The 288358-nt window shown below is 37.0% G+C and overlaps 1 protein-coding gene across 20 annotated transcripts; it reads right to left on the bottom strand.

Moving 5' to 3' along the window:
• Window positions 1–55570: 55570 nt before the first annotated feature.
• On the bottom strand, window positions 55571–203708 carry ARPP21 (cAMP regulated phosphoprotein 21). Of its 20 annotated transcripts, none has more exons than XM_079115900.1 (21): window positions 203561–203708; window positions 160632–160808; window positions 158745–158911; window positions 157722–157763; window positions 156879–156968; window positions 152738–152882; window positions 151279–151357; window positions 150533–150592; window positions 149666–149806; window positions 133291–133399; window positions 131312–131413; window positions 125392–125429; window positions 123206–123265; window positions 119234–119466; window positions 112027–112260; window positions 105680–105861; window positions 104736–104840; window positions 103474–103734; window positions 99737–99863; window positions 57423–57571; window positions 55571–56349 (listed from the first exon to the last, which is right to left on the bottom strand). In XM_079115900.1, exons 3-21 carry the CDS (start codon window positions 158871–158873, stop codon window positions 56092–56094), a joined length of 2544 nt encoding a protein of 847 aa, XP_078972026.1. In that variant the 5' UTR covers window positions 158874–158911; window positions 160632–160808; window positions 203561–203708; the 3' UTR covers window positions 55571–56091. The 20 variants fall into 20 exon arrangements, 16 of the variants coding, with proteins under 16 accessions (XP_078972026.1, XP_078972019.1, XP_078972030.1 ...); XM_079115893.1 differs by lacking the exon at window positions 203561–203708 and adding an exon at window positions 202082–203343; XM_079115904.1 differs by lacking the exon at window positions 203561–203708 and adding an exon at window positions 202082–203342 and having other exon boundaries at window positions 119237–119466.
• Window positions 203709–288358: the final 84650 nt, after the last annotated feature.

Raw genomic sequence — 288358 nt, forward strand, 5'->3', positions numbered from 1 at the left:
ACCACAAATACTTGCTACAGTATGATTAATCCTACAATCATATTGACTGAAAATGGAACTGGGCACAAAAGATAATGCACTTAAGGACTCCATGTATGGGAGTTCACAAAACATGCAGATTAAGCAAGTGTTAACTTTTGATAATGTTACTCTTTGGGTATGAGTGTAGAAACAGGTTAAGGGTATGAAAGTCTAGAAATGTTCTTTTTCTTGGTCTGAGTTGTGCTTCATGTGTGAGTGTGTGTGAGTGTGTGTGTGTGTGTGAGAGAGAGAGAGAGAGAGAGAGATTATTACTATGTTACTCCACAGGAGTTTAAATCTAAATCAGTCCTGATAATAAGAGGAGAAGAACTGCAAGTAGAAAGAGACAGAAAATGTTGTTTATTACTTTGTCTATTAATACTGTGAAACTTCTCAATCTTTGCATCACTGTGTTGATTGCTTCATTTGACATGATGCACTTAAGAATAATCAGGAGGACATACACGATTTAAATAGATCAATTTCAAGCAATGAAACAGAAGAAGTCACTAAAAGCCTACCAACAAAGAACAGTCTGGGACCAGATGGATTCTCAGTGGAGTTCTACAAAACCTTTAAAGAAGAGTTCATTCCAATATTCCTCAAAGTATTCCATGAAATAGAAGAGGAGGGAACACATCCAAACTCATTCTATGAAACTAATATCACCCTGATACCTAAACCAGACAGAGACACATCAAGGAAAGAAAATTTCAGACCACTATCCTTAATGAACATTGATGCAAAAATTCTCAACAAAATTTTAGCAAATTGCATGTAAAAACATATAAAAAGATAGCACACCACGATCAAGTGGGTTTTATCCCAGGGAGGCAAGGTTGGTTCAACATGTGGAAATCAATAAATGTAATTCACCAGATCAACAGACTTAAAGTCAAGAATTACATGGTTGTTTGACAGATGCAGCAAAAACATTTGATAAAATACAGCACATCTTCATGCTCAAAACACTAGAAAAAATAGGGATAGTAGGAATATTCCTCAATATTGTAAAGGCTATCTATGCTAAGCCCATGACCAATATCATTCTAAATGAAGAAAAACTGAAAGCATTCCCCCTGAAAACTGGAACAAGGCAGGGATGTCCTCTGTTACCACTTCTATTAACATTGTCCTTGAAACTCTAGCCAGAGCCATTAGACAGACCAAAGAAATTAAAGGGATATGAATTGAAAAGAAGAACTCAAACTATCCTTATTTGCTGATGACATGATTCTATATTTAGGGGAGCCAGGAAATTCCATCACAAAACTTCTAGAACTCATAAATGAATTCAGTAAGGGAGCAGGATATAAAATCAATACTCAGAAATCTAATGCATTTTTATTCATAAGTGATGAATCCTCAAAAAGAGAATTTAGGAAAACTACCACATTTACAATAGCATCAAAGAAAATAAAACACTTGGGAATCAATCTAACAAAAGAGGTAAAAGACCTCTACAATGAGAACTACAGAACACTAAACAAAGAAAACCTTAGAAGATGGAAAGATCTCCCATGTTCTTGGATAGGCAGAATATTGTCAAAATGGCCATACTACCAAAAATGCTATACAGATTCAATGCAATTCCAATTAAAATCCTAATGATGTACCTCACAGAAATTGAACAAGCAATCATGAAATTCACTTGGAAAAATAAGAGAACCAGAATAGCTAAAGCAATCCTTAGCAGGAAGAGTGAAGCAGGGGGTATTACAATATCAGGACTTCAACTATACTACAGAGCAATAGTAACAAAAAAGGCAAGGTACTGGCACCAAAATAGACAGGTAGATCAATGGTACAGAATAGAGGACACAGAGACAAACTCAAATAAATACAGTTTTCTTATACTACACAAAGGTGCCAAAAACGTACAATGGAGAAAAGACAGCCTATTCAATAAATGGTGCTGGGAAAACTGGAAATTCATATGCAGCAGAATGAAACTAAACCTCTATCTCTCACCCTGCACAAAACTCAACTCAAAATGGATCAAGGATCTTGTAATCAGACCAGAGACCCTGCACCTTATAGAAGAAAAAGTTGGTCTAAATCTTCATCATGTTGGCTTAGGATTAGACTTCCTTAACATGACTCCCAAAGCACAAGAAGTAAAAGCAGGGATCAATAATTTTGATAGATTCAAACTAAAGAGCTTTTCATCAGCAAAGGAAACTATCACCAATGTGAAGAGAGAGCCTGCAGAGTGGGAGAATATCTTTGCCACACATACTTAGAACACAAATCTCCAGAATCTGTAAAGAACTCCAAAAACTTTACACCAAGAATATAAATAAACCAATCAAAAAATGGGCTAAGGAAATGAACAGACACTTCAGAGAAGAAGATCTACAAGCAATCAACAGACATATGAAAAAATGTTCAACATCTCTAGTAATAAGAGAAATGCAAATCAAAACTACCCTAAGATTCCATCTCGCCCCAATTAGAATGGCGATTATCAAGAATACAAGCAACAACAGGTGTTGGCGAGGATGTGGGGAAAAAGGTACACTCATACATTACTGGTGGGGCTGCAAATTAGTGCAGCCACTCTGGAAAGCAGTGTGGAGATTCCTCAGAAAGCTCGGAATGGAACCACCATTTGACCCAGCTATCCCACTCCTTGGCCTATACCCAAAGGACTTACAATCAGCGCACTACAGAGATACAGCCACATCAATGTTCATAGCTGCTCGATTCACAATAGCCAGATTGAGGAACCAACCTAGATACCCTTCAATAGATGAAAGGATAAAGAAACTGTGGTATATATACACAATGTTACATTACTCAGCCATAAAGAAGGATAATTATGGCATTTGCAGGCAAATGGAGTCCGAGAATATCATGCTAAGTGAGATAAGCCAATCTCAAAAAACCAAAGAACAAATGATCTTGCTGATAAGCCAATGATGATACATAATAGGGGGTGGGAGGGAGGCAAGAATGGAGGAAGGAGGGACTGTATAGAGAAAAAAGAGTGGTGGGAGGAGTTGGGTAAAGGAAAAATAACAGAATGAATCAAACACCATTACCCTATGTGAATGTATGATTACACAAATGGTGTGCCTCTACTTCATGTGCAACCAGAGAAACAAGTTGTATCCCATTTGTTTACAATAAAAAAAAACTGTAAAAAAATACTATGTATCATATATATATATATATATATATATATATAAAATACATATATTTTTTTTTATTTTTTAAAGGGGTCTTGCTATGTTGCTCAGACTGACCTAAAACTCAAAATCTTCCTGCCTCAGCCTCCTAAGTAGCTGGGGTTAGGCACATGACACAACACCCTGTTTAGAATATTATGTATGTTATATTTGAGGACATAGTATGGATGATACATTGAAATATTTTTATCTGTGTGTGTGTGTGTGTGTGTGTGTGTGTGTGTGTGTGTGTGTGTTCCTTGTTTCTTTTGATACCGGGGATTATACTTAGAGGCATTTAACAACTGAGCCACATCCCCTGTCCTTTTTATTTTTTTTACATATAGGGTCTCACTGAGTTGCTTAGGGCCTTGCTAAGTTGCTGGGTCTGACTTTGAACTCTGAATTCTCCTGCCTCTGCCTCCTGAACCACTGGGATTACAGGCGTGTACTCCCATGCCCTGCTGTGTGTGTGTTTTGAGATGGAGTCCCACTATTTTGTCCAGCTTGAAATGTGAAGAAGCACAATTTCTTTGTTTTTGGCTCGCATTTTAAGTGTTTTTTTTTTTTAATTAAAGTGTGCAATGTTGAGTAAGACTTATTTATTTTAGAAATCACTATGATCCATGGTACTGAAGTAGTAGTTTTCTCCTTGTTTATTTAAAATTTTTCAACAATCACTATGGAAATCAGTATGGAGTCCTCAAAAGACTAGGAATGGAAATACCATATGGCCCAACTATACCAGTCTTTGGTTTTTACCCAAGGAAACTAAAATCAGCATACTATAGTGATATGTGCATACCCATGTTCATAGCAGCACAATTCATGAAAGTCAAACTACGGAACCAGTGTAAACATCCATAAGCAGATGAATGGATGAAGGGAATGTGGTATATATACTCAAGGGAGTTTTATTAAGTTGTAAAAAGAAGAGCAAAATTATGTCATTGCCAGAGAATGGGGGGAACTTGAGAGCATTATGGTAAATGAAATAAGTCAAATTCTCAAAGTCAGGGGCCATATGTTTTCTCTCATATGTGGAAGCTAGAGAGAGAGAGAGAGAGAGAGAGAGAGTAAAACAAAAGTTGGGTTGGGGAGGGAATCTCATGAAAACAGAAGGAAGACCAGTAGAGCACAGGAAGATAACGAGGGGTAGAGAAGAAAAGGTGGGAAGATGAGGTACTGGAGAATGACACTGATCAAATTATGTTATGTTCATATACAAATATGTAACAGTGCACCAATTCAAAAGTCTCATGTTCAATTATCACTCCCAGTATCTTCCCCATTTCTATTCTTCATCCTATTTCTAATTTGTCTTTTTATAAACATGCATCTTGGTCTAGTGCATTGTATTATATTGTAAGTTCTTATTTTACAAAAATGATATTATTCTATAAACTTTATGCTATTTTCCACTCAATAATGTGCCTTTAAGCTCTGCCCAAATAGAGTATACAGATTTATCTGTCACATTTTAATCTATTTTTTGAAGCAAGGAATGCCTAATAATCCTTCATCTCCCTACTACCAGAAATAACAGTGAGAAGAACAAAATCTTCCTTTAAAAGATCTATTTTTGCTTTTATAACATATATTGGTGTCACAGGACATACAGAAACGTTTGATTTATTTATATATAGGTCCAAAAACAATTAAATTGAGGGAAGATTCTCTTTTTAATAAGTGTTGCTAGAGCAATTTGACTTCCATAGATTTAAAAAAAATGAGTCAATTTAAACCTCAAACCATGTACAATTTACTCAAAATAGATAACAGATTGAATTTAAAATTTAACTTTACATTAACTTTAAATCTTTTTAAAAAATTCACAGGAGAAAAATTTCAGGTCCCAGGAAAGAGTTCTCAGTTTTGACATGAAAAAACAAATCCCATAAAAGGAAAAACTGATAAATTGTACCACGTCAAAATTTAAAACTTTAGCTCTGTAAAAGATCTTGTGAAGAGTTTGCAAAGACATGCTACAGACTAGGAGAAAATACTTGCCAACCACATAACCGACAAAGAACCAGTATCTAGAAAATATAAATGATTCTTGATACTAACTTTAAAGAAACAAGCAACCCAGTTAGTAATGGGGAAAAGATATGAATATACCTTTCACTGAAAGTTTACAGACAAGACAATCATGTGAAAAGATGTTCAATATTATTAGTAATTAGAGAAGTGAAAGTCAAAACCACAATGAGGTCTTACTACACACCAATCAGAATAACGAATTTAGCAGTGATAACATGGCATTTTGATGAGTTTATGGAGAAACCACATGCTGTTGGGAGTATAAAATGGCAGTTATTCTGAAAAAGAATACACCAATTTCTTACTAATTGATCATGTTTTTTAAATTAAATGTGCTTATCATAAACTCAGTAATTGCATGTTTAGATCAGAAAGTCAAAACTCATGCTTACAATAAAACTTGCTTTGAGTGTTCATAACAGTTTTATTTATAGTAGTTCAAAACTGTAAAAAAAAAAAACCAACAATGGTTAAAAATGCTATGGTACATACATTCCTGGGAATATTATCAACAATAAAAATAAACAGAATATTTATGCACATGACCTGGATGGATCTTGACATTGTTATACTGAGTAAAATAACCTCAGAAGGTAACTATTCTGGGCTGAATTGTATACTCCGCAAATTTATGTGTTAAAATCCCAACCTCTAGTACCTCAGAATGTAACTGTATTTGGAAATAAGGTCTTTTTTAAGGTGATTAAGTGAGAACAGTAGCATGGGACTTTTATGCAGTAAGACTAGTGTCCTCAGAAGAGGAGGAAGAGACACCATGGATGCACTTATACAGAGGCATGGCCAACTGAGGACACAGCTGGAAACTAGCAAACTACAACTCAAGGGAAAGATCTCAGCAGCAACCAAGCCTCCTGACAAAATTATAGAGATGGAGAATATATTAGTGATTTCCAGGAATTAAAGAGGAGTGAAGGAATGACATCCTATGGAAGAGTTGCCTGGTAGATTTTTGTGATGAAACTTTTCTGTATCTCAAATACGGTGGTCATATGTAGCTACACGTGGAATAAAATTGCACTGAACACACATAAATAAGAAAATATGGTCATAATAAGTGCATGTGAAACTGGCAAAATCTAAATGAAGTGGGTGGATTATATCAATATCAATTTCCTCATTATGGTATTATGCTATCAATACACAAGATATCACCATTGGGGGACACTGTGTGAAGGGTATGTAGCATCTATGTGTTACTTCTTGCCACAACACATGGATATACAAATATCTCAGAATAAAAATTATAAAGTCATAGAAACACATTGAGGCCTTGCATGGTATCTTCTTCTAGAGATGATTTGAATTTATTTGTCAAGTGCCTAGGATTACTACAATCCATGATCACTTTAGTACAATTTCAAGGACTAATATGAATTAAAGATGAGATGTTGTCCTTGACAATACTCTTATATTTTTTTTAAAATTATTTTTTTATATTTTACAGACTGTATTTTGATTCATTGTACACAAATGGGTACATCATTTCATTTCTATGGTTGTACACAACACAACATAGACTCATACCTTTCATGTAATCATATATGTACATAAGTTAATGATGTCTGTCTCATTCCACAATTTTTATACCACCTCCCTCTCATTTCCTTCTACACAATCTAAGTTTCCTGCATTCTTCTCTCATTCCCCACCCCCACTGCCATTATATATCATTATCCATTTATCAGGGAAAACATTTGGCCTTTGGTTTTTTGGGATTGGCATGATATTCTCCAATTCCATCCATTTATTTGCAAATGCCATAATATTATTCTTCTGATTGTGGAACCAACCTAGATGCCCTTCAACAGATGGATGGATGAAGAAACTGTGGTATATAAACACAGTGGAATATTATTCTATTTTTTTTAAACTTACCCTTCCTAGGATAGAGCCCTTTGCTTGGTTTCATAAGCAAATAGCCCTACTGCTTGGTTTCATAATAAAGTTTTATTGGAAAATAGTTGCTTTTATTTGCAAATTACCCACAGCCAATTTAATACTACAGTGACAGAGTTGAGTGCTGTAGAGGTGGTATAACCTGCAAAGACAGATATATTTGCCCTCTGGTCCTGTACTGAGAAGATTTTCCTACTCCCAATTTAATCCAAAGTGAGAATTGTTAGGTTTGGCAGGCTTGTAATCCAATTTTTACTCTGACTAAACCCAGAATGCTTCTCTCTCTGTCTCGCTTTCTCTCTCTCCCTCTCTCTCTCTCACTTTCTCTCTCTCTCTCTCTCTCTCTCTCTCTGTCTCTGTCTCTCCCTCTCTGTCTCTTTCTCTCTGTCTCTCCCTCTCTGTCTCTCCCCTGAATTCTGCATAGGACTTTAAAGGAAAGTAGTCTCAATTCACAATCGTTTTAAATCTCTAGATTTTCATCTTATTCTAGATTTTCTTTTCTGGCAATTCTTCACAGTCCTGTTATTAATTCAATGTCTACAAGCAGACTTTATTTCCAGTGATTCTAATTCTTCCCAGAAAGAGGATTGATCTAATTTGCCTGGTCTGCCATTACACAATGCTATTTCATTGTGTATATATGCCACAGTTTCTTTATCCATTCATCCAATCACTAATTCCCCAGCTACAGTTTTCAGAGCACCTAATAAAAGTGAATTATCTCCATTAACCATATAAGCATGACTTTCCACATTCCATATAAGCATTTAGCTCATATCTATCTGAAACTACCAAATTATGTGTTTCACCATTTATTTGGGCTTTTATTCATCCTCATGATGAATTCCTATAGACATTGTGGGACTGAATGACCATTTGTATAATTTGAAAATTATTAAGTGAATAAATAGTTATTGGATATCTACTATCTATAGGGGCCACTACAGAGTAATCAGAAAGAGTAAGATCAGGAACTTCCAGGTTTGGAGGCTATTTAAACAGATAACTAAAAGGACAGCAAGAGAACTTGCTTTCATAGGCTTCAAAGAAATATTTGAAAGAAACAGGAAATGTGCAGAATGGTTGGGTGAGTTGATGTTTCATGATCACAAAGGACAGCAGTAAGAAATTCAAGAATATGGAGCTCCAGCAGAGAGCCATGAGTACAGGAGAAAGATATCCAATTGGATGCTTAGAAATTTATATATATATATATATATATATATATATATATATATATATTCTTTTCATTGGATGGTGGTCAACACTGACCCCTTTATAATGGCACCTCCAGATGTTTGCACTATTTTGGTGCAGTCTTTCATCTCAGAAAGTGTTTCCATGAGAACCTGAATTCAGTGAGACTTTTTTTATTTAAACACAATTGGATGAAAGTACTTTCCATTCAAGGTATGTGATAAAGGCCTCAAAAATCCTCCCACTGTGAATTTCCAAGCCACGATTCATTTATAGCCTGAAAATAGTAGCAAAGATAGTACAGACATTCAGAGAGCCGACACTGTCATTATGACTAATAATTAGGAGAAATGTGATGGCATCTACATCTTTCAGTCCTCCTTACTAGTATCTGTTCATTCCTATCCATTCAGTTACACCTTGACAACCTTATAAGAAATCCAGAGGCGAATTGTTTAAGAATGATTTAGAGAATTTCCATCACAATCTCAAATTCTTACAGCCTGAAATGTATGTTAGTAGTACTTAGGGTGTTACCTTCAAAAAGCAAATATCAAGTAGATTGTATAGATTACTGCTTTCCTTCAGTCACAGGACCCAAATCAAATATTGGCACTTCAGGTCCACAAAGCAATTTGATGAGCGTCTGAAATACTCCCTCCCTTTGATGGAACAGGGCTGCACCTATAGTTTGGGAGTGGCCAATGAAAACAGGATAATAAAGCTGTGGGACCAACGCTTGGCAGGGGAAATTTGGACTGGATTTCAGCTGCTACTTACTCTCTTGGTCAGATGTCCTTATGAAGTGCTTAAATGTGATATCCCTGAAAACACTCTCAGATAAATTTTAGGAGTTCTGGGTGTCTCTTGTCTGGGATTCAGCTCTGAAAAAGTCACCAGCTTCTGCTGTTTCAAAGCCTTACTCTGATGTCCATGAAGATCACATTTCTGAAGAATTCATAATTTTCCCTGTAAAGTGAAATTGTCAGTGAGCATTAACACTAGGGTTTGGAGTTCTGTTACTACTACTACTACTACTACTACTACTACTACTACTACTACTATTATTATGGGCCAGGTATCCCTTATGTGAAATACTTGGAATAAGAACTGTTTCAGATTTCAGAGTATTTTGGATTTTGGAATATTTGCAGAGAATCAGCCAGTTGAGCAACAGCAGTTCAAAAAAATCCAAATCCTAAGTGTTCTGAAATCTGAAACTTTTTGAGTGCTGACACTGATTTCAGATTTGGGGATTTGGGATGCTCAACCTATAGTACTATTAATATTAGCTGACATGTGTTTATAATAGTCCCTCAGGCCAGAGTGGAAAGCACATTAATGAATGTATACTCCAGGCAAAATATGACAACTTGATAGGAATCTGTTTTCCCTAGTTGAGACAGCCTGAACAAAATACCTGGCTCATATGTAGTATGTTTCCAGTAATCGTTGCTGAGTGAATGAATGAATAAATGAATGGATAACAGTTAGAACATGTCAAGTATCTCTGCCATATCCATCAAAATAATTCATTGTTTGGTGGAATTGCATAAGCCAGAATTTCTCTGAAATTAGAGAAATATGTTTTTGAATCCTCTTCACAATTTATTAACTAGATGACCTCAGGGAATTTAATCAATCTTGCCAAGCTTTAGTTCCTTTACCTGTAAAATCGTAAAATTATTCATCCTCCACAGGGTTGTTATGAGAATTAAATAAAAGTAACCATACAAAGACCTGTATCCATTGTCTGGCAGGATCCATCAAAAAGACCAACACAAGCTGATAGAGGTGTAACCAACATTTATTAATTCTCATAGGCTTGCAAATGCTACCTAGAGCAAATAATCACTAACAAATGGTAGTTATTGCTTTTAGCTTTTTGTATTTTTAATAAATCAAGTCCTTCCTTTCTCTGTTAGTGGTACAATTATGCACCCAGTGATGCAGGCCAGAAATCTAGGATTCATTCCCATTCTTTCCTCTTTGTCAATCGGCCAGTCAATCCCAAATCAACCCTGCAAATTCACTTTTTCCTTTCCATCTTCAATATTACTTCCATAGCCTCTGTCACTGTCATAGGTCAGATCTCCATAATGTCTTGGCTTATTATCAGAGGCACTAACTTGATCTCCTATCCTCTGTCTTTCACTCTCAAACTCTCAAACAAATTCTTTAAAAGGACCAATATAGTCATTTAGAAGTGTCTCTCTCTCTCTCTCTCTCTCTCTCTCTCTCTCTCTCTCTCTCTCTCTCTCTCTCTCTCTCTCTCTCTTTCTCTCTCTCTCTCTCTCGGTCTGTCTTAAGCATATTATCATTTTTAGGAATTGGTCTTGATAATATCTTGTTGAGTGAATGCCAAGATTATCATTGTGCTTTGAATGAAAAGGAAGAAGAATTAAAATAGACATATTGTTCTTTGCTTGCCCATCATGGTCCCAGGCAGGATCCATCAAAAAGACCAACACGAGCTGTCAGAGGTGTAACCAACATTTCTTAATTCTCCTAGGCTTGCAAATGCTATCTAGAGCATAGAATTTGCCTCAATGTAGCTAATGCTAGAAAGAAAGCAGCTAATTAGATCAGCATAAATCCCACTAATTAATATTATAGGATGGTACTTAATTTGGAGGCCTTGAGTAGAATCTTTGTGCTAGGAGATGTGTCAATCCAAATTGGTTACCTATGATTAGTTTCGACACACTACTTGTGAAAGCAAGGTAACTGTCCCTTTCACATGGTTCAAATATGAGAATTGCTAAGTGGTGCATCTGGCACCACTTAGATTGAGTGGGATACCTGACCAAGTCTGTATTTGGCTCTGCCGATATTTCCATGCCATATTTTTCCATGCCAAGAAAAGACTTTTTAAAAGAATGATTGGTTATAATTTCCATATGCTGTCTGGGCCCATAAGTCTATCATTCTGACATCCCAACAACGCTGTCAGTATTAAGAATATATTTCAATTCATTGTTCCTTTATTCCAAACCAACACAGGTACATTTTCTTAAATGTGTTACCACTGCGTATTTCTTTGCTTCCTGAACATGCTGGATTCTGATGGGAATAATGCCAAGGTGGCAAGAGAAGATGGGTATTTTGTAATTTCTAGAACCTAAAGAAAAACACATATCAAGGCAAAGCTGATTAGTCTATGTCTCCTCTTAAAGAGACATCTCTGGAAGAAAGACCATTTCACACACCACTAACAACCTTCCAAATCTATGAATATGTTAACTTTTTCACATTCTTATTTGAACTTTCCCCTCATCTACACAGTCCATACTTTGAGAGAACTTCCTTTCCCACTGATAAAAAACATGATACAAAAGCCTATATTTATACCTATTCTCACTACCTGGAGAGTTGTGTCAGGTGGGATTATGATTTGGATCTGAGATGTCCCCCCAAAATCTCCTGTGTCAATGCGGGAATGTTTAGAGGTGAAATGGTTGGATTGTGAGAGCTGTAAGCTAATCTGTCCATCCTAGTTTGAGAGGACTGACTAGGTGGTAACTGTAGGCAGGTGGATCGTGACTGCAGCAGGTGGGTCACTGGGGCTGTGCCCTGGAAGGGGCATCTTCCATTTAACCCTGCCCCCATCTCTCTGTCTCCTGGCTGCTATGACTACAGTCTCTTCTACATCCTCTGCCATGATGCACTGCCTCATCTTGGGCCCAGATCAGTGGAGCCACCATGTATGGACTGAGACCCCTGAAACCATTAGCCCCAAATATTTTTCATCCTCTTAATTGTTCTTGTCACGCATTTTGGTCACAGTGTTGTGAAACAGACTAACACAGGTGGTAAACAAATGTGCATGCCTCATTTTTGTCCAATCACAACCCAGAGACTCTGGATCAGTTTCATCAAGAAGGCTATTATGCCAGATGGTGCTCTGGGAATTTGTATTTATTTCCCCTCTGCACCAGCTTCTGACTAAAATGACAGTGATGTATTTTGTTCATCCCTCACAGATAAGATGGACACCCTCTGACAACTGGGTCCAGATGTTGACACTGCCGACACCATAGGCACACCAGGAAGGTATGAAAAGGCTTACCACTTACATAATGAGACTCTCTGGGGAACTCACAGTGGCTCAAGACTTGTCTGAAAATGGCTTGAGAAATCAGGAAAAAGAGACTCGCTTAGGGATTTTATTGTGGTTTAAGGGCAGAGTTAATCCTGCATATGGAAGGGAGGGAACACTTGGAAATTTTTAAATTAGATTGCCTAAACCTGAGACAGAAAGTCAAGAGCAAAAGTCATAAAAACTGCCATCCAACATTTAAAAGGAGGAAATCAGACTCTTTATTACATAAAGGTATTCAAAAGGTATAAAACTATATGTCTTTTTTATTTTTTCAACTTTGTGGTTCTTCTGCATTTCCCATGGAACCCAGTTCAATTCTTTTTATTTATTTATTTATTTTTATTGTAAACAAATGGGATACATATTGTTTCTGTTTGTACATGGAGTAACAGCATACCATTTGCATAATCATACATTTACATAGAGTAATGATGTTTGATTCATTCCGTTATTTTTTCCTCCCCCCCACACCTCCCACCCCTCTTTTCCCTCTATACAGTCCCTCCTTCCTCCATTCTTGCACCCCTCCCACCCCCCATTATGTGTCAAAATCCGCTTATCAGTGAGATCATTCGTCCTCTGGATTTTCGAAATTGGTTTATCTCACTTAGCATGATGTTCTCCAATTTCATCCATTTACCTGCAAATGCCATAATTCTATTATTATTTATAGCTGAGTAATATTCCATTGTGTATATATATATATATATATATATATATATATATATATATATATACAGTTTCTTTATCCATTCATCAATTGAAGGATATCTAGGTTGGTTCCACAATCTGGCTATTGTGAATTGAGCAGCTATGAACATTGATGTGGCTGCATCTTTGTGGTATGCTGATTTTAAGTCCTTTGGGTATAGGCCAAGGAGTGGGATAGCTGGGTCAAATGGTGGTTCCATTCCAAGCTTTCTGAGGAATCTCCACAGTGCTTTCCAGAGTGGCTGCACTAATTTGCAACACCACCAGCAATGTATGAGTGTACCTTTTTCCCCACATCCTCTCCAACATCTATTGTTGCTTGTATTCTTGATAATTGACATTCTAATTGGGGTGAGATGGAATCTTAGTGTAGTTTTGATTTGCATTTCTCTTATTAAAAAAGATGGTGAACACTTTTTTCATGTTTGTTGATTGCTTGTAGTTCTTCTTCTGTGAAGTGTCTCTTCATATCCTTAGGCCATTTTCTGATTGGGTTATTTGTATTCTTGGTGTAGCGTTTTTTGAATTCTTTATATATTCTGAAAATTAGTGCTCTATCTGAAAAATGAGTGGCAAAGATATTCTCCCACTCTGTAGGCTCTCTCTTCACATTGCTGATAGTTTCCTTTGCTGAGAGAAGGCTTTTTAGTTTGAATCTGTCCCAGTTATTGATTCTTGTTTTTATTTCTTGTGCTATGGGAGTCCTGTTAAGGAAGTCTGATCCTAAGCCAACAAGTTGAAGATTTGGACCTACTTTTTCTTCTATAAGGTGCAGAGTCTCTGGTCTGATTTCATGGTCCTTGATTGGTTGTGAGTCGATTTTTGTGCAGGGTGAGAGATAGAGGTTTAGTTTCATTCTGCTGCATATGGATTTCCAGTTTTCCCAGCATCATTTGTTGAAGAGGCTATCTTTTCTCCATTGCATATTTTTGGCCCCTTTGTCTAGTATGAGAAAATTGTATTTATTTGGGTTTGTGTCCATGTTCTCTATTCTGTAACATTGATCTACCTGTCTATTTTGGTGCCAATATCATGCCGTTTTTGTTACTATTGCTTTGTAGTATAGTTGAAGTTCTGGTATTGTGATACCCTCTGTTTCATTCTTCCTGCTAAGGATTGCTTTAGCTATTCTGGGTTTCTTATTCTTCCAGATGAATTTCATGATTGCTTGCTCTATTTCTATAAGGTACGTCATTGGGATTTTAATTGGAATTGCATTGAATCTGTATAGCACTTTTGGTAGTATGGCCATTTTGACAATATTAATTCTGCCTATCTAAGAACATGGGAGATCTTTCCATCTTCTAAGGTCTTCAATTTCTTTCTTCAATGTTTTGTAGTTTTCATTGTAGAGATCTTTTACCTCTTTGGTTAGATTGATGCCCAAGTTTTTTTTTTTTTTTCTTGAGGCTATTGGAAATGGAGTTGTTTTCCTCATTTCCCTTTCAGCTCTTTTGTGGCTTGTGTATAAAAATGCTTTAGATTTATGCATGTTGATTTTATAACCTGCTATCTTGCTGAATTCATTGATGAGGTCTAGAAGTTTTCTGGAGGAGGTTTTTGGATCCTCTAAATATAGAATCATGTCATCCGCAAATAGTGCCAGCTTAAGTTCCTCTTTTCCTATTCATATTCCTTTAATTTCTTTAGTCTGCCTAATTGCTCTGGCTAGAGTTTTGAGGACAATGTTGAATAGAAGTGGTGAAAGAGGACATACCTGTCTTGTTCCCGTTTTTAAAGGGAATGGTTTCAGTTTTTCTCCATTAAGAATGATGTTGGCCATGGGCTTAGCATAAATAGCCTTTACAATGTTCAGGTATGTTCCTACTATCCCTTTTTTTTCTAGTGTTTTGAGCATGAAGGGGTGTTGAATTATGTCAAACGCTTTTTCTGTGTCAATTCAAATAACCTTATGATTCTTATCCTTAAGTCTATTGACATGATGGATTATGTTTATTGATTTACGGATGTTAAACCATCCTTGCATACCAGGGATGAACTCCACTTGATTGTGATGCACAATTTTCTTAATATGTTTTTAGATATGGTTTGCCAATATTTTATTAAGGATATTTGCATCTATATTCATCAAGGTTATTGGTCTAAAATTTACTTTCCTTGATGTTTCTTTGCCTAGTTTGGGTATGAGGGTGACACTAGCTTCATAGAATGAGTTTGATAGGGTACCCCCTTTTTCTATTTCCTGGAATACTTTGAGAAGTATTGGAATGAGTTCTTCTTTGAAGGTCTTATAGAACTCTGCTGAGAATACATCTGGTCCTGGGCTTTTTTTGGATGGTAGATTTTTAATGGCTTCTTCTATTTCATTGCTTGATATTGATTTGTTTAAATCGTGTATGCCCTCCTGGTTCAGTTTGGGAGGAGCATATGTCTCTAGAAATTTGTCAATGTCTTAAGTAGTTTCTATTTTGTTGGAATACAGATTTTCAAAGTAGCTTCTCATTATGTTATGTATCTCAGTGGTGTCTGTCATGATATTACCTTTTTCATCACAAATTTTAGTAATTTGAGTCTTCTCTCTCCTTCTCTTTTGTTCTGTGGCTAAGGGTTTGTCTATTTTGTTTCCTTTCTCAAAGAACCAACTTTTTGTTTTGTCAAGTTTTTGAATTCTTTTGTTTCAATTTCATTGATTTCACCTCTGATTTTAATCATTTCCTGTCTTCTAATAGTTTTGCTGTTATTCTGTTCTTCTTTTTCTAGGGCTTTGAGCTGTAATGATAGGTCATTTAGTTGTTGACTTTTCATTCTTTTCTTGAATGGGCTCCCTGTAATGAATTTTCCTCTTAGTACCACTTTCATAGTGTCCCAGAGATTTTGATATGTTGTATTGTCCTTCTCATTGACCTCTAAGAATTTTTTTATCTCCTCCCTGATGTTTTCTGTTATCCATGTTTCATTCAATAGCATATTATTTAGTCTCCAGGTGTTAGAGTAATTTCTGTTTTTTATTTTGTCATTGATTTCTATTCTCAGTCCATTATGATCTGATAGAACACAAGGCAGTATTTCTATTTTTTTGCATTTCCTAAGGGATGCTTTGTGGCATAACATATGGTCTATTTTTGAGAAGGTTCCATGTGCTACTGAGAAGAAAGTGAATCTGCTCGTTGATGGATGGACTATTCTATATATGTCTATTAAGTCTAGGTTATTGATTGTGTTATTGAGTTCTATGGTTTCTTTGGTCAGTTTTTGTTTGCAAGATCTATCTAGTGGTGACAGCAGTGCATTAAAGTCAACCAGAATTATTGTGTTGTGGTCTATGTGATTCCTGAAATTGAGAAGGATTTGTTTGATGTACAGGGATGCACCATTGTTTGGGGCATAAATATTTACTATCATTATGTCTTCCTGATTTATGGTTCCCTTAAGCAGTATGAAATGTCCTTCTTTATCCCTTCTGACTAACTTTAGCTTGAAGTCCACTTTATCTGATATAAGGAGGGAAACCCCTGCTTTTTTACCGAGTCCATGTGTTTGGTAGGTTTTTTCCCATCCTTTCACCTTTAGTCTGTGAATGTCTTCTTCTATGAGATGAGTTTCTTGCAGGCAGCATATTGTTGGGCCTTTCTTTTTAATTCATTTTGCCAGTTTATGTCTTTTGATTGATGAGTTTAGGCCATTAACGTTCAGGGTTATTATTGAGATATGATTTGTATTCCCAATCATTTGGCTTATTTTTGGTTTTTAAGTTGGCTTGGTTTCTCCTTTGGGTGGTTTTTCTCTAAGGTAGTTCCTCCCTTTGCTGACTTCCATTGTTGTTTTTCATTTCCTCCTCATGGAATATTTTGTTGAGAACATTCTGTAGTGCAGGCTTTCTATTTGTAAATTCTTTTAACTTTTGTTTATCATGGAAGGATTTTATTTCATCTTCAAATCTGAAGGTAAGTTTTACTGGGTATCAGATTCTTGGTTGGCAACCATGTTCTTTCAGAGCTTGAAATATGTTGGTCCAGGCCCTTCTAGCTTTTAGAGTCTGGGTTGAGAAGTCGGCTGCTATCCGTATTGGTCTCCCCCTATGTGTAATCTGATGCTTTTCTCTTGCAGCCTTCAAAATCCTATCTTTATTTTGAATGTTAGGCATTTTCATTATAATGTGCCTTGGTGTGGATCTGTTGTGATTCTTTGCATTTGGTGTTCTGTAAGCCTCTTGTATTTGATTTTCCATTTCATTCTTCAGATTTGGAAAATTTTCTGATATTATTTCATTGAATAGGTTGTTCATTCCTTTGGTTTGTATCTCTGTGCCTTCCTCAATCCTAATAATTCTTAAATTTGGTCTTTTCATGATGTCTCATAGTTCTTGGAGATTCTGTTCATGATTTCATACCATCTTCTCTGTTTGGGCAACTTTATATTCAAGATTAAATATTTTGTCTTCATTGTCTGAGGTTCTGTCTTCCAAGTGGTCTAGTCTTTTGGTGATGCTTTCCATTGAGTTTTTTATTTGTTTTATTGTTTCCTTCATTTCAAGGATTTCTGTTTGGATTTTTTTGAGAATCTCTATATTTTTTTGAAATGATATTTTGATTCTTGCACTTGCTCTTTTAGCTTCTTGGAATTATCATTCATTGTCTGCATTTGCTCTCTTATCTCATCCTTTGCTTCATGAATCATCTTAATCATATATAATCTGAAGTCCTTTTCTGACATTTCTTCTAACATACTGTCATTGGAGTCTATTAATATAGATCTAGGTTTTTTTGGATTATTTTCTTCCCTTGGTTTTTCATGTTGCTCATGTATCTTCCCCTCTCGCAGTGCAGATCTGGGGTATTGCAGACTTCCCCCTATAGGCTTATAGTGGCCCTATAGGTTTCCAAAACCCTTTCTTTAAGGGGATATCAATATTAGCATTGCCCGATTCAGACACTGTGCAATCCTGGACCAAATAGCCCCTAAGAGGACAATAACAAAATTGTCATAATAAACAGAACGAATTCAAATATTATCTTCAGTAAAACAAACAGATTTGCAATAAGGTCTGCAGTTTCAAATGGAGGACAAAGAGAATACAGAGAAATGTAGAATGTGGCTGTTAATGGGGTAAGAAAAGAATATACAGAAGTTCTAGATAATAGAACTTATCTAGAGTGATAGTGTGAGAGTGTAATCAAAAGAAATTGGATGTTAGCATGCAAAAAATTGAGAAAGAGATTCTGAGGAAACAGGTAAAGAAAAGGAAAAGAGAGCAAGAAAAGTAAAGAAATAAAAACTGAAACTTTTTCAGTAAGGAGAAAAAAGAAAATCTACAGTATAACAGTCATATAGTAATGAAACCTCCCAGAGTTTAGTAGCCTGATACAGGAGAGGTACCTGACAAAGAGCTTCAAGCCTCCAGCAGGCGTCTCAGGATGGGTTTTGCCCCACCTAAAGATCAGAGCTACAGCTTCCAGGATTATCCAAGATGGCTGCTTTGGCTTCAAAATGTGTTGGCAAATGGGAAGCTGCAGCTCAGGGTGTGGCCGTTGTCAGCAGGAGGTCCTGGAGGCGGGATGCGATTGGTCAGGCAGGGGTCCTGGAGGTTGGGTGTGTTTGGTGTGGTTGTGGGATCCTGGAGGCCGGTGGGGCTGAGGGATCCTGGAGATGGGGCTCAGTCAGTCCGGCCAGGGGCCCTACAGAGCCTGGCTGTAGTCTCAAAATGGCGGCAGCCACATGTAATCAAACCTGCAGGTACTGTAACAGTGAAATTCCAGGCAACAGCAGACAGCTGGTGCTCCACTGGTGGTGGGCGATCAGTTTGCTGACTGTTGTTGGGCGATCAGGAGGTGAATCTCATGTGTTGGGTGATGGATAGGTATAAGGCAGGCAATGGACAGGTGAGAGGCAGGCAAATGGCAGATGATAGGTGCCTGACAGTGAGCAATCAAGAAACAGTTATCCTCTGTTTGAAACTGGAGTTATGGAGCGACAAGGAACGCAGCCTCCCTCTAGTCCACCATTTTGGATCTCAACCCAGTTCAATTCTGGTTCACAAAGAACTTTAAACACACATTGAGGGCCAAGAACTTTCCTGTAACCTGTAATCCCAGCTACTGGAGGAGGCCAAGACAGGAGGATCGCCAGCTCAAGGTCAGCCAGGGTCTATCTGTCTTAAAGAATATGAATTAGAACATCAGTGAATGAGAAATTCCAACAAAGTGGTGGAAAATAAAAGCAAGGGGGAATTTGGCAAGGAGGATGAAGACAGAAGTTTAAGTGTATGCAGAAATGACAAGGATGTGGAAGGGTTCAATGCACACTGCAGACTTCCAAACAGTGGAGAGTTCAAGGCACCTAATATCACAAGGGGCTGGAAATGAGGTTCAAGGATGGCAATGGATGTTGATTGAAATCCTTAAGTGTAGACTTTCTCAGGGAACTTTTTTCTCTCAGTAGATCCCTTTTGCCAGAACCATTTCAAGCATTCTCATGACTTTCAGAATTGCCTACATGTTGATAACTCACAGACCCATATCTCCAGTTCTGATTTCTCCTTTGACCTATAGATCTAGACAGCTGCTTGCTAAAGGTGTTTACCCGTAGGACCCACAGACAGTTTCAATGTCAATCTCACTGCCCCAATCAGAATTCATCTTTCCTTTGGCTTGCTTCAGATTCATATTTCTCATTCTCAAGAATGCCTTTACAATAAATAGCCATCTTTTGAGAAACATCTAATGTTGCTTTTCTGCCCCATGTGTCTCTAGCTCACTTTATGGTTCTTTGTATTGACCTTTATTTTATGCATGTCCTGATATTCCAATATTGCCCTTGATGGTTCATCTTCCTCAACACTGCAAGCTCTTTTTTTGACCCCTAAAAGACCATAGCTGTTGTTTTTTTGCTCCATTTTTTTCTCTCTACACTTTACATTTTCTTGTCACCGTATTGCTTGTCCTGTCCTTTGAAGGAGTTCTGCAGTAGAAGTAGTTAGTTGTCTCCCATTCTTAAGAAAACTATTGACCTTGTTTCTTCCCCAATCTCAGGGAAACCCTCAGGCATGATCCCCTACCACAGTTGGCCCACCTTTGTGTTCTGCATCTGAAGAACTTTTTCTTCCTCTCATCCCAAAACAAAAGACACATGCATGGCTGTATTGGGAGTGTCTGGCAATGACTGCTTTGGGTGTTGTCATGAGATGCTCAGTAGGAGGACTTATGGAGGGACGATTCCTCTTATGATGTTGCACCTATTATAATAATGAAAACATTGCATAAATTAGCATTAGACTTAAAGAATAAATTGTGAAGTCTGTTTATGAGCCACAAATTCCATAAAAATTAATAAAGTAGTTTCTGATATTATATTTGCATTGTTCACATAGTTATGCTTTCTGAAACACAACAAATGCCTTTCAAATATCTTGATCAGGTGCCTTGCGGCTGACCCAAGCAGCTTGATGAGCATTAAGGGGCAGATAATAACCAATCCTTTTGTTCTGTTGCAATCATAGGACCCTTTTAAATAAATCTCTTTATCATGCCTTAGGTAGTCCTTCAACACAGTATTTTCATGATGTGAAATACTCTTCAATATAATAATTAATTTAATATCTTATGCCCTTTGCACCTAACCCTCATATACACAGTCACACACACACACTCATGCATGCACACACACACACACACACACACACACACACACACACACACACCACAGCTAACATTAAGGGCTGCTTTTATTTCCAAAATTACACTTTTTACCTTGGTGTTTTTTCCCCTCATCAAATAATGGAATACAGAAAGAACGACAGGAATTTGACAGCAACTGAAAGGAACAAGAAGTGACATTAATTCATGAAACACCTCTGTATTGCACAAAGATCAAACTGGCAAATGTTCATGTAATGTATTCAGAGAAGCCTAATTCTATATAGTGCTTACATTTAAACAACAACCACCACAAAATGGCAATGCGGTTGGACTGATTTTTCTCTTTTACTTTGTGCCTCTGTAAAGGTAAAGGGAAACATTTCTTTTAAGAATATTTTCCTGTTAGGTTGATGTAATCATAGTTAGTTTTGGTTTTATACCACAGTTAAATTAAATTTGTTTATGCATAAACATAAACTTACATATGTGCAGAAACAAATATTCATCTCAATTCTCTATATTATTACATTTGCTCTTCTATCTCTGCTGTTTCTCTTTCTTTCTCTTCATGTACACACAGATGTGATAAATATTTATGTATACACACACACACGCATATTTATGTATATGTGTGTGTGCTTGTATATACACACACACACCTACATGCTTTGTACACCACACACAGGTGATTAAAGTTGAGTTGACATGGAATTTTCCACTTATCAAGTCCAACTCAATTTATTTTTATGTAGACCATTGTTACTCCATTTTACAAAAGAGAACAAGAAGACTTCAAAAGAGTGCCCATCGCCACGCGGGTGCTATTAAAGTCACAGCACTCACTCATTTCCCTGATGTGATATGGAGGAGAAAATTAGGAATGGTAAGAATTCTTGCCTTTCCAAATAAAGCCAAGATATTAGACTATACTATAGCTCTTAGAGACTAGGGCAAAGTGAAAATATTGCATCATTTTACCATAAGGATGGTAAAAATCATTATCCATTGGCCTTATAAAATCTAATGAAGCTGGATCACTATCTTTGTGGTATTGTTGTTTCCTATGAATAATTGGTCATTATTTTCAATCTCAGAAGAAATAAGCCTGATTATAAAATTCCTTGATCTATCTTGATTAAAAAAAAATCTGGTTTTCTAAAACAGGATGAGAGTAGTCATGCCTAAAAGGTATGCTTGATTTAAATTGGTAAGATGAAAACAGTTAAAACTATCCTGTTTTTGTTTGTCAAGCTTTCAAATAGACTTAAATATACTTTTGAGCAACCTTCTCTCAGCTATAATCATGCACAATATTGGAAGAAGAAAAAATGGAAAAGGAGAGGACTACAGTGATGATAAAGAAGAGTTTTAAAAAGAAACCATTAACATCTTGAGGAACCCACTTTGACAAAATGCCCAGGCTGATTATTCTGCTAGACTACTCCATCTGGGAATTTTTTCCCTTTTAAGCAAAAGGGAATGTAGTGGAAAGATAGAGTAGTAATACAAGATTGTGAACAGAATAGAAATCCCATTGCTTTTGTCTCTGAGATTTCACATGAAAAATTTGTGAGAAGTGGATGAAAAGCCCTCACTGTTGGTAACTTAGGAACTTGCTTCATTGTTGGCTCTAAAAACCCCCTTTTTCAAGATGGACAAATACACTGTAGTTTAGGAGAAAGGAAAGGCAAAGGGAGAAGCTACAGAGCTTATTTAATTCTCAGTGGTTAAGAACACAAACTTGGTCTACTTGGGTTTATCTGCATACTGAATGTTAGCTAAGTCATCAAATGAGAAAAAAGGAAAATTTCATTTTAATTTTATCATGCAGTCAAATGAGAACTGTGAACAACATAGAAAGAAAATAGCTTACAGATCACGAAGTAGAAAAACAATATCTATGGCAAGTCCTGGGAAAGCCTGGGTGTCAGGAAACTCTGCCAGAACATAATCCTCCATGGCTTCTCAAAATGAAGCATTTTGTGATGGGGCAAGGTGGTCACTCAGTCAGTGGAATTGGGAACATAAGAAGAAATTCTGCAGTGACCAGATGCTATATAAACTGAAAATTTTAGAAAAAATTTAAAAAGTTGAAACGCAAGACCCCATATCAGGTGCCACTGTACAGAGGGAGAAAGAAAGATGAATGCGGGTATTGGCCAGTGGCTTCTATGAGAAGCTGCAATGCACAATGACAGAGTCAGAGGCTTCAGAATTGTCTGTTGTCAGTTCTAAAAGATCCATGTGAGGGTTATGTTTGCGTCTTGCCTTAACGAAAACCCACCAGAGTTCTTAATCTTCCACTTGGGGAATGAGGTTTTTAAAAATCTGAATTTAGAGATGAGGCTGAAAGATTTGAGCCCATCTGACAATTCTGTAAGGGTCAGTTATCTTTGCTCCAACAGAAACTTTGCTCTCTTGTTTCTCTGGTCCAATTTGATTCAGATGTGGAGTTTCATGAGAAGTTTGATCCTACAAGAGGTGTCCTAGACATCTCTACCATAATTATGAGAGCCACCTTAACCAATGAGCTTAAGAGTGCCTCTCAAGTGGTCTGGTCCCACCCAAGGCAGCCAAGGCAGATGGAGTAGAAAGAGCTCATCTCCCCAGACCAGAACTTTCCTTTGGTACACTTTTGACTTCTTATTCTCATTCCAGACAATGTTTGAGAGTAAAGTAGCAAAAACATAAAACTCTTTTCAGGTAAATATGCGAAATCACCCAGGGTCTCAGGAGGCTGAGCAGGAGGATCCCAAGTTCAAAGCCATCTTTAGCAATTTGGTGAGGCCCTAAGCAACTTTGCAAAACCCTGTCTCAAAAAAAAAAAAAAAAAAAAAAAAAAAAAAAAAAAAACCCAAAAACCAAAAAAAACAGAAAACAAAAAAACAAACAACAACAAAAAACAAAGGTGGTGAGGGGATAGGGTTGTGGCTGTGGCTCAGTGGTTAAGCACCCCTGGGTTCAATCCCTGGCAAAAAAAAAAAAAAAAAAGGCTAAAGCAATAAGTACATTTACCTCACATTCTCCCTACATTCCATTAAAATGGCAGTATAAGAATAAAGATATTAACAATTTAAAGGGATAGAAACATGCAATTTGAGAATCAGAATATAACTGTCAATATGTTAAGTAAATTAATTTTGGATGGTGGAAAGAATATGAACAAGTGACATCTGAGCCAGTATATCTGATATCTGAAGGTATGCAATGGGGGAGCCATTGAAGAGTAAATTGATTCATGCCATAGATCCCTGGAAAGTCTCAGAAATTGTCTACCACATTCCAGAGCTAACGTCAGCCTATCCTAGAAGATGCCAGCCTTGAATTCCTGCAGTGTTAGAATTCACAACTATAAAAGGTTTGCAACTGTTGTATGTAAATAAAGAACACATGTGAAATTGAGTATCAGAATTAAATGTGGTGGTGTTACATGCTTGCCTTTGAGTGATACACCCAAACAGGTGCCAGCAGAGTTGAGCCTATGAACATCAGCAGGACTCATAGTTGGGACCCCCAAATTCCTGACACCAGTGTGATATGCTGACAAAATCATGCAGCTGTCAGAGTATTTGGAGCATCTGATGCTTGAAAATGCATTCTATGAGTTTTCACTGATTGACAGGTCTGTATGGAGTGCCTTGGGATTTTTTTTTTAACCATGTATGATTGTTCCATATTCCTTATCTTCTGTGTTTTTTATGATGGTTTAACTGGCTAAACTTCAGAAAGGGAGCATAGAGTAGACTGGAGCAAGTAGCAGTCACTTCCTCTCAAGTAGAGGTAGAGAGGCACTTAAATATTGGCAAATGACTCATAAAAGATCATAATGTCACAGATTCTGAAAACAGATAATACATTCATTTATTAGTTCATATTATTGAGTGATTTGATGTGTTAGGAACCAAGTTAAATATGGAATAAATAAGACAAAGCCTGCCACTTGATGCTCTCACACCTATAACAAATACAAAAAAAAAATCATCAAAAGGACAACTAAGACATATTTTTTGGCTTGTAAGACTTCAAGAGGCTGCATTTGTCTGCAACTTTTAAACAGAAATATGAAATTTACCTAATGTTAATTTTGTGTGTATGTTTGTACGGGATAGGAAAAGAACAGATAAGAGACCTCTGGTGTCAAGAATGTTTAGGAAGTACTGTGCAGAGAAACATAGGGACATGAAATAAGCACTTTGCTCATTTCAGTGCATTCTTTTGGCCCAAATCAGGGCTATGTATCTGAGATAATATACCAATACTAGTTTGAATTCTCTGAGCAAGATAGGATGGAACAGAATCTTCTTGAAGAATGTTGGGAATGAGAACACTCAATAAGTGAAAATTTCTTTAAAATAGTTATGTCAACTTCAAAACACATATTAAAATTTTTAATTTTTTTTTTTTTTACTGAAAAATGAAGAGAGAGTTGAAAGTTAAGACACAGAGAACCACAAAATCCAGGGATGGGAAGTCTTAAGCTTCTGGTCTTTGGGCAGAATGTGTGTGGGAAAGTCCTCTGATGAGCTTGAAGTTAAAAGTGACATTGGAGATGATCAAGTACTCCTTAATCACTGGCTCCTTTCTATAAGTCATGAAAGTCATGAACCTGCTCTGGCCTAGAAGCAAGCAAACCTACAAGTCCAACATACCCCTTGTCATTAGTTGATTGACTTCGGTACCGTCACTGCTCAATCCCTACTTCACTGGTCACCTCCTTCCTCCAATCATTTTTGTGTCAATTCGTTGTAATGTACTCAGCTGCCCACTTCCCTACTTCTTCCTCCAGTTCCTAACACTCATAACACTCATTACCATGTAATAAACAAGTTCAAACAAAAATAAAACAAAAACCATCTTATTATTTATCATAGTTCTATAGGTCAGGAAGTGGGGCAGGGCTCAGCTAGATCTTCTGCTTCCTGTAATGCCGACTGAGGTCACTCAAGGGCTTACAATTAGCTCAGAGCCCAGATGAGGCTGGGGTATTCCAGACAGACTCAGGGCTCTCTTCATGTGATCTCATTCAGCAGTCATGCTCAAACTTCCTCAGAGCCTGGGGGCAGGGCTCCAAAGCAGAAGCATAATAATTGCTTGCTCTTGTGGCTTGGCAGTTCCAAAATGTGACTTCTTTCTATTGATCAGAGAAAAACATAAAAGCTGTAGCCTCTCAGAGGAGCAGTGGGGCTTACTTCAAGGAATTGTCTCCACCTATCTGTAGACTATCTACAGAATACATTCTAAAACAAAAACCTAGCAAAAAAACCTGTTCTCAGGAATCACGAATGGTATATTTACAAATTATAAATCTCTTCTAAGATTATATTCAGGATTACTTTTCTTTTTACATTGTATCGATTTCCTAGGACTGTCATAACAGTGCCACAAACTAGGGAGCTGGTAACAACATAAATTTATTCTCTCATAAGTCCAGAAGCTAGAGACCGAACTCAAGCTGTTGACACGACATGTTTCATGTCTCCTTCTTAGTTTCTGGTGGTTTCCAGAAATACTTGGAATGCATTAACTTATATGTGTCTGACTCTGACCCCTGCTTGTCCTCACATGGCTATCTCCCAGCATCTAAAGGTCCCCTATCTTTTAAGGTCATCAGTCATGTTGAATTAGAGTACATCCAATGACCTTATCATCATTTGATTACATTTTCAAAGACACTATTTCCAAATAAGGTCACATTCTGAGGTACTGGGAATTAAAATTCTGACATTTATTTTTTTAGGGGGAGCGTGACTCAACCCATCACACATTTCACCAGAAGTAGCGTTAGGATGTTAACATTAGCAGTCACTGACAACGTTTTAACACATTCTTCTGTACCCACATTTTGGTATTATTTTTTTTTTAAGTTACACTTGAGAATTGAGATAGAGGTGTCTCATTTTATGTTTCATAGCTCCTCGCTTGGTGATAAACAAATTACAAACACCCATTGAATGTAGTTGTTTCTGATTAAGTGGTTTGTGAGTTCATGTATAAAACGAAGAATGGGTTCATCCAAATCACAGCTGCATAAATACATAAATGTAGGTATATAAAATCCTACACAGATGAAATTGTCCAAGAGAGAGCAGGCACGGAGCTTAAGTTCAAAAGCACACTATGGATTCTAAAATTGCAACTAGAGTCGAGATGTGTCTTGTCAATGTTTTGTGGTAGTGTTTGACCCAGCAGTATTAAAGTATAATTGAAAAATAAATACCATGTGTATGTAATGTAAAATGCAATACATTGATCTCTGGAACATTGTGAAGTGATTAAGTCAACCTAAGTAACAAACTCATGCTTACATTAATACTTTAATCTCAGGGTTGAGTGTCTTCACTATTCCAAGGTCTCAGATAAGGCATAAACACTTTTAAGCATTCCTCCCATCCTCCTTCATTTTGGAAGTGACATATACTTATTTGAGAAATTTTTTAGAATACAAAAAAATAAGTGGAAAAGAAAAGCAATTGCACACAATTCAATTACTTAAATGCACTTCTTTAAACATTTGGGAAATTTTCTTTTTCGTCTTTGGTGGCTGTGATTTGAATGTCATCCCTAATATTCTCATTGAAATTCAATTTTCATCCTGATGGTATTAAGAGGTGGGACCTTTACCAGGTGATTAGGTCATAAAAGCTCTTCCCTCATAAGTGGATTAATGCTGTTTTCTTGAAAACAGGCTCCTGATAAAGGGATACATTTGCCCCCTATCTCCCTCTTTCTCCTTCTCTCACTCCTACCTCCATCTCTCTCTTTCCCCACAACATACCCACTCCACTCTCATGCTGTTTTGCCATATAATGTCTTCTGTTATGTTTTGATGAAGTGGTAAGACCCTTATCAGATACAGTCTCTTGATATTAGGTTTCCCAGTCTCCAGAATTGTAAGTCAAATAAACTTCAATAGTTTAGTTTTCCCAGTCTGTAGAATTTTATTATAGCAGTAGACGATGGACTAAGAAATACAGTGCTTTCATTTTTATTTTCCATGTAGTTGTAATAGATCAGACCAGGGGCCAACAAACTATAGTCTGCAGGCCAAATCTGGCCCACTGTCTGCTTTAGTAACTGCAATTCATTGGAACACAGCAACACCCATTTTTACATATTGCCTTTGGCTACTTTCTGTGGATCAGTTTCACCGTTACTCTACTACTTACACAAGTCTGATGAAACAGAACATGCCCACAATTAAGTGGATCAACTTGATTTCTCACAGATAGGCAGCAAGTATCAGTAGAAGCCTAGGATTCATGGCGACCCTGTCCTCTAAGAATCAGAAAGGCTGCCAAGGGAGGTGGAGTAGCATCTGTGAGGCTTCACTTTGCATCAAAGCTGAGGGTCCTTGAAAGCATTCCATTCTGTTTTTTATGTCCTGGGTGCTACTTGTCTACTTGCACTAAAGTATTGCAGGACATTCTGCTCTAACAGGACCAGGGACAGAGCCCAGTCTGTTCCATTCAATTCTTCCTTATCTCAGGATGTTGCAATTCCTGGCACATTCTAGTTATTCTGAGAACTACAAGTGAGGAATAGGGCAAGAGCTGAGTCACCAAAGCAATCTGGGGACCTGTCCTACACTTGCATGCTAAAATGGCAGAGTTGAGTACTAGTGATGAAGACTGTATATGTCCAAAGCCTAAAATATTTACCATCTGGTCCTTTCATGAAAAATTTTTCAACCCCTGAACTAAAAGGTAAGATCCATCAGAAATGACTCTAAATCTTCTTCATTAGTCATTGCTTTCATGAATCTTTATGTAATGTTCATTTGACACAGCAAGAGATAAGACATATTTGTTACCTATTTATATTATATTTATAATACCAACCCCATCTTTTCACCTAACATACCACAAACACCTATGAATTTTACTTCATAGTTGTTATACTTCATATTATTGTCTGTGCAATATTTCAACAGGGATGAGAGAGTGGAAACATGAAGAGAATTTCTAATACTATAGTAGAAGAGGTACAGAGGAAGCTTTTGGCAAACCTTTATGTTATAATCTTAGCAACCTTGCTAGGTAAGAATTATTAATTTTATATTTGAGGAAAATAAGTTCCATGGTAGTTAAATAATTTGCTTAAGTGTATTTTTCTCTATATTTGGACATTTTTTGGATTAATACTATTTTAATAAGACAATAGGGAACATAACTACACCACACATGGGGTCTTCTCTCTGAAAATTCATTTCTATATATGACACATCACTAGTTATAATGTCAGTTTTCTTAATTCATACTGTCAAGTTCTTTTTCAAAGACAATTATAGACTCTCATTTATTATTGATCTGATATTGTTTTGAGGAATCACCTTCATAAGAATCAGCTTGTTGCTAACACACACATATCCCCTCAAACAATCCCTGAATTATTAACCAGAATATCATAAGAATCAATAATTTAATACATTTTTAAATATATTCTCCAGTTTTGGGTGATTATCCATGGTCATTAGTGTTTCAGGAACCTGATTTTTGTCTCAACAATTTTGACATTTAAATGGTCTGATATTTAGAAATTCAAACTGTTAATTGGCCAGAAGGATGGATAAGAAAGAGCTTGTATTTCAAAACACATGTAGTTTAAAGTAAGCTAACTGTTTTCCAGTGGTCTCCATAACCCCATCTCTCTGTACTACAACTTATTGAAAATCAGTCCAAAGACAGACTCTGACCTTGAAGAAAGAGCTTTATTCAGAGCAGACATCTAAACATCACCAAGCCTCAAGAACGATAACCACATGATTCAGTCCCAATGTCTTCAGCAAGCACTCCCTTATTTCTGTCGGAAAAAAAAAAAAAAAATCCTATTTTCTAATATCTCTTACCTGGTTTTGCATGTGAGATTGGACAGGCTCACTAAGAATAGAAAGATGGAAGGGTCAGTTTCCCGATCTTGGGGTTTGGGATCTAGTCTTAATGTGCTATGAGGGGGAATAGAATATACAGGGGATGTCAGGGAAAAACAGAGACCAAAGGAATAGAGTAGTATCAGGATAATGTTCTTGGTTCATTTTCAGAGATGGTTAACTGAGGGTCTTTGTACCACAGTTCCTAGTAAGAACATGGCATAGGCTCTGTGCTCTCTCCAGAGAAGCAGGGAAAAAGGGTGGGCTTAGGTCAGTCTGTACACTAGTGGTGTAACCTGGGCACCTTTTTTATTCTCTATGGATGAAGAATATTTGATCTGTGTTACGTGGAGGCTGCAGTGGGCCATTGACAGACCCTCAGAGGCAGCAAGGTGTCCAAATATGGAATTTATTCTTTTGAGGAGGAGTGGCAGATAAATGGAGAATCCAGAACTGCTCAGAGAAAGTTCTACTTACCTCCTGTGGTGGAGACGATAGCTCCAACATCCCAGGCAGTTACGCATCTTTCTACCTTGTTCACAAGCACAGCTTTATTGTTCCACTTGAGTCAAGTTACCTCTCACTCTCAATATATGGGATACACTTCCTGGGATAGCTTTTCCAGACTAGCTCACAAGAAATCCTACTTTTTCTTCTGTACTGGTTTCCCATCCTTATATCTTGCCCGTATTTTTTGACATCTGTCACCATCTTTTTTATCATTTCATACCCAGACCGTATGTCATGATTAGTGAATAGCACCACAGTCCTCAACAAAGCCAGGCTGGGATGCTAGTATTTGAGGTGGCAGGTGTAAGAACTAGCTTTACTTTGAATTTTTTCATACACTCATTGGCTTTCTCCCCATCTCTTCTCTATTCATGTGTCTTGAAGGCTACACATGGTTAACACCTGAGATACTCTCTCTGTGGGCTATTTCCTAATAAGCAAAGATGACTTAGCTTCTGGAGGGCTAATGTTGGAAAAAAAGAATCTAGGATATTTTCTCCACTCAGCTCTTCCCTCACTGGTTGAGGGCTAGGTGGGTAAATCACCTTGATTCCATGTCTTTGGGTGGAACTGTGCTGAGGTACATTCTGCACTTTCTCTCAGAGTCCCTCCCACCCCAGAGGACTGAGATCTAGTTTTCCACGATAGACTGCCCACCTGAGAGCATATAGCATATCCACCTATCATTTCCTTCTCATCCGACCTCACTCTCCCATTCTCTTCCTGGGGTCACATCCAAAATTAAATATTTGCTTTAGAATCAGTGTCTTAGTGTTAGCATTAACAGAGAATCCACTTAAGAAGGAAATTACCAGCCAAGTAGGACAAGAGACCCACACTCTCAAAAGGCCCAGTACCCTCTATCCCAGTTAGTCTTTGCTCTAGTGTCTTTGAGGCCATGGCTCTTTCCTGTTTTATGACTACAGCATTTAGCCCAGAGTCAGGCACTGGGCTGGCATGTAATTGATACTTACAGAAATAAAGCTAATATCGCCCACAGAAATAATTATAATAGGTGATGTGATTTATTAAACATTTTTACTATGCCAGATAATCTGCTAGTAGTGTATTCATATTAATTCACTTAATCATCCTATAAGTCCTGCGTAAGTATCTATTACTATTATTATCCTTGTTTTGGAGAATGAGAAAACTGTGATTTGGTTGTTAAGTGGTAGACTGATGTGGGGCTGGCTTGAGCCACAACTGTAACCACTGCATTTCCACTGCCTAACCCAACTTGTAATCACTGATGGAGAGAAGAGACAGCAAGAACAAGTGTCAGTGTTGGCTCCTTCTTTCCTATCCATCAAAGGGTACGTAGCCAATAGAGTTTAGCAGTTAGAAAGTACTGCCTCATTCCCTGACATCTAATTATCTTGTCCTCCGAGAATCACCCCAAGAGTTAACAAAGAAGGTTCATCTCCCATCCCTGTTTCCCACCATGGGAAGGACATCAAGCCCTTGGGTAACTGCCCTCGGTGGAAACTCAGGAAGCTAGTCCCATAGGAATTCAGGAATAATAGCCTAGGTAATGGGGATTTGATTCTGGCAAAAATACCAAGCAGCATTTGGTAAACTAAATGATTTGTTTGGGGCTTTCTATCATTGCAGATTAATGAGGTTGAGGAACTGAGCCTGCACAATTATTTATAGATCTCTGGATCCATGAAATTCCTCCCTACAAACCATACGGAGAACCACTTCTTGAGAGGGTGTTTCTCAGGCTATTGGAGACACGTATGTGAATTTTCTCCTCTTCTGATATTGCTGTACCCCTTGATGGGGTTTCATGTAACTATCAGTCTACACTTTTCTAGAACTTTGCTGTTCAAAAGCCAACGCTGTATTGCAAATGACCTATGGTTTCCTGATAAAGCCTGCATATTTATACTGCTTACTTTTTGGGGGGAGGTGGGGTATAGAGATTGAACTCAGGGGCACTCAACCACTGAGTCACATCCCCAGTCCTTTTGTATTTTATTTAGAGACAGGGTCTCCCTGAGTTGCTTAGGGCCTTACTTTTGCTGAGGCTGGCTTTGAACTTGAATCCTCCTGCCTCAGCCTCCTGAGTTGTTGGGATTACAGGATGGCACCCTTGCACCCAGGTAGCTTTTTTATTTATTTTATTAATAAAATGGTCTTGGTTGTTATTTGTACAAACCTCTTTTCCTATCAGTACTTGCAGTCAAAGATTGGGTCTAAATCATCACTCTTTGATGAGTGCCTATTAATACCTTGAATTCAGTAGAAATTCACAGAATTTCTTTTTGTAACTTCAGTGTGCCATTTTCTTGTCCCATCACAAGTATTCATGTTCCATCAGTAAGTGCAGAACATACCATTGCCATGGGCAACTTCCAAAGTGACCCTGCTCTCACTGTCATATCACCTGCAAAATATAAGAAGAGTAGTTTAGTCTTAAATAGAAGAGCTATTCACAAGGCACAGTGGGTCATGTAATTCCAGCATCTTGGGAGGCTGTGGCAGGAGGATTGTGAGTTCAAAGCCAGCCTCAGCAACAGTGAGTTGATAAGCAATTCAGTGAGACCCAGACTCTAAATAAAATATAAGAAAGGGCTCAGTGGTTGAGCACCCCCAAGTTCAATCCCTGGTACCCACCCTCCCCCACAAAAAAAAAAAGATAAGAGCTATTCTTTCTACTGGTTCTGAGTGGTGACCTCACAGGGGGTTAATTTTGTGATAATTTTGTTAGACCTGGAGTCAAGTTCGGACTCTGACTCAAGCTGTATGTCCTACATTCTTTCTGAAGTCTCTTGAATGCAAAATGGGGAAAATCACTGCTTTTTTAAAGGTAGGCTGGAAAGATTAAATTATATACTACGTAGTAAGTGCTTAGCACCATGCATGGTAAATGGTACCCAATAAATGACATATGGCATGCCTATTACCACAACTGCTATGAATTATTGAATTCAGTTCTAAAGGTGGTCTCTCAACCTGGAATTGCTGCCTCAGGAACTGTCAGAGCATGATTTTGCTCAGAAACAAGGATCATATGCTTTTAGAAATAATGACAGTGCCCATTTCAGATTAGCTCTGATTGAGGGACTAGGAGAAGAAGAAATCATATTTCTACAATTATAAAGATGCAAAGTTAGTTAACTGTGCTTCCAAAGGATCCTAATGTTATCTTGTTTGGTTCGGGAGATGCAATTACATTGCCAAGGATGGTTTCATTATCATTGTGCGTGTTGATGCGGACTGAAAAAGGGGAAAGATTGGGGCAGGAGAGGGGGTGGATAGGAGAAGGCAAATCAGCTGCAGAGGCTGCAGATATAGGGATGCAGCAACGGCTACAACTGCCAGGCATCTTGCTCTGTACCAAATACTGCAAGGTTCTCATAGACATTTGGTAAACCCACACACTCTCATAGAGGATATTTTATTTGACAACAGAAGGAAAAAGAAGCAAAGAACTCTCCAGAGTGTCAGATACATGGACGGCTTCATCTAAGAACTCAGGAATAAAATGACAATTGCAATTTTTGGTGAGTGACTTGTTTGTTCAGCTTCACAAAGTCCATTTTTCCCCCTGACTGATCCTATTTTCAGATAGAATCATCACATGTCTAACTGCAATTGCCTAAATTGAATATGTGTGACTCACAGATGTGTTTACATAGTATTCTTTCAACTCCAGAGACCAAGCTACTGATTTTATCATCATCTCAGGGACTCAGCCACCTCAATCAAACATCCAGATCTCATTTTTTCTCATTAAGAAGTAAAATTACTAACCACCTGTGCCACCCATACCTATTACTAGGGAAAAGGTGCACAAACTGCAGAGCTGGGGAAAGTGGCTCTTAGGCATTCAAAAATAATGGCTTCTGAGTCTCTCCAACTGGAACTACTGCCTTTCATTCCTGTATCTTGTACATATCCTGCATTCTTGTGTCACAGTAATTTTCCCAAAGCACAATTCAGATTCACCACTACCTAGCCCAAATACCATTGCTAGCATTTGGTCTCTCAACAAGTGATTTGCAAAGATAGCACTTGAACTGACTTTAGAGGATTGGTTGGATTTCTGTATGTTGAGACCAGGTGGAGATAATTCAGGAAAAGGCAAACAGCACAGAGAAGTCAGGATGGGTTTTGGGATTGGTAAGTAATTCTACATTGTTGAAGAACAGCATCTTTCTAGTCAAGGTAATGTTGCAAAACAGATTTACTTTTGGAGATTCTGTAATTAGATCAGGCTAGAAATAGAGAAATAGATGATAGATAGATAGATAGATAGATAGATAGATAGATAGATAGATAGATGTATATTTTAAAAGGAAGGAGGAACAAAAGAAGGAAGACAGAATGAGGAATAAGGAGAGAGAGAGAGAAAAAATGGTAGGGAAAGAAATGACTTAGCCAAATAAATCCAGGATCATGAAGAAAGTCTCAGATTAAATGAATGTTCATTTTATGCTGTCCTCTCCAGATAAGGTGGGTGTTATTCAGGGTTGTTAGAAACTGGTTCTTGTTAAAGAGCAAGACATTCTCTAAATTATTTCTTCCAATGGTTCCGAGTCTACCTTATAACTGCTACAAAGAAAAGAAGGAGTAGGAAAATATTTGAACATCATGCAAGAAATTCTCTCTCATATGTGAATTCCAACCGAGAATGAAGGTTCTCGAAGAGGTTCTCTCAGTTGTTCAGGGTCACTCTGACCCCACCTTTGCTAAAGCACTGCCTCCAGGGATGCCCAGGAGCCACTACACGCTCTTGCCCTTGCTAGTCCTCCAGCCTCATGGAGCTTCATGGTGTGCAGCTCTGGCCCTGGGTCATTTGGCAGCAACTATAGTCTTCTTGAGGCTGCTAACAAGGCAGGCTCAATCCCACTTAGAACCCTTCCCTCCCTTGTCTCTTCATTAGAGATCTGTTTTCTCCAACTTGACAAGATTAGCTCTTTCTCTTCATTCAGTTTTTTCATCTCAAATGAATCTCCTAAGGAAGTTTTCCCAAAAGTTGCAAAAACTGCAGAGTTGGAGAAAATAACTCCTAAGCATTTAAAAAAATAATGGCTTCTGAGTCTCACCAACTGAACTTCTACCTTTTGTTCCCTTATATTATACATATCCTGCATTCCTATGCCACAGAAATTTTCCAACATCACAGTTCAGATCCACTACAACACAAGCCAAAAGCAATTATCTCCAAAGAGTAATGGAGGTCAAATAACATTGTATTGGAGAAATTTGATGGACACTAATTCAGGCAGGTGACTGAGGTTATACTGAGGGCAATAAGTCATGCTAATAAATGTATTATTGATATGATGCAATGAAAATGGCACTTTTCTTCACGGTGGCCTCCTAGATCCATAGCCCCAGACTAATTAGAACAAAAATACTGGATAAATTCCCATGAAGGCCACACAATATCAGAGCTTTGACAAAGATGTGAAGGTCATTAAAAAAACACACACACACACACACACACCAGAAAATCAGAGAGATTGTCAGAATAAAAAAGAACCTAGGGAGACGAGTTTACTAAATTTAATGTGGCATCCCTGATGGAATGCTAGAACAACAACAACAAAACAAAAACAAAAACAAAACAAAAACAATCAACACCAGGCAGGTAAAAATTAAGGAAATCTGAATAAAGTATGAGCTTTACTAAAGAAGAGTGTACCCATTCTGTTTCCTAGTTGTGACAAATATACCATCCCAAGGTACAATACAAGTACTGACAGAAGTGGAATTTTCTGCATTATCTTTACAGTAATTTCTATCACTCTAAAACTCTTCTAAAATGAAATGATACTTAACAAATGAGCAAGCTCTGTGGTAGCTTCTTTTGGGGAATCAATATGAACACAAGAATATTAAAATCTTTTAAAGTCCTCCAAACATAAATAGAAGAAACAATAAATAATTAATTGAAAGCATTAGCAATGAAGGGATTCATACCTATGTACTTCTCTATTTCCACCCTCCCTGGCATCTTCCACCATGTGCTATTTTTCCCTAAAAGTTTTCATACATGCTCACTCTTCCCTATCTCCATGTTGTTATGCACATTGGTTTTGAAGCTAGACTCACCTTCCCCATGAACAATGAAAAATCAAACTCTACCAATCTCTTAATGCCAAACAAGAAGACTGCATTGGGTCCTATTAACTTGTTCCTAATCTTCCATCCAAATCTTCCCCAAAAGCAGTAAAGCTCCTAGATTCACCATAACTATTAATGTTTCTCCTAGTATCTTCATATGACGTGATCTTTCACCCTGGGTTTTTGGTCTGGGTCTTATTTGTCTATGAAAAGAATAATTTCTTTCTTACCTTTTTTTTAGCCAAACCTAGGCCTCACACAAGCTAGGCAACCAAGTGCTATGCCATTAAGCCATGTCCCCAGCTGAAAAGAAGAATTTCTACTGCCATGCCACCCCAGGCTGACTCATCATTGTATTCTTTGACAGCTCCTTGCACAAAACAGAGGGCTTCTCACATGGTAATATCTGATCAAGTACCTGCTGGAAAGGAAAAACCCCCGCTCAATTCCATTAGATTATACAGATATTCTCTATTGTGTCTTAATTTCTAACCATATATGATAGATAGACCCTGTGAGATTAATTTTACATGAACAAGGCAATTGATGTCAAAGGAGAAAAAAAATCAACATGGATTTCATTTCTGATTTTGACACATGTATTTTCTTGGGCCTCTGGGCATCAAAGCCTCCCCCGAAAGCTTTGATGCATCGCTTCATCACTAATGAAGATCTTCTTCAAACCCTCCTTGTTCACACATCCAGCTTCCCTTGAAAGATCTGAACAAATGTCAATTGCTTTCTGTTCCAGTTCATCACTCAAGATGCCTGACAGCATCCTGTTTTAATGAATGCCACCAGAGTGCCTGGTCCCTGTAAGGCAACTCTCTTCCCTCCTTGGCGCACGGCCCACACTAACACTGCTTTTGATGATGTGGATACAACAGAATCTGTAGAACAGATGTAATCACAAGCTACCCTCCACTTAGCAGTCAATCAATTTAGCTGACACCATGTCCTTTTGGCTAGCTGTTTATATACTTTTAACTGTTCTTGACTGCCTGTAAACTTTTTTAACCAGATTGATCTGTTTTTCCAAACATGCACAGTGCTTATGTTCCTCATTCCACCATGTGAAGCTTTTAAAAAGCCACATTATTTATCTGAATCTAAGTAAATTTCATTCTTAGCCTGCATTCATGTGAGTGACAAGAAATCCCAGCTTGATCATATCTGGAGACTTCCCTTTCTGAGGGTTGCAGAAAACCATTGAGACTTATATAGCATTTAAATAGGTTGGGGATGGGAAGAGATAGGATTGGGAGAGGACAGTCTTAGAGATAAGTCCATTATGATGGTCTCCTAAATGATACTGTGGAATGAGGCTGATAAATTGTTATGTACATATATGAATATAACATAATGAATCTCACTATTATGTGTAATTATAATGCACCAATAAAAATAAATTTAAAAATAAAAAAATATAACTGGGTTTATTTTCTAAGAACCTGAAATAAATAAAACAAATAAGGAAACCTCTTTAAAAGATGTTCTACTAAAATTTCACCTCTTGAATATGGATGGCTTCCCCCTGCTTCTCATTGAATGGACATCTTTATATTCTTTATATTTTTTATTTTTTTTTGGTACCAGGGATTGAACTCAGGAGCACCCAACCACTGAACCACATCCCCAACCCTATTTTGTATTTTGTTTAGAAACAGGGTCTCATTCAGTTGCTTAGCAATTCACTTTTGCTGGGCCTGGCTTTGAACTCAAGAACTTCCTGCCTCAGCCAATCAAGCCTCTGGGATTACAAGTATGTGCTACCATACCTGGCAAAAGGACATATTCAGAGGTAATACTCACTCTTTCTCAGGAACCAATACATAATTTGTGGAGTTTGGAGCAAAATAAAGATGCAGGTACTCTTTTTCAAATTTAAAAATTTTAAGATGCAGATGACACACGTGAAAGAGTTTCTAAACATGGAGCCATACATGGGTTGCATGCTCATGAAGCCTGTCCTGCTACCACTATTCTTCATGTTAGAACCTGGGGTCCTTGCTAGTCAACGTTTCCATGTTCCTGTCTCCCACTATAACTTGGCTCTTGATGGAAAGAAGTCTCTGATAATTATAGGACACACAAAACCCAATTACTCTTTCTCAAGCTACAATTCTTCCCTCCACATTTGGTGATTTTTTTCCTATTCTCTCTACAAACAGATATCTACCTTCCTCCTGGACAATCTAATACTTTGTATTGTTGAAATTTAGATTGTGAATTTAAAAAGCCTTCTAAATCTTGTCTTACACCTTGGGGAGGTGGTATTTCTCTAGAATTTTGCAGCTCAAAGTGAGATCTACAGCAAAGGCATCACCTGGGAGCATGATCGAAATACAGGATTTCAAATGATCCCACTGAGTCAGAATCAGCATCATTATGAGATCCTCAGGTTTAGGACTCAATACATGCTTAATTTTTCTTGAAACAGAGGGCAGGGAAGGAGAAAAGATAGTGAGTTGTCATTGTATTTCATTCTTTTATACTAAGAAAAATACATGAATTAATTTTGCTGCCCATTATTAGTTATTAATTACCAACAGACTTGAGCCTCTGGCCTATAGCAGAGAGTTGCAAGCTCAACTGCTTTTGAAGGCCAGAAAGGTAATCTAAATGAGGGACGCTGTGGGTGAACTGGCAGAAACTGCTGGTACTATACTCAAAAGGGAATATGTTCTCTATACAACTGCAACAACAAAGTGTCATGGTCCTAGCAATTTGAATGCTTCTCAATACAACAATGGATTTGCAAAGTCAAAATCCAGTAAAACTGCAAGCCCTGTGTAGTAGCACATGCCTGTAGCTTGGGAGGCTGAGGCAGGAAGATTTTGAGTTCAAAGCCAACCTCAGCAAAAGCAAAGTGCTAAGAAGCTCAGTGAGACCCTGTCTCTAAATAAAATACAAGATAGGGCTGGGGATGTGGTTCAGTGATCCAGTGCCCCTGAGTTCAATCCCTGGTACCTGCCACTCCCCCCCCACATGCACACACACAAAAAACCCTTCCAAACACTTCAATAACCAAATAAGACATATTTTAAAATGTTTAGCTAAAGTGTGATCCCTCATGTACAGTTTTGTTAAAGATGTGTGGGATAAGCACTTGGAAGGCAGCATATAATAAAGATTGGAGCCTTACCTAGTTCTAATCTTAAACAGATTATGTGGCATCCTTTCTCTTTGATTTTCTCATTCATAAAGTCTACCTTGAACTATTGCCATGAATTAGGCAAGAGTTCCTCTACTGAGCTACATCCTCAGTCCATATGAATTTCGAGAAATGGTATGTGTATGCAAAGAGCTGTGGGTTTATTGGATAAGCCTTAGGAAATTGTTCACAAAATTGTCTTTTATTACTCTCCTCCCCAACTTCACACTCCCCCACAAATGTAATTTTGTAGCTCATCCCATCAAGTAAAGACTATTCTACCTCTTGAGGGTAATCTGTCCCTGTGTTTCTGCTATGGCTAATAGAATGTGATGGAAATGACATTGTGTCAGTCCTGAACCTTAATTCTTCCTCTTTTGGAACCCTGCCTTGCTGCCATAAGTATAATGGCTTAGTTGACTATAAGAGAACTCCTGGGCCATGTATCCTCCAGATGACCCAGAAGCTGATCATGCAGATCCATAGCTGTTAACAAATAAACTTCCCAGATGAGTTTCAACTAAATATCCCAAAGAATTGCACAATATATTTTGCATTAACCTCATTAGATTTTGCTGAACTTGAATCTGTGGGTTGACAAATTTCAACATGTTAGGAACATCTTGTCCATTTACTTCTGAATTATGACATCTCTGTGTTTTCTTCCTCTGGGGCTACGGTTGTATATGTCTTAGGTAATCTGTGTCCTACACATATCCTATGCTATTTTGCTCTTTGCATCAGTTGTGCCTCTGTTCTTAAATTTTGGTATCTTTTTCCTGTTTTTGAGTTCAGTCATTCTGTATTCTGCTAAATGTCTCTTTCTTTCCATTCACTAGTTCTCAGTCATATTTCTTTTTTAGTTCTAGAATGTCCACTTGATTTTTTTTAGAAGGTTCCAGATTTCAGTTGAAGTTCTTGATCATTTCAACCATTTAAAAATTGTACTTTTGGGCTGGAAGTGTACATTTCAGTGGAAGAGCAGTTGCCTAGCAATCAATTCCCAGAACCACCCCCACCCCCACCCCCACACAAGAACAACAATAACAAGAACAAAAAAAAAAAAAAAAAAGAAAAGAAAATCTTTGTCTAACTTGTTTATTATGGTGGTTATAAGTTTTTCTACTAATTCCTACATATTAATTGTTTTTGGGTTTACTTTAATTATTTGATTATTCTTTCTCCTCCTTGTAGATCTTAAATTTTTAAAAAGTTAAGTTGGGGATTTTGTATTAAAAATATAGAGACTGATAGTAATTTTGTTTTTTTTCTCTCTGACAGAATAGTGATGGAATAAATCAATTTTAGAATAAATAAATATTAGATAGAATGAAGCACATATGAATGTTAGTCCTGTTCTCACTATGAATGTTCAAAATTTACCCTAAGTGGTCTCAACCAACATTAAATGCTGTCTATAGTCTGAATAGTTACAAGAGTCACAATTTAATGTTTTCCTAATGGTACAGAAAAGTACAAAATCTTATGGAAAAGAGCAATAAACCACATTTAAGCTTAAAAGTCTCTTCCTGAGAAGAGAAACTCAAGTCCAAAACTTGTAACCTGTTTGGAGTTGCAGAAATTACTTAGCAATGTCAAATTAGTTTTGGGTGAACATTGGTCGCTATCATGAATAGTAATCAAGACCCTGAAAAAGTATATTCATTTTCAAAAAATCCTAAATATGATTGATTAATTTGACTTGAGTTTGTAGCATCTCCTATGATCTGTTTTATTTAGTTTGTTCTGTTAGCATTTAATAAGTGTCTAGTAAATGTGTTTACAGCAACAATAAAAATAAAGATGAAATGTTAATTGAATTCAACTGAATACCAAAGTACCAGCAACACTTAATGCTCGAAAAGTTCTGAGAAATCCAATTTTTCTCATCTAAGCAAACAAACCAGAATCTGAAGCAAAACACACACACAGGCTTGCACACACACACACACACACACACACACACACACACACACGCACATTCTTTTTTTTTCATACATAGGGTTTGGCTCTGCTTTCACTGCTAAAAAAGTCATAGGCGTAAATTTGTAGCCAGTATTCAGATAGCTATGTGGAGCAACATTTCTTCTAAAACAGGCAAAATAATAATAATAATAATAATAACAACAACAACAACAACAATAATAATTTTGGCAGTGTTTATAGACAAACTATTCAAAGCTCCAAACATTTATCTTTTTAATAAACTATGTTTACAAGAAGAATTGTAGAACATTTCTCAGTTACAAAGTTCCACCAAATTCAGAGATGACACAATAAAAGTAAAACAAACAACAAAACACCTTTTGCTCTTCATATCTTAAAATAATGTTTAATTTGAAAGATCATGGCTTTAGGAGGGTATGGATGATGAATTTTATAATCAAGTATTCAACCATCTATTTTCTGTGAAATTATTGCTTTCACATTTATTTCTTATCTTTATTTTCAGATCTATTTCAAGCTTCATATGTAAATACATATTCTGTTTTTCATTCTCTTCTCCCCAGAATTAATCACTGACCTGAATTTAATATTTATCATTCACATGCATATTTTATTATGTTTTAATTATACTTTATCCATATTCATAAACTACACACAGTATTATTTTGAATGTTTTCAAATTTATTTAAGTATGATATCTTAATATTTATCTTCCATTTGTGTATTTCCTCACAATTTATCTTTTTTAAGAATTTTGTATTGAATGTGTGATTCTAGCTCATTTGTTACTAGTGCAGTGCTATCTTTCATTGTGTGACGGCATTAATTCATCCATTCTCCTGCTTATAGGCATTTGGTTCAATTCAAATTTTTCTGTTTTAAAACCTCCACCCCTTAAGCATTCTGGTAAGTATATTCTTGGTCCCCTGTGCAAGGAGTAATCTGGGGTGTTTTCCTTCCAGGGAAAATATGCAGTGCAGTGTGTACTTACCTTTAACATTTCCAGATGAGGAGACCTTGTTTCCCAAGACAACCAACCTGAAATTCCTCTGGTTGTGAACAAGACTTCCCATTGCTCAACATCCTTACCCTACACATTTGTGACCGCATTGTTAATTTCTCCTAACGTGAAGATAATATACTATCTGGAATTTTAAATCCGTCATTTCCCTAATCATTAGTAATTGATCGTTGCTATGGTTTAAACATCTGCTCTAAGATTCATGTTGAAATTTCATTGCCATTGTGACAGTATTGAGAAGTGGGACATTTATTTAGGTATTCCTTCCTTCCTTCATTCTTTCGTGTACTGGGGATTGAACCCAGGTGCTTTACCATGGAGCTACATTTCCTGCCTCTTTTATTTTCAAAATTGAAATGAGGTCTTGCTAAACTGCCTACTCTGGCCTCAAACTTGATTTCCTCCTGTCTCAGCTTTGCTGGGATTACAGGTGTGGGTCACTGTGCCAGGTTTGGTGGGACTTTAAAAGGTGATTAGCTCATGAGGGCAGAGTTCATATGGAGTTGGTTGCTCATTTGGAGCAGACTTTTGATAAAAGACTTAGTTCAGCCCCCTTCCTTTCTGTGGTATTCTGTCTTTGGGCTCCCCTTCCATTCTTTCTCTCGCTGCCAGTGTTAGGACCTAACAAGAAGGCCCTCACTAGTTGTATCCCTTGCTCTTGTACTTTCCAACTTCCAGAGCAGTGAGCTGAATTACCTTCCATTCTTTATGAATTTCCCAGTCTATGGCATTCTGTGATAGCAGCAGAACTAGGTCTAAAACAAGAACAAGCATTCATTTAAATATCTACTGACCCTTAAATTTACTCTTCTGTGAATTGATTCTGTTCAATTATCTTCTCTATTTTTCTACTGGAGTATGTGTCATTTTGTTGATTTGCAAGGATCCTTTATATATTTTGAATATGTATATTTTTTATGCATATGTATACACATAATGTTTTTTAATCAGTAGTTTCTCTTTTCACCTTATCATGGAGACATATTGTAGAGGTGTTTTAAGTTTTATGGCAATCAAAATTTATTAATAATTCTGTTCTTTTTGCTTTTTACTAAAAAATCAATTCATAACCTGAGGACATGAAAACATTCTTCTACAGTTTCTCTTAACATTCCATGCCTTTGTTTTTCAGATTTAGGATTTTTATATACCCTACACTTATTCTTGTGTACCTTGTCAGATAAAAATCTAATTTTGTTTTTCATAGAGATCAAACATCTTATTGCTGTTACTAGATTTTGTTTTTTAGTTTGCAATGCATTATTTTTATATGATGTGTCTGTTTTTAGGTTCTTTATTTCACTGTTATGAATATGAGTGTGTTAGCATTATGCACCCTTAATTATAAATTTTTATAAAATGCTTTGATGTTGATAGGACAATGCCCTTATTTTGTTGGTCAAACTCTGTTTGATTTTCTTAGCTCTTCATTTTTTCCACATGAAATTTAGGATGCAATTTTGAATTGTTTCTTAAAAACATATTTTTTTATTCCTAGTTTCAGATATGGAGAACTGATACATATTCAACTGTATGGTTGCATGGGCTACCATAAGAAAGGACCAGAGACTGAGTGACTTAAGCCACAAAAATACATTTGGTCATAGTTCTAAAGGTTAGAAAGCCAAGCTTACAGTGCTTGCCTTCCTCTGAGGCCTCTGCCCTTGAGTTGCACCTGGCTACCTTCTTCCTGTGTCCTTACCTGGGTTTTTCTCTGTACCCCTGTGTCAGGATCCTAGTTTCCTCTCCAGTGACACCAGTCATTGAACTTGAGCTATTCAAATGACCTAACTTGACTTTATTTCTTTAAGATCCCTATCCTCAAATACAGTCACATTCTGAAGTACTGGAGATTAGGAATTCAGTATGTAAATTCGTGGGGGCACATAATCCCTACCAAGTAGCATCTCTGAAACTGAGTTTTCACTGAAATTTCATCTTGAACAGGATGCAGGCTCTTTATTAGGTCTTCTACATGTGCTTCAAACTTTTACTATTTCTATTTGAAAATTTCTTTCAACTCATTTGGATAGATATGTATTACGGTTTTGTTGAACTTATAGATTTCATCAACTTGATCATTTACATCTCATCTTTTGTGCCTGCTACATGGTCATATAATTGATGATGATAGATTGTGTATTTGGGGTTAGATATTATATTTTGGTTGTATATTTATGAGATTTTATTGTATAAATTATGATATTTTATCTTTATTGTCCTTTGGTTCCTTTATAGAAACAATCCTATTATGTGGGAATGACAGGGTCGTTTATTCTTTCCAAACCTTTATATCCTTTATTGCTTTTTTTTCAGTGTATTAGTTTACATCTCCAGTTAATATCAAATAAACATGAAACTGTCAAGCATTCTTATCAAATCTTTAATTTTAAAAAAGCCCATCTAGTGTCATTTATAATACAATGCCTGCTGTAAGTTTGAACTAGGTACACTTTTTCCCAATTAAAACATTTCCTTTCTTAACCTAGTAATCCAGATAGAGAGTCTTGATTATTTTCGTAAATAGTAATGTCATTTATATCAAATAGTTATTTTTCTGCATCTACTGAAATGGATTTATACTTAAATCAATTATGGAAGTGAAGTGTATTAATAGATTTTGTCAATTCTAAATCTCCCTGCATTCCTGGGATAAAACTAACTTGGTTATGATATATACATAACCTACATGTTACTGATCAATATAAATGGATACTGTTGGGTCCCATCTGTTAATATTTTATTCTAAATTTTTGCATTTATTTTCATGAATGAGTTTAGTCTATAATTTGACTATCTTATTCTTTCCTTATTTTGTTTGTATTTCATGGTTATATCAGGCTTAGACACTGTTTGGGGAGTGGCCTTTAAGAACTCATTGCATTTATTCATTTCAAATTTCTTGGCATATGTTCAGAATATTGACTTAGTTTTATCTTAACCATATTTGTAGCTATGTCCAACTTTTCCTTTCTATATATATAATATATTTTTTGGCTGTCTTCATCATCATCCCAATCAGAATTATGACATTTTTCTCCAACTTTTCATTTTACCTTTGTTTATTCAGGTGTCAGGAGAGACTTGACCTCTGCCAAATATTTGTGTTTCTATTTCTGTGTTGTACAGTTTTTGCTTCAAAGAAGCTCTCAAACCAGGAATGTTTCCCAAGCTTTTCTTTAGTGAACTGCATCCATATGACTGATCCTCCCCAGTGTGATCACAGGGACTCTCAGAACCTGGGAGGAAGTGATGGACAGCATGGAGGAAGTAGAAAAGCTACTGCTTTCCTGGGAGTTGGTAGAGGGAGGAATGTGGATCAGGGGATGGGCTTGCTGTAATGGATATATTGTGAAAGATCAGATCAGAAAACCCATCAGAGATTTATCTTTCATGGCCCAGAGGACATCATGACATCATGACTCATCATCAGGATTATGCTGGTGAGACATCCATGTCAGTAAAATCAGTGATGATTTCTTTCAGGCCTTCCCCACACGGGAATTAATTGCCAGTGTGTTAGTGAGGATCTCACACACACACACACACACACACACACACACACCCTACATATGTACTGCAATTAGCTCATGCAATTATGGCATCTGAAAATTCCATTTCCAAGCTGGAGACCCAGGAATGCCAGTAGTAGGAGACTGAAAGCCATGACTCCAATAACAAACTACAGCAGTTCAAAGTCCTGAGAGCCAGAGAACCAATGGTGGAGATTGCAGTCTGAGTCTGAAGGCCTGAGAACGAGGGATGCTGTTTCCATATAAGGGCTCTGATATCAATAACACAAGGGCAGAAATATCTCCACCTTATGAGATCCCTGTAACACAAATGAGGAAAAAAAATGCTTTTTTGTTGTCCTCCCAGTACTTAAACGTTTTGGTGCATGTAGCATCAACCTGTATCCCTCAGGTTAACACAGAAATGAAACTATTTCTAAATGATAAAAGATCTTCCCAAATCCCTCCCTTTATACACGAATCTCACTGCTTTTAAAATATAAAAGCCAAAAATATCATGCCTTGCCCCGCTGTAAGAGAAGATAGTAGGTTCTTCCCATTTTTCATGCAGAGCTCACAGACGGAAGGGAGATACCTCCACTTCTCAAGTGAGAGAATCCTCTTAAGGGAGGAAAGGGCATCTCATATATCCTGGATGGAATTCATTTCCTGTCACACAGAACGTGCATCACAACCCCAGCCCAACAGAAACTGGAGCTCTAAGTGCTTCCAAGGAATTCTAAAAAGGTTTTGTGACACCTATCCGCTATTTTCACTACTTTAAAGACACACCATGGTCCCCAATAAATAAGATCCTGACATTATATAATCCACAAAATAATGATAAATCATTGATTTCTTACATTTTCCTTCCAGGCTTGAGGGGGAAAAAAAGCAATACAAAGAAAACTATGAACAGGAGAAAAACAGGAAGCACTTTAAATCAGCCCCCTTCTCATAAGGAAACGTTTTGCTGATCAAAATGTCATTTTTCACTATCCTATGTCCAGTACACTTTTTATAATTTTGTCAAGAGGACAAAAGAGTAAAAACATTTAATTATTGAAAGTGTTTGGTAGGAACTATTTACCAGAGAGAAACTGATTTATCAAATTTTTAAGTATAACAGTCATACAGAAAAATGGGCAAATTCTTAGTAGAGAACTTGATGATTTTCGGTAAACGGAGCAAATCTGGGTAATCAACACTTAGATAAACATGTAAGATTATCATCAAAGTCAGTGTCCCTCTTACTACCCTCTAAAGGTAAAAGCTATCTTGATTCTACAAGTATAGATTATTCGAATTATATATGCTATAACACATATATAACAGCATATGCTCTGTTATACCTGCCTTCTACTATTTAACAATATGTTCATAAAGTTTATTCATGCTTTTACACGTAAAAATAATTCATTAGTTCTCACTGATACATAATTTTCCATTGTTTGAATATGACCTAAGAATGTATTCATTCTATTGTTAGTGTACATTTGATTAATATTTGTGTTTTGGATATTACACAGGGTACTGCTGTGAACATTTTTGAACACTTGTATTGTGGAGTGTAAAATTATATTATTTTCATTGAATATACAAATAGGGGATTATGCCTACTGAAGTTTTTGTAAATATCATCACTTTGTTTTCCAGAGTAACTCTACCACTTTATATTCCCACCAGCAATGCACAAGAGTTCCTAATGCTTCACTATTTGCCAGTACCTGATATGCCCATGTTTCTTTGTTTGTTTCTTTGTTTGTTTTCCCCTTTATTCTGGTTGGTGACTCAGTAGTGATATTACATATGGTGTTGATTTGCATTACCATAATAAATAATGAAGTTGCATATCTTTTCCCACACTTATCAATCACTTGGATATTTCTTTTATCATTTTTGAAGTATATGTTCAACTTCTTTGCCCATTTTGCTATTGCATGTACTGCTTCATTCTTATTGATTGTAGAATTCTTTGTGATTTATATGTGGTTATACGAGTGCTTTGCCATTTATATGCATTATAAGGATATTCTCTTAATCAATGCTTCCTTTTTCAGGATTTTAATAGTGGCTTTTGATGTCTATAATTTCTTAATTTCAGAGAAGTTTAATTTATCCCTTTTACCTATATCATTAACCTTTTCATTTTCAGTTTAAGAAATATCTAATTACTCCAAGGTTCCAAAGGTATGCCTTTATATTTTCTTCTAAAAGCTTTCTTATTTTAGTTTCCACATGGAAACTTAGAAAATATTTATAATTGATTTCTTCATGAGGTGTAAGTTAGGAATTGATTAATTTTAATAATAATCCCCACTTATATTTGAAAGTTCATGAATGACATTTTAATATAGGAATAACAAAATAACTTATACTACAAAGAAAGGGTACGCTAATTAGCAATAGTGGAATGAAACCTAAACAATGTTCAATTTTAAACTTCTTGTTGAGGAAGCGACAACCGTTTTTAAGAGTCCAAACTAACTCCAAGCCTCCAAGTAGCCAAGGTAAAAAGGGGAAAATAATGAGTGTCATAAACTTTATTATATATTGTATCTGGTATCCTCATAAAAGTGGAAGGAAAAAAATGGACAAGGCAACATACTAAAGGGCCATCTGAAGACAGGGACAGCGATTGTAACTACGCTGCCACAAGTCAAAGGATGCCTGAGGACACTAGAAGCTGAAAGACCAAGGAAGGATCCTCCCCTCGAGTCTTCAGAGGAAATGTGTCCTTGACAACATCCAGATATTTTACTTCAAGTATCTAAAACTGTGTGAGAGAGAATATATTTGTGTTGTTTTAAGTCATCCAGTTGTGGTATGTTGTGTAGTCAGAGGGAACTGATACAAGATTAAACAAAATAAGAGTAAAAAAAATAAAGAACTATGAACCATGTTTACCAGCCTGCCCAGAGGCATGTCTTGGCTTCTGCCTTTATGACTTGGCCACTCCATCAAGGGAAGCCCACACAGCGTGGGTTCATCACCCCCGGTAGTGTGGGACTTGCAAACATGTGTAAATAATGTTGGATACAAACATTACATATTCGAATCATCCCAGTGTGGACACACCCAATACAGACAAGGACTGAACCCGAAGAAGATGTGGTAGAGGTGAGGGAGGCTAAGTAGGGTATGAAATGATGCTTTTCCCAAGAGAGTTAGGGCACAGCAAGGGCAGAAAAGCAGTCTTGACTGATGGATTCAAGGCACTTGGCATAAAGGAAAATTTAAAATATCCCCTAAAAATGCATACATTTCCAGAAAGGACTTTCATAGTGAAAGTTTCAGGGAATCTCCTAAGCCAATATGTCAACCTCTTGGTACATCTAGAATAACAGGTAGCAGTACACTGCAAATTGACTTAACCTCTGTATATGAATGCTGCTCAGGCAATATGGCCTTTCCATTTACGTTTACAAATGTAGAATTTGAAACTGTTAATGTTAAAGGACTTGCACAAATCCCACAGCATGTGTATGAGTGTATGTGGGTGGTGGTGGTGGTGGGAATCGTATTCAAACTTCAACTTCTGATATCAGGAAGCAATGCTTTTAATATCCCCCAAAATGCAATATGGGGTCATACGAAGCAATGACAGTATGATGCATTCCCTTGCTGAGTAACACAGACTGATCAGCAGACACTATTTTGAAAAAATAAAAAAAAAAATACCTACTAGTTGCTTGAAGAAAGTTTAGATTAAATGCAGATAAAATATTTTAATAAGATTCAATATTAGATATGGAAACATAAGCTTGTGTGTGTGTACTTGTTCATATGTGCATCTGTATACCAAAAAATGTCCTGAGACACAGTTTGGTTGAGAGTGGATATTTTACAATGGTAGTCCCTCCTACATTCTTCTTGCCTTTTTTATTGGGATTCATTTGAAGTTTTACATTTTGTATTATAACACACACACACACACACACACACACACACACAGAAAGAGGGAAGGAGAGAGAGAATACAGACATTCTAGTCCTCTGGTACAGAGTAGCTCATTCCCCGATGTAAACAGACTCACTGAGTCAGGTAAATCTCTGGCGTGGATGACATCTGCATGGTAAAGGCAATAAATCATAAAATGATCCTTCAGCAGATTCAGCTGCAAGTGTTTTTATCTACTCTATTTTAAACAACTCTCTTAATGGCATCTCACTGTTTCTCCCTTAGGAAATTATTTCATTGTATAATTGCCCTTGCTTCAAGTGAAATTTTCTTAATGTCCAATTTAAATTGCTTCTTTTTTCAGTCTCAGGCCATTGCTCTCTATTACATTACTATTAAGTACCTTAAGTAATTCCTTTCTCTTTTTTCAAAAGGATGAAATTGGCTTGTACATTTCATTTGGAAAGGTGGCCTCATTCTTCTAGAACAAAAATTTTAAACACTTGACAATGACAGATGATCATCCTGTTTCTGGGGGGGGGGGGGGTAAGCAGGTAATTTTCCTGCCTCTATTTTTCACCAGGTTGGAAACAATCACAGGACTGATACAAGTGACTGAGAATACACCGTATACATAGTGCTTCTGTCAAACACCCTGTGACAGAAAGGTAAAACACACATTTCTTCAAAGAAATGTGAACTGGTGCTATCTGAGATTCACTACTCTTTTACACAAAGGGAGGAAATGTTTGCAGAGACAGAGGTGCCCACTGATCTCAGGAATCCAGAAGATCAGCTGCAAATTCCCTATGAAGAAAAAATAAAAATAGAACTCTAAGGAGAAGAGGAGAGAGGACACTTACAGGACCATCATGGGAGTGCAAACCCTGATGTTTTCAAAGTCATTAACAGAGTAAAACTTTTAAGGTACAGAAGGAGCAATATGACCCTAGGTTTATCCTACATTTATGTATCAGATCTATTTCTTCAGGCCATTTTTGTGAGATCCCTGGATCCTTTAGCTGGAAGCAAGATTCAGAACTTAACAAAAATTACCTGTTTGAATGCTGGAACCTTTGTTACATCTCTGTCTTACCTTCTCCCATACCCATGTTTCTCCCCACTCTCAACTTCTGTGTCCCCTGTGTACTCCAGACACTGAAGGCGTGAGACACTGGGCATTCAAAAAGTGACTCCTCATCAGGGTACTATCCAGCCAGATTGGGCTGGGTCTGGGCATCTTTTGCCCAGGTGCCATTATGAACTTCCATCAAACTCTCACCCTTGGCTTTCTATCAAATTCAGATTGGCACTCACTCTTATTCCGATTTACATCTCCCTCAGTTTACTTAGTGTGTGACCTCTTCTCTCTCCTATTCCAAATAGACTAAAACAGTAATGATAAACACAAACATCAAAGCATCTCCAGGTTTTCTGCTGTCAGGGAGATAGCTGATCTTTAGGGGAAGCCTCATCATGCCCAGTAGAAGATCTAGTTCCTGGTTAGGATACTGATCAAGAGGTGATTTTCCTCGACAGATGAAGCGTATCAGATGTCTCTCACCCCTACTGTGAGCACGGTGCTGAGAGCAGCAGAGGACCCAACTCAAAGAGTAAGAATCTCTTGCCACTGATGACACATAATAGCAGCAAATCTATCTATAGGGAAGATTGGAGGCTGCAAGGTCCCACTGAAAGTGGATAAAAATTTGAACTTGGAATAAATGCTGAAGCTGAGAACTACCGGGAAATAATGGGAAACATCTAGAGAAAACAACCCTTTCTAGGTAAGAAGTTTAGATCCAATAGCATGGAAAGAAGCAGACATTGTATTGCTGATTTTTGTAGAAGCAGAGGCATCCATAAGAGTTCAGGAAAACACATTGGAAGTGGTAACACAGATGTGTTCTCACATTTTTTTAACAAGGGGGAATGGGAAGTTGATATCAGATTTCCTTGCATATTGTGTATCAATACTAAATACATTGTAATGGAGCGTTGGCATTCTCCTATGCTATCTCTGATTTCAGCTCAGTTTTATTTTACCCTGAGAGATTTTACTTATTGTGCTTTGTGATGCAGCTTATGATAGGGCACTTACATGCTCTGATGCAAAAGGTTATGTCCAAGAGAGAAAAAATAAGATAATTATCTCTAAAGCTTTGCTATGCATGCAAAGTCTAGAGCTAAAACTCATTTCTGACTTAGCCCAATAATGTTAATTATAGCTTTAGCTCAGTGGCCAATCCTAATTATTATTGTGTTCATCTCTAGTTTCTTAAAAAGGAGCCTTTTCAAGTCTAATCCATCCTACTTTTTGAGGCATACACTTCTATGAGCCATGGCTGAGATCACATTTCCTTGTGTTCAAAAGTTTTCATAAGCTACTCCTTGCTTGTTAGCTCTACCTGCCATTCAAGGTCATGCCAAGTAGGCCTACTGTCAATTTTTTGGAACTCATCCCTTTATTCTAGCTAGTCACCTCCCACACCAACTCTCCTATATCATATTTTGTGTTTTCTTGCAATTCTTTCTTTTTATTTTAGGCACTTCTTCTAGACAGGGTTATGACCCACCCATGGCTGTCCCTGTCTGCATGCCCAAATTCCATTTTTCCAGCATGGTGCAGAACAAAAGCTTCATACAACTGTATCCAAAAATCATCTTTTCCATCTCTCAAATCCTATTTTTATGCTATTTTACAGATATGACCTATGACTTTTAAATTATTTTTTGTTTACATACTGGTATAATTTATTCTAAAAATTCATGAGCTTCTGAAAAGTAGACTCCATAGGCTGTGATTCAAAGTCTTGAAAGTAGTTAAGTATGCAATAAAACCTTACTGAACAAATTAATGAATAAATCACTCTTGTTCTCTTTAACACTCACATGGAGGTATAAAGAGCTCTTAGAGGCAACTATGTCTGTATATTTTATACCTGTATGACTATACAAAGGAGGTATCAAATTCTTCAATACCAAGAATTCAAAAATAAAGATAAAGAAAGCCTGGAACTATGACAATTCCCTTCAGCCTCAGATATTCTTGGAGGAAATACTGAAATAGTGAACTCTAAAGTAGTTGCCAAAAAAATGTCCAAGTAAGAAGTGGGGTTGTGACATTGTGTTCTGAGGTGTAACACTGTTCCTGCTGAAATTAACATAAAAACTAAATTTTTGCTACTAGTTTAGAATTTTCTAATGTAATTTTAAAGAAATGTTCCTGAAAATATTAGTCTTTAGATACATTCTGTGAACAAAGGATATTTTATTCCAATAAGTTTGGGAAGCCAAGACAATTATGTCTCCTTTTTGGAAATTCATGATATCAAGTGATATATTAAAGGTTTTCAGAAACCACATAGCTTTTTAAAAGATTAGTTAACCTTGATTAACCTTATCTCTCAATTATAATTTCTCTTGAAATAGTCTGCTTCATATTACAATGATAAATATCCCAACGAAAGACTCTTCCATGAAAAATATTTTAGAAAATAGAGACTTTCAATGTTTATATAAAATATTTGTGTATTAAGTGATACTTGGGCTACAAAACCCAAAAGATCCACTTTAATTACAGCTTGTAGGTTGAGGTATTTATGATATTTGATTTTTGGTTTGTAACTAATCTAGGTACCTGAGATCTAAGTGCCGGGGCATAGGTGAAGGTGGACCTGCAACTTTATCCATTTGACTTTTCCAACTATGTTTATAATTAATTACGTAATCTTATTTCCATATAGTTGGATAGTGTACTCTCCTGCCCACCACAGACCCTGTGGGATGATATTAAAACAACATGATCATGGCTTAAATGCATTAGCATCCTAGTTAGAATATTTAGTTTCAACTATTAAAGAGTATCCAAGATAAAGTTTACAAGAATAAATGTAAGTGCTTTAAATTTATATGTTCTCTTGTTTTGATTGGTGCCACATAATCAGGATATAATCAACTATACAATGACATTTAGCTGAATAAGTGAATGCATAAATCATTCTTTTGTATTCATGTATAGATAGAGATCATTAGAAATAATTGTAACTACTTATTTATGTATTCATATATCTAAGTACCCATGTATCTGTGTATTAGATTATAAGTTGAACAGTCTGTAATTAAAAATGATTGTGATAAAATTATCAGCCAACATAAAAAAATTAAATGCTCTCTTGACAATAAATTCTGAAAATGCTTCACAAATAAGACATCATTCTATAGAGATACCTCAAATGTTCTAATGGAAGATAATATAAGGAATAATGTAGTATTTGGAATATCATAATGCTGGATGTAAATATTTAGGGACAATAGGGAAGAAGGCCTATTCTGAAAGTATTCAAGTGGACTTATTTAGATATTAAATGTCTAAATATGAAAGACCACCACACATGGGGTAGAGTGGTCAAAGAGAAATAATCCCTCTTTTTTTATCTTTCCATCAAAAGAAGCCTCAGTAATTCTAAGGATTATTCTAAGGATTATTAAAGAAAATGACAAAATCTCCCAGAATTTTGTTGTGAGAGGATATTCAAATTCATATTTGGATCGTTGAGTTTGAGATCAGCCAAGATCAGAAATCCTGAAAGAGAATATATTTCAAAAATTAATCCATGTTAGCTGAACTCCTTCTTCCATTAGGGGAAGAAATTATTTAGGCAAATATACTGTCCTGCCTCAGGTCAACACTTGGTTTCATGGCTCGATAAAAACAAACAAAAAAAAATTCTTTTTTTTATAACCCTTTTCATGATCAGGGATTATTTATGAAGAAGAAATAAATAGATTTGGCAAAACAGGACAGACCTTACAAGGAATGAAGGTAACGAAGATAAAATTTCCCTTTTAAAAGAAAAAGAAAATGACAGTATGAAACTAAGGGATGGGAATCTGTTAAGTAGAGTTTTTAACAGCTTACCTCCACACACAGATAAACAATGTAAAAATGGCAAATCTAATATGAAGAGTGTGATAATACACAAAACAACGTGGATCATCCAGATGTGCTTTCCTGGTTTTGGCTATTGGTCACAGTGATCTCTGGGCAGGGAGTATAAAACACAAAGCTGTCAATCATTGTGCTATGACAGTTAAGTGAGAGCTGTGAGGTTTAATTTTGCAGTTAAAAATCTTTCAGAAGGTTCAGAGTTCTGTTAAAATTTTTCAGAGGTCATCGTAACTCTGTTTTACCTGAAAAATCTACAATGAATTAAACCCTTGGAATCAGATAGTCACAAGCTTCTTCTAAATGTCTTTGCCAGTGTTCTAGGTCTTTATGACTAAATCATTGCTGTAGTTATCTTGGTACTGGGGCAAACATTAGCATCTTTGAGTTACTGGCTCACTGTCAATACCAGAGGCATTTTCCATTATATGGTCCAATGTAACTGATGGAAATAGACTATCTTTATTTCCGCCTAAGCAAAGGTATTTTCAGGTACACGGTAGAACTCCAGTGAAGGAAGAAAGGGCCTGTTACAGGGTTGCTGTTACCAGTGACACAGATTTTCCTAGTTGGGGAGGTATGGTTATGTGCATTCAATAGTGCTATACTGCCATGTACAAGTTACCTGCTGCAAAAATGTGACCTTGATGAATGAATGAAATGGATACCACGTTATCTTCAGAACCCTTATATAATATTACTACAAGAAGTTGCTGCTGGGTGAGTGCTTGCCTACAACATCTCCTAATGTGTGGCTAATTCAGTTGCAAATGCCTAGAACACATTTTCAAGCACTATTCATGAAATTGCACTTGAAGAAGATAAGAGCAACACATCAAAAACACATGGAAAGAGAGAGTGAATCAAACTGGTGGTAAAAACATGACCTTCCTCCATAAGGTCAAATAGTTTTATTTTGAGTAAACACTACAATACAGTATATATGCATTAAAAAAAGAAAACTCTATAGTGTATATAAATTATTCCTTCCATTCATCAATTCTTCTTTTCCATTACAGCTTTGGTACAATGTGATTCAATATATAATTTTTAAATACTTTTAGCATCACAAACTCAACACAAAGTACAAAACTAATCCAAATAAGGGATATTATAATCTACACAGTGGTGTTCAGTGGTAGGAGAAAATCTTACCTTGATGAATTCATGTCACTAGCTAAGCTAGAAAGGCATACCTAGCAGACATGACAGAAATATGCACCATTAACCAGCTAACATGTGTATTAGTCTTTTTTTTTTATTTTTTACAGGATACCAGCAGCAATCTTTTGAGTGTTGAGTGAATACTTAAGTCCTCAGCCAGTCTTCCCAACTTGATCCTCTTCCTTTAAAGGCCATGAATAATAGCTGATGAAATAAACCACAGCCAGAGCTCTCAAAATTTGACCTGCCAACCGGCGTTGCTCATACTTGCACAATTTGTCCTGCAGCTGGCTGACATGACGGGGACAGTGCTGGAGGGGCAGTGTGGGCCAATCAGCCTAAGGTTGTTCTGAGGGTTTGGCGGTGTAACATTACAGTAAACAGGCATTCCAGTGGCCGGGAGTGACCCTTGAGCTGCCTGGTTAGGTAGCATGATTGGCTGTTGATAGGACTGCTGGGGCAGTCCTTGAGAACCTTGCGTCATTGGCACCTGGAGAAAGACACAAGCAAGAAACATATGTGAAGAGGCTATTCTGATGCATCAGTGAGTAAGATGTTGTCATGAAACTTACTCAAGCTTTAGCGTTGGACATTAACAGGTCACCGCTCCAATTTCTGCCATTTATCAGCTATTTCACTTGGGGAAATTCACTTATCTTCTCTGATTCCCTAGCCCAATTGGATAATGACATCTACTTCAAGGACCCACTGAAAGGACTGCAGGAATGGTACAGAATGTCTGGCATGCAGTACATGCTCATAAGGTGTTAGCTCTGAGCTTCCTTCCCTCCTTTGTTGATGTTTTCCAGGGACTGCATTCCCGATTTCCCATGCTGGACTTCTCTCAGCTTGGAATGCCATGCATATTTCTGGTTTTAGGCAAACAAAGTGGCTTGAAGTCTCCCAGAATAAGTGGGGCTTTGTAACTGATAAGCTAGGGTAGGTTCCATGGAACCAGAAATACCTGGTGCAGCTAAATTTAATGATTAAAACACTGCACTAACTTCTTCCTGTTTATTTCAGGATACAAATTTCCACTTCCAGTGTATTTCAAAATATAAATCACAAAAGAGTACATAACATATTTGAAATACTTGATTTGGTTTAGTATGGAAAATGCAGCTGTTAAACCCATGCGTGCCCTTTAAGCAAGTCTGAGATGCCATTTAAAAATCTCTAATATCTTAAAATATTTGTAAAAGTTAATTTCTTAAGATGAGTACAAAAATGAAAACATATCATGAGGACTTTCTACCAATAAGTAAAAATTCAATAAAATACCCCCAATTCTTCATGCATAGAATTTCAATGAATTTTCTTCCATGAATAGGAAGTTAATATGGAAACACATTTAGCAGGGCATTCAAAATCCCTGCCATTACAGAAACAGGTTTCCCATTTTCAACTTTCCTTTTATAATCTTGATTCAAAGTCAACTAACAATAGTAGTAGGCCAAGCATCTACCACCCAGCCAATTACCCAAAAGAGGAAATTATACACAGCTTCTACTTTGGCCAAGTACTACTTTGAAATCCACAGTTTTCTAAGCAGCTGGTGTGCACCTGATAAGAAGACATGGTTGGGTAGGAGACCATTACGCTTTGCACCGGAGTTCCTTGTTGGCTGCTCATCACGCTCTGATTCTGTGGTGGCTGCTGCACTCCCATAAGGCCTTGGAATCCCTGCTGACCAGACAAGACTGGCTGATAACCTGTGAGAAAAAGAAAAGTGAGCTTTTGAACTGGCGGTGCCAGGAAGAACAGGGTGATGCTACATGGAGTAAGAAAGAGCACTTGCTCCCAAGGCCATCTTGAGCATCTCCATCTCCATATCATGAATGTATTATCCAGATGTTAATTTCCTTAAAAAAAAGAGAACTTATTTTATTTTAACTTCTAAGAGTAGACAAGATTATGGTTCCAAAAATATTTGCTGACATTTTGATAGTTAGGCAGAGTAGTCCCATGGACCTGTGTGAGGATGGCAAATTCTTCATGACACAAGGATTGAGGTCTCTCGACAAGTTGGTTGCTATAAATGACACCTCTCGTACTTGTTTTTTTGTTTTGTTTTGTTTCGTTTTGGGGTGGGGGTTTCAATGACACTTGGAGAATTCACAGCTTGTCAAAGTTTTTTAAATTAAATTTACTTGTTCCCCTATTATTTCACTTTCCTGTAATTATCTCATTTCACATAGAGACTACCAAATAGCCTATTAGCTCTGGATCACTTCCGTCTTTCCATGTCTTAGTGAAATAAATGACCTCACCACCCTGAGTAAATAAATGTCCACTGGCTTAGACAAAAGGGTAATAGCAGGTGAAAAGGTGTGTCCTGCTTTCATTCTGCTTCATCACCAGCTGCTTGAAGAAAATTCTGGTCAAACATTCCATAAGTGGCCATGTACTTACTAATTACATTAATAACAGAACACACACTTCAGATTTTTTGTTTGCATCCTTCTGGATGGGTCAGTGGGTAATTCTCTTTTCTTTCTTTTTAAAGTGGACCAAAATAGATTTATTTCAGTTATTTCAATTGCCACAAAAGTGGTTTCAAATGCTTTCTTTATTTGACCAGGGGACCGGGTGGGGGGTATTGTGCTGGGGATTGAACTCAGGGCCTTGTGTGTACTAAGGAAGAGCTCTACCTCTCAGCTTCACCCCCAGCCTTAAGAAACATTCTTAAAGGAAGACTGTGAAGTGTGTTTATAGATATGGGGGAGATGGTTACGATTTAGGTAAAAATGACATAGTGATAGAGAAATTATAATAGATTCCCTTCATGTTGCAAAATAAGGTACTTCCAGAGCTTATAATATTCACCGTACTGCATAACTGAGAATAAGTTATGCAGTTGAGTTGCTGTCTTAATACAGTCCTCTGAGAGAGGAGAATCTTTAAAATCCTAGGCAGTCTTTTAACACAAACACTGGGCTAAGTTATACAACCAGATTCTAAAAATGAAACACAAGGTTAAAAGACACCTAGGCAATACACAGCATTAATAAATAACATGTTGAGTTCATGTAAGGGTTTTAGCTTTATATTGAAACAGGTTAAAATTAGTCTTTACAGAAGAAAATACTTTGTTTTTGTTTGTGATATAAATGATATATTTTCATTCATTCCAGAAATATTGTGGAAACATGGCTTGCAAATAGTTACTGCATTAGGAGATTGGTTCAATCCACCAAAAGGGTTTGAAGCACAGTATTCTAAGTACTGAAGACCTGAAAGGGAAAACTTGGGGACATCTTGTCTGTATTTACAATAGGGAGGGAGAACCAGTGGTCACTTTAAGTCACCCTTTGCCCTTCATTATGTGTCCCCTTATTTCACATTCCCATTACTTGCCCAATTCATTCTCACAAAGGTTTTGACTTACTGAGTTATTTTAAACCCTTGTAAAGGCATCATTTATTATCAGTAATGTTAAAGATAATGACCACCTTCCCTCCAGCTCCATTCTGACCATAGTACATGGTCAAAGCCCAGCAGTCTGTTTAAGTTTAATAGTTTCAACCCAATGGGCTATATAGCTAAAATGTTTATACAGTAAAGAAAAATCAACAGACTTAGGAATAAAAATTCAACTAAGGTCACATCACTACAATACTGCCTCTCAGAAGCCCTCATATGCAGAGGTACTTCAGAAAAATTTCTTTTAACATTAATTGCAAAAAAAAAAAAAAAAAGTTTTCTCTTGGTTCTTATTCTAAATCTTCCTTTCTAATTCATACATCCAATTTCCCTGAAAAAACATGAGGCTATTTTACCATTTTGTTATGACATTATCCCAAACCACATCAAGTGCTTTGTAGCATGAATGATTATATACCATTGCTCATAACCAATCATCTACCTTTCCATTTAATCCTATAGCAAAGAGCAAGCAATGTGAACTCACTGCTGAGTCCATGACATTGTGATTATCATAGTCTCATATCTGACAAAAGAGTCAAAGTACAGGTTGAAAATGGGAGAAATGTCTTATTATTTGGGGCTTGCAGATGACCATATAGTGAAAACCCAGTCAACCTTAATGGATCTTTGGCAAAATACGCATCACCTCTGGGCAAACCAAGAGAGAAGACGAAAGAAGATGAGAAGAGAGGGTAGGAGAGGAAACAGAAAATGGGGTACCCTGATGTCTCAAAATTATTTATGTATTTGCTTAATGAATCATTACATCCTTTTTTCTGAGTCCTTTCATTCAAAATGGAGGTAGAAACAAGAGATTCCTTTATTACACCAGCCTCTATACCAGAATGGCAGTGAAGAGAAAACAATAGAGATGTTAATATTATCAGATAATCAGAACATCTTGGGAGGAAAAGGAAGCCAGCATCCAGTAACATTCAAGGAGAGAGAAAAAAAAAAAAAAAAAAAAAAACCAGAAAATTGGGTGGGCCCCTTCCAATAAAGGCCGAGAGCCCAGGAGAGCAGGATGCCTGTCTGCTGTGAACACAGACTCAGCTGCGCTGCATCGTCTCCCTCTGTGGCCTCCTCTGCCTGATGATTTGTGAGCTTTAATATTCAGTTATGCATAGCAATGGACTACCAGCTTCGCACTGGGGTCCCACAGTAAACACACTTAAGGCAAATAAGGATTTATGTGGGGAGCAAATACTCTCCAATTTCAAGATGAAAACCTAAGTGTAAGGAAAGTTCAATTTATATTCATGAATCCCATTCATTTCTCAATTCACTCTCCAGGCAAGAAATTTACATCTGGCATGGTTTAATTGGGAGGGGGTGCTCATTTCTTTAAATTATGTCAGAGAAGGTAGGTTGCAGAATGGTCCCTAAGATAGGAGTCAGTCTGGAATGTGAATCTGAGCCTTCGTCCAGAAATAGACAAATAGAAATGAGATAGCTGTGACCTAAGAATGAACCAACAGTGTCTGCATGGGACACTGCATACCCCAAGGCAGAGATGGCAGTACTGGTGGCAACCTGCTTATCTTGTCTATTCAAATGAGAAATGTGTTCTGGTTTGTCAATTCTTAGCTGTGAAATGACAACTTTTTCATATTTATTGAGGATTAGCAAGATATAATGCATCTTACAAAATGGAGACAGCAATAGTCTTGTGCCTTGTAGGCTTGCTAAGGAGATGATAAAGACATTAGCTATTTTTATTATTTCATTCTCAGTCAAGATGGATTCAATTTTCAAGTCACATGTGTCATTTATTTCCTGAAAGAAAGAAGGTTAGGAATGGACAAATGTCTACTAGCAAATAAAGAATGTACTCTGCTGGAATGGAGAAGCTATAAAATTTAAAATGTCTGCATTGTATAAATCTGAAAACTGAATAGGGTTTCTACAAAGTACAACAGTTGTTGAATACTTTTTGTAGTCTGAGGATAATTTGGTAATATTCACACAAGAAAACATTTCTCTTGACATAGTCTAATTATGAGGAGTCACAGTCTATAATGATCAGGCAACATAAATTGGCAAGATTGTGACTGGCATTATTTTAACTCTTATTGAAGTACTTTGTTACAGATATAACATTTTGGGAAAAAGCAAAATGCCAAAATAGTAACCTATATTTGGGAGTTTCTGATAACCCTGCTGTTGTTGGTAATAGAGGTTAAAGACCAGGAAAAGAGGAAATCAAGAGAGTGAATTTCTTAAGAAGTTAGCCAGTCCTTGCTCCCCCAATTCACCCAAGCAATGTAATTTACATGTGTGTTAATAGGTGAAGAATTCTTGATATGGTAGAATGTCTTTTCAAATGATTAGATTTAATTATCTGCTTAATACAAAACTCATGTGTCTTGGATGAACCGAGGTACAAATATTTTCCCAAGTTTCTAAGGCATCATCAAGCAGCTCGCTTCTAGATTCAAACAGTGCTTTGCTCAAGGTTTGAGGTGGAATTACAGTAGCTCAGCAAATTCTTGAGTGTGGCATAGCTGGTTAAAAAAAAAAAAAAAAAAAAAAAAAAAAAAAAAAATATATATAAATATATATATTTATGAAGAAAAGTGTTTATCCAGGACTGGGTTATCCTTTTGCTGAAGTTTTATAGTTTGTGCATTTTGATACTTTTCAATATCCACCTGGTTCTGTTTCTTGGCTTCCTATCAATTCCTGTACACTTTCATCAGCTTTGAAGATTTACTATTATAAACCAGCCACATGTGTCGATCACTGACTCTAAGCCAAACAGTGAATTAAGGGCTTTCGCAATCACAATCTCGAAAAGCTGTCGCTATGGCTAAACTCCTTTTATGGAACAGAAAACTGTAACTTAGAAAGATGTAGCAACTCATCAAGGTCACACAGCTACTCTACAGGAAAATAAGAATTTACAATGTGGTTTTCTGACTTTGGAGCTCTTGTTCTTACTTACTGAAGGGACATCCTAATCCTTATTCCTTCTTCCAATTCTCACAGCCCTAACATAATCTCTTTCATGTGGCAAGTATTCAATGATCATTTATTGCATTAATTGCTTTCTCAATAGTTAACAATGATTAAATAAAGAGGGGAAGAATTATACTTCACAGTTAGTTGAACAAGGTTCTGTTTGTATCATAGAAAGAATGGAAATCAAAGGAAAAGAACAACTGCCTTGTTAAAACCAACTCATATCGCTCAGTAACTGTTTTAAAAGCTAGTTATTTAGATAGTGGGACACCAGGCAAATAGAGTGGGGGGTGGTGGTTTCCAAATGGATTCCAGTTCTTCGATTTACTTTATTAGTATCAAGTTACCTGATATTACAGCTTTCAATTACTAGGACCATTTCAAATAATGACTCTTCTCACAACTTTGGAAGAGAATGCATATTTACTCTAGTTTCCACCCCCCTCCAAAAAAAATTACCTTTAAAATCTTGAAATAGAAGGTAAAAACAGCTCAATTCTATATGAATGAATTCAGTCACATGACTCTCCCAAGACAATTGGCTCTTCCTGGGAAAGTCACTTGACCTTTGGAAATGAAGATATTGTTCATTGTAGTTGGAAGACCGTAATAGGTAAGGGAAAGAAGATTAAACAGGGACTCTGCAAAACAACTGAGGGTACCAAAAGGGCCTTGGGAAAACAAGATTCCCCCAGGCCACCCTACTGCATTTCAGAGTATAGACTGCTACCTATAAACTGTGCTCATTCTGTGAACACTACGGGTTTATTCCCAAACCCAAAGTTTTATTTCACTACTAGGGCACTGGCTCTAGGGTGGGGAATCCTTTGGTTTCATCTCCCGATAGAGCTGTGGTGATCCAGGTGGCTTCAGAAGGGGTGAGGAGCTATGCCGCTTGATATCCTAGGATCCCCACAGTTCTTGAAAGAGAAATCACTGCCTTATGCCTCAGTGAGGTGGATTTGGGGAAATAGCTGTTCCTTGCCTGCAGCTCTTTCCTTATGTAAAGGGGAGGACCACCTCGGCAACTGCACTTACCTGAAGACCAGGAGCCCTCAGACTCCAAGGAAGCTACCTCGTTTCACCCAGCATGCCCTACTCTCATACATATCCCAGGTTAAACTTCCCAAGAATAGCAATATAGGACAAGTGGGAACAATTTTGAAAAGATTGGTGTGACTCATGTGAGGCACTTTGACTCTAGGCCAATCTCCCAATTTGTGAGACCCCAAACCTTAAGTAGAACCTTTAAAACAAGAAAGCAACATAGAGTTGGAAGATATTTTATTTTTAAACATGTTAAAGATACAGGATCTTAGAGATGTTAAAATTTAGGCTAAATATACCTAGTTGGGAAATCATAAATAGGCACTCTTCTGTTTAAACGTGAAATGAAATTGTAAAAACATGGTTCTAAAGATTCAAAAGAGAGAGTGCAAGAAATTGCTTTCTCCTCCTTTCCTTGAAGCCTATTACAAGTTCTTTCATCTTTGATGCAAATGCCCGCATTCACCTTACATATTGGCAGTCTCTGAATCCATCCTCTTTCTTTTCGTCAGCATTCATTATTTAGTGGTTTTAATTCCTTGGGAACATGCTGCAGAATGGCCTGCAGGGAGCCTGCTTGGGAATGGAGGTAATGCAGCCCACGTCCCAGTGAAGACCAGTCCATCCTAATGAATTTGAGGGAAGCTGTGACAGGCCCTAAGTGGAATCAGCCTTCCTGAAGCAGTAGTTTTTCTTCATACTTGCTCTTTTGCTCATTAGCTTTCACACTGCACAGAGTGTAATTCTTAAAAGCCTCTTTACTGTCCCCTGAGAACATCCATGCATGGGTCATTTTCTAATGGCCGTACACATCAGACGAACCATCCTATTACTGCAAGCTTGGGGGCCTCTTCACTGCAATTATACCATCCTGATCCATGTTATCACAAATACAAAGCTGGTTTTCTTTCTCTCTCTCTATTTTTTTTTTTTTTTTTAAATCAGGGCAAACATGAGAGACACTGTTAAATGACTAGAGGAACCGATCATGCACGGAATTTCAATGAGTGCCTCTCAGGGAAGCAACACTGAATTCCATTTTAAATGGAAGAGGCCGTCATATTATTGAAGTAATTCTCTGAACTTTCCTGGCCCATAGTGCTGTGCTGACAGCCAGAGAGCTTCAACAACCCAGAGGGAGAAATGCTGCCTGAAAGACTCACAGACATTTTACTTTCTTAATTAGGTTGAGCAGCTTAGAAGAAAATGTAGCATTCCTGCACCTCAACCAGTAGTGTTAATTATGGACATACTTAAAACCCACCTGGGTGGCAGGAAACCGATGCTGAGGTGACACAAGGATCCTTTCCCCAGATCATGCTTGGGGCAAAGTCAAGTCGAAGATGGCTGTAATAACGGGTTCTGGGATAATAACCCCCCTGGTGGTTATTTCCATTGATGAATTGCTATTGACCAGCCAACTGGAGCAGGATAATCATAAGGTCAAAAGTCATGAGGTCAACATCACTGTGATCAAATTACTGTCACTGTTGCTTGGCTACAGGGTATAACCCAGCCCTGGCCAACTATCTCAAAATAAGTGCTATGGTCACACACACTATTTCTGGAAATCTACCCATCACTACAAGGGGAAAACTATTTCATAGGTAACAGATAGCGAATCAGAAGTACCCTTTTATGTAAGAAAGCCCCATGCATCATTATGCCCAGTCAAATATGACTATCTCCTTCAATTCCAGACTGACAGGATTCTCACCCAAACACTATTCTAGTGGTAGATTTAGCAATTATATTGTTCTAGTGTTAAGAATCTACTGGGAGGCAGCATCAATGAGCTAGGACAGAGACAATGAAATTATGAACTAAGGCAGAGTTGGTAGGAATGAGAGAAAGGACATAGAGAGATGCTCAGGATATGACCTGTCAGAAACAGGCATCTATGAGTTCTAATAGTATCACACATTTGATATGACATGAGAAGCTCTAATTATACTGTAATCATGATTATTAGTGCTCTGCAGGAAAACTGGCTATTCGATGGGAAAGAAAGAAAGAAAGAAAGAAAGAAAGAAAGAAAGAAAGAAAGAAAGAAGGAAAGAAAGAAAAGAAAGAGAGAGAGAGAGAGAGAGAAAGAGAGAGAGAGAGAGAGAGAAGGAGGGAGGGAGGAAGGAAAGGAAGAAAAAAAAAGAAAAGAAAGCCCTGGTCTATAATGCTTGCTAATTTTCCTGGTGCAAATTTTCTCACCATAGCTTATTTCAAACAACCAAAGAGCTTAATATCCAAGTTGGCACAATACTTGAATTTTTAGGAGTTGGATTTTTGAACTAGTATGAGATACCTCTGGCACACCTCTAATCTAATATTTGATGCCAATCAAATTTGCAATTCATTTAAATTTTTGTTCTATTGGTCTTTCCTTCTACAAACTTATTGGCTGTTCTTTGCCATGTGGTTGAAGAATAACTCTTTAACAGTCATGTACAGCGTTAACACTGGTGGTGGCAATATACCTTAAAGAGAAGCTCGTGGCACAATGGGATGGAGCGAAACTAGAAGCATGTCTTAGACTCTCAAAACCATTGAGTGAGGAGATTTTACTTCAGGTGCTTTTACTTTAGGTGCTTTTACTTCAAGTGTGGGTGAGCAAATAGGAAATATGTAATAGAAGGCTTCCAGGAAGTCATTTAGGACAGTATATTAGAATATGAGTTGACATTTGTTAATGGGGTGGGATCAGGTGGGAAGAATTGGAACAAAAATAGTATACCTGTAAAGGCATGAAGATCTACATGTGTCAAGCTGAGGAATGTCAAAAATATATTCAAAGATGGTGAATATGTAGAGATGGCAGCAGATTAGTAGTAGAAGAGGATAGAAATAGAGCTAGATTCAAGTCCCAGGGCCTTGAAAACTATGCTATGAAATTGAACTGATTGCTGAAAGATTTGGGCACCATGCAAGGTATATAAGCATAGTAGTGAAATGATCGACAGGAACTTCAAAAGGAATTGTAATTCCTTCACTGTAAAAGCAAGGAAGAACAAGCATAGGGAGATGATCAGCAAACTCATGAACAAAAGAGTCTGAGCTCAGAGGAACTGTTAGAACTTAGTTGCTCTTAAGGACAGTCTATTTCTGAGAAGGGGAGATTGAACAGATATCAAAATGAAGGCATAAGGCAAAACTGTCTTCAGATGCTGGGCTGATAAAATGAAAACTGAAGAATGAAGGGAGGCCAAAAAATCAGAAGAACCAGAAGAAAATGGTATCCAGAAAGAAAATGGAGGGGAGGGTTTCAAGAAAGAAAAACGGACAATGACGGGTTGTAGAACTGCCAAGGAGAAAAGTAAGTGGACCACAGGTTAGTGACCTTGATAAAAGCAATGGAGGTGGTGGGCAAATCAGTCTGCAGGGGGAAAGGATTCTTTTGAGAAGTCTAGGAGCCAGGCATAGTCCCAGGCAGAGAACTGGGCAGAGCCAGAGAGCACATCGGGTGGCTGGGGTCTCATGTTTTGTTTTAACATGGGATTGGAAAAATATCAGAAGTATTTTTTGTGCTTTTTTTATTTTTAAGAAAATAAAGAGGGAAACATTAAAAATCTGGGAGAGGGAAGGAAAATCTGTGAACTCATCATGATTCATAACACATTCAACATGAAAGAGTTGCATACGAGCAGGAAAATTAGGATTTGTGGAGTGCAAAGGCCCACACTTGTGATTCCATTGACTGGGAGACTGAGGCTGCAGGATCTCAAGTTTGAGGCTAGCCTCAGCAACCTAGTTAGACCCTGTCTCAAAATATAAATAAATAAAAAAATAAATAGCATTAGGGATGTAGTTCCGTGGTAAAGTGACACTGGGTACAATTCCCAGGTTACTGCCCCCCCCCCAAAAAAAAAAGATTGAAACAAAGAAACAAAGAAGGGAAAATAGTTGAAGGACTTGATTAATAAAGAATCGATCATTTTTCTCCTCTGGACTATGTAAGCTCACAGTCTTGCCATCTTACTGCTATATCCCTCATTTGATCCAGCAGCAAAGTGTACTCTCTGCCAAATTGGTTGAAGACAGAAAACAGCTCAGAGAGCTTATTATGATCCAGAGCCAAATGCTATAACATAATTCTGAGAAGACAGCCGAAGATAACTTCTGATAAGAATATGAAGGAAAGATGCTCTTATTTATGTTAAGAACATGATTAGCATTCTGTGATCCTCACGAAATGGCAATAACCCAAAAAAGTCTTGATTAAAGATGAATGAGAAAGCACATGGTCTCGCAAACTCTCCATTCAAAATTAATAGGCAGGATCCATTGACATGATGACAGGCTGTATTCTATCTACTCAAATGGACAATCGAAAGAAATTCCCTTGAAACTGAAGCAAGCATTAGTAACTTATTTCCCTCTACATCATGCACACATATTCTTTGAGCCCATATATACAAAATGCTAAGCACTGATGTTTTCAGGATGTAGTTTCTTCTGTTCTCTCCTTAAGACCTGAATAGATATATAGCAGTCAGTTTTATAATTTCAGGATACTAAAAATGTAAAAAGATCAACTTTTTGAAATTACATTGCAATCCAAGAAAAATAGATGGGTTCTAGATTATGTGTTACACACACAGCACATTAAAACCTACAGCAACAATACACCTGAGCTTGATATAAAATTTCCGTGTTCTACCAATAACCAATATTTTCCAGGGTGAATTCCAGGCTAACAATTTTTAAAGTTGTGATTATAGTTAGAGTTGGAGAACATGACCTCTGATTCCCTGTTATTCTGTGTTTTCATTGCTATTGCAACAGATGATCCTTCAGCAAAGACTCTGGGCACCAGATGATGTCACAGACCCAAGCAAGAGTAAAGAGATACTTTGTCTCCTTACGTAAGCAACTAACTCAGGATCATCCTTGGTAACAGCAATAAGGAAGATTTTTAATCTCACTGTGTAGAGAGCTGTTATTTAAAAGTGTTTTTTATCTGGACCGAGGCAACGATCAGAAGTCTGCAAGTTTGTCCACACAAATATAAATGTGCATACCTTTTCATCTGGCTGGAATTGGAAGCTATGGTTAACATTTAAATCAGATTTCATATTAATTAAAGTGGAAGTACAACGGAAGGACAAATGGTCTGTCCTGAAGATTCTTCCAACCCGCCCTCAAGGGCAGACTGTCTTCACCAGGACAGTGCAGTTAGTTCCTTCTTTTTTTTTTTTTTTTTTTTTTAATGGTTTGCTCCAGGGTAGCGAGAGAAATGATTCAGATCCTTTACTTGATAAATTTACCCTTCACCCCAAGGCATTCAAGGGTACTATTTGCTTTCCATCATGGTTAAGAATGCTTTATATGCACCCAAATGGAGCAACAGCAATTTGGGATGTCAGGGAGCTCATTGCCTAAGGTTCATCATAAGGCTGCAGGGGAGCTGCTCCACAAGGCACAGCCAGGTCCCTAAACTCTCCAGAGGAGGACACCCTCTGGGCCAGGACCCCTGCTGCCTTCAGCAAGGTGAGAGGGTGCTAACACTGAGTCTGTGGGAGCCTCACCTGGGCCTCACATTCTAGCCTTAACTCTCTGAAGCCAGCAAGAGGGCACTATTCGAGGCCGATCTGTGCCCAGCGAGGTGTGCGTGCTGGCTTCTCAGAGCTGGAAAGCCTCATCACATTGCCTCTACCCACTTCTTCTCCCAGCTGGAACATTTTTTCCTCCTGGGTCAATGGTTCTGAAAGCCAAAAGTCTATTGAAAGCCAAAGGCCTATTGAAAGCCAAATTGCTGTGTCTCCATGCCAAGAGATTCTGATCCAGTAGGTTTAGACTGGGGTCTGAAGTTTTGCATTTTTGACAAGTTCCTGGATGATGCTGAAGCTGCTGATCTGGGGACCACATTTTGGGAACAACTGGCTGAGCCTTTATGAAGTGTTATCTGGATTGAGATAACAGTGAGAAGTCTCAATAAACAGTCTTCCTTGAAAACCTATTGTTCAATTTACTTATTACCTTTCCCCTCACAGAATAAGCAACAGGGTCTGGCAAATCACATTCTGTGGAGCTCATCTCTTCTCTGTGACTTCATTTTACTCGTCTGTAAAAGGGACACAATCCTCTGCCAAAGGGTGTCAGGACAGGCTAATGTCCTTCTTGTAAAACACATACCACTTGGTCGGCAATAGCCAATATATGGAACTAAACTTCCTTTGTTCTTCACATACTCTGCTCACCTAGTATGACCTCAAATATTGTTTTATTACTTTTTTAGATCGTGCTTCCTACACAGACTGTAGATCTCTAGAAGAGAAAGCCTATCTGACACATCTCTGCCTGTCCTTGTATTCTACATTCAGTGCCTAGTAATATTCAGTGATAACGTCGATAAAGAAACCGCCTTATCGCCCTCACCCCACAAGCATCCTGCAAAGGGACATAATAGAAAATAAGCAAACAAACACAAACTTGAAGGAAAATAATGAAGAAGCAATGCACACTGAACAGAGCCCGAAGCCCAAGGCATGAGAGGCAGCAGAAGGAAAATGATTTATCATCATCACAACAGAATAAAGAAAAATCTGGACAGGCAGCATCTGTTTCTCTTGCCCCCCTTGACTCTAGGAAAAAAAAAAAAAAAACAACAAAAAAACCTTCTAACAGTAAATCAAGAGGACACAGCATAGATTTCTAATTTCATGTCTTGTTGCTGGGATGAAGACGATGATAGCACCAAAGTTGGAGAGGGAAAGGAAAATGCACCTGAACCAGGTTCTGGCTGGTATTCTCACACCAGTGAGGCATTTGGGAAACCAAACTGGGTCCTTGCAGTCTTGCGCTGTTTAGGACATAACTGACTTTGCTGACCTGTGGTTGTGCTCCCTTTAACTGCTTTAACCTTCATTTGACCTAAAAGCAAACAGGACTCCTGGACTCTCTCTGTTCCCTCATATACAGCCCCTCTTTGCTTTTCTGACCACTTTCTGGGGCCTCACTAATGCTGTGTCATTAGACCTGACTGTGAGCAATGGATTTGGAGATATCCTGATCCAACAAGCTCTGGGTGATGAAGCTGAAGGTCAGAGGACTAAGAAAGCTACCTGCACAGGATCACATACAGAATATCTCATAAATCAAGGACTACCTCCCTATTCCTGCTAAATATCTCTCCAGGGTACCTATCGCTAAGCTTCATGCAGACTGCACTATTGGAATGTTTTTGCTCCCTAAACATTCTAGGAATTGTGTTGCATTATTTTGGCAATAGTCCACGAGTGCTTCAGAATCCAACAAAAATGCCATTTCCTTTTTATACATACAGCTGTGGTGATCTTATTGTTACTGGAGTCCACAGAGGACATCTGTGTTCTTGAATTGGAACTCTCACCTATTCTGCTTCCAGTAGTTACTGATAAACTGTTCTGCGATAGCACAGAGTAGGGTATCAGGGAAGAAGAAAACAAAGAGTTTGGGAGGTTCAAGGATCTTATAACTAGTTGCAAAAAATGGAATCAAACCATCTCTTTAGAAATGGTCAGCTCAACTATATCCCAATGTTTAGATGTGCATAGTAGTAGCTCTTTCCCAGCAGAGAGCATTCTGAGGATATCACATCAGGGATTATTAAAACAGACCACACATGTACCAACTCAAACAGGAAAAGCAAGCATTCTCCTCTCTTCAAGCAATACAATGACTTTCATTGATGTACTTTATTGTACTCACCAGGTACAACTCTTATTCTCATTTTACAGAAAACGGAAAATGAAGCACAAAGAATGGGGCAGATCATTTAAGGTTATGCAGCCGAGAAGTGCCAGAATTAAGACACAGGTGTTCCAGTGATTTTGTTCCCATTTCCTCAGGGTCCACACGACAGAATGCAACTTAATGATCCAACTGGAGATATTAATAAAGGGAGTATACAAACTCAAAGTCCAACGGAAGGGAGCCACCCAGAGCCTAACAGCAGTGAACTGTTTTCTCCCCTACGCCTGCCTGTGTCAGAAGAGAAGCCAGTGGTACCGGAAGGCCGTGAGACCTGAGAGGAGGAGCTTCCTGCCAGAACCACTACCTTCCAAGGCAGGCAGGGAACAGCAAAGAGACTCCGCTTGCTCTTTCTTCCTCTGCCCTTTGATCTCTTGCTGTTGATACCTTGCATTGGCGAAACACACTTAGAAGCCACCGAACAATGAAACCTGAGAGATAAGTTCATGGTGTCAGGAGAGGAGGCTAGAGAATGTCTAGGCGATGTGAGGAAAGGCCAAGTAACCAGCCAGCCCCTTCCTGTTAAAGATTACAGAAATGCATTTCTACCTCATGAAGCATTTCCAAGCTACTGGGCCAAACTGCTCAAGTGAAGGTGCTTTTAAAAGAGTTGGATAATGCTTTATTCCATTATTGTCTCTTGCTTTTATAGAACTTTGTTCCCTTCAGAAATGATCCTTTGTAACACCTGATAATATGTCAGAGTATGCACTTAGCATGACTGCTTTGGCAATTAAGTAAATGTTAACTCTCAAATTTATATGTCATTAGGTATTAGGGTAGAATATTTGACTCACTGGCCTAATACTTGTCTTTCCATTTGGAGGAAATGGCAACGTTTGTAGGGAACTGGTAAAAAGTACTATTAAATAATGTCACTATTTAAATATCCTGTAGGGCAAGGGGGAAAAAAGTTAAATTATGATTCAACTCAAGCAGCACTACTCATTTTGTTGAATTTGACATTTTCCTGTGCTGGCTGTGGTACCAGATGGTTAAGATAGAATGGATAACAATGAGTGAAGACTATTTCAGGGAAAATAAAAAAATAAAAAAAAAAAAAAAGGAAGATCTAGTTTATTTCTGCAATGACCCTAACTGGTCCTTGCATTCTGCAAGCACATTTGGTTTAGAAAATGCTCTGCTGTAATTAGTTTCACGTTTAGTATATTTAGACATCATTTATTCAAATACTCAAAGCAACCATCAGCACAGTGAAATAGAATGAAGGAACACCTAAATGAGACTTAAAATAAGTTTCTGGTATTACATTTACAAAGTTTCTGTTTCCAAGTGGAAAAATCACAGGCTTCATAATCAGACAAATAAGGAGCACTTCAACCCACTGGCTGTGTGACTCTGAAAAATTGCCTGTTTTTTTTTTGAGCTTTGTTTTTCTTGCCTACAAACCGGGAGCAAATAATTTCCAACTTTCCTGGGCTTCTGTGAAGGGTAGGTAGATATTGAGTAATGTGACTTGCTCAACAGTTGGCATTTACTACTACATGGTATTTGTTACCACTAAATGGTGCTCAGTGAATGGAAGAATTTTTCTCTCTCCAGAATTATACCTTACATGAAGAACAAAGAGCAGTTGATAGTACCAGGAGGGACAGACCACACCTGCTGCAAACGAACAAACAAATGAACAAGAATTTTGGAGATGCCCCTTCTAGGCTTCAGCACACAAAATTTCCATGAGATCCAAGGCCCAGTCATTAAGTGAAATACACATGGAGGGGTTTAAGGCCATGCAATGAATATGCTCTCCTGCCCTTGAATTACATAGAAACTGCAATCTCTAGTAGCAAATGCTACAGAAGCAGATCTGAATGCAAAGGCAGACAAAATTCTTGGTACAGCAGGGAGTGGAAAAGGCAAGCTGGTTGTAGCTAGGGAGCAGATGTCCGGGAAGGAATCATTTGGACAGGCACTTGGACACCAAGCTCTGGAAAACACTGATTTCTGGGCTGTAACTTCAGGGCAGCCAGGCTGCTGTACTCCTTAAAGGCTGCAGCCATGAGTATCACCAAGGACTCAGAAATGTGAGGATTCTTCTTGCTCCCATATAAGAAACAAATCCAGTTCTCCACTGGTTTTGGTCTCCTAATCAAAGCTATGTTTATGTGTCCCATAAGCTACCTTTACCCTATCAGCTGCCACAGGAAAAGGAGAACTCTTCTTCATCTAAAACCATCTCAGAGTCGAAAGGTGGTGAGTATACTCTAGATTCAAGCAGGTGCCTTTCAGTCTTTTAAATGCAGCCCCTGTTATCACATCAAAGATAGTCTACAAGGCAGTGGTTCCTGTCCTCTGCTTCCCCTGGGAGTTGCTCTTGCTAAGGTGCATCTCTTACCTTGTCAGACTACTACAATGCTTCATAGCGTCTAGCTGCTAGCAGGCCTGGGTCTCTTGCAGAGAGGTACAGAAAACCTTCCACTTCATAAATATTTCACCTAACCATTCTTTTTTAGAGCTAGATGACTGAGCAAGTAATTTTTAAGAAAAACGCCTAATATTTTCAATTTATATTTTATGGATTATATTTTAGAATTTTTAGAATAATATATATGGGTCAAGTTTGCTTCTTCTCATTTAACAAGAGACACATGATGTTTAATTTACCTTCTGTTTAACTATGTTATTAAAATTATGATTTGTGAACAGATACCTTTTGGAATCTTGGTCTTAGAATTAAATGAATAATAAAAAGGACATTAAATTAAAGATATATTTAAATGCCAAGATAGACAAAGCATACTTTTTCACTTGATGTTTGGAATGTTATGCTTTATGCATTTAAAATGCCAACTGGTTAGTTTTGATGGTTTTTGTGTTTTGTTTCTAATTTATGAGATAAGACAAAAGGATTCATGCTGCTCACTGTAAGCAGTTATTCACAAAAAAAGCACATTTGGATTATAGATAGCCTTTATTCTTTCTAAAGAAAAAACTGAGTTGGAATAAATGTCACTCTTCTCCTTTTTAAAATTTTTTGGATGCTAGTTATTAATTTTAATTGCTAGCTCTTATTTAATACACAAGATAAAATACGTTGCATAAAATGGAGATCAAAGTATATCTCTTTCTAACTTTTTTTAAGTAACAGAGGCAAAATTTTATATAGGGTGACTAAATGTGCTCATTAATGCTGATGCTCTAGTGTAATTATTAGTGGCCTCTTTTTGCTGTCAAATGAGTTCATATGATAAACTGTATGATTACTCAATATATAAATATGCACAAACATATACATACATTTATGTATGTACATGTATATTATGTGTGTACATGCATGCACAATACAGATACATTTTTATGAATATAGTAAAGATTTTATTGAAATGAACTTAGAAAATGTTATTCATTTTGTATTCCTCATAAATGGCATTTGTCATTGGTTTCTTTTTTCTGTCTTTAGCTGACGGTTCACTGTGCATCTAAGTTGAAGAATGTTTGGCTTAGAATTAAAACGATTTCAAACAGTTTGGCAGCTAATTAAGTTGAAAACAGTGCCAAAATGAGTAAGTGACTGAGTCAGGGAATATATGCTCATCTAATTTGTATTTTGCTAGTTATTCACTCAGAGTGCACCTTCAAAAACAAATTTTGGGGGGTGGAGTAGAACGGTTATACTAGTTTTTAAATCAAACAGAAATTAACAGAATACACAGGTTACAAAATGCTACTTAATTTCCTCACTTGTTTTTGAAAGGGGATGAAGTAGGCAATAAAATAACGGGAACCAGAAGAAAGTTTATTGATCTGGGCACATATGTTTAATACTTATAGAGGAAGATGAATCACATTGAAAATTTGATAAAGTGTTGAACCCTTTTCCAGTTGATTGTGTCCAGTTACATACAAAAGCATTTTGCACAAAATTTTCCAGATTTTAGGAACCCCAGAAAACCTAGTCATGAAATTCCAAATTCAAAACCCTTGATCTAGCAGGAGAGATGTGCTATTCTCATTCTTTATCATTCAAATATAACATAATTCAAATGGAGTCCACTTCTCAATACACTGCTCCAGCAAGATTCTAAGTGTTAAGAAAAAGGTGCAAGAGAGGGAGGGAAGACTGGAGGAATTCACAAGGAATAAATTTACATTGATAAAAAAGAAATTTCTGCTACATAGACAAATGCAAGAATCTACTCAGGAGAGACAACACAGCTCTCCAAGATATTTCTTGGATATTTATGAATTAAATATACAAAAGAAGTCATTATGATAAGATCATATCAAAATATGAAGTATAACATTTAACTTTTTTTTTCATTCAGTAGTATTTCCAGTCATATTTTTAAGGCTTTCTCATATGGAACCATACTGACTATGTTATTAAATCTGTAAGCACATTTTGGGGGATGTTCTCCATCTCACCATAGGAATATTCATGAAGAATATTTGAAGTAGCTGTTAAGTTTTTAGACCTCACTATTAACATGACTTACAGCAGAAGCAGAATGCAGACACTGTCTTATGAATGTATTTGATGAAAATGGAGATGTTACAACGGCTTTATAGAAACATCGGCTTAGTGGACACAGTCTTGGTAGTGATGTCAGAGAACACAAAGTGACCAGTGCCTGTATTTAAATAGATGTAGCCAAAGATGCAGCATAATAATGAGTTTCATTATTAACTTACAAAAAAAATATAAAGCTGTTTTCTTTTGAGAATAAAATTTTAATTAAGAAAAGTTGGTATTTCAGCAGGCAGGGGCTCTTGGAAAGCTCACATGATGAAATCGCATGAACAATAACTCCTAAGTGGCCTGGCATTATTAAGAAAATCATGATGAAGGACTTAGTGCAGTAGCTTAAAAATAAATGGTTACAACCGCATTACCTACATATGAGAAAGCTGCTATTTGATACCTAATGCCCATCACAGCAAATCTAATGATGTCTCAGTGGATGCTAAAACCACATCCTAAGACTGCTCAAAACATTTTGGGGGGAAGAAGCAAGTTTAATATTTCTTTCTTCCTCTCTCTCTGCACAAATTGCTGAATCATGAGAGACAATGTATTATAAAATAAAGACCCAGCCTTTGAAACAGATTCCTTGTATATCCTGGAATAATTACTGTCCCTTGCCACATCTCTATTTCCACTGTCTGTAAAATGGAGAAGATGATACAATGATAGTATCAGTCTCAAAGGATTTGGGTGAGAATTAATTGATGGGACATGCTTCAGCACTCCGGCATTTAGAAAACAGTCATATTGCTTATGATTGTAATATTTTAAGACATGACTTGAAGTTATAAACTTGTTGCTAAGAGTATGCCAACCCCAGAGTTTGCTGAGAAGGCTACATATGCTGTATATAAGATACATATAAGATATATATAAAATACATATATATGTATATAATATTTGTGTACCAGGGATTAAAGTCAGGGGTACTTGACTACTGAGCCACATCCCAGCCCTTTTTTACGTTTTATTTAGAGACAGGGTCTTGCTGAATTGTTTAGGTCCTTGCTAAGTTGCTGAGGTGTCTGAACTCATGATCCTTCTGCTTCAGCCTCCTAAGGCTGCTGGGATTATGGACTTGAGTTACCACGCCTGGCTTGCCATAGATGTTTTACTCAGTTTCAAGGCACCATTTGGAGTATTATGAATAATAAGAAACTCAATGCTTATGGTGAAGATACGGATAAAGTGTTTTCTAAAGCACAAAGTTCTTTTTACCTCTAACAAAAACTAAAATATCTATGAAGATCAGCCCTCCGTAGGCAAAAATAATTGCACACTAATAATAACAGGTCTCTTCACAGGAGTGCAAGGGGAGCTGACCCAGGCGTGGGCAGGTTCCTGCACGCCAAGGCTGGCATCATTCCATCAGCCTGGGCAAAGCCTGTGCAGCTGTTTTCAGGCATCCAAAGCTCTTTAATTTAGCTGTTCCTAAGAGATCTGTGCTCCACGCACACAGATGATTGCCCAAAATAAAGTAAAATAAAGACCGGAGGATTCTATTTTGTAGAGTAAGTTCACTGGACCAGAAAGGAAAGAAAAAAAACAACTCACGATGGCTTTGAAGATGTGACAGAGAACCGAGACACTGGGGTCCACACAGGAGGATGCTGGCTCCACTGTGAATGCAGAAAACACACCAAGCTGCCGAAATGAGGATTGCTGAGCTGATCACAGACCAATTGTTTGGCAACCTGAACTTTTACTCAGTTGCATGAACTTTTACTCAGTCTCTTTTGGCTTCAGTTTCCTCACCATTAATATGACTCTAAAGCTAAGTTCTGGGCTAAACTGAATCTGTTTAAGATCTCTTGTGAGTAGAACAAGAAATAAATAGAGTTGCTTCATTATGACAATTAGGTAAATAATAACTCAACACAAATTCCTTAAGCTCTGAAAAATATTTCCCCCTTTTTGGGTGGGGGAGTACTGGGGATTGAACCCCAGTACTTAAACACTGAGCCACATCTCCAGCCCTTTTAAAATGTTTTATTTAGGGACAGGGTCTCACTGAGTTGCTTAGGGCCTTGCTAAATTGCTGAGGCTGTCTTTGAACTCCAGATCTTCCTGCTTCAGCCTCCTGAGCTGCTGGGATTACAGGTATGAGCCACCATACCTGGCGATATTTCCCATTTACATATCCTTTCTTTTTATTTCACTTCTGTGAATGACTAATGATAATAATGGAGGCTTTGACAGATGTCCCCAAATGTTTCTAATTAAATTTGTCAAATTCATCAGTTTACATTTCTGAACAGGTGCAATAATCAGTTGCAGCCAAAATTAGAACTTCATTGGCTTCAGATAACAGCTACATTTGCTGCTTACAAAGATAATATCGAGTCTAAACCAAATTTCATATTATATTGTTTAAACAGAAAGAATCTTGCTTGATGTGATTGAATTTTCTTGAAAGATGTTAAGTTAATCTATGCTAGCATGACTCAAGAGGAAACCAAACCAACACCAAACAAAAATAAACCTCTTGATTTAAACATATTATTGTCCAAAGGCCTTTAAATATATTGTGTTAGCATACATGACTGTGCAAAAATTTTAAGTCACTTTCCTTTTTTCTTAATGATAATTATCTTCAGAGATTGCTTCTTATTGTCTTTGTTCAATCGTTCCCACTTTGCTTATCATATCCTCTCTGTAACACAATACCAGCACACAGAAGATGCCCAATAAATGCATGGTGTTATGGTTGAATGAATGTTGACAGGTAAAACTGAATTGCCTCCTGATGTTATACAACATCTTTTCTGTTCCCCGACCTGCCCCCCCCCCTTTTTTTTGGTACCAGTGATTGAACCCAGGGGCATTTTACCACTGAGCCACATCCCCAGCCCTTTTTATTTTTTATTTTGAGACAGGGTCTTCCTAAGTTGCTTAGGGTCTCACTGTTGCTGAGGATGGCCTCAAATTTATGATCCTCCTGACTGAGCCTCTGGAGTCACTGGGAAGACAGGCAACTGCCACCACATCTGGTTGATAACATTTCTTTTTCTAAAGAGATGTCTTGCAGCCTCTAAACCTGGAGGCTGCAAGACAAAGCAGCAATGCACACCAATGTGCATCTGAGCCAGGGACAAAGACCTCTAGTCCAGGCTGAAAGGAAGCACTCTCCTCCACTTTCCTGCGTTCCCATCCTGGCTAAATGTGACTCCTGGTCCTGGGTAGAGGTAGTTCCCAATTAAAGTAAAAGAAAGAATATTCTTTCCCAGAAAGCCTCAGGTCACATAGAGATGAGCTCTATGGCTTCAGGCAAGAAATAAAACCTAATGCACCTCAGTTTCTTCAGGTTAAAAATCAAAGTAATGAGTGACTCCTTCCGCTCCATCAATTCATTACCTTAATATTCTGCCAACACTTATGGGCCTTCTCCTGCTTTACTTTGAAAATTCCAAGTCCTTTCTATCGACTACTAATTCATTCTATTTATCATACCAGTCAGCCATCCACTGATCAACCTGATATATATATATATATATAACAGCAACGATCCCCAGCACCTCTTCCCACTGTGGCAAACATTACCTAAGTGACACAAATGTCTATTAGGTGATAAAGAATCATGACATGGGCATACAGTTAGCAGGCTTCAATCTAAAATGTTAACATTTTATGTTTCATTCTTCTGACAGGCTAGCTACCATACTCAAAACATGATCAGCAAGACAGTACCAACAAAGGTTGGCAAAGTCTCTGCCCACCAGAGAAAATTAATAATCAAGTACATTCACACTTCAAAAGCCTGGGCATAAGACATTGATTCTCCAAGTCTTCTAACAATGTGGCAGCAACTGTTTGGCTACAGTTAATGCTGTTTGTGGTAAAAAGAACTACATGCTATTTCAGGACGATCCACCCCCAGGTCCTTGAGATAAGAGGCCACATTTCCAAAAGCAGAGGCAGCCTGCACTCTAAAAGCATCAAGTGCTTCCCAAGGCTAAGAACACCGAGCCATTTCACCAATCTTACTGAAATATACTCTTAAAGAAGTACCACGGGTAAAAAACCAAGTACTCTTGCTTTAGTGAAAAGGTAAGAAATGAGAACAAAGAGTAATTTTAGACATCTGGAGGATTCAAGATGTTTCTTCTATGAGAGAATTTAGAAGCCTAGTTTGAGGCTATGCTGGGAACAGCATCATACAAAATATTGTTTTGATCCCAGAGAAACTAAAAAACGATTTTTTTTTCAAAGGAGTATATTGTAATGAACAAGTGCAGTGAGAAACTTTCTAGCTGCCCTTGATTTGCCCTGATGCCATGGGCCTATTAACTGCCACAACATGACAACTTTAGGTAATGAGTCACCTGGATTGTGAAACTTACTCTTCATGGGTTCACATGCCCCCCCCCCACACTCCCACAAGAGTTGTATGCTTTTTATTTTTATAGTTAGGGGTACATTTTTGTATGTTTCCATGCCAAGATACCATATGCCCTTCTGAACAATTACTCTACTCCTACGCTACATTTCCATAGCAAACTGCCTTTTCTGCTTCTTCACAAGATGGTATGGTTTTAGCTATAGGAATGTGCTCTTTTCTGTGTGGGTAACAGTGGGGGTGGAAGAGATATTTCTTCAAGGATCATTTGACAATCATTTTCCTGTACCCTCCACTTATTTCCTTACCTTACACCCAAAGGAAATTTCCTTCATTCTAGCCCTCTTTAATATTTGTAACATATAACATTCCTGCCTCCGAGTTAACTAAACTTGCTTAAAAAATGACTTTAGCATTAAAAAGTGTCACACCAGTATTCGAAGAACATACTTTTTGATAATAAATAGCAAGTATTTTATGATAAAATGATTATAATAACAATACTGTAACATGGTAATAATTTAGAAGAGGATGCAGGTGGCTTTCAGTGAAAAGACAAATTAGAGGGAGTCGCACCCAATTAAGCACTTAAAAATGTAAAACTCTACATGCTAAAACGGAATTTTTAACACAAAGCAAATTTGTGAATGAGATTCTTTATGCAAATGAACTTCCTCCATGAAGTCACGTCTTTTTTTTTTTTTTCTTTTTTTAATTGTACAAAGTCATCCTTTATCCATGGCTTCACTTTCCACAGTTTTTTTTTTTGTGTTGTTTTTTTTTTTTCCATCCAGTCAACTATGGTCTAAAAATATTAAGTGGAAAACCCCGAAATTAAACAATTCACAAGTTTTAAATTGCTGTACTGCTCTGTTTGATAAAATCTTATACCAACCCACACTGACCTTTCATCCCACATATCTATGCTGTGTACGCTACTAGCTCTTTAATCGCTTGGCAGCTGTCCCAGGTATCAGATGGACTGTAGCAGTACTGTAGTGCTTTAGCTCAAGTAGCCCTTATTTTACCTAGCAATGGCCCCAAAGTGCAAGATTAGTGATGCTGGCAATTTGGATATGCCAAAGGGAAAACACAAAATTCTTCCTTTAAATGAAAAGATTAAAATATCCCAACTCAGTAAGGAAAGAAAAAATCATATGCTGAGGTTGTGAAGATCTACAGTAGAAACAAATTTTCTAGCCATGAAATCGTGAAAAACGAAAAAGAAATCTGTGCTAGTTTTGCTGTCACACCTCAAACTGCAAAAGTTATGGCCATGGTACATGATAAGTGCTTAGTGGAGATGGAAAAGACATTTCATCTCTGGGTGGGAGAGATGAACAGAAAATGTGTTCCCATTGACAGCAACATGTTGTGCCAGAAAGCTCTGAGCCTCTATGACGACTTCAGCAAGATACCCTCTGCAATGAGTGACAGGACACCACGCCATTTATTGTGGTAGGGCATGGTTGCACCTGAATAGGGAAATTATAAAAAGGACCGGAGATAATGTGTCTGCTGAGTGAGAAGCTGTCCCCACATTTCCATCAGAGTTGAATCATTGTGCCTAATTTATAAATTAAGCTTTCTCATAGGTATGTATGTATAGGAAGAAATATAGTATAGAGAGAGTTCAGTGCCATCTGTGGTTTTAGGTATCCACTGGGGGTCTGGGAACACATTCTCCACAGACAAGGGGAGGGACTACTATACCTCGCTTTCCTGCAAAGACAGACTGTTGTCAAAGTTTATGACATTAGCAAAAAGCGAATGTTGGTTATTATTCTTTCCTGTCTAATAAGTACTTATAAAATAGGGTACTGGCTTTCTAGAAAATGATACAAATTCCATAGATCTTATTGTTCCACAATGCCTTACAATGCCAATGTCACATATTTTGGGAAAATGAGTAAATCCACCAAAACGAGAGTTCCTTTCCACCTACTGTTTGGAGCAGAATTTTAAGACTAAATAAGTTCTAAAAAGCAGGAAAGCAGTTCCCTTCTATGGACTCAGAGAGAAAAAGAGAAAAAGAAAGGAGTTGAGGATTTGGGAAAAGGAGAAAATAGGAAGGAGTAAGGCCAATGCCAAAACAGTCAGGAAGCTGAGCCCCCATCTCCAATCCCATTCTTGCCATCTTTCTTTCACTTCCCCCATACTCACATGTACACACTCATACATACACTCTCACACACATACACATGTACTCATAGATACACCCAACACACATATCCATACACACAGAAGGATCCAGGGGGCATCAGGCAAGGTATGAGCTTAGTGGGGGGGGGGGGTCTCTACTTGGGTTAGGCCTCAGGAGGACAAGGAGGTAAAAACTGTACAAATGTGGGAAAAATTAAAAAATGAAAATCGTGAGATGGTTCTGATTGAACTGGGGATGGACAAAGCTGAGATGCTTAAAGGACAGTGATTTCTTATGGCCTGGAGTTTAAAGATTAGCATGGGATGACCACCTAGAGGGTGGGACATGGATATAAAGATCCTGAAACCAGGTATGTGGCGGTGGGGCGGGGGGGGGGTGTTCCCAGAATTCTTAATCTTAGCTATTGGATCATTGTATGTAAAAATAAACAGCCATAGCAAACAGCTGTATGGAAACGCCTAAGTTCTCTTTTGATAATAACTGTAGAAAGAATTAAATCTAATTCGAATATTGAAATGTGCCGGGAGGGTAAAGTTTGATTTTAAAACAAATAAATTAGTTTCTAGTTATAAAAACCTGGCTTCTTTATAGACATTATTTTCTCTGCTTAACTGAATTATCAGGGAAATTAACAAAAAAAGAGTAGAAAGTGATGGCAAATTTGTTTGTAAAACTTGAGAAGCTTTGAGCAGAGTCAATTTAAAAAAGCAGACTTTATTGTCCATCATGTTGAACAGAGTCCAGAAAGAAAATTAAAAATAGGTTATGTTTTCACTAATGGTAACTTCATGCTTGGTTCTGTTACGTAGCACATTTTCCCTTTCAGGAGTCTAAAGGATTCAAATCAGGTACATGTTGAATCCAGGTGTGGATATTGTAAGATAAAAGAAAAACTGGAAGTTCATCCCAGAAATCACTTTGGGCAAATACTGGATTCTGCAGATTGATGAATTGGAATGGTTGTCTACAGAGCTGACAACAGAGGAGGACAGTATGTCAAACATCAGGTTTCTCCATCTACTGCATGGCAGAACTAATGGGAGCAATTTGTACCTAGTCCTATTTCTTTGTAGACTATTTTCACTGGACTGCTAGAGCAGTAAAGAGCTAAATGAAATTTAACCCCCATTGTAAGCATTTAATGCTCACATCATCACAGTAATAATAAAGAAATAAATTGCTACTATAAAATAAGCAGGATAAAAAGTGCCCCATTTCTTGATGAGCTTACATGATTATCTTGGAATACTTCCTTGCATCTGTGTGTGTGTGTGTGTGTGTGTGTGTGTGCGTGCGCGCGCACACACACACACACACATATATACACATATATATACACACATATAATAAGCTTCTTAATTTTATTTTAGGAAATGGGTTATGATGCATTACGATTTACACAAATAAAAGTCTTGGAGAGCATTTCTTCTATAATGCACAAAGATAACTTATTGTTCTGGCAAATGATAAAACTGCTTACAGTGGCAGCTGTGATTTATTGAAGCAATTCAAATACACTTGGAAAGTATATTAGCTTTGCCTCTGCCCACAAAGGGCGCATTCGAGCAGGGTAGGACACTCCAGTGATAAATTACAGACTAGAACCCAGTGAAGGCAATTGGCACATCAAATGCCTTAAAGGCTCCAAATCCCGACAAGAATGTATATTCCATTATAATCGCTCACATGCAGTGGTATCCAGGGCATGCAAAAGAACTAATTAGCACCTGTTGGTTTATTTTGTGACAGTGGTTTTTCTTTTTTTTAATAACCAAGCTTCCCTTGCTTACATCAATAAAGGGACAGGCCCCTTCATATTGCATTCAACATCACATTAAGTATGTGCACCATTACAACCCTAACCAGTGGAGATTTACAAAGTAGTTCCAGAATGCAACTTGGCAAAGCCATGAGCCTATAGTTTACCAAATGAATAGAATCCAAAATGTCCTGTTTCCTCCTCAAAGTATCAAAATGTGACTCTAACTCTGTGACCAAGCATTGAAAATCCAGAAAGTTAAATTTCTAATGGAAGACTACTGAATGGAACTTTCTACTGCATTTGCTTCTGAATTTCACCCAAGTAGTAGAGGAGACTTGGAGAAGACAGTCTTCAGAATAACTACTCTTTTCTGCACAATCTCTGTTTGGTACCCAGAGCTACCTTATTCATCAGGCATTGCTCCCTGGGTGTTAAGCACTAGGTGCCAATTAACTAAGCAATTTACTTGCACACTGCATTTAAGCTTTGACAAGTCAGTCCTAGGATTATATGCATTTTACATATAAGAATACTGAGGCACAGAGTGATTAATTTATGCAAGGTCACACAGCAACCAATGACAAAGATCTGAACCCAGGCAATCCAATTCCTGACTTCTTATGCTTAACTATTCCATCATACAGGATAAATTATTTATATGTAATAATTACTGAGGCCAACCTATTTTAAATCACTAACTTTTGTCTTTTCGGTCTTTCTCATTTATCATCTCAGTAGGAGAAAACTATGTGCAGTTTAATTTAATAAGCATTGAAAGCACTCTGCTTTCATTTAATTTACATGTCACCTTTTTATTTCTTGGAATGGCTGAGTTTTGTTCCACGGCAAGAAAGAGTGTGCAAAATTGTACCAGAGCTCTACCTGACAAAAAGGCTCACTGACTTCCAGTCACTGATGCTGCACTTAGGCAATAAACGGAAAGACCAGGGCAAAAAACAGGATTCGGTTAACCACACATTACAGCAGTTCTGTAGCAACCCCATGCTTTTTGTTCTTAGCTAAGCTTCTTAGCTATCACTCAGAATCAATCTCAGACACGTTTCTAACAAGCTTTGTTATCATTCTCTCAACCCAAATCACAGTGCAAGAAAAAAATGGGAGCAAGGCAATCCTGCTTAGAATTTGACATTTTGACAGAAGTAAACCAGGAAAAAAGAATTGTGGTATCAGGAAAAACGAACACTTGACCTTTGAAAACTGAAAAGTCTAAGTGTAAGAACCATGATACATATATTCCATACATGTGATGCATGAGTACATTCATATGTCTGTCTGCCTGTCTGCGTAATTGTTACAAAATTTTTGACCTTGGCATTAAAAGATCTGTTTGGAGAAAGCTTTGTGCTATTTGAACACAATGTAAATCACAACAGATCTGAATGGATGGATGGTAGAAATGGCTTTAATGTGGAATGACCCCAGGTCTGTGTCTTCAGGCATTGTCAGATTTCTGCCTGATTTTGGCTGGGGCTCAATAAATCCTGCTGAAATAAGTAAATGAATATCCACCTGCAAAAACAGAGTGCTGCTTTCACTTGGAAACTAAGGCAGTGCAAACAGAACTCCTGGAATAAACTTCTCTGCTTACAGCATTATATCAATGGTGGCTGCAATGCTAATCTTCTTAGACTCCACCTACTGGAAATACATTTTACCATGGGTTTCCTTTTCCAATACTTGAGGATAAAAAAAAAAATGCATTGGTTATAGACCGATTAATTTTCCCTTGGAATATGTTAAAATATGCCCTTTAAAACCAGAAGAGAAAAATAAAAATAAAGCGACAGAATGGAGCATAGACTTTTGCTGCCAGCCTCAATGAATTATGCCCATGGTCAGGCACTAAGGCACAGGGAATAGGTGGTGCAGGAGGGCTCTTCTCAGAAAGTAATCTTTATGAGAGTGATTATTGTATAAAGAAGCAGCATCCATGAAAGCACAAAGGTCTTGGGAGCAGCTTATAAATAGCTTTGCCTTATAAAGAGCCCAAAATTGCCAGCCAGATATCACTTCTTTTTTCACATACTTTTTCTTCATCAAACTAACCCACCTACTTCTGAGTGGTAATCATCCTTCAATGCATCCCTGAATGTAGAGAAAGCAAACACTGTGGTATCACATAGTATTTCTGGCAACTGACATGTCTTTGGGAATGTGGAAGGATATGTGTGTCTGATTGGAACCCAACAGTATTCCTGCCAACACCAATTCCTTTGAACATTGGGGAGGAAATAAAAATCAGAAGAATTTTCAAAGCAGATTAGCTTTAAGCAAGTGGTTTTTAAGTATTAATGGCATATTAATTGCTTGAGAATGCATTTTAGAAAAGCTGATCTGTGTGTTCATTCAATCTGTTATATTTGAGGGGGAGTTATGAAAGAAACTAGAGAAACACACCCTCCCCAGAAAAATTGAGTCCTTGGGAGAGGTGCTGGCCAATTCTTGTGATTCAGGAAGATCCACTCAAGTGTGTTTTTATAATCCCTCTCTGTGTATCCCTCGATCTTAATGCAGGTGGAATAGCCTTTGAGAAACAAGGATTAAGGAATCATGAAAGTGCATTTTTCCCATGGCTAATTTACATCATATTATCACACTGCCTGAGGAAGACTCTATATTTAGTGCTGTGATGGGCTCTTTAATTTCAAAGGCTTTAAAGTTTCAATCTGCTTTTACCATGTTTCCAAGTTCTCCCGTGTACATAATATTGTCCCAATCAATCAGTGAAGTTCATCTCAAGTTCCTTTAAGACCAGCAGACATCAAACTCCCCGCTGATTTATTTTTCTACTTCCTGCTTTACTTCCATGACTGTGAGCTCCCCAAATAAAGCCATCTGTGGTGATTTCACAGAAGCTCTGCCTTCCCTGGAGCTCTCTCAATCCCCACACCCAACCCGAGCTTCTGCTACAAATCTAGTAGAAGCAGCCAGATGGCAGTTGTCATGGTACAAGTGCTGGCTGTCACCACCAGGCAAATGGACAGAATTCGAGTAGCCAGGCTTCAAGACAGCTCCGCAAACCCTCTGGGCCACCAGTGTGAGCTGAGACATGAGGACAGCTCTGGGTGATGCTGAGAGCTGGCATTGCTGATCTACGTGATTTACAGTCACCGACCCCAAAAAACCAACAGCAACCACCACCACAATGAAAGGGGAGAACGGTTGAAATGCAAGCTTTTCAGTGTCTTTTTTAGCCTGCTTTTCACAGCTTCTTGAATCAATCCTGGTATGCCGTTTTTAGGCATGCACACACAAACATACTAAGATACTAAGCCATGTTTAATTTATGCCATCTGGTTCCTAAAGGTATAATGTGATCCTTATAACATTAGTGTGTTTCAAAATGGGAAGAAACAGGACCACTGTTTCTAATCTGCTTACGCAAGCTGGTAGTAAAATAATCCAAAGCACAAATTCGATGACATTATGAGAACACTTGGCAAAGTACATTGGTTTCCTGCACTTAGTGTCTTTCTTCCATTCTCCATCCTGTGAAGAATAGGTAGACAGCAGCCAGCAGAAAAGAGGAGTTGAAGAAGAAACCAAATCTGCCAATGCCTTGACTACAGACAGCTAGCCTCCAGGATGGTGAGAAAATACATTCCAGCTAATCCACACACCAAAACAAAAAAAAGAAGGAAATGACAGAGAAAGGCAAAATGGTAGTGACTGATCCTCTTATCTTTCTTGAATTGAGACCTGCTTCCTGAATAAAAGACACTAAATAGATCAGCACACTCAAAATTTCTAAAGTTCCAAGCTGAACGGGAGGTTCAATTACCCGGAAAGAGAAGAGAACGTCTGGAGCACTTTAAACGTCCTTCACTAGCTGACAGGCTCAACAGCAGGAAAATTTAGAAATCAATGACTATATGTGCATATTCCCTATCATTGTACTGAGAAAGGGAGATATACCGGCAAGAGGGATGGAATGATTAGAAGGAGATTGAGCTTTGAATGCCAACTGATGTGGGTTTATTGATTTACTAGGACAGAGTGAGGGCTCTGGGTTAAATTCACATGGGTTGATCTCCACACTTACTGAATAATGTCCCTGGAATTGGACTTCAGCAGATTCACCTATTTATATATTCATGTGTCTATATTTATCTCAGCATTTTTAAAAGGGGAGAGAAGTATTTTGAACTCATGAGGACTTATTTAGAAGCATACTTAATAAGTGTGTCATAAGGACTGCCAAATTAATACACTAATTTCCATAGAAGTCACCAAACATGCCATTACATTCTGCCAGAGTTTAAAAATATTTTATGGAAATTTCAGAGACTGAAAATAAATGTAAAATAAATGCTACCAATCATTTGAAATCAATTCACCTCAACAAACACATTCCTACAAACATGCATGCATACACACATACACACATGAACAAACATACTTCTTAACCCTCAATTTTCCTTTCTCTACTTAAATATCTATGAAACATCAGCTAACTAAAAAGAAAATCTCATTCCACCACTGAACAGTTTTCATTAGTAGAAAAACAGCAGGCGATTTGCAGTGGGTCTTGCAATCAATGACTAAACCTATGAAGACCTGAAACTCTTGCTTCAGGGTGGCTTTTGTGTCTGGTTCAAGGGTGCTTCCTGTGAAGGGTACTCGGGAGAAATTTTTTTCTTGGTGGGCTTCTTTTCCCCTGTTACGTTCTTGTTGCCAAGGAAACCATTTCCTGTGTAGCATATTCATAGAGGCACTTGAGGTAGAATTCAACTCCAAGAGTGTGAGGAACTTAAATTGTGTCATTTTAACAATGAGAAATGGGGGGCGGGGGGAAGCATTTGACAGAAGGTAGAAAAATGCCCTGAAATGTCGATGAAATCATCTGTTTGGGCAGAGAAGCTGCAAAGCCATTAATGACAGTTTATTATGAAATATTTTTGATCTATAAGTTGAAGTTACACAAATGAGGGATTTTGAAAGCCTTAGTTCCTCCACAATACATACTCCTGAGAAAGCCAGGCCTGCCTAGAGAAACACGTTGTGATTGTTGTCACCCTACAAGACACTGCTGGATGTGCAGGGCTCACCTTGCATGGTTGTTCTTTGGTAATGACTTAGGCCTCCATGGACCATAATATCAAGAATGCTATGATCAACTATTTCTATTAAAATTTTGTCAGTATTATAAATGGAATTTTAAAATGTTCCACTTGCTAGGAGTGTTTCTAAAATATAACTGATTTCTACGCATTGCCCTTACATTCTGCAGTTTTGATAAATTCACTTATTAGAGCTAGAAGCTTATCTGTACATTGTTTAGAAACTTTTTATGTAAACAATCATGTCATTTTCAAATTCATTCTGCTTCTTTAAAATAGGTGTGACAGAAATTTTAGAAGAAGCCACACACATGCAAACATAAAGTAATGAGTTTTCAATAAATAAGAATGGAAGTGGCATAATGTGCTATTATTATAACTGTTGGTACCTAGAACATGCATATGTAGGTTTAAAGGCAGAAAAAGAAGAGACAAAATAAATGAAAATTCATTGTTGCATTAGAGTTTTATGTATTTCATTTTCAAAATTTATAAAATGTTCTTCATACAAAAATAACAAAACAGAAATTATGGTTTGGATTTGTCCTTTCTTTCCCCTTATTGCTACCACAATTATTAATTAGGTGGGAGCTTTGCTTCTGATTTATTTTTGGTCCTTAGATTGTTCTCTTTGGTTATCTCAATCCCAAAGTCTCAGGTGAGCAAAAATTGGGCCTTTCCTACCTGGCAGAACTAGTAGGTCTCAGAGAGGGGAAATCAGGTTTCCCTCAAGATTCACTAAAGGTCACTTCAAACATTCTTACCTGTATATCATAACAGCATACATTGAATCATACTGCTTATATATGAGTAATTAGAATGGGGTCTGTTTATAAATTGTTTTCCTTAGGAAACAAAAATATATGCAAATCCACTTAGAACTCAGCTTGACACACTGAATATTCTTGTAATTCTTTGTAATGTGCTTTGCTACAGCAACTGCATTCAGCAAGGTGTGTTTTCAGCTCTATTCTGGCCCTCTTCATGCATTTATTTTTTATCCTCAAAACAGTTATGACCTGCAATGGCTCATAAAAGGTGCAACGGTGCTGGACCTACTGCAAAAGAAGCTTTAAAATAACAAAGCAGTAAAAGCATCTGGGAGAACGTTAAAAATGCAATTTTAATGAGTCTCTAGGAGCCTTCAAGGAAATGTTGAGGGAATTGGGGAAGATGTCATCAGCAATTATGGATTGGCTGGGAGTCCTCAAAGGGCATCAAACTCATCTTTGCAGTCAGGCAGCTTTGGCTGACAACGGTGAACAGTACCTGGATGAAATCAGAGGGGAGGCCTTGGTGGCTTTGGGGATTTGGACAGAAGCACAGGTGTGAAGCCCCTTGCACTTTGCTAACACTCTCCAGGTGAAGAGATGCACAAAATGTCTATGCAGGGAAAAGTGCACTGCCAACAGATTCAATTAGTGACCCCACTTGTATGTGACCCTCATAAGGCTCTGGAGAGGGTTGTGTGAGTCACAGGGTTTCTTTTAGAATTATGCTAATTCAAGGAGGCACACATGCAATGCTATAACCTTCCTCCTTATAGTGATTCTCTCCTGGCTCTCAAACTGTAACATTACTGTGTTATTTATTTGGAAAGAAGGATCCATGCTATACACCTGGAAGGATTGATTAAAACCTTGATCCTTTGCTGATGGCCAGGAGACAGGCCACTTCAGGAGACAATGAATCAACTTAGAATGCAAGTGAGTCCATGCTGACTGATTTTGCTGAATTTATATTTGTGTCCCTACAACAAGAAGCTCTATCTGAGGACAGTGAAAAGAAGAAAGAATTTTAAGGAGATCTTTCAGTGCCATATATTCTGAGTTAGTGTCCTTTAAGTTTGGCGATTTGCATGCTGCTTTAAATGCAAAATTGCAATGCCACCAAAAAGTTTAAGAAAAATGAATCCCTTGGAAGTGGCAACTTTAAATACCATCCAAAAGCCTAACAACTTTTCATGAGTTCTACAGCATCTCTGAATATGGGAACCAAGATAAAAATAATACTACATGAGATTTTCTCACATTTTTTTTTTTTTTAAATCACTATTGCGCTAAGTCAAGTCACAAACCCAAGAGCCAACCTCCACACTGGCTTCAGGGATACCAAGGTGAACAGGAGATAAGCAGTACTCTTTATGCCCTATCTCCAGAAGGGCAGAGTATCCAACACATTCTTCTCTATCATTCAAACGCTAGATTGTGAATGCCCTGGGGAGAATGACTAGCCACATCTCATAACAAAAAGGAGTGTCTAGGATTTGGGAATTGGGAGAAGGCAGAAACCATGAAGAGTTTAAAAATATAAATATTTAAGTTTAAAAATATTTGAAAATATATATTTCTAAAGACCTGAACTGAACAAAATACTTTTTTTTTTTTTTTTTTGGTACTGGAGATTAAATCCAGGGGTGCTTTACAACTGAGTCACATCCATAGCCCTTCATATTTTGTGAGAAATATAAAGTCTAAGTTGCTTAGGGCCTCACCAAGTTGCTGAGGTTGGCCTCAAACTTGCCATCTTCCTGTCTCAGCCTCCTGAGTTGCTAAGATTACAGGCATGAGCCACCAAGCCCAGCACAAAATTCATTTATATGAATTCATATATATATATATTTATATATAATATGTACATTCATATATATTTATATAATGTATATATTCATATATATTCATTCATATATATATATATATATTTCTAAAGACCTGAACTGAACAAAGATCTAGATAATAACAGAAAGCAAAAACTATTGGCAAGAAATTAAAAAGGAAAAAAAAAAAAAACTAAGGGAGAAAAGAGGAAAAAGGAAGATCAAACTGCATTTGGCACAAAATATCCCATTTTTGCTTAAATTCTTTCATTAAAATCTCCAGGCAAACCAATACTTCGAACAAGCAGTTCAGATTCCTTAGGTTTTCTGAAGCATTTATGATTCACTCGTATGAAAGCCACATCAAAATGTAAGGATTTTCAGAAAAATGTATTTTTATTCTTGACACCTTTCTTTCCTTACCATCCCACATCTGACTCTTTTCTTTTTCTTTCTTTGTTTTAACAAGTTACTCTTTCCCATTTTCTGCTGTATATCAAGAAAATAGACATTGCTATGATTTGTCTTCTCATCTTTACAAAAAGATAGAAATCCGAATCATACCAGGAATACTTAATGGCATAACAAATGAAAATGTAAACACCAAAAGAGACATAAAGTGTAATGTGCTAAAGCAACAATTTGCAAGTATGCTGAATAAATTCCTTTGATGATACCTCCTGAGGGGTAGAGGGAACCTGGCCATGTACATGGTTTGGGGAACATGTAGGTTTGATTTAAGGAGAAAGAAAAAAAAAATGTAGCATGAATCCTATTATTCCTCCTAATAATGTTAACCTTCCTCTTAATCCCAATGTAATACTTCTTATTCTCATTTCTGTAAATGTAATAATTAGACCAATTAATGAAAGAAACACATGAATGTTTCCATAGAAACCTTTTCCAAACTAATATTTTCAGAACAGCATGTTCCACAAGGATTTATCCATGTGACTCCCACTGATGTTAACAGAAACCAGATAGACAATTAAATCTTCATGTAACTCTTTGATAACTTACCCTTCTGCTTCTGATGACATAACAATACAGACACCCAAAATATAAATCACTTCCTTAGATCTGTCAGGGATAATAACTTTTGCATTTGCTTCTCTAAGTGATTGCGAACACATTATTTTCTCAAATTAATGCACATATAGATAGATAAAGAGATTTTAAATGTTAAAATGGAAATTATATGCAGGATAATTAAACTAATAAATTTTTTTTAGATCATCAAATCTTAGGGAAGGCAAATTAAGTTAGAATCCCACCACATACACACTAACGCATCTTATTGGTCAGACCAAGAGGCCGCATTCTTTCTTTGGCTCTGATGCTCCCTCTTCCCATCTCCACCAACCCCAAGGGATTAAAACCAAGTCAATTAATATAAACACAGGGAATGAGAAAAGAGAATTTTGAAGATAGACTCTTTCTCAATCACATTGACACTGTTTCATAAGTCAAGTGAAAAATACAGAATCTACTGTCAGCCTTACTCAACTGCTTTGGTTAAATAAATTTATAGATTCCATTAAGGTACATTTTACCCCATCCCAAATGTGCTTCAGAAGAACATTAAAAAGGCAATAACCTTCTTTCTTACTCTTTCTTACTTGGAGCTGTTAATACCAACAACATGCTAACACAATAGAAATATCACTTCTACAAGAAGAAATAAAAAAGCTAAACACATTACTGTTTATTGAACTTCTGCAGAGACCTATCAGGAAAGGAATTGTGCCTTTTGTCTATTTCCAAGTATACAGGAGCCACAGACATTCATATGTTCCTGCCCAAAGTGCCATCAAGTCCATTCCATTGTTTCACATTCAAGAGAAAAGCGGGGCTGGGGAGGATGGGGTTGTTGCTCAGTGGTAGAGCACTAGACTAACGCAAGAAAGACCCTGGGTTTGATCCCCAGAACTGCAAACAAATAAAAATAAATATGAGTTAATGAAAATGACTGAAGGCAGAGTGATGAGGATTAGTTTTCAGGACCAGGTTATTCCCACCATTCTAACCCTTGAAATGAGTTTCTATGGGAGCATCAATACTTTAAAATTGCAGAAATCCCCAAATCATCAACTATACCAAAATCCTAGCACACTATACCCTTTAAAGTGGCTCAAGGGATACAGGATATATTCTTTGGGTGTTTGAATTTAAAAAAAATGTGCATATTCACTGTAGACATGAATTGACTTGTTAGGCTGTCATTCTATTTGATTACATAACATTTACCTGCAATTTGCTCTTATTTATATTTGAATTGTATGGCTTAGAGATTTTCTTTTATCCTTTTAAATATTCATACAATCACTCAAGCCGAGGCACTGTATTTTCCATGGGGGAAAGATAAACCACTGAGAGATATGGCTAAAGAGAATGTACTCTTCCCCGTCCCCCACCCCCATCTCCTCACATTCTCCCTGCATATGCCTAAGTGAAAATTATTCATTTTTTTCAATAGAATCATGCTATATTTATCTTCTCTCTCAAAATTCAGATTTGCAAGCATTAACATGTTATTCTCAATACTTACACAATCAGATATGCTGACTATGAAATATTATTTGAACTGTGTCTAAAATACAAATCAAATCAAATCAAGAATGCATCTGGGTATATCTCTCTCCTTTATAATGGCTTATACAATGTGACCATGGTGAGAAAGGTTCTGTCTGTTGCATGGTATCAAGACACTAGGCCATATGAGCATCACCTGGGAACTTGCAGGACATGCAGAATCTTAGGATCCATTCAGAACCACTGCATCAGCTACTGCATTAATATTCATTTTAACAATCTGGATAGCTGATATGCATGTTAAAGGTCAAGATGCACTGGCTACAGAAATCCCCAGCACCACTCATGTGAGGGGTGAGGTGGGGCATTGACAAGCTCTTGTGAGAAATCTTCAGAGACCTGCAATTGATGAGCATGAGAAAAGGACTGGATGGAGCTATTCCTGAAGAAATGGAAGGTACATTTGTTCTATGGAACAAAAATTTAGTGGCCTATTTTAAAGTTTGTATTTCTGATAGGCTGAGCCCCTCCAACTCTACAGTCTTTAATGAAGAAGTCTCCACATGCCAATGGTTTCCTCCAAAATGGAGGTCTGAACCAATGGAACCTTTAGCCTAAAGGTCAGAATGTCACCTGCAGATTCCTGGATTGCATTATTCTATAATGGTATTGCCATCTAACAAAATAAGTCAAATAAATCTACATTATCTGACCCGCCATCCTCTGTTCTCATCATTCTTCAAGAATGTACCTATAGGGGGAGAGGAGATCTTAATTCATTGCAACCTTCTTTATATTCATCCATTTTTCACTCTGATTCACTGAACAGAGAGAAGGCCTATTGCAAAGCTTATTCACATGAAGTTCTCTATCAAAGGAAAGACAACAGTCTGAGAGTTGGGCAATCTCTAGCTCCTCTTTGATGAGGAGGAGAGGTGATAACATATTTTCAAATTATCGAGGTACTATTTCTACTCTCTTCACCTGGTTTCCTTACCACTTGCATTCGTTAGATGGTTCTTAGCTTACATATTCAGGAGCAGACTGTCATAAATTGGACTCTGATCAACTGTTTAAGTCAGCTGAGTTTCAGAATAGGCATTTAGAAGTAGCAGAAGCCCCCTTGCTAGCTCTAACAAGAGAGACTTCATGTTGGGTAGGAGGCTGGCTCCCTAGCCTCAGTTTCCTCATTTAGTAAAATTAAATATTCACACTTCATGTTTTTTTCATACTAGTGATGCCTCCAAAGGCTATTGAGTACAGTGTAAGAAAAGTCCAAGCAAGATTTACCTTAAACGTAGGAGAAAAACATGGAAAAGAAGACTTTCACCACGGTCTTCTTCTCCAACTCTATATTTTGCTGCAGCTGGAACATCATTTACTCTGCCCAGAGACTTCAGAGGAATGGGGAAGAAATATATTCAATGGGCTTCAGGAAACCTTACAAAAGCTGGTTGGGGTTTTACTGTATGAAGCATTTGTAAGATTCCTTTTCGTGGTTTCCTTTTGAGCTATAAGAGTAAAACACTCTCATGGGAAATGCTCTATGAAATGTTTTTTGCCCCAAATGAATCATCCTGCAGATACTTTTGAGTGGGGGAGGATGGGTTAGGAAAGGTATGTTCTAAAACAGAGGTGAAAAACACCTCTGCCGTCTTCAGAAACCACACCAAATGACTGGCTGCCATAGCACTCTAACCTGTTTAAGGCTCCCCCAACTTCCTTCCCCAATTTCCTGCTCTGCTGTGCAGACATCATATCTTGGTATCTTTGTACTGATCCCCTTTCATGACATTCAAAAACATGGACTCTCCCATCTGCCAGGAAGGCAGAACTGTGAAGTATCTGTTGCAAACCATTATCTTCATTATTCTTCTACCTAAACTGAGAGTAAGATTGCTGATACTAAGCAGCAGTGCTGACAGCCTGGCACTGAAGCATATTGCTAAAACTGGACTGAAAAGGACACCTGAAGCACTAAAAGTGTACATTAGAAAAGATAAAAGATCAAGAATCAATCACTTAGCTTCCTACCTGAAGAGAATACAAAAGAAGAGTCAAAGGAAGCTAAAATGAACCAGGTGAAAAAAATAATAAATAAATAATGATAAGAGTGAGAGTCAGTGAAATTGAAACAATGAAATAACAGTAAATCAATTAAGGGGCTAGTTGTTCAAAAAGATCAGTAAATGATGAATCAAGTGAGATCAACAACAACAAAAAAAGACAGAAGTTAATAATCACCAATATCAGGAATGAAATAAGATATCACAACATATTCTGAAGCTACTAAAGAGAGAATAAAAGAATACAACCATCAACTTTATGCACCTAAACCCCGGAACTACGAAGAAATGGGCCAATTCCATGACAATCATGAACTATCGAAATTCAAAAAAGACGAAATAATCTTAATAGTCCTATAACCACAAAGAAATTGATTTATAATCCAAAAGCTCTAGAAATTATCATAAAATTTCATATTTGACCACTGACAGAATCTACTCTCAGATAAGACACTCTTCCTTCCAAGTCTTTTAAAGCCAGATTGATTTAAAAACTATAGGTTAAATTAGCTCTAAACTGGAAATTGTTTTTCTTTGTAGTCCTGGATTATTAATAAGTGTCTAATAAAGAAATTGTTTCCCCTGCTGGGGGGACCTAGTAATGTCAGACTGGCAACAGAAAATGTCTCCCATTAGAGATATTTCTATATTAAAGTTTTTTAAATTTCCTCACATATGTAGCTGCAACTTCCATATATCACTGCCAATCTATCACTTGATTTCTCCACAATTTCTTAACATCAGTGGCCTTTATTTGTAATCATGACTTCATGCATAGGACTTTTACTATCTAATGATAAGGTCAAGAGAACAAAATCACCAAGAGGAAGAATTACGTCCCCCTACTGGCCTTCAGTGCACCTTTAGCATCCTCTTTAAGCAATTGCAGGGTATCCAATTTCCTTCATAAAATGTCACTGTCTATAGTTTTAAGCCCTAGAAAAGAAGTAGTAACTGACAGAGGTTTCAATTCTGTCAAGAGTGTAGAAAAATGAAGAAATGCTTTCATCGCAATTAAACAAAGATGGCAAAGACTGCCAGGAAGTGCACTGGGATTAAAACCTCATTTGATTTTACTGGACATAAGTTTGTCCCATTCAAATGCTAAATCATGTTATAGCTAAGAATGCTATGACACCATCTGGTGTCAGTACCAGATGAGGATGGGAGAAGGTCAGATCCCAGGATAGAAGCCTGCAGGAGTCAGGAGAAGGAGCAATCAGAGAATCTCTGTGGGGAGCAGACTTCAACTGAAAGACAAGGAGACCTATCTATAGGATCCTCCAGAAAATACAACTTTTACCATTATCGGAGAAGCCTCTTTCCTCTCTAAGACAGTCCATATATTGAGCCACTCCCACAAATAACTCGTCTCTGTTGGCTTCACTGAGGCTGAGCAAAGAACTTCCAAACCGGCAGGACCTAGAGCATCCATGCATTATCACACAGCTATCGTGGGAGTTGTGTTACCTGCATTTTATTAGCAGAGGTGATTCTCTGCAAAGTTGGGAATACCACCTGCCTTCCCCAAAAGTGGTCAGTTCAGTCCTCCAATGGAAACTGTGTTGGGACTTTAGACCTGGTAACATGTGACATGATCACCAAAGCCAGGAGCTCAAAGGTCTCTGTCTGTCCATGTGTACTGATATTGTCACTTCTGGGGAAGACGCTGTTCAGCTAACATTTCCCTTTTCTTACCTCCCCACCCTCCACAGACCACATCAACCCTTCTCATGTCCTTGACACCTGAAGCACGGCCTTTGCTTCTATTTTGAGCATGATGTTGCTGCGGATTGCATTCTTCTCATTAGTGTCATTGTCATTCCTTGGAGGTGGCATTTTCATGGTGACGTGTGAGCACCGGGCAAGTCAAAGCCACCCAGGGGGGGTCACAGAATATAGTTGGGACCATTGAGGTCTTTCTGAAACCCGAGGAAGAATTGCTGAATCCCTAAATGCTCCCATGGTGTTCTACAAAAGAGAAAATGTTATGCATATTTTCTCTACCACTGTCAGTCATCAGTGAAGTTAGTGGAGAGGAGAAATAGCAATATAGGATTCTGGGGGGAACTCTAGATTTGCTCTCAATCTAATTCTGTTGGCCGGATAACATTCATCCAACTTTCACAACCCCTCGCACAGATCCCGAGTTTATAGGTTAGTGGATTCCAGCACATTTGTAGATCATTTGAGATCATTACAATGAGATATCTGCATCTTTCTGCTCCTAAATACATTGGTGATCAAAGGGAAAACTTCTCCGTTGATTCTGAACCAAGATTTAGAAGATTATAAATTAACTTTTTAATAAATATCAGCTGAAAAGAAAGACAGTCCCAAATGCAAAATTATCTCTCTAATCTACATTTAAACTGAGAGCTCAGTGACCACCAAAATGATAGAGAAAATAACATTTTCCAACAAAGAAAAAACACTGTCAAGTGCTTTCCTTAAAATCACCAATAGTTTGAAACCATTTTTGTTCTTGCAACTGCAGAAGTATAAAGTCCATTCTGAGGACAAATATATTCTTCCCTGAACTAATACCGTGTTGAAAGAAGACAAAATCTGGCTGGCTGCCATAGGTTTCTGTAATTCTCCTGCAGACTTTAAATAGGTCATAAGATGAATTAAAGAACATACAACCATCTACAGTATAGAGGAACTTAATTCTTTCTTCACTCGGACCAAATGCTAGCAATGTCAGCATTAGTATTCTTAGGGTGTCTGTGATGGGTACTGATCCTTGGCAAAGATTGTGTTTTTTTTTTTTTTTTCCCCTCATAATTTGTTAAAAAAATGGTACAGATCTCGTATATATTACATACATACATCAGGACATATTACACGTGCATATACATATATTCGGTGTATCAAACTGATCACAGAGCAAGCATTCATGAGCAGCAGCAGAGAGCATGTGATCTTTAGGGTGACCTACTTACTGAAGGCAGCTTCTCCCAGTCAGGTGGTCTTCAGCATGACAATTAGCAGTTTCTCCCGCAGTTTGGTCAGCAGGAAGGACACAGCGCTCTGCCTAGCACAAGTCACTCAGCCCTGCTGGGTTTCTGCTGCTCTCTGGGTAACGGCATTCCGTTAGGAGTGTGACACAGTAGGGAAAGAGACCGGTTCACTGTGAGACCTGCTACTCACTCTCGTACAGTGTATCGGCCCCCCTTCCCACTGCACAGTGGCTGCCGGGCCCTGGGCAGGAAGCACGTGGCCCTCGTGAAAGTGAACCACGGAGTCAGAGTTCCACCGAGACACAAGCTGCTTTGTCGGTAGCTTTCTTCTAGAGACAGTGCTTTTTAGGACGGTATCAAAAACAACCTAATTTGGTTCCCTAGCCTTAGGGACAGGGATAGCACTCTCAGTTAATGAGAAAAAAATGTGAGCTAGGAAGATAGGGATGTGGTTGGTTCTCTGCTTTAAAATAAAACTGAGAAGATCCAAAAATAATTTGTAGAGAATGTGTTCAGCATGCATGCCTGGGAGGCTGGACTGATGTGTGCTTCACCTCCTTCTTGTGCTTGCTTCTTCTGTACACAGAGTTAATCAAACGCTCTGATGGCTTCTCTGGGGAGGGGAACATGCTGAGCTGACTGAAATCACCAAGGTTGGGCACTCCACCAGTGGGTACACCTATGGAATTCACAGCAAAAACAACTGTGCTGGAATGCAAAAGAGCCTCCAAGTACCTGTTTGCTGTGCTGCCTGTGGCATCTGCTGACCCCTCTGAGCACTGTACTGAACCGAGGCCATGGGCCGGTACTGCTGCGTGGCTGAGGTAGGGTACTGACCAGATGGGTAATAATAGACAGGCATCTGGAAGACAGGGAGGAAAAAGCAGAGAATGAGGACCGAACATAAACCTTATCTCACATAAAACCCACTGTCATCTCTGATGTCACTTGATTGAAGTAGATTGTAAAAAGGGGCCACCGTAAACTTCTCCCTGGCCTGTGTGTGGGGGCATGTGCTGTGTGTATGTTCTCCTGTGATGAGCTGGAACCCATTCTCCCTTGAACCTGAGCTGCTTCTGGGACCCACTTTTACCAGTGCAGTGAGGTAGAAGTGATATCTGAGACTTTTAAGCCTGAACCTCAGGATGACTTGCAGCTTTACTCCTGCAAGAGAGGCACCCAGCCACCGGGCAAGAAAGGACCCATCCTACCTGCTATAGAATGAGGCCATATGGAGATCAGAGGCAGTCCAATTGACGAGAAACCCTACAAGTTCCCAGCGTGTGCATGAGTCCTAATCAACTCATCTCAGCCAATACTATATGGAGCCAAGAGGAGCCATCTGTAATGTCTGACTCAATTGCTGACCTAGTCATGAGCCATACAATGTTTTTTTAAAAGTCTACCAAAGAATTTTGCAGAGTGGTTTGCACATAGTTAGAATCAGGAAAATTTATGTTCAATATAAAAGAGGAAATATGTTAAAATATCGTTTATGTCACCTTCTGTAACTTCCTAATGACTGAGTGTGAATGAAGAGCTTCTAATTACTTCCATTGAAATAAAGTGTCTTCTGATCTGGAAGGACTTCTTTGCCTGCCTCAGGTCGCTTATATTAAGGCTACTTTCTTACTGATCTTAGTTAATTATTTTCCTTCTTCAGGCTTCAGACTTTTCTCTTATCATCTTCTCTAAAGTAAAAATGGAGCCAGCCCTGTAGACAGCTTACAAGTATTATACGCATAGAATAAAATTATGAACCAATTATTTGTGAACTGTGATTTTATGGCTATTTTATTTTCTGATTTGCTGATGTCAAATAGGAAATACTTTTCCCTTTCAATCTTGCTACTGAAACATGTAACATATTTTCTCCCCTCAGGATAAAATAGGAACAAGAGATAACAGAATTTTTGTAACTCTGGTTCTGCAATTCCGTGAAATCATTATGAGTTATAATTCTGACTGCCTAATAATATGGACATTCGAAGGTAATGGGCTGAAGGAATCTAAAACAATCACGGGTCTGTGTCTGGCAACTAATTTATTTATTGCATACACTGTGAATAATAACTTAACCCTTTTGATGAGACAGTTTACAACAATAAAAAGCTAAATAATTCTGGTGTAGTTATAGGTTTCAGTTTGCTTTGGTGATTTGTGGTGCAATGAAAGATTACTATAATTATGCATTGCTTTCTCCCAATATTAAGAAAAACTGTGTAATTCATCTGTCAGCATTATATTTGCATGCTGTTTAAGAATAGCGTTTCATTTCTTAAGACAAGACTGTCCTGCTGAAATGTAAGCTCATGAATGTGGTATCCGTTCCTTGGCTTCCCCTTATTACGCTCAATACGAAATACGAAATATCTTCAAGGCTAAAGAATGGAGTTCAAATGCTTGAAAAGTTCCTAATGAGTACTAATGATTTGGAGAAATGTCAAATTTCACGTAAACCTTTAAAAAAGCTACCTTTTAAAAAGCTGCACTGGGGATTTGGTCACCTCTGTCCAGCACTTTCCACAGTACAGCAGAGCACCACCCTGAGGAATGAGGACCTCCAGCCACGTGAAGAAAGGGGCACTGGACCCACCCTTGTGCATTCTCAGAGAGAAAGGAAAGGGAGCTGGGGTAAGAGGAACCTTTGGAAGGATCAATATAAAAGGTTCCAAAGAAGAAAGGGGGAAGGAAGGCATGAGTAAAGATAGTCCAAAAGGGAAGAAATGTTAATTTTCAACCAACCATATTAAAATAAGAAGAATCCAAAGATGGATGAAAATAGGAAAGAAATAAATGAGAGAAAGGACTGTAAAAGATAAGTACTTCTCCCATTTCCCTTCTTCAAATTCCTCTTTCCCTCATCTAAGTGTTTCCTACTTATTCTTTCTAGTGGGCATTCAGAAAGCACACAAAGTCAGAGAAAATGGTCCATCAAGATTATTCTCTGCACAAATTTAATATATTTCCATAAACATCCATGGGCTGAATCCCAACTGAGTTGTTTTCATTGTTCTATAGTTGGGTAACTGGAATTTAAAATGTGCACTACGTTGAAACATACTAAATGTTATAACCTATACCTGTATCTGTGGTTCCTTAAGAGAAATATTCATAAATGTCCAAACTGATTATGAACTGTGAATCTCTCTTTTGTCTCCCTTCTTTTCTATTTTTTCATTCTGCAGAAGAGAGAAGGAAAGCATTTCTGTTTGCAGACACACCAGAGGTTCTGAATTGTCTTTGCTTTTGCCATTCACTAATTTCAAAACTCCCTCATTGGGGAATGACTTTCTATTTTCTTAAGTCTTCAATTAAGCTCTCTGCCAATTTCCTCTGACAACAGAAATGGGTAAGGACACTTAGATGCTATTTAGTCTACAAGAGCTAAGCAATTTTTTCAATAATTAAAGCTGAAGTATTTAATTTATTAGTAAAATAATTAATATATTAATGAAGCCCTTTCTCCTGTAACTTAAAATTATTTTACACATCTCCTTAAATCCCACTAGGGAAGAAATATTATTGAGAGGGAGACTGAAGATGAACTATTAATTAATCACTCAAAATAAAATGAACAACTGAGTGAAAATCATTTCATGGTAGATGGTTTTGTGTGGCTGCAAGAGAAAATAATTTATTCAAGATGTTAAGGCAGTGAAACAAGTGATACAAAGGTGACACTGCACTTTAAACAGCCCATCCAACGCAATACTTCATAATCAGGATGGAATTTGCTTGGGATATGTGTGCCTTGAAAATGGACCAGAAAATGCCTCTGTGCATTTTACATCTTGACAGTAATCACTTCCAATATTCTGCAAGAGATACCCAAGAGAGCACCGGAGATGTTTGGTGGTGAACAGTAACACATAATCAGTCTTTGGGAAGACAGTAGAAATCAGTGATCTGTGGTGTCTTACATGCTCAAGTCAATTAAATATGATTAATGGCTACCTGTGAGAGCAGGCGTGAGTTCTGCTTCCCCTCAGGGAGAGGAAAGGACAGTGGATATTGGTTTAACTTCCTCCTTTATATTCATAGAGGAGCTCCTGCCTGGAGCATCAGATTAGCTCCGGAAAATGCTTGTGAATTGATAAGAGGGAAAAACCACATTTCCTGAGCAGTAGGAAGAGGGGGTTCAGGGGTCCCCTGGGGGCAGATCTTCCTTTCCTGGGCAACCCCAGGAACAAGGCATCACATGGGAACAGAGGCTTTTCATGGTCTCTTGTGCCAGCAGCCTGAAAAATGGGACCTTCCCTCGTCGTGCCCTGGGTAACCAGTTGGGTCAGTTTCATTGAACTTAACTTTCTGAACCCCATGACTGTGCACAACCAATAAACAGAAGGACAAAACAGGTCCTGGGGTTGCAGGGAAGACCTACATGAACCAGAAGGGGAAGACAACTGGACCTGGTGACATTCTACATGGAAAGAGGGGTCAAAGTGCAGGTGGGAGAAGAACACACCAACCTGTGCAGCCGGAGGTTGTTGCACAAATCCCTGGGGGGAAGGAGGGGGCTGAAGAACTTGCTGTGAGATGGGAGGGCCAGAGCCAGAGAACCCTCCTGTGGAAAGCTGCTGGCCTGTAGAGGCAATGACATAGCTGGGCTGCTGGGCTGGCTGTGGCAGGAGGGAGGATGGGTAGACAGGACCCGATGGCGGCTCAGGGGTCTCTCCTGAGGACTGCCGGCTCAGGTTCATCTGGCTGAACTGCGTTGCCACATCATCTCTCTGCCATCCAAAGGGGAGAAGAAAAGAGGAAATTAGGACGATCAGCTTGGTAACGAGGAAATCACACTGAGGCACGCACAGGACACACATAATTGGGTGGGGGGGAAGAGAGGAAGTATGAATTGAAAAAAATAAAATAAAGAAATTCTTCGGTCAGAACACAAAAAGAGAGCATCGCATGAGAAATCAGGCTTTAATCATCCTAAGAACTGTAGATGGTAAACAGTTTGACCCAAATATCCTTCTTCAATGCAAGCAAAATAATCTTTTTTTAATGGAGGGCTCAGGATCCTCGGATGGTGCTGCAGACAAGGTGCTGGTGCTTGGTGCTAGGCCCTGAAGGGACAGCTGGTCTCCCCAGCAGCAGTCATGGATCTGCCTTCTGGAGAGAGGCAGACACTCCTATGTTCATCACCACTCACAGCTGCAGCAAAGGTGGAGCCAGGATGGGAGTCACCAACAGGCTGGGTGGGATTACATGCCTGTATCAGGGAGCATTCATTCACTGCCTGGGCCTGAAATTTAGGGATAATGTTCACCCTTTAAGTTATTGCCACAAAGGATCTACTGGAGTGAGGGTAAAAAGAAAAGAATCTGGGGGACTGGCATCCCAGGGGAACACCTGCATCAGGAGCGTAGGATGATGGTGGCTACCATCTTGACTCTGACCTTCAGAGATTCCCCAAACCCTCACACCAAGTTCATGTTTCTCTCTGTTACTTCTGAGAACCTGCAATTCCTTCTTAGCTAGTAAGTTCTTTAAATAAAGGTACCAGATTATAGAAGTACTTAACATAAGACAGGCAGATAACAGAAAGGAAACAAGAGATGTCTTACAGAGATGGGTTGCATTGTTCAGGGATGAGACATTCACACACAAACCCCCACCTCACCATCAGCCCAGGACACCCACCCAGGATCAGCCGGAGCTGCATAGGAAAACAGCAAACCATATGAGTGTGCTCTCCCAGGGGAAAAGACACATACATATAATACAGTACCATGGGGAAGTGCTGCGTTGGAGACACAGGCAGGAGATGCTGGGGAGGAAAAGAGACTGCCGGATATTGCACTGACTGGGAGGGTGCCTGCAGCCCCTGGACAGACTAGGGGGAAGAAAAAGCTGATCAGGAAACAGAAAAGCACAGGGGTTGAATCCCACAGGAGGTACAACACTGTCCCTAACAGGTCCTGTAGGATCAGTGCAGCCCAGGGAGGAGAAGCAGCCACCAAGTAAAAGTCAAGGCCATGCAGACCAGACTGAGACAGCCTTGAGGGAGGCTAGTTTGCACAGAAGGAATACTCCTTGGAGAAGTTAGTGATGTACATTTGATGTTGTTGGTGGTTAGATTCTCTAATTCTAAAAGTATTGCCCAAGGACTAAGAAATAAGAAAACAAGTAAAGTGTTCTAGTGGCCTATCTAGAACACTTCAGGTTCCTGTGGCGATGTCCACATGTTTCCCTAGGAAAAGAGGCAGTTCTGCCTCTTTCTAAGAGGCATGTGGATGAACAGCAGTTCATTTGGAATGGACTGATTTTCTTTCCCCCCATTGATAACAAGTTCAATACCGACTCTTGGCAGACATGAGCATTGGATCTAGGATGGGAATGGATAAGCAAGATGATACAAAGTCTGAATGGCATTATGAGTTCAGTCTGTAAGACAGACACTACTCAATACATAAAAACAGCATCTAGACCTAAGAAAAAACATATCCCTATTACTGCTCTTACTCTGCAAGTACATCCATTGAATTTCTATCTAAACTTCAACATCAGATGAAATTCTGTCAACCTACAACCATGAATGCTAGCTGGACAGGTTTTACTTATGAGTGGCACCCCTGGAAAATTCACCTCCTCCCTGGTGCCCTGCTGCTCTGAAGATGATGAAGACTTCATCTGGGAATTCTTTCCCTCCCCGGCTTCCAGCCAGCCCCTCACCTGAGTGACCAGTGGACCTGCCATCTGTGGCTGTGGTGGCTGCACCTGCTGCTGAGGCTGCGGAGAAGGCTGCTGCTGAGGCTGCTGCTGGGACGGTCCCACCATTGTGCTCCGCAGGGGCTGCTGGCTGGTGGGAGGGTTGTATATTGCAGGAGTCCCATCGGGATTCACAAAGGGCTGACCTGAAAGGAGATCAGAGCTTGATCCAGTTGAACTTCTCAATCTGTCCCTAACAGAAAGAAGCACGATGATAGTGCAAAATTAGCTCAAAATAAAGGGGCAGGATGGTGGGCACCTGAACACCACAACCTTCACCTGAATGAAGGTTTTACTGCTTGTGACCCAAACTAGCTTAGGTTAGATGACAGTGTAAGCCCATAGCAATTTAAGAAGCAGAAATAAATCCACCATCTTCAGGGAGCTTTGCCAGAGCTCAATGTACCTGTGGACAGTGGCATCCAGTGGAGAGACCTGCAGAGAAGCAATTTTCACAAAGTCACATGTTGTGCTGCTGGGTACCTCACAGCCATCAGTGAGATAACACACACTGAGGAGCACGGCTGCTTCCCATTTACACAACACTAGCTACCCACAGTCACAAGTTATTTGCCCATACATTTATTTTGCTTCCACTAAGCCCTGTTGCCAATTCGGAATCATCGTCAGATCCACAGCCACCTATCTGACAGAACATAACACATCCATTTGCTCACTTCTTTAAGCAGACATAACCAGGGATCCACAGGTTTCATATTTTAAAGATGATGCATGATAAACTCATCACCGAATCATCCTGCAATGGAGCTTATATATCTGTATTACTTTGCCTTATGAAATAATGCATGTTTCACTATAGCTATTGCTGTTACTAATAATATTGCTTTATGTTGGAGGAGTATTTTTTCCTTTGCAAAATAGTATCATTTCAGCCTCATGATGATTCTGTGAGGAAGAAAAGTAACATCTCTGCTTTTCAGAAAAGGAAATGAAGGCTCGCTAGGAAGAACTCAGGAATACCGAGAGCAAAAGAGGGAAGCAAAGGGCAATAAATGGGAGAGAGGGAAAGAGTAGGTGAAGGAGAGAACATTTGATTTCCAATGTGACAGGCACCTTACATGCACCATTTCAGCTCTCCCAACAACCCCATAAATATGTAATCTCATTTTCATTTTATTCTATTTTTTGTTTTTTGAGAAGCACATCAACATTTCCATTTTAGAGATAAGAAAATTAGGGCTCAGAGAGACCAGAGAACTTGTTCAGAAATTAAGCAAAAAAAAAAAAAAAAAAAAAAAAAAAACACAGTGAGAGAATCAAAAAATGATTTGGTCAATAAGATTCCAAAGTCCATTCCCTTTCCATTATACCAAAATAACTTAATTGAATTATCTAAGCATACATAATGAGTACATGGCACAAGAAGAAATCATGGGATGGGGGAAGAAACAATCACAATTGGAAGTTATTAATCAATGCAGATGAGTCAGAAGAGGTGCAGGATGTGCTTCAAAGGGGAATCCTACCCAATACTGGCAGAAAAATTAGAACATGGGAAATGGATTGGCAAATTGTGGAGCTGGTTGTGAGCCTTTTCCTCCTCTTTCCATTGCCCCTGAAGCCCTACTGAAAAGGAAAAAGGAAGGTTTATCTACCAAGTGAAACTCACAGAAATGTTCTCTAGGAAACGGAGCAAAATGCCTGGAAGGAACAGGGTCCCCAGACTGGGGCTGCTGTTTCCAAGTATGGCCTCCACACCTCAGCATGAGGCCAATGCTGCAGACAGATGCCAAGGGCTCCTCAGGCACATATGCAAACCTTCTCAGTCCATACATTGCGCTGAGGCACAGGGCTCACATGAACATTCTTATCCAGGGTTAAGAGCATATGATGGCAGAGAAAATAGTCTGTTCCTTAATAATACAGATGAATAACGACGATGGATCAATGGTTATATGAGAAAAATAGCAACAAAAAGGGATCAGGAGAGAGGGACATAATCTAAAAACTTACCAAGAAGAAACAGAATATTCTAGAAAAAGGAAGTACATATGGTACTCATAGGACAAGAACAGATGGTATAAAATGGGAGCTAATTATTCAAATAGGCTACAAGAAAGAAATTAGTCATAAAAATTATCTACTATGCAATCCCATTTATTACATATAAGATCAGACCAGACTGAATTATTCAATGGCAACAGAAATCAGAATAGTGGTACTGCTTGTGGGGGCATTAGGGAATCTACTGGAAGACTAGACATGTTTTATGTCTTGTTCTAGGTGATGTTTACACAGGTGTTCACATATACAAAAATTCACCAAGGCCTACACTGCCAATGGGTGCAGGTCATGCATTCCACCTACGTGTTTTATACCTCAGGAAATTAAATTTAGAAAGTAAAATGGAACAGTTTGGGGGACAGCAAATAATGAGGCTGCAGTAGTGCCAAAGAAAATGCTCATGGGTAAAGAGAAACAGACTGACTTGGTAATCCAACTGTAACAGGAGCTCAGCGTCCTCCATCATTACCAAAGATTTTGAGTGCACATACATTGGTGTGTATGTAACAAGAAGTTTTAAATGCTGCCTATTTACGAATGTGAGTGACAGGACTAAGGAAGTGCACATACATTGGTGTGTACGTAACAAGAAGTTTTAAATGCTGCCTATTTATGAATGTGAGTGACAGGACTAAGGAAGTGCACATACATTGGTGTGTACGTAACAAGAAGTTTTAAATGCTGCCTATTTACGAATGTGAGTGACAGGACTAAGGAAGTTCTGATAATAGTTTCATAACCACAGCAATGTGCTGTGATAGGAAAATAAATGTACCAGAAATACATTCACAGAACAATGACTAAATCTGTAGTTTTTTTTTTTTTTTTTTTATGTTCTTAATATTCCAGGCACTTGTTTTCTCACCACTGACATTTAATTTTAGCTACCTTTTATTGTTTTACATCTATTTCCTTTCTTAAAAATAAATACATTTGTTCTAGATGCAAAACCTGCAATTCATTTCCTGACAAAGCCAGTAATTTGGGAAAAGATAAAATGTACTTCAATTTTTTTTTTTTTTTTTTAAAAACAATGCATCAGCCTCTTTAGTACTCTGGTACTTGGTTTCCCCATCCTTGTTTTATATTTTAGAAAGACAAAAGAAAAAATTTAGATACTTCACTTTTAAAAAATATCTCCACAGAAACAAGTCTACAATTTTATTTGAACTTATTTCAAATTCAGTCTCCTCTGTGCTTACACATACATGTATACACACACACACACACACAACAGTAAGCATAAAGGAAGGATATTTGCTATATGGTTTTCAATTTTGAGAAATGTGAAAAATGACCTATAATTAGAGTTAAAACATAACCCCAGCATATTTGGATGTACTTTTTGATAAATTCCAGATATTCTGCTTGAAATATGATTAATGTCCTGTGAAGCAGGAGAAAGAGAAGATTCTAAATGATTGCACATAAACAGTACTAAGGACTCTCTTAAGTAGACAGACTACAGATGCTTCTGGAAAGAGAAGAAGATATATATGATATGGATTTTTATATCCAAAGAAAGGCAAAGGGAATGGAAGACCTGAGAGAAGGAAGATGGATGCCTGAGTAAAGAACAAAAGCCATTTCTTAGAAAACCTGGGATAGATAACTATTGGTTTTCAAGTCAAACAATGACAGCCTTTCTATATTCTATGATTTCTACCAATCCAGATACAATTTACAACTGAATACAAGCAATTAGTTTGAATGGCAGTTACTGAAGACTGAAGGAGAAAGAAAAGACTGGTGGGGCCTGGGACAATTTAGCCTAGAGGAGGTTTTCCTGTTAGAAGCAGCAGGGGCAGGTCCAGTAGGCCATGTAAGTGTGCTGGCACAGGTAAGAGAATGGAGGGACAGAGGAAACACGGACACCTTGAGTTCAAAGCAGAGCCAGAGAAAAGGATTAAATGCATAGCGCTCACTCATCTCAAAAACATGACATTAAATGAAAAACTGCTCCAACATCCACATCAGCATGTACAACAGGTTCCAGACTTTGTTATTTATTTCAGGGAAGCAATAAATAAATAAATGACTAAATGTGGCCTTTCCTTACAAGGTTCTGTAGACAGGCTGCTAACAAGGGAAATGAACCTGAGAGCGATCCACATAAGAAGCGCAATACTCATATGATATTGGTTCCTAAAACCAAAGAATTTTTGCCACATGCTTGGCAGAAACTTATGTAGGGAAGGGTGAGAGGTGTGGTTTCTAGGAGTCCCCATCAATGGCAGTGAAAAATGAGTCCAGCCCAGAGAAGGTCAACTGCCAGTTTCAACAGTAGAGATCACATGACAGATTAGGTAGATACACATACTTACATGCACATATGGTTGACACATGGATGTAATATATAGCAGTTCCATATACACGCATGCACATGCCTCTTTTCAATTCATAAAAATAAATACATTCTAGAGAGAAGAAATATCAGAATTCACCTTGCATCTCACCACTCAACTACATTATAAGACACAGTAATACGTTTTCCTTCTGGTCTAGGGATATTTTAATGTCTAGCATTTGTCAGATCAGACAAATGTGTGTGGAGAAACTGTTCGACAGTGTTATTACATCCTTTTTCTTAGTTGAGATCCTTTCAAAAGAGATATTTTGATAACAGCTCTAAGTGACTCCATCCAATGAATAAGAATTGGGACTTGGCACCAGCAACACTCCATTTCCTTTTTCTATAAACAAGATTATAGATGATAATACACACATACCCATGCACAACCATGCTATCATTACAAATAATATTCCTGCATTACACCCTAAAAATACTCTATTGAGCCTTTTTGAAACACTCTGTAATTTTGTTTAAAACAAACCACTCAAAACAAATTTTTAATGTATGCTCTTTTCTGCAAGTCCTCTATCTCAATTAAAAGTGAAAGAATTTAAGCCAACAGAGTCAGATCAGACTTTGATCAGTGCCCAGAGTAATGACTATGATCCTGCTCTTCTTGTAATTTCCTTTATAGTGCTTACAATAATCCAAATAAAATAAAAGCAATCCAAAAATCCTCCTTAGAAGTATCTAATCTGGAGCTCTCAAATGGTTTTCAATAAAATGATTATTTCCTTCTTTTCCCTCAAGCTTATGGCATTTTCAAAATGTCTCAATCAAACACCATGCTTTGAGAGTGTGCCATATGTTTTATGAAAATGTGGCAATTATTCAAGTGACTATTTTACTATAGTTTTCGTGTTCTCTGAATTTCCCAATTACTCGTACAACTACATATGCGAGAAGATGGAGTCAGATTACTGTTAGGAGATAGATACTCACCCAGCATTGCATTTTCAAACTTAGAGAGTTGAAGAAACACTCTGGAAGGATCTAAACTCAACCGCGGATCTATTTCAAGACAGTTCCATTTTTTTCCCCCAATCACTCACTAATAAAGGCCTCTCAGGAAGTGACTCATCAATGTCAAGCTTTGTAAGCCAGGGATTCTTCACCAGCACTGCTAACATTTTCAACCAGATAACCCTCTGCCGGGAGGGGCTGTCCTGTGCCTTGGGGAAGATAAGCAGCATTTGTGGCCTCTACCTACTAGAACCGATAACATCCCTTCCTCCTTATGTCATGATAATCAAAATGTCTCCAGATGCTGACAACTTTGCCTCGCAGGCATGGGCAAAATTACCTCTCATTGAGAAGTTTCCTCCACAAAGCAAATGTTCCTCTGTCTTCTAAAAACAATTTTCCAAAAATAGTTCAGGCCTACTATCCCTAAAATACATCAAACTTTGCTCTGTTTTCATCTCCTCTTCATTATTGTTATATTTTATTCCTCACAAGAGCGGGGAGAAGTTCTAAGGTGAGAGAGCAACTTCTCTGTATAAGAATCCACTGTGACTCTCAAAGGAGTCCTCAAGTTCCTGAAATATCTTTGAATGCAAACAACTGTTTTGGCATAATACCGCCTGACTAGGAATTAGGACTGAGAAATACAGGGTTTTAATTAGTGTATGCCGGCTCGTTGCACTATGGTCTCTGATATTTCTTCCCAGGAATACATGAAAGACACCATGGTCAGGGGAAAAGGGACAGAAAGAAAATTGAATCTTTTGCCAAGTATCTGTATTGCTATAGATATGGAAATATAAATTAACTGTAGACCTATCCTTCCTGAATAAAGATGCCACACTGCATTCAGGCAATCATCTCTCCTACTCAGATATTTTCAAAAAACTTACTAGCAAATTCGTAAAATCAAACACAAGAACAAACCACTGATAATCTTGCAATCCCGTTAGAGTAGGTCATAACTAACCTGTGTGTGGATTAAGAAGGATGCTTCCGGGAGGGATGCCTGTTGCAGCTTCAAGTGGAAGGAGGATGTAGCTGGTGCTGCTGGGAGGTACCTGGCCCCCCATTGTATTCTCTGGATAAGGCACACAGCCAGGAGATCCAGCTGCCATGCCTGAGACCAGGGGTGTGCTCTGGAGAGGTGGATGGGTGCGGGACAGTGATCCTGAAGAGCCTGCGCTGCTGGAAGACTCGGAACCTGGCACAGTGATATGAATCAACAAGTCATTTGGTACATAACACAGACGAGAGAGAACATGAATCTTTGTCTAAATGCTTACTTTTCCATAACCCATCATTAAAGTAATTGAGGTGTTTGTAGCAGGACAAGATTAATGAAAGCTTAACTAAATTGTGGGCCCACATTTCATTGAAATCATTGCTATATATTTTTCATGTGTCTATTTTCTAAGAAAAGAGGCATTAGGATGAGCACTCTTTCTCAGCCTTCTCATATACCACTAGGGTAATAAATTGGGAAATGGTATCTTGAAGCTCTGAACTCAGTACTTGTGAATTCTTATATCCTTGAATAACTAATACCATAGAGATGTCTTACTGAGTTGCAATGGTAAGAATAACATAAATGGGATGGAGGATGAAGAGATTGCAGCTTAAGAAGGAATCCTAGTACCTACTGATTACATGCGTGATTCTAAAGTACTATTTCTTCAACACCCACACAGCTGAGTTTTGAAGGGAGATAGTGAGGAATAATCCTTTTCTCCCATATGTGAGTAGAAAAACTAGATCATTCCTCTTGGGAGCATAGCATGAAGGAATGAACAAATCTAAAAATCAAATGGCATCTTTTTTTAAGGAGTAGAATGGTTTAGGAGAATATGAACAGGATTGAAAGTTAGAAAGACATGGATAAATCAGGAAGCTGACTCTTTCTAACCAGCTGACCAGGGGAAACTTTAAACTACTAAAAATTATTTTTCTTTTGTGTAAATATGGAACAACTTAGACTTGAAGGATTTAAGTAAAAGAAGATGGGAGAAATCAAATACTGGGTTTGGTATAAACTATGTGACAAACAGATAATGAGCATTATTATTACTATCAACAAGATACATTTAAGAGTACATTTGTACTATAGTCCACATATTTGAAGCACTCTTAGTAACATAGCCAATGGCAGGAAGAAGGAGAACTTGACCTTCATCATGATCAAGCATCCTTCAGTTGAGACTGAGTATTCTTTGGGGGACATAGAGGAGTACAAATATTGGTGATGTTTACAGATATCTAAAATATGAAGACAACAGGGACAAGGTGTAGAATCCACCAAGTGGAAATTATCCCTAATCATATCTTGTCTCCCTCCACTGAAAAGAAAAAAAGAAACATCTATCACATTGCACGTCTCCTGGGCACTCCCTGCCTTTTAATGTAGCAAGAGCCAAAGAGCTCCAGCAAGCATCAAAAATAGCTGTTATGGGTACTAAGTAGTAACCAGAGCATGGAGAGAAGATACACCAAGCAAAATTCCCATTATTGTAAATACAAGCTAATAGGTGATCTGGATGATATCACGGTTTGCAAAACGTAGTAAAGACATTTTTTAAATCAGCCCACACCTATTGATTTGTGTCATTAAAAATGCATTCCTCTGTGTCATAAAAAAGGATCAAAAAATACAAGCAACAGTTATCATTCTTCCCAAGATTCTGAAAAAAAAAAAAAGAAAAGAAAAAACCTTCCAGCTTAACTCAAGACTTTTTAAAATAAGTGAAAAGTGATAGGACTATGACATGCAATTGCAGAGAAGAGAGGCAATTGGAAAGCCAGGTAACTTTCAAGAAGGAAAACAGTATTTATCAAGCACTTAGTATGTATAAGCACCTGAATAAACACTTTAATAATAAATACTACGACTGCCTGCATAGGTAGGGAAAGTGAGAAGTTGATAACCTAAGTCAGCTCAGAGAGGGTTTGACGTAGGAAGACAGATTTGACAGCCCAACCTTTAACGACAACTCTGCACTGCCTCCCAAAAGTGTGAAAGGTCTATAGCATGGGAAATCACCTAAGTCCTTAGCTGAGAATCTTCTCTGCTTTTCCCATGACTTGGTTATTAATAATGATAAAGCTTTAGGTTAATTCAGGATGCTTCCTCTGAGTGGTTTAAAATGTTCATGAGGTTCTCGGTAACATATGGGGAGAAAAATTAAGGATTTAAAATAATATTAAAAATGCTAAGCATAGTTTTGAGATCATACCACTGAAATTAGGACTCTGGGATCATAGTCTCCATGCAGATTGTAGTGTTTGCTTGTAAACTTGCTATGAAATAATACAACAACATCCTGCACGCAGCTGCCTAAACTCATATAATATTGATTTCACTTATCTCCAGGCTGAGGAGTTAGACAGTGAGAGAAGTTGGGCCCATGAAGCACATTCCAAATCTGAGTTGGTGTGGGCTAGGGCTAGTTGGGTGTGGGTTAGGGGAGGTTGCATACAGAATGAACAGTCAAAGCCAAATCCAAAGAGTGAGTTCATTTTAGCTTTAGAAAAATGATCACCAACCATTAATGACAATATTTTCCTCTGTCACTTGGGGGGAAAGTAGCAGCATCAACAGAAAAAGCAGGAGACAATGCGAATAATTTGATGTCAAAGGTGAAAGGAAAGAAGAAATCTAAGGTTGAATTAAATTTTCAATACTTGAAAACTAGAAATAAAACCACATTTCTTCAGAGGGTGGCTAGGCAATAATCAAGAAGCTAGGGCTTTGAAACTGGCCTTTCAGGTTGACTTGTGACCATCTGTGTCTGCCTTGTAAGCATCTCATCACCTGGGTCAGGCAGAGCAGTAGTCTATTCATAGCTGGTCCAGTGTTAATGCTGGACAGGCTAACAATAATAATACAATGCAAAGATTAGAAGTATGTAAAGGGTTAAAATCAATTGAAATTGATATTTTAAAACTTAAGGATTTTGGATGCTGAAAATTAAAAGTATTCCTTTTCCTCTGTTCAGGGGCTTCATGATGGCCTTGGTCAGTATTTAAATGGTATGTCTATGCAACAAGCAGGGTGCTAATCACTCTTTATGACTTGTCTAGCTTAATTTTGACAGCAACCTCATTTTGAAAATGAAAGTTGATCCTCAGGCAGGTTAAATCCATTTTCCAAGGCTCACTTAGTGGGTGATGGGGTCTGAGTTCAAACCTTGGCAACTTGACTACATGGACCAAGTTCTGAGTCTCTAGGTTATTCCTTCACCATCATGTCACTGATGTGAGGGCCAGCGCCCTGGCCAAGCAGGTGCCCAGTACTAGGAGACACAGAAATGTGATGTTAGAGGCAGTTAAGGGAGAATCCATCAAAGTGACTAGGTGACCCGGGTGAATTCTCAAGAGGGAAACAGAAGAAAAAGGGGAAATGGAAAAAGAAGAGAAAAGAGATCACAAGGCAAAGAAAAACCCCCAAGCCAGGAGGAGGACTGGGCTGGAAGGAGCAGCATGGGCTGATTCCCTCGGAGGAAAGGGGATGATCCCCAGGGAAGAAGGGTGCTGCGTTTTAGTTTCTCATCTGCTACTTTCTAGCTTCAGAAAATGGTTTCTCCCTTAGGCTTCAGGATACTTTTCTGTAAAATACAAGCTCCCCCCAGATGAATGGGAACAGTGACAAAGAAGGTGACTTGAAGTTCCCCTTACTTGACCAAACCAGAAGCAGGTTCCTTCCACCCAGAGGCCCCTCACCTCACCCTTCTTAAGAGTATTTCTTGTGCTTTTAAAAGACATATATCTCTCCTGCCCAACTTTTCTATGCTCATACCAGTGCTTAAAAATCTCTCCCACTTTGATTTCGGAGGAGCCATTTCTGTCTCCCCTTTGGGACCATCTTAACCCTTACTGCCATAACTATGAACACACTTTTCATTGCTTATTTAATTCATGCATTACTACTTCTCTTGAACAAGAACCCCAATCATAAAGTTTTTTTTTTCCTGAATTAATAATTCAAGAAAATATTTCCAGATGGGGCAGGAGGGGTGTGGGCAGGGTTCAGTAGAAGAACCCAGGGCTTCCAAAATTACAGCAGAAAGAACCTGTATCAGCATCGTATGTATTAGCATAACATTAGGATGCATTAGCATAGCAACAAAGATGAACAACAGAAAGAGGAAGAGGGGAAGAGGGGGAAGCTGAGGCACCTTCACTGCTGCAGAAACAGGATGTAGACAAGGAATGCCACTCTGGCATCTGGAAAACAACTGGCCATGACACCTAAAATTATTAAAGCAAAAGGGCACCTTGTAGGTCCTGAAAAACTATTTTGGAAGTGGGATTGCTCAACCAAGAGCATCAGCTAGAATCTGGGAAGTTAGATATGCAAATTCCCAGGCCCCACTCCTTACTAGCAAGGATCTCTGGTCTCGGAATCTCTGGACTCAGGACCTACAATCTGTGATTTAACAAGTCCTTCAGTTGATTCAGGTGCAGTTAAAGCTGAGAACCCCTGTTCCAGAGTGAAATGGTGGGCGATAATAAAACAGTGTTGTTTGTCCAATATAGAAGAAATCGATACAGTCCTATTTCTCAAATCGTATTGCCACTACCAAGAAAAACTGAGGTTGCAGTACCTGCATCATTCAAGTGCTCTTCACAAGGACGATGTGATGGCAACGTGACCTCTACAGACGCATGCGGGACATGTAGTAGACAGCCTGGGCCTCAAGAGGATGTGCTTGTACTTTCAGTCTTTAGTAACGTGCTTTCCATTAAAATGCAGGAAAGCATGCTTCTGACATGGAAAAAGTCTCATTATTACCTATTTAAAGCTGAAACGTATGTAATTAAAAGAGGGGAAGAGTAACTTAAAGTCACACTCCAGATTCAGTCTCAGAAAGGTTTTTTTTTTTTTAAAGTTTGCAGTTCTACCTGAACAATGAAGTTAAAAAAAAAGGAAAACTTGTGCTGTTCTGAAGCTCCATGACAGCAAAAATGACAGCTTTACTTCATAAAACCATCTTGGGAAATGGTAAGTTTGTTTTGACATCCTATCTTGATCTCCTTTAAAAAAATTTTTTTCCCCTTTCCATGCCTACACCCTGACAAGCTTTCAAATGGAGTCACTTAAATTAAAAGGGAAAAATATATATATCTGGAGCACTTACAATCTCTAATCATTCTTCAAAGAACATGGCATTTTAGCATTCTCGAAGCGTTTTAAATGTTTCCAAAGAGCTTTGCTAGGGACGTGATTGGGGGTTGGTGTGTGGAAAATGATGATTAATTCTAAAATCTTAAGAGCTCTTTTGGTGAGCTGGAATTTTTAAGTGCACTATTTAAGGTACTTGGTTTCTGCATTTTAAGGTTTAAAACTATTTAACCTTTCTTAGTTTACGAGAGCTCAAGAGCACCACAGTGGATCTTCTTGACTTCAGCGGCGATGGTAGTGGGATACAAGAGCAATTAATTAGAGTAGGAAATCAAGAACTCAACAATTGGTGAACAGAATTCACAGGAAGAGAGCATGAGTCCCCTGAATCTTTCTAAGAAGCACCACATAAGTATATTGTAGTGACTGTTACTAAACGCTATTAATTTTCTTCTTATGTGGGAGAACATAGGATGATTTTGTAGGAGGAATTTGTCAACAAAGTAATTATGTTAAGCCATCAGTGTAATGAAGGGATTTTGTAGAATTCCTTCCTCACTGGCCCCATCCCAAGTGCAAGTATGGCGGGGAAAGGATTCCTAGTGCAGGGCAGTCTATGGGTAAACTCCAACTAGGGTTCTCCATTCATCATTACCAACCCTGCCCAAGCTTCCATTCACCTGCAACCCCAAGCCCAGGAATGTTCTCCCAGCATATCCTGATGCCCAGGGTAGATGAATCACAATTCTCAACACCCTCGCGGACTCCCTAGTAACAGCTGGGGAGTCCATTTTCTGAGGCAAAACCAACTGTCCATCAGTTTACAGTTGGGTCAAGTGAATGGTTCTCCTGGATCTCTCATCATCACTCACCTTCTAGACACTGTCCATGCTAACCTGGATGGTGTACCTGACTCAAAGCATCATTACTGTCCAGGGCGGGGGTGCAGTCCTCTAAGTCCAGCCACTCAGAAGGCTGAAGCAAGAGGATCACAAATATGAGGCCAGCCTGGGCAACTTAGTGAGACCCTCTCTCTCAATATAATAATAATAATAATAAAAATAATAAAATAATAATAATAATAATAATGATAATAAATAAAGGGCTGGGAATGTAGCTCAGTGGTAGGGCACTTGCTTAGCATTTATAAGGCCCTGGGTTCAATCCCTAGTACCACACACACACAAAATATATATGGGGCATATCTACATATTTATGTGTGTATACATATATATCACTTTATATCAATATATTTATATGTATATATCTATATCTATCTATCTATATAAAATTATATGTCTTTGGGAAGAAGAAAATCACAGAAAAAAAAAAACTGCATATACTCAGAAACTCTAAACCTCCCTATGACTCACTTAAATGCAAAACAGGCATGAAAACATTAAATGACAATAATAAAAATGAATAAGAATGAGTGCTTACTGGGTACATACAATGTGCCAGGTATTATTCAAGCAGTTTTGCATATCTTTATGCTTTTAGTCTTAATAATGCTGCAACATGGGTACTATTATTTCCATATCTCAGATATGGTAAGTGACCTGCTCAAGATCATACTGACAGCATGCTAATGCAAGAGCCCAATCTATGAATATTCTAATTACCTTACAGGGTAGCTGCAAGGAGTAAGTCATAGTATTCAATTGAAAAACATATCTAACTTTCGTTAAATAGTTGCTATGTGTAAATTCCATGGTAATCATTTTTATAAAAGTGATCTGATTCAAACTTCAATCCAGTTTACTGGAAAAACTTAAGTAAATATAAATGAGATAAATTTCAAGTCTACTGATGTGAGTTCGAGTAATATTCTATGATAACCTAAGTCTTATAGAAAAGGAAACTGAAGATTAAAGAGCTCAAAAACTTGACTTAGATGCACAGCATGAGGCAGCAGCCTATTAAAATTGTACCTTCTAATTTTCTAGAATGTAATGTAACCAGTGTCATTGTTATTAATTAATTCAAAGACAGAATGGTGTCAGGAAGGTTTAGGTAGAATCCCAAAATACCAGAGAACATAAACCCATTCAGTACTAACTACCTGTTTTGGACAGTTTCCCGGTACTCCTGGTACTGGATGTGCTGTCACCCCTGGTCAGCACCGTGATGCCCCCAAAACTCGCCGTCTTGGTCATGGTGGGCTTCAGATTGCGGTTGGAGCTGTCGGAGTCTGTGCTGCTCCAGGCCCTCTGGTGGTCTGACCACTTGAGTTCATTCTCCGAGCTGCTCTGCCGACTCCCAGATGTTCTCCCTGAGCTATCTCTGTTGCCCCTGGAGCATGGCCACCAGAAAGACGCACAGGAACAGAGTTACATTGCACGACTGGGGTGGGTGGGCACAGATGGGGCCTTTCTTGGTAGAGTCATCTACACAAGATCCCTTTTGTCAACCCTTTAATGAAGCCAGTGGCTCCCCCAAACACTGCTACAAATGCCTTGATGATGTATAGACAGATAACACATCACATATGACACACATGTCACAAACAGAAAAACCAAACCTAGGAATGTCACATGATCCTCCTGCCAGGGAAGGAGAAATAACTAGAAAAACATGGCATAAAGTATAATTGCTAACTTCTCCTGCAGAGAGGATAGGGGGATAAGTTCTCCTGAGCCAAACCAACAATGAATTAATGTTCTGAGGTAATTATAATTTTAAATGATTCTAAAAGGAATTCCCACTAAAGAAGGGTATTATTTTTCTCTTTTTCTTCAGCATTGAATAATTGGCTTAGAAAATGCACACACGTCCTGAGAAACTATTTATTAGTTCGTTTTCCAACTTTATGATAAATATCTTGAACTCACAAGGGATATGACAGAGAGCACAGAAGTCACAGAAATTGCTAATCCATGGTAAGAATTATGCCTGATGGGTTTAACCTTCATGGTTGGAGGAAATAGCCCTTTAATCCTTTTCACGTAGAAAAGTGTGAAAACAACAATGTCAACACTCTACGGCCATACGCTGACAAGAAACTTTCCAGTGGGATCAGTGGAAATACCAAAAAGCATCTTGAAGTTAAAGGTCATAATTGTTCAAAATTCAAAGAGAATAAATGTACTAGAGTGATCCAGTAGCCAGAAGTGAATTTTAAAGACTCCTGAATAATTTAAAGAGTATGCAAAGCTAAATGTGTTTTATTAAGAAACTTGATAAAAAACAATTGCATTTACATTGGTTTTCAACCTGCTTAAAAATAACTTTGTTAAAATTTCTGAAGCTTATTCTGCAGATCGAAATAACACATCAATAAAATATACTAAGATTCTTATAGATTATAAAGAAATGAAGGCAACATATATCATGAGCTATAAACATAGCCCTTAATTTCATATCAGTATGAAATGTAACATATTCAAGTCTTAAATCCAGTCTCACAAATGTGACCAAGACCTTTTTAAAAAATATTCTTCTAAAGCCAATAACATGCTACTAAGATGCTAGAGGTCTTCATAGCTCATTCCAGACACCACCTGAACTCTGCAGAAGGTATACAGAAATTTAGGTTTTGCTTCAAATGGATCCAAGAGATAATAAAAATGAAGTAACTAATCTGTAGCAGGAACTTCATAAAGCAAGGGGAGAGAGCGGAACAGAAAACTCACAAAACAAGAAACATTTTCAAGGAGGACACTGGATGAGAACATTCCATGCCCTGCCTCACCCGCTTCGATGCTTCCTTACATTCTCAGTACAGCAGGTCCTTGGTTTAGTAACAAGAACCATCTGAAAAAAGACCAAGCTGCAGGAGGAAGTACCCTCAGCAATGGCCAGGCAATTTTAGTTCTTAGACACCTTCAAAATATAAGAAAGCCATGGGAGGTAGGATATAGAAAAACTGCCTTTTCAAGAGTTTGGTGCTCCATTCCTGATTGTCTCTCCATGTCCAAATTTGACTTCATTCTTCTCCTATATATTTCTGATTATGTTGACCCTTCTTTGACAAGGTCTGGCTAAATCATTACTTAGCAACTATGAATTTGCCAGTTATATGAGGATAATCTCATTTGCAGTTAATTTAGAATATTTATTACAGAAAAACACTGACTTGCATTTGGGGTGGTCCCTAGCCTTAGTATGTAGGATACATCAGAAGGAATTAGGAGTGAACCTTTGTTCCCATCAATAGTTCTGCTTCAATTATGCTTCTCCCGAGGACCTTTGCACATCCACATAAGGAATCCAGACTTTTCCTAAATGTCAGCAGGGTTAAGAATTTCTTTGCAAGGGAGGTGAGCACCACAGGATGCAAGCTCCTGTGTTGTATTCTGTACTCTTATACCTGGTAGAGCAAATTCTTGAGAGATGGGGAGGTCCTCTAGACTGGCCACATCATTTGGTCAATAAGACAACCTGAGATTTCCTTAGCTTTATTTCTTTGATTACAGACTAAATTCATCATCCCAAGCCAAGTTCTGTGCATTTTTAAAACAAGTTTCTGCTTTAGGGAATTAGCATTAATGAGATTCAAAATAGCATCTAATTCTGTTTTATGATTCTAGGTATTCACACACTGAAAAGTATTTTATACTACTCTATTCATTGATTATTTAGCCCAATAATGGCAGGGTGATGCCCAAAAGTGAATTTCTTATCTCTCTGAGTGTGGAATCATACACTTTATTAAAAAAAAAAAAAAACATGTCTGACAGGTGTTTTCCTTCTCTCTTAAATTCAGTGCTGGACCCCTCTAACTGTAATCCAGGAAAACAGTAAGAATAGAATATCCTGTCATTGGAGAGGTGGTCCTTTTATAGGCAACCAGAATTTAATCCCAGGATAGATAAAAAGCACATACTCTAAATTCTGTTTCTGTCCTGATTGACAACTGATGTGTCCATTTTCGTACATTTCTGAACATTGTAACTTTTTTGCCCAAGTTATGGATGATGTACACTCTGAATTGCCTTCACAGTTGTGTAGGTGGCTTTTGTATTAAGTTGTCTTTCTGAGTGTCTGTGTTTGGTTATTTTGGTGGATGATGGAATCTATGTTTGGGGTGGGTGACCTTAATATAGGGCAGGTTTGTAAGAGGGCAGTTTGGGGGCTGTGTAAACCTAACATCCTTTTGTGGGTAAGACACATGTTTTTATCTCTATTAGCCTAAACAAATTAAATCATAGAGTGACTACAGGGGTACTAGTAAATTTTATCTTTTCTCTGGGTTTTCAAGAAAGAAATGCAGGATTTTTTTTTCCTTCCCCAGAGCAGAGGCATCAATTACTCTAATTTTACCAACTTCAGATTTACTACCAAAAGATAATTTCTATCTTCCTTAGTATTTTTTTTCTTCTAAATTTAAAAAATATTTGTTTTTTGTTTTTGCCTTTCCTGTAACAGGTATCCTACTATTTACAAACGTGTTAATACGTTTGATAAAAGTTTTAACATTTATCAAATAAATGTGAAAAAATAGGTGTGATCCTTCTGCTTTTACAGAGCTTTCCTCTGCACCCAGAACTTTAAAAGAATTTTTTTTCTTTTCCCATTATCCTACACAGATCTCAATTTAAGTAGTTGACTATAATTGGAAGGAACATCACAGCCTCCTTTAGAAATAAAATTTGTGCTTAAAAATACATTTGAATTTTATGAGGGACAGTAGAGACCTAAAAATTAGCTAACCAAATAGTTATCATTGATGTAATTCCCAGTGCTGGAAATATGTATTCAATTTCAAACTGTCAGAGAAAGTTTAACCTGGTAAAATTTGCTGAAGGAATTTGGGAATGTTAAATAAGTGTCCTGCCAGAGTGAGTTCTGAAACACAGAAAATCCGCAGAACAACCCCAGGAGTTGCATAGGAAGGGGCAGCTTTCCAGTCCCGCCTCTCTCTCACATGATCCATATGATGTCACACTAGCTGGATAACAAACTCTACATCAAGAGCACTGAACATATTTTATTTCATTAACAGAAATATTTTACACTAATACACTTATATTTAACATCGATTCTGCCACATAATCTGAAAACATAGTTTAAAAAAGTAAACCATACCAACCGAAAGAGCTGTCTTTTCTTATAGGTCTCATTGCATATGTTACTGTCTTCCAAGAGCCTACTGGAAATGAAAAACATGATTTTTATGATATAAAACCTAAGGATACTAAATGTCTTAAGTTAAATGTATGTGTGCTCTGCCATAGCACAACTTCCTTGTAAATTAATCCCACATACTATTTTTTAATTTGTGTGACATTAAGTTTTGTCATAATAAATTCATGGCAGTGTAATAGGATTAAGATCCCTACCCTAGGAAGAAGGCACAGATGCCAGATAAGAGGGAAGGGAAGAGAGAGGAGATACAGGAAACGGAAGGAGAGGGGATAATGAAAGAAATCACTATAAATATGAAAGAGATTTAACAAAACATATTAGTGTTTTTTTTAAAGGTAATATTAAGTTATTTTTATTTGGGGAGGCATAATGAAATATTGACATTCCATAGACAATAATTTTAGAAATAGATTTATTTTTATAGGAGAGCCACTCAATTCTAGGACCATCAAGACTTCACACGTGCAATGCAAATATGTGATACAGTCCTGTAAAGTTAAATAGAAGCCAATTGAAAAATAGAATTAGGGTGTAAGGTAGGGGAGATTACTGGTTAGAAGACTAGGGAGTAAGGTTTCCTACCAAAATGAATTGCAAATGCTCACTTAATTTTTTTCTTGGTATGGATACAGAATTTGGAATGCTTCAGAATCATCACTAAAATGTTAATGCTCCTGGATTCATTTTCCCTGAAAATTTGGAAATTTGCCTAAGTCTGTATAAGTCGTAATTTTTTTTAAATTCAGAGCTTGTATAGATTTATTTTATAATTTTGTCCTTTAAAAGCAATCACTCTCTTGGAGGGTTCAGTTACTTGAAGAATTCCAAGTGCTGATATGGTGACTTTTTTTTTTTTTTTTAATCAGCTAACTTTAATGCCCAGTTTAAATTTCTCTGAGTACTGGCATTGAATTAGTCTCCATTTTAACCAACTTTAGAGGGACATCCATTAAGCTGACACCTGAAATAAAGTTAATCAACACCTTATTTACGCATACCATATTTCTAAATCAAGTTGGGGATTTTAGTACATCTTAAATGTGATTAGTACTATTAATATGGATTCCTAAATTTCTCCTGAATATCTGCAATTAAATCAAGAGGACACTTTAATATCTGTGTCAATTTAGAACCATTTTTAAAAGGTACTTTTACAAAGATATATGTTAAGTTTGAAAAATGTCTAGTCTTATTCCCAAGATCTACTATAAATTTCACAACTGCCTCCTTCCCCTAACCCCTAAGACAGGTATACTGCTACATCTAGACAGGTTTAGATAAGGTTTTCTTTATTTCTTTCTTCCTTTCTTCTTCTTCTTTTTTGTTTGTTTGTTTGTTTGCTTTCCTTTGGTACCAGGGAGTGAACCCAGGGGCACTTAACCACTGAACCACATCCCCAGCCCTCTTTATTCATTTGTTTATATTTAATTTTGAGATGCAGTCTCATTGAGTTGCTTAAAGCCTTGCTAAATCACAGAGGCTGGCTTTGAACTTGCAATCCTCCTGCCTTAGGCCCCTGAGATGCTGGGATTATAGGTGTGTGCAACCATGCCTAGCTTTAGATGAGGTTTTCATGTAAACTTTTTATAAAGATGAATAGGTAGTTAAGAATGAGGAACTTAAAGTAATATTATTCTAATTATTATTTGTATAGCTATATAATTATAGGAAAGAAGTGGCTAATAATACCAAATAAAGTACTTTTAGCAGCCTGCTCAGTAAGCCAATGGAACTGCAAATTCCTGCGTGGACTCAATATTTTCTCTTTTTAATGCCTGGGGAAGGTAACAGGAATTTCACCTTGGGAAGGACACAGGATTGAGTCAAAATAAGGAAACAGTTTAAGCCTCTGCTTGAAAGTAACTGAGAGAACTTTTTCCCCCAAATTAAGTACTCTTAGACATGCTAAATAACATATGTGAATATGTATGTGTGTTTAGACATGTTAAATAACATATAAGTGTGAATATATACGTGTGCACACATTGATATATGTATTTATTTATACATATATTCAAGCACACACTTATATATGGGATAGATATAGATATATATATGTATATGGGAATATACAGGACATACATGACAGACTGTTCTTCTAACAATACAAAAAATAAAATTCCATTTTACCTGTTTTCCACATAAAGGCTTTCCTGGGAGCAAACTGACTGAAAAATAAAAGAAAGGCATTGTATCAGATGTTCTGGATATGCTGAGGGGTCCCAAATCCTTTCCAGATTTTAAAACTACTTTTCCCCTCCTAGGGAAAAATATGCACAAAAGATGGAAATAAAAAAGGAAAAAATATAGGTTAGTGTTAGAAGAGTCAACCATTCTCATGTAGCTCAGGGAACTTTTCCACCAGGACATCTCCAGGTTTTCAACAGATTAAGCCCCGTTCAGCATCAAGGTCAGAAGAGAAATGTGAATAAAATTGCTGGAGAAACCCATGACCACCTTTGGAGTCTGAGCAGCGAGTGGTTTCCTCTGGAGCTGTGGAGGTACAATCACCAACAGAAGCCAGGGGAAGAGGTTCAAATCAAGGCAGAGCATGCAAACTTGGAAGGATCCACCTAAGAATGGGAGCAGTGTGAAGCCACAATTCTATAAGAACTACCTGGCAACTATGAACTCTCACGGAAGAAAGAGATTAAACACAAGTCTCTCAAAATGGAAGAAATGCCATCCATCTGTGATCATAAGTAAGGAGGACAGAAGACAAGTTTCAATGAAACAAAGCTAATTAGAAAAAAAAAAATGGTCAAACTCCATCTGATATTTCTTAGTTTTGCATACAGAAAACTGATGACCTTATTGTTTTGTTTCTGTTTGCATGGCAATCATTTCTCTCCTATCTTGTATTTAATGTACAATGCATGGAAGATAGAATTCTGTTAGAATTACATGCTGGGGAAAGGTGGATCGGATTAAATTTAAACAAGCAGAAAAAGAGAAGCCTAGGCAAATTATGGTGCTGAGGTCATAAAATAGCAGGGACTGTTTAGGAAGCAAAACAAGACCATTTTCAAAGTATTAAATTTCTAAACATAAGTACAGAAGCACCATGTTATATGTAGATTGTCTCAATTATGAATAAGCGACCTGTTAAAGGGATAAATGGAGACAGAGCTGGTCTATTTTAAGATACAAAAAAAAAAAAAAAAAAAAAAAAAAAAAAAACCCAAGAAAAAATAAAGACCTTTCAATAAGCCTTGAACTAACAGATGCTGCTAATGTAACCACCACTCAAAGAAGCAAGCAGGATATTGGCTTCTACTTTCAATTTGCTAGAGAAATCATTCCTTCCACAAAGCCAAAGGGGATGAATTTAGACATGGTGTTTTGCTCAGTGGTATAAGCATTCTGTGAAGGCATCTCTAGAATCATTTCTTTGAACCTTTCTGTTGAAAAGGTATCCCAAATCTCAGGTGTGCAAAAAACTTCTGTATCAAAAAAGCAAAAACAGCCAATTAAAAAATATATTTTCAGAAAATAGCTTTTTGAAATTTGACATTTATATGTGGAAAGTGAGACAAATATGAATGATGTGCCATCACATTACTCTTATACAGATATTTTAAGGGTAAACTAAATACCCTATCCTCTCCATTTCCATGAGTTTAGTTTTGCTACTTATCAACTTGAGTCAAGTCATGGTATATAAAAGAAAGTGAGGTTGTTTCAGATATACATTATGAGTTCAAATATTCCACTACTTCTCAGCTCAGTTGGAAAGAGGTCAACTAAGTTTATACTATTCTGTATGGGACTGGAATTATTGAGAAATCCACTTGTTTGAAGGAGTTTATCAAAAACATACTGAACTCTTCAGATTTGTGAATCTAATAGCATTTGGGAGGAAAGTAAGCAACTCAAACTTTTTGAATAAAAAGTAAGACTTCAGCAAGTCAAGGATACCTTTCCCAAAAAACAACTCAAGAGTATGTTTCTGATTTTTGTGGCAAGGTCCTCAATAAATCACTTCATCACCCCTTTACCACATTTTCATAAATAAGACATAGGTAGTTATTGGCTGTGATTCAGTGGCTTATGAAAATAAAACTTTTTTAAAAAGCAGTATTAATAACTTGCACATTTAATAGCAGAGAAAGATAAAATTGTCACAGTAATTAAGTGCAACATTCAAAGCTGTCACTTATATGCATTCTCAGATATAAAAGGCTCCCTTTTCAAAAAAGGAGAAAAATGATTTTGCCTAATGGGTTACAGAGTTCTCTCCCACATCTCACTCCCACCTCTGGTGGCACCACCTGCCTTTCCATCCGTTCTCCCTGAAGAGGGATCTCAGCTGGTGCTGGGAAGACCCTGGAAGAGCTTCTCCCTACTTTATACCCAGATACCCTTTGCCAGTTACCCTCTAGGCAAAACAAAACTTTCCCAACTGCATTGCTTTCTCAACCAAATCTCCCCCAATTTAGCAACATCATATATAATTAACCATTGAAGAAGCTAAAATCCTTGCCAAAGCAAAAGAATTGGATCTCAAATATTACTTACTACAGAAACAGGTTAATTTGTTATTTGAGAGCTAAATCGTGCACTCTGACTGAACAACTATTTAGCCCTCAAACAATGAAAACGTGTCTGATTTCAAGATATTCAAATTTCCAAACTGTATTTGAAATTTCTTCTAGAAAACCACCTAAAACTGCTTGCATTTTTTATTATGTGCCTGCAATACCAAAGTGCACACACACTCTCACACTCTTCACACACTCACACATACCTTAGACATGAAGATACATTAGGAAAATACACAAAAACATTTCTAATTTTTAAATAAATTTGATTTTTTGCTCAAGTATAACTACTGTAAAGAATTTCTCATCTTATTGTTTCTTCAAGTAGCAAAAAATTTGCATATGCTTTCTCAATATTTGAACTGGTTTGAGTAACTCCACTACTTATAATTACTGAAGAAAGCTGGTTTTGTTGGCTCAATTTTATAAATTATGAGGAAACTAAATTAAAGATGAGCTAAGAAAAAGATTATACTTCTATAATACAATTTCCTTATGCTGGATCCTTTGCATTTGTTTTACAATTGACTTAATTTACTTTATTATCTTATGAAAGAACAATTCTGTGCCTCAACAATTTGGGCAGTGATCAGTGATCACTTGGGAACCAAGAAATGCACAAATGAAAGTCCCCTAACATGGCCTGTCATGATATGTGTGGTGAGGGAGATCTGTTATTATATGTGTTATTTAGGAAAGTTCATATTGCTGTGCTATGTCCTTAAGAACTTGTGTCATAGAGGATACGGTACAGTCCAGTTCATATAGGGTCACCCCCAACACTCCCTGCCTCTTAATATTCATAACCTTATGTGTGACCTCCAACTTTGTTCCAAGGTCGGTGTGTGTGTCTGATAGACTACAGCAGAAAGGAAGATATGTCATTGCTGAGACTAGGTTACGTAAGACTGTGGCTTCCATATTTGGATGTCTCTGGTTCTCTCTTGAATCACTTTTTCCAAGGGAAGCTAGTTACCATGTCATAAAGACACTAGCAGATTATGAAGGAGCCCACCTAGTAAGGAACTGACACCTCCAGGCTATCACCAGTGAAGCAATAAAAACAGCAATAAAATAACTAAGGACCTAGTGGTATGTCTAAGTATCTCTAGCAAATTATAGGGCCAGGGAGAAAGACACTGGGAATATTTGGCCCCCCTTAGGCTTAAAGGAATCTAATAAATGATAGGGAATTTTTTCTTGGAAAATCACACATATATTCATGCATATAAAGTCTTACAAATGATATTAGAACTTTCATTTGATTCTGGAATCCCTCCTGTGAGTGTAGTTTCTGTATAGGATACCAATTTTAAAGTAGAAACCTTCTATGGTAGGTTAAAGGTAGTGCCAGAATAAAGATGGTGCTCCATTTACATTAGTAAAGCATGAAATGCAGAGAGCCTACAAAAGCGGCTCACATCTCTATGTCTGCAGAAGGAAGAAGTCTCATCATTTGGAAGAAGGCTGCCAAAGGATGTCATGCAATGGCTTGAAATTTAAGCTTTTTCACAATTGTCTGCTTTTACTTTTCAAAAAATGTTAATAGGGCTGGGGGTGCAGCTCAGTGGTAGAATGTTTGCCTATATTGCAGGAGACCATGGGCTCAATTACCAGCACCTCAATAAAAATAAATAAATAGAGCATGTGGCCATAAAGTCTTCAAATAGCTTGCTATGGTTTAACCTATGACCCAGGCCCCTAGCAGCTAATTTCTTTAGCAGGGTTATAGGGAAGTCAGCATAAGGGAAGTCTTGAAGACTCCTGCTCCCTGAGATGACTGCTCAGGGACCTGAGAATCACTAAGTGAAGTAAGCAGCACAGGTGTCATCCTCAGCCCAGGTGGCCATCCATAACTGTGCTTTCTGTCACCTAGCTCTGTGATACAACTTTTAAAAAAGACATAACGCTGCTCTACATTATGTCTGCAGTTAGTATTTGTTTCTCAATATAACAAATCATTCACAAATCACCTGACGTGCCAGAACCAAAGTGTGAGAAAAAAAAGGTTGTGTGTATGTGTGTGCATGAGAGAGAAAGCAATAGCGCATGCAAGAATAGAATAAAAAATGAGCTAGCTGACAGAAAAAAAAAAAAAAATTCTCTCTATGAAGGCTTGAGGAAAGAACATGCTGCCGCCCAGCCTACTGCAGGTATTCTTCCCCAACTGTGACAAGATTAGATCATCTCATTACTTTTATTATTGATTCCAGCAAATACAATGAAAAACCCATAGTGTATCAGGCTGTACTTCGCCCCACCAAAAATTATGTCCATAGTAAAAGCCTAAGTAGTCCATATATCTGCAGAATCTTCTAGAACTGCATCTGCACCTCCAGCCACGGGGAGTTCCATCTCACTCTAACACTCTCTTAATTTCAGACTTGTGGGACAGATTATTTATCATCAAAATTCTATTTTAGTGTATTCCAGAAAGGTTGGGGTTGGTACCAATGTGGAAGAAGTGCAGTTGGAAGAGGCTGAATCACTCCTGCAGCCTCGGATGAAGGAACCAGCACTTCCTGGAAGTCACGGACTCTGGCTTGTCCTGAAGCTACCAACGACCACAGCCCTCCTCCCACTTCTGTGGGGAGCACTCATGCCCAGCTCTCTAGGCTGGCACTGAGTGATCTCCAGGAGCTGATCACAGCAGGAGTCAAACACTTCCCCTGACTAGGCAAAGCTGGAAGCCTTGGCCATGGACAGCCCCACAAAGGAGCTCACCTCTCCCCTTCTGCAGAGGAAAGAACCCACAATATTTCAGGGAGCCCCAAGTGATTTCATGGAATAGAAAGCTACAGTGACCACGTGCCCTTTTAAATTTCTTGCGTTTAAATTAAGCTTTTATTTGTTAACTTTCTATTTTTATTTAATTGAATTGCATTTTCTCTTGGCCATAGTGGGTAAAGTCTAAAAATATCCCAGTCACATTTTCTTTGTTAGGGCTTAACAAAAGAAATTCTTCTATGATGATTTCCTTGACAGACTATTTCCTGATTTGAACTGATCTGAAATCAAGGGGAAAAAATGAGTAGGATTATCTAACTTCAGGAAAATGAAGTGTCCATATTTTCTAAGGACTGAGAAAAGACTCTGGATATTTATATGTTTATATGTGTGTGTGATCCATAGGCTGCTTTTTTCTTTCCTCTGCACAGTGTTGGTATTTTAAAAATACACTAATAGGTGATCTGCTGCCTAATATGGATGTGAAGGTATTTGCTGCAAATCTGATACCTTCCTTTGTACTGAAGGTCTGTTTTATTGACTAAAATTAGACCTCTCTACCCCTACCAGTCATTCCCTAGAAAACACCCAGACCCTTGGCTAGTTTTCCATCACTTCCCTGAACCAAGTCCTCTTCCAGAAACACTTCTGGTTTGCTGCAGTTCGATTTGTTCCCTGGCTCCAGTCTCGTAACTCCCTGCCAGCTCACTGTCTGGGGAATGAGGCTGCCTTACTGCTGATGGAAGGACCACACTAAAGAGGCAATTAAAACAACTACTCACATCGTGTGCAAATATTCTCTCCCTCACTCTCTGATATTCCTCTTCTCTCTCTTCAATTGATTTACTTCGTCTGTCATCTCTAAATGGATGCATTCTGTTTTGCTGAACAGAAAAAAGAAATCAGGAGGGTTATCCAAGTTGAGTTGTTAGAAATCTGCAGTTAAGCAACTGTCAGCTAAGAATAATAAATGTTCATTCACACAAATGGAGTATGACAAGTCTCACTCTCTCTATCCCCTAAGGAGGCTGTCTGGGGTACATGTATCATGTATGTGCATGGCATGCAATGACTGGAAATGTTTGCTCCTCCTGGTTGCTGCCTTGCTAGATGCAAGTAGCACAGGTGCATCTAAAATGTATAAGCCTGAATGTACCTCAGGTGTTCAGCCAGTACAGGTATGTGGTGGCTCACCAGGGATGGATTCTGTCTCCTTTGCTAACCTGGATGGTCTGACTCCTCAGAAGGAGGCAGAATGCTGGCTTAAAAAAAAAAAAAGGAAGTTTGAGGTGACTGAAGGAAGAAATGGCTTTGAAAACTTTAGGACTGGACAAATAGCAAGTGAGCAGAACAGAGAGTGGGGGCCGAAAGGATTATATGGACACTATCTCTTACTTTGTTTTTATTCACTCAATGACTGATTCTGTGAATCGCATCTGGTATAGGAAGAATGACCTCAGGCTTAAAAACTAAATCTAACAAAACTTGTTTGCTGATAAGGGTCAATAGAAGAAAACTAAAGAAAACAATTCAAAGAACCCAGCATGAGGAGTGTTCTTTCTCCTCTCATCTGACCAGTTCCTACATCTACATCAACTGCCCTCCTATCTAATTTTTGCCATCCCTGACCAAATGCTCTGCACTGACCGCATTCACCCATCCACGCGACAGACACCCACTAAGTGCACCACGCAGGCACATGTCTCACGGGCAACACGAGCCATGGTGTAGCTCCGTGGTGGTGGTGGGAGGAAACGAGATACAAATGATGAACAGTTTTTTAAAAAAGTGTGTCAGAAATGCACATACTGGCTTACAGTGACTCACAGAGTAATTAAAATAACTTGAGTGAGATGCATATTGTCTTACCTTTAAAATTCTAAAGCAAAGTCATTTTCAGAAAAAAATAATCTATTTTCATTGTCAGAGACACAAAGTATAATCATAATGGCATTTAGCTGACTTTCTCTACTTGTGCTTATTATCATTTAAAATTTGTTTTACTTTGTGTTCTTCCTAATCACCCTGGACCCCACACCCTCCCCCATTTAGAGAAAAGATTTAGTAAAGTCTCTTTAACCTTGTCCAAGTACCATGATTAATGCTACTCTAGAACAACACAATGTTTTGTCACAAACAATACACAAGGATAAAGTTCTGCTACACTTCATGCAAAACGAGCAGACAATTTACGTGGACCATAGAACATGGGCAGGAGAAGGGGTGGGAGACTAGAACATGAACTCAAGTCTTTTCTGCGAAGTCTTATTTTAGGATAGTTGCAAAATCCACCTGTCCTCACCATAACAAGGTTTGTTCTTTAACAGCTACACGAGTTGATCATCGGTCCGTATTGAAAATCCAGCTCAATTTGTGCACAACTGAAGGACAAAGCTGTAGGGAGTGGAACGACTGCCAGAGTTACACAGACATCTGGAAATGCGACTGACAAAGCTTTTCCCCACAGCTTGGAGCCTGTGGCATCCCAACCCCCCCAGACATGCAGCAGGAACTGCGCCAAGCACCACCCATGCAGCCCAACACAGAGCCATTGCTAAAGCAACCAGACACAGTTTTTGGCTACCCATTGAATGCCAAAGGGGGGAGGCAAGGGGAGGACAGAGGTTGGAGGGAGGGCAGTAGTACCAGAGGCAGGGGAGGGGTGGGAGGCAGGGAGGGGACAACAGAGGAACGACAAGAACATCAGTCAGCCCACCTTCAAAAACAACAACGTCAGCCACTCTCAAACTTGAGAACCAACCTGATTGTCTTCTTTATCAATACTAGAGTTATCTCGCTTCAAGATAAACCGCTTCTGGGATTCTTCACCTTTTTCATCTTTTAAATGTTCACAAAACCTTTGCTCTGGTCTGCCAGCAAAGTAAAACATATCAATAAAAGAGTTTTCCCCCTGTTTAAAGTTATTTCTTAGTGTTTTCCCCCACCGTGGCATTTAACTTTTAAAAATGTTTAGAAGTGGTTCCGATATTAGAGTTGCTGGCAACATACAGGCAGGTATTCTCCACATGTTGCTAGAATACCTTTTGTTGTTTTGAATTCAGAATCTTGTTTGCTGCATGCTGATCACCATAGCTGAAGTTAAAGAAAAAATTTTAAAGATCTGCACATTTATAGTGTATAGATGTTTTCTTTAGTGATTTTGACCTCCATCACTCCTGAATTCAAATTCCCACTCATATTCTCAAACAAATATACAGGTTTAGTACATTAATCCACCAATGTCTGGAAACTTGGAGAATACCTCTCATGATATCTCAAGAGTCTTCTGATTCTGTAGTAAGAGATGATCCTTTAAAAATTGTTTATCTTCCTCCTATAACAAATGCTCTGGAATCTGGTTCCACTAGACAATGACACTCTGGGCCATGTTTGTATATCAGCTCAGTAATTGGGGAAATGAGATATTTAATTTAAACAACTTAATGTCTGATTTGTATGGGGGAAAATGCTCCAAGCAGTTACACACTATTGATTAGTCAATTGATTTTTTTAGGTTCTCTTAATCATTTGGTATTATTGAAGGGAAGGGCTCCACTTCTTTGTTAATTTCCCACGACGTCACTGTATACCACAGAACTCAATGAAGACTTGGTCTTGGATTCATCCACAGAGGAAGTGTGAAAATATTTGTCCCTGACTTAGAAGTAGTTCTGATTTATGACTCTCATTAAAGTGTCTCTGTTATGTCTGATGCATTAGTTCTGAAACTTAGGGGGTTTTCTGTCCCTGCTGGGTTCATTAATCCTTTAGTCACTGGGAGTCCACTTCAGTGCCTGTTCTTTAAGGTTGGTGACCAGTAATTAAGAAAATCTCACCATTTGATTATACTCCAAAATAAGCAAGTAGCACTTTGAAAACAAAGAAGTAGCTTAAGTGTATAATTCAAACCTTGATGAGGTGTATTCTTTTTTTAAATATGTGTATATAAATATAAGAATACTGATGAGCAGGCAATAGCAGAAAGCTGGAATAATACCAGTTACAGTTTCCAGAGTTATTCATAATCTCTGCAAAGCAATGCGGCTACCTTGTTCAATCCTTATAGTAAAAGTTTGATGCAATAGAAGTAGAGATTTTTGGCCTCTTTTAAAGACAAGGAAACCATCCGTCAGTGATTCTTTTCACTTTAAGTTTATAGATTGTCTCACTAAACCACAGGCTTCCAACAGCCTGGTCAAATCCTCATAGACACTTGGTTCAGTCCCTCTCTAATTACACCATGCACAGTAAATAGGAGAACCTCAACTTACAGAGCAGAAACCTCCATCACATCACCTCAGTGATCAATGTGAACAGTTCCCACCCAACTTAAAATGTAGTAAAATGCAATACACATTCTGGAATCAGAAATATAAGATTGAAAATTACAAAATAAGGAATGAAAAAAAAATGCATTTTAAACCAAAGGAACCATGTACAGTAGAGAAGTAGACTAGTACTAGTGTATTTGAGGTAGAATAGTCCTAGTATATGTCAATCACTTATACTAGCAAGTCTGGTAATAGCACTGTATGTAGTTTTGGGTCATTCTAAGTGATAAAAATTCTCCAGAAGTTTTTTCTAGCTTTCTGTCATTTTCAAAAATATTTATACATTGTTACATAATTTTTTTCATTGCAAATGAAATTAGTTTGCTGACTTAAATAAAGATGTTGGTTGTGTCGATGTTAATTAGGTTTCTTCTAATGTCCCTGGGCTCTGCAGGCTGATAAGCTCTAGTGAATGAAATGATTTGCTTTCATTTACAGAACTTTTTTTTTTTTGTATTTTTTCCACCATTCTGTAAATGTTCTCATAGAAATAAAGTGGTCTGAGGATGTGGACTTTTTGATTTATGACCAGAAAGTGAATGAATATGTTTTAGATTAAAATTCCTTTAAGATGAATAACATTAGTGTGTGAATTCAGGATGGCAGCTAGAACTAGAATTTAAGTGTCATGTGCACAGGACTTTGTTTTTTCATTTTTGTGTTTCTGGTTCTGGGGACTGAACTCAGGATGCTGTACTACTGAGCTATATCCCCAATCCTTCTAGTTTATTTTTTATTTTAAGATAGGGTCTCCCTAAGTTGCTGAGGCTGGCCTCCACTGTGATCCTCCTAACTCAGTCTGCCCAGTCACAGGGATTACAGTTGTATGCCATCACACACAAGTGGATCTTGTTTTTTAAAATATTTAATCCTTAGTGCCCACATTCATATATGGCACATCAGAAGCATTCAGTCAAATTAATATATGAACAAATAAAAATTTAGTACAACTATTTATAAATCATCATAATTCAGGAACAGATTAAAAGACTAACTGAATAAGATATGGGGAAAAATTCTGTATTTATAAAACAGAATAAGAAAGAGTTTTCAGTAAGAACCTAAGTTAAAATTTAGAGAATCAAGATCTTTAAAAATTGGATTAATGTTTCATGTTGACCAAAATTAATCATGTCATAGAGATATAAATATACATAAAATATATTCATATATTTTAATATATTATGTGTATAATATATATTTTATATATTCATATATTTATATGTAACATACATATATAGTACATATAAATCCTTATTATAGGTATATATATATTTTTAATCTGAGAGGATCTTGGGAAATAAGAAAGATGAAAATGAGAATCTTAATTCTAGTTTTGGAGCATCTCAGTTTAAAGTATGTCATGAGGGAGCTATTTGAATATTATTTTAAAAATTCCATTTCCATTTTTTAATAGTTCTGTTTATTTGTTTTTTATAGCAGGATATATTTAGGAAAAATACATCAATTATATAACCAAAAAGTAATCAAAATTTTGTTCTAATCAATAATGCAAATATTTAGAGCACGAATATTACTTCCTCTGATATAATTTATAAAATGTGCATTCTCAATAATTGCTTTTAAAATATCTTATTTAAGATTTTTTTCAAAAATTAGAATGAAATGATTTAAATTACAAATCGCTCATGTTTTTGAAAGATATTTTGAATGATTATAAAGTAACCATATAAAGTTTGCTTAAAAAGAAGTAAACTTAGTAATATTTTTCTAGGTTGATTTTATAGAGAACTACTTATGACTCTAGAGATGAAAAGCAATTTTGGTTTAAGCTCATGCAAACTAAGGTATACAACTGAAATATTGCAGTGATTAAACTAAAAATTACTGATAATGCACCATTATATTACAGCCTTTAAAAATTCCTTTTACAACTAATTTAACACCATAGCAATATTATTTCTGAGCCATAAAATGAATGAAACTAAAATAATGTATTATAGGCCTTTATTTAAAATGGTAATGAGTTACTTTTAATGTATTTAATGTGGGAATATAACTCTAAAATTCTCAAAGCCACAAAAGGTCATGGTATTTATTAAATTGATGATGATTAGATTCTACTATGTGTCTCATGGCCATGCATCATAAATGCCTAATTTTTCTTTTCCTGGTGGATTTTAGCCTATGGGGTGTTCTTTCTAGCTCCAAAAAGCACAGAAAATAAATTAAATGCTTATTTTATATGGAAAATAGTTTCCTTTTCTCAAGGTAAAAATGTATTTTTCCACAATTCATAGCACATATCTACTGTGAAACTCAAAGCTCACGTGACATGAATACCACTGCATTTCCAGTCTGTTTCTTCCCAATAAAAACCCTGGGAAGTCAGAACTAATTCCTCACTGTTCCCTAATTAGACATAGCTCATGAATTGAGAAACAGTGTTGCTGGTGAAGATAATCAAACTCTATCTTCTAATCAATCAATTCCAATTTTAGTTAGATTTATTTCCCCTGGAAGCTTGAAACAGATAAATACTCATTATTATTTTAAATCTTTTTTTTTTCTCATGAAGTATTTGAAAGAGTTTACCCAAACTGATAGACACCTGAGAACAAATTTATTACTTTTCTTCCAAATAGTTAAGATTGATTCCTTCCTACATCCACGCTAATCAAAGAATTTAATTCTAAATATGTAGGATTGCAAAGAGAAGTCTTTGAATTGCATTCCAAGTAACTGAAAGGTGGTCATCGATATGCATAAGTAGCTCAACAAAGAAAGGTTTTTGCACAGAACAGAGTAAAACTTTTGATGGTGTAAGACACTTATTAAAAGAATTTTTATTTGTAACATATTAGAGAAAACTACATGACTCTATTTTCTGAATACTTTGAAATTTTCAATTAAACATATGTAAAATTTTGGCAACGTTTTTTGAGATTAAAAAGAAAATCCTATATTCTTCTAAATTTAATTTCACTTATCAGTTTGTCATTTTATACCATTTCATTTCTCTTACAAATCTAATATATAAAGTGCTAAGTAGCCAGCTTCTTTAATTAGCATGTTTTAAACTCATCTTTCTGATTTTGCACACCTTTCAAATATTTATTCTTTTCTGTTTCTGTAGTATACTGCAAAGATAAGCAGAGACAAGTAGACTAACAAAAAACACCTTGACTCTCCTTTACCCAAGACTACTCATGAAAGACATTACCCAGGGCACTCAAAGACAACAAGAGTCTTTAAGACATCTCTTAAATTGGTACTGTTGCTCTGGAGAACAATTTGATGCATGGATTACAGGGCCTTAAAAATCTGAATTTGCCTTGACAAAGTGATATTATGTCTAAGAACGAATCCGAAGAAAATAGAAATAAATGATGAGTACAGAGTTCCATTATTCACAAGAGCAAAATAGTGAAAATCTATAGTGGACTGGGTAAGAAACTGAACATGCAATATGCAGTATGCATTTTCATCAAATAATATCCAATAATATTGACTAGCACATAAAAACACTTCATAAAAACATAGCTATACCTTGATCCTATTTATGTTAAAACTATAACATATATTAATAATAATAAAATAATAATAATGTGAGCAGTACATATCTCTAGATGGTGAGATAACAGGAAACTTTACTTCTAATCTTTTAAATTTTTGTGCTTATTATAATAAAAATATATTTTATTGAAACAAAATAAAATAAAGTTATTAGCTCACAAAGACAGGAAACAAATTCAATAACTTAATAGTGATTTATACCTATTCACTGGATTAAGGACAATGAAGGTATTTTTAAACTCTGAATACTTAGAAAATATTCTTCCATAGTGTTATTTTATAATCAGATAAAATGAGCATTTAGACATTTTCTTTTATGAAAGCAATTCTTTTTTTTTTTTTTTTTTTTTTTTTTTGCAGGGAGGTACTGGGGATTGAACTCAGGGACACTTAGTCACTGAGCCACATCCTCAGACCTATTTTGAACTTTATTTAGAGACAGGGTCTCACTGAGTAGCTTAGCACCTCCCATTGCTGAGGCAGGCTTTGAACTTGAGATCTTCCTGCCTCAGCCTCCTGAGCCGCTGGGATTACAGGTGTGCACCACCACACCCAGCTTGTCAAAGCAATTCTTAATCTTCCTATTGCACTGATTTTTTTTTTTTTTTAAAGAAATGCCAGATTTAACTTTTCTCCCTGCTTCTAGTCTTGGTTTATCACATCAAGGCCTTTTAGTGTATGTAAACCCCTCCCTTCCTGCAAAATCCTTTTCTTTATGACTACGTCCTTGATCTACATACATAGAAATGTTCATTTACTAATGATACTGCTACAATCATAACTAAATGACAGTGTACAACCTGAAGACCTTCTTTTCCTCTCTGAAGAAGACCAAATAAAAATGACATAAAAAGAAATGAAAGGGATAAGAAAAAGTGATGAATACAAAATTTGAAAAAGTGAAAGAAATCACATGTACTTAAGATCTGGAATATCATATTCTAAGTTTGCAGGTGTGGTTATTCATGAACTATATTGAGCATGGTATTGTAACACCACCAAACAGGCAATCCTATCAGACAGATCTACTTAGTTTAACAAAACAGTCATATTTCTCCAAGTTTGCCTACAAATTCAAAATTTCCATGAATGAAAAACAAGGTCTATGGTACAAAAAATAAGGTCTATGGTATCTACATGATAGAAAAGCAAATCCTCAAAGCAAACTGTGCATTATTTTGCATGAAATAGTCATAAAACAATGTTCACATTCTAGTCACAAATACAAAGTTAACATCTGATATATACCCGGGTTCTTGAGATTCTAAAAATATTTCAATTTTTATCCCATAAGTGCCAAACAGTCTATAAAAATGCTTGCTCTTTGAGCACATCAATTTCAGGATTAGTCTATGAGTAAGATTTAGGATTAGCCTCAGACAACTATAGGCTCCTTACACTTTCAAAATCTCCAAGTATTTTCTAAGTAAGCCTCTGAACAAATAATTGAGCCTTACTCCACGCATGTGACATTTGGTTCACTGCGCCTTTGGTCACTTCTCTCCTGATGCTGACTGGCAGAAGGCACGGCACAGGGCATATTGCATTCACTTCTCACTTTCAGCACTAAATCAATGGTGAATGCTTTCTTGTTCAGCTCCAGAGCATTTTCTTGAAAGTTTTCTAGCTTCCAGGTTTTCTCACCAGTGGTAATAAACTGGCTAAAAAGATGACTTGACTACCTGTACACTTGCCTTTCTCTAAATTCTCCATCCTTCTACCTGCAAGTTATGTGATACATTAAAAGATATCCAATGGTTCAAAGCTCTGCTCTGTAAAAAGTACTGATGCATTTTGGCACATAAATCAGCAAGTTCATGTGAAATGAACCTGAACTAGCATACTCTATTTAACTTAGCAATAGCTTTAATAATTAACATGCTCTTAAAACAGACAGAGCCAGGTGCAGTGGCACACGCCGGTGACCCCAGCAACTCAGTAGGCTGAAGCAGGAGGATCACAAGTTCAAAGCCAGCCTCAGCAATTTAGCAAGACCCTGTCTCAAAATTTAAAAAAATTAAAAAAAAAAAGGGGGGGGGGCTGAGGATGTGGCTCAGTGGTTAAGTACCCCTGGGTTCAATTCCTGGTACAAAAAGAAAAAAAAAAAAAAAAAGACATAACTTTGAGAAGCAAGCCTAACAAAAGTTTTACCTCTTTAGTCTTATTAATTGTGAGAGTTTTTGCAATTTATGTAACCTCCTTAAGGGAAAGGTATTGTTTATTTGCTTTGTATGTAACATAGAAAGTCATGATATTTAACCTTAAAGTGTGTGGGAGGATTAAGTAGATATAAGATAATGCAAGTAAACTATTCAGCCCAGTGCAGATAAAGCACTAAATAAATGTTAGAAACTTATCTTATGCTGTTCAGGTTTTCCTGAGTAGGCAAAATCTAAAGGCATGTCAATAAATATTGGACCAACATTTTCATTAGTGTTAATTTTAATGACAGATCCAATCTCTACTATAATATTCAAATATTGGTTTGATTCATGTGTTTCCAAATGAGGCAAAGTTTTATGAGAGTAATGTTGTCTTTGGAAACTGCTATGAATGATTATTGTTTCTTGGAATGAAAGACTTTTTGTTTATATACAAAAATGTGCAAAAAAGTATTCCACTGAATCCTACATAGGAATATAGCATTTCAGTTTTCTGGATAGGTCCAGAATTTCCAGGCCAGTTTAGTCAATAAAGCATGACCAATTTTTTTTTGATGCATAAATAAATGTTACTTTTTTCTTTTTACTAATTGGAAGAACAGAAGGCGAGAAGTAAAGATAGGAAAATTGGGAAATGTGATCCTCTGGGAATATTGTGGAATCTGAGAAGACTGAAGCTGGAAAGACAAACTGAAGTAAAAGTTACAGTGTCAATGTTTGCTTATCTTAGTGGACTTCAATTTATAGTCTGAAGATTTGCACCAAGCATCATAACATTATTATATCCATATACACAACTAGTATTCCCTGAAACCTCCCAGGTACAAGTATTAAAATGGCTTGACTGTAAAGGTGGATAGAAGCAATGAGGGAAACCCTCAGGTTCTGGGCCTAATTCTGCCACCCACTGCAAGCAAAGCTGAAGATTGAGAGAACTAGGTCACCATAATTTTGATCCCTCATATGATACATTTAGGACAATGCTATATGCATGGTCAACCTTTCTCTAACTGTACTAAATTGTAAAATGTATATTAACCATTTACACACTTGCACTCACAGGCTTGCAAATACCTTCTACTTTTTACACACACACACACACACACACACATACGCACACACACACACACATGGTTGTAATGAAAATTATCTTGGTTTCCCAAATAAACAGTGAACAGAACATCGGTATATTGTATAGTGATTCTTCTCTTCAAAGAATAGTGCTCGCAGTACTGAGCACCTGAGAAATACTTTTATGCCTGACATAGTCTAAGAACATAGAGTAAGGCTTCATCTCACTTTTAAATGTGCCAAGACAAGTTTTAATTCAGAGTGTTTTGTGATTATGGAGGTTTTCTCTTTGGGTATTATAGGTTTGACTATCCGCCTTAGTAGTAACACTGTTTAATTTGGTTCTCTGAATAATTTTCAAAATCATCAAATGCATATCAGCATTTTATAAGTACCAATAGGTAACAAAGAGTACTGCTTGTTTTTCTTCTTGCTTTTTATCATTATTTGAGGGCCACAGATTCTACTGACATTAGCTCTCCCTTCCCTGACCATAGAAAGAGTCCTGACTAAGATCCTAGTTTACTGACTAAGTAAGAACAAGACTTGAATCTTAGTTTTCTCCCCTGTAAAGCAGTCTAGCTTTATTTGCTTAGAATGTTGGGAGCAAAATAAATGAATAAATAAGCAAGCAAATAAACACAATGTTAAATGTATCATGACTCCACAAAAGAACTCTTAAAAATAAATTAAGGATACTATATTACACATGTTTCATTTCCAAAATTAAATAGTAAATTGTACATTTACACCAAAAGGGCCATCAACTGGAAAGGAGTACAACAAACTTAATTTTTCTTCTCATAGCATTTTTCTGAGATTAACTTCTCTTATCTACAGAATCTCATATTCTCTAAGGCATAATGGAACAATAATAAGGAGAAAATATAATATTTGAGGAAAATGATATGAAGTTTGCCTAACTTTAGCAGTAAGTCTCACTTTGAGCCTGAGTATTAATTAAAGAACTAGGTATCTTCATAAAAAATGATAAATATTGAAGGTGAGGAATGTGTTCATTACTCTGATTTGATCATTAAACAATATATATCATGTATCCAAACATCACATTATATTGCATATATATGTTGCAATATATTACACATTTATTATGTGTTGATCAACTAAAAAAAAAAAAATGAACTAGGTGTTTATAAACTTCATGGTTTTCCTGAAAGCAATGTGATTCTTAGGTTTCCGTGTCTCTGGCTTCTAGTCAGATGATTTTAAATGCCATTCCTATAAAAAGTGCACAGTAAATTTACCATGTTTAGAAATGACAGGATGCCAACCAACCACTCACAGATTTCTAAGAGGCACTTAAATAAATTGATGTTTGGTCTTCTTCAGAGGATTATTAAGTGAGCATCCATATCAGGATCTGCTCAGTTTGTTCACAATTCCACTCACATTCCAAGACAAAGGGAAAGAAATACAACAAACATGGGAGGAAAAGAATGTGTTTTTAATGGTTTTGTTTTATAAATATTTTGCTTTATTTTAATATAAATAAAATCGCCTGCAGGGAGTGAAATGCCTTAGGGTCCAAAAAAAGGAAAAAAAAAATCCCATTTTAAGCCTTAGCCCCTTCAAGAAAATAAGCAAAGCAGGTGTCGCTTTGACCTTGGTGTGTTACAGTCCACTACCGTAGTCTGGGTCTGCCCACTGAAAGAGTTGAAGGTCCCATGAACCTTACTTTAGTGTAGTAATTATCCATCCCTTCAGGGATTCTTAAAGAAATCAATTTATCTCATTTGCTAAATATTTACTAAATAGCTCAGTTAATCCTCTTTTCTGGAACAAACAAGCAGACTGGTGCAGTTACTATGCAGTACTCAGCACTCCAGGAAAATGCCTGGAGAACGTCCGGGCTCCTACTTCCCAGGAATCATAAGGTTGTGTCTTTAGACACTTGCTCCTTAAGATACAACCCCAAATCAAAGTCTATGGACCACTATTCTTGTTTTACAGTTTGGAGAGCCTATAACTAGTCTCCTCCAGTGGATTTGCTATTTCCATTCTTGCTCTGCACTCTTAAAAGTAGGGGATTTAAGGCAATGAGAGTAGGTGGATGTAAAAGACAAAGGGGAAAAAAATGTAAGGAGATGACAACCTTTTAACATGAAAATTACCTGGGACAAGTTAAACAGTTGCTCTGACATATGCAAAGACATTTGGATACACATGGGCTTCATTGCCTGTGGCTAATCTTGGCCTTTTAGAAAACACTGATGCAAGTGGATAGTTTCTAGTTTCCAAATGGTACAATCTAAGTGAATATCCTTCCTCTGGGATAAAGAAAAGGAGGAAAAGGTGAAAAAAAATTCTAACAGAAGAACAATCATCCTCTTTGTGTTAAACATAGAGAAAAGAAAAATAAGTAGAGAGAAAGCTGAGATGGGGATGCAGAAGGAAGGGAATAATTCAAATATAAAAAGTCATGCCTATCTGTGGCATACAAAATATTTTAACAAAACCAATATTCATATTTCTAGGCTCATTCTATATACCAAAAAGGCAACAGTACAGAGAGTAAAGACATTATCATCTGTAGTACCAAATTGACACAGGCCCTAATACCTCCACCCTAGATTTTCAAGGGATGTCACCATCTAATCTGACAACAAATAAGGAATTCCAACAGTAAAAAATGAAAGATGCTAGAAAACAAAACATTTAATGCAATATATGGAGGGAGGGGGTAGCTGAACAAACACAATGTAGAAAGCTTCATCTCAGGGGCTCATCTGTTACTCCAACAAAATGGTAGTCAATTCTGATGAGCAGCTTTTTGAGTCATTAAGACTCCATTTATGGACCAAAATGTTGGTTTAGAGGCTTTAGGTCCCTTATACTCAGCTGTTCTTACTCTGGTTATCTCTGAGAACCAACGAGATTACAGTGCTGCAGGGGCAAGGTGATTACTAATTCTCAAAAGTGTTATCAGTTTGCTCAGATAGTAGCATCTCGAACAGTCTCTCCATAGACAACCTTAACTCTAGCCTTAGGCCTCACCGATGGCAAAAGTCAACCTAGTCTTTGTACCCCTGGTCATTCCTCCTTGAATACATCCCACTCATCAGCAGCAGATTAATCTTGTTAAAGCATCATGTTGTGCACATCAACCCTCAAGTCCTATAGTTTTAAGGGCTGTTTTCCTCCAGTGTCCCCTCCAATCTCCTGCAAACTTCCACTGGACCCAACCAAATTTGTCTCCAGGAGGTACGAAATCATAAAGTCCCTGGAGTTGAGGACAAATGATCAAGATTTTATTCTCACCTGTAGCAGTATAATTTTGGCAATTCACTCACTCTCCCTCAGTAAAATTTCTCTTCAATAAGGTTGGAAATATTATTTTTCAAAACATCCTCTTCATTAGAAGAGCATGAGAACTAAATACAACTATCTATGCAGAAGGTCCACCTAAGTGCTCAATAAATGTAGAAATCATCATAAATTTGTTTATACCCCAATATCCCTACTTTCAATATCCTCACTTTATTTATTTAATTCTTAACTCTCCTCAACACCCTTGTAAATTCCTACATGAGTCATTAGGTGAGTGGGTAGCCCTCACAAAATCTGTTTTGTATTTTCTAGTGGGTATCTGACAATGTGTTTTCAATCATTCAATCATTCCCTAGCCACTTGCTAGGTGCCTACTATGGGTCCACAGTTTCATTAAATTTTTTAGCTCTTAAGATAGCAGATTCTGAAGCTAATAGCCAGTCTCTGTAAGCAGAGTGTAAAACCCATGATGACAGAAATCCTCTCTTGTAGTTTTTGTGTAACTATAGAGACTGAAGTCTAGATGTTGGGATATAGATTTGTTAATAAGTTGCAGTTGCTGGAAATGCTTTCTGTCTGAGAAATTCTGTCTGTGTAGACAATAGGACTTCAAGATATGACATCTCTGCTCTCATCAGGAAATTCACAAATGGCCCAGAACCCTGACTACATTAACACAAAACCTCTAGTAACTTTACTGCAACTATCTTTCCATATTTTCTTCTTAATTCTCCCTTCACTGATGCTCTTATGAATATGGTATGAAGCCACAGGGATAGTCAACTGGGGAGCTTGTGGCATTAATTTTGTAATAACACAATGAATAGGTTGGCATTCTACACTAACATTATTATTTTTTTTTTTTAGAAAAGTGGTCTTTTTATTCTTTAGGGAAAAAAATGTGAAATGGAATAAAGCAAGGCTTAAATTTAATGAATGTACTCCCTCAACAAGTCACATAGATAACAAGTATTGAAAATCCTGCAAGAACTATCAAGCTGCAGGAAGATTCTATTATCCACAAATAACACTGAGTTAAAATTTAAAAAATAACAAAAGTGACAATCCTTCCAGCACTGTTTCTTGTGAGACAATAAAGGACTTAAATAGTTGGGATTCCCATCCAATCCTGGGAATGTTCTTGAGGATTTTGTTCACTATTTTTGAGATGGTTTTCCTTAAGAAAATTGGATTATTTTAAAAATATTTTATTAGAGGCACTGGTTTAGACTCCAGTCATGCTAACCATTGTTCCTTTGTAAGCCTCAAACTGACACTCAGTTTGTAAGATTAAATGTAAAAATGTACATGGAACAAGGGAAAAAAAATATTCAATGTAATGAATGAAGTAAGTAATGCTATTTTAAGTAAGTGATAATATCAGTTGAGAAGTATGTCCTGAGACAAATTATTTCCATCATGAAAGGGAAAATGGCTTATAACTAAGTATGTTCCAAAAATGCTAGAAATCAATTAAACATACACACACACACATACACACAAGCATACAGAATCATCAAACATTGTGTCACTGTGACCTAAGTATTTTGAAATTCCTGTAAAACTAGTTTCCATGAAAGTCTTAATATTCTCACATTACTTTCTCTAATTACTTGAACTCCTATCATCTAGAAAAGTATTATGTTGAGAAAAAAATAATGACCAATATGTAGCTGATAGTTACAATTATTTATGCATCTAAGTCAGAGAAGCACCTTATATACCAATGGAGTATTACTAAATGAAAGAAATTAAAATCATTAAAGAATATTTTCCTTCCCCCAAACTTTTAGCTGACATTTATATCCTCAACTCACATCTTTATTGCATTTCTCCAAAATCATAGTGCCATTTAATATGTGCATTTCTGTGTATTTGCCTTGCAGTAACACAAGTCTGTTTCAAGGAATACCTTGAAAAGGTATTCCCCAAACACAAAACTCACAAGAACCCATCCTATCCCTGTCTCCTTCCTTCAAACAACTGAAAATATTTCAATACAATAATATTTCTAAAACAATATGGTTCCCATTTACCATCACATGTCAATTGCCTTGATGAGACAACTCTTAAAATTTTCAGAGAATCCAAACCATATTCCTCAACCAAACAATGACAATAGCAACAAAAAAAATCCCAAGACACCTTGGCCTTGGATAGAGTGCTCCATTCCTATATTCAGTTCCAAAGAACATGGCAACAGACTTTTAAAATCCAACATATAAGTCTCCCCAAAATGCTATTTTCTCTTTGCTAAAATTGCTAAAATGATTCAGGTCATTTTAAAATGTGACTTTGTTACTACTTGAAAAAGAACATTTAATTCATCCTCTTTTCTTATATTAAGAGGTATCAATTATCCCCAAATCACTGCTACCATTACCCTTGTCCCCTCACAGCCAATCAGAAGTATGGTCAGAACAGAACAGTGGGAGTTGACAGGTATCGATTGAACACCGATGGGCTCAACTCTCAAGAAAATATTTGAAAATCCATGACGTGTATCCTTCTGTCTTTTTCATTTAGGGATGATTTGACCCATGGAACAGTGAATAAAGATGGTAATGCAAAAGCAAGGAAATAGGTCAAGACTAAGCCCCTGCCCTGGTATTTCTGCTGGAGCTATCACACCTTCAAGAAATGCTTTTCGCTCTTCCTGAAGTTATAAACATGTGGGGTCTATTTAAAAACGGACATAAAAAACCAAAGGCAAACAAATGAAAAATGCTGACATTCTTTTGGAAGTGAAGATAACTGATAATAAAATGCTTGTTATTCAGATAATCAAAGTTTTAAAGGACTGATTATATCCTGTACTGTTACTTACAAACTTGCAGGAAATAAAAGATTTAGAGAAGGATTGGCTGATGGATGTTTCTGAAATCAGGAAAACATTCTACGTATATACTCTATCTAACATGAGCAATTAAATGTGGCTAGCCTAAAAGGAAAACTAAGTTTTTAAAGTTTTAATTTTATTTAAATTTAATTAATTGAAATGAAGAGTAAATAACTACCATACTGAACGAAGCAGCTATAGAGGTATTGAAGTTTAGCAAGTTTATACAAGGCTTAATACTCTCAAAAACTATTCTACAAACATGATTACTAATATTCATGACTATGTGATTACAAAGAGTGTAAATTATAGATAAATATATCCATCAGGTGAAACTACATCAAGCTTAGTTCACTTAATCTGTGAGCTTTTACATATTTCCTACAACCTTATAGAGAAAGAGAAAGAAAAAAAAATTGAAAGGAAGTAGTCAATTACCTTTTTTTTTTTTTTTTCAATCAGCACTTTCCTGAAAGCCATGGGAAAAACCAGAATGGAGAACAGAAAACACCAACAGCAAGCAAGACAACAACAAAAACAAGCAGGAGTATTTGATGGAGAGGAAAGATGTAAAGGATTAAGGAGCAGTGACCTTTAACTTCTACTCCTGTTCAAAATATGAGGCACAGGTATCAACAATCAGATGGAGTGGAAAAGTGATAAATTTTAAAATGTGTTTTGTCAGTGAAATAGAATGCAACCCCAGGACCCAATAATTCCAAAGCTTTAAGAGCCCTTAAACATTATCCAATTCAAACTGTCCTACCTATATTTAAGTTATTTGAAGCCCAGAGAAGTAAAGTGTTCAGTGTCCCTGAGATAATAGCCAACCATAGTCCCAGATCTCCCATTTGTACTCTCCACTGTGACTTTCCCTCTGCCTCTGCTGAGCACAGACTGGTCCCTGAGTAGACAAACAGCCTCATCTCCATCCCCACTTGTCCCAACACTGGTGAACACGAAAAAAATAAATAAAAAGAGTATTTTAATCATGATACTCAGCTTGACACAAAAGTTCCCTTCCCTAACATAGCATTCCTAAAGACCATGCAATTTGCACAGCTTACCAAGCACAGTGTGGAAAAGGGAATTATAAAAGAGAATGTTTTACATTGGATAGTTTAAGAGTTTAGCATGACTTTTGTTATAGAAGTGGCTTGCACTGTACTCGAAAGTTCCACAAGTCAGAGAGAGATAGCTCCAAGTTTCAAAATAAATTAATACTCATTTTATTATGCTTTTGAGGACTCAATGGGACAACAAAAAGATATTAAGATGAAACCAAGTGATTATTTTAAGAAGAAAAAGCAAATTGTCATCCTCGTTTTAGAGATAAAACTTAGATATTGCCTAGCTCAAAACCCTTACTTTGAAGTTCAAAAAAACTGAGAAGGCAGATTTTAAATGACTAGTGCCAAGTCATGCAACTAGTAGGTAAAATTGGAATTTAGAGGCAGGATTTCTGTCTCCAGGTTCAGGGGGCTTTGTTACTCTGGAAACCACAATAAAATAGATGTCAACAAATCAGAAAAGGGAAAATAGGACCATTACTCTATACATGCCACGATTTTTTACGTCTGTTACTTTCAATTTGAGTTATATTTGGACATAAAATTTCCCATGGATTTGTACGTAATTTCAAGGAAATTGATAGAAAGAAGAAAATTATGTTTCAGGAGCTATGTAAAAGATCAGGAAGTACATTCACTTTATTGCCTGAATTTTATAAACTTTCGTGGATTTCAGATCATCTTCTACAGATAAATGCCACACTACTACTGATAAGAACAAAAGATGAAGAACACTGCACATTTTAAATGTCATTACTTTGAATTTTATACTGTGCTCTTATAAATGAACCCATAAGAGTAAAAGAAAATACTAAATAAATACAGTGATGGGGCTTACATTCTGGTGCTGCTGGTCTTGTTGATGATAACAGATTTTCCTGTTTGATCGACATTATGATCCAATCCAAAGTAAGCTGCCACCCGATGGACAAGCATCCTCTGGTATGATGACATCTGAGGGAACTTTTTATAATGATTGCTGAAACAGAATTACAAGAAAAAGCAGAATAAGCATTTTCATTTCTTGCCCACAGCACATTTTACAGGTAGACACACAAAACTATTTATCTTTCACCCAAACCACTAAGCCTTTTTCTTTCCTTTCCAGCATCCCTTAGTGTCCTCATTTCCAGGCAAGATTTCCACTTATTATAGATGTATTGATTAAGCTACAATACATATCATTGTTTCATACTAGCACATTTCTCATGCCAAAGAGAACTTAATATCTGTTGGGAAGTGTTCTATTTTAGTCCATGATACCTTATCAACAGAACCAGGCAGAGGACAAATGATATGACATAATACGTGACTGCAGATGCCTATCTGGAGATGTGTCATTACCCGGTTTACACTGAAAGCAGCACAATTATTTCCAGGCATAACTGACTGCAGCCAGCTGGAGCCCATTAAAAAACTATAATAAAAATGAAAAGGGTCGCTTCGTGGAACAGCTATTCTATGCTAATCGGTGGAACCCTGTTTATAGACATTTTGTCAGGAATTTAACAAGCAGGAGCACGCATGGTCCAAGCAACAATCCCCATCAGCATATGACTCCCAAATCCAATAACATCTCCATTTAACAAATCAAGAAACATATTAAACAATGTTTTATCCCTAAATCTGTCCAAAATAAATAATTTTATTCAAATATAAAACTAGGACACATCATAAAATTAGCCAGCACTGCCATTTAACATACTTGTTGTCACCAATGAAATCAATAATTTCCTGTTCCATTTTCAAGAGTATCATCCTGTCCCTGCAAAAAAAAAAAAAAAAAAGAAAAAGAAAAAGAAAGAAGAAAGAAGAAAGAAAAAAACGTTCAAATTAAAGTTTTTATGTAATTTCCATTTTCCAAGGACCTAAATAATTGATTAAGTGCATGGAGAAGATTATTTAAATGTATGTGGTTACACACCTACATCTCACTTTTCTTTGGAACTTGCTGACCATTCATTTACATCTTATTTCATTTTGCTCCAGATAACTCTTTTTTAATCTCATTTGTTACATCTTTTGTAGTATCTAAATTTTATAGTCAATGTTAATTTTGGCATTCAAGCTATGAGGACCATAAAATACAACAAATAAAAAATATGTTTTAAAGTCAAGCATTGACTTTAGATAGGTATAAAACTGCAGTGAAACATAATTAGTTTACTTAATATCAACCATTTTCATTCTCCATTTTTCCCCCTTAATCAGTTATTCCTTTGTGACCAGGAAAGTAAAGCTGAGAAAACTATCATTTACTCAGTAACTATCCAGGTATTAAATATACCAATAGTAAACATGCAAACTTGAAACAGGTAAGAAATGCAGGACATAGTTTAAGCTATCAGGAAAGGCATCTGCGTATTACAATTGTCTTCTTAGACATTTGGATAAATAACTGTTATACTTTTTGACCCTTCCCAAAATAAAGAGGCTTGTTTAATAATTTACCTGGAATTATTCTTTAGAGTGTTAATCAGAAACTCATGTAAGTCTATGCCTGTAGAATCTGTGTATTCTTGACTGCAATCTGAAACAAACAGCAGGGTGAATTTGTAAGAAATGGTGGGAAAGTGGGGTAAAAAATTCTTTCCCAGCCCGACTCTTTTCCTTCCAGCTCAGGTAAATTCTAGATGAAGCTATTGTGATGAAAAAAATATGTTGCATAACTAGGAAACTGGCTGTGTGACATCAAAATGAAAATAAGATTTGGGGATTGAAAAGATCCTGACTGTGGAAAAACCCAAATGTCATGGAAGGGGAAGTGGGCACGGTCTGGGGTCGGGAGGGCTTCGTGTTCACCCTGTGGTGCAAATCAGTCAGGGCACAGCCTTCCCATCACAGAAACTCCCAACCTCCAGAGAAGGCTTCAGAGCTTGAGATCCTATAGAACCCCTTTTCTCTTGAAAAGAAGGAGGTCAAAAATGAAAGTTTTTGTTACAAGACCACCTAAATATTAATCAGAACAAAACACAGGAGGGCACTAAACATTCTCAAGTCTTTCAGATCTCCTAATGCTGGATAAAGCTTAATTTCCATAATCTCTTTAGAAAGATGAGCTTCATGACTCTTGTGTACATCTTCAGTTTTAAACTGAGAGCAGCAGAGACAAGTGCTATAAAGCCAAAATGTTGCTTGACATTAGGAGTAGTTGTCATTCCTCAGCAGATCACATGCCCAAATCTTTCTCAGTTATCTTTTAAAAGTGTACTGAAAGGATATTTATGCTGGCACTCTTCATTTCAACTAAACTTAGTTTTATTTTGTATGATGCTCTGTACGGCAACAGTTCAAAAGGCTGTGCCTTTAGAAGGAATTAGTTATGGGTTTTATGGGGGAAGTTGTTTTTGTTTTTGTTTTTGAAAACTGTTAAGTAGCATGTGTATTTTTTAAAATGAAACCTTAGGTGACAGTGTATGGGTGCAGAGACCAAAACCATATGTGCCAGGTAAAATGTGAATCAGGTATTCCATGGACATACAGATCTGTACTTGGGAGACCACCTCACTGACTGATGGAATCTGGTTGCCATCTGTCTTTCAAGATAAGCATGAGGGTTAAGATAGAAAACTGGGTATCATTAACGTTCACCAATCCAAGATAACTGGTCTAATAAACCTGAATTTAAAAGATTTATATTTACTCTTTTATACAGCTTGCAACTGAAAACAGGAGATTCAAATGTGAATACGAAGAATTACATGATTCAAAAATATCCTATCTACACAAATAATACACCATGAACAGAAAGAAAATCAAGTTCACATCTGTTACACGCACACATATGTACACACATAAAATTATATGCAGAGCCTGTCAGGTGGTGAATATGCATGTGCTCTCTAGAACAATTTCTAGAACTACATATGTGTCCAAATTGAGGAAATTAAGGAAACAATTTCACATTCACCTTTTGATAACATTCTGATCTTGGGTTTTTCAGAGGTTTTATCTTTGTTTTTATCCTTTTCTTTTTCTCTCTCAGAGTCATCTTTCCTAGATTTATCCTCCTCTTGCAGGCTGGGAAAACTGGAAAGCTGTAAATGAATTGATTCCTGTTGGGGAGAAAATATAATAATTTAGGGCCAAATTTAATAATCTCTGTCTGGTTTCCATTTTGCATAGAGGTTACTAAGTACAGAAAAATGAAAGCCAGGTACAGACTTTTTTTTTTTTTTTCTTAAATGGTAAAAAATTAAACCTGTCAGAAAAATAATTGCCCTTTAAGGTGAATTGAACTTCAGAAGTCAAGGGGAGGTCATGAGAAACATCTAGTACTGAAACTTTGCCTCATGAATATTAACCTTAACTAAGTTAAATTCCTGTAGATCACAATTCTTATTTTCTCTACAGGCTTATTTTTAACTCCCTAGGAAAAATTCCTTCATCCATCAGATTGCATCAGAGCCAATGTCATGTCTTTAAAAAAAAAAAAGAAATAAAAAGGTTTCCATAGTTCTTTTCTGTAACTCCTTATAAGGAGAAATTGGCACAAACATAGACAGACAGATTTTACGAATCATAATTACAGATAGAACAGACATAAAGAAAGCCCCCAATAGCCAACTTATAATTAAAAAATCTATTTAGAACAATGATTTCTCCTACTATGATAAATCAAACTTTAGGACAGCAGGAATCAGGTATGGATTATTGTGATTTTTTTTATAAATGCCATCAATAATCTTTATAATATATATTTATAATAAGCATTGCCTTCTAGAAAATGTAGCAAGTCGAATTACATTTTTCATAAATCGTATATAAATACGTAATTGTTTTTTCATTTTAGTATCAGCTAATCCTTTCCAAAATATAAGATTCTCCTGAACCTCTCTGGCTTGGCATAAAATTGACTCTACAGTTTGGGAGCTGGATCATCTCTGTATTTATTTTGTGCTGAAAACAGGTCATTTTTGCATTAATTCACATATACCAGCGGTTGGTTTGATAGTATGTTCATTGTTTTGAAGAAGAATGAGCCACATCACATTTATTAGTTTTTTAAAAAAAACCTATGTTATGATTAAAACTATGACAGAGCAGTCAACATGAAGGCCATTTGTTCTTATGTAAGAGATCACAAGGTGGGAAAGCTTTCTTCCAGGAGTGACATTAAAATTTATGATGTAGGGGAAAAAAAGTATTCCCAGTGACTAATAGTGTCTCTCATGGAAAAGCAAGCTAATGCTCACATTACACGTGACTAAATGGATGCTGCTACCTCCTCAAACTGTGACCAATCTGGTATTCATAATGGTTCTTGGCAAATCTGGCTAACCTAACAGGCATAAAACGAAAAGTCCTCTGAAGCCAAGTCTCTTTTGTTGGGAGGGGCTCCATTGTGAACGTCTGGTGAGACTAAAGTCCCCATGCTTGGGAAAACAAACAAACAAAAAAACATAGAGGAGGAAATAAAACATGCTCTCCTGATAAACATTTATCTTAGCTGGGTTTTTTGACTGCCACATGTTTATCCTGGGGGGTGGATATACATGAAATATGTAAAATGAAAATGTAGTTTGATTATAGAGCCTTTCACAACACGATTTGGGGAAGAAATGTCTTAATGGACAAAGGTTCAGGCAGATTGGAGGGTAATGATTTGCTTCTACTTGTTCAGGAAAACACTGGGACATTTCTGAGTGAGGTATGACTGCGGGCTGTGATGGGGAAGAATCAATTTGCCAGTCAATTAAGGGGGAAAACTGTGGATTGGGAACCCTGGCCATGAAAGTGGTCTCACTGCTTCTTCAAAACCAACTGAAACATTTGGCCTCTGTAAGCTTGAATCTAAAATCTAAGAGGCTTGGAAATACATTATAAATGCAAGCGCAAAGGCAAATAAAAACATTCACTACAAAAAAAAATGTACAAACTGATGTCATGTGTTGACAAATACTACACTCAGAAAAAAAAGAACTACTTTTCAATACATAAATACGCATTATGGTGTTGAAAGAACACACAAAAGTGCTTTAGAGTTGGTAAAAAACAATCTGTTATTTTTTAATATTTTTATTGATATACTCAATAATAAAATACAAGTGTTAATAAATACATTGGTACAGGATAAGTTTATATCCAACAACAGTAAAAGAATGATTCAAGTTGCAGTCATACACTGATAGGTAAATAGTATAACATTAGAAAAGCAAACTTCCTTTAACTTAAGGACAGACTGAACCATCAGGTATGGGTCTGAGATCAAGTAATACAGGTAGCGAGAGTTTTTTCCACACAGGAAAATGAAGGCAGTTTTCCAAATACTGTGAATATACAAACATTGGGGAAGCAATACAATCCATATACTGTATACTTCTGCCATTGTTCTCTGGGTTCAGTCCACACATTTTGCTAGTGCCGGTGATATCTAATGAAGGCATTGCATATAAACTCAAAGATCTGCTGCATTAGTCTCTAAAAAAGGTATCAGGGTCATTTGCTTATGTGTGTGTCTGGGTATTTTCTGTCAGCCCCCTCTTCCCACCACTCCTCAGCTAGTCAAAGAAAAAAACTAGCAGGTTCTAATTCTCTCCTACAAGCTCATCTTGTTTTCTGAGCTTGGAACCAGCAGGAACAAAGCACCGTTTGCATCTGATTTCTCTGCACCAATCATACAGAGAAACTAGACTTAGGTCCAGAATGGGCACTATGATACAGATGATGTCTCACAAAATGTCTTCCTGTGCTTTGTCCAATGGGACAAAAAGCAGATTGAGTCTATAGAGGCTGCCCTCCTCTGCCTGGCACTAGGAGTGGGAGAAAACTGGGGCATTACTTCTGCAAGGGTCTGTTATTCTGCAGAGTTAACACATATCATGTGCAGTACATTATAAGCCATCAATCAACATTTAATAATACAAGCCATGATATTCACATTATTCCCCCCTTTCAATCTCCATTAAAAATAAAAGCACAAATAAAATGCTGAAGAAAAGCCACACATTTCTCAGAGCCCAAGTAAAATAAAGCAGATGTATGAAACATAGTAATGGCCGCTGAATGATAGCCTGTTCATGCCTTATGACATGAGTGGCATGTTAAGAAAATGAGGCTAGAAAAAAAAATATTCTTAGGACAAAAGTCTATAAGGAATTTATTTTTGGTCCTTTTAAAGAAAGTGCTCTCAATGCTCTCTATGTCCATGAAGAGAATTTAGAGTATTTCAATTAAAATGAAGAGAGGAAAGCAAAACAAAACCAAACAAAAATAATGACATCTTAATCAATTTTCCCTCCCCTGGGCTCAGATAAATCATTTTAACTTTTGTCCTGACTGCTCTCAGCCTCTTATAAAATAAGCAAAATTTCAGCAGCAAAACTATTTTTATAAAAGCTAATGTGCTGCCTAAAGGCAAACAAAAATAAATATGATGTGAACTTTTCCATTTTGTCATACAAGAGTTTTTGTTGAAATTTATATTTTTGGAGCCCAATCATCTTGCTGTAAGGAGTACAAATAAAGGTAAGGAGATGCAGCGAAATGTTAATAATATTAACTTAAATTCACCATCAGCTCAGATTCGTTTCTGGATAATTTTTGCAGTATTGAGCAATCTCCACCAAAGCCCATAATGTATGTCTTCAAAGTTCAATGCACCTTAGTCATTATTTCACAAGTGCCATACAAGCCAACAGTTGTGTTTCTTATAGGCAAGTGCTTTTTGGGGAGCTGAGAGGTAAGACATCTCCAACAAGGAAGGAGACGGGGTACTTAGGGCTATATTTGGTTCAGCCTTATCAAGAGAGAGCCTTGGAGGAAATTCAGCACTACTGTGCTTACTTTTTATTTAAGTTTTAATCTAAATTCTTTTGAATTCCTTTCCATTTGCAGTTTTCAGAGAGTCTGGAAAAAAACAAACGTAATACTCTGTAATAAGCTTTTAAACTATTTTAGAATGTCTCATAAACAGGGGTTGAAGCAAGAAAAGTATTTCTTTCTTCAGATGCACTCTTCTCCCCCAAAACACTGTTTAATGCCAAGTAAATCATCATGCACACAGAGACAGGTCTAGCTCATGCAATTCATGATAGTGACAGGGGTTATACCTGATCCTGAAGGCTTTCAGCTCCTGGTCTGGCTGTCGACTCCTCACAGACAGCTAAACTGCGAGTCAGTTTACCTTTTCCTGCTCCTGACTGGGGTTGGGAAGAGGGGGAAGAAAAGAGGAAAAAGGGAAATAAAGAAAACAAACAGAAAGCATGCTCAGGCTGTCAAATCATCTCTAGGACCACATGACGTTCCCAAAATTTTAAAAAGCAAGTTCTAAGTCTACATCTGGGCAAAGCATCAGACCTCTCTATTGATGGGGATGGAGGTAGAGAAGAAGGTAAACGGATGCATGTAAGGAACAATTTTAGTCAACTGTGCCCATCACATTGGAAACACATGAAGAATGAATGGCTGCCATGACAGGCAAATATTAAGAGAAAATAGCTGACAAAATCAACTTCCACTAAAATTATGCTCAGAGGGGATTTGACTGAGAAGATGCTTAAACAATGAAGTACACTAAACAGTAGTACCTGTTTATTTTAACACAGAAATCATTTGGTGAGACTATATCCTCTACTCCCAATTTTATTTAAAATAAAAACAAAACAAAAGACTATGTGTTTTATAAAGCACCATGAAATCTCCAAGTGTGAAAATGGCATCAAATGTATCCATCTGCAGTTATTCGAACTCTAAATGCTCTAACTAAAAAGAGCATACGAGGAAGGAAACAGAGATGTGTGAACACCATCACATTAAAAGCAAACAGCACCAACCCCTCTGTGACCCACCACATCTGCACACGACCACCTTGAGTGGTTGGTAAATCCTTTAACCCCAATGTGAAATATACAACATCCACAATACAGTTCTACAGAGAATCTCAAGAACCCTACCTTGGATTTTCTTCTTTCTTGATTCTGAGCTGCCAGCCGCCTCTGTGTTAGAAACAAAATTAAAAAAAAAAAAAAAAAAAAAAAAAAAAAGAATAGTAAACAGACAAGCAAGAGAGAGAGAGAGAAAGAAATGAGAGAGAGAAAAGAAAAGGCATCACTACCAAATAGTAGAGAAATCAACAATAGTGACCAGGCATTCCAATCGCCAGGGAGGACTCCTGCCACAGCTCTCGACTTCCCCAAAATGTTAACCTTTAAGCTTTCAGCTATCTCTCTTTTCAGCAAATACAAGAGAGGAGAAAAACCGGCCTTGAGGTTTTTTGACCTTTATGTGGTCTCTGTCTTCACCAACTACTGGTATACAAAGAGTTAAGAATTTCAAAGTTTAGTTCAAAGGAAATTGATACTTACACCCTATTTGCAGGTACCCTTTGTATTCCCTCTACCAAATCTCTTTCTCTCATAAATCTTAGTGTATTTAACTATAACTCTTGTCCACTTCCGTAAATCACTCCCAGTCTACTTCCTCCTGTAGTGTTCTGACTCTAGCTGTTTGAAAATAAGATTTAAACCTTAACATGCCCAGTAAGGTCAGCAGAGCTATGTGTTTGACTTATCCTAGTTAGCCATGCATTAAGTCTTCATCTTTCCATGGAATAGCAAGCTCACTTTTAAAACTCAGATAGCCCAAAGGTGTCTCTGGAGAGGCCCTGCAGGTGTCATTCAAAATGGTCTAGCAAATGGTCCTGGGATGATGTGTGCAAATTCAAAAATTAAATATATTCCTTAGATATTTTTCATTTCAAAAAGCATCTCAGAGTATGGTTCAATCAAGAAAAAAATGATTCATAATTGGAAAGGGAGACAATTAGGGTTAAAGATTTTCGAATCATTTAACTAGTCAAACTCTTAAAGAAGAAAGGAGAAGAAGAAGAAGAAGAAAGAAGAGATCTTCCAGGTATTTTAGAAAAGAAGGAAGGAAAAAAACACCCAGTGGTATGATCAGGGTCTCTCCAGGCTTACCTGCAATTCCAATTTCTCTTCTTCATCCAGACTTTCTGATTTCACTATGCCATTCTCTGGAGCGGCTGTCTCCTGCTCATTCCTCCCTTCCTCCACTATTGCCTGGTTCAGGTCTCCTTGCTCAGACATTCTCCCAGATGCAAATTAAAATAACAAGGTTTGATGCCCTAGGAGGTTAAAATATCGGAAAATATCGTCAGTGCAGCTAAAGTATTGACTTGTTGTTGAGATATTTCTTTTCTCCCTTTGTATTCAAATTCAAATGAGCAACTCAGGCATTCCCATCAATTTTATATGGAAAGGAGAATAAAATGAGATGAAATCAAGTACCCGATGCATACATAAGAGGCAGATGCGGTTGCCCCATGCACACCCTTCCGCACACATGCAAGCACACTTGTGAATACACCTTGCCATCAAAACAGATCCACTAATCTTAGATGGAAACACATAACTCCCACACAACTACCAAAGCCTGTGCCCTACTACAAAGTGGAGGACGGAAATGAGAATAGTTCTCCAACTCTTGAATAGCTAAACTTCAACTTCTGGGTCAAGAGGTGGGAATATATTCTACAGCATCTCTAAAATGACTCAAAAATTATTTTCAAGTTTCAACCACAGACTCACTTACCTAGTACAAAGTATATAGTATACTCTACAAGGGGCAAAAATCAACTGAAGAGGTAATAATTCAGTATAAATATGGGATCTAATTTTGGCAATAAACCTTTTAGGGTCAATATTTCCAGGCTTCAAACTGACAGCTACATTATTAAAAGCATAAGCCCTCTCCCAAGTTCCTGTCAGTGCTGGTGCTGCAAGATCCTGCAGAGGAAGTCTGGCAGGCAGCTCTAATGAAGCTATCGAGACTCAACTCCACTACTCCAAGCTCACAGGAGTCTAGTACACAGACACTGGAAATCGCTTTTCAAAGTTAAAGCCTGTTATTATTTTTTTCCTCCCTACCTCCATAAAACCCCTGACACTTCCCCTTCTGAAGTGTTGTCAGATGAGGCTCATGAATAATTTAGCACTTACTTCCTCATTTTTTAAGCAATGGGAAAGGGAAAGAAAAGAAAAAAGAAGGAAGGAAGGAGGGAAAGAAGGAAGAGGAAAAGAGGAAGGAAAGGTGGAGAGAGAGAAAGAGGCTGTTGCCGAGAAAGTTATTTTTTCATAAAAATTCTGAAGTAACGACTGTCCAGTTATAATTAGTATGGGACAATTCAGTGTTTTGATGTTTCTCTGAGAGTGTTAAATTGCCATTTACTAATTCAGTGACTTTTTTTTTCCAAACTGGAAATAGGAAGTATAAGAAAAATCTATAACACAGCAATTTTTATTGCAAATTTGCTAAAATCTACCATGACAGAACAGATGGGATGTAATGATATCTTTAAAATACACAGGCTTATTTGGCAAAGGATTATGGGAATGTAAAAGGAAAAGTTTTCCTAAAGGACAGTGGTTTGAGTCTGTAAGTGACTAGTGATCAATGCTTTCAAGTTTGGGAAGGTTTTAGGATCTGGTGCATTTTGACAGATTTCTCATATTTTACTGGCACTCAGTATGTGTGGTTAACAAATTAAAAGTTTTGTTTCCCAGTGGCAAACAGCTTGTTTCTCAGTGTATTGAGTAGGGGGAGGAGAAACTTTTGTTGCTCTAACTCATCTTTCAGAGCATTTCAGTATAAAAAACAGATCATGACCAGATTTAAAAATGGAGTGAACATATTGAGCTCTAATTTTCCAAAATACAAGCCAAACGAGTCTCTGATACTGATCCTGACTACTGAGGTTACATTCAGTGAAATATTCCACATGAACAGGCACATTTATGTCATAATAGTAAAATACAGATGAGGTTACAGTCAGAGAGGACCTTTACCTTTCACGCAGAATTCCTGCTGTAGGTCTTGGTGACTTACTAGCGGCTTCTGTCGTTCTACACCGGGAAAATCCACACAAGTGATCAGAGGCAACTGGCGTCCCATGTCCCCATTAACAGTTCAGAATGCCCATCTCTGTGCAGTTCCCTTACACAGTTTGACGCATCATCGTCAACCTGAAAAAAGACGAAAAGTAAATAATAATAATTGCAATAATCATGGTAGGGTGAAGGACAAAATAAATAAGACTGGTTTTCTAACACTAATGACCAGCTTCCAGCAAATCACGTTCACAGCTTGATCCAGCTCCACCTGTCTCAAGCTGCCTGCTTCTTCTCTAATGAAGGCTACAGCCGGCTGTTCAAGTCAGAGCGGCACCCACGCAAGGAGCTAAAATTAACAATTGCATTATGCACTGAAGATTACTCACTTCAATTTTAACCTTTTTTAGTGAAATCTCGCACTTTGTATTTAAAAAAAAAATAAAAAATAAAAAAAAAAAATAACAAGCTTGTGTGTTTGCCTCAATGAGAATCAAGATCACCTATGAGCAATGGTCTTGCCTCCTTTTGTAACCAAAGTCTTTGTCTTAATTCTAGATTAATATGATATACTTTAATTCTGTTTCTGTGATTCTTTGTGAAAGTTACCTTAATGAAGCATATTTAAAAGTTTTGAATTAATGAAGCATTGTCTATAAAGTTTTGTTTGTTTGTTTTTAAGGGAAGAAAGAAAACTTTCCTAACGGGCATGGCTGAGAGAGCTCTTTTTACTACATTTACAGTTCGGGAAGAATTCCTGATATCCCGGTTGCGTGGTGAACAGTCTATCCACACCCCTCCCTCCCCATTAGGATTGCTCCGCCAACTGGGCATTCTGTTTGACAGCAAAGAAACACTGTCAGAGGGATTCGAAGATTTGCAAACTCCAAATCTGTTGAAAACAATACATGCTATAATATGCACTTTCTTTTGCTCACAACTCCTACAGGAGCAACGGCAAAGACAGCTTGAATGTAAACACAGAGATAGGCTCCTAATACTGTTTGCCAAAACCAACCCGTATCTCTTTCCTCTTGCTGTAACGACTTGGGTGCACACCCGCTAACTGCCAACGGCATGCACACCTCTTCCATCCTATGCCCGTCTGTGAAAACCCTAACTAACCCCCCACCCCGTTATTTAGTTTGAGGTTTGGAAACCCTCTCTTTCTCCTCCTTGCCACTTCCCACAAGTTTAAATGAGCATGGCTGGTTCCTCACAGGATTTTACTGTGTCCGTTCTAACAACAACACTGGATTACAAAGCCATTTATTGTGCAAGAGGCAAACAGCTGTTGAAAATACAATCATAAAGGTAATAATTTCTGGATTTATTTATGCTTTATCAAGATGGACAATTTGTCTTTAAAACATGCATCTTTTGTTCTATCATATAGCTATTAAAAGATAAGCAAACATGCATTTAGAACAAAATGGATTACGAGTCAACAGTAGTTGGAATATTTTCAATTTTGACTACTTGGATACTATAAATGACACTCACTATTAAATAGAAGTCACCGTGTCTTAAAATTAGGATCTATTTAACTCACAAGCCCATCATCTACTTTTTTCTTAAAATAAACATCAGCAATCAATGGAATTACCAAATGCTTTTTGGATTCTGTTTTCCTTTTCCCAAGTCGAATGAAGCTATCAACAGGCATCACAACCCCTTTGCCTTCTCTTTCTGACTCTCATATTTGTACAGTGGCATTTAATCCAGCAGGTGAATGACAATGCAGTTTGAAATCTTAGCCTTAGATTCATTATTCCAGCTTCAGTAGGAGGATGCAAGATTTAATTCTCTCCACAAAGAAAGAACAAACTGATATTCACATAACTAACTCCAAAGCACTAACAGCCTGGGTATATATGTGTGCGTAATTACCAGGACAGGGTTTGAAATAGCACTGAGCTCTAAAGTCAGCGAGGTATTATTCTTGCATGCCTGAATCATAAAGTCATCATCTACCAAGATAAAAGAGAATATGGGCATATGGGAGTGAGCAGAGAGGAACATATGGATCACAAATATTTTTGTAACTGATTAAAATTGTTCTCTTTGCTAAGAAAGCCTTGCCAGGAAACCAGCCCTACTCCAGCATTCTGTTCACCAAACGAGCCCCACCCTTCCACAGCCATTTAATCGCCATTTGTTCCACCGTCTCTCATTTTCACGAAGGACCCAAACTATATTTAATGAATATTTTTTCCGCAAGGTTTTGTTAATAAATATTCTTACCAAATTTAAATTTTTTAGGGTTGGAAGGATGAAAAGGGGAGGAGACAATATACAAATACGCAAAACAAAAGTTACTGTAATTCCGTCAACAGCAATGTCATTTTAACTATAATTTGGGGGTTATTATTTGATAAAAACCAAATATAGTTTTCAAAAGAAGCCGTAGGAAATTGATCAAAAATGCTATTGGCAATCTACAATGAAGAGAATGAGTAAAACAATTAACATTTCTCATTATACTTATGCTGTGTCTTATTTCCTTAGCGTGCTTTAGAGTTGAACATAACAGCAATTAAGATTGTGGGGATGAGATAAAGAGGAAAAGAGGAAGATTCAGTGCAAAGCACCAAATATTCTGTTATTACCACCGACAAAACGCGTCCTACTTTTGTGCCTATATTGTATTTTAATCACTGTGCTGCCACGTAGGCAAAGCAAGATCAGGATTTGATTCAAATTCCAGCAGGAATTTAGTTCTCAGCGTGTATCTAAATGGGAAATTAAGGCTGACTTCTACTTGTGAGTTGTGAGAGTCAATTCATTAGTCACTTTCTACACAATACTTACATTAAAAATTAACACAGAGATGACTAATCTCATCCCCAATTTGCATAGGTACTTTATGACAAAACCACACAGTGGAGATCTACTTACTTGGACTACTGAAAAGTTTTTCTTTTAAGTATTCTTTCTTCTTTTTTAGCTGGTCACAGTTCTGCAAATGAAAGCTACTGCATATTGCAGTGACAGTAGTTTTCAATTTTTCACATAAACACTGCAGAACCGTATAAACCAGAACAGCACCCATTCTCAAAACACTTATTTCGCTAATGTTTAAAAAAAGATTTTCAACCTGTAAAATTAAGTTTAAAGGGAAGAAAAAAGACAATAAGGAAATGTAATTCCTTCAGAAATGAAAGTAGCAAGGACCGCAAAGATCCTATCTTTAGCAAGGTATCAAAAAACATTAAGGAGAAATTTTTACATAAATTAATTTCCTAAAGAAAAATTAATCTTTCAATACATGTTTAAGAAACACTCAACCATGAACTCTACCTTTTATGAAACTTTTTTTGATCAAACAAATACACAAATATTCCATAAGACTCTTGAGTCATCACGCAAATAACAAAATAGCCAGAAAATCACTTTGAAGGAAGAATCTAGAAAAAAATCCTTCCTTTAAGAAAACAGATGTTGGACTGGGCATGTAGTTCAGTGGTAGAGTGCTTGCTTAGCATGCACAAGGCTCTAGGTTCCATCTCCAATACTCAAAAAATAAATAAAAAATAAAAAGGAATACTATCAAAGGATTTTAGGAAACTTGACTACTTTATATAAGTATTCTGGTGTAAGTTTAGTCAGAGAATTGAGCAGTTTAAAAACACAGAGTAGCTCACATGTAGAATTTCATTTTTTTTTTCCCCTTTCATTGTATAAACCTGAATAGAAAAATCACATAGGTCAATATTTAGCAGGATTCCAACAATGACAAAAGCATTGTACAGAAGAGCAGGGCCAAGATTATATGAATGCTTCAAAACTAAGGAGGTCTGATGTCAATGAAAACATCTAAAGCCAAAAGGTCATGTGCCAGTGTTTTATTTCTTCATTCTTTCTAACAAGTACAAAGACATTTTACAGTAAGACATGATATTCAGGTCAAATAACACAATCTCCCTCCCTTTGAAATTTTTTTTCTTTCTTCCTGAATATGACATGAATAAAAAATAAACAAATCAATATATGCTCCAAAAGATCAAGGCCAACAAATGATAGTACAAGAGGGAAAACTGGTATTCTGCTTTATAAAATCTCCTCTGATATATGGATGGCACATACATATACAGACTACTTCTGTGGATGTAGACTGCCCTGGTTAGTACTTGACTGCATAAGTACCCAATAAGTTGCATCATTTTCTTAGCAGCCTTGTCTTTGATAAGATAAGCTTTGCTAATTATCCACATAATGTGGACCCTACAAGATCAGAGATTAAGTAGGGAAAATACATAGTTCAGAGAATATTTGCACCTCAGTTGGAGTCAATGCATATGGGGCTAATGTGCCTCGCCAAGAGAGGATAATAAACACTATCCACTCTATACATTATTTTGTCCATGACTTACTCTGGACATAGCTGGAGGCAGTACAAATATCAAGCTATCATTTATCTGGGTGAGACAGATGCAAAGGAGCTCCTGACTGGTAGTTTTGTTATGACTTATCCAATCTTTGTGTGTTTGTGTGTGTGTGTGTGTATACATACATATATATTTTTAATGCAAATAAAAAAATTATATCAAATTCAGCAACTGAGAGACTGGGGTCAATAGTCCTAATGCCGTGTAACAAGGTAATGCATGACTATCTTCGATGGCACTGAGGCTGATGCCGATTTTAGTTTGACTGAATGACCACTGGTATTAGTCCAAGGATTTTTTAAATGGCCTCAACTTCCATAATCCATGCATTCTAATCATCACCTTACATTTCCAGCCTCATTCTACTAAGAGTCTAGCCATGATTTATCCAAATGTTGAGTGTGATCATCAACCTCTGACCAGGTATGAGCTTTAAAAAAGAGTGAAAGGACACATGGAAAGATGCAAAGAACCTTGAGACCAGCTAGTGTAGCTGATGTCAAATACGATGACTTGGACAAGATCCACCACCCTGTGGTGGCAAAGCTGGGTCAAAAACAAGATCATTTTGACTGAAGGCCAGAGCTCTTCACAAATCCTTATCCTTTAATGATGGTTCTATTAGAAATCTAGACCATGTTTACCTCATAGAAATAATCAATTTTCAAGATGCTGCAAGAGAGATCCACACATTCGTTTTCACTGGACCACTATCTTCTCTCCCTGAGAATCAGCTCACAAATACAGAACAGAGACTCCATGAACATAGCTTTTGATAATGGCATGTGTGTTTCTTTCCCAAAATTTCATGGACTATTTGGGCCTCCAGACATTTGCTCAGTCTGTCTCTGAAAATCCTGAAAACCCACACACCATAGCCATCAGAATGCTCTAAAAATGTCTGCTATCTGCCCAATTTCCTCTTTCCACACCCAGAACTCACAGTGCCTGTCTTTCCAGAGGCCACGCAGAAAACCACATAGCTATGTGATTCCCAGATAGAACATGCTCAGGTTTTGTAGAAAGTCATGTTCATTTTTTAATATGAAATAATTAACTAGAATCTATCTTGGTGCCAGATCAATGTAACACTGAGAAATGAACATCTCCCTAATCTTTGAAGAGAAAAAAAAAAAAATACAACAGGATTTTGGAGTTAAGCAGTAGCCCTTGTCTCCTAAATATAACAAAAACAAATTTCCCAAGAATTTACCAATGCATCTGGGATCTTGTAGATGATGCCCTATGACTCTGCTAAAACAAAAATGTTCTTTGATAGTTAGATCTTACAGGAATCCCATCAAGTTATACATTTATTCTGGATATTTCTCTCAGTTTCCCTGCACTGTTATTTCCTATACCAAGGAGCACTATTGTAGAGATGGGAAGAGGTAATGATGCCCTGAAATGATACTCTTGTTGGATTTGAACTTTGGCAATATAAATTCAGTTCAATTCACTTAACACAATTTTTTAAAGATTTTTCTTTTTATCTGGATGCCAAGGAAATAATCCTTTACTTATTTTCAATTCTTTATGCTGGATATATCCTGGGATAGAACAAAGATTCATCACAAAACTCATGTCTTCCACTCGGGTTTAAAGGGTTCAAAAATATCAAATTCATCACAAAGGGGAGAGGCATTTTTAAGAGGGAGGAGAAAAATTAATTTTAAAAATAATCAGCATGTCTGACATGAACTCTTTTTTCCTTCATTTCTACAAGAAGTAAAAAAGGCATCTGTCATTACAAAACAATGAAACTTAGCAAAGGTAATGCAGTCATAGGAGCCAGATTGGGAGCTAAATGTTGGAGTTATTAAAACCTTCTTCAACAGAAAAGAATAAAGGAAGAGACATTTAGATAAAATGAATAAAAGTTAAGAAAAACTGATGAATCGCTATTTTGTTGGATTTTTGAAATGGTCATATATATATAAATTAGGGAAAATCTGAGGATTCTGAAGGTCTCTGTTTTCCCTACATCATCCTAAGTGTATCCTAATACCTATCAGTATTTGGTACCATAAATGCATATGTCATGTCTTTCAGTTGCCTTTTCAGAACTACTATTAACAAATTCATTACTGTTACACCTAATCTAAAGGAATCAGCACAGAAGTTTGAATTGTTTGTGCTCCCCCCGCACAGCAAAAACAATCAAAGGATTTTCCCAAGGACCAAAGAAACGGAAGGACATTTCCCCAAAATAAAAAAGCAAAATGTAGGTGGAAAGGATTTATAATTGGAGAAGAGTGAGGTAGGAGGTGTGCTCTACTCCCAAAAAGGGAGGGAGAGTGAGGGCAGAGAGTGTTTAGCGGAAATGGATGTATGCTGCCATCCCAAGCAGAGCGTGTGGGATGCCACAGAAACTCAGAGAGAGCTTCTAGTTACATCCGGTAGCTGGAGGCTATAATTTTGTGCTAACATCTAGATAGGAAGCTCTTTCTACAAAATTCAGCAACCATACCAATAAAGAACAACTACCTTTTATTGAGTGCTTACTACGTGGGAAATTTTGGATCAAGTGCTTTACATAGTTATTACATTTTATCCCCACATCAACTGCATTTATTTGTCACTAGCCTATGGTGAGGAAGGCAGAAAGCTGCCTGCTTGCCCTGTCTCTAGAGTGTAAAGTCAGCTGGCTGATGGCTCCTTCAATCACTGGATCCCCTTGGGGCTCAGCAAGGCAGATGAGTCACTCTTTAACAAAGTAACGAATTCTAAGTAGTGAAAAACACTCTCTCCCTCCTACTATGTAAGCCACACAACCATGGGGATTTTTGCCTGTTTTGTCTACCTCTGAATTAAGCACCAAATGGTGCCTGGCATAGAGTAGGATTTGTTGGCTAAGTGAATGAAAGGAGGAGCCACACTTTATCTGTGGCCCAGTCAGTAATGTCTGGGTCACTTCACTATGTTTTTGCTTTCTGCACCTAAACACCAGATATTCCATCACTGCGAGATCTATTAATCAATGTGGCAAGGATTAAATTTTCCCTTAAATTTAACGAATAGCCACCAGAAGTTACTCCATGGCAAAACCATGACATGTTTCTGTTCGCATAGATCTCAAAATGCCTTGGTCTCACTAAGTTCTGTGATATTAGGCCTATCCATTGAAAAGAGAGCGGAAGCCAGGCTGGTGGCACATGTTTGTAATCCCAGTGAGTTGGGAGACCCAGCCAGGAGGACTGGAAGTACAAGGTCAGCCTCAGCGAATTAGGGAGGCCCTGAACAACTTAGTGAGACCCTATCTCAACATTTAAAAAATAAAATTAAAAAAGTACTGGGGATGTGGCTCGGTGGTTAAGCACCTCTGGGTTCAATTCCCAGTATCTAAAAATAAAATAAAATAATATAAATAAGAGCTGAAGCCTATTTAATGGGCACCTACTCTGTGGAATATTTTGTGTCCCTAGATAGGAACTGATAAAGGAAAGAGAGTGTGCTTGGCAGCTGAAGGAGCTACTAAACTGACAAGAGAAGTCAACACTTGAAGGTACTTGAGAGCAAAGCAATCCCGAGGATTAAAGCATATAATGCAAACAATATATATCACTGCCAAGGTTAGACTTAAGTTTCCTCAAAGTCTTCTTGGTGGTTATTTTTAAAAAACCATCAAAGAAAGCTAATGGATAGAACTAACAGAAAATAGGGTCAACGGAAAAGATATTATCATTAAGGATAAAAGGAGGGTGCAGAACCCCGGGATGAAAGTTCTCTGAGCCTGAAGGTACGTGCGCGCGCGAGGGATGGTATCGATCGACTGCACGCTGGATTATATATAATTAAACTGCCCAGACATCTGGGCCCTGTTCATACCTCTGGGTGAAAATATTTCCTATAAGCAGCACTTCTCCTTCCTTCCTTGTTGCGCTCTTGTCAGTTGCTTCATGAACTTTCTCTGAGTGCTCTTTCTCACAGGGGGCCCACCTGGGCGTCACCCGTCCACTCAGGTTGAAGTGCACTGGCTTCCGTGCAATGTTGCTCAAAAGGCACCGGATTACACATGCGCATCACACCCATTACACATGCGCATCACGCCTGTCTGCTCTGCCTTCTTAACTCCTGGAACTCTCTTCCTTGCTCTCGTGTGTTTCTTTTCCCTCCACACTGCCTGAAAGAATGCCACACAAAGTTACATGTTGATACCACTGCAAACACCGTCATGAAAAGCAAGAAGCTGAGGTGCTGCGCGCAACACATTTGCTAGACCGTAACCTAAGTGTTTAATAAAGGAACCTTATTATCCTCAGACCTTTTGTAAGAAAGTGCGCTTGAAATATTAATGGAAACATTCAACATTGGCCTATTTATTTATCCTGGTGGGTAAGTAACATTGTGATGGAATTTTCCTCACAAACTTCTATAAGCTTATTCAACTGGGGACTGTGGCACACGTCCATAATCCAAGGACTCTAGAGGCTGAGGCAGGAGGATTGCAAGTTCAAAGCCAGCCTCAGCAATTTAGCGAGTCCCCAAGCAATTTAGCGAGACGAAGGGCTGGGAATGTAACTCAGTGGTGAAGCACCCCTGGGTTCAAGCCCTGGTTGGAAGAGAGGGAGAAGGAGGAGGGGGATGGGAGGAAGAGATGAGCAGTACACAACACAACTACCTCAGAACACAGAACCGGTGCCAATGTATTAAAGGAAGAAGGGTCTAGTTCAGGACCTCCAGTATTTAAGGAAGGGTGATAGAAGTGTCCCATTGGATGTTCTTTCTCAGAAGACAAGGAAAGCAGCTGGGAAGTGAAAGGAGTCATGCACCTTTAGAGAGAAGACTAACAGAGAATCTAGTAGAATAAAACAGAAACCAAATATACAGAATGTCCCTAAACCTTTTATTGCTAAACATCAAGGGTTTGGGTCATGTTTAAATATAAGCATTCTAAAGAGATCTTCCAGATGAGGAATGTCAGCACTAGATTAATTTCCCTGGACAGCAAGGTGTGTATGTGCTGCTTCACACAGAGTAGGAACTCAATCTACACCAGTTTACTGAGAGAACAAATAGATATGTCCCTTCGAAGAAAGCATTTTCAACAACCTTACAACACATTTGGAGAAGAATCTGTGTTTTTGCAGTATGCCCATAGTTTTCCCAGAAGATAATTTCCTATTGAAGACATCCGAACTCATGTGCATCTGTTTGTGTTGGGAAGTTCTTGGGCTCTGAGGTCATCTGTGGCCATACTCAGATGCCCTGTTTGGATAGTAACCTACAGGAAGTGTGGTTGAGAGACAGGGGCTATAGATTGAAGTAGGTTCACCTATGCCCTTCAACGTCAGAATTGTAGTCATATGCCCCCTCTGCCTAAAATGGATGATTGGCCATAAAGATGCCATTCCTTCCCTGCCCCATGCCTGACTTTATGTGTTTTTTTAAATTCATACATTCTTGCTTGAAAGGACAATGAAAGAGTTGGTTGCATTCAAAACTAAAAAAGCATTGCAGGTGAATGTCATCTGCCTAATGGACTCTCCTCTGTGCAAACTTTCCAGCCATATCCTGCAGTCCTGAATAAGTGGAAGTAAGGAAAATGATGTTTGCTTCTTTGCAGTTCTCCATATGTTCAACTAATTAATACCAACCATTCACATTTTATAACAGCTTGCCTGGTGTGGGGGTGCATGCCTGTAATCCCAGCTACCCAGAGTTTGAGGCAGGGGGATCACAAGTTCAAAGCCAGCCTTAGTAACTTAATGAGGCCCTGTCTATTGCTCAGTGGTTCAGTGCCCCTGGATTCAATCCCCAGGGCTGCCCTCCCCTCGTGTCCCTCAAAATTCTGTGAGTTAACAAAAGGAAGAGGGAGAAAACAGTTTCTCCTACCATTCTAAACGAAGGAACTGGCAGAAAGTACTGTTGACATCAGAAAGCACAAGGTCAAGTCTGGATTTAGGTGTACAGTCCAAAAACTGAATAGTCCCAAGACCACTGAAGGAATAGGGGTAAGTTGTGTTCAAGAATTCCCTGGAGATTCCTGATGATGAAGTTGAAGGTTTGGAGTTTTAATTCGTGGATTCCATAATGCCTAAGATAAGGGCTTAGAAGGGTCTTTTGGTTTCGTACACATGTAACAAGAAAAGACAAAAGATTCTTGAAATGCACTTACTTTTCAGAGACTTTAATAGAAGAAAACTCCTGATGAACCCAATGCAAACTGACATTTCCGGGGGGGGGGGGGGAATCCACAGGAAGCTAGGTCACGCATTTCAATCTTTCTAATGTCTGTCGACCTTGCTCTTAAAAATCAAATGTGATGTGGCATCCCTGCAACCAAGGAGACAACCTGATCTCTGGAAGTGGAGTCGAGTATCTCTTATTACACCAAAGAACAGAAACATAAGAAAGTGTCATTGTTAAAAGTTTGTGGGAGTGTGTATCCAGGCTACAGACATGGAAAATTCCAGGGTGAGATTATCTAGCAAAGAATTAAATTTATGATTTGATACTTCACAGATATGAAATATCTGTCAATCTTATATGATATGCAGTACTCAGTTTTTGAGCTAATGGCTTATTTGTAAAACCTTCAAGATTTTTAACATAGATAAGAAAAGTCAGTAGTTGCATTCATAATGTATAGCAAGGCATTTTCTGGAGCAGAATCTCTTTTTGTTATTGGATATGGAATCCTTAATACAAAGTCCAAGGCCTAAATGTGAAGAAAAGTTGTATGATGATAAAAAATCATAACTTTATTTACAATGACAAAAAGGACAGAGGAAAAGAAAAAAGGAACGAATGAATGGACGACTTTTAAAAGTAATATATAAAAATGGGATATGGAAAATTGGGAGAAATTTGTGATGAGGCCTATAATAATTTATTTCTCACAAGTACATATAAAACTATGAAAATGACAAATCATTCAGGACATTTTACTAGTACCTAGCAGAGAGAATACTTTATAATTATAGATAAAGGGTATGATGGAAATAGCATTGCCCTGTATTTATTATAGTTCAGTATATAGGAAAACGTGCTCTATGCTTTGAACAGATTTTTGTTTCAGGAAAAAAGGGAAGAAGATATAAAGAAGATAAGAATGCAATAAGATCTTGTGGCTCTCAGAAGTCATCTGCATGAGGACATGAGGAGGAATTTGAATCTAAAAGTTCCAAATAATCCTATTCATGTTTACATAAATGACAACTTTTAGCCTCACAAGACATTATTTGGTATCCTAATTTTAAACATTTGTATGTGTGTAAGTGATTTGTGTAATCTGAATCCAGGCTATTTGCAAATGTACAAATGTAGGATCCCAGGTACTTGAAATCTTGTGTGGCCAAAACTATCCTTATAGCCTGGAGGGTTCCATTTTCAATTCTGAAAGTGCTGGCTCCCTGCAGGTCACTCTGTGACCTGACTGCTCTTCTGGGGCTTGAACATGACCAGAAATACCATGTCCAGATGAGGTCAAGATTGCTCTAAACTTCAGAGACCCTGGCAGAAGCGAGGGGAAGAGTAGCCAGTCTGCAGAACACATTGGCTATGGGGTCCACTGGCAATCCACTGGGATCCCAAAGAAAGGAAGCTTACGACTACCTACAGAACTGAAAATAAATGCTGTCCATCTAAATGTGTCCTACTTGTTCTGACACTCACTTGTGCATTCAATAAACCAATTTCGGAACACATTTCCTTTTAAAAATGCTCTAATTTAAGCGAAATTTACCTTATGATCTGTTTTGTTTTCTTCATGTGGCTGGTCGAGTGACCTGGGTTTTGTTGCAGAGTTTTTAACATGGAAACATTATTAGGAATTGGCTAGAAAATTTAGGAAACCTCTTATAAGGTATTATGGTGCAATGTTTCATATATTTTCTTTTTATCCCCAAGGTTATATATACAAATAAATTGTAAATTTACTCTGTTTGCTGTTTCTGTTTTATTTCTTAAAAATGTAATTGAACTTTTTAGGCATGTCTCTAGAAGCTTTTGAAAAGTAATTGCAGGACAGGCCTTTTCTTAAACACTAGAGTAAAAGATTTTTTTCTACCTGGCAATAATAAGCTACTGATATCATATTCATCACCATGGCCTGTGTAGTCTCTAGACATCTTAATATAACCTTTTTTTCACAAACAAGTTCCTATGCATACATATACATAGAAATGTACATATATATATGCATATATATATAGTTATCTAGATGTTTTTTAATATATGGTACAATAAATATACTATTTATTAATATAGCTTTCCTTTAAAAACAAAGTCAGAGATGCCTTGCAATGAAAAATAGCAAAGGTTTCTGATGGACATTGTCCATCTCTTGGGAAGGAAATTCGTGCTTTGCCTTTGACCAATTAACTTGATGAGCTGATGAGTTCCTTTTTTTGTTGTTTGTCTTGTTTTGTTTATTTCAGAAAGAAAGTGCTGCAGGTGATGTTGAATTTGACAGACAAGGTACCCAACTGCTAAGCTGGTAGGGTCCCAGGCTATAAAGATCTTCTTTTTAAAATCAGTGTCTGTTCAAGATTGTACTTATTGTCCAAAAGTCTGCTACACTGATGACGTTCAAAATGTATTATTTTGGAGTGATGCTATATGAATACTATTGCAAAATTTTTACTGCAAATTGGCATGCATTATAATCCTATTTCAGAAAGATCAAATGCTCCTTTAATTAACTAGAAGGAAAGTTCCAAGTTTTTTTCTCTTCTTTTAATTCAATACCTCTCCACAATACATGAAGAAGTGAGCAAAGGAATACATGGAGAGTGATTTCCAATGGTCATTGCAAAAAAAAAAAAAACAAAAGTTGCCACTTCTTTAGAAAGAACCTGAATATTATTTATGCTTTTCTCACAGAAGTTATTGAAAAACAAGTTTTATTATTTTTAGAGTACTGAAACACCTAATAGAGTGTCTAATATTTGGTAATTCTTTGATAAATTACTTATTTAATGAATTAATAGATAAATTTAACCAATCGTGAGATTATGGTGCCTAATCAGAATGTAAAACCACTGTGATCTCATTTCCAAACAATTAGTTACCAACCATCATTATCATTATCACTGCCATAAATCACACTGGTAAATAAAGCTAGCTTTACTCTGATACAATGTGAGGTTTCACATAAAAATAAAGTTAAATGCTAATATAAATAGGGAGTACAAAATAATCCAGTTTTAGGATGGAAGATGGTAAGTCAAAGAGACAGTAATTATCTTATCAAACTTTAACTCTAGGAAGGGATGGGAGCAGAGTTCAAATTCTGACGGACTGGTTCCAGAACTTCAACTTTATACATACACTTTTTTCTTTTTTTTTTTTTGCACTGAGGTCTGAAACCAGAGCTTTGCGCATACCAAGCATGGCTTCTACCATTGAGCTATACTCCTCCATATACTTTTGGAATGAAGAAGGATAACAGTCACAACATGCCTGTAAGTAAATAACAAAGGCAAGACAAGTGACATCAGGGGCAAGTCATGTCAAGGGCTTCAGAGCGGAGAGTTGAGGTCACAGGTATATGTCTTTCCAAGGCTTTTCAAATGAAACTGTTTACCTTTTTAGCCATAAAAGATTAAAAATAGACAAAAAAATAACGAATGAATTCAATATGCCTATTTGCAGCATTAATCACACAGTGGAGGAGCAAGATTGTGGTTGCAGTGTAATTATTCAACTTCATCAGAAAATGAGAAAGGAAAGACAATGCAAAGATTTGTTAATAAAACTATCAGTAAAGAATATTCACATTTAATCAAATGTACAATGCAAGGAATTTAGTCTCTGAAAAGGCATATTATACCCACATGTCAAAGACAAAACTAAGGGAAAATACCCTACACAACTCCATAATTCGATAAAGTGCCAAAAGAATCTCAAGACTAATTAAATAAACATTTAAATTCTCATAAAATATGCTCTGTGCTTGGACTAAATATCAAAATCAAAACAACTCAAATTCATTAAAAACGAAGTCAAGAATAATTGCAGGTATGACTGAGCTAAAATTTCTTAATCATTCAAGGATGCTTAATAATTCAAGGATGGAACTGCTGCCTTGAATATTTTTTCCTAAGCTTACTTTCCTCTGTACAGAGCTTATCAACAATTTTCAGGTAAAATAAGCAGTTTTGTGGGGTGGAGGGGACTTTGTTAAGAAGAAATTAAATTCCCTTCTGTTTGAATACAGGGAACGGTACATAAGTGACAACTGTAATCATTTGTGGCATTCTTCATATATATTGTATATTAATCTACTTTACGGAGAAGCCCCAAATAGGTTTGTCACTTTTAATCAGCTTCTGCCTCTAGCCACTGTTCCTTGAGTGGAAAGGTTGGAGCTAAGGGTCTGAGGAGAAAGGCAGAGATCAGTTGCACCATCTCTGGCTATTTTAGAAAACATAACACATGCATCCTATCCTTTTTCCTTTCCATACTATTAATGAACAGGAGAAACTGAATACCTTCATGTATTCTGCATTCACCCTCTAGGAGAATCATGGAGGCATGAGCAGTTTCATGAAGAGCTGAGTAGTTCATTAGGTAGCTTTTCAGCAGTAGCAGAGATTTTGAATGGGAGGATTCTTTCATGAACATGTGTGATATTTACCCAGAGAATCCTTTTCTTGTTTCTCCAATAAAGGAAATCGCTAAATCCCAAATACCTGATAAAATTTCTTATCTTTAAATGGATTTGTTTATATTACACAAAGCAACTCTATGGTAAGTCATTTTAAAAGTGATTAACTTTTGCTATGTAGAAATAGATGCATAGATGTGTGTATATCTAAGTGAACACTGATTCTGCAGGTATTTATAGAGTTCATAATTTCCCACCTCAATTTTTTTAACTTCAGAATATAAATTCTCATCATCTGATTTGAGAGGTTTATTGTGTCATTAGCACATTTTTAAAAATAAGCTTAGGCTAAGGGCAACATATTGTCCAAAATGGCATGTCTATATGCATAGGTCACACCAAAACTTGGATTCTGTTCCCAATTGCTTTCATGCATATGTGAACAAACATAAACTAAGTCATGTTTATATTAAACTTATACATTCTGAGTTAAGATACAGCCTAAGATTTACTTTAAAAAGAATTCCTTCAAAAGATCTACAAATCCATTCACTCCAAAGGAGTGAAAGTTTTTGTTATTTTCAGCGATCTAAAATTTTTCAAATAATTTGAATGTCACAAAAGTGTCATTTAAATTAGGCTACACACACACACACACACACACACACACACACAGTAGCAGGTGCGTTAAGTCACTCAGAATATGCAAGTGACACTCCTCTGAGGCCCCTCCCCAAATGCCAGATCAGGCCACATAGCAGCCTGGAGTCGGTTCCAGGTCCGAGAACAGAGTAGCAGCTGCTGGGACTTGGCTGCAGCTCAAGTCTCAGCTGTATTCTTGGCCTCCTGCCTCCTCCAGGCACTTACTAGGGGCGCGTGACCAAGGAAACAGCTGAGCCCCCACCTCAAAGAGGAAATGCAACAGCCGCAACCCCCACCACCACCTGCTCCAGAGTCAAACAACCAACAAAGTCCTGCTCATTCCACAAGGGTGAAGTGGACTGCTGATTCACTCCTAGGCATGCCAGGGCCTTTCACACTGAGGACAGAGCCCAGTGAAGACATAGTCTAACAGGACTTGGGAGGGTATCCCCAGTGCTTTGACAGAGTCATCAGTGGACCTGAATTGTAGGGAGTCAGAAGTGATTTAGATGTTCAAGTAGCAAGGTTCTAGTTAGATCCCAAACACTGCTTCAGATATTTATAATTTCCCTCAGATACTCTTTTCCTAAACAGAAATTTTGATTTTTGGTTTTATATTGGACTGAAAAAAAAAAATTGCCAAGACCCTAGGAGGCTGGTCAGGTGACTCTCATGCTCACCAAGTTCCAGAGAATGCCCCTCAATGATATAGCAAAATTATAAAACTGAAGCAAACACCTTAGATGCCCAGCACCTTTCTTGGTCTGTGACTTGGTGCATGGCCTTTTTGGGTGCTATGGGACATTGAAACAGCACACAGTCCAAGTTCAAATCCAATTCCCACAGCCAACTATGACAGTGGAAATGTGAGCGGTGGCCGTGGCACTGTGGGGGTGGGCATGCCACTTCCCAGAATCACAGCTCTGACAGCTTCAACTGCAGTCACGTCAGTGCTATTAAGAGACATTCATGACTTCAAACATCGTGAAATCTCACCCCACTCAGAGAGCACACCCTTCCGGTTCTGTCTCTGATCAACACGGAGGCTGTACCTTATGCTATTAAAAATTCTTCTGGAACAAGAAGGGCCAAAATATTGACACTCTGTGATGCATACATTTATCTCCGTTTTGTACATGTTTTAAAAATTTCCATAATAAAAAGTTCTTTGGGATTAAGTCATTGTCAGATGATTCAGTCCAGGTGGGAGAGACCCTGATTTGTAGGTAATTGGTTATTATTTCTGGGGATAATGTGAGAGACGTGAGAACTCTTATAGAGCATAGGTTCTTTGGAAAAACTGACCAACAGCTAATGAAGATTTTTATCCCTAGGAGTGATGCATGACAAGTTTCATACAACAATGGGGTTGAAATATATCTGTGCTAGGGCATCACGGACTATCTGGTATTAATTTTTTACCTTCCCAGGAGACTTCAGGTGTTGGGCAGCAATCTCCTTTGAGGACTTGTTGTCCCCAGCTGCTAGAGCTGTATCACCTCATGCCACATCCCTTCCTGGAGCAGTCCACATCTAATAACCCCGTAACTCTTCAAGCGAGGCCTGTACGGCCTGGCCATCTCAGTCTTACATGGAACACTCTGAAGCCCAGTGACAATGAAACCCATGTTAAGTCTAGCTGCAGGGCTTGGGTTGTGGCTTAGGGCTAGAGTGCTTGCCTAGCACGTTTGAGGCACTGGGTTCGATCCTCAGCACCACATAAAAATAAATAAATAAAATAAAGGTATTGTGTCAATCTACAACTAAAAAAATAAAAATTAAAAAAAAGAAATCTAGCTGCAGAGGTCCCTGTGAGGTTGGCAGAGGCTGTCCTCATCTTTTGACCTGAATTGTAGCTCACCTTTTCCTAATCCCCATCTCACTGGTCTCCCTGCCCCTCCAAGGTGTTGATCCCAAAAACTCTCCTTAGTAAACATCCTGCACTCTAAACTCTAGTTCAGGGTCTGCTGTTTTCAGCCTGTTTCCTGCAACACCAAGAGACAGGCTAAAAACACTTTGAAATGACAATAAAATCCATGTTAGGAATCACTGCTTTTCTTTAAACCACCTCCACCTCCTCTAAATCACCTTTCAAACCCCTTCTATCTCATCACTTCTGCTAATCTTGCAATATTTGTAAAGCTATTAAAACATGTACACAGTATGCACTTGTTTGTCCATAAGTAACTCTGGTTATTGATTCATATGTAACCACATTTAATTCTCTCTCTCTCTCTCTCTCTCTCTCTCTCTCTCTCTCTCTCTCTCTCACACACACACACACACACACACACACACACACACACACACACACAAACTCCAAAGTTGTGAATTCTCATCTACACATGACAGGTGATTCTGTTTTGTTTTGTTTGTTTGTTTGTTTTACTTGCTTTACTTCTAACTCACAGAGGGCACTATAATACTACTTAAACTCAAACCCCAAATTTAAGTATGGCTATTTGCAGTCATCTCCAAAAATTACATCTCCAATTTAAATCTCAAAATCACCAGCAGCTAATACTATGTCTGACACCTAGTAGAAATTCAAGATATCATAATATATTAGTACCTATAAAATGTTAATCAGCTTATATGTTATCTCATTTCGTCACTCACAACCTTTCACAATTAGTTATTTTTCACTGTTTCTCTTATACACATAGGATAACCCAAACTCAGTGAAGTCAAGAAACTTCCCAAGATCATACAACTTGTCAAAAGGCACCAACTCTGCCTCAATTTCTGCTGGAAAATATGCATATATGCATTATTATTGACTCCCTAAAATACTCTTTTGGGGAGGAGGTAGGACATAAAAAGCTCAATTAGGACAGGATAATGTAGTTTTTTTGAATCTTATAATCTATTATAAGAAATTTACAAATGTTCTTATTTCTCTATGTTGCATTCACTTTCAAGTTTCAATATTCCTTTCAGAGCACGTACACAACTTCTGCAAAATGCTAGTAAAGGAACAGCCTAAATAATTATAAGAGCATCATGCTCCCACTGCTGAGCAGGACTCAATGGGCTTTCCTGCTAAGAACTCATAGTCACTTTATCTCTTTCCCTCATTGTGTCCCATTATTCACTCATGATTTCTCTCTGTGGATACACCTCGAGGTGTTGAAGTGTTAGTATCATGAGTCATCCTTCTCATGAGTGCAGTTCAATAACTGATTTTCATGTGCAGCAATGGATCCATAAGAGAATATTAGATTCTATTCTGTATTTGATGTTTTATAGGGCTGAGAAGATTCATATGTAAATGGGACAGGTAAAACATCTGGTCTGTTGGAGGATATGACTTTAATTGTCCAGCTATTTCATGTGCATGTGCTCATGTGTGTAATTGGGCCTTCATAATACCACTGGAGTTGATAAGCAATTACTTATTCAACTCCTATTTGATGCAAGACCCTGTACTCGGAAGTATAAAGGGTACAAAGACAGTCTAGCACCTGCTTTCAAGAAATGGACAATCTGCAATTCTTGTAAAATTTTGATTAGATTTTAGGGGATCAAACATATTTTGTTAAGGGATATAATATTCAGAACTATGAAAAAGTTCTTATTTCTTCCTTTAACCATTAGGTGGAACACAACTCAGAATTGTATTTTCTAAGAATGTTGCCTTAATAAAAATAATTCACTACATGTTTAAAAAAAAAGAAACATACAATCTGCTACAACCAAGGAGTTCATCAATTTAGTTTTCCAAGTACTTATTTCTTTGTTTTCAGTAAGTGCTCTAAACAAAGAATTCCAAACAAATCTCTTCAGGTTGCTTGCTAATTTTCAAGGAAATAATATTTAAATTAGACTTGTGTATGATAAAAGAAGAAAATAGGAAGAAAAACTCTCATCCAATAATATGAAGAGAGTACTGCCCTACAAATAAGAACAGGAACATTTACTCAAAATCCTTAGTTAAGGGCTAGCAATTCTCCATTGGGGTCTGACAATTATCCATTCAGAACTTTGAGCGTGAAGTTAGTCATTATCTTAACCTGTTGTTACACACACTGAAGAGTTAGAAGCAGCCACTCTCCTGCCCTCCCTGAGAGTCCAAGTATGGCTCTCTGTCCCCAATTTTTCTCCTTGGATGGTATAGTGCAGATCCAAATGGCACAGGCTATAGTCAATATCCACTATGATTTAACAGAGCAAAGGACCAAGGTGTTCAATTGAGGGTGAACCCCCAGGGTATGTATGTGGCAGCAGGGCAGAATCAGAGTTCAGACTGCTCACATTTAAAAGGATCAGATCAGAGTCAGAAGTCGAAGCCAAGAGTAAGCACAGAGAGATGTGGGACAAGACGCCATCCTCTGATGACTGAGCCAAAACTATTTAAAGATGTCATTTGTTCCCTCTACTCCATAGGTGTGAATAGACTTAACCACTTGTATTCACTGAAGAAAATGAAAAAAAATCATTTTAGTGCAAATATTTAAAATAATTTTGGTCAGTTAAAGGTGGTAACTCACTACTATTTATTAAACCACCTCTTGCATTACACACAGTCAAAAAGGAAAAAAGAAAAAAAGTCGGGATCCATAACCTGAGAATCCCTGAGAAAGATGCCAGCTAGGCTTGTCAGGGCTAGAACACTGCTCGGGCCCCTGGCAATGCGTCTCATGCTCTCCCTATGCCAGCAGATGGTGCAATGCACACCTGTGACACTTGTCACAAAACAGCTCTCTGATGTTTTTATTACAAGAACTTACGTGAATCTTTACGCGCCCAGGCGTCATCCTGCATCCATAGTCTCCTGACTGAGCTGCTCCCGAACCAGATAGTTCTTTAGGTATGAAACAGGAAGCTCTGCACCAGGTAGAACCACATCCTAGCCACCTCCATTCTCTGAAGGCTTCTTTTTTGGGTAAGAAATTCATCTTACAACTTGTGACAGATCACTGCTTAAGACCTGGGTATTAAATCTCAACATAATGAGATTTAGGAGTTACCTCTTCCCTGACAAGTCTCCTAGTTATCCACCCACTCCCCATGGTCAGTTCCTTTGGGTTCATATTGATGCTCCTATAAGGGTACACATCTCCACCTCAGCACCGGTCACAGAGCCCTGAAATTAACTCAGCGTCAAGCTTTAAGTTCCTCAAGGACAGGGATGATGCTTTGCTTATTTCTAGCTCAAGGATATGAAGGTGTCTGGGACATAATTAAAAATTAAGAAGCATTCCTAAAAATTAAATTTATTCTATGAATGTCTTCTAATCATCTAAAACAGGAAAGGCATATCAATTTTCCAATAGTTTAAGATATTGACCAATTGATTATATTTATAGTATTATATTCTAAAATGGCCTTTTCTTCTTCTCTAAAATAGGTTTTAAAAGCATAAATAAAATAATCTGAGTTTGTATGCTACAATTACATAAAGAATACAACTCGTATCAGCGAAACACCTTTTAGGTAGTCACTGACCACCTTTTGCCAGTAATCCCTTTCTGAGACAAGTGAATATGGTTTAATTAAACTATATACCTATAGTTTAATTATACTAATACCTATGATTTCCAAAATAAATTATTTGAATCAGCAGTAAGTGGTTACTGAGTGATTAGATGTAATTCTCATCTCCAAAGAGTACTGACTGGGATTTACTCAGGGAAAGAACACTATATTCAGATCATTGCATTAAGATCACATGCAGATGAAGATCAAAATGATACAGTCATGCCAGATGGGCTCCTTTCTACAGATCTGAGAGATAAGATAAAGTAAGTGAATTTATATGTAGATTGCTATATTTCAAACTTTAGGTGTGTCTTGTTAGTAAGTCATGAAGTGGAATAATTGGCTATAATTTCAGTGAAATTAATAGAACACAGAAGGGAGTAGAATGCATGTAGTAGCATGAAATCAACTCAAACAGAATACATGAGCATCAGAAGACATTACCCATGATAAAGCTCTGACTTGCTTTGTAAAATAATTATTTCATATCTATATGCGTGTTTATGGGTGTGTTTGTTCACATGCATGTGTTTGCATCCTGGGATTTCACATCAAAAGTATTTCTTAAGATGGTCTTGTGTCAGAGAAAAAGTTGTTGGACTAGATCACATCACATTTTCATATCTGCTTGAAGAAAAGAAATGGAATATACATAACTAATGTCTCAATTACCAAAGTCAGCAAGAGAAAATATGGGCTTTGATGGGTTCCCACTATGAAATCCAAACATTATCATGAGATTCAGAGACCTTATCATTTAAATATGAGGATTGATGCTTCTGATGAAGATAGAGCATCTTAGTTAAAACAAACAAATGATTATCTTGGACAACAGTGTAAACAAGACCCTAATTCATGAAGCTGCTAATTGCTCTTCCCAGCTGCGGAAGACTGGCTGGTGCTTCATCTCTCACCACGCATCCTACGGGAGACTAACATTTGTTCGCTTACTCCCAGAATTCAGCACAGCACACATCCAGCCACCAGAGCCTGGGACCAAAGAGCGACCAGATTAGAAAAGGACCTATCCAAAAGGCAGCTACTTAAAGCATTCATTTTATAGAATATATGCACCTCTATGCTTGTATTGGAATTAAGCTCAAAACTAAATTACTTCTTCACAAGTCTTCTAGATACGTCACCAGAAGAAACTTGGGAGCATGCTTTGTAGCCAAGGGATAATGAGAGTGTACATCACGTTTTCAAAGGGAATCACAAAGTTAGTATCTAGAGAATGATAACCACAAATTCCCATAGCTGTTCGTATTTAATTCAATGGGAACACAAGAAACATAAATCCATAGCACAAAAATGATAGCTACCATGTTTTCATATATATTTTATGTGCCAAATGCCAAAAGGAAAGAACACTTTATACATAATGTTTTAATTCTCAATTACAACTTATGGTTCATGCATAATAAAGAAGGGAGGAAGGACATGAAGGAAGGAAAGATGGGAAGGAAGGAAAGAAAACTGAGATTCAGAGAGGATCAAGTCCTTGCCAAGGTCAAATGGCACTGAAATCCTTAACACACAGTTTTGAAATCCCGTGCTCTGTCCACTTCCTTCAATTTATGCATCTGGAATGTGTTCACCAAGAAGTGAATTTACCCCTGATAGCCATGGTGATTTATGACAGAAAGACCCCAAACTACACAATAACTACACCTTTTACCATAAGAGTATGGTGTCTACTATGCAGTCAGAAACACCAATTGGAGTTGTTTTAGCCATCCCTCTGAAAGACAAAAATGTATCTTCAGTACTTGCTTTTGTAGCAATCTTCTCAAAATCCCTGTCACTCTAAAATGGATACATGACCTCTAGTTCAAAGCCAAAACATCACCCCATCTGGGAAAGGACTGTTTCTAGGGTTCATAGTGTCTCACCTTGACCACCATGCTAGGATTCAGGCTGGGAAATGACTTTGAGGATTGAAGCAGACCCTAATTCAGCACAACCTCAACCCACAGCTGTTATTAAGGATTGAGTTGTCTATCTCTGAATCCAACAAACAAACCAAAAAGAATTTCTGCGGAAACATCACCAAAGTCCAATAAGTAAAGGAACTGTTTTGCCTTGGAACGAGAGAGAGAGAGAGAGAGAGAGAGAGAGAGAGAGAGAGAGAGAGAGAGAGAGAGAGAGAGAGAGAGAGAGAGAATTCCTCTACTTTTAAGATTTAGATTCCATCCTTATTTCACCCCATCACGTCTACAAGGCAAATCAGAGAAAGGATGAGCAGATGGATGCTTCTCCACATTTTCCATCCCATCTTTCTCTGCTCACCCAGGGTGATCAGATGACGGCTCACAGGTCATCAGCGACATTCTATGAGTAGCTTCCTCTAGGACAAGTTTCTTTTTTAACCAGCGGATGGTCGGCTCTGACTGACAGGAGAACAGCTTCCTGGTTCTCTAAGGTGTAAGCACATGCAGGGCAGAAAATGCCACACTGTAGGGCTTGCCAACTCCTGGGCCTCCACAAGAGCACATGCCAGTACCACAGGGCATTTCCGTTGGCCCTCTCCACAGCTCTACCCATAGGTGTGCCCACACTGGCAGATGCAGTAGCATTCTATGTGATTCCAACACTAGCATCTGAGTGCACTGCCCAACTGGTACAAGGTCAGCTCTGCACTAGGGTCTACGAATTTTCTCAGGGATGGTGGGTTCTATGCACACTGAAATACAATGGTAACAAAGGTCTCAGTCTGCTGTGATAGGAGACAAGATAGACTAAAGAAAAACAGAGAAAGTGTTGGGTAGTGGTTAACTCTGAAGTTGGGCATCCGGAGTCAAAAGTCAGACTCCACCACTAATTCTGAACAAGTTATTATTAGATGTCTCTGTGTCTCAGTTTCCTTGTCTGTAAATAGAAATAATGACTCCCCATCTCATGGAAAACTGAGAGAATTAAACACTCTTCTATTCAGACACACTCGGAAGAGTACCTCCCACATAGTTAGCATCATAGATGTATTTGTTTTTAACTGTCCTTGTTTTGTTTTGGTGGTGCTGGGGATTGAACCCAGGGCCTTGTGCTTGTGAGGCAAGCACTCTACCAACTGAGCTATATCCCCAGCCCACTGTTTTTAACTATCTTTGACAGTTAAAAAAAAAAAAAAAAAAAAAAAAGCATATGCATCCATTCAGCAGATATTTGTCAATATGACCCAATTAAAACTCTGGCTAGAATTAAAAGGCTGGCATTTCTGGAGACCCTGACCTTCCAGACATGTCTTGAGGACTCCCAATTGAAAAGTCAGAACTACTTCAGAACAGTTCTGGGCCTCCTTTGCAAGCCCGAGGCAGCTGTCACTGAGCTGGGAAAGCTGTGGTGGATGGCACTATCTGCAGGCTCCAACATTTATGTGACAGGTGTCTGAATGACGGTTCCAGGGTTGTCAGTTTTTCACAGCTAGCCTCAATGAGAACAGCAAATCTTCCTCTGAAAATCATTTTGAAAGCAACAAAGGTTGCAAAGAAGGATTCTAAGAAAGATAACAAGCGAAGAAATGGGGAAGAGGTACCCGGGAATGACGCCTGCGAACGCTACGTTGGGCAGACTTTTCTAACTTCTGAAAATTGCTGACATAGGCTCCTGGAGATCGTAGTTTATTTTTCTTTTGCTTTAAATAAGACATTTTTATTCATTTATATAAGTGGATATTTGACCTCACATCATTTTACTTATAACAGCTACCTGGTATAAATAAAAGATGATATCATCCAGATTTTTTAATTGAAGAATTACCACATGGTAAATTTCACTTGTTGAGGGGGTCTGTACAATCCCATAAATTTTAACATCTGCATAAGTCTGGTTAACCATCACCACGACTGGGCTGCAGCACAGCTCCATCACTCCAAAACACAGCCTCCTGCCATCAATTGGCAGTCACACCCTTCCCTTTGTCATACCCTCTGGAAATCACTAATCTGTTCTTTATCATTTTGAGATGCTACACAATGGGATTATGCAGCCTATAACTTTTTCGATTGGCTATTTTCACTCAGCATATTGTTCTTGAGATCCATCTAAATTGTTGCAAGTATGAGTAGCTCATTTCTTTTTTATTGCTGAGTGATATTCCACAGTCTGAATGCACCACAGTTTATCTTTTCACCTTTTCAAGAACATTTGGGTTGTTTCTAGCTTGGATCCTCATGAATAAGATTATTATAATTTTTTGTCTACACATATTTGTGTTTACAGTTTTAAACTTTAGTGCCCATCAATTTTCTTAAACGATCTATTGATCCTTAGAATATACAATTTTGTGGATTAGGGATGATTATTCTATTTCCATGGATTTTAGAATCCCACACTATAGATTCTCACTATATGTCTTCAAGGAAAAACTTGTACTGTCCTCTGATTGCCTGAAACAGAGGCTCCTAATGGTCTGTGCAGCAGAATTCATAATTCTCATCTCTTCTTTCAAGATGCTATGCTTGAAACATAATTTTAAGCAAAAGTAAGTTAAAATTTATTTTGAAGTTAGTTTATTCTGGAATTTTACAGTATCCCTTTAATAATCCAGATTATGAAACATCAATTATGCAAATTCTATATTCTGACAAGAAGGTTTATGTTTTAAGTTAGTGGTTTTTAAATTGTGGTCCACGGACCAGCAGCAGTAGAATCCCTGGGAACTTGTTAGAAATGCACATATGTGAGTCCCATCACACATAGACTGAACCAGAAAATTCTGTATTTTAAGAAACACTCCATGTGATTCTGATGCATGAGCAGTTTTAAGGACCCCTATTTCCGGGTTGTACCCTCTTGGGTGATACAGAAGAAAAGAGTGCCACAGGAAGAGACTTCCCCTTGAGATAACACGAGAAAATTCTTTCTTGTTTCTTTCTATGATAGACCTGGCTTATAACACAGTATGGCTCATTTGTGTTAAAATACGGGCCCTAGATCACTGATTGGCGTTTATAAGAGAGATTGTATAGTTCACTGGATCACTGGGGCCAAGCTATGAAACAAAAGCTGAAGGTACATAAGTCCCAGAGTCTTTATTCAAAACAGTAAATTCATTATCTATTTTTATCTTTCCATTTTATCAGTGCTGATGAGCTAAAACCAGGAATACATGTAGGTTTCCTCCTTTCATGGACTCTGTCCTGTGACCCTGTCCTTAACAGGAAACTATCCATTAGGTGAAATAAATGAATTCCAAAGGAAAAGGAAACAGAAAACCAATTAGCCTGGATCACACTGTCACTGACCTCATAATGATAGAGATTATCTACATGAGATCCAAAATTCATATATAACAGGAAAATAGATTTATTAATTTAGATATAATATATATTTACATATATGAATGCATACATCAATATATGAACACATTTATCAAGGAGTATGCATATTTATTTTCTACTATTCCGTTCTCTCTTTAGAGAAAGTTTCTCAGCAATAAAAAAAGTTAATTTTCAGGTCCTTGGTCAAGGCTTATTCAAATAAAGCTAGTCAATGCAGATGATGAATTAGGTAAAAGTTTGGGAAAATGTGTTCTCTCACATCATATCAAATATATTGATATCAAATAAATCATATATTTACTGTGCATAATATCTATATGATTTTCCATATCTTCAGTTAACTATGTAGGAAAACAAATAAGATTTGGCTAATAGTTTTCTTCAAGTTATGAAATAAACCTGACATTTCATTAATGGAAATTAAACAGTACCTTTACATTTCTTGGTTCCAATATTTTAACAAAGCCACTACCTTTGACAAATACTTAATAAACAGGTTTATTGCACCTACTATGCTTAACTTTTATTTCAGGATAGTGCTGAAACTTCTGTTAACCTCACCACTTCCTTTGACTGAGAAACTGACTCCTTGAGGGTAGAAGGCAAAAAAAAAAAAAAAAAAAAATAACTTTGATCCTGCACATCTGCCAAAAGCAACGGTCACCCTCTGCCAAACAAACACAGAAAGCTCAGGCAGAGAAGTGCACACGTGTTCCAGGTGTTTGGGGTTTTCTTGGTAGAAAACAAATAGAGGACAAACCAGTGAAAGCTCATGCCGGCTAATTCTAACTAAAGTTTTCTAGATGATTTTAGGACAAAGGTATCAGTTAAAATGGATACAGTCGTCTTCAGTCTCAACAAACTGCATACACATGTTTTGGCAGATGAACTGAAAGTAAGTTCATCTACCTCGTAATGATTCTCCCCCATGGGACAGAAGACAGGTCCTGAGTGAATAGTGCAGCACTTTTCTTCAAATTGACAGAGGAATAGCTTAGAAAACAAATTTGAAGAGAAGGTAATATGCCTTAAGTATAAAGAATGATGGGGCTCAGTGGCAAAGCCTTCACTTAGCATTGGAGAGACGCCCTGGGTTTGATTGCCAATACTGGAAGAAATTATATTTAAAAAAAGAAAAAAAAATGCACTTGAAAACCCAAACCGTGTGAACCCATTAGAAAAAATGAAAAAAAGCAATTTTTTCCTTAAATGTCACTCATTATATAATATGCATCTTCAAAACCATTTTTCATCTATTTGCTCAAGAAGGTTTTTTTCTGAAAAATTAATATTTTCCCTTAATCACTTATCATTGGGTATCTCTGTTCTTAAGTGTCAACCATTGGATTTCTTGAAGCAACAACTTGCTTTGCCTTAAGTTGGGCCGTGAGGGCAGATATAGATATAGATGTGTCAGAGTCTGTTTTTTTTTTTTTTTCATTCTTTTACTTAATTATGTCATACATGTTTTTAAACCCTTATGAAAATAAAACAGTATCTAACTGTGCCTCAGATTTGTTTTTTTTATTTTCTTTTTCAGTTATCCATGGTCCTCATAGCCTTATAGCATTTTCAAAACAAATAATGATATTTAATTTCATTACATGTATCCCTCCCTACGTGCTTCAATATTCCCCCTCTTTTTTGTGTGTGAGGCTGGAGATCCAACCCAAGGTCTCCTACAAGCTAGCCAAGTGCTCTCATACTTAGCTACACCCCAGCGGGGTTTCCATGTCATAGTGGATAATTAGTTTATGTAGGGAATTAGAAAGGAGCTAGCATTTATATCACGTCACAAGTATTTTACATACAAGAACTCAAAAAAGGGAATCTTGGCCAGGTGAAAGGCAGAGGTGGAATTCAAACTTAGATCACCTTGACTTCAAACCTAATCCCTTTCCATGATGGCAGGAGAAAGTATGCCAGAACAGATGAGATCGGGAACTGATAATACAGGGCACTCCGCACAGCACAACAGTGACCATAGTACAGTCTGTGACACATGCAGACTGATTTCCACCCGCTTTGCACCAGTTTCAAAAATTAATTTCCATTGTCTTCCTTCCCTGCCATGGCCTCACTATTAAACAACCTTCCCCTACCCTGATTCTCAATTCCTGATCTCCAGATTAGATCATTTAATTGATTGTATTCTTGATGGCAATTGCATATTACAGGATAATTCTTATTGCAAAAACAAACTTTAAAATTATATATATATATATTTTTTTTTTCTTCTTTCCTTAGACAAATATGCCACAACAGAGATATTACCATTGCTGTGACCACAACCAAAAGGCAGATCAGTTAGGACATCATATAGGTACATAAGGTCCCTCCCACACAGGCAGTTAATAAATATCAGCTGGCATTTACAGTGTAAAATAATAATAAAAAAATTATTTCTCCAAAATTTAACAACTCCGTAAGTAGCTTCTGATCATCAATGAGCAAAGGTAAATCAGTAGAGGAATACGGATTTCTACTTATCACCGTCCCTGTGGCTTCAGCAAAGGATACTGACAGAGCTACAGAAATCTTGGATCTCTGTTGACAAGAATTTTTGCCTAGAGAAACAAGGTAATTCAGAGAGCAGAAGTAGCAAGGCAAGTGAAGTAATTCCCGCAGAGCAGAACAAATGGTACTAATGACCTAATCAATACAGAAATAAGTACAGATTTCCACGACAAATGGCCACAGGTAGCTCTCCTAACAAGTTCAGAAAAACAACGCATTCCTTTCATTGAGATCGTCCTTACAATTATTGATGTACTTCATCAGGAATTCCTAAATGCTGGCTTTCTGTCAATTCAATATATTAGATGAGTTCACCAAGATTTGGAGTGAAATATATTAGCCCCTTCAAGCTTGCAGGTCTGGGTCTGTCTCAATGCTGTAAATTCCTTGGATAACAGAACAAACCATTTGATCCTTGCCCAGGCCCAAGGATCTAATCAATAGATGATGAAACAAGTGATATCTTCTCATCTTTTCTTAAAGCATCAAAACATCTATTTTCACAGGCAGGTCAAAACAATGAGGTAATGTTCTTTAGTGATTTCCAGAAAATTGATTTTAGAGTCCTCTTCATAGATCAGTCTTTTGACTCTCTGATTATACAAATGGCTACCTGATGGATATAGCCCTTGGTTTTCTCTGCAGTGAGCACGAGTCACAAGTTTACCGTGTTTTATTTGAAATCTTTAGATAACAGTCTAAATTGTTTTGTTTTTAGATAACAGTCTCAAATTGCTCCTGGATGGGTGCTAAGACTAAACTTGTTATGCTACTGCTAGACACATCTAGAAGGAGGTCTCAATAATCAGCATCAGAGCCACGGTCTTACCCTGGATGAGTCACATTAACAGATTATGAAATGCTGCATGGAATTTTGTATATGCAGAGAATTCTAAGTTATCCATGCCCAAATCTCTTTTTCAAGTCCCTACGACCCGTGTGGTTTTTAAAAGGCCCCACCCTGCTGTACATGCAAGAAGCATCTCTAGAAAGGACGGCCTGGACTCCCTGTGCTGTGCTGACAGATGGGCTTGCGCCACTGAACCACTGACGGTCATGACTGTCATGTAAGTACTTATCACATAAGGTGAGGCTATGCTGAGGATGGCCTCTAGTTACTCACAAACAAAATACCAAAGAAAACTACTGCCCCATAGAAACATTTCCTGTGAGGAACTTTATTTACATGAGGATGACGGAATTAAACACAAATGGCAATAAGGGCAAAACCAGCAAAACTACAAGCACCAGAAAAAAATAATAACAAATTAATACTCATCATTGGGTCAAGCACTTTATATTTAATTATAACAACAATCTCATTTTATAAATGAGGCATCTGATGCTCAGAGGGCTTAAGAAAGGTTCTGGTAAATTGCAGACTGGATCTCACCCCAGGCCTGGGATCCAGTATCATTTTTGTAACTATTCTTGATTAGAGCAACATCTAAACATTTTGTTCTTATTTTGTAGTATTAGTTCTTATATTCAAGACTAAAGAAAAAAAGTGTAATAAAAATTCATGAACAATACAATAATCAACAGATCCATGATCATTGTATAAAAATGTCATTATTGAATCATAGCAGTGATAAACAGGAAGAGATCTTAGAAATCATCTGGTTGCTTTATAGGTGACTTCTAAAAGTAGGCTCTTTCAGTGTACAAAATTTCAGAGCAAGGTGTCTGGGCATGAACCAGGTTGGGGTAATGAATTCAGATACTTCTCTGTCTTCTAATACCTGAATCTTTCCTCTCTTCTAATAGAAAGAACTGCAGCACTTTAAAAAAAAAAAAAAAAAAAAAGTCATCCTTCAGGTGACCTACACATCAAATGTTTTACTCCTTAGTGGTTTTCCTATAGAACCACTTATAATTCTCTCTTTCGTTAATCATATGCATTATTTTTTAATCTGTTAAAGACTTTATAATGCCTTTTTCTGAAAAAAATTTCCAGTTTTCTTTTTTAAAGACACAATATAGAATTCACAAATTCATAATCCAAACACAATTATAACCAATTGTAGCCCTAGTAAGTAACACAGTAAATATATATCTGTGAGATCAACAAAGGAGAATATGAATGGGGCATCATAGTTCCAAGTACATAATCTTAGCTGACCTAATCATTCTTATTAGAGATGCCCCTACCTGATGGTTTTAGTCTGTGATCTACTCCATCAATCCAATTTTCCCCACAAAACTTATCAGTGCTGCTTATGCTTTATGTTTATTTTCAGGAAAAAATATGTTTCTACCCTCAAAGTATACTCTGTTGATTTTCCTAATTAGCTTCATTGGTTAAAAAAAAAAAAAAAAGAGATGCCTCTAACTTGTCGAAATAAATTCATATTGTGTTACCATCTGGGAAATTATCTGTCAATCATTTTGGATTTTCCATAGACTCTCAATCATTCAATCCACTGTTCAAAACATTTAAAATGTATTCACCTCCCCAAATGCCCATAACATTCTATATAGAAAGGTTTCCCAAATATTTGGCATGAGATCCAACATAAATATTTAAAAATGAAGAATGAATGAATAAATAAATGATAACTATCTGGAGCAAGAATAAGTCTGGGTGACTATCACATAAGACCTTGGCTGATCTTGCAATTTGGTTTGCATGGACATTACCTTACTCTGATTCATGGTGTCCCTAATATATTCTGTTGGTTGTCCTGATGAGAATACCTGCTATAGTTTTCTACATATTCCTAAAGTCTGTCATTCACAGAGAAGAAAGAATGTGTTCCTTATCTCTCTAAAATAAGGTTTCAGATTTGGGTTTTCTTTAGGAAGTGGATGATTGAGTGGAAGATTATTCAGTCATTACTCTTGGTGTTCCTTAAAATGTAGGAGGCAAACTAAAGAAGCAAACCCATTCCTTTTCTCTCCTTTCTTTTTGGTACCAGGGATTGAACCCAGGGGCACTTAACCACTGAGTGACATCCCCAGCCGTTTTCTGCATTTTATTTAGCGACAGGGACAGGGTCTCCCTGAGCTGGTTAGGGCCTTGCTAAGTTGCTGAGTCTGGCTTTGAACTTGCAATACTCCTGCCTCAGCCTCCAGAGCTGTTGGCTATTTCACTTTTACTCAGCTTCATCCCTTCCTTTCCAACATGATTATTTTTACGGACATTATTTTTAAGATATATAAAAACATGATTCAGTTCTTAATGATCTTGGGTCCATTATGTGGTTTGTCACTTAAGTCTGGTTAATCCTAACATCTTTCCCATGTAGCAGGAAAAGAAGGGCTACTCTCCTATAGTTTGATGAAAGCTGTTCCAAGACAGGAAGGGATCTGGTGCCCTTGATTTGCTAGTATTGTCTTTCTGCTTTCCCCCTCACTCTGCCGTCAAATTCAGCACTGCTTACTGCCTACTTAGAGGAGTGAATTCTTTCCCCACATGCTGGATCTCTTTCACCCACAGTTAATCCCTCCAAAAGTACATTCATATCCAGTGAGGATGAGAAGTCTCCAGTTCTGTGTACCAATGATTTGAAAAGTCCTTGTGAACTTACCTTTGCCTTGTCCTGTCTTCTAAGACAACTTTGGGTATTAATTGTAATTTCCCTCCACATGAATAGAAAAGTGATATGCCTGCTTAAGTATACTGAAATTTAGGAGGCCTCATTATTTCCATAGACCTCCTCTTCATTGCCTGAGATATGAAGAAGAAACTTCTTTGTAGGAGGCAAAATAATCTCTAGTGCAGTAACAGTGCTACGTATAAGGACATCTCTTTGTTCTTTCAGCAAGATGAATGTCAAATCTACTTAAGCTGAATTTTCAGGGAGAAATACAATTAAAACTTCACTTAGAGCTTTTAAATCCTGAATATTAGATGCCATCAAGAATATAAAGGTCAATTTTTAATTCAATGAACATTGATGAAATATCTGCTACATGGAAGCACTATACTAGCCCAGAAGTGCTAAGGACAATGAAAAAACATATTGAGGAATAGGTTTTTGGGACATGTGTATTATTTTGATTCTAGCTCTCCCCCTTCCCTCCTCTCTAGATGTATGCATTTTTAAAAATTTGTTTCCCAGTAAATATTTTGAGAGCAAAGGATTACAAACATATTCTCAGAAACTCTGAGAAGTTTCATAGGCTAAATTTCTGATTTGTGTGAGCCTCCAAAGAATGGCTGACATCCAGATTATAAGAGAAAATAAAATGCAGGTATCTGATGTTTTTACTGTGTCGTCTGACTGACCTTCTCCTGTGCTGAATATTGCTTGTGGGTCTCCATTTCCTGATTGATAGGGAAGGCAAGTGTTTAAAAGCCAATTATGAGAGAAGTCTCTTCCCTCCTCCAGCCATATTAGCACTGGCACGGTGCTGACTCATTAAGCAAAATTATATGCAGATACTCTAGGATTAGAGAGGCCAAATCAGCTGCTCTGTTCAAACAGCTCACCCAGTTCTCAGAGACAGGAACCGAAGCCTTCTGTGGGAGTGACAGGGAGCCCCTTTGCAAGTCCACAGCTCCTCTTGCTTTGTCTCACAGTAGAAATCATTTCCACCTCTCAAGCCACCCTAAACATGTTTACTGGCTTCCACTGAGTAGAGCAGGATTCAAGGTTATTCCTCTGTGAAGCCATTCCAAACCCTTCACTTAAATATTTGGTTACTTAGCCTCCCTGTTTAGATGCTAGAAGTAACACAAATAAAATGTCTTGGAAAAATAAGAGTTATATGTTCACTTTTAGACAACTCTGAGTTGGCCATTTTTTCCCGCTTATAAACTAATAGAAAGAGGACCTTGTTAGACATCATGATCCTTATATAATAAATACCTCTGAGATTAGTTACTGGTTTGGCCTCTGATTTTTCATAGGCAAGGAAAGAGTCAAGACAGTCATCAACTTTAACCATTAGATTTTTAGTAGGGTAGCAATGGGAGAGAGCTATACTTTAAATTACAAGGAAAAAAAATTTTTTTTTCCTTAAAGGAAGCTATATCTCATGTATGTCAAAAAAATTAAATCTTTCTCTAAAGCTTTTTATGAAAAGATCATTGTTTCTTTTTACAATAATACCCATATATCAGGGATTTTGCTTTTGCTTTGATCCTGCAAGATAGGTTTCATTCCCATTTTACAAATGAGAAAATTGAAATGATGAAGGATTAACTAAATTGCTATTCTTAGAAGTAGTATGCTGCTTAGATTGGAGATTGGACTGATGCTACTACACAATTTTCCTTGCAGAAACAATGAAGTATAGAGATTTCAAGTCCTGGCCCCTGAGGTCACATTCTTAGTTACTTATTTGGACCCAGAGGGCAGACAAGAGGAACAAATACCAGTTTAGGTAATTTCATGTTTATGGTGTGGGGAAGTGAGATTTGGATGCCCCACATTTTTTGCTCTAGATCTTTTAGTACAAATTTTGAGTATTTCTTCAATACTTCAGAATCTCATCGAGGCCTAGGCACCACTATGATACACTTTCTTCGTCTCACATAGAGGTTGACTACTCACTCTAAGATGAGCTTCCAGTAGACCTATGGGAGAAAACCTCTCCATTAGGGTTTTGTTTTGTTTGTTTGGTTTTTGGTGGTGCTTAGGATTAAACCCAGGGTCTTCTGCATAGTAGGCAAGCACTCTACCAAATGAGCTATATCTCCAGTCCTCTCTCAATTTTAATCTGAATTTCAATCTAAAACTGAATTCAAAACATTTGTCCACAGCTTCCAACATCATATCTAACAAACAACACCATGTAATCATTTGTGGAATAAAATAATCTCTTCTTGGAAGAGTGTTTATATCATTGTCTTAGATGATGTATAAGATTTTTATAACATATAAATTCTGTCACATTAATTATATATACTCTTCCTCTTCTTGATGTTGAATAAAATCACTGAAATAGAAGTCATTTATAGTTATGGATGAAGACAATACTTGCAATAATAATGAAAAGTTAAGGGGTTCACTTGTTAGCGGGCTAACAACCAGAGGTAAGCAGAGGTAAGCAGGTGGCTGCAGCTTGTACATGCAACATGGTAACATGTTGTATTATTTTATCTTTCCAGATCTCTGTTAGTGATCATGCAAAAATTTCAGGGCTCGAAAAAGATTTTAATCTTCACACAGAAAATGTGTTATGACCAAAGTTAAATTGGCACAGGAATGAATAAAATGAAGAATCATTAATGCCAGCTGGTTGTTTGCTGTGGAATGTGTGAATTTAGTACAATACCAGTTGTTTGCTATTTTCTTAAACTTCTAACATCAGTATATTTAAGCAAATTAAAATAAATAAAGTAAGAAAACATAAAAAAATCTAATGTAAGAGTGTTAGCTCAATTGTTCCTATAGGCCAGGTAAAAGAAGCAGGATCATAGATGACTGCAGAATCCTAACAATTCATTAATTTAGCAGAATTCAATAGCAATTTTAATACAACTATGTGCTACACTGGCTTAAAGAGTCATGATTTGAGTATAAACTGTAGTTTCCTTTTTCTAAAATAAATAAATCAATAGATAAATAAAGTAACATTTTTCAACAGAAAGCATTTTTTAACACTCATTTAAAAACTTGTTCTAAAGAAGCCATAAGTAGTTAAAGCTTGCAAATGCTGCAGAAATCTTGATCTGTCACATACTCACATGGAATCTACTTGATTTCTGTCCAACAGCTTTTTGATGATTAAAATCAATAAGATGCCAGCACCTCTGGGATTTCCACCAAAGTTATAGACACATTAACAAGAAAAATGCTAAGAAAAACATACCAATATAGAATATTTTCTTATAAATAAATATTATAACTTCATGTCATCATGTGGTTTCAGAAACATGAAGAGCTAGAAAATCAATCTGATAGCTTTTTATTTTCCCAAATAAAAGGTAAACAGAAAAAGTAGCGGGATTTCAGTGTGTTAACCTGCCCCTCCTCCACCTCCTGCTGACCAGTGACCTGATTTTCCTAGATCTATGTAACACTGTGGAGATCACCTGAATGCATCTCAAGACAGTGAATGCAAATAAAAATAGTGAATGAATAGATGATCCCTGACCCCTCTGATTTACATATCAAGGGCTGTTTTATTGGACTTGTGGGAACATACAACTTTTAGAAATTGATGTTCAGTTTTGTTCTTTGAAGACATCAAAATGTCATACCTCGGTTCCTTATGCTGATTCTTAATTTCAGCTAGATCAAAATATGTCAACATGAATTAATTTTTCCTCCCATTTAACATCCAATTCTATGGACTGCCATGTTCTGAAGTAAGTGTTGTATGTAGGCAATTAGAAGGAAATCTTCTAAGTATTCCTGGTCCTACTTTTCAAGAGATGATACTTGTTCTTATCTCAAGTGATTAGTATGTAATAAAAAAGCAACCAACGATAAACAAAAGTAAAAAATTCTCATCCATTGAGAATTCTAATACTAAATTTGGTAATGTGGCCACTGAGTTTTTCTTTTTTGATGCCCCTATCACAAGGAATTAGAGAGGGAAGATTGGGCTCATCTAGGTAGATAAGCTCTGTAAGTAAGTCTCAATGAAAAAGAAAAAAATGATGATCTATTACACAATGTGAATATGCATAGAAACCTATCCCACAATATACCAAGTAAACCTCTATAAAATGTGCCAAAGTACTTGCAATTAGTAGTGATGCAATTGCTGTACTATTAAATATCTTCAATTCTGTCTCTAAACTAAAACAAAATTTTATTTGCAATTATCTTAAAAACCAATATTTATTTACAGAAGTGATTTCGTTAACAAAATCATAATATTTTGTATGTTATCCACAGTGAATTTCTAAATTTGGGAATGTGGTAAAAGACCTGTTTTCAAAAGGGATGATTAATATGCCCTTTCCGCCTCTACCTGGAGAATACGAAATGATTTTCTGTTGCTAGATAAGAGGAACAACCATGACGTTCTTAAATGCCATCTGCGTTTAAGACTGAGGAATCATTACGAATATATGCCTTCAGTGAGACAATTTTGAACTAATTCTTCAGCATTTTAATAAGTCACAATTGTAATTTTATCATAATTTTTATTATAAAACTCATAAAAAATCTTATAAACCTGTCGCATTGTCACATATATCCAGTGGGGGTTATAAAAACTGTCAGAAACTTCCTGTTTCCTAGGAAAAGTGTGTAGAAGAATTTAAAATATTGATCTATTCTGACCACAGACAGTGATTAACATTCTCTCCACCTGGTAATAATAGAATCTATGCTGGCAGTTAGACAAGAGGAACATTAGGATGCTAGGGATTCAAACTGAAAGCAAACAGCCAGTTTGGTGTATTCAAGCCAACCCCTTTGTTTTTTCAATATCCCTTCTATTATCCCAATGTAATTATTTCAATTCATTTTTTTGTCTTGCCTATGTAGCTTTTTCCCTAGGCACCGATACATCCCAGTAATTTTAGAATGGGGTGCAGTCAAAATGTTATATGGGCATTTTATGCCTTAAGAAAATATCTCCAGACCACAGAGGATTTTGAGACCACAAGATAACAATTCTACTAACATTAAAAACTACTGAATGAAATTGATACTCTGTCTCTAGTACTTTATTCTTTATCAAGCTTAATATCAAGCAATACTTGATAACTCTTATCTAATGCTCATAGGAATGAAATGGCTGGAATGTGAAGACAAATATTAAATACTTCAATATTGATGGCCAAGATTTCTTCAACATGAGCCAAATTAATCTAAATTATAATGCTGAGGCACCGGAAAAAATTATTGGAACTTAGCATAAACAAACCTTACAAGACCTAATAATCAGAAGCAAAGAATCCTTGAGAAAAACAAATCCAGTCACACGTATGTCTTGCTAACATTTATTTTCACCTTTAATGATCCTTCAGCATTTACTTATATCACTGCTTAAAACTCATTTTTCATATTTAAGGTAAAATGATAGAATGCAAAATTGAAAAAAAAAGCAAAGTCTCACAGAAATGCAGAGGTTCTAGAACCACAGATTTCTTAAAAAAAATAAAATAAATAAAGATCCTTTGTCTTAAGAGAGTAAGTGTATGTTTTATAGGTATCATCACTGACTTAAAATATGTTCAGAACTTCCCATGTGATATACTGCATTTATATGGAAGCCAATTCTTTTTGTGATTAGAGATTCATGAATTCCTAAGCACGCTACCACCGTGTGGTACCAGTTAGAAAGATGCCAGTACTTACCATCTGAAGAAATGGCTTTCAGAGTCGATATCACTTTGGAGCCCCACATTCTTTCCTAACCTTGTCACAAAGCAGACCTGAATTACACTGACTTATGTGCAAACAGTTCATTTGCAGTTTCCGACCTCATGGACTTCAAACTGTCTCCTTGTCCTAAGGAATTCTCACTCATATTCATGCCTGGCTATGTTGCATGTTGTGTCTTCAGTGGCTGACTCATTCCACGCTTTGCTCATGTAGCTTATCATTATCTTGTCCACAGACAAAATGCACATGGAATTCAGATGTGGATGCCCACTGCCTTGAGAAGCTTGAGGAAGGTATGAGCACTGGGATCCAAAGAGCATGACCACAAAGGGAAACAAGACGGCCAGTGTGGACTGTTACCCCCTCTAGAAGGACTAAGTTAGAAAGGCAAACAAACAAAAAACAAACGAAATCACAGTATCTCCTTATCATGTATTTCCCTTAGTAGTTTATTTGGGGATGATTTTTCACGCACACAAAATGGCAAAAATCAAGATCAACTTTGTACATCCTTTTAATAGCATCATTAATAAATAATTATGACTTCCCCACTTAATATAAACTGTTCACATTCTCTCATGCTTGTTAATTTTGAGACTACTTAAGCATTTTTTAAATCTAATTAGCTTCACTCGGAACAAAGAAATAAACTGATTATGGCATGTTGTTAGTATGAAAATGAACTACAAAGACTTTTCTGATTGAACATTTTCACTTTCTACCTGAAGAAAGTTGTTTGGTGTATATGCAAACGCTATAGACAGGTGGCTTCTTGTATTTTACACACTACAATGTTAAGATCATTTTCCCCTCATTATAACATTCCAAAAGTTATCAGTGCTGCCTCTGCTATCTACATTTAAAAAATATTTATCTTTTAGAAAGATAATCCGTGGTGTTTATCTCCAAGTTAAAGACAGAAAACAACCCGAATATTCTATCAAGTTCAAACAAAAGTTCCTGCTTCACTTAGTTGCCATGATTCTGGACAAGATGTCAAGTTCATAAAAGAAAAACAGTTCACCAGGCAGAACTTCAGGTTATCATTGTACCTTAAAAGATGTTAATTATTTCATTCCCAAAACGCTCTGTTAGTTCCAAGGCATCCACTGGAACAATATTTTAGGAATCTGAAATTATTCTCTACTTTTTCCTATCCAAGATTCTGACACTTGTATTAAAACTAGTAGGTATGCAGGAACTCTTTGGTTAGATCTCCTTCAAGTTTTAAAGAACTCAAATTATTGAGTCTTCTTTCTGAGAACTAGTGAGGAGATTATGGAAACATATATCAAACTATTCATATATAATTTTCTCACTAAAATTAATCGATTTCCATTAATACAATATTAGGACCTGATAAAATTACCTTACCCAGCAGCCACTCTTTACCTTTCCAAATATCCTTCTCCAGTATCCATAACCACACACTGCTTTCTTTCCTCATGCTTCTTTTATTGCTGAGTGAGGTGCTTGCTCCTTCATTAAATAGCATTAAAAATAGACTGCACAGAAGTCCCCAGTGGAGCATGCTCTAACAGGGCTAATGCCACAGTTCTCAAGGTAACCATACTCAATTGGGATCTAAGAGAGAAAGTCACTGGGAGATCAGCAATTTGCAAATCTAATAGCATACACAAACTTGTCTGGATCTGAGCTGAATGTTGTAAAAGAGAAATCAGCATGTAGTGAAATTAAGTCACTAAGAAACTGAAAGTCAATCCTAGGAGCCTTATAAGTTTCTTTAAATATGCCTCACCCAAACAAAGTACTCTGTTAAATAAGCATTCATCTACAGTAACTAATTCTATTCATCAAATAACATAAATCATGCCCAGAGGATAACTGAGTTATGTAGCAGTCTAAATGTCTTTAACAACTGCATTTTAAACAAACCATAATAGCATTGACAAGCAAAGATAGTAATAATTATTCTTTGATATCTTTTGTTATATGGATGTGTAGCTCTCAAAGAATATACCTAAACTCATTCTCTAAGCAATTAAAAATATTTTGTTAGTCAAATTGTTAAGAAGTAAAATAATGTGACGACAAAGGAAAAACAAGATCAAACACAAGCAAATACATACCTTGAAAACCTACATAAACCTGAGAAGTATACACAATCTCTCACATGCAATCCCACATTAGGAATGCGGCAGAAGCAATTACTGTTAAAATAGTAGATTACTTCACTGTTTGAACAAAACATAGCTAGAGCTCTCAGCTTTCAAATGACTGTTTTCCATGAAAATGACATTAGCTAAAATCCTATTAGGACATGCAAGCTCTGTGGTAATACAAATACAGTGGATCAAAGGAATATCACATTTATTTTAAAGTGTGTGTCAAAGGTTTTCTGACTTTTACCAAATAAAAAATGATTTCCTGTCATCTTCACTTCTGTTTACTTAAAACAATCATAGCAGTTTTGATCTCCAAAGCAGATGAGGAAGAGGTGAGGACCCTTCGTATTTATTCTGCTTTTGAGATTTTTATATAGATTCATTTCAACTTTGGGTAATGTTCTTCTTATTTGGAGAACCTGAAGTGTTATACCAATACTCTTAAAAAATCGGAAATCAAAATGAGTTTCTACACTTTTTAAACACAACCTCATGAAAGTAATTTCTACCAGTCTTGCACTGCACTGAGCTTCCCTTGCCTATAACTTTCAATTATTCACTCTATTTCTCCTTTTAAACTTGTGCCTTTCAGAAGGTGATCAAATACTAAACCTAAGCAGTTGACAATTCCACACCAGCTTTATTTCTATGCATAAACATTGAGTCAATTCCTCTTCCCAAGAAACTTTGAAAACAAATGCCTACTTCAACTCAATTCTACCACCATTTCTGCCATAAAACCTTAAATTGAGGGTTGCAATAAAACAACATCAAGAGTGTAAAATTAAAAACCCCTTCCGAACCCACCCAAGACCTTAGTCTTGCCAGGACAATAAACTAATTATAACTCTCTACCTTCTCTATAGTTCTCTTTCAAATGAATTAAGAGCATCCCAAACTTTCTATGTTGAAACCTACATAAATCACTGGAAACTTCTGTGATGAAAACCATTGTCGTTTTCAATTTCCATCTTTCCATTTCTGCCTGATTTGGGGGGAAGGGAAGCCCACCCATCCCTTCACCAAACACGGAAACACAATACATGGATAACAACATCAGCTTTCTACAAACACAATGAAGAAATACAGAGGAGAAACAATTCAAAAGAAAAGCACAGCTATATGGCAGAAAGAAAGAAGAAAGAACCTGTAAAAGGCGTGCACGTTCAGATCGGAAGACTTATTACCTTGACGAACAGTGGATATCCCCCCAGCTTCTTGGTGCCTTGGTTGATTTGATTTAGTTTTTGGCTTTTATTAATATTGTTGTTTCTTAATGATTGATTTGGCTCGATTGGTTTTGTTTTTGTTTTTGGCTTCCTTTTCTGTTGTTGGCTTTTTTTTTTTTTTTTTTTTTTTGGTCGATTTATTTAACTGCTAGTAAGAGCTTTCTGCATAGTGGGCTGGGATACCCGCACAGCTGTGGCAGCCACGGCTGGGGTTGCAGCTACTGCACTGGCTGGGGCTTACGCGCCGGCTGCCCCTGCGACTGATCCGCGCTTCCGAAGCACTCAGGACGCCGCCGCCGCCTTCTCTGCCCCACTGGCTGCTGAGAGGGAACGTGCCTCGGCCTCCTGTCTGCTCTTCTGTCTGTACTTCTGTCACTCTGACCAGTTGTCGGTCAGTCTGGCAGCTCAGCACAGGATTCTCGCCTCGCTGCGCTCTGCTCTTGAAGCTGCCACTCTCTCAGAATGCCAGTCTGTGCGTTAGTCTATCCGCCCCTCCGAGTCCCTTGGTCCCACCAGCAATGCAGGGTCTCTCTTGCCGTCTTCTGTGCCTATCCTGTCTCTCCTACTCTGAGCCCCTGGCCACTTCCCTCGGTCAGAGGAGGGCGTTTGGAGGGAGGGAGCACACGAGTGTTTCTCTCTCTCCGCTATTTCTGTGTCTCTCTGCCTACTGAGTCAGTCTCTCTCTCTCTCTCTCTCTCTCTCTCTCTCTCTCTCTCTCTCTCTCTCTCTCTCTCTCTCTCTCTCTCTCTCTCTCTCTTTTTCTCCTCTCTTTTTCCTTCTCTCCTCTCTCTCCTCTCTTCTCTCTCCGTTTCTCTCCTCCCTTTCCCGGGCTGTCTGGTTGCTCCCACCTTCCCGTCGCTTTGCCAGTCCCACACAGAGTCAGTCAGCCTCGATCGGTCCCAAGGTCCCGCGTCCCCTGCCTGACCGCCTCGGTCGTCTGCCCCTCGGCTGGTCCCGTGCCCTCCCACGCGGGTGGCACTGTCGCCGGGGGCGGCTCCCTTCTCCTCCCGGCTGCCGCGGATGGGTCCGGTCCCCGCCCAGGCTGAGGGCAAAGCGCGTGTTGCACGTGGCCACACAGTTGCTGAGGCCTGAGACCCGGGTTTCTTGACCCGCCACACCCGGGAGGTGGCAGCGCTGGGTGTCTGTCAGTGCCTTGGGCCTTTCTGCTACCGCGTGCGACCAGAGCTGGCCAAGCCTGAGTGCAGGCACCTGCTTGGTGCTCCAGGCGCTCGTGGCGCTACCCATTCCCGGGGCAGCTCTCCGCGAACCCCAAGGCTGGAGACAAAGCGCATGAGCCACGCGCGGCAGCGTGAGCATCATTAATCAGAGAAAACTGGCACGTTGCCCCCTGCCCCTCTACACCGCCTCCCCGCTCCCAGCCTGCAGGCGCCGAGTTCCCTCCCGCCCCCGATGCGATGCACAAGCTCTCCAGCGTACCGCTATTAGGGGTGCCTCCTTGACTCCTGGGGACACTTGGCGAAGCCTTGCTCCGTTCCCTTCCTTCTGCGCTCACTCTCCAGGGCAACTCTGCAGAGACAATCCCACAATAATAACACCTCACCCCACCCGAATGAATCCGTAGCCTCAGAGTTCTCAGAGATTCTCAGCTTTGCTTTGAGCAAGACCAAAAGTCCGGTAGCGCAGCGCCAAGTGTTCTGCGTGTGTGCGAATGCCCAGACGCTGCCCGCTTGAGCGCTGATTTACAATCAGCAAGGTGCCTTAGAAACCCGGGTAGGGTAGGGGCAGGGTAGGGCTTGGGGCAGGGAACAGAGTTGACACCTGAAGAAATAAAAGCCTTGATTTCCTTGTTTGTTTTGGAGATGTACTGTCTATTTTTATAAGCTGTAATTCATTTGTTTTTCATTTGTCTCGGGGTATACTGAAAAAAAAAAAAAAAAAAAACGCGTAGTGGAAGAGAGTGAATAAAATTTCCGGAATACCGCCCACTCCTCCTGAGTGACTGTAGAGCCTACTTTCCAACATTATAGGTCACCAGCCAAGATACACCACTCTAGCTTTCTGCCCCCGGCTGAGATCAAGGCATTTGATTCTGGGCTTCCTTGCTAGGTTATTATTAATGTGCAAGAAAATTATAGTTGTACACTCCTGCATGGAATTGCCAAAGCTCATTTTGATGATATCCAGCAATTCAGCTTCTGAAAAGTAGACACTGAATAACTATGAATTTGGTGCAATGAACGCCCATCCCACAATAAATTGAAGAGGAGAAAAATCAACTTTTACCAGCTGCAATTAGTAACCCTTTGAATAGACAACAAATAAACAACTAGCATAAAACATGTCATGAAAATGTCTATATCTTTTGTTTCATTTATTGACACTCATTCCTAATGTCAGACAATATAAACAGATTTATTAAGAAATGTGCCTTCCACATGTTATGAAATCCTGATTTTCACAAATGATTTTGTGACTTTGTTCACATATGCTAAGATATTGATTTTCAAGATTTTCAATCTTAAATTATATGTGTACTTCTAGAAAATGCTGTACAACAGAGTAAGGTTATACTAGACCTTGAAGAATAGTTATTTTTCAACTCTTAGAAATTTTCTCTCTTGAGATTTAGCTCTTGCTGCATAAGAATGAAGTCACTGTATAAGGTATTAGGCACATCAAACCTAAAAAATTCAGGACTATTACCCATTGCCATCATTCCTATTCAGTCATCTCCAAAAACATTTTGGTAAGTATTTTTCTAGTCAAATAAAATGTAGTGGAAAATTATTATAAGTATTTTGAATTTGATTCCCTTTGCTTCATCTCAAATCACATTCTGAAAATTCTACTTATCTTCAGGGGAAATTGTGCCTAGTCGTGTTGTGCCACAAATACACATGATTGAGAACACATGGAAAGAGGGTCAGTGTTGGTATCTCTTCTAGATGTGACCACAGCTAAGCATCTCTTAAAAGGAGGGTCAGGTCAACAATTAACAGGAAACCTTAGCAGCTTCTGCTAAACACAAAGTCTTTCTGCAAGAAATTAGATCCCACACTCAGAATTCACTAAACCAATGGAACTCAGGCCTATAAACTGGATAAGAAATTATAACCACTGACTGGTGAAAAGGAGAACTCAATCAATATTTTTAGTACAAATTCCTGTGATAATATATAAGAGCAAAACAATATATCCAGATCTTAGCAGTGTATAAATGAACTTGTTGACAAAATTTACTGCAGTATCTCATGGAATTTAAACATTATTTGAGAAAGGAAAGCATTCCAAGGAATAATAAAATTACTTTGTTTCAACTAAATTTTCAACCTTTTCTCATAGTATTTTGTCAACAAATTAAAAACTAGAGAAGACTCAAGCCTATTTGAGGCCTTGTGGATAATTAGCATTTGGCTATCTATTCTTAAAATTTTGTGTCCCCCATGTGGGGCTGAAGTATACTTTTGGGAATATGGGGCAGACAGTGAGCAATAAATTATTCTTCCAGGCATTCAGAAAGCTTTTGTTATTTCCTTAAGTGATCTGAAACAGTTGCCACGCTTTACAGCCAGTCCTGACATTTGTGAACTGCCACTAAACGCAACTAAAATTGTTGTCTTTCTCATTGCACCTCTGGGTGACAAATTCACATTGTCAATTTCAGATGATACACTGAAAGCATCCTAATTTTAGGGATGGGAGGTGGTCATGAGGACAGAGGGAGATGCTATTACTGTTGATCTGAGGGCTTTGGAGCTTCTTTGGCATCGTGTTTGAAATGAAAGAGCACACAGGTAACCAGGTAACCCCAGCTTGGGGAGTTGAGCTCACCTACACACTGGCAAACATCTAAGATTGTTGACAAGCTCCTTTAAACACATATTCCCCCAAGACACTAAATTAGTGCCCTTTAATGAAGTTCCCAAATTGGATTTTCAAAATAAGGCAAATTGCTAGAATAGCCCTGCTACCTTTATAAGCACCTTTTCAGTTGAAGCGAGAAGTAGAATTTCCATGCTGTTGAGTTTCCATCATTCCTCAACAATTAGGCTGCGAGGAACTCCCCTTTAGGGCATACTCCCCCACCACAATAAAGGCCCACAAATCCGCTAGAGATACTTCTCATTTGCCCTGTTTCCAACAAAACCGTCTAGGGTCTATTAAATACAGACTTGGGTTTAAAGCTTTGCAAGTAGGCAGGGTACAGACAGGCAGGGGGAAAAGACTGGGGCGGGTTGGGGGGCAACAAGATTAACATTTCAACCAGAAAAGTTGAGAGCCCCATTCTTATTTTGTGCTGAGCCAAAATAACTCCAAAACACATTTCAGAACATCAACAAAGAATGTTACATCATGTATGCATCTGAGTATGAAGAAATGTCACGATCAAAAACAAAGAGGACTTGGGAGACTAGAAACCAAATGTTCTGATGGCACAGATCCCTCGGTGGCAGCTATGTCTTCCCTGCAGTCAGCTGCCTGCAGTATAAGAAAATTATCTCATAAACTCTTAGAGTTCTTGCAGGCAGACCACAAATGAACACTGGCCTGTACGCGCACAAAGTGTTGTTTTGGTTTCAGGCAAACCAAGAAATTTCCTTTAAAATAAATGTGTTTCGTACTTTCACAGAGATGCATCTGAATTAGAGAAGGGATAATAAAAAGAAACAGAAGGAACCAGTTAAAGAGAGGTTTAGGAAACCTGTCACTGAATATCTGAGCAACAAAAGACGAGAAAGGCTGCTAAATTGTATATTTCCTTTCATCGACTCTTGGGCAAGATATCCCATCCTTCAGGAACAGCCTTAGTATCATTATTCTGCAGGGCCCCAGGGCACTGTGTTTCTTCCTCTGCATCCATGGCCTCAGAACCGTTCCACTTCCGTGTGGCCCAGGCATGTGAGACAGGCAGCAGAGCACCTGACCTTTCTGATGGCAGAGTGGGGGTGGATGCAGGATGCCTACCTGGCCTGTGTTAGAACTGCTTCTGCACAAATTATTCACTATCTCCCCATGAACCCACAAAAGGTGATTTTAATTTTTTTTAAAGCCTAGCCTAGAATTGAAAGTAGAAATGAAGAAGAAACATTAGGAGCATATATGGGGGAAAGAGGTAAATGGCATAGCCCTGAAACACAAGGAACGATACAGAACGTAGCCAAACCCTGGTCCTTGAGTCTACCTTTCATACATTCCTGGTTCTGTGATCACGTTTCCTTCCGCATGGACCCCGTTCCCTTCTTCATACAAAAGATTAGGGTCACCAAGTAATTCAGAATTTGGAAAAATATATTTGGCTTCTCAACAATGAGATGATATTAGCTGCAATAATAAAATGACTTTAATTCAAGCCTAACAAATAAAGGACATTTGCATTTTTTTTCTCTCTCTCTAGTGGTTCTGGGGATTAAGTCCAGAGCCTCTGGCATGCTGGGCAAGTACTCTACCACTGAACCACAGTATAGATAACACTATAAAAATGCAGATGTTCCAGGCCACAGGACATCTACATTTTTATACAGTTATCTGTACTTCAAATTGAGGAGTGTGTGTGTGTGTGTGTGTGTGTGCATGTGCATACTTTTGTGTAAAGGCAGTTAATATTTCAAAAACATACTTAGATTTTACTGGAAGGCCAACTATAGAACAATATCCAGCATCCAAAGAAAAATAATATGCGGATACATAATTCTGCATAAATGTACAACTTGTTCTCCAAAGCTACTCTTTAAAGAAAGTTTCTTTTTATCTTTTCAAAATAAATATACATTTATAAAATGTATAGAGACATTTGGAAAAAGGGGGGATATCAAAATATAAAAAGAACAAAATAAAAACTCCCAAAATACTACCACCCAAACTGCCATCACTTCTGTGCTTAGCCAATCTCTATGCATATATATCCATAAATCCATAGATATTTTGCATATATGGATTATAGGATACATGTTACTTTATATTCAGTTCTCCTACTTTATGATCTACTCTTGAGAATAAGTCATGATGGTTCTTTCCATGCTCTTGAATATATAAATATGTTAATGACAACACAGCAGCTTATTAAGTCCCAGAACATGTATATGCTATACATAAATAGAAGCTATTGGTAATTATGGTGTCCAAGTTGGGAGATTTCCCCTTAAGGCAAATCCTTAAAATTTGACTTTTTCATTCAAAGAGTAATTACATTTTACATTTTGACACAATAGATTTAAAGATATTCTATCAGTTTCAGAGTATATTTTGTTTGGATTACTAATTTATTAAAGATTTGACTCTTTATTAAAGAGTTGACTGAACTTTGTTGTCCTGGAATAAATCATATAGACATAAATATGCTGGTAAAAACATTTTGAAATGTAATTTTTATGTATGTTTTGAATGAATTGTCTTAAATTAAGGTAAAAACTCTTTTAAGGAAAAAGAACAAGACAAATTCTGTGAGTTTACTAATTAACTCTTTACTTGAGGCTTTTCTTTTGACCAGGACCCAACTTCTATAAAAGGGGGAAGCAGAGTGAACACTTTCAGGCCAAGAAATTACAATTTGGTGAACTAAGGATCTGCCTTCTTCCTCTCTAGGAATTAAACAGATCCCTAGGAATGAGGGGCAGATCTCCAAATCATTGTTTTAATCTTCCTCATTTGTGTATCATTTTAGCCAAACAGAGCCAAAAGCACTGATTCGATTCACATTATCATTTATTTATTCTCCAACTCCTAAGTTGAGTGTACAGACACATATACCCAGGAATACATTTAAAAACTGGATACCTCAATGGGAGAGAAAGAATCAAATGTGCATCATTACATGAACAAGTCATAATTACTTCCACTTTGCTACATGAAATTGTAATCTTGGACTCATCCTGATCCAAGTCTTATTTCTGTCCTGGACATATGGGTCACCATACTCCCAGCACACTCCCTAGCCTACACATAACAAAATCTCACCAATTAAATGTGCATGTAACAATGTGTATTACTTTTGAGACTTGAAAATGAAACCTGTATGAAGTTTTCTCCAGGTTGTCCTTGACCTCTCTACAGTGACAAATGAGGTCAAACATCCAGATAATCTAGTTATAGGGTGGACCTCCATTAACCTGGATACCTGAATGACTGTATGGAGCAACTTCAACACTGTCTCCATCGGAAGTGTAAATTAAGTAAGAAAAACAGATACTGTGGTTTAAACCATGGAGTTTAAACCATGGAGTAATAAGTTTAAACTTATTACTTATAACTTATTAATAAGTTTAAACTTATTACTGTGGCACACCTAGACGGTCATGATTTACATAGTCTCTAGTATTCTAATGACATGGGAGTGAGAGACATTAACTGAACTAAACAGAGCCTAGGCTTCAGAGGCTTCGGATTTAGAAAATCAAAGTTTTCATCCTGAATCTGTCACCAAATTACTGTGAGAATTGAACAAGTTTCTTGAAACTGTAAGCCTGTTATTTCTTTTATATGTTGACGAGACCAAATTTTCATTTAACCAATTCCACACTGTTCTAATTACTAACACTTTAAAATAAGGTTTGATATGTTTCAAGGGAGACCCCATTGGTTTTTTTTTTTTTTTATTCTTAATATTGTTCCATTTTTAAAAATCTTACTCTTACTTTTCCATTTGAATTCTAAGAATAGCCTATAAAATTTCATAAAATGTCATACTGGTATTTTCATTGGCATTCATTGAATTTATAGATGAATTGCAGGAGAATTGGTTTCGTTTGCAGTTATCTTCTCAAATGTTAATTGATTAATCCCTCTTATTTTTCAGTAGGTTTTTTAATGTCCCTCATTATGTATCTCTGTTATTTCTAGTTATACCCTCATTAATTTCTAAGATTATTTAATTGTACCATATCTTACCTATTTTTATTAATATTCTCAGAATTAATATTTTTTATATTCTTCCAAAAAACAGACATCTTTGAAAAAATTATATTTCATTCATCCCTATATATTCATCTTTATAAATATTTTGGAGATTGTAACTTATTATTTTGCATAGTATGGTAAGAAGAAAACTTATCTCAATAAGTTTGTATCTTTTTATTATATACACTTAAAATATACATTTTCATCTTAGCATATATTTGCCACACAGCAAAGGTTTTACCATAAAAGCTTTCTTATCATTTGGTTCTACATTATAATTCCCAATATAAATCATTTTCAGCCCATGGGCTATTTAGAAAATCTTCCTGCCTTTTACAGTTTGTTTAAAAATTTTTTTTGAGGAAATGTTCCTTTTTATTATGGAGTTTTAATTTCATTTCATTTTAGTCAATGATTTTGATTTGTTGAGATATCATTTAACATCTGGAAAATGAACAGTTTCTGTTAATAAACCATGTGTTCTTAAAAACAATGCATGTTCTCTTAGTACAGAGTTCTGCGTGAATCTGTTACCTCAGATATGTAAAATTAAACTGTTTATGTTATTTTAAAAATCTTTTATTGTCCTATCAGTTCTGTCTACATTGATCCATCGAGCTCTGAGAGAATAGGGTTAACATGTTCCATTATTACTATGGAGTTATTCATCTTATTTTTGATAATCATTGCAATTTTTGCTTTCTTCCATTTTGTTTTGTTAGACGGATTCAAAGTTATAAATAATATTTCTGTGATAGATTGTTCTTTTTTCAAAAGTTAACTATGTTTTTACAACTATCAATGTCTTGACTTTAGATTTTTTTTGTTGGATATTAATTTAGAATCTGGAACATTTGGGGCTAGCAGGTGCTAATATATATTCATCTAAAAATTTTTGTATTATACTTATATATTTTTCTGTAGTATAGCTATGCATCATTTAAACTTATATAATTGTTTGTCTTTTAAAAAGTGTAATCTCAGGATTCATTTGAATGATTTATTTTCATCTATCCTATAGTTGCACAAAGCAAAGTGTCTTCCCTTTTTTAGTTCTAAAATTTTCTCCCATTTGATTTTCCTCATCTTCCTTTATTTTGGGACTTATAGTAGTTATGAGTTCTAGGTTTTTTTCACCACAAAATTGTCTCATTTCTCTGCACAGTTTAATTTTCTCTTATCTCAGTTTGCCATTTTTCTCTTTATTATGTTTAGTATTCACTTTGACTCATTTATTAGTTTTTAAATATTATTATTTTGATGACTTAAACATATGTGATTTTTAGAATTTCTACTTTGTTCATTTTCAAGTGCTATATTATGTGTTCCTAAATGCAGTTGGTCTATGGTTTTACTTTCCTAAATGGTCTTCACCTATTTCAGGTATTTCAGGAAAAGTTAGAATCATAGATAAAATATGCTAACTTCTTATGAATCTCTATCCTTCAGAAAATTATTAGTGAACAGGAGAATTATCTATATTAAAAAATCAAGTTTCCTGTCTTTTTGAAAGAATTCAAGAAAGCATTTCCAACCAATGCTTTCTGACCTATTCCTGTTTTCCAGTTCTTCTTGTGCTAAAGTTTTAACTGTACATTTCTCAGGAGACATACCTTTGATTAATGCATTCCGATTGTTGGTATACAGGTGTGCATTTTATTGTTTGACACCTTAAAAACAAACGAACCTCTTCTGGTGGTGGTGTCAGATACCTTTTTATTTCTTTTATCTTACTACATGGCGAAATAGGAGACAGGTGGAAGTATGGCTCTGCTGGAAACAGGAGAGATGCCATTGTGGTTCTGCACACTGCCATGTTTTCAACTGGCACTGCAGTCCCTCTGCTTTTAGAAAGCCACTGCCTTTGGAACCTTTAGGGAGACACTACCTTTGGAACCTTTAGGGAGACACTACCTTTGGAACCTTTAGGAAGACACTACCTTTGGAAACTTTGGAACTCCTTCCTACTTTTTCAGCATAGGATTTGTGTTGTTTCCTCAATCAAATTTCCTCTTCAATTCATGCTTCCTTTTCTATCATCACTGATGCATTAATGACAGTCACTCTTCTAATTTCTCTATTCAGTTTTGTCATTCGTATGGATTTAGACCAGAAGAGGCTTTAGAGTGCACTTAGTATACCATAGTAAAAGGAACTAAATGTTTTTTAAAGTTTTGACGAGCAAAAATCACTTTCTCAAAAAGATCTGTATCAGTACAACCTGTATCTATTTATATACTAGAACATACTACTTTCTCCATAACTTGCTTGGAAAACATATTTGCATGGTTGCTCTATATTAACAAAAATTTCATATATAGTATATATTCATAAATGGACTTACACAACTAATACATATACAACTATTATAATATTTATGTCCTATAATATATATTTGATATATTAATGAATTTTGTGTATATCATATATTATATGTTAAAATGTATGTTATATATTAGGGAATGTATTATTTATACTATGTATGAAAGTTTCCAGATTTGTTAGCTGTGTGGCTTCATTTTCATTTTCACAATTGTTCTTTTTATTTATTTTAGACTGCTTCTTAAAGCATGCATCAGTATATGCGTGATGCATACTTATGTAGTATATCACACACCTACACTATAGCATATAAATTTTATATACCATATATTACATATTATGATATTACTAATATGTACTACATGGTACATATTATAATTTATATATGGACACATCCTATCACACCAGTAAATACTAAAATGTTTATAATATGTTATACAATGACACAAATATACAATATATATTGTATACACAAAAATATATATATACACATGCATATGTACATACACAAATATACGTGCATATATAAAATCTTCTTGTAGTTTTCTCTGATAGCAGAGTAGCTTATTTTCTCTTGTGTTTAGAGAGTGCTATAAATTTTTATTACTTATACAATCTTAAATCCAACCAGAAATAATACATGTTCTCTTTGCCTGATTAAGAACAACTTTTTAAAAAATTGATTTTTAAAAGTTTTCAAATACTATAATTTTTAGTTCTGGAATTTTTGTTTTATTCTTTTTTAATGTCTATTTTTCTCAGGTTTCCTATCTTTTTATTCACTGTAGGTATATTTTCACTTAGTTTATTTAGTTTGGTTGTGATACCTCCTTTGAAGTTATTTACAGGGCAGGAGGTATAGCACAGTGCTAAAGCATTCACCTAGCAGATGCAAGGCCCTGGGTTTGATATCATTACACACACACACACACACACACACACACACACACACATAAGCAACAACAACAAGAACAACAGAATTACAATGAAAAAAAAGAAAAAAAAATTGCAGGCTGGGCATGTGGCTCAGAGGTAGAGCACTTACTTAGCATGTGCAAGATCCTGGGTTGAATTTCCAGCACGAGCAAAGTTGTTATTTGCTAATTACAAAACCATAACTACCCATATCTGAAGGTCAACGTTCATACCTTTTTTTTCTTTAAAATAAGTAACATTTTATGCACATTTTATATCACTTGAAATTATTTTGTGGACCACATGAATATAATAACATGAAGAATCTTTATACTGTCATGGTTCAAAGAAAAATGTTGATATTTTTGTTTAAGCAGACACTTAATTTGGTTGGGCTCCAACTGCACATTCAATATTTATTTCAGCAACTGAAATTTCAAATCATTCTTTTTCCTCTTTAATTGGATTGCCTGCATTCTGTCTAGTGCTTATATGATCAGGATCAGTCAAAGATTTTAAGCTGAGTTTATAGACAGAGGGTGGGACTCCTTGTGCCTGGCTATGGCCTTTCTGGAAATCTTCCCTAACTTTCTAGTGGTCCTCCAGGCTAGTAGCCAGCAGGACTTAGCCTACTGATGTACTCTCACCCATAAATAGTTTTAGTGGCCACACAGGGCTCAGTATTGATATTCTGCAAGCTGAAGACCATGAAAATATGTAACTCGATCCCTGCTGATTCTTTGGTTCAAGGATCAACTCCCTTCCAAAAACCTGTTGGTTTTTATTCCCCAGAGTTGTTATGTCAGGGAGGTTTGGTTTATTAGGAGCTTATTCAGTCACACTAAAAACAAGGCAAAATATTCCCCTGGGCTCCGTGAAAGAAGAAAGGGAAATTGAGAGACAAAGGAGAAAAGTGTATACATAAGACAGTGATTCTGGGAATGGGGGAGAGATATCATCCGCAGGTTCTCCTGCTTATATCCTGTTGTCAAAAAATTGTGTTGATCGACACGTCTGTACAAAAGAGAGCCGAGGCATTCATTCACATGGTTCCCTTTCCGTATTCCCCAATCAAAAAAGACTAGAAAAAGAAAACTAAATCTGGTGTTAAGAAGGTTGACCTGCCTATCCATCACTCTCTCCATTTTGGTTTCTAAATTTATTGCATGCATCATGTTCTTTATGAAACTTGAAAACTGAATCCTTCTCTCTGAAATGCAAGCATATTTGATTCAACCAATTCTGACTTGGATCCATTTTAGAGAATAAAGTTTGATGAGGACAGAATGAAAGCACCTTAGTGACTCTCAGACTTGGATGACAGCAGAACACTTAAACTCTGTCACTAGATGCATATAAACGGGGAAACTATTTCTCAGGGCTTTCTGAAATATTTTATGCATCTCCCTGCTGGATCTAGTCACTCATTCAGGGTGGATAAAAACCTAAGCTGACCTTTCTGGCTAAGATAGAAATGTTTAAGAATATTTCTTTGTGCTCAGTATTTATTAACCATATTGCAATATATTAGAATATTGCAATCAGTTGTAAAACATGTTGTGATTTGTTACAAATAATATTCAGGTATCACAATTTTCCACTTGCTTTAAACATGAATCCAATTTGGTGTTATTGCTCTAATAACATCATTAAAACTTCCTGCTTTCTAATGAATTTACTTGAGTGGAAAGAAAAGAACTAAATTTAAAGATTTTAAAATGCGGGCTGTGGGGAGATGTTCCATCCTTGTGAAACATGGTTGACATATTTCATACAAAAGATAAAAATGTTTTAGGGCAACTTTTCCTGCTTATGAGAGAATACAGCAAGTTCCTAACCTAAGAAGAGAAGTTTTTAAATAAAGGCAGGAACAAGAGGTCTTGAGTGGATAGATGATATTTGACACAAATATCAATGAGAATATAAATGGAATAGCATTAGTACTAAGCAAAGAACATTGTGAGAGTAAAGAATATCCCACATGTTCCTTAGCTATGATAAAGAAAAGGCTATGACTAGAAAAAAGCAATGAAAGTATATAATTCATCCAGAATCTACAGGCCTATTCGGAGAGGAAGGTTAGTGTTGAGTCAAAGATAGATATATATCCAGACCAGAGAACATTTAGGAGGAAATGAGAAAGGGCGGCATGGTGAGATCATCATGGGAAGGATTCTTCGGTTACGTGGATGTTGGAGTCCCAATGCTGATCATAAAACTGACACCAAAGGAAAATGCAGCAGTCACCAGGGGCCTCAACCACCCTTATACATGGCGGAAAGTCTCCTTTACCTAAAAGCAGTATAGCTGATAAGTTCTAGACGTGCATTGTTCACGATTTCATCCTTTAAGAGGTAGAACAGGTTTATCTCTGGCCCAATTCTATGTGCTCTGGGGAGGAATTAATTGACAAAGACAAAGTTCTGACTGCCTTGGAGTGTGGTGTATTGGGCTCAGTCAGAAGTATTCTCTGGATTTCAAAGAGATGGACATATGAAATTCAGAAGTTTCAGGAAGCTGAGGCAGGTGGATCACAAGTTCAAAGCCAGCCTCAGCAACTTAGTGAGGCCTGGAGAGCAATTTAGCAAGATCCTGTCTCAAAACAAAAACTTGAAAAAAGTAGGGTGGCTGGGAAAGTGGTTCAGTGGTTAAGGGTCACTGGGTTACATCTCCAGTACCAAAAATAAAGTTCAGAAATATAATTGATACAATCTCCATGACCTGGGTCTCTAAAAGGAAATATTGTTAAAGAAGTTTGGACTAACTCAGTGAATAAAATATTATTCCACTGATAAAAGTTGGTAGAGATTAATGTGACCACCCAGGCAGCTCCCAATAGGGTCAAATTCTAAAACACTATGAATCACCCTGTACAAAAGTAAATTCAAAATGAATCACAGACCTAACAAGACCAGAAACTTTGCAACTGTTAGAAAAAATAAAATAGGAGAAACAATTAAACATATAGACACAGGCAATGACTTCCAGAATGACTCCTATAGATAAGAGAAAGAATCAATTCATGGAAGAGCATCAAATCAAAAAGCTTTGGCACAGCAAAGGAAACAACAGAGTGAAGAGACAACTTACAAAAAGGGAGAAACTTTTGCCAAGTATTCTGACGAACAACAACAAAACCCTCAACACTAAAAAAAATGCAATCAATAAATAGACAAATGAACTGGAGACACTTCTTAAAATAAGTAAAAATGATGAACAATTAAGAAAAGAAGTGTTCACATTCTTTAGCCATTAAGGAAATGCAAATCAAAACTACACTGAGATTCCATACCACTCCAGCTAGCATTAAGAATATATATACCAATAAATGCTGGCAAGGATGCAAAGAAAAGGGAACTCTTTCACATTCTTGGTGGAAATGTAAATTAGTATACCAGCTCCATGAAAATCAATATGGAGGTTCCTCAAAAAGTTAAAAATAGATCTACTATAAGATTATGCTATGCCAAAAGAATGAAAGTCAACATACATGCATGCCCACGTTTATCACAGTACAATTCACAATAACCAAGTTAGGCAATCAGCTTAGGTGTCTAGGAACAGATGAATGGATAAAGATATTGTGGTATATCTACATAACGGAGATCTATTTGGCCATAAAGAAGAACAAAATTGTTACTTGCAGGAAAATGAATGGAACTGAGCACAAAAATTGTGAGGAAAACATGTCAGACTCAGAGAGAAAAATATCAAATTTTCTTTTTTTCTTATGTGGAATCTGGAAGGAAAAAAATGGGAGAGAAAAGGGACTCTGAAATTAGACGGGAAACAAATAGGGTAGGAGAAGGTGTCAGGGAAGTGGGGAAAGGAGAATAGGGTAGGTATTGGGGGACAAAATTGATCAAATTGTTTTTCTGTATGTGTGAATCTGCCACAATGAAACACACCTTTATGTATAATTTAAGATGTGTCAATTTTAAAGAAAGGAAACATGACCTGAGGATGGTAGAAAATGGTAATGAACACATGTGAATGTGATTTTTAAGCTGCATGTTTCAAAGGAGTAATAGCTGCTGCAATATGTGATGCACGGTTACATGTTATGCAGTTTCTGCTGTGGTAAGGCCTGGGTACATCTTCTCTCAGGTTGGTTGTAAGGTGCCACTAAAATAATATCAGTTGTTGATTAGTTTTCTCAATGTCATTAACATGGCAGAGAGCTCAATATTTGCTTCTGATACCCAGCCTTTTGTAATTGCTTGGGAAGTTTGCTCCCTCTGATAAACTACAATATATCTTTTAGTAATTTATCCTTACATGGAAATGGCTTCTTTCCATATCAAAGGGAGACCTCAGAAACAGTGGGTTTTCCTTCTGTCTAGGTTCTCTGTGTGTAGATAAACAAGAAGGTTTTGTTCCACCATTTGTATTAGGAAAATGAAAAAGTTTCAATAGGAAAATGAGTACCTTCAAATTCCCTATGCAACATTATTGGAGACATCCCTTCTTGCTGGCTGAAGTGGACTCAATGTGTAAGTTCCAACATTCATATGCTAAAATTCTAATGACCAATGTGATGATGTTAGGAGGTCATGCCATTGGGAGGTAATTAAATCATGAAGGTGAAGCCTTTCCGAAAGAGATTGTTGTTCTTACAAAAGAGATCCCTCAGAGCTCTCTTGCCCTCTTTCTGCCATGTGTGCATACCATAATAGGTTGGTATTCTGAAGTCTAGAAGAGGGCCCTTGATAGAACCTGAGAATATCAGTATGCTAGTCTTAGACTTCCAGGCTCCAGAAATGTGAGGAACAACTTTCTTTTGCTTATGAGCCATTCGGTTGATGGCATTTTGTTATAGCAGCCTGCAGGGCCTAAAACATTAGCAGCTCCACCATACTTCCTCTGTGATTATTAAGTTGAACACCCCTCATGATACTATGGTACTAACAGAGAGCTGTGGCTGCTAATCCATTGCCTTAGGCCTAATATGATATTGGCAAAACTCAGCATTCTTTTCCTACCCTTCTTTTTCTTTCCTTCTGTAGCATTTATAAGTTCCTGCTTTCATTTCTTTGTGTGGTTCAGCACAATTATATACCAGTAAGAAATCCATGCAGCATGATCTTTATTGAATAATATAAAAGCTAATTCATGGAAAAGATTTTTCCATTGTATTTCAATTTTAAAAAATGAAATATCTGACATAGCACAAAATCTATAAAATAAGTATGATATTTTTTTCAAACTCATTTTTTTCAGCTCTAAATCCACTAAACAGAGTATCTAGCAAATCACCTAGAATATTATCGATACTGTTAAAATCTACCTGTGATACCCTCCAAATCCCATCCTACAGTTTCATTGCCAAATGTCCTCACTACCTTTGCTTCTGTTTCATCATGTCCCCTTCTCAATGACTGAATCCTAGATATGTATGTATTTCAATGTTATTCAGAATTTTTTGTTTTCCAGTTTTTTTATGAAGACTCTGAAAATGACTTGCCTGGAGTCTCCTGTTACCTGTGAATGCCTGGATTTATTTCTGGGCTATACTCTGCTATGTTGCTCTATATATCTGTTTTGATACCAGAAACATGCTGTTTGGCTACTATAGCCTTGTAATATATTTTGAAGCCAGGTAATCGATGTCTCCAGGCATGTTCATTGTGCTTGAGTTTATTTTGGCTATTTGGAGTTATTATGGGTTCTTATGAATTTTAAGATTTTTTTCTGTCTGTGATGAATGTCATTGTTTAATTTTTTTATATTACTGGACCTTGAAGATGGGGCCTCATGCATGCCAAGCATGTTTTCTACCACTGAGCTGTATGTTACCTGCCCTCATGAACATTTTTTCTAGAGATTTTGCTGAATCTGTAGATCATTTTGGATAGTCTCAATATTTTAATGATATTCCTTTAATCCATGAAAATGGAATTTCATTCCACTTATTTGTGTCATCTTCGTTTTATTACATCAGTTTTCATTACAGACATCTTTTACTTTATCACCTAAATTAATCCCTAAGATTTTTGTTTGTTTGTTTTCTTTTTAGCTAATGTAAGTTGGAATTGTTTTCATGATTTCTTTTTCAGATGATTCACTACTAGGGAACAGAAATGCTACTGATTTTTGTATATTGATTTTGTATCCTGCAAGTTTACTGAATTTATTAACCTAATGATTACGGTAAACTCTTTAGGGTATTCTGTATATATGACCATGTCATTTTTAAACAGGGAAAATTTAACTTCCTTCTTTTCAATTTAGATGCATTTTATTTTATTTTTTTCCTGCCTGATTGCTGTGGCTAGGACTTCTAATACTATAATAAAGGGAAGTGGTGAGATAGGGATCCTTCTCTTGCTCCAGATCTTTAAGGAAATGCTTTCAAATTTCCTCCAGTGTATAAGCTGTGAGTTTGTCAACTGTGGCCTGTACTGTGTTGGTTTACATTTATCCTATTCCTAATTTAAGTTTTTATGATGAAGAGATGTTGGAAGTCAAATGACTTTTCTTTATTCATTGAAATAATCATATGCCTTTTGTGCTTTATTCTGTTATAGTAATGTGTTATATTTACTGATTTCTATATGGTGAGTCATCAATGCATTCCTGCGATGAATTCTACTTGATCATGGTAAATGATCTTTCTAATATGCTGTTTGATTTGATTTGCTAGTATTTTCTCGAGGATTATTACATTTATTTTCATCAATGATATTTTACTATAGCTTTTCCTCCCTTCTCTCCCTCACTCCATCTTTCCCTCTTATTTTCTCTCCCATCTTCCCTCCCTCCCTCTCTCCCTGCCTTCCTCTCTCTGCCTTTCTCTTCCTCTCTCCCTTTCTTTCTTTATCTGGCTTTACTATGAAAGTCATGCTGATGTCATAAATCAATTTGAAAGCATCTCTCCTCTGATTTTTTTTTTTTTTTTTGCAATAGTCTGAGAAGAATTGGTATTAGTACATTAATTTATACTGTTTGGTAGACTGTAGCAGTGAATACATTAGGTCCTTGGTTTTTCTTGGATGGCAAACCTTCTAAAAATATTTCTTTTCTACCTGTCTAACATAGGTTGATGAGGGGCTATGTTTCACTCAATTACGAATGGGGTATCTACCATCTTGTAATGCTGCCATCTTGACATGGTCTCAGTGACAGAAGACACTTTAAGGGTGTCACACCAACTCTGAAATGCTTTGCCATAGATCTGGCACACAGTAGTTCTGCTCATAATCCACCAATCAGAGCTAGTCACATGAAAAAGGAACTACAAGGATTGGGAACTTTGCTGGAACATAAATATTTGGAGAGAAATGTACATTCTACTTTATTGGTCTTTTATCTTTTCACCTGGTTATGACAGATGTCTGCTCTGGATTCCAAGTTTGAGAGAGTCTAGGATTTTGTGCTCACACACACCACACTCTTATCAAAGCATACATGTTCCTTAATATCATTCAGATCAAGAACTGATATGACATGAGTCATAGCTCTAAATCTCCATACTGATGACTAACACTATTCCAGATCCTAGTCTCTTCAAGACTTTTGCCTTCTGACCTAGAAACAAAAAATAACTGTGTTCCTAACCCAAGAAAGTGTGCTGCATTGCTAAATATGAAGATGGACACTGTTTCAGAATGCAGGTGGAATCTGGGCTGTGGAAGCACTTACATAAGAGAAGAAAACAACAACAAATGAATGAACTTGTGAATTCTTTTCTTTGGGCGTGAATTTATTTTAAAAGTCTACTGATTCATGTTCCCAATATTGCTAAGTATCTGTTTAGTTACTACTCTTACTTTTTTTAATGAATGGTTCCTCATGTATTTATCTATGTCTATTTTCACATTATTTGCTACAGTTATGCTAAGTGGTTCAGAAATTGTTGCAACATTAATTTAAAAATTTTACTTTCTGTGTGTGTATGTGTATCAGTTGCTATCTCTCTTTCTCTTTCTTTACAAATTTCAGCTGCCAGATAAGATAGAGGATACCTATTTAAATTTGAATTTTAGATTAAAACTGGATAATTTTTAGAATAATTACATTTCATGAGATATTTAGGAAATATTTATACTAAAACTCATTACTATTTATTCAAAATTCAATTTAATTGTGTTTCTAGTGTTTTTATTTGGTCAAATAATACTGAATATCCATATTGTCCACTAGACGGACATTTAAAGATAGAATCATGAGAAGTTTTATGTCCAAAAAGACTGGAGATGACTTAAATAAATTTCAAAATACAAATGTTAATCACAGTCTTATAGATTTTTATTAAGATTTATAATTTTATTTTTTTAGTTATTGCATTTAATAAAATTGATGAATACATTAAGAAAAACAATCCTGAAAACACATGCTCCACATGTTTTGTATTGTTTAAATTTTTTCATATTTTAACTTTCTATGCTTTGAATATTTTTCACTTTGTTTTAATCCTCAGAACAAATTATAAAAAAACTTTATAATAACAACCTAATAATTGATTTTACTGAAACAAAGTAAGAGATGAAAATTTTATACATTGATTTAAAAGATGTCTTTATATTATTACTCATTCAAACATTATTGAGTAATTAGTAGCACCTCTCAATATGGGCAAAAATTATTTAATTCAGATGCTATATACATTTTTTTATATACATCAATAGTATGTCTTATATTCCCTTATTCCCAAACAATAAAAGATACTCTATTGTCACAGGAGACAATCTCTAATACCAAGGAACCAACATATTTAGTTCAAAGTCTACCATAACCCAGCAATATATATTAATCATGATAGCAAGTCCAGAAAAAGAGCTAGATAAAATTCCAGAAATCTGTGTCTTCAGAGAGATTTTCTGTCCTGCTGGGAACCTAGCCTGATAGGCAATAGTTGGACAAAGAGAGGATAATCCACAATAAACATATCTACTTGCAAAGTGGAAAACTGGAAGATGCACAGAGTTACAGGCTTGTGGGATTTCTGAAATTCTTGCAATATTCTCAAGGTCTTCTACCTTCTTGGTGCAGAGAATTGTTGAGGTCTTAGGGCTGCTCTCTGGGGGATGAAGTCTCTAAGAAATGCAGTCTGCCTGCTGGATTCCTCTTTATCCACTTTCCTCCTTGTCCCTCTGGGTGGGTTGTGAGGCTGTCTTTTGTCTTCTACCTATAGAACTTTGAGAGCCAAAGGATCACTTCAGTCTCAAGTTCTTCTCTTTTAGAGTAACTGTGTTTTAAAACTTAATAGTTTTTTTTTTAATTTCAATAAATTCCATGTGTTAATGACTTACTCATAGTGATTTTCCAAACTCAGATTGTTTTATTCCACTCCTCCTCCCTTTCCTCTCACACCTAACCTCAGAGCTCTTATTCTCTCTATTTCCAAGAGGATTTGTGCAAAAATAGGTATGAGGCCAGATCCTTTATGATCTTTTCCCTGATGTGCATTATTCCTCTGGAAAATTTTAACATTAAATATATAGGCTACATCTTACTTTGATTTTTTTTTTAAACATACATCACTTCAATCAAACGATCAACTTTATAGGGCATGTTTCCATTTAAAAATCTCTTTAGAAGCCAATCATACCCAGAGTCTAGAAGCAGTCCACTTTTCCAAAATTATGTTTCCAACATTTCTCTTTGCAAATCAGTCAATTCTATCTGGATTTTGTCTCTTTCTTTTAACCCTTTGCCGAAGGGCATTAAACAATATAATATTCTGCACACTAACTTGTCTCTATCTTCTTTCCCTCCAGCCTCAACATTTGTAAGGCATGTGATTTGCTTCCTAGGTTACTGCAAGTAACAATTTAAACAAACACTGTGCCAACTTTCTAACATTTAATATCATTTTCTCACCACCTGAAGTCTGATTGCTAACCCAATGCCTCCTAGTTTGGGTTTTAGTTACCTCAATCTCCCTCTTCTGCTATAAATTTCTGCCTTATTAGTCATGATAACACAAGGCTATACTTCAGATTCTTGTGTCTGAAAAGCAGTGGTCAATGCTATTTAACTCTACCTCCTATATAATGAAGGAGAGGAAACTCAGAGAGTTTATGGTACATTCACAAATTCACATTTTTGGCAATGTTAATGTAAATGTTTATGGCAGTACAGTCAGTATCAAAGTCCACATCTCTCCATTTGTCAGTAAGAGTTCTCTGGACTTTGTTATGGAGATGCCCTAAGAAATTGCTTCTCTTTAGGACTGTGGCAGAAAGCTGTGAAGTTGTGTTTTGCACCTCATTCAAGGTGTTATTTTGAAAGATGGAATGTCAAAGTCTTAAAACCACCCAATATGCAATGGAGTAGATATCTTAACTTGTAAACTGGTCTCCTTTTATTGAGAATTTGCCTCAGTTGCCCAAGGCAGAGTTACCATCTCTTCTTCCAAACTCCCAAATCACTTCATGCATTATTATTTTACACAATACACCCACCATAGGATTCAATAACCCACTTCTCCTTAGGGCTGTAAGTTCCTTGAAGGAAGATTATCTGTCTTTTTTTGTCAGCACTTAAAAAGATGCTTTGGACATAATGAGTGCCCATTCCATGTAGAAATAATTAATGAACACAAACACTAAGAATTTGTACTAAGTTTCAGGTTGGAAACAAAATATTAGGACTGGGAATGTTACTAACCTTATTTTCTTCCTTTGCCAAAGGATCTTAAGCTTTATAAACAAGTCCTTAGTTAAGAGCTGGCTAGTAATTTAAAAATAAATACTGATGAATGTTTATCATTTAAAACTCATTGATACTCATTATAAACAATTCAAGGTTAAATAATTTTTCAAAAAAATAAATAAAATAATTTTTCCAGTGCACAAGTTCTAAAAAAGAAAAAAAAAACAAAAACTATATATAAAAGGAAGAAATCATTTTACATAGGTTATTTTAGCACATTTTTTTAGTAATAATAATAATAATAAATGTGGAGGGAGAAGCAATGGAAATGACTTGAAAGATTTGTTAGAAAATAGAGACAAATTTCTTTAAGAGGTGAAATTTCCTAAAAATACCTATAAACATTAGAAAATTAGAAAAAAACATCAAAAGTTTGAGATGAAAACACTTTATTAGACTTATATTTCAATTTTGAGCAGTATTTTTGGATCTGTGTTCATTCAAAAGAAGAAACAGGCAATTTTGCATTAATTCCCTAATTTTTATTAACTACTTAGTAAACATAAAGAATTGATTTTCAAATCTAAGTCAGACAAATGATTTTACCCAGTATCAACTTTTACTAATAATTTCCATATATAGGAATGGAGAAGGCAAGCAAAGCAGAGAGGTCCAGATACTTTGCATAGCTCAAGTTCTTCCTACACTTATGAGACAAAAGATCTTTGGACCAGATTAACATATGGGACCTCTAGTTGAAATTCCTTGGACTCTTAAACACAGTGGAAACTCTTGGGTCTTGAAGCCTTTCTACTTCATACTCCAGATAGTTGTATAGTTTTTATGATGTCCTTTCATGATCATACTTCATAAATTCATTGATACTAGTCTTGTCTATCATGAGCAATCTTAAATCAGGGATATTTCATTAAAAGTATGCCATAGATAAGAACCTTTATTTGTAGAAAATGTCTTAGTCTATTTACCAAAAGTTTTGTTTACCCATATATTCACAAGAAGATAAGACTGGGTCAACAGCCTTCTTCTTTCAACAACAATCTTCTCCTAATAATTAGAGATAAATGAATTATAGGTCAGTTATTTGAACTTATTTCTCCCCATTAACATTCTTCATCTCCATTAACAAAGTACAAATTATTTATACTCTATTAATAAATAGAATTATTTAATAATATTTTTGAAGGATTCCATTTATCATAGCTCTCTAACACTGGGTTGTTTATTTTGCTTCATCTCTTGGTTGTCTGGATTTTTTCAAGTAGTTATTTCATAGATGTATTTATACCTTGAGATCTTCTATGTTTAATAGTGTTGAACTACTTGTTTTGAACAACTTGATTGAAAAAAATATTGATTTGATGTTTTCCTTCAAACCTGGTAGAAAGTGTTCAATTTTCCTTTCTTACTTTGACTTGATGATGTTTTAAGGAGGGAGGGCAAACTGTGATCAGTTGGTAGCAGTATGTTTGAGCAGTGTATTCCAAGGTAGCATCTGGACTCCACAGGAAGGAAGACCTTGATCAATTAGCCAACTCTGGCAAAGGCCCAGGAGGAAAGAGAGATGGCAAAAGTACTTTTGCCAATCTAGCTGGAAGTGTAACCTTTACCAAGACTGCTGACATTTCAATAGATAGTTTTTGGGTGAAAAATGAAAATTTATTAGAATGCAAAAGAATCCCGTTCTAATGATGGAATTTTGAAAATGAAAGAGAAATTTTAAGCCCAAGTGGGAGAATTTATGGGATATGTTGATGAATCCAAAAGGAGAAAATTATAAAACTATCAGAGTTAAATGACACAATTAATAAAAGTGGTCTAATAGCTTCTTATAATAACTCATGTCTTCCAAAGAAAAAGTACATGCTCTTCTGAAAGACATAAATACAGGTAATATTCAAGGAAAGAAGAACCTACTCTAATTTAAAAAAAGAAGCGAAGAATATTTACTATCCCTGATGAAATCAATTTAGAATCAATAGTGTGTTAAGGGCCTATGCCCTTTAAAACATGTTGGGAAAATAAATTATATAACTTTAAATGATTAACTTGCTAAACATGTAATAACAAAAAATAAAAACTATTTAAAATAAAAGATCATTTCATGTCAGTGGAAGGTAGCTCAAGCCATGCCCAGAGGGGATTCATGGATTGATAAATGATAGATAGATTTATTGAAAAGTTATTATCTAAATATCCAACTGAAAAAGAAAGAGAAGTATAAAGTTAAACCCAGAATTAAAAGAATGTAACACGATTAATATTGACTTACTATAATTTTATTATAATAAAGATCTTTTTTTCCAAAATAGTTGATAATTTGAAAATCAGACAATTTTCTAAGAAAAAGATAATATACTAATAAACACTCTTTGGAAGTAAATGGGGAGAGTTGTTCCATGCATGAATTCCCTTATTCTGATTCTAAAATGTGCACAGCTTTCTACAAATAAGCGTATTTAAATAAATAGATACTTTAAAGAAAAGTATAACTTTAGAGAAGTAGACACAAAAAGCAGTTGAAAAATCCCAAAACAAACAAAAATGTTACCCACTGATAGAAAAGAATCTCTAGGTTGACCATCTTCCTTCAGGGAAGCTCTAGGGTGAGCAGGATGGGTTTAGGGCCAGATACTCAAAGAGCTCACACATTTGCTTCTTCTAATTATGAGATCATAGTTTTATATTGCTCATTTACTTTAAGAAGCATGAAAATGTAATTTAAAATCAACTTTTTTTTTTTTTTGCAGTTCTGAGGATTGAACCCTGGCCCTTAGTGCTTCTAAGGTAAGCACTCTACCAACTGAGCTATATCCCCAGCCCCGAAAATGTAATTTAAAAGCAAGCAAACAAAGATTCAAATAAAAGTGAGCCCATCTCTAGCATATGTCTGCCCTTCTTAACCCCACTCTTATGGGAATACAGGTCTTGCTCTCTCTCTTATTTGGAGTTGGAAGTCAGGCTCTCTAAATCAAGACATAAGGAAGAAAGGCTGTGCTCTGCATAACTTCCTTGACCTAAATGTTGCCCCTTTATGGCTCTTTTTTCCTCCTCCTCCTCTTCTTCCTTCTTCTCTGATGCCTTTGATGTCCATGTCAACAGGTTTCTCCTACATCAGAGCACATTAAGTCAGGGAGATTTGGCAAGGTACAGAGGTAGGTAAATAATGTCCTTTGCCTACTGACACGTACCCTAGGGATGATCTTGAAGGCAGATAGCATCTTCTTGGGGTGGGATGGAGATGTTGTCTAAAATTCTTGAGCCCCCTGAATAAGGCTGCTCAGTGCTAATGTCACGAAATGCCTTATTTACCATACTTCTTCTCTTTGCAGAATCAAAATTGTCACCACTTGAGGTTCCCAGGAGTCAGAGTCGGAGTCATTTTAGTGTGCAGAATGTTTATTAAAAAGAGCTCTTGGGGTCCTCTCCTGTGGAGGGGAAGAAAAGGGTTACAGGGTTGAAGAAGAAGTGAGACTACAACACAGGCATAATGGCAGTTTTAGCTAGTACTTCTCCCTCCCCCCACAAATGGGGAGCTCTAGAACTAACATTTATTGAACATTTATTATGTGCCAGTGACTATTTTAACTGCTTTACATGCATTAAGCTTGCTGAGTATTTGTGTTCTTGATTATAGGCAATAATACCTACTGAGCAGCTTTTCAATGTGGATTAAATGAGCTAACTTATTAGTTAAACCCCTTTGCATACAGTGGGCTTGACAATGATGTCAGTTTATCCCTCCCTCTTCCCCATCATGTATGAATAATTCTAGATCCCAAAATATATGGATTGCTCCGCCAGTCTTGATATACAATAACAATAATGCTTATAATAATAGTTATTATAACTCTCACTTATTGAGGGTTTACCATTTGCCAGTGTGCTAAGCCTGTTATACATATATATAGACTCATTGAGTCCTCAAGATACCCCTGTGTGGCAGGAACATGATCTCCTTGATTCTGTACTGCCCTAAAAAGAAACACTAGTGAAAAACTTTTCTCAAACCATCATCATCATTTATTACTGCCTTCCTTTGAACACACACACGCACACACATACACACACATGTACGCACACACCGGTGCATACTCATTTTCTTTATCTTAATTCTTTCTTATTGTTTTTACAATTCTCTTCTTTTTCTTTCGCCTCTCGCTTCCATTTCTAGACATATTTAATTTTTCTTTTGTTTTGTATTCTAAATGATTTCATGCTCAAAAATTACAGTGCTGTAGAGAAAGTAAAATATCCTCTCCTTTGCAAAGCACAGCACGAGTGGGAATCCTGCCATTGAACAGTCTGTCCGTGTTCAATTTTAGCATCATATAATTTCCTGCATAATTGTTTAAATGTCCTCCTTCTCATCCCTGTCGTTCTCCCCCACTTTGCTATTTTTTAAAGAAAGCATCCAAACTGCATGTCTGGTTCAACAGGGAATTTCACAGAGGAAAAATGCCAGTCTGCATCAGATGTCTTGACTTCCTGCAATACCTAAGGAAAAACGGCATGCTCCCGAGATGGAAGTCCTCCAGGATGCCGCCGCCTTTGGTCACTTCTCTTCTCTGCCAGTCGCCTCAAGGCCAGGCATATGAAAATTCCTCATGTGTTTGTGTCATTTGATTCCCAAATATCACATAACCAAAAATATTAAAATAAAACTGCTCATAACATTTTCCTGAGTGCCATCTGGGCCCCACTGGAAGCTGACACTATCTGTCAAACCCAAGATAACCACGTTTTCCCCTCCTTTGTATGTGTTAATGTTTGTCATAATGGATTTCACTTTAATGTCCCAATTACATTTATGACATTCTTTCAACCAAGTGGCACTAATGACTTTCATTATTATTTATGCTCCTCCTTAATTATAAGACTCTCACCTCTCTCATTACACACACTCCTTCATAACCCCCTCACTTGCATACATGCTCTCTGGTATGAGGCTAATGTGCCTTGGCTTCCAATTTTAGAAAACACAATGATTAATTACTCCTGTTAAATCATCCTACCCTAGGGTGATCAGATTGGCAAAACGAGAAGAAGAGCCAGATTGCCGTTCCAGAAGGATTTCCCAGGACACCTGTCAGAAAGAAAAAAAAAAAAAAATTAGAGGTGAAGCCCCTAACCCCCAAATAAATAAATGCACAGCATCCATGCTTGTCTTAGCCTTGGGATCAATCACAAGAAGTAATTTTAAATGAAAATAGATCATTTATTACAAATGCCCTGTTTTGTGGATGATGATAGTGACTCCAGGAAGTGTCTAGAAACCAGACATCCTGCCATGCAGTACAACACTTCTTCCATCAATTAATATGGTTTCCAGAAAGAGTGTACCTGCTGTGGCACATTGCAAAAATTGCACCAATTTTTCAGCTCCTTCATCAGGAGATGAAATTTCTTTTGCATGCCTTAAATCTGGACTGGGCTTATCAATTGATTTCTCCAAAGGAATTCTGCAGAAGCTTCTATGTATTTGCTCTAAGCCTGAATCTCAAGAGGTCTCACAGCCTCCACTCTGCTCTCGTGGTATCACCACTATTTCCATGGGAATAAACACAGGTTCTTCATCTAGGTAGATACCCCAATCATTCCAGACAGCCCAGGGAACTTATCAGCTGATTAGAGATGCTTAAGCCAAGCCAGCCAAGATAAGTCAAAACTACAGTACACTGTCCAGCTAAGATCAGTCCATATTGCCAACCTGCAAAACCAGGAGTTCAGGAAAATTTTGTTTCAAATGTTCTTGAGTGATTCATTACAAAATAGAAACTAAAAAATGTACCTATCAAAGAAAATAGGTTTTCACATGGAGGCTGTGATGGAGGTTAAGGAGAAAATCAGCCATGAAGAAGAACTTACTGTGTTTCAGGTACAAAAAAAGTGAACTCAGCCATCAGAATGGGAGCTAGTATTCACATCTTTATCATTTTATAAAAGGCAAAATCAAGACTTGAAGATTATAGAAGATCAGACTAATAAAATACATTGTACAGGATCTCAAGGGAGAAAGTAAAGTTCAAACCTATTGGATTCTCTGGTTCTAGAACCAATGCATATCCATTCCACCATCTGAAGAAGCATGCTCTGTGTCCCTTATTTCTTTCCCTCTGTTCCAGCCATGACATGAGGGATAGCACAGCCTGTTCAACTCTGTCTTCGTTGAGAGGCAGAATTGCCTCTTCACATACCTTTTTGCAGGAACTGATGATCTTGAGAAGAGTGAGCAATAGCTGCTTAAACCATAGCCAGTGTCACAGGCAGACAGCCATAAATTTTGTCCAATGATACACTGACTGTATAAAAATCATTTGTAAGCATGTATGAATAACAGTCTCTGGGTGCCTATTGAAAGAACCAAAGATTTTTTTGTTTTGTTTTGTCTTTGATTTTAACAGTCCTTAGAATCACTGGCCTTGTTATATTGGGCCTTTGCTCTTTGTAGGAAATTTTCTATCTAAAATCATACTGTTTTAAAAAACTGAGTGTAGGCTCATTGTTTATTTCCCCTTTGCTGAGAAATCCCTTATTTATTCTTCCTTTTTTTTTTTGTACCAGAAATTGAACCCAAGGACACTTAACCACTAAGCCACATCCCCACCCCTTTTTGTTTATTTTTTTATTTTGAGACAGAGTCTCACTCAGTTGCTTAGGGCCTTGCTAAATTGCTGAGGCTGGCTTTGAACTTGTGACTCTCCTGCCTCAGCCTCCTGAGCCACTGGGATTACAGGCATACACAACTGCCTGGCAGGAATCCTTTATTCTTAGACTAGTATCTGCCTACATTTCATTTAAAATAAATAAAAGTTGAAAGATAATAATGATTATTTACAAAGTTCCCAAGTAAATTTCCTCTTTATTCCATTTTGTATGTGTTTATTCTAAACTTGTTCAAATTTCAAGTAGGTATCATTCTGGGTGAACTTTAATTTGTTTACCACTTAATTATTTATTCAAGCTATTTCCTCCCTCTCTTGGCCTTTGACTCAGGTCTTAATCCTGCTGCTTTCTCAGCATGGACTCCTTAGTCCTGATCCCTCTTTATAAAAATATTGAGATAAGCTATTTGATAAACAGACACTCAAATACAGACTCTGTTTTATAAACAAAGACATATCTGCTTTACCTATTTTGGATGTGTGTAAACTTCCCAATTTAAACATTACAAAGTTAGAATACATACATACATATATGTGTATGTGTGCATGTTCAATACATATATATGTTGATCTTTTCCAAGATATCTTTACAGTCCTAATTTGGAAGACTAAAATGTTACTCCAGCAGATTCTTACTGTCAGATGTTTATGTATGGAAAGGCAATTGAACCAAAGCATTGATGTAGTTTCCAAAGCCTTTCCCTTGGAACTGCGTGGTAATGTGATAATAGTGGAATGATTTTTAAGTAGAACTCTGCAAAATGCCATTGGTGTGAAGATACACTGCTTACCTACTGCAGTTATTGATAAATTCTATATGCAATGCTTCCATGACTGAGGTCAGCCTGTCCCTGTAATAAGTTAAATATCACTCACATATGCTTTTGCACATGAAGTTCTAAATTCCGAGGGTTTATAAGTCACAGCATTTCTAGAACAATAATCCCAAGGTCAAATCCTGAGTCCATTGCCTCACAGGCTAGAGCGAAATACACCAAGAGGTCTTATACAATTTCTGATCTCTCATTATGTCCTAGGAAATTTTAACTTATTGATTATGAAGTGAGATAAAGATATCCAGATTGATCAAACTTTGTTGTTGACAAGCTCTCGAGGTTCTGAGATCCATTTCTCTGCACATTGTCTCAGGTGAGGAGAGGAAGGGACTAGATGAACTGTATTCTAAGTAGCCAAAATGTCATTCTTGACTTTGTGCCCAATCCCTGATACTTATTGCTAAAGGGACATAAACTCTAACCATTGTGAAAGGTGACATGAGTCTTGGGTAGCTATGACAAATCTTTGAAGTGTGACCTCGAATAATCAGTTAACTTTCCTGGGTATCCACTCTCTTGCCCGTAAGATAATGATTTTCACTCTCTTTTATCCGGTGACAGGTGTCCTTGGAGCTTCTTCTGGGTCACCACAGCTGCACGTCTAGGCAGTGTCTGAATAGAACAGGCCACACAAGGGTTCCTCAAGTTGAGCACTCCTCTTTGATCCGTTTACAATGTTAATAGGATTGTGTCTGGAAAAAGGGCTTCAGAGATAAAAGTCTGGACAAGATGTCTCCCAGGGCCATTCTGGCTCTGCAGAGCAGTGGTTCTGTACAAATAGCCATTAAAAAGAGAATTACCCCAGAAGAGGATCACTTGAGAAGTGAGGTTGATAACACAGTCAGACCTGCAGTTATGGAGCAATTAGTAGCCGCTCTGTCTGAAAGACTTACAGCAAAACATGGTTTCCCATTGATTTCTGTAGCTATTAGAACTAACTCCCAAAGCTAAGGAAACAAGCCCAGCAATCATGATTAGAGCACCATAATTGTTACCCTTTGCCTGTCATGCTGTGCCTCTGTTGTCACACAAGGCAGAGCACTAATCATGATGGCTCAATAATAACATGGCCCATACCACCTCAGTACTCAGAGACAGGTGGCTTCAGAGTTTGGGGCACACTCCTACTCAATCTTTCAAGATTTTTCTCCAATGCCACCTCATCAGTGAAACCACACCTCATCCTGCACATCTTCTCCTAGGGAAAATGAATCCTTTACAAACCTGAGTTTTCTATGTGTCTAATGATAATCATAAATAAAAATATCAATTCATGAACATGATTTCCTCTCTGTGATAGACTATTCTTATCTTGAGGGATACCTCAAGATAAGAAGTTTTACTCAAATAACAACCTACCACATGTTCATTTTCAGTTTAATAAATCTTTCTCTGCCATCAGACTGAGTGCTATCTCAAGTTTAGCAATCTTTTTGTTTGATGAATACATGATGAATACCTGAATGAATGAATGAATGAATGGAATTCTTTTAAATGCCCTCCATTTTTTTCCTTATTCTCTCAGTTCCCATAAACTCTCTTGACTCCTAATCACGGCTAATAGCGCTGATTCAGACATTCATTTAGGTTATGATACAATTAAAGTGATTATGCATGGACAGACAACTCACTCATTGGATATCTACCTTCCTAGTCTTCAGCTTCCTGAGTCTCTAGTTAGTGCAGGTGCAGATGAAATGCTCTGGAGCTGGAATTTCTTACTTTCTGGATCTACCATAGGATCCCGTCCCCCACAAAACCAAGTGCCTAAAGATCCAGTTTCATTATTATCCTTTTCCAAATTTTCCAGATGTTTCATGCTCAAGAAGTTTAGCCTTCAAAAGTCGTCATCTGTATAGTGACATGAATTTGCATTCTTGATTCACAGAGCACCTTGCAAAGTAGGTCTTGGACTCTGTGCTGGAAAATATGCATTGTTTCTGGAAAATTTTACACTGTGACAGGGGAGAGGGAGATTGGGTAAGTATGCAGAAACTCTAGTGCTGCCCGTTATCTTGAAGTGGTTTTGTATGTACATCATGAAAATGGTTTAAACTTGTAGACCATGTTTCCATGTCTGTTCTGCCCCATTGTGACTTTGGGCAAGTCCCGTATAATGTCTAAAACTCAGTTCCTTTCTATAAGTTATGAGTAACAATAGCATTTGTCTACTAGTGTTTTTGTCACTATTTAACTTGATGTACATTAAACACTGAGCATTGTACCAGAGATTGTGGTGAGGATGACAAAAGAAATGTGCTAAGATATTCAGATACTTAAAATTATCCTTTGTCTCTTAATGCACCAAACTCTAAAAATAGGTTTTTAAGGTTAAAGCCTTCTTTTCATTTCTGAGATAAATATTGATATTAAAAACTAATTTGTGATTTGTCTTGGATTTGAGATACAATGTGAAGGATCCTAAATAATAATAAAGAGGACAATGTAGATTATTTGCAAAAATGGCTGCAATTATTTGATTCCTCATATCAAAAATGTTTTATGATATAGCTTTGCTCTTCACCCCAGCAAGAGCTAGAGTTCTTAGATTTATGCTGGGTTAATGACTTTGGACCACAGCACGCAGTAGACATTAATAAGTGTCAATTTTAAACTTGAGCCTTAAAGTGTTCCATGTTTATGTTCCCTGCCTTAGAAGCCTGCCTGGCTGTTAAGACCATCTAGGTTGCTGGAAGATGACAGGAGACACATGCTCCTATTACCTCCACACCGCCCAATATCCAACCTGCTCCTAAAGTGGAATTATGCTGAAGAACTACAGCTAACAACAGATTCAAGAGAAAGTCCAGCTAAGAACAGAATGTTCACTGAGCCAACATAGGCAATATTGTCAAAACACAGAATCGTGAGCTGAATTAATAGTTGTTTCAAATCACTAGGTTTAGGGGTATTTTGTTATACAGCAAGAGCTGACTAAGACAAAGAACAAGGACTGTGAGATCCGCCAGTCAAATGTCTATACTGGTTTCTATTCTGCCTAAGTATAAATGATAGTATATTTTCAAATGTATATTGAACTGCAATTTTCCCAAAAATGAGATAGTCACACCTCCCCTGTGACCAGGAAAGGACCAGCCAATAAGTATAGAGTCATAGTTTGACTAACTAAAATCTTATTCCAATTTAAAAAATAAACTCCAAGTTACTGTAAAAGGTGGAGAGATCCTCGCACTCATCAAACACACACATCACACATATGCAAAAACACCTTCATCTTTGATTCTTCATAAAATCCTGAAGCCTTTCTACTTAGATCTGTAGGGCTACAGAGGAAAGGATTTTGATTATAACATATAATAGCAGAGTAAAAACTGAAAGCAAAGCACCGTTTAAGCTTTGTCATCCCGGGAATCACAATTCTTCCCTATCCCAAGCTTTCTTATTAGCCTCAGCTTTTGAATGTCATCAGGTTTAATCAAGCCACATCCACAGAGCACATTTTCAAGTCCAGAAAATCCTCTCTTTTAGATGTTCTACACAAAAAATGTTAGGTTTGTGGTTTTTCCATCCCCCATCACCTCTCTCCCTTCCTCCATTCTTCCCTTTCTCCATTCATCTTCTCTTTTTATTTTCCTCTTCAATATAAATTTTCTATTGCATTTGTAAAGAGCAAGCTTTGTTGATTGCCCACATTCCTCAGTTTTGAATAAGGCTGCACACTTGGTGAAGCCTAATTTTCTTAATTAGTGCATAACCAGAGAGTAGAACAAGAAGGCCACGGGCAACATCTTCCAGTCAACAATTCGACACATAGTCAAAGAAACACTGAGTGGGAGGAAGGTCAAGGAACAACAACAACAACAACAACAACAAAGACTAAAAGAGTTATAAGAATATATTTAAAAATGGCATCACCTAGGAAAGAATGAAAAGTTCAAAGGATATTAAATTTATACCCAAGATAATTTCAGGTGAGAGGAGTATGGGGACATATTCTTTCAAACATATTTTACTTTTGGTATTGAAGAAAGCTATTTGTAAAATTTCCTCTGACCTGTCTGCTTTTAAAATCATTGTGAAAGTATGTTAAGTACTACACACATTAACTAGCAATTTGATCTGTTCTGATGGAGTTTGGTGAGAATTTAAAGTTTGTCTCCTTTCTCTCCCCACCCAGTTTTTCTTTTCTAAAAGTCAACAGAACCACAGAACCATTCAGGTGATTAACACGACAATCCAAAGGGGAAGTTTTCCTTGCCCTTCTGAGTTGGTCTGTCCGATACTGACATTTGTATCCCACATATTCTGACCCCTCTCTCCTACTTCTTTATTTTATTTTATTTTTTTTAATTTGTAATTCACTTAAGTTTTTTTTTTTTCCAGGAAAGCTAGTCTTCTCAAGATTTTATTCTTGTAATTCTACTTTCTCTTGCATGATTAGTTTTTTAAATCTGTACTAGATTATTCATGTAAGAAAAAAATGTTTTGTAAATGTCTATCATCATTGATGTAAAAATCCCCAATCCTCTCTTCTTTGAGTTGCCACATGTCTCTGACCACTTTAATATCACAATACTTAAGTTTTCTACAGTGTTGCCTCGCTTTTTTCTTATCCCTATCCTCTAACTTTCTTAAAAGATTCATCTCTGCCTCTTGGAACATTTTTCTTTTTTTTATCCCAACTTACTTCCATCTTGATAAATGCAATAGTCAAATTCTGTTATTTCATTTTCTTTTCTACCAGCAGCCCTTGACCCACATAGTCACTCTTTCTCTTGAATCTCATCTCCTGGATCCTTTTACTCTTTACCTGCAGGAGTACTTTCTTCCCAGTGTCCTTTGTGGGCCCTTCTCCTTTTTATATTTGAACTAGGGGCCTCTCAGCTTTCATTCTCTGTCTATACTCTTTCTCCTGTAATCTTATCCAGTCCTGTAGTTTTCATACTCCTGATTTGTGACTTGCTAACGTATACTTCTAAGATTGAATCCTTCCATGAATTCTAGATTCACCTGTCATCGGCTGGATAATCCCACTTGTAGAATTCTTAGGTTCAAAACATAACTCTTAATTTACCTCTGAAAGTGGATTCTCCTCAAGACTGTTTTGGAGTGTGGTCAAATGGTATGATGTGTTAAAATAGAGTTGTACATATGATTCCTCATAAAAAGTGATGTGTACCATATACCTCTTCCTGTCTTTTGTTTCTGATATTCTCCTCCTCCTCCTTTTCTTCCTTCCCTTTCATTTCATTCTTCTTCTCTTCACTTAGCACTTCTGTTTGCCCTGAAGGATGCATGGTGCTTGTTAATAGTTACTATGATTCTGTTGAGTGATGGGGAAGAAAAGACCTGTTTTTGCATCACTGTTGTCTCTTTTTGCCTCACCTTGGCTTCATTTTGCATCCTCTTGCTTTCTAGAATTTAATGCCAATGTTCAATAGAAAATAAAATAAAAGATTAAAAGGAAGAGATGGATTAACTTAAAGAAAGCTTCTATCCTCTGCAGGGGATAATTCTTCAATGCTTTTCCAGGACAAATACAATAAAGCCTCGAAACGGAATACTTAATATTAAATCTTGCACAGGTTTTGTACAGGGAATACTGCTTGAGAAGAAGAATTATACTGAATTAATTGAGAGATCAAGAGAAAGACTGATACATCTTATATTTCTAGTAATTTACTTAATACCTGAAAGGGTGCTGGAAAACAACTGCCTGGATGTATTATCAACACTGAGAACCACACTTATGCTGCCTGGAATTTTGGGCTCTCTGGAAACAAAGACAGAAAGATTTCTGTATTTTCTTCTAAGAGTGTCATATCAAGTATTTTGTAATTTCAACTCTTCCATTTAGGTTTGTGATTCATTTTGACTTATGTTTGTATATGGTGCAGTGTAGGTATCCAATGATATTCTTTCAAATTATATATCCAGTTGTTCCAGTAAGACTTGTTGAAAGAACTTATTCTAATCCCATTCAACAGTCTTGGTGCCCTTGCTAAAAATAAATTGACCACAGAAAGATGCTAATATTCCTAGTCTATTAATTCTATTTCATTAATGTCTTAGTCCATTCAGGCAGCTATCATAGAATACCATAAATACCTTATAAATAACATAAATTTATGTTGTAATTTATAGGTGGAAAGTCCAAGATCAGGGCATGAAGTAATTTGGTCTGGTTAAGGATTGCTTTTTCTTGTAGATGGTGATTTCTGACTGTGTCCACATGGCAAAAGGGCAAGGCATTTCTTGGATTCTTTTTTTTTTTTTTTTTTTTTGAGGGCTCTATCTCATAGTCCATTCACCTTCCAAAGACCTTGGGCTCTTAATACCATCCTGTCAGGACTGAGCTTCAACATGTGAATATTATGCATAAACATTCAGACCATAGAAATTAATCTAGAGATCTCTCCTTATTCCAGAATCATATTTTTTGATGACTTTATTTTCGTAGTTAAGTTTTGAAATTGCAAAATTGCACAATGTGAATTCTGCAACTTTCAACCTATTGAATCTATAAATTAATTTAGGGGTTATTGCTATTTTAACAAAATAAGTCTTCTGGTACCTGAGCAGGATGCTTGTCAATTCATTTAATATCATACAAAAATATTTAGTAATTTTCACAAACATTTTATGATTTTTGCACCACTTTTGTTAAATGTATTTGAGTAGTTTTATGTTATTATAAATTACTTGTTTAAAAAATTTAACTGTTAATAGTTTATTGCTACTGTACATAAATACTTCTGGCTATTGTATATTTATCTTATGAACTGCTACCTTTGTCAGTTCTCATAATTTTTAATGGAATTCCGAGGACTTTCTATACACAAACTCATGTCATCTTGCAAAGTTAATAATTTTGTTCTTCCATCCAAGATGGATATCTTCATTTAATTTTCTAGAATATTTAGTGATTTTTAGTGTATACATAGATTCTTTTTTTAATTATTATTTGCCTTTTTTTTTACAGACTGCATTTTTATTCATTGCACACAAAGTAGATTCATACTATTCATGTAATCATACATGTACATAGGGTAATGATGTCTGTCTCATTCTACCATTTTTCATACGCCCCCTCATTTCCTTCTACATAATCTAAAGTTCCTCCATTCTTCTCTCACTCCCCACTCCCCCCACCCCCATCATATATCATCCTCCACTTATCAGGGAAAACATTTGACCTTTGGTTTTATAGGATTGGTTTATTTCACTTAGCATAATATTCTCCAATTCCATCCACTTTTTTGCAAATGCCATAATATTATTTTTCTTTATGGTTGAATAATATTCCATTTTGTGTGTAAACCACAGTTTCTTTATCCATTCATCAATTGAAGGGCATCTAGGTTGGTTCCCCAATCTAGCTATTGTGAATTGAGCTGCTATAAACATTGACGTGGCCACATTACTGTAATATGTTGATTTTAAGTCCTTTGGGTATAAACCAAGGAGTGGAATAACTGGGTCAAAAGGTGGGTCCATTCCAAGTTTTCTTAGGATTCTCCACACTGCTTTCCAGAGTGGCTGCATCAATTTGCAACTCCACCAGCAATGTAAAAGTGTGCCTTTTCCCCACATCCACACCAACACCTATTATTGTTTGTGTTCTTGATAATAACCATTCTAATTGGAGTAAGATGAAATCTTAGAGTTGTTTTAATTTGCATTTATCTAATTACTAGAGATGTTGAATATTTTTTCATATATTTATTAATTACCTGAATGTCTTCTTTAAAGTGTCTGTCCAGTTCCTTGGCCCATTTATTGATTCCATTTATTGATTGGGTTCTTTTTTTTTTTTTTTTTTGGTGTAAAGTTTTGTAAGTTCTTTATAAATTGTGGAAATAAGTGTTCTATCTGAAGTGCATGTGAAAAGATTTTCTCCACTCTGTAGGCTCTCTTTTCACATTATTGATTGTATCCTTTGCTGAGAAAAAGCTTTTTAGTTTGAGTCCATCCCATTTATTGATTCTTGCTTTGATTTCTGGTGCTTTGGAAGACACAGAGATGAATCCACATAAATACAGTCACCTCATACTGGACAAAGGAGCCAAAAGCATACAATGAATAAAAGATACCCTGTTCAACAATGGTGCTGGGAAAACTGGAAATCCACATGTAGTAAAATGAAATTAAACCTCTATCTCTCATACTGTGTAAAACTGAACTCAAAATGGATCAAGGACTTAGGAATTAGACCAAAGACCCTGCACCAAATAGAAGACAAAGTAGGCACAAATCTTCATCATGTTGGCTTAGGATCAGAATTTCTTAAGACTCCCAAAGTATATAGACTCTTGCAACCTTCACTATGGTCAATTTTCTAATTTTTTTTATCACACTCCACAAAACTATGTACTTACTAGCAGTTCTTTCCCATGCCCCCTGCCTCTGGCAGCTGGAAAACATGACTCTACGTCTATATAGATTTGCCTATTTTAGATATTTCATATAGAGTTGTATGATATGTGGTTTTTGTCCCTTCTATGACAGCATGATATTTTGAAGTTTCATCCACATTCTGTTATGTATTAGTATTTCATTCTCTTTTATGTCAATACAGTATTCCAGTGTATGAGAATACCATATTCCATACATTCATTTTTCATTTTATAGGCACTTGGATCATATTTATGGTTTTGGTATTATTAATAATGCTACTGGGGAAATTTATTAAAGCTTTCGTTTATGCATTTGCTTTCAGTTACTTTGGTTGTACACCTAGATGTGGAAGGCTAAAATATGACACAATTATTATATAATTAATCTCTCCAACTTTAGAGAAACCGCCCAACTGTTCTCCAAAATACTGTCTTACATTCCTACTAATAATGCCTAAGGGTTGATATAATTTTGCTATTAAAATCATTCGTGGAATAGATCATAATTGGTCCTAGTGTATAATATGCTTTATATGTTGTGTTTGGTTTGTTAGTATTTTTGAAGATTTTAATATCTACATCATCGAAAATATTGGTATACATATTTTGTGATGTCTTTAACTGGTTTTGGTATCAGGTTAATACTGATTTTATAGCCTGAGATGGAAAGTATTTTCCTCTTTTTTCTGTTTTTCCGAAAGAATTTGTGAAGATTCAGCATTAATTCTTCATAGTTTATTTTTCTAGGAATTGATGTATCCTCTCTATGGTATCTAATTTTTAGTATATTTTTATTTTTAGTCTTTTCTTACAATTTTTTATGGGTCAATGTTACCATTCACTATTTACTGATTTTAGTAATTTGTGATTCTTCTTTTTTTTTTTTTCTTGGCCAATTTAGCTCAAGATTTATCAATTCTGTCAAGTTTTGGCTTTTCATTTTCCTATTGTGTTTTTAATTTTATATTTTATTAATTCCTATTCTTATCTTCTTTACTTCATTTCTTCTGCTTGCTTCAGTCATGGCTTAATCTTCTTTTTTCCAACTTATCGATCAAAGTTGGGATATTTGTAATCTTATATCACTTTTCATTTTCTTCTAAGCACTGGTTTAGCTTCATTTCCTAAGTGTTTCTGTGATACATCTTTATTTCATTCATTTCATAGTATTTTCTAATTCTCCTTGGTTTATCTTTTCCAATTCGCTGATTATTTAGAATATATTATTTCCATTTATTTGGAAAATTTCTCAATTTTTTGTCTGTTATTTATTTCTAAATTCAATGTATTGTGGTTAGAGAAGATGCGCTCTGTGTTGCCAATCATTTGCATTGTATTTTGTGGCCTAGTATATGGTGTATTTTGGAGAGTGTACCATGGGTACTGAGAATGTGTGTTCTCATGTTGTTCATGGCAAGTTCTATAGATGTCTCTTAGGCCTCTTTGGTTTGCGGTGTTTCTGAAATGTTTTCCTTCCTTTTTGATTTTCTGTCTAGCTGATTGACCCATTGTTAAAGGTGGGTTATTAAAGTGTCCAACTATGAGTATTGAAATATCTTTTTTTCCCTTTAAGCCTGTCAGTTTTTGTGTTATGTGTTTTGGAGCTCTGTTAGAAGGTGCATATGTATTTACAATGTTACCTCTAGCAACATTTTTTTGAAAAATTTAAATCCATTCTATCTCATGTTAGAATAGCCCTTCCAGCTTTTTTATGGCTTTTTTTGCCTTATACATATTTTATGTCCTTCGTCTTCCATCTGACCATATCTATTACTCTGAAGGGTATGTCCTGTAGGCATCACATAGTTGCAGTTCCTTTTAAAATCATGCCTTTTGGAGCTTTAATCTAATCACATTTAATGTTATTGATGTGATTACATTTCTGTCTGCCATTTTTTGAAAAGTTCATATAATTTTTGTTTTTCTAGTCCTCTTTCACTTTTTTTTATTTTGCATTAAGTGAATTAGTTGAAATGTGACATTTTAATTCCTTTAACAATTTTTCTCACTGTTATCTTGAGTTATTTTCTTGGATTTATCCTGGTACCTTCTTGAGAGACTTTCCAGCTCCTCTTCTGCAATTGCTTAACTGTATCTCTTTGCTAACTCTCCCTATCCTTGCAATGGTGCTGATGTTAAAAGATAAAGGAATCTGGGTGCCTGAAAGGCAGCAGTGTTTATGTGTCTGCATCTGCATATCCAGTTGCTCATAAGCAAACAGACTAACAGGGAGGAACATAGCTGGTGCTGTGTGAGAGGTCTATGTTCAGGAGTCTTAATTTACTCCCATTTGCCATGCTTATTTGACATGAACCTCTTTTAAACCTGCTCTGGTCTTTACTCATGTACAATTAATTTCCCTGCAGCCAGGGAACTCTCCAGTAGCAGCAAGCAATCTGTGAAAGCAAACTACTAGATATCTTTTGTTTTCCCTTGTTCTAACTGAAAAGCATTGACAAACTAATGAAAGGCTTTATCTTTAACATAAAACAACAATCTCCATAGCTCTGAGGATACAGGCAGTAAGAAAACAGAAGTATGCTGCAAAGATTAGTGTGGTGGGAAAGTAATGAATAATGTAATAAGATCTTAAACTGGATTATCGCACCAAGCTAGCTTGTCAGAACACTGGGTGGCTTATTTGACAATCCATCTTCCTCAGCAGTCTCTGAGTATATGTTGGCCAGCCTCATTAGAACACCTCAGTGCAGCTCCTGTCCAGCATTCTTAGATAGTTAGTTCATGCCAAAAGACGAAGTGGTAATGGGCCAAAGCCTGAAGTCACAAATAACATAGCATGCTGCACCCCTGTCCACATAGACAAGGACCTACTGGCTCAGGGTCATCATCCACAACAACCATAATTTCAATTATAAACATTTATTTCACCAGATAAAGCATCTAAAGTACTCTTAGAAAATTCCACTAAATATTCAAACAGCAGCAAATTGTTCTGGAGTAATTAAGACTGCATCTGTCTAGGCCCATAATAAATTAGAAACAAACAAAATTATGCAATCAGATTAGCCCGTTACCCTAGCAGCATCTAAAATTTAGGGTGTCAGTATTATGGCATACACATACTTTCTGAAATATTTATACACACAGTAATATTTTGTGAGAATAAACATCACCCAGATATGCCGAAGTCCTTTGCTAGGCATGCTAAGTGCTTGGCAGAAAGAGTAGAGGAAGGTAAGGTAATAAAATTTACACAGAAAAGAACAGTCTGAATAGAATTCATTCTAAGGTCAAGGGATTCAAATTGTATTTATTTGACTCTATCAAATTGGAATATGTAAGTCTGATTCATGAAGCAAAAATTCATTCTCTTTGAGAATGGCCAGGTCATCTGATTCTGTCCTGCTGAGCTTTGTGTGACTCCTGAAGTAGACAGTCACAGGTGCCCACATAGCAGAACCTTAGGACAGTAGTTCATCCAAGATGTGGTATAACCTTCCTGTGGGCGGGGCTGGGGTTTAACAGTGCAGCTTCTTAAAAGAAGACAAAACAAAACAAAAACCTGTTTGGGGGGGGGCGTGGGGGGAGGGGGGAAAGCAGGGAGGAGGGCATTTGTATTGGTCTAGGGTGAATCCCAGGCAAATCTGGCATGATCAGCAAAGATTGATTTCTCTTCTGTAGGCTGGTGACTGTCTAATTTGGGATTTATGGAATAGAACACTCTCCAGACTTAGTTTGATAATGCATTCATGATAATATTTCTGATGAATTAGTTAAAAATAGAAAAAAATCTGCAGAAGGTATGTGTTTATATCTACCAATCTTTGCAACTAAATTTCTTCTAATGACCATATTTGAGATGGATTCAAGAAAATTTTACCTTATAACATTTACAACATTACAAATATCTTGTTAAATTTCCGTAAAAAATTGACTTCCCCTGGGAAAAACTGAAGTCTCTAATATCTTTGTTAAGTAGTGTAACAATGAAGACTTCATCAAAGAAGCAGAACAACTAAGATCAAGCTATGTCACTATGTGTCTGTTTGGTATTTTCTTGAAGTGGGATATATGGAAGCAAACACTTTGAGCTTCTACATTCTGAAAGGGTCTATGTTATAACTTTTTTTTGATTCATGATTTGTCAGAATGTAGGATTTGAGTTAGAAATACATCTCCTCCTTGGAATTTTGAAGGCTTTGTGTTTGGTCTTTTAACTTTAATGTTCATGCTATGCTAATGTTATTCTCATGTTAAAAATATTTAGCCTGTCACTTTCCTTGTGTGTGTATTTGTGTATGTTTCCTCTTTTATCTCTGGTCTCATGACACCCATATGTTATATCTTTACTTGTTCATGACCTGTGGGTCTACCTACTTACTTCCCTCATTTGAGGGGGACTTTTTATTGACTTCATTCTTCTGATTTTTCTTAATTGTGTTGGAAGTTCAATATCATGAACTGATCCTCTAATGTTATAATAATTTCTCCTTTTTTTTGTATTTTTGTTTAATTCGGGGAGGGAGTCTTGTGAACTAATCTACCTAATTTATATTGATTATTTAAAATTTTTCTATTTTTCATTTCTATGAACTCTTCAATGAACTCTGATTGCTCCCTTTATTTCCATGTCCTTACTTCCTATTCTTTCATGGATACAATATCTTCTCTATCTTTCTGGAAATATTAATGGCAAAATTCTATTCTGGACATTTTATACTACTTCCTGATTTTTTTTTTTCTGTTTTCCCTGACAACTTTCTATTTCTTTTGTGATATTTTATTTTGCTCCATTCTGTCTTGCTAATGTTGAGGCATTTAGCACATCTTTGATTATTGATTGCCTATTCTTATTAAAGATCCAAGCAGTAGACGGCCAGTTGGAACCTCTGTGTGAGTGGTGAGGGGAGGAAGGATTGATGGGGCACTTCCATGTAGTGGCAAGGTTGGGAGGAGATATTTTGCTATGCCTTGACTGTGGAGGTATGAGCCTACCTAACTAATTTCAAGCAGCTGCTATTTGTAGTTTAGCACTGTATTCAAACTCCCCTTTTGTTCAGTTCGTTATAGAAACCGTGTGGGCCTGGTTATGTGGGATCTGTAGGGAAGCTGAGGATCAAACTACCTTTCACACAAAACTTTCAAACCATCCTCCAGGTTTATAGCTTTACCAACTTTACTAAGTAACATTAATCCTCACTGAGCCATGCTTCATTTTCCCAGTTACTTCTGTCTCATCCTCTGCTCAGTTTGTCTTTGCCTTGTAATTACTTCAGTGGGAAAAAGATGAATGTGTATTTGATCTATAATTGATACCCAGAAAGGTCCCAATGAGGTCTTTCCACCACTGCATATTGCAAAGACTAAGAAAACCCTGACTATAAACTACAGTCAGACACTGCATGCTCATGGAAGTCTTAACTACAGAGAAACATAGTGATACTTCCCCATCTTTCTCCTTTTATTATAGGTGCAAGATTGAGATCACCACTCCAACCATACCAGTACAGAATATATATCACTTAAAACAATTAATTTCAACTGTGTCATAAAACTCCACTGATGAGACAGATCATTCTTCAAACATCTTGAGGCTATACGTGAGATAGATTAAAAACATTCAGTATACCAGGACTAAAGTTGGACATAGTTAGCCAGAAGATAGAAAGAAATAGCACCAACAGAATCACGGTGAGGAGCCATCCTCTTCACACTGGGTCAATCATCAGAGCTACAAGAAGGATACTGTATTAGTTATATATTGCTACACAATAAACCACTCTAAAACTTAGAACTTTAAAAAAAAAAAAAAACATGTATTGTGTCTCACATTTTCTGTGTGTCAGGAATTCAAAATTTGACAGGACAGTGCTATTTCAAGGTTTACTGTGAGGTGCAGTTGGATGTGGACTAGGATTGGTATTATCTAAGAGCTTGGCTCTGGCTGGAGGATTGGATTTCAATGCTGCTCACCCACATGGTTACCCCTTTGGTACTGGCTCTGCATGGAGGCCTTGATTCTTCTCCACTGTGGGCCTCTGGAGTGTGCTCACACCACAGCATTTGTTTTTCCCCAGAGCAAGTAATCTGCAAGAAGAAAGCAGAAGCCCATGGTCTTCTTGACTAGTTCTAGAAGTCATACTCCATCAGTCCTGACAAGTTCTGATTAAGAGTGGGAAGAGACTACCGAAGTGTGAGTAAATACCAGAAGATAAGGATCTTTGGGAATCATCTGGGATGCTGGTTATTTTGTTTAGTCAGCTCTTTTGCTACTGTGGTCAAAAGAACACAATTAGAGGAGGAAAAGTTTATTTGGGGCTCACATTTCAGAGGTCTCAGTTCATAGATGGCCAACTCCATTCCTCAGGGTCCAAGGTAAGGTAGGACATCATGGCAGAAGAGTATGGAAAAGGAAAGAAGGTCAAGACATGGCACTAGGAACAGAGAGAGAGAGAGAGAGAGAGAGAGAGAGAGAGAGCTGTTTTCACTACCACCAAATATAAACCCAAGAGCCACACCCCCAATGAACCAATTCCTCCAGCCACAACCTACCTGCCTACTGTTTACCACCCAGTTAATATCTAATCAGTGGATTAATGCACTGATTAGGCTAAAGTTCTAATGATCTAATCATTTCATCTATAAACTTTTTGCATTGTCTCACACATGAACTTTTGGGGAATACCTCATATCCAAACCATAACAATGTGAATACCTCAAATCTAAACCATAACCATCTGTGGATGTAGGAGGTTGATATGGAACTAACAGGATGAGTGGACGAAATTAAGTATTGCTGATAAGTCCTATTAAATAAGGAAAGAGGAACAAGGTGCAAGAACTTAGAGGCAAAAGAGAGTGGGATGTCTAACAGTTTAATAGGGCTGAAAACACGTTGGATATAAATCATGGCAAGAAGGGAATCTAGAAAGGTTAGCAAGGACCAGGTTGTAAAGTTTTCATTTTCTGCAGAGAAATCAGAAGGGTGTTCAAGATGTGGAAGAACTAGGATGGTCAAGGACTCAGGCATATTAAAGTTAAGAGAAATAGTACAAAATGGGAGGAAACTGAAAAATTGTGTTCCCCTTTGTATACATTATTTTTATTTTTGTCTTGTTTTGATGTCAAAATTTGATGGGTATTCTGACAAGTAATAAGAGTCTTTGAAGAAATATAATTTTAAATATTTACACATTACTTAAGCCTTAAGAAATGCACCCAAGGAATGCAGTGATGCTATTCAACAGGTGTGAACACATTTCATTACTGTTGAAATATGAAACCTCTGCTCGTCCGGTGAGGCCAGCACTTCTTTTTTGCTCACTGGTTATCTCAGTTCCTGTTCTGAAAAATGAAAGGACCATCTGACTCGGAATAGAGATTGGAGTGGAAAAGCACCAGGGTTCACAGAATCAGCCTTTGGTATTCTGACGAGCTTTAGCATGCTGAGGGTATGCACATAGAGGATATTTTTACCCTGGCAAATGTATGATGGTTTCACAGCGTCTCTATTTTTCTCTCTCTCTCATTTTCTGAGGTGGTCTTGAAAGACTCAGTTTACATGCTATTTTCCTAGTCAGTATGTGGTTAAATGGAAAGTGACTAAGGAAGGAGCCTGGTATGTTCTGGTGTAGACTCTGCCTGGTCTTGAACTAGGCAGGAGAATTTTCATTACATCCAGAATTCTCGATCCCTCTCATTGTCTCAATATTCCTATCCATTTCTGAAAAATGTTGCTTTGTAAATGGAATGGAGTGGGAAAAGCAGTTAATTAAGATTTTAGCCACAGCCCTGCCACTAAGGACCAGCTCAGGTAACCTGTTCTAGTTCCTGCTTCTTCATCTTTAAGTTCCCTTTCGGTGCTGTGGCAGTCTGTGTTTCTGTACTTTGCACCCCTTCTCAGGCCTTCAGGGATGGGGTAGTGATGTTTTCTTGACACTATTACCCTATGTACATGTATGATTACACAAATGGTGAGAATCTACATTGTATACAACCATAGAAATGAAAAGTTGTATCCCATTTGTGTACAATGAATCAAAATGCAGTCTGCAAAAATAAAAAAAAAATTTAAATTGTTTTAAAAAGATACTTAAAAAAATACACCTTATCTAAGATTTGTCAAGAGGTCATACCTCATCAGAGTTACGACTCTGCTTCTTACCTTATTCCATGTTAGGATAACCACTCAAGTTCAGTTATAGTTTTTTTACTGTAATCTTAAAATAAATAGGAAACGTAATAAATGTAGCTAAATAAAGGTTGGGGATTACAAAAAACATAAAATAAATAAATAAAGACCATGAAGTCATTCAACATGGGTGGTTATTATCTATTCAAAGATGATTGAATTATCTGCCATAAATTTTAAAAACCAAAAGTCAGGGTTATACAATTAGAAGAGCTCATTTTGCAAAGAGTCAGTGTGTGCTAGGAAGAAGGCCTCTAATTTTAATTCAGGTGTTATGGATTCTAAGTTTCACATTCAGTCCAGGAAAGTAGAGAGATAATAACCTTCCCTTCCCATATGAGAGAAAAGTTGAAATTTGGTATGGGCTTATCTTTTTCTAAAACTCAAATCTAAAGTTTTCTTATGGTCTGTGATTTTTTTTTCTTTCTTTTCTTAACTGAAATTTCCATTATTCAATGAAAACCTTTAAGTAAGCAGGCAGTTTATATTAAAATAGTTGCTGATGAAATTTTCATGTATACAGAGGGAAAAGAGAAGAGACATGAAAATATTTATTATTTTTTTTAATGACATAGTGTCAATTGGCTAACCTGTTCAACTCTCTGGCAGCATGGAATGCAGAGAAAACAGTGTCCCAGAGTTTATAGAACAGCTAATTTTTGACAGGTGTTAGAGGATGTAAGATACAGCTTTTGAGACTCTACATATAGAGTAAGGTTGAAGGTAGGGATTTGATTAGGGGAATCCCTGGGCCTCTGGAGACTTGAGTATGTTATTGGGAGAAAAAGAAGAAGACACTAATGATCAGGCTTGATTGCTTTACAGGTTTGCCTTGAGCAGACTAACAAGAACAAGTGTAGCTGGCTAAAGCAAGCAGCTGTCAGCCCAACTACTTTCTCTGATCCTACCCGAGATGGCTCTACAGCTGTGCTTTCAAGATGTGAATCTTTCTATGATGTTGTATTCAGAAAGGCAATTTATAATGGTACTAACAAAATTGATAAAATAACAATAAAACTAAAATATATTAATAAATCCAAAATAGTCATTTCTGGGAATATAGATTATTTTTGATTTAATCAAAGAGACTCAATCATGCTATGAAGAGGATTTTCAGATTCTAGGCAATCTATTTATACCTTCTGAGTCAACAAAGGAATCTACCTTAGGCTTCAGAAAGAAAATTCTACAGAGCCCATCCCATCAAAATATTAACTGTACCAGTGAGGAATGTACAGCTGTATGTTAAAAATAAAGATCTCTTCACTATTGCATGAACCAAAAGACATTTAATCATCTGGAATGATTTATAGCAAAATTGCAAATATAGCCTCTGTAAGGAAAGGTAAATTGTTGGAAATATAGCCAAAAATATTTTAATCCAATTTTTTCCTAATTATGTCAGAAATTATACACAATTAACAACTTCAAAATACAAGAAATATCAAGAAGAAAATAAAATCACTACTACTATCAACAGTAGCATGGTGTCTTATTCTTCCTATAAATTCTAAACTTAAACATAATAGATAGTAGGGATTAAACCATTTGTGTTTTGTAAATTTATTTTTCCCCCAATACTTGACAGTGTAGCTGATATAAGAACAGAGATTCCTCTATAATGTCCTTCCATCAGCATTAATAGCATTAAAGTAATCCGCTTCCTATCATTAGTTCTTCAAATAAGCATGATTAGTATTACCCAAAATATTTCTGCCATTGGTGATGTATTTCTGAGAAAGTGACTACATGACTAATATGTTTAATGTGTATAGAGGCCTGGTGAGCTGAGGCATTATAGGAATGTGATAGCCTAATTTAAGGCTATCTGTGGAGTTCCTCCAAGGTCAGTGATTTTTCTCAGATCTCTCTCTCAATTAAAAAAATTTTTTTTTAAAGCCAAGAAACTTTGAATATTAGCAAATAAGGACACAGGCACAATTTGGAGCCATGAATACAGCATTGTAAGTCTCTAATTGCCTCCTCCTGCTTGGCATTTAATCTGCCATCTCTTGATTCCTAAACTTTGGCCTTAGGGTATTATTTCCTTCAGTTTTTTTTTTTTTAATAGGAAGGTGTTACTGGTTTTATTAGTTGAATTCAGAACACTTCCTCAGCACATCCAACATCGAATGGCGTTTCTTTAACATTAAAAAAAAATCTTAGAAGTTCCATAAACTTTAACTAGTATCTGAGGCATATTTTGACAATATTCTTTAAATCTTTGGTTTGTTCATCATATTGATAATTGTTCATTAGTTGATAATTATTTCAAGTTACTTTCACTGTATAAAAGTTAGTTATACGATTTTAAGATGATTGCATGCCATTGCAACTTACAAGGTCTATCTGCCATTAGCATATGTAACTGATATTTAGTATTAGTTTGTATTTCATTCAATATGGACATGGAGTCTAAGAATGTTATTCTCTTTTTTTCAGCTCCATTATGATTAACAAATATCTCCATCACTTCATATTGTACTTTTTTAATACAATGATGAAACTATTTAAGATCTACTTTATGAGTAAATTTCAGTCATACAATATTAACTTTAGTCACCATGCTGTACATCAGGTCTCCAGAGCTGCTCATCCTGCATAATTCAACTTGTATGCTTTGACCATTTCCTTCATTCTCCAGTCCTATGGCCACCATTCCACTGTCTGCTTTTATGAGTTTGACTTTTTCAGGTTCACATACGATATCAAGCAGTGTTTGCCTAGCTTATTTCACCCAGCACAATGTCCTCTGGGTTCATCTATGTTTCCTCAGATGACATGATCTTCTTCCTTTCTGAGGCTTAAAACTATTCCATTATGTGTGTTTGTGTGTGCTCACATTTTCTTTACCCATTCATTCGTAAACCAATACTTAAATTGATTTCATATACTGTAGTTGGAATATAGTTTGTTCCCTCTGAAACTCATTTTCAGATTTAATTCCCATTATGAGATTATATGGAAACTTAAGGAAGTGATTAAGGGCTTTGTCTTCATGATTGGATTCATTCATTCAAATAATTAATGGACTAGCAGGTTTTCTAAAAAACAGGTCTGCTACAAATGCTCGTTTGGCTTTCACACTCCATCTCACTATGAGATTCCCTGGGCTGATCCAGAACTCTGCCAACAAGACCATCACTGGATGTGTATGCTTGACCTTGGATCAGAATCAAGGACAAAAATAAAACTGTCTCTTTTAAATTTATTGGATCTGTGGTATTGTGTATTTAACTACAAAAAAAAATGAACTAAGAGATCATATCTTTTTTTTAAATTTTTATTGTAAACTAATGGGATATATCTTGTTTCTCTGTACATGAAGTAGAGGCATACCATTTGTGTAATCATACATTTACCTTGGGTAATAGTTTTTGATTCATTCTGTTATATATTTTTTTCTTCCCCCCACCCCTCCCACCCCTCTTTTCCCTCTATACAGTCCCTCCTTCCTCCATTCTTGCCCCTGTCCCACCCCCATTATGTGTCATCATCTGCTTATCAGTGAGATCACTAGTCCTTTGGTTTTTTGAGATTGGCTTATCTCACTTAGCATGATATTCTCCAGTTTCATCCATTTGCCTGCAAATGCCATAATTTTATTATTTTTTATGGCTGAGTAATATTCCATGTATATATATAACCACAATTTCTTTATCCATTCATCAATGAAGGGCACCTAGGTTGGTTCCACAATCTGGCTATTGTGAATTGAGCAGCTATGAACATTGTTGTGGCTGTATCTCTGTAGTATGCTAAGTCCTTTGGGTATAAGCCAAGGAGTGGGATACCTGGGTCAAATGGTGGTTCCATTCCAAGTTTTCTAAGGAATCTCCACACTGCTTTCCAGAGTGGCTGCACTAATTTGCAGCCCCACCAGCAACATATGAATGTACCTTTTTCCCCACATCCTTGCCAACACCTATTGTTGCTTGTATTCTTGATAATCGCCATTCTAATTGGGGTGAGATGGAATCTTAGGGTAGTTTTGATTTGCACTTTCTCTTATTACTAAAGAGATCATATCTTGACTGTTTACAATTGAGCTGCCATGAGCCTGGGAAAGCAGGAAAGGCTTCAAGACAGAGATTCCTTTCCTTTGAATATACACATAGAAGTGGATTGTTGGAGCATGTGGTAGTTCTCTTTTTTTAAGTATCTCAGGAAATTCTAGGTATTTTCCAGAATGACTGTACAACTTTGGCATTCCCACAAATAGTCTACAATAGTTTTCCTTCTCCCCAAATCTTTTCCTATACCTGTTATGTTTTTTGTCTATTTGATAATAGATACGCTAATAGTCGTAGAATGGTATCTCATTGTTGACTTTAATTTGCATTTCCTGATGGTGAGTGATGTTGGATCTTTTTTTCATATACCTATGGACCATCTGTAAGTCTTTCTTTGAGAAGTATCTACTCAGTTCCTTTGCCCATTTTTAATTGGGCTATTTGTTTTCTTACAATTGAGTTATTTCAGTTCTTTATGTATTTTGGAGATTAACTCTTCTTCAGATGCATAGTTCGCAAACATTTTTCTCCCATTCCACTGGTCATGTCCTTACTGATTTGATAGTTTCCTTTGCTATGTGAATGTCTCTTGTTCTGATGCAGTCCCATTCTTCTACTTTTGCTTTTGTTGCCTGTGCTTTTGAGGCATATCCAGAATATCATTGCCAAGACAAATATTGAGAAAATTTTTTTAGTATGTTTTCTTCTAGAAGTTTCTCACTGTCTGGGTCTTTCATGTTAAGCCTTTAATTCATTTGGATGTGAGTTTTTTTGCATATAGTGTGAGATAGAGTTACTATTTCATGTTTCTGCATGGGATATCTAGTTTTTCTAACACCATTTATAAGAAGATTTTTTTCCCTTTTGTGTATTTGTAGCATATTTATGATGTTTAATTTCACCGTAATACACAAACTTAATTCTGGGCTCTCTGTAATGTTCATTACTCAACGTATTGGTTTTTGTGTCATTTGGTAACTAAAGGTTTGTAGTATACTTTGAAATCAGGTAGTAAAGCCTCCAGTTTTGTTCTTTTTGTTCAAGATTACTTTAATTTTTCTAGGTCTTTTGTAGTTTCATGTAAACATTAGTATTGTTTTTCTATTTCTGTGAAAAACGCCATTGAGATCTTGATAAGAATTTCATTGAATCTGTAGACAATTTTGGGTGGTATGGACATTTAAAAACATTATTATTCTGGTCTTTGAACATGTGGTATCTTTCCATGTATTTGTGTTATCTTCTTTCACTATTGTTTATGGTTTTAGTATGCAGGTCTTTCTCCTCATTGGTTACAATGATTTAAGAGTTTGTATGTTGTTGTTGTTGATGATGCTATTGTAAATAAAAATATCTTCTTAATGTCATATTTCAGATTATTATTAGTGTAAAGAAACACAACTATTTGTTAATGAATAAAAATGCAATTTTTGTTTTGCATCCTGCATCTTAATCAAATTTGTTTATTGGTTCTAGCAGTTTTTTGGGTAGTATCCTTAGGATTTTAAGTAAGTTGTTATCTGGAAAAAAGAAAAAATATATATCCTTTTTCCATGATGGATGCCTTTTATGTCTTTTACTTGCCTAATTCCTCTGGCTAGGAGTTCCAGTACTATATTTAACAGAAGTGGTAAGAGTAGGCATCTATGTCTTGTTCCTAATCATAAAGGAATGACTTTCAATTTAACACTACTGTATGTGATGTTAGTTGTGGGCCTATTGTATACAGTATTTTTACGTTGAATTACATTCTTTCTATAATTAATTTGTTGAGAGATTATTATGCAAATATTGGTTTTTGTAAACTGCTTTTTGTGCTTTTGTGCACAGGGACAGATTGGGTGCCTTGGTCTATGAGGCATTCCTAGAGTTTGGGTCTGCATGGGTAGCTCAGGTGCATGGGATTAGAGGATTGGTTTGGAATGTGGAATCAAGTGAGCCAATCTGACACCAAAGTTCTCTGTGGGTAGATCTGGGGCCTGAATCCCCAGGAGTAAACTGAATCTTGGGTCCCTGGGGATGTATTTAGCTCTGGACCAACGCTTGCACTTGAGAGAAGAGACTTGACTGGCACTAGGCCAGGCCTGGTGCATGGGCCCACAGGGATCAGTTTGTTCCTAAGTCCAAGGGGCTGGCCTAGTGCCAGGGTCCACTAGGGTAGACCTGGAACCTGAGCCTATAGGAATAGGCCTGGATTCTGGAGTCTCAGGCATCATCCTGGAGCAAGGTCATGTATGCCAGTCTTTATTGGGGAACTTGGAGCTTAGTTGTACAATTGTTGACAAGAATTGGGGCCAGAGGACTTGGTTTGGTGCTGTGGCGGCCCTGTGCTGTTTGTGTCTGTGATAGCTGACCTGTTTCTGGGTTTCATTGGGACAGGCTGGTGCTAGAGTCCAAGGCAGATTGGCTATTTGCTCTTCTTCTTTCAGGTAGAAGGGTAACTTTCCCTAAGCTGCATCTCATGGGCTTATGGAAGGAGTAATATGGAACTACACTGCCTACTTTCTTGAGTGTGTATATTTTCCTCTATGCTCTGTCAAAATACTATAATCTCTCACGGAGATTTCTTAATTTATGCGAAGGTGTTTTTGAGCTTGAATGTTTGTTCAAATCAGCGCTTTGGTGAGGAGATGAGTACTAGAAACTCCCATTCTGCTTTGTGGATGGTGTTGCTCCGGGACACCTCCCCTGAGTCTTAGAGTCTTAGTCTTCCTGTCCTTCATACTGATTATTGGAGAATGTGTTCAGAGAAGGGTCATCTTTCATAGCAATTAGAATGAATAAATATTTCAATGAAGCCAAACATACTTTGTTTTCAGTCTCTCCTGAGTGCAAAGCTCTCCTTCTGCTACTCAACGATAAGGCTTTGTCCTCCTCTCTTCAAAATTTAGTAGGAAGGCTGACCGACATACAGATTGGTATTGAAATGTGATACTGTAGGACAGAACAGAAAACAATCTTTAACTCATAGAAAGACTCAGTGGAGAAAAATAAATGACCCACTGAATCACCTGCATTTTTAACTTCTCGTCCTCTTTTAGCTTGATATCTTCGTTTTAAAGATGTTGGCTGTAGAATATTTTTGTTCTCATTTCTTTTGGTTTGTCTTTCTCTAAGAACCATATAGAAAACACTGGCACTGGGTATCATGTAAGACAACTGTTTGAAGATATGTAGTTGGTTAAAAAACATTAAAAATAAGTGAGTATAAATAGTTTTCAGTTTACTGCCCATGTGGTGATTTGATTCTGATGAACTAATGGACAAAGGCAGTTTAGTCAAGTTAGCAGAACTTTTACCTGGAAACTTCTCTCACAATAGATACAGGTATGTCAAATAGCATATTCCCATTGACTCGCTGAATGAAAAGAAGTCTTAGTCTGGTCTCTTTTTTTTGGTTTGGTTTGGTTTGTTCTTTTTGCACCTCACTATCCTATCACACAAGCAGCTATGGCACAAGACTTTGGTGCTCAGGGCTTATTTCTGGCCTGTTCAGTGACATTCTAAAGTCCCATACGGTACCTAATAAATAATACAACAGAAGTCGTCTCTGGATACCCAAAGAAACATTTATGTTAGCGTGGGCCAAAATATGTCAATAAAACTTGCATGTGAGCAAAGGAAAAGCTTACAAAACACACCTAATTGATGTTCCCCAGAAGGTTCTACCTGATATATCAAAAAAATTAATGTAAAACTGTAAAAATGCAGGCTTCAGGAAATACTGATGAGCAACCCCTCTATCCTTACCCCATATTATGATATAGCTTTCACAAGACATTGCTAAACTATGTCATGCTTAATGAAGTCATTCAAAATTGCTGCCAAGATTTTTGGCTGCCTTGCATTTCTCACTTATATTTTAATATTGTGCCTCTTATATTCTCAAATCAGCAAACTTTTAAAACCAAGGGGTTAGTGAATGTTAGGGGATTAAAATATTTGTGGATGATACAGAGTGAATGAGGCAGAGGAAATTTATTAGTATTCTGCTTCCATTTTTTTGAAATCCACCATTAATAGAGAGCAAATATAAATCTCAAATTGGTTCTTCAGGTAAATATAAAACAGAGGGTTGGTGTTGTGTGTGTCTGTGTTCACTATGGCACTGAATATTTGGAATTCTACAAAGACCATAGTGGATAAAAAATAGGCCCACTCTGACCTCAAATCACCTTGTATATGTATTACTGAAAATTCCATACTTTTCTGATCTTTCCATTTTGAAAAATGACATTCATCTAAAACTCAAAGATAATAGTCACTTCTACATGCTCAACAGCATGACCACAATATGTCTAGATATCAATTCCAGGCACTGTTAGCCAGGTTTTCTTTCTTTGAGGAAATTTCACTATGGGAGACATAACCATAAGACTGTCTTTATGGCCTATCAGATGAATCCCACAAATCTCTTTGATTGTCAGTAAGGTTGTAACTGAAAGGTATTGGAAAATACCAATAAATGATGGTCATGAAGATTGACCATTAACATACCCAATTCTTTGTCTATAGATTACTAAGATTGACTAATATTACTTCAATGTTTTGCATTTTACTTAAACTTGATATTCAAATTTCACTTCATCTCTCTAAAGAAGGTAGTATAGATATTCTTTCAAATAACAAGAACAAGGTATTCAAAAGTTCAGTTATTCTATTCCTCCAGGAATAATAGAATCCACACCTTGCATCTCCTGGTTAAGACCCCTTCCCCAGAAAGCAGTGGTTTGCATGAGGAGGAAGCTTTCATAACAAATTAATAAATGGAGAACATACTTGCCATTACACACTGAGTATAATATGCCAGTCCTTTGACTAATGCAATCCTATAAGATTCCAACCATTTCTTGAAAATAAATAAAAATGTGTGTTTATTAAGTATGCAATATATATTAAGCATTATTCAAGGTACTTTGGAAGTAATTTCCTTGGATACATGTAGGCTTAATTGTTGATGTCTCCACAGTGAAGGGTTTATATCAGCAGTCTACCAAAGACTCTTGAAAGAGGCTAGCTCTAAGATCATATAATTCAATGACTTGAAATTCCAACTTGAAACTTAAAAATAGTCTAAAAGCCCCCATTATTGCTGAAAGCAAACATTTAAGTCAATCATATTATGCCCACTTGGTCCAGGTCTGTGCTTGAAAGTGCTCAGGACCTAAAAGACGCCTGATAACTTCAATTACTCCAATTCCCTACTAGATCATAAATGTCAAGAGAATAGAAAACATAGCCTGTTTTGCTTATTGCTGGATCACTAGCCCTTAATATGGAGTACCTGAAAATACAAGCAGCTCAATAAATATTTGTTAAATGAATGAATAAATAGTTTTATTAAATAATTATTCTATACCAGAGATGGTAAGGCCAATCAATGCACTGGATAATTTATTGGTTTCTATTTTCAGTTTACTACCTACGTTGATCCAAGTTGAAGAATTTAGAAAAGATAAAAATCTTAGGTTGAAACATAACAATGAATAGTTGCAAAGCATTTAAAGGAGATAAACCCTAAATCTGAAGATGTTCAAAGGTAGGTGTAGCTTAGCTCTCCCACAGGCCTCCAATCCCATGGCAGGTGTAAGTGTGGTGCTCCTGCCCGTCTTCCTGCCTGCAGCCTTTTTGTGCCGTATGTAAGGCCTTAATCCTAAAATCCCAGTTCCTGACATAACAATGAGAATGCTGAACCTCCTTCTTTTTTCTTTTAACTATAAAATTCACTGTTCGCTTACTTTATCAATTTCTGCTAAATGATTAGTCTTCATAAACTTCTCAGTGAGAATAAAATTAGATAATTGATAAGATGTCCTTTGCAAAGTGAACTGGGACATTCAATCTTTTGTATTTCCATAAATATATACTGCTGATAATTCAGATCGAGTATTTTTCAGCATTTCCTACTCACAGAGGCATACACTAAAAATGGTTTTTGGCGCTCAGTTTTCACCCCTCTCAACACTACTTACCAAATGTCCAGTCCAAACACCATGTGACTTCTCTATCTATCACACTGTGCAGTCTAAAATCTTTACCAAAGAATTTCCACCTCTATCACTTTGGATACACACTGCTTTCTTCTACAGTTAGCATTAATCACTGCTATAATCAACAGTAATAAGCAATACCAAGGAGGAACTTGGGACAATGGGCTAAGATAGGAAAGATTCCTTGGTGGAGAAGGAAGAGAATGTGGCTGGGTTGCTCAAGATTGAAAGGAGTTCCTAGGATGGTTTGCAGGTAGAGGTGGAGAATTGGTTCTGAGCAACCCTAGCACCATGACAAGCTTCAGGGATTTGAGCGGATGGAAATGGAAGATTCCAGGCTTCATTTTACTCACCTCTAGGTCAGGCAAGCCAGAATTCTCATTTAAATTATAGTAAACGTCTACTATGGTCTACATGCTGTTAGGCATTTGGAAAATCTAAAGATGTTTCTCACTCTTTTTTACTGGGACAGTAGTTTATAGGCCTCATTATGTAGAGAGAGAAAATGAGGCATAAAATGCATAATAGACTTGTTGAAGACCCCTCATTGATTGAATCGATTGTAGAAATTTAGTCATTAAATTCTATCTCATGCCCGTGCAACAACTTCCTGGGTTTCATTTAGAACAAAAGCCTGGCATGGCCAAGACCAAATGCAATGCCTACTATTTAACGATCTGTGCGAAGGCTCTGCTGCCTTCCAGACTCCACCTGTTTAATCTGTGCTTCACCTCCCTCCTTTTCATTTCAGCCAGTATCTCCAACACTGAAGACAGGAAAATGAACTCATAATGAAGCCCACGAACCCCAGCGAGCACCAGCTGTCTCTAGAGAGTATTTGAGAGAAAACTATGCAAGCTTTAAATTGTTCCTCAGAATTTAATTATTGAAAAGCACTTGAAAATCTTGGTTTTGGGATGCTATATACTCATCAATGCATTTTTATGACTTCACACAAAAGCCATTCTCAGGAACTGAGCAAAGACATTAAAATGAGCCTACATAGAGAGTTTTTGTGATGTTTTATTTAACAAGCATTTATTTTGAGCGCAATAGGCCCGGGAAATGGGAATGGAGTGTGCGAAGGTACGTCAAAGTTTTCATGTCCTCAAGGATTTTACACTCAAAGGGAAACAAAATAATTTTGGCATGATGAGGTATATGCTATATTGGTTATTTAACAGAGTATGTTATTATGGAAAACAAAACACAAAAAAGAGACTAAGGGTGTTAAGATTTTTCTCCACCACCACCTACAAGGAAGCAGCCACTATTGTGTTTCTTAAGTCTGATACCAGGGGACTATATTGGCGGGGTAATGGAAGGAAAAGCTGTACAATTCTGGATAAAGAAGTTGAAGTGACTAATAAAAAATGTGAGTTTATTTAAAGAATTGGGCCCCGACAAGGGAATAACAGTCAGGAGTGTTTCTAGCATCTGGAGCTCTACATGGTGGGATGATAGAACAATAGATATGATGGTAGGTCTGTGGTCAGTGTCATGGACCAATTAGAGGTACCCAAGGGACAGATGGTTGAGACCATGCCAGCCTTCCTCCCTTCTCTCCTGCCAACCTGTAAGTTCCAGTTTCTTGTATATCCAATGGTAGGAGGAAGGAGACCACCACCCTAACCAAGAATGGATAGTCTGTCATTCAACTGGAAGGGGCTGCTATAAAGATCAAATTTGTTTAGAAGAAATAAAGAGAAATGTTTCTTTCACTTGATATTTAGTGCTATGTCTGTTACAATTATAAATAAGTTGTGGGGACATAAAATAAGGAGCAATTAGCAAGAAAGGTGGGAGTAGGGAAGGAAACCAGGACTGCTGTAGAATGGCCACCATTACCATCGGGAGTCTCTACATCACACTCTAAAATGGCTGATGGTAGTCTTGACTTGCAGGTTGTTAGCAGCAGACCTTTCTAAACCCTGAGTCACAGTTCACAAGATAGCTTAGTTTACTTTTAGGTGGTACATTTATCTGAGAAAATATAGACTTCTTCTGGATAAAAATAACAAGAATTACTTGTGCTTTCTTGGGAAGTTCAATTCAATTTCTTTTCCTAGGGATGAGATTGGAACAGATGACCCCGTAGGTCCAACTGAGCTCAAGGGTACAGGACAATTTTGCAGCAATTATATAGTGTGTGAGCAATTTCTTCAGTAACACTTATAACATTGCATAGCACACACCAGAAAAAGCTGAATTCATAGTCTTCACACCTGTTTACAGAGATTTCCCAGTAGTAGGATGCTGGGATAAAAGAAGTTTAGACATCCTTTCATTCATCAGCAACCGATTTGTGCCATCTCACAGATAAACTAGCAGCACACTCACTATTAGATTTCTTCCTGCCTGCTCCAACTTGTTTGTTTTCAACCTCCAGTGTCAGGAATATGTGTTTACATTTCCCTTCTAACTTTTCTAATCTAACTTTTCATGGAAATTCTCCACTGAACCATACAGGTTTCCTTGATTGCCAGCAACAGAAACTCACCTTTAGTACATTCAAGCAAAATGAAATCCCCTAGATTCATATCAGGAGTTCACCGAACTAATGATAGATTACAGAAGCAATGCATAAACCAAAACAGTTCAGAAGAAGCTCAGTTGCAGTCTCAGTTGGTCAGGCGACATTCATGGTAACAGTGGACTTCAGATAAGTCAATCTTTTAAGTTTTAAATTCCAGGGAAGAAATTCCCAGTTGACCTAACTTGGGTCGTATGTTCACCCTTTTATTAGAGCAAAACCCCTAGAGTTACTGACTGTAAGACTGATTTTAACAGACTTATGTCTTCAAAATGAAGTCATGGTATTCTTTGGAAAGAGAAATGGATGATAGCAAAAAGAGAATAATTATGCAGCTTGTATTTTTTTGGCCTTGGTCGGCCTGTTCATCTTCCTGCACCATCCTTTCACCTCCATTCCCTGTACAAAATACCCTGCTCAGCTCAGTGTTCTTCCCATTCTTCAGACTTGGCATATCTCTAGGTTTCTGATTCCCCTCATCAAGCTGTGCATTCCATGTCACAGGATCATTATAATAAACAAACAGGAAAATGCAGATGAAGGACATAGCAAAATGTGTCTTGAACTCTGAAAAAATAAATATTAAATGTTGTCTGAACTCCGTTTACTGAAATATAATCTTTATGGGGGGTCTTTAGGTTCTGATTTGTCCCAGAAGTATCTGTGTGGGCTCCAATGACAGCAGGAGACTGATCAGTAGAATCTTCACTCTCTAATGGTACCATGATTATTTCTACCTGTCATATCTTCTTACTAGATACCAACTGTGTGGGTCTCTCCTTAGGGCAAGAGCCCTTGCCTCTGAGTCAGGTCAAATGGGAAACTGTCCTTAGGATATGTGAGATTAAGCCAGAGACTGATTATTCAGAAAGAAAAGAAGTTTAGGGGAAAGATTAATGCACATACAGGCCTTGGAAGGACTGGTGAACAGTTTGAACTGTTCATCACATATTCAGCCACTTTCCTAGTCAATTTCCTTTCAGTCAGCACAAGAGGCTGCTCTTAGCTTCCTTGGTTTTCCCCCTTCTGGCTAAACTGGGAAGCTTAAGGTGGCTCCTCCCTCAATCTAATTCCTACCACATTCCTAACAAGCATTACACCTGAGTATAATTGCCTGAGTATCATTCTTAGATTCTGACTAGCAAATAGGGAGTGATCCAGAACCCCAGAGTGAACTTCTGTAAACCCCGGTGGAACAGAGGTCTCCATCAGTTCCATGTAATTTGACATAATGGTATAGCTAGGCATGGTGGGTCCAAGACTCACCATTACTAACTATTTTTAGTCAAAGACTGTTAATATGAGGAAGAGATACCCAGGAGCAAGCAGAAAACACTCAAGACCTTTTCAATAAATGCAAGTTGCTCAAGCTTCCCCTCCATTTTTTGGCTTCCAATTTTTGCAAAATGACTTTCCACAAGGGTCATTTCCATTCAGTCACTTCCAATTCATTTTTTTTTTAAACTTCAACTTGGGTTTTTTCCCCAAGACAGCACCCAAAACTTCTCTTGTAATATGAACAGTGACTTCCATGTTCACAATCCACTAGATTCTCCCCCATCTTCACCATACGCTCCTGCTGCTTCACTCAGCTGTTTCCATTCCCTTTAAAAGGACTCCTTGTTCTTCCCCTCTCTAACTTTGGCTTCTCTGGGTTTGAAGGTAGGCACTTTTCTCTTTGCTTTAGTAATTTCATACATTCCCAAGGCTTAGAAATGTCACCCAAGGGTGGAACACAACAGGAATGATAGATTTTATCATAAAACTGTCCTCTGCATGCTAGTGTTATCATTTGGAAGTCACACCTGCACCTAAAATTAAGTAATCAAAATGGAAATCAAGATTTTCTTATTTTCTTTCTCATGTTTATTCTCTTTCTAGTCTTTCCCATCTAGTTAAATGGTCTCAACACACAGTTCGGTGCTTAATTCAGAAACCTAGTTTCGTCCTTGATGTCTCCTTTCCCTCTATGACCAAATCTATGTCCTGTCAATGTTAGTCATGAAGATTCCTCAAATGTGTCCATTTTCCTCTGTTTCTACTTGCCAATACTACAGTCTGAGGCATTCTCATCTCTTGCCCAGTACATAAAGTATGCAGATGAATTTATTTTTTCTCTCAGGCAAGTCACTGACTTATTAGCTAATCTTGGATAAAACTGAGAATTTGACTTCTAACCCACAAAACATCCAGACCTTCATTATCCTTTGCTGGCTTCTTCCTTTCAACACCTTTAACTCACTTGGACTCACAGATGTATCCTCTTTGCTCCCCCAAAACACAATTTGTCATTCCGGTTGCCCTTAAAGTCAAGAGGGTTTCATATATCCACTTTGGCTTCCATGAAGTTGAGTCAATTCCAAAGTAGAGAAGGACCATCCCAGTCCCCTATAAAAACCCTTTCTGTGTATAGATAGGAAACTGAAGACTCACTAAGGCAAAGGAATTTCAATAAAAATATGTGACCTGAATAAAAAACATTTTTTTGTTTTATGGACTTTTGTAGAATTCAGCCAAGGGGATGGAAAAACATGATCAACCCTCTTTGAATTTAATATGTTTCAACAAAGGAAAGGGGACTTTAGTAATGGATATGTTTATATAGAATCAGAGATTCAAAATTCAATAGTAAGAATAGAAATGTAAATTTGGAATCATTGTGTTCAAAGTTCATGCTTTGCAGACAGAGCAATTTAACTTCAGGGACTACTGGGTTCAGAGTCTCACAGTGAGTAAATGGTACTCTGGGTCTAGATTCCTGATCTCCTGGGGTTACTGCTCTTTCCAAAATGCCTATCTGCATTGCAATTTAATGTTACCAGATTACTTTACAGCAGAATAGATGCAGAAGATAAATATTTAATAACGATAGCATTTATTGTTTACTTCAACTTTCAAGGCACTGTTCTTAGCACATTATATATGTTAACCTATTTTTTCTTGGCTTTTATTTTTAAAATCTAACAAAATTGTATGCATTTATCCCATACAACATGATGTTTTGAAATATTTCTATATCACTGTGGATTGGCTAAATCAAGCTAATTAACACAGTTATTACTTCATTATACTCACTTATTTAATTCATGTAAAAACAGAAAGCTATAAGCTAAATTAACATCCAGATTTTATACATAATGAAACAAGCTCAGAGAATTTGTTACATTGTGCAAGGGCAACATGGAGAATTGACATTGTAGGTCAAGCTAGGATTTTAAACTAACCAATAACTCAAAATCTCAAGCACCACTCTACACTCCAGTGAGAATTAATATTCATTTCTAGAAACGAGTGAACTCTTATTTATTATGTAGGGCAATCTAATCCTCTTTACTTCACAGACTGTTTTCTTCCTGTACTTTGAGACCAATATTGCCACAGCCAAGCATCCCTTCGTTTTGGTTTTGTAAATAGTTACCTGCTCTAGAGAGAAATGACGCCTCTGCTTTAGGAAGTAGATGCTGCTTCAGTTAAATAACAGCCTCTCTCTCTCTCTCTCTCTCTCTCTCTCTCTCTCTCTCTCTCTCTCTCTCTCTCTTTCTCTCTCTCTGCCCCCCCACCCCCATCTGCTATTCTTATAGTAACTTTATCAGGGAGAGACTTTCAGTCATATTTTAGCAGAGGAAAGGGGGAGTTTCAAAAGGGTAAAAGACTTATCCTGGCTCAGCCCGGACAGAAAAAGGAAGAGCAGGGGTTTGATGCAAGGAGCTAGACCCTCCTTCCAAATCCTGTGCTTTCAAAACTAACTTCTACTCTTTTGTTTTTGATTTTTGTGGGAGGGTACTGGGGATTGAACTCAGGGACCCTCAACCACTGAGCCACATCCCCAGCCCTATTTCATATTTTATTTAGAGACAGGGTCTCACTGAGTTGCTTAGCGCCTCACTTTTGCTGAGGCTGGCTTTGAACTCGTGATCCTCCTGCTTCAGCCTCCTGAGCCACTGGGATGGCAAGTGTATGCCACTGCACCCAAATCTACTCTGATGTTTTCAATCAGGAATTTTAGATAAAAAATTTCTACATGAGCTGTGATAGACATGTGCATGTTCTCACTCTATTTCTCCTGCTCCTCTTCCATGTCAATGTGTATATAACCTTTCTCAAATAAATTTTATGACAAAACAATTCAAGAGTAAATTTGTAAATTTAGAATTACTAAATTGAGTGCATCCAGAATCACTGACTCTTTACAATATTTATCTCTTTTCAGGAAGAAATTTAAACAATCTTTATTATTTTTATGTAAACAACTCCCCAAATGCTTGCTTCAGCTATAAAATTCTTACAGTTTGTATTTAAGATATGCAATCAACAAATGATTCCATTATTGCTGCAAAAATAAAAATAAATGATACAAAAGAGGCTCACCCCTACCCACAGCCAAACCCACTCAATTGCCCAAAGTAGGTCTGTTTGGCATGTTGCCTTCCATGACTTTCCTGGGAGCTTTTAAAATAGGCATTTACACACACACACACACACACACACACACACACACATTTGCTCACACACACATCCAGTTAATATTGTGTGGCTCGAAAGTACTAATTTTGCTATTTTTATATCGTTAGGATCACCCATTTGAAATGTTTTGCTTTTCTTTTTTAAATCAGTTTATGCCTTGGAGACTTTTCCACATCATTTTTATGCAGAATTGTCTTCCATCATCTTTCTCCAAGCTTACAGCCAGAGGCCTGATAAATATTACTCCTCCAGTGGCCAACGTGATCCTCAAAAACATAATAATGATGGTTACTTTCTTGCTCAGATCTTTCTGATGATTTCCCAATGCTACTAAAATAGAATCCAAGCTCCTTATTGTGGTTTCCAAGGTGTTACACGATCTGCACATTTCTCCCCTTAAATAAATCTCCACCATTCTCCAACTTTGGTCTTCTCAATCTCTTACAAGGATTTCTTTGTGTTGTTGTTCTGACTGAAATCTCACACCACCCTGCTCCAGTGCTTATGGCTCTGAAAAATCTTCCTTGGATGGCACCTCCATCTCTTTATCTCATTTTGTTATGCTTTAGGGAATTTCCCATCAGCTATAGTTGGTGCTACTTATTTTTATTTATTTATTTATTTATTTATTTGTTTATTTATTTTTTGCCTATCTCTCCTATTTGATGTCAGCTCTAAAAACACAGGGATTGTGCTTAGTTTGGTCACCCTCACATACCCAGATGCAGGAACTGAATGTGCATATTCACAAAGGGAAGATTACCTGTATGAATCTATCATAATTTTATAACTGCTATATAGTATTCCACTGTCCGTACCTTACTTCATTAGTTATTTCCCTTTTGAACATACTCATCTATTCACTTTTTATGCTTTTACAGGCAAAACTACAACGAACAATAAGAGAGTGGTTACTTTGGGATGTGAAGTGAAGGAACTATAATAAATTGCAGGGTGTATTGCTTGATCTCATTGGTGGTTAGGAGAGTATTTGCTTTATAATAACTTGCTAGGTAATTTTTTGTATATTTTTTTGCACCTGTGTTTTAGTTTATAGTTAAAAGGCAGGAAACACACACACACACAGGGCGAGTGGGTGGTAGGAGATAGTTTCCAAGTCACAGAGTTGGTTCTAGCCCAAACCTCAGAATTATGGGGCATGAAAGAGGTAGTGCTGAGTTCAGGGTACATTGGGCCTCAATTTACCTGTCCACTAGAGATAAGATGATGCCATTATCTGCTTAGCTCTTTAAAAGGGCCATTTGCCATGTGGAGTATCCATCTCAGGATTCTCTTTGTTTCATGGGTGAAAGTTAAAGAATCTGAACATCTAAGGGATTGGTTTCTCAATATGGCTGAGAAAAGCAGCTCATGAGATAAAGGGGATTTGAGACAGTGATCAGGGATATGTGAATGCCCTATAGGTATAAAAGCAAGCCTTCAGGGTCTTCTCCATTGTATCTTCCTTAATCTAACTTTTAATAACTTAAACAGTTTTCATCAATTACTGATAATAATTCCACCCATTTTTACTTATTACAGCTCATCCTAATCTCCCACTGAAATACCTTTGACATAGAGAGGAATTCTTGACCAAAAAATGACTCACTGATTCATCTTGGGCCTACTTCAGTCAAGTTCGTTAGCAGAAAGTTAGTTACTGGGATGTAAATTATAATATTACACCAAAAAATAGTTAACAGTGCTTCAGGTAAGTCACTTTTTCTCACTCACTATGAGTAGCTTGATCTCTAATATTCCAACTGTAAATATCAACTTTGTGTAAGTATTTAAGCAATGATTTTAAAAATGTAAATGTTGCTAATTTGAGAAAGTTTAGGGAGAAATATATGTTGATATAGATGTAGTTTCCATTTTTTTGGGGGGGAGGGTATGTTTCCAGCCCAAGGTTAGAGTGCTAACCCAGACCTGACTAGTGCCCTACTTTTAGAAGTAGAGATTTAGTTTGTTATTACTTTTAAAGGGAGAAAGCTACTGGAACCAACCACGTCTTTCCAGTATTTTTAAATGGTTAGAAAATACAATTGCATGTCTTGATGTTATTGTTATTTATTGATTTATATCCCGTCCTTCACAAGATTAAAAGAACTTCAAGCAGAATTTCAAGCAACTCATTTCCTCTCCTCAGACTTGCTTATTATTTTTCTTGCAATTGCTGGTTACAAAGGTTAAGTACATACAGCTTTGCATTCTTTTTGATGTGAGAATCAATCCACTATCTTCCACTGAATTGGGCTTAGAGGAAGCTGAAATTTAAAATCCAGGCATATACTCAGAAGTGAAGTACTTCCCCAAGTTGTCATTTATGTGATGGGTATTCTGCTGAGGATTTAAATTAAGACAAGACTTTATTGCTAGTGCAAGTGAATCTTGTAATAGAAAATAACTTTTCTCTTGAAGAAAATCCACTGTGGATGTATAATATAGTCCTGTTGGCTTTTCTTAGACTGTGAGCTCCTCAAGGGCAAGGTCTGTAACATTCACGTCTGGGTCTTCAAAGAATTCTATACTGACATACAGTGCATGCATTGTAAATGCTTTTTGAACTGATTGCTCATGGGTTCTTTCTTGATATGGAAGAATTGCAAGTCCATAAGCAAGTGACCTGGTGAATTTGCACGTTTCATTTTTACTCATTCATTTAATATTTATTTGCATTCTTGATATTTGTTAGATATGCTATTAAGTTAAAAATGGAAACAGAATTAAGATATATCCTGGTGTTAAAGACAAAAAAATGTAAAAAGATAAGTACAATAAAGTAACAGATGGTTCTTGAGAGGAATCAACACTGTGAAAATAATTCTGAGGCAATACGTCTATGGAAATTCAACAATGGTGAACTTCCTAATGCATGTTTTGTAGTTCTGTTTTAGGTGCCCATGCAGACAGGCTTCCTGGAGGGATGCTAATTAAAAAAAAATTAAAAAGATCACGTCCCCTGATTGTTGGGGACAGAAATAGAGTTCACACAACCTTATATTGAGTACCAGTTGGATCATCACCAAAATGGCATTATGGCATTATGTTAGAAACCTTGAATAGTTTTATGGATATTAGCTATAAATAACTGGCACTTTGAAAGCATAGGAAAGCATAAGGAATTTGTGAAGTCAATTTTTATATTATAGTGCCAAGGGCAGTTATACTCTTTTAATTAATGTTGGTCTCCTTCACTAAAATGCAAGCTTTGTGAGGGTAGGACCTATGCTTCTTTGCTCACCTTGTGTTCTTGAGGCAGCAGTGCCCACAGAGTGAGTTGTAGCACTTAATAAAATGGGTTGCATGGTCAGTACATTCATTATTTTCCTTTGTACAAAGGACACTTTCTTAAAACATACCCACTACAAGTCAGTCATTCTTGAATTCAAATTTTATTTTACTTTTCATAGAAGAATGTTTTATTACTTCAGGAAAGTTCAAGGAATAATGCACACATGTCATATTTCCTCATATTTATACAGCTGAGGCTGTCTTTTTGTTGACTTCCCCCATGTTGGAGTTCTGCAATGAAAACTATGTTCTCTCAAAACTTAGTAGGTTTCATATCCCTAGAAATATTGATGCTTATATTTGCCATTAAAAAGAAATTATAGAGATGGTTTGTGTAGAAGTATAACTTTAGCTTAAAATCAACATATATTGATTTATTACATAAAAATGAGAAAAGAAAACTAATTGAATCACTCACCTCTCAGGTCAGGTTCTGGAGAACCAGTGTTTAGGATATGTGTAGAAGTGATGTATTAAGAAAGTACCACCAGGAGAGAGCTGGGAAGCAGAACAGGGAAGCACAGGAAAGCAATCAGGGCACAACTTCATGGTCCTATGAAGCACAGCTGCAGCCTTCCCACAGGAGAACTCAGGGGTATAGCTGGGCATCAGTTATCCTGGTCCAAACAAGGGACCTAGGCTTCCATACTCCATCAACCATCATTGTCTAGAAGCTTTCAGGGGGGATGAGATCCCCAGACACCTCTGGATTTTCACCCCTGTAGACAAATAGACAACCTTAATCTGATGCCTGTCCTCTGACAAGGAGTCACAGGGTCTAGCTTTGGTGAATGGAAGTACAACCAAGCAGAAAGGTGCAGCATTTGCAGAGCTTTGGCAAAGCTTTAAAGAATGCTTCAGTTTGAACCATGGGATTCTCTATTTTAAAAGAAAAAGATGGATAACTGTCTTGGGAATACATATGAGGCATGTTCTCTGGGATGGTAATGGCTAATGCTATGGTTTGAGGCATGTAACAGAGTGAGTGATCTTCTCTGATAGGCAGGCCGATGACTCCTTGTTTAGATAGCAAGATCAAACCCCAGTAGTTTCCCTGAAGCTGGTGTGAGCCCTAAAATATTAAAGGAGCTGGACTTAACCAGTGAACATGCAGTGATTCCACTTTGCATGGAGCTGATCATTCGTGTGGTAGGATAGAAGAGAAGCTATGTGTGACAGGCAGCAACACAGTTCCTGATCCTGGGTGGAGAAGAAGAAAACAGGGCTAAAGAATCCCACACATGGCTCTCAACTCCTTCCTCATATGACTTTGGTAATCATTACTCCAATAACATCCCCCCAATTCAAAAAGGACACAGGCATCCTATCAAAGTACATTGAGTTATATTTTTTCCTGCTAAAAACTAGTTCCTTGTAGTTAGAGGAGATTGCAGAAACATCTGTTTCTGTTTCCTTCCCAAAATGCATTAAAAAGGCAAAAGAAAATAAGAAAAGGTGTACTCAAGCAAAGACAAAAAGAATGAGAATGGGACAACAGGGACATGAGAAAAGGAGGTGCAAAGCAGGCAGAGGAGAGGTCACTGGCAAGAGCGGATGGCGCTGAAAGTGAAAGTGTCCACAGAGGAGGAAATGAAAGGTGCAGAATCTTCCTGCAGAACTAGAGAAAGGCTTGTCCTCTGAAGCATAAGACCTCAGGGGGCAGGAAGCTGCAGTAGTTCCTGCTACACACAAATTGAACACCAGGGAATTCACCTGAATTCCTTGCACAAAATGGCTAGGCTACTCACATCCCTCCATCATTCTCTAAAATTAACTATCTCTTTTCCATCCCTAAGAGCTTAGAGGTAGATTCTCTGTAGATGCAGAGCTATAGAAAATCTGGACCCATGGAGAATGGATTAGAACAAAATTCTAACAGAATGGTGTCTGTGCTAGAAGCTGTGAAAGGGAGATTCTGCACCACAGTGAGAAGCAAGAGACATGTGTAATAGACTTCCAGAAATTCAGCAAAGTGATATGGAAAGCATACTTTCTCAGGTCCTTCACAGGTAGATAAACATGTGTATGTATTCATGCATTGTTTGGATGACTCATAATACATAAACTAATTCACACTGCTGGCTATTTAGGTTATTTTAAGGGTCTAAGATTCCAGGTATGATCATTGCAATTATACGCAAATAATGTAATTTCCTCCATCATACTATGATGGGCAGCCTTTATCCTATTGTTAGGATTCTTCCTTGGAAGCAGACTGAATATTTTTAAAGGAACTTAAAATATTAAAATATTTTAATAAATCCTAAGAATTGCCCTTCCAAAAAGTTATTCAGCTTAAATTCTATCATGCAGCATTTCTTACTGTGTACATAGATAAATTTAAAAAACGTTTACAATATGATACATAAAATTGGCCTAGCAATCTCAGTTGGCCACTGAAATGGAAATTTTCTTTTTGCTTTCATAGTTATTTTTTTCTTTCACCTTTTTGAGTTTTTTCCTCCGTTTTCTTATTGTGACTTCCAGTTTCCTTTTTTGTACAAACAACACTTCAAGGATTTTAAACACCTGCTTTGTACACATGCCAGGCATTTTTCTTGGTTTGCTATTGCTTTTTAATCTCATCAAGTTATCATTGGTTGGACAGAAAATGAAATTTTATTTCATGAAATTATTATGAGATTATAAGTTAAAAGGTAAAATCAAAAGTATAATCAATAAGGTTTAGAATGGAAAATTGAAGTGGTCCTTTATCATCCTTTTCACTCTCATTCTTATAATTTCTTCCAACATTTTGTAATTTCTAGTATTTTTCTAGTATTCTTTCATATTTTAAGCCATATTCTTAGGGTACTACTACCTCATGGTTTTCAGTGTTACCCATGATCTAATGATAGCCTATTTTGGATATGGAAGAGGGAATTTTTTTCCACATCTTTCTCAAATGCCTCTTCTGCTTTCTCTCCCTAGTCCTTAAACATAGATGTATCAGAGATTTGTATCAAATCAATAATTAGCATTTGTAATGTTTTGACTCTATTGTTCAGCTAAGCTATGTAGGATATTCGAGGAAGATTTCCTTTTTTAATAAACTTCTGCTTTGATAAAATTAATAATTGCTTTAATTTTTTCTGGCAGCTCACATGTCACAGGATGTCACTGACTTACTCTGAATTCTTTTCTAGATGGTCTAAACTTCAACTAATCATTCAATTCCATTTCCTTTTCCCCTACTTCCACCCCAAGAGATTTCTCAGGTCCTCTGTTTTCTTTGATCCAAACTAATTACTCTCTAGACTTGCCACTTTACTGTCCTGGGACAATTTTATGCTGGCAATGTGCTATCTCATTACCGTTGCTATTGTTATTATTTGGTTAATCTTTTACTATGGCGGAGCACATTTTCCAACGAGTGGCAGCCTGAGAATTCTTTCGTCAATTGCTTTCCTCTTTTTTTTTCTTTATTTTTTTTGTTCATTTTCCATTGCCTTGTTTAATAATATGCTTATTTGGGGAAATTATTTTAAAAACTGATTTTAGAGAACTTTCAATTTTTATCTATTGTTTTTTGAAAATATCTCTTCTGCTTTTACTCTTGGATAACAGTTTAGCTGAATGGCTACACAATTCCAGATTGATATTATTCTCAGATTTTGAATATATGGTTCCATTGCTTTCCAGCATCCAATGTTCATTGTATGAATTGCAGTGGATTTATGAGTTTCTTCCTTTTGTGTGTGGCTTGTCTTTTTTTTGTTCTTGAACTTTAACACATTGTCTTTAATCCAAGTGTTATGAAATTTTTCAAGTGTGTATCTTGCCCCTGTTTGTTTTTATTTATTGTGCTTATTGATGGGAGTTTTAATCTGAAAATTTATTTTTCTTAGTTCTTTAAATATAGTTTTATTAATGTTTTAATAAATGACCCCAACTTCTTCATCTGATTTTTTTTCAGGAATAAATTGAACATTATACTCCTGGATGGTATCTCCACTTGTTTTCCCCCACCCATTGTTCATTTATGAAGGGATCATATTTACTGAAGTTCCCAAAAATTTATCCTGCTGTAATTTTATTAACTATTTTGCACTATTTTTTGTTTAATCTTTCTGGAAATCCTTCATGTATTTTGCTTTTTGTAATGTCCTCTTGGTTTTCAAAGATGCAATCACCTGTCATTTAGAGGTATCAAATATAGTATCGTTAATTCTTTTTATTCCTACATTATCTGGTCTTCCCTTTAGTCTCCTCATTACTATTTGGCTTTGTCTTGCTTTGCTTTATTTTCTAATAGTTTATAGATTTTCCTAAAAGGTCTAGTGATCTGTTCCTCTGTGTTTACATATAAAATCAAGTCACTAAAAAGAGCAGTGTATGCATAAGTTTTGTTATCAATGAACCTCTCCATCAGGTACCTCCCTGACATTTTTACTGGGGTCATTCCAATTGGATTGTTTCTTATTCTACATATGGAAAATTGTGTCAAATTAAAAATAAAAAAAAATTTCAAAAGTTTCAATGTATTTCTTGTAGTTCCTGCATTTTAATTTTCTTATAATAGACTTTTTTTTTTTAGGTGTTCCAGATTCACTGTAAAATTGAGCAGAAGGCATAGAATTTTCCGACATGGCCTCTTCCCCTGCACGTGTACCAGTTCTTCCATTGTCAACTTCTCACACAAGAATGGTGCATTTATTATGATTGATAAACCTTCACTGACACATCATGATGATTCAAAGTCCAGAGTTTACATTAGGGTTCACTCTGGGAGTCAGACAGTCTATGGGTTAAATGTACATCCATCCTTATGGCATTATACCGAATATCGGAACTGCTCTCAAAATCCTTTGTATTATATCTACTTGTACTCCCCTTCTGCCTAACCACTAAGAAATATTGATGTTTATATTATTTCTACATTTTTCTTTCCATTTTCCAGTTTCTCATGTACTTAGAACCATAGAGTATGCAGGTTTTTTAGATTGACTTCTTTTACTTAATAGTATGCATTTAAGATTTATTCATGTCTTTTCATAGCTTGATAGCTCATTTCTTTTTAGCACTGAATAATAATATTCCATTATCTGGATGTACCAGAGCTTATTCACTCATGCACTGGAGAGCATCTTGGTTGCTTCCATGTTTTAAATAAAGCCGTAAAGTACATCTGAATGCAGGTTTTTGTATACACACGAGGCTTTCTGACTTTTGTGTAAATATGAAAGAGCACGATTTCTGAAACATATGGGAAGAGTAGGTCTGGTTTGGAAGAAATCATCAGGCTGTCTTCCAAAGTGGCTGTACCACTCTGCTTTCCCACAGCAGCAAAATCAAGCTCTTCTTACGCCACCTCCTCACCACCATTTGTTGTTGTTAGTGCTCTGAATTTTGGCATTCTAATAGATATATACAAGTATCTTATTGTTTTAATTTGCATTTTTCTCATGTCATGTGATGTGGAGGATTTTTAACATGCTAATTTGTCATTTGTGTGGTTTCTATGAGGAGTCTGTTAAAGATTTTTGTCTTATTTTTTAATTAGTTTGTTTTTCTACTGTTGAGTTTCTTTCCTTTGTATTTTGAATTCAATTCCGTTATCAGATATGTTTTTGAAAAAGTTTTCTCTAAGTCTGGGTATTCTCTTTGTGGTCTTTGATAGTATTTTTGACAGGGCAGAAATTTTTAATAAAGTCTAGCTTATCAATTGTCTGTTGTTATGGATCAAGTTTTCGATGTTTGTATCTAAAAAGTTTTCACCAAATTCCAGGTCATCTAAATTTTCTCCTCTGTCATCCTCTAAGGATTTTGTAGTTTTGTGTTTTACATTTAGGTGATTCATTTCCTACTCATCTTCACAAGGGGTATAAGTTTAGTGACTTAAAGTTTTTTTGTAGGTGTATGTTCAGTTTTTCTCATACCAATGTTAGAAAAGACAATCTTTTTTTCCATCATATTGCCTTTTTTTCTTTTATCAAAAAAAAAGTTGGATATATTTATGTGAGTGCATTTTAAAACTCTCCATACTGTTCTATTGATTAATTTTTCTATTCTTTCACCAGGACTTTCCTTACTGTGGCTATACACTAGGGTTGGTATCAAGCAGTGCCTTCCTCCAAATTTAGACTCACCTTTTAATATGGTTTTGCAATTTTCAGCCTTGTGCTTCCCACAAAATACTCTAGAATCAGATATCAGTATAATAGCTTGCTGGGATTTTTATTGGAATTGCACTAAATATAAAAATAAGTTGGAATAAAACTGAGTCTCTCTGTCTTTGATTTCTTTTACTGGAGTTTTGTTTTTTACTTCATATAGATCTCCTACAACTTTTATTAGATTAATATCTATTTCCTGTTTCAGGGTGTTAATGTAATGATATTGTTTTTTAATTTTAAATTAATTTTTTCATTGCTGGTATATATGAACGTGATTGACACTTGTATAAAAACTTTGCAATCTGCTGCTCTACAAACAGTTCCAAGAGTTTGTCAATTCTTAATAGATTTTCTACAAAAACAATGATATCATCTGTGAACAAAGACAATTTTATTTTTCATTCTCAATCTTTATACCTTCTATTTTCTTCTTCTCTCTTATCGCTTGTGCTACAACTTCTAGTGCAATGCTGAAAAGAAGAGATGAGAAAGGACACCTTTGCCTTCTTCCTGATTTTATCAGGAAAGTTTTGAGTTTCTCCCCCCTAAGTAGGATATTATATGTAGGTTTTTTTTGTAGATATATTTTATCAAGTTGAGGAAGTTCACATCTATTTCTAGGTTACTAAAAATGTTTACAGAATAATTTTGAAGTTTGCCAAATGCATTTTTTTGGCATCTATTGAAGTGATCGTGGTATTTTTTTCCTCCTATAGTCTGTTATGACAGACTAATTTATTTTTTAACACTAAACCAGTCTTGCAATACCTCTGATAATTACGGTCATGGTGTTTCAGATTTCTTATAAATTGTTTGATTTGATTCAATTACTAATAAAAATAAATTTTAACTGTTAAAATTTCCTCCATTTTTGTTTCCTTAAAAAGTTTTTGTTTCTGTTTCTCTTTCATGTTTGAAGATTTTTTTTTTCAGGGTACATTATCCTAAGTTGGTAGTTTTTTCTCTCAACATGTTAAACCTATCACTTCACTCTCTTCTTAGAGCTTGCATAGAAATTGGAAATAATTCTTGATTTTTCCTTTCTGGGTAAAGTACTTTTTTCTTTTAGGTAAAGTACTTTTTTCCCTTCTGACTTGAAAACAATTTTTTCTTTTCCTTTGAATATGATATGCCTAGGTATAGTTTTTCTAACATTTACCTGGTTCAATGTTCTCTGAGCATTGTGGTTTGGAATCTGACATTAATTTGGGTGACATCACTCTTTCTATTTGCTTCAGATACTTTGTCTCTTCCTTTTTCTATGTCTTGTATTTCTGGAATTCTGTTATTTGGATGTTACACCTTTGTCCTATTGTTCTATGTCCTACAGTTCTTTGATGTTTTGTTCTGTTGTGTTTTGGTTTTGACAAGTTTTTCCTCTTTAATTTTCTGTTTTGGAAGTTTCATTTCTCATATTGTCAGGCTCAGCGATTCTTTTCCCCATCTTGTCCTGTCTGCTAATTAGGCCAATGATGCCATTTTTCACTTCTGTTATGGTTCTTTGGGTTTCTAACATTACTTCTTAGTTCTTTATAAGATTTGCTTCTCTCTTTTAACATTATCCATCTGTTCTTATGTATCTTCTATGTTTTGCATTTAGAATATTAACGATAGTTTTTTAAAATTTCTGGTCTGATCTTTCCAATAATTCTGCCCTATCTATCTCTGATTATGATGCTTTAGTCTCTTTATATTGTGCGTTTTGTCTTTTGGTATGCCTTGTAATTTTATTTTTTTAAGGTAGAACTGTTGTATGGAATAACTGAGTTCATTGGGTTCATTAACGTGGTGATAAGGTGTGGGAGTAGAGCATTCTATCATCCTTCCTTAGCTCTCCTAGTTTGGGGGAGCCGGTGTCCCTGGACTATGAAGTTCACCTCTGCTTCTCACATACATTATTTATTTATTTCCTCTCTTCACATGGGGCAGGCTAACTGAGGGATGGTGCAGATGTTGGAGTTAGGTATTCTCCCTCCCTCAGATAAATTAAACTCTCTAATACAGCCCCAACAGATTTGTCTCTGCCTAAAAATAGTTTCTGTTAAGTGCAAATATTATTTAAAAGAATAGAATGCTCTAGCATATTAATGATGGTACTTTTTATCTTCCCTATGCTGAAAGCTAGAGGAGATTTTTCTCTGGTATTCACTGAGCACCAGGTAGACCTCTCATAGGTAAAACTACAAAAATGTTGGCAATCCCTTCCCCATGACTGGGTGTTCTGGTTTGAATGTGAGGTGTCCCCCAAAAGCTCAGGTGTGAGACAATGCAAAAAGGTTTAGAGGAGAAATGATTGGGTTCTGAGATCCTTAATCCAATCAGTGAACGAATCCCCTGATGGAATTAACTGAGTGGTATCTGAAGGCAGGTAGTGTGTGACTGGAGGAGGTGGGTCATTGGGGATGGGTCTTTGGGTGTTTATTTTGTATCTGGCAAATGGAGTCTCTCTGCTTTCTGATCATCATGTGAGCCCCTTCCTTTCACCACACTCTTCTGCTATGATGTTCTGCCTCACCTCGAGCCCCGAGGAATGAAGCTAACTGTATATGGATTGAGACCTTTGAAATTGTGAGTTTCCAAATTAACTTTTTCTCCTCTAAAATTATTCTTGTTGAGTCTTTTAGTCACAGCAGCCAAAATGCTAACTAAAGCACTGGATTCCCTCGGAGTTATAACTCAATGTTGTGGACACTGATAATATTCGTCAGTTACTGTTCAGGTTTCCTGGCCCCAACACTGTTCTCTTGAATGGTCCTAACTCCTGGGTTTATGTTTTGGTAAGTTTTGGTTCTTTACATCAACCTGTTTGCTGCTCTAATTTTTATGGGTATAGTTTGTCCTGTGATCTTACTTCTCTGCTGGAATCTAGGACAGAATGTTAACTTATATAAATTCTTTTTTTTCTTTTGGTTCTGAGGATTAAACCCAGAGGTGTTTTACTACTGAGCCACATCCCCTTCCCTTTTTATGTTTTATTTTTAGATTGGATCTCCCTAAATTGCATAGGGCCTCACTAAGTTGCTGAGACTGGCTTTGAACTTATGATCCTCCGGCCTCAGCTCCTGAGTCACTGGGATTACAGGCATGTGCCACTGTGTCCCATAACTTATAATTTATTTGTATGAAAAACCAGACACTGGGAGTCTATTTTCTTTTAATCTATATGTGTCTTCATCATTGAAATGGGTTTCTCATGAGTGTCATATAGTTCAATCTTATTTTCTAATCCACTCTGACAATATCTATCAAGTAATCGGTATATTTGAACCATTAACATTTAAAGTGATATTGATATAATTGGAGAATACCCTACCATATTTGTTATGTTTTTTTCTATTTTATCCATTGTTCTCTTTTCCTATTTTCTTTCCTTACTTTTTCTTCATTTGGGGTTTAAATGAGCATTTAATAGTTTCATTTTCTTTCCTTTCTTACCATATCGATTATATTTTTAATTTTTACCATTTTTTAGTGGTCGCCTAAAGTTTGCAACATATATATATATGTGTATATATATATATATATATTTATAAGTAATTCAAGTGTACCTTTCAAATAATATGATCGTGTTCATGGGATAGTGTAAAATTCCTAATTCCACTCTATAATCCCTTATAATATTGCTGTAACCATTTACTTATTCATAAACCTATATAAACTGCTCTATTTTCATTGCTTATAGAGCATGCACTGTTTTGATAATGATAATTTAAAGCAAATACTACTTAGAAAATGTATATTCATAGATTTCTGAAGTTGTAATTCCTAAACAGACACCTCATTCCCATAGAAAGTGCCACCGAAGAGTGATCGAAGTGGAGGGTATCTCTAGGATTAACATCAGATACATCATGGGCTACTGGGAAAAGGTTGAACTTGCTAGGCACAGAGAGCAAGATGATCAGAGGACAGATTGTGTACATCATGGAGTCACTCCAGTGACGTGGTCTCTTCAGGAGAGGACACTACTAGCTAATCACACAGTGGAAGGCTTTGCTGCAGATTCCATGAAAAGAACCCATGAGAAAGTGGTGTGAAATCATGATTCATAAAGGCTGAAGTGGACACTGGTCTTTGGAGATAAAGATAAATTAAGGATGCTATGGGGTTACAAGTACCCAGAATTTAATTATTATTCACTAAAAATATGGTCTGATTTTATCCTAAAATGAATAAAAATGAAAACAATATCAACTAATAACATGAAGTGGAAAATATTCTGGTATGTCTGGTGTAGATTTCCCCCAACCTCACCCCACCCAAGCATGTGTTGAAGAGATGCCTAAAATAACTAGAACTTTTGGTACCACAGCTATCCTTTACATGAGAAATAAATAAGTACAGACACTGATTTATTTTTTTGCCCCAGTGCATTTTCCAGACTTGTGTATAGTTTCTTACTCCCAGTATATTTTCTAGTTGAGTGAATTCTTCAAAGATTTTTTTGTATTGTGGAAATGGACATATGTGGTGTTTATTTGTGCTACAAATAAGTATTTTCTTTCAAGTAGGAAAAGGAGTGGGAACCCATTTACTTGTTCAAAAGCAATTCAATTTCCTTGTTGACTGTCAAGCAAGCCAGGGATGAAATTGATCAATTTCAGAAAGGTAATGAAAAGAATTGGCTAGGGATTCAAAACGGTCTATTTTAAAAGAAAATCAGTATGTAGATATACTTCAAGCTAATGAAATTATGATCAAACTGAATACAATATTTTGATATCAACATCATTATTAGAAAAATACTTATTGGGTTTCTTAAAATGTACAAAGATATCTGAGCTAACTTTATGGTTCTCATATTCTGAGGTCCTCTATAATGCTTCAGTGTCCCAATTATTTCAGATGGCTTCTGTACTCCTGATGAAATTTTTTGAGGGGTAAAAGTAGACTGAATTTATATGTGTCAATGTATAGTAAGGTAAGAAGAGGGGTTGAAAATAGAAAGGCTGTCACCAATAACTGGGTGGAGAACATATTTTAGGGGTTTTGTTAGGGAGGACTTTTGATCACATTCAGATATGTGACAAAACCAAATAGCAGGTGAATACATTGTACATTGGATCATAGTAGGAGATATGTTTTCACAAGTGTGAGTTTGAGGTCATGAATGGTCTTTGTATAGTTCAAGGAATTACCTTTATCTTGGAAATATTTATATTGTTGATTGTTTTTAAAGCTAGAGATTGAAATTATAATTATATTACATCGCATTACAAGTATTTTTCTATTGCTGAAAACAGGAATGATCAATAATCAATGAGAGACAAAGAAACCTGTTTACAAGAATTCATCATACAGTTGTATAAAAAGGAAAGAGACGGGGCGGAGAAGTTAGAAGGGAGAGTTTTCAGGAACTGTGAACATGATTTGCCAGAACAAGGAATAAATGAAGGTAATTTGGCTCTTGGAGATTTCCTCTGATATCTGGGTACTGGGTTTCTAGGACTCAGAAAGTCTCACTTCTCATTCCAAAAGTAATGTTCCTGTGTGATAGAAAGCAGTTACTTTAGCACTAGGAATCTTGAACTCTTCAAGTGATAAAAAGAGGAACATATATCAGACCAGGATATGCCATTTCCTGTGTAGGTGACCTCATTCTGATACCCCATATCTGAACCAGAAATCACTAATTAATCACAGAGTTCTTTCCCACTGGATATAAATGAAGTTTCACAATTGTGAGAAATAAGCTTACCTGCCCAAACCCAAAGAGTGAACTAAGCAATGTAAGGTATAGCAAAAATGTGAGGCTTTTACTCATCATCTTGCAGGATCTGCTATCTGAGTGAGCAGACACACCCAAACCAGTTACAGTCAGCAGTTTATTCCCTAGTGCACAAACTCCTGCTCAGGTTCCTCATTGGCTAAGTACTATGGGATGTACAGTCTTCCCAAACTTTGCCTAGGTTTTACTGTCTCCTATTGGATTATTTAAAGAAAGTACCTTTATTTGTCTCCACCTCCATTCGTTCTCTCCTGTGGGGAAAGCCTTCTTGGGGTATATGCACATAGGCAGTTTATCTTTGTTGGTCAGGTCAGCCCTTTCCCCTCACCTCCTGTGTGACAAGGGACTGTAAATCTGTCACAATCAGGTGTTAACTGCTGATAACCATTTGCTTTATTTCCCCTTTGGCTGTTTTCTTTTTACATCCCCAGTAATTTAACACTGAAAGTTAAATACATTATTTTGAAAATGGACCACTGGACTTTCTATTTCTCACAACAATCTTTATCAATTAAGCTCTCTGGACAACCAGTACCAACCTAAGGAATTCTGCATTCACCGTGAAATCAGTTTCCAATGTAAGAATCAGGTGTTTCCCAAGATTTCTTATTGTTCTAGTGTTTTTATCCTCTGGCTTCGCAGTTTTTAGTTCATGCCAACAGAGGGAGAGACTATCTTTTGATGGGAATGAGGCAGTTGACAAAGGAAGTGAGGCAGAGGAAGAAGGAGACTGGGCAGAGGAAGCTTGTACTGGTGGGTATTTGTGTTGTAATGTCAAACTTGAATATAACTTATCTTAGCTGTAATCTTTTAGGAAAAGATAAGTATGCTCATCAGAGTGCAGACTAGGTAAAGATCTGAGAAACACAAGTCAGCACATTGAGGAAACTAATAGGAAGTTAATGTCAAAATAAATAGGTACCAGAATGGAAGTTCTCTTGTGAGAGAAATGAACATTATCTTTCCCATTCAAAATCAGGCCACTGTTGTGAAGTGTAAGGGTAACATGAGACCAAGTGGCCCAAAGCACAGGCATTCAAATCTGGAATCTTGCATATGGCAACAATTCACAGAGATAAAGCCTGTCCTTCACCATTTAATGTCCCTTTGTGATTCTTCTGTTCTGAATTAGTTCCTCATACATCTTTAAATGACTGGTTTGTAGCCACAGTTGGTGCCCATTCCAGGTGTATTCATTTCCTAACTATTCAAGGGTTTGAGTTAATGGATACATATGCGCGCGCACACACACACACACACACACACACGCACACACACACATACACATAATTCTATTTTTAATTGCCTGTTTTTCCCAGTGAGGAAAACTGAAGTCAACAAGATTCTAATTTTGTAACCTGAAGACTAATGTCTATTATATAGTATATAATTATTGCCATAAGCTATTTCCACAGAGGGCTTTAAAACCTGAGTGGGAATGAAGGTGATATACAAATAGAATTAGCTGAAGTTTTTTGATCTTAGGGAGACTTTATATCAGTGTAAGCAAATCCCATTCATTTTGCTTTCATTAATAAATTCCTTCCCTATATTCATTTTTTTATGAAGGAAGAATTTTAATAAAAAGTTTTATCAATTTTTATATAAGTGTTAAATGAACAGACTAATATTCCAGATATTACATATTTATTTAACATATGCCAAACCTTTTAATTATAAGAAATATAACCATGTAACAATATGACTATTAAACGGATTTTCTAGTTATGATATTGTTATGGTTCAGATGTGAGGTGTCCCCCAAAAGCTCATGTGTGAGACAATGGAAGATGGTTCAGAGAAGAAATGATTGGGTTGTAAAAGTCTTAATTCATTCAGTGACTTAATCCCCTGATTAACTGAGTGGTAGCTGAAGTGTGTGGCTGGAGAAGATTGGAATTGAGGCATGGCTTTGGGGTATATGTTTTGTATCTGGAGAGTGGGGACTTTCTCTGCTTCCTGATCACCATGATGTGAGCTACTTCCCTTTGCCACCCTCTCCTACCATGATGTTCAGTCTTATCTTGAGCCCCAAGGAATGGAGCTGGCCTTCTATGAATTAAGACTAAGACCTCTGAAACTGTGAGTCCTCAAATAAACTTTTTTTCCTCTACAATTGTGTTGGTCAGATCATTTAGTCACAGCAGTGAAAAAACTGACTAAAACAGATGTCGAATGATATTACCTTTTAAAATTGTGTTATCTCACTTTATTTCTCCTACATATGTGGAAGGCTTGCCTCTTCTTATATGGCTAGACCCTTTAATGAAGTAATCATTATTTTATCATATTCTTATATCTTCTCCATTATCCTTGGTCTTTCATAAAACTGATGATTTTCAGTTTTGTTTGGAGGTAGGTATGAAGTATCTAGGGACTTCCTCATGAATGACCCAGTCTGATCAGAATCATAGCTAGTTTCATCAAAACAACTCTTTTGTCCTGGGACCTCGTACAATTGTTTAATTAATTCAGATTTTTATGTACAATTATCCTATTCATCTATTTCTTCATGTTTCTCTAGATGGATTATCATCAGAACCAGGGAACCATATCTACAGATTCTAATGGTGAATGCATTTCTTACCCTGACACTCATTGGATATGTATGTGTAGATATAGCAATGAAATTGACCAAAGCACATTGTGTGCATGTATGAACATGTAACAATGAATCAAAATATTTTGTATAATTATAACACACCAATAAAAAAATAAATAATTTAAAAATGAACTCACTGTCACTATTGGCTAACACATCTGCTTACCAATGTATCTGGCTACCTTCCATGTTCTCCCTGACCCTCCTTTTATGGACATACGTCTCATTACTTCTCAGAATGAACCCTGCAATAGATATCAATGTGTTTTGTTACCTACTTGAGTCAGATATGCTCTGTTTGCATTTCTCTAAAGATTTCCCATCCATCTCCACACACCTGTTTGCCCTGGGAGGCTGACCAGCTTGGGCTAAGCAACAGGTCTTTCATGCCCATTGGTTTTCTGCCAGCAGATTTTGGCGAAAGGAGATCTGGTAAGTGTGAAGGGCTGACAGATCTGGCTCCATGAGAATGTTATAGGCCAGACTCTAAGGGAAATGACTGAACAGACTCCATTTTGCTCTGAGACTCCATGTTATGTAGGAAATAAACTTCTCCCATGGAAACACCCCGCCTCTGTGCCCATCATAAGTTACTTGGTGTGACATGTTTAATAATATACAATGGGGGACTGGGGAGATAGCTTGGTTGGTAGAGTACTTGCCTTGCAAGCACAAGGCACTGGGTTCAATCCCCAGCACCACAAAAAAAAAAAAAAAAAAAAAAATTTATATACATATATATATACACACACACACACACACACATACACAATGGCAACTCCTGTGTAGTAAAGAATTGCTCTCTTTTGATTCCTATTGCTCCTAAACAATGTACCATGTGAACAGTGATTGGATGTTAGTAACCATTCTTTAGTTTGTACCTAGGTAAGGGTCATTTTGACCCACTTCCCCCTCTGTTGATGATCTCATGATGTTAATGTATAATTTCGTATTATAGCAACACTTTTGATTGATGTGATTTTTGGTATAAGAACCCTTATGACCCTATGGTTGGGGCTGTTCTTCCAATAGCCATTTTTTGGGGCATTGTGTGAGACGGTCAGCCTGCCGGCTTAATAAAGACTCTCAAATTTGGACTTCTCAGTGGTGATCGGTCTTAAGTTGCGCCCCATTACAGTGAGGTATCAGAGAAATGGAAGTTAAAGAAAGTAAGGGTATATGTTCACTATGATGAAGTTGCTTCAGGCTCTATTTTGATCCTTGAGGAAGACCTTTTCCCAAGGTAACCTACTCAATACAAAAAAATCTAGATTCAAATTACCTCTCCTAGTCTTTATTAATTCACAACCAGGGTGGTAATAGCACTGCTACTACTAACCTCATACCCTTGTGTTATCTCTTGGAATTAGCCTTAGTTTACACAACAATTGCCATGGTTTGAGTACATCCTCTGCTTCGGGGCATCTTAACTGATACACTACTCTTGTAGGAAGAGGTTTTCAGTTTTTGTTTTGTTTTTTGTTTAAGATTTTTGGGTGGATTCTGATATGCAATGCCAATGATTTTGTGGAACATGCGAAGATGTTGGACTATATGACAAGAGTAAGAAGTATTAGGAAACCAAGAAAGGATTTAAAGAAGAGCAAGATTCTATCTAAGATTCATTTAGAAAAAAAATTGCTTTAGTTAGTAATTGATAGGAACAGGTCATTAGGGAGACTTGTTAGTAGATGCTGTTGTCTTTGAGGTAAATGGACAGAAGTTGATTAAAAACTAAAGGATTTTTGCACTCCCTGATGCTTACACAAAGAAGTTGAAATCTTTGGCTCACATGAAACCTTTCACATGGATCTTTACAGCAGCTTAATTCATATTTTCCAAAACTTGGAAACAAACCAGATGTCCTTCAGTGGGAGGATAGATAAGTAAACTGAGAAACTTCTATGCACATTGCTAGGTAAATGGAACCAGTCTGAAAAGGCCGCATATTCTATGATTCTAACCGTATACCATTCTAGAAAGTGCAAAACTGTGGAGACAGTGAAAAGACCAGTCACTGCCAGGGAGTAAGGAAAAATGAGAAATAAACAGGTAGAGCCAGGAGGGTTACCAGGGTGAAGACATTCTGTACGATATAATTATTTTGGATGTACAACATGGTAATCTTGTCCATACTCATAGAATGTACCATGCCAAGAATGGACCTTATATGAACTGAGAACTTTGGGTGAATGATGCATCAAGTATAGTTTTATTAATTAAAACAAGTATCTACTCTTGTATGGGATATTGCTAATAGGAAAGGCTATATGTGTGGGGATCAAATTCTATGGATTTGATGAGGACTTGTATAACTGAAATAAGGGTAACTAGTTATTCTTGGAAGATAATGTCCACTAAAGTTTTTTGTTTCCTAAACTCCAGAACCCATGCCTATGTTACTATCCAGGGCAAGAAGAAATGAAGTTTGCAAACCAGCTACTGGTAAAATAAGATTATTCGGGATTATCAGAACCAGCTTAATGTAAGGCAAGGGTCTTTAAGTGTAGAGAAAGAAGGAAGAAGCATCAGAGTTAGAGAAGGATTTGAGCTGACTTTGAATACGGAAGAACAGGCCATGAGCCACCTCTAGAAGCTGGACAAGTCCCAGACATGGATTCTCCTTCAGAACCTCTTGGGGGATGCCATCTTGTCATGCCTTTGGTTTTAGCTCAGAAAATCTCTTTTCAGATTTCTGACGTCTGGAAATATATGTTAATAAATCTGTGTTGTTAAGCCACCCATTTTGTGAGGATGTGAAACAACAGCAACCAGAAACTAATTCCCTAGCTTTCTTCCTCTCACAACTAAATGGGGAGTGGAATTATATAATTTATTTATTGGCAAAAGGGACATTAGAAGAGAGTCTAATTGGGGGAAATATTTATATGTCATTGGAGATACTACATAGGCACTTAATTGTATGAAAATAGGATTAGGGGTATATGTTTGGGAATAATATTAACCTTATTACATGCTGGAAACTGCTATATGCCATATGTATCAACTTGACTAACTTGTCATGCCCTGTTGCCACAGGAGGAAGTGGAAGGCCTAGAGAGGCTTCAGATCCTGCAGCTTGCCAATTCTAACCCTTCGTCTCCTTAGAAGAGGGTCTACACCAATGCAGCAGGACATGAGATGAAATTTGCTGTGGATGGTTGTAAGTGAAGGGTGAGGAAGGACGAAGCCAGGTGAGTCCAGGAATAAGCCTTGAGGACCAAAGTTGGTTAATGATTAACAGGAAAGGAAGTATCTACAGAGGAGGTCCAGGAAAACTAGTCAGAGGTAAGGAGCATTTCCAGAACATGGTTGATCCCCAGAGCTGAGGGACATAGAGGTTTATGAAAGGACAGGCCTTAAGTAAGGCTGCTACTGAGGCAACCAGGGCAGGGATTCAAAATGTGCACGCCATTTGGCAAATAGCTGCAGGACACTGCCCTGTGTCCCATCCTGACCCACACTTTATGAATCACACATTATTTTATTTAACTATTGCAAAAAATTTCAAAGACACCTAAAAGCAAACAATAATGGACCTCCATATATCACATCGAGAAAAACATAGCAGTTTTCATTTTTTATTTTCTCTATTCTTTCTGAAGGATTTAATGAAATGCCAACATCATGCCATATCATTCCTCAAATTATCAGTTTGTGTTTAGAATGTGTAGAGGTACTTTTTTATGGAGCCACAATATCATTGTGAAATGTCACAAAATTAACAAATTCTTTATTATAAAGTAATACCAAGTCTCCATTCAAATCTTCCCTGTTGTCTCAAAAATATCCTTTTTAAATTGGCTTATTTCAATATGAATAAACTTTTAGTAAATAAATAAATAGTAAAATATTTGTCTATAAAAATGCCTGATTATTTTATTTGCATTTATTTGCTAATGAAATTAAATGTATTTTCCCATCACCATCTGCCATTTCTACTTTCCTTTTCATTGTACTGACTTTTCATGGTTTTTGATTTTTTTCTTTTCCTGGGAGCCTCAGTCTCTTACACTCTCTGCAAGTAATTTGTCTGAAATATATTTTTATCAATAACTTTATAAATATGAAAATATCCTTTTATAATATTTTTAGTTGTCATCAGTATTTTTACAAAATCTTTCTTTAGTATAAACATTTTAAATATTTACTACAAATTAAATATTTTCTGGAATTCATGTTATAGTTAGAAATGCCTTTCCCTCTCAAAAAGAATGTAAATAAATCACTCATGCTTTCTTTGAGTTCTTTTAAATACTTAATGATATTTAATATTTTAATATAGCAGCTTTTTTAGTTGAAAGATGAGAAGAGTTCAGTATTTCCTTTTTCTTTTTTCTCCAAATGTAGACAGCTGTATCACTGGTTGGAAATAAGATCCTTATCACATATCCAATATTTATTTGACACTGTGTCTGAAATTTTTATTTCATTCATTTTTCTGTCTCTCTCAATACCAGAATAAAAAAAATAAGCTTTGTAAGGTCTATTATCTGGTCAGTCTCTTCCTTCCTTGCTATAGTAAAAAAAAAAAAAAATTCAACTATTCTCATTCTTTTATCAATTTGACTATATTATTTTCTGAGTCTGTTTCTCCTCACTGCCTTCCACTCCTCTGCTGTGTCTCTCCCTGCACAAGTGTGTGCATCTGTACACACACACACACACACACACACACACACCTTTCCCAACCTCAGCTCCTACAACCTCACACACACACTCATAAACTTCTTATAAACCCCCTTGGATTATGGCGGGGAATAGCGTTGTCAGCTGTATCATGCCCTCTTGTTCAAGGCCAGCCAAGCATTCTGCAGTCTTCAGCCCTTGAAATAGAGTCCTAAGCACTTCTTGATGTAATGCATCGCTTATGAGCTTCATTCAAAGGCACGCTATGGTTCATGTCACCAACATGACAGAAATCTCCTCTATAGTCTCAAATTTGTTATTGTTCATATAAATAAAATATTTTCATTTTATGTATTAATTTTGGAACCAGTCACCCTGTGGGATTCTTATTTTTCTTTTTTATGTCCCCCTCATGTATTTTCTAGGTAGGTATACTTAGCATCTTCAAATAATAACAATCTTGTCTCTTCCAATGTAATATTTTTATGTCCTATTTCATATTCTTGAAACTCTAGTGCTGGGGAGATAGCTCAGTTGGTAGAATGCTTGCCTTGCAAGTATAAGATGCTGGGTTCAATCCCCAGCACCACCAAAAAAAAAAAAAAAAAAAAAAAACAAAGCTCTATTGACTAATGTAATTAGACTAATATCAAAACAAAGCTCTATTGACTAATGTAATTAGACTAATATCAAATCATAATGAAATTCTTTGACATTTTAAATGTTTGCAGAAATTGTGTTTGTATGCTTATGAGTATGTGTGAATGTGAAGGGGTATGTGAATGTGAAGGTGTGTGTGTGTGTGTGTAAGACAGAGAGAAAGAGAGAGATCATATCAAAATCATTCATCTAATTTCTCTTATTAAGGATATATAATCAGAAATTGTTGCTCAATATTTTTGAAAGCATTTTATTCACATTTGGCACTAATTAAACTGATCTCTACTTTCCTAAAAACGATATCCAGATTTTATAGCTTAGCATATGGTTTACAGTATATTTTCTATTTCTTAAGATATGATTACTTTTATTTTTCATTAATTTGTGACTTTTCCCATTTTAAAAAGCTCTTTGAAAAAGCTAGAAATTATTAAATAATCATTAGCTCCAAAATTTATAAATGAAGGCCGCTTTTATTATTTTGGTATTTG

The sequence above is a fragment of the Sciurus vulgaris genome (genome assembly GCF_902686455.1).
Source record: "Sciurus vulgaris genome assembly, chromosome: 16".
Lineage (NCBI taxonomy): Eukaryota > Metazoa > Chordata > Mammalia > Rodentia > Sciuridae > Sciurus > Sciurus vulgaris.

Bases quoted from the DNA above. Each gene is read 5' to 3' on its own strand.
- ARPP21 (XM_079115900.1), bottom strand. From the start codon at position 158,873: ATGTCTGAGCAAGGAGACCTGAACCAGGCAATAGTGGAGGAAGGGAGG. The intron at 156,969-157,721 runs GTAGGGTTCTTG...TCCCAACCCCAG, and splicing joins AAGAAAGAAGAAAATCCAAG to TCAGGAGCAGGAAAAGGTAA. The intron at 131,414-133,290 runs GTTGGTTCTCAA...TTTTCTGTTCAG, and splicing joins TTGATAAAGAAGACAATCAG to CAAAACAGAATGCATCCATT.